Below are 273,395 nucleotides of genomic sequence, written 5' to 3'. Positions count from 1 at the left end.
GGGAAATTTGCTGAATTTTATCCAAATTCAAAAAGCTGCCCTGGTTTGGGATGATGAGCAACCCAAGGCTTGCTCTCACACCGTGTGCTAACAAGTCATGCATCTGCAGAATGGAGCAGGAGGAGGCTCACGAAAGCTTTCAGGGTCACTTTTAAGGGCACTTGACTATTTGACTAGATTTCAGTTTTAATGGTACCCAGTTCATTAGGTGTGGTAAGTACTCAGAGCACACCATCCTCTCTATATTGCCCGGCCTGCAGCCAGAGGTTATGAAACGTGTGTGGGTTCATTTGTAAGGGAAATTTTGCCTTGTGAAATTAAGGAAAAGCTGGTAAAAAAGTCATGCAAGGTCTAAAAATCAATGTGAAAAAGTAGAGATGTGGCATATGGACACACTGGCATTGTTTGAATTAAATCATAATATGGGTATTGCAGCTTATTTGTGGAAAAAGATTCAAAAAACATCAGCAAATGAACCATGCCTGAAAATCTCCACTGAATTCACCTGGAAGGAAATTTTTCTGAAGTTGTTTTGTCTGATGAAGCACTGGCTCTTGAGCAAGAGAGCAGAACACATAGAGAAGCGTTGGGAACACGACACTGAGAGGGCAGGCACTGGTGTGCCCACCTGGGATTCTGCCTCTACAGCAGTATTTTCAAGGAAAAGGGGCAGAAACAAATCTTGGAAACATTTGTATCAAGGTGGGGGGAAGGAACCTTGATTCCAGAGGTCAATTTGTGGCAGATCTGTAGGTCAGGTGTCCCGTTATATGAATGGACAAGGAGCTGAGTTCTCTTGAGTCTGTTGGAGACACCAGCACAGGCACCTTGAGCACAATCTGACCTCCAAATATTCTTCCAACTCTTATGTACTCCCTCAGCCCCGAATCCTTGACGTTAAGTCTTAAAGCTAATCTGGTAACTTCTTGTCACTACACTGGCTCAAAGATTATGTAGTTGTCCTAGGAGTGTGAGTTCCTAAGACTTAAAATAGAAACGTTGGGCTTTGTGACCTGATTCTGAAAGAAAAATAAAATCTGGCGCTGTCTGTACTGCTTCAGTGTAAACGTTCTGCCTGGAATACCTGGCACTAGTGGATAGCACTAAAAAAAGCTTTGGGAAGTGCATGTCCAAGCTGTCTTCTGCCACCCTGCCCCCTGCTCCTTTCCCATGTGCCTCTCCACGTGCTCTACCTCTCCCAGCTGTGCCACCCGGGCCCTGCTGCTGCCGGGGTGTTACACCCTGCCTGCTTTTCTGATGCTTGCACGGAATTTCCAGTTGTGTCCCAGATGTTGTGCCTGTCTCACACATCTGCCTGAAAACACCACGTGCAGCTGCTGAGCAGTTCCTGCAGCAGAACAGCAAACTTTTATATTTTTTTAATCCACCCCAAAAGCCAAGAAATCATTACCAGCTAACACAGCCTTTGGCTCCAGTGCTGAAGGCAGAGGTCCAGGGGGCGCAGGCCAAATCCCTTCAGCTGGAAGGTATTGTGATGTTGTTTATTTTGGAAGCACATATGCAATTGATTCTTGTGTTCAGTCTTCTGGTGTCACCAGTTCCCAGGAATGAGATCTTGGCCTTGTGCATATAAGTGGAAAATATCCATAATTTTCAGTGAGATGGGGAGCCCATCCAAGTTCCCTCTGTGAACGGAGCTTCTTAGCAATGTGTTACTGTGCGTTCAGGATGGGATTTGGCTGAGGTGGAAATAAAACAACTGTTGACTTGTCTGCTAGCAGTGGTTTCTGTAATTTTTTGTGTATTGGTGATATTTCCAGTGGGATTTAAGCGCTCCCATTGCCTCCCACTACTGTTTGCTGAGGTAATTGTCTGTTTGATGGCTCACAGCTTTGTCAGAATTACAGAAACTTCTCACATGCTGGATTTTTGAACAAATATGTTGGTAAAAACATTATTTCTGAAAGTGAAAGTATGTTTGTTAAAATTGCAATTGCGCTTTTCTATTCAGAAATAATTGTCCTTCGAAGTGTTGGACGAGCAAAGGAGTCACTCCAACACAAAAAGCTTGGTGTGTCAGTTCTGGTAAGACAGGACACAATTTCATGAAGGTGCCCGTCTTGGGGAGGTGTTTCTGCTTCTTGCACCTGCTCCGAGGTGGCTAAAGCAAAGACAGGGGAGGGTGCTTGGTGGCTAATGCCGGGCGGGGACAGGGACTCTGCTATCCCGTGTCCCCGAGCACGATGACAGGAGCAGTTTTGGTTGAGGAGCAGGAGGCTTGAGCCGGGAAGAGTTAGAGAAGGGAGGGATGACAGGGCTCCGAGAGCGGGGGCGGCGTGGCTGGGGCTGAGGACGGGAAGGGTGCGAGGGGGCGAAGCCCCGCCAGTGCCACGTAGCGCGGGAGGTCCCTGCGCGCCGGGGCCCGCGGGCTCTGCGCTCCGCGGGCGCGGCGGGGCCGGGCAGGTGCGGGGCTGGCGCCGCTCCCCGGGGCGGGGCGGGGCGGGGCGGGGCAGCGCGGCCGCCCTCGGGCTCGGCAGCGGGGCCGAGCGGCGCCCGGGATGTTCAACCGGGCCGTGAGCCGGCTCAGCAGGAAGCGGCCGCCCTCAGGTAACGGGGACGGGGCGGCGACCCCCGGGCGAGCCCGCGGCCGCTCCCGCCGAGGGAGCGCCGGGCCGGGCTGCGCTCCGGGCCGGGCCGGGCTGCGCTCCGGGCCCCGCCGGGGGAAGCGCGGGGCTCACGGCGCTCCCCGGGCCCCGCCGGTGCTCGGGGCCGGGGCCGGGGCCGCTCGGCGGCCCCTCCGCCCCGGGGCGAGGCCGCGGGGGATGCGCGCTCTGGGCGCTTCCCGCTGAGCGCGGAAGAGGGAACTGGGTTCTGCTCGGGCTTGTGCCTCGGCAGCCAAGTTTCAGTCGGAACTGCTGCTGTTACCGGGGCCGAGGCGATAGCCCTGGACATCAGAGCGTGGTTGTTCGAACTCCAAATTGACTCTGAGCAGTTTGCCTTCGGAGGCTTCAAGCTGGAATGGAGATTTCCAAGCAGTAATAATGTAGGGCATCACGGATCCCTCTGTAGACAGGCGCTGTAACGCGGTTGTGTGTTTTGTAGCCCCGATGCTGCGAGTCTGTCGGTTCCACGGGGTGATGTCTGATATCTGTCACCGCTGAGACTTTTGGGGCAACAGTCGCAACCTCCAAATCCTAGAAAATAACACTGTGTTTTATGGTGTGCAGGAAGAAGTTGCAATCTTTCTAAGAAAAGCCAAATGAGATATTTGTCTAGTGTTGTTTGGGTTTTCTGGGGTTTTTTATGGGTTGTTTTTTTTTTTTTTTTGGGGGGGGGAGGAGAGGCGGGAAGGGGTATTTTAAAGGCTATATGTCTGGTGAACACTTCCAGAGATGCTACAAAAGAGGAACGTCCCTTTAGTTTCCTTCCTTATAGTTAAAAGTGGAATCCAGTAGCCATCTGTTGCTAGAGACAGTCAAAAGAGGATCTTGAAGCTCGTGCTCTGAACACCCCACGCATGCAAAGGACAGCACTGCTGTAGCAAAAAGGTCTAAAATTCAGCTGCTACTAGGAAAAAATTGTTGTGTGAGGATTCATCCGCTGGTGCTTGGATACATGGAAAGTAAGGGAATTTTCCCTTTCAGCTGCTTGCTTATGAAGTTTCCCACTGCTCCATACCATGGATTTATTAATTCCAGACTGGTGATTGTTGCTGATTAGGCATTCTGGTGACTGTAGGACAAGACAAGTTATTAAGAGTGCTTTTAAAGTAATAATAAAGGCTCACGGCTTGCAGATTTATGATCCAGGTGGATGAGGGGACGACTGGTCAGAAGTTCTACAAAAAGAAATGGAAGCGGCTTTTCCTGCTGTACATCCGTGCTTCAGTACGGAGTGAGGGATGTGCTGTTGGCATGGTGCTTTTGCCATTGTGAGTGTCTGTGTGGCTGCTGAGTGTCTGTGTGAGGGGACGACTGGTCAGAAGTTCTACAAAAAGAAATGGAAGCGGCTTTTCCTGCTGTACATCCGTGCTTCAGTACGGAGTGAGGGGTGTGCTGTTGGCATGGTGCTTTTGCCATTGTGAGTGTCTGTGTGGCTGCTGAGTGTCTGTGTGAGGGGACGACTGGTCAGAAGTTCTACAAAAAGAAATGGAAGCGGCTTTTCCTGCTGTACATCCGTGCTTCAGTACGGAGTGAGGGGTGTGCTGTTGGCATGGTGCTTTTGCCATTGTGAGTGTCTGTGTGGCTGCTGTGTGTTAGGGAGGGGGCAGAAGGTGTGTGCGGGAAGGAGATGGGCAGGACAGGCGGCTGGGGAGCGATGTGTTCAGCAGGACTCTGTGAAGGGTGTGAGTCGGTGCTGCTCGATATGGTGCCACAAAGGCCACGCTATCAGCAGCTGGAGAGTGGGAGCAGCTTGGGAAAGGGCTGGAGTGTGCAGTGCTTTGGAAGGCAGAGTGATCAGCATGGCTAACTCAATTAGCCGTGTCTGAATCACTCCGTGTGATGGGCTCCCGCAGGTTTTTTCTCTTCGTGCTTATCAGAAACAAGGGCCAGGACTGTGAGTTCTGACCTGCAAAGTTGTATATATCGATGGCATTGATGCCTCCTGGGATTTCAGTCCAAGTTCCTGTTTGGAGGGTGCAAATATTTGGCATTTTTGCTAGCACTCTTCAGCTGATAATTACGGCATTATTAGTGCTGCACTTACCGTTCTGCCGCGCACAAAGAGCCTTTATCCGCAGCCTGCTGCTGCAGTGCCATTGTGTGATGGGAAGGCAGCTTCTGCGAGGTTTCCCTCTAAAATAATGCTCAGATAATGCAACTGCCTGCTTGCTGGCTTAGCACGGAGTGCCTCTGAAGAATGGTGCTGTTAAAAGAAGCACTCAATCATTTGCTGCGTTGGTAGGAGCAGCTGGCTGCTCCTCGTGTGAGCCGTTGTGTCTCTGAAGCAGATTTCCAACTCAGTGGAAAGTTTGCTTCAGCAGAAACTCTTACAACTGTGCTCTGCTGTGCATGCCTTGCTGCCTTTCTCTGCCTCTTGCTTTCTAACCCATGTAACAAGACAGCAGGCTCTGCTCTGAAATTTAGTTAGCATGTTATAATGTAACAAATGTACTGTAATGTAAGAAATGTACTTGGCTTATTTATCATCTGATGCGCATTCTGGGTGTTACTTTTACAGAAATATTGGTGGGAGAACTGCCATTTTGTAGTGCCCTTTGTGATGCACAAAATTATCTCCCAGTTTTTAGTAACAGCAAATGTCTGCCTTCCTCAATTAAATGATCATACAAATGTATGTACATTTGGGTTCCAGTTAAACGATGGGGTCAAGCTGGTTGTTTCCAAGGCTATGTTACTTAACTTTGTCAGCAGATGATTTTAACAGGAGAAAGTTGCCTTTTTAAAAATATCAGAGATAAATAGGTGTCAGGAGGATCATTCATGTAACTACACTGCTGTGTTTCCTCCTCAAATGAATTGTTTCAGACTCATTAATTTGCACTTCAGTGAAAGTATCATTTTTAAGGTAATTTAGTAATAGAGATAGATTTGGGGATCAGCTTCTGGAGTCATTTGTGGGGAAAACCTCTTTTCTGTCTTTTTAAAAATAGTGAAAATCACATATTAAATCTGCTACATGAAAGCAGCATGTGGAGCGGGAGGTTATGATCCTGACTGAGAGGATGTCGGGTCACTTTTGTATTAGAATAAATGTTGGTGATGGCATATTTAATGGGATATAATAAAAATACCCAGCAGTTTTAATAGCCTCATGAAATTCAGGGTGTTTCCTACTGTCATCTGCAGCCTATTTATGTTTGTGCTGAAGGAGAATGCTGATGTTTCATGGTGGTTGCAGAGGGACTCTGGACATTGGGATTAATGATGCTCAGCCTGGTGTCCCCAGCCTTGGGGTGGGCAGTGCTGGGAGCTGTAGGCTGGGCTGAGCTGGGATTGCACCTCTGGCACCCAGGGCTGCCCAGCACCTGAGACATCCCTCAGCCTCTGCTCTGGGGACATAAATGAGGCAAGGAAGAAATGGAATAAATGAGGCAAGGGGTAAATGGAAGGCTTGCAATGGACAGACAACCCTTGTCTCTGTAGCATGGTGTTTTTTGGGTTGTGGAGAGCTGGTTAAGTAAGGAAATAAACTGAGTGATAGTGTTCTGTACAAGGCTCAGCAGAACGGACACTAGGAAGATGTCTTGTAGGTCCTCCCTTCAAAACCAAATAGAAGTTAAGGCTCTAGGAGGAGAGTGCAGGGAAAAGGGGAATAGAGGGAGCAGGGTTTGGAGGCTGACAAGGAGGAGAGGGGGCAGAACACAAAGGAAAGAGTAGAGCTGGGCTGTGCTGGGTAGGCTGGAAGTGAGAGGAAAATGGGGAAAATTATGATCAGGGAGGATAGAGAATGGCCAGCAGTAAAATGGGAGATCAGTTAAAGCAGCAGAAGATAAGCAGATTGATGTACCCTGGGTTTCTGGAAGAACTTATTCTGGTCTTTCCTCACCAGATTTTTTTTTTTTTTTTTTTTTTTTTTTTTTTTTTTTTTAGGTTTTCAAGGGCCTGGGTCTGCATTGGCTCATTGAAACACATGCTTTTCAAAGTAATCATTAGTGTCCACTTCAGATTTGGCTGGAAAAGAAACACTGGAAATCAAATGTTGCCCCCTCCTTTTGTGTGCTAAACCATGCTGAGTGAGGGAATGGCCTGGTTCTGCAGCCACCAGCAGCTGCACAGCCAGAGCTGCCTTCCTGCTCCAAGGTGAGCGTGGACACAACCACACATCCGAGCTCCCCAGAGGGTTTTGTGCTCTGCTGCAATACACTTGGCCATTCCCACTCAAATCTCACAGATTTTACTGAGATTAGATGCCCAAATACTTTGAGTCAGGTTTCTAAAACAATTTTTTTCAAGTGCTAATCAAGAACCACATCCTTTTGCACGAAGGGGGGCAAACTGAGGCGGTGTCAGCTCGCTGTGCTCCTGTCACGTGTGAAGGCTGCAGCTGTGGTTTGGACACAATCCTTAGGTTCTGGCTCCTGACCTTGAAGCTAGCAGAGAGTTTCTAAAACAAAATCCCCTCCCTATCAAGGCAGGAGAGATGTTCATTCATTTAGAGCAGTTGGTAAAACAAACAGACTCCACAGGTCCCTACCAACCAAAGCTCAGGAGCCTCTGCTGTCATGCCAATATTCTGTAGGGCTTTAACCTCAGCTTTATTTCCAGTCACCAGCTGGAAAGGGCATCTGCTAGTGTGTATTTATATATAAATATATATCTATATATGTATTTCTGCATAGAGAGTTTTTGAGATACTTAGTGAGGATTAGTTTCATGGTGAAAGAAGAGTTTTTTAAAGCAGAGCTTAAGCAGAACCAGATCCACATTTCCAGTAAGTTGGTAAGGGAGAAATGAAGGAGTTATAAATAGAAGTTCTACTGGTTGCAGTAAGAGTTTTGTGCATCTCTCCAGTGCACAGTGACCTGAAGTGCAGCTCTTATCCTTCTGACTTCCCCCCTTGTGTTCCCAGGGCATTTTGTGTGTTAGAGGAGAGGACGCTGAGCACTTTATGTCTGTGTTAGAGTTTTTCAGATGAGCAATAGCATTCCTGGAGTTGTTCCAAGTAACAGGTTTTCTGAAGGGTCTCCAGCAAATGGGTTTTTTTGCTGTGACCAGCCTGAATGAAATGCACTTGTTCCTGGGATAGAGAAAATAGGAATTGTATTCATCTGTGAGAAGGCTGGCTGGCAGATCAGATGTGGGCACAGTCCAGTACACCTTATAAAAGGAGAATTTCAGGACTTGGAAACAAACAGTAAAATCACCCTGTTGCCCAAAACCAGGCTGCCTCAGCTGTAGTGATGCTCTTCTGCTGGGTGTCTTTCCTCCCATTGGACTGGATTAATATCTTGGACAGGTTCTCCTGCTAAACAAACCATTATTTTTCTTTCTGTCTCTGCTTTTACCGATCATCCAGCTTCCAGTGATGATTCTCTTCTTAAAAATAAATTTCACGTGTGTGACTGGCCAGAAGTTCCTTTAGAGAGGCCAACATTGTTGACAGTGCCAGAGCAAAATATGGACTGTGGTCATTGTGTGCCCCAGGCAGGAGGTGCTTGAACCCCTATAAAGCAGTGACAGTGCCTTCTTACATGCTCATGAATTATGTGGCTTTAAGGAATTTTTGCCTCCTTACAAGCAAAGCAGAATTCAAGTGTCTGTATGTGTGCGTGTGTGTGTTCATTTTCAGTTTTATGGCGTTTCCTTTAAAGAGAGCAGCTGAAATCGGGAGTGCAGGGGGAAATGGGGGAGACATCCATGTGGCTGATGCTTGTCTTTTTCTAAAGAAGATGCTGTTTTTTTCATTTTATTCTTTTTCCAGAGATAAATGATGGTGAGGGCCACCCAAGCAGCAGCCAGCAAACCTTGAAAGGGACCTCGAAATGGGCCACGTCACTGGAGAACCTCCTCGAAGACCCGGAAGGAGTGAAACGGTTTAGGGTCGATATATTCAATATGAATATTTACATAAAGCAAAGTTCAGGTTTTAAAGCAGAATGAGCCTCAGCATGAAGGGTGCAGCTGTGCCAGCACTGTGAGCAGAGGCACACATCCCTCTAGATGAGTGGCCTGAGCAGAGCTGGAGCTGTGCCACTGGCAGAGCTTCCCAGGTGGCTCCTTTTGCCCCCTGCCACTGCAGCCTGTGCTCAAGAGGCACGGGCAAGCCTTTTGGCTGCACCTTCCCGAGGGGATCTGTCCTCTCTTGCAAGGATTAACAAGATGCTGTTGGATAAACCGCAGTCCCTGGGCCACGGATCCCTCCTGCCAGGCATTATTTGTCACGGAGATCCTGGGCTCTCACTTCTCACACGTTGTCCTTAAGCAATGAGTTACCAGGAGCAATCTGATGACTCTGTGGCTCTTGCTCTGTGTTTAGCAGCTCTACTGAAAATATTCCCTTTCAGTTTACTACAAAGTGTGGGCTGGTGCAGCTCAAAATGGCTTGAAGTTTAATTAGGTGAGGGTGGTGAGTTGGTGTTTCAAGGCCTTCTTGCCATGAAAGATGTAAGAATAGGAACTGCCTACTTCAAAGTGCTTTTGCCATACTGTACTGATAAAATGCACTGGGACAAAATGGTTTCCTGCCAGACTGGTTTGAAAACTGAGGTAAACAAGAATAACAAAATGCTGATTTTAAATTATTAAAAAAAAAAAAGTAATCTTGGTGCTGTTTAATTCCAGCATTACTTAGTCTCTATTTTCTAACACTTGAAAGAGAAAACTGATGATCTCAGAGCTATAAAAGTTTCAGTCATTATATTTCATAAAAAAATTTAATGTACATTTTTCCCCTTTGAAAGCATGCCTCACTTTTGGAGGAATGTGCTGTGTTTAAACAGCGTAGAGAACTCAGTTACATCTTCTGCTTCAGTTTGTTTGAGTGAATTTATTGCCACTGATGATCACGTTTAGAAACACTTTTATTTGTAGAGATTTTACTCATTACAAAAGTCAAAAAGATACTACAAGAGAATCCCAAGCTAATTGTGACTCTCATTAAAATGGTTCATTTTACTCACCTGGGGATGAATCCATATCTTTTTGGATTTCCCTTTGAGCAGTGGCTGTAAAAGCGCTCGAGTTATTTCAGGGAGGCTGAAGAAGCTGTTCCTGTTAGTTACTGATATGGTCTGAGATTAGATGTAGCCCATCCTCCTCCTGGAATGTGCTTTCAAAGAGCAGAATGTCAGAGTCTTCCATATCCTGCAGATGCACAAATGCAGTGGTTCTGTGACACTGGGCTGGGTAAACTCATGGTAAAGTGAATTGTAGGCAGCTTCTAGCTAAAAGAGGAGAAAACAACTGAGGAATTGGATCCTAACCTTTCTGTGTTTGTCTTTCTCTTTCCTAGGAATTTTTAAAGAAAGAATTTAGTGAAGAAAACGTTTTGTTCTGGTTAGCATGTGAAGAATTTAAGAAAACACAGGGAAAAAAGCAGGTATGTTTCCTAAATAAATTCTGCTTGTCAACAAAGTTTACTTAGCAGAGCTGGAGTTAAAACATCTCTGTTGCATAATGTGCTTTGAGTGAATGCAAATAAATATATTTGAAGAAATTGCACTAAAATCATCCTGGTGGAATTGTTTGGAAACAAAGCTGGTTTTATTTCAAATCAAAACAAAGTGCTGAAATTGTCAAGTTTCCCATGTTTTGAAAACAGAACTTTTTGTAGTTTTTAGGGAGTAGCAAAAGTTTTATTAATTCAGTGATGTTGCATCCTCTTGTTTGCAAATATAAAGATATTTCATTCAGAACTTTTTTAGAGCACAGCAGGTATTAGCTGGAAATTTACACCACTGTGCTATCTTAGTGGAACATAAAAATAACAAATGGCCCAAACAAAAATATTTTACAGCACCAAAATGAAACATTTTACCTTATCAAATTACAAGTTACAAAACATAAGGGCTCTGTTTGAATTTCTTTGCTTAAATATTTATCCAAATTGATGCATACCTGCAGAACCTTTTCATTTTCATGACAGCTCCACCTTTCTAGTAGGAAATATTCTAATGGAAAATTTTTCAACCAGGTGCCTCCAATAAGTTTTTTTTTTTTTTTCCCATTGCTTGGATCCACCAGGATCCATTGAGATCCACCAGGAACACAGGATCCACTTTCACATTTAGACTTTGAAGCCCATAGAATCAGGCCTAAAATATGTACCATGTTTTGCTTGCTTGTTTCTCAACATGTTTTTGTGTCTGTTTTTTTTGTTTGTTTGTTTGTTTTATTGTTTTCTTGAGAAATTTTTAATTTATCTGCTCTTTAAGAGCTCATTCTGTGTGTATGAAATTAAGTAGCATCAAAACTCTAAGTGAGTATCCCTGTCCTTGACAGTCAGACTCTTAAAGCTCTTTTTTTTTGAAATCCTACTTTTATGCTTTTTACCTGAGTGCAGCCCTTGTTGCCAAAGGGCACATTTGGGACCATGAAGAGGTGAGAGTAGGAAAACACCCCTTAAACCTCTTCCAAGTGAATCACAGAATCACAGAATCACTGGGTTGGAAGAGACCTTCAAGATCATCGAGTCCAACCCAGCCCCAACACCTCAACTCAACCCTGGCACCCAGTGCCACATCCAGGCTTTGTTAAGCACACCCAGGGATGGTGACTCCACCACCTCCCTGGGCAGCCATTCCAGAGCTTTATCACCCTTTCTGTAAAAAACCTTTTTCTGATATCCAGCCTGTATTTCCCTTGGTGCAGCTCGAGGCTGTGTGCTCTGGTTCTGTCAGTTCCTGGAGGCAGAGCCCAACCCCAGCTGAGCACAGCCACCTTTCAGGAGCTGTGGAGAGTGCTGAGGTCACCCCTGAGTCTCCTTTTCTCCAGGCTGAGCACCCCCAGCTCCCTCAGCCGTTCCTCACAGGGTTTGTGTTCCCAGCCCCTCCTCTCCAGCCTCGTTGCCTCCTCTGGACGCGCTCCAGCGTCCCAAGGTCCTTCCCAAACTGAGGGGCCAGAGCTGGGCACAGCACTCGAGGTGTGCCCTCACCAGTGCCCAGGACAGGGGCAGAATGACCTCCCTGCCCCTGCTGGCCACACCTTTCCTGATTCAGGCCAGGAGCCACTGGCCTTTTGGCCACCAGGGCACACTGCTGGCTCATGTCCAGCCGGCTGTCGACCAGCTCCCCCAGGTCCCTCTCTGCCTGGGCACTGCCCAGCCACACCATCCCCAGCCCATAGCATTGCAGGGGTTATTGTGGCCAAAATGGATGACTGGGCACTTGGATTTATTACACTTCATCCTGTTAGACCCTGCCCATCCCTCCAACCATTCCAGGTCTCTCCCTGCAGAGCCCTCCTACCCTCCAACAGATGGACACACGCTCTCAGCTCAGTGTCATCTGCAGATTTACTAATGAAATTATTTTATTTATGAAGTTTAGTAATGAAAGACTCAATCCCCTCATCCATGCCATCAATAAAAATATTGGACAGAGCTGGCCCAGCACAGAGCCCCGAGGGACAGCACTGGTGACTGTCCCCAGCTGGATGCAGCACCGCTCACCACCACTCTCTGGCCCGGCCATGCAGCCAGTTCTGAACCCAGCACAGAGTGCTCCTGTCCCAGCCGTGGGCTGCAGCTTTTCCAGGGGTGTGCTGTGGGATTATATGTGCTTGGAGGAACATCAGAAATGCCCAGAGATAGGAATCAGGTAGGAGAGCTGGGCTAGGAGAGGTGTTATGAAGTGCAGGTGTAAGAGGGCTGTGTCCAGACTGCAGATTCCTCTCTTAAGGTCAGTCAAATATTGTCAGCTTAAACAGTTTCCCAGCAGATTTTCAACAACAAAAAAATTCCTTGCCTTTCCAAACAATGTATTTTGGGTAGGGGAATCTACTTTCTGTAAATATCCTGTGTTTTGCACTGAAAAAAAATTCCCCTCAAAACAATTTTGCTGGGTTTAGCTGTGAGTATTTTTGGGTATTGATAAATCCATAAAAATATAACAATACTATTTTTTGCAAGAAGAGGGAAATGTTCAATATGTCTGTGAACTTTGAAACATTTAGTAATTCCAGTTTTGTGTATTCAGCTGCTTCCCTCCCTCATTAAAGTCCAGGAATACAGAAGTCTTGAGGAAAGAACAACCAGTCAGTCGACTTTTCTGTAAAGTCCCACGCTTTCAGTGGGATAATAATCATATTTTCCCTTGCTAAATAATTTCCATATTTCTAACTGATTTAGGGTTGCTAATTTAGGATGCCAGTAGAGAAAATGTTAAAGTGATGTACAGGGATAGGAGCTTGGTGAATTCTTCAATGAATTGCCAAATGAATGGACAGAGACTTAACTAGGTTCTATTTGGGTTAATTATCCAGCACCAGTCATTCCATAGTATGGTCAGCCTGGAGTCTGGGGTTGCCCAAATTATTATAACTGGCTGGATAAATGTGCTTCAGAATGACACAGACTTACAGTAAATTTCTGTAGCTACTGCTTATGGGTGGCTTTGTTTAGATAATTTACAAAGCTAGGAAAAGCACTAAAAATAGAAATCTTTCCAGTGTTTATGGTAGCATGAAGCGTGGATTTTTCTTCTGAAAGTGACTCTTGCAGAAGTCCCTTTGCATTTCTCTAGTGTGCACACAGTACTCTAAAAAGAGTATTTTACTTGTTTTGTAATTCACTTCTCCTTAAAACTGGTTTCCCACACAGATGAGCTCATAGACACTGAGGCTCTTGGTCAGATGGAGCTGATATCAGTTTAACCCAGGTTGGAGGGAGTCCAGAGGAGGCCACGGAGATGCTCCAGGGGCTGAAGTAGCTCTGCTCTAGAGCCAGGCTGGGAGAGCTGGGGGTGCTCAGCCTGGGGAAGAGGAGGCGTTCAGTGCCTAAAGGGGCTTGAAGAGAGCTGGAGAGGGACTTTTGACAAAGGAATGGAGTGACAGGACAGGGAAATGGCTTCAAACTGACATAGGGCAAGTTTAGATTAGGTATAAGGAAGAAATTCTTTAATGTGGGGATGGTGAAACACTGGAACTGGTTTCCCAGAGAGGTGATCAATGCCCCATCCTTGGAAACATTCAGTGCCAGGCTGGCTGGGGCTCTGAGCAATCTGATCTACTTGGAGATGTCCCCTGTCCCTGCAGGGGGTTGGAAGTAGCTAAGTGTTTCAAAAAGTAGTTTCAAACTTACTTTATTTCAAAATTATTTCAAAGTAATTTCAAGCCCAAACCATTCCATGATTCTGTGAATGGGATTTCCCTCTCCCCCCCCCCATTTTTAAAGGATGAAATAAACTCTTCTTTACTGGACATGAGAGCTCTGGCCTGGGGCTCTGCTTGGTCAGTTAAACTTGCCCGAAGGTCACCACATGAGCAGTGGGTCAAGCATCCCTTGTGCCAGGGATATTTCTCGTTATCCTTTCTCTGCCAGCCTGGGGCAGTGTTTGGTTTTGTACAGGCTGCTGTTCCATCAGAGTGGAAGATTCAGGGAGCAGGGGAGATTTTTGGCAGCTGCAGAGCGAGGCAGCAGGCAGAGTGCATTGCTGCTCTAGGCAGGTTTTAGAGTTCAGCCCATCTTCTTCTAACAGGAAGGTACAAAGTTCCCCCTCAGCTCAAGACACATCTCTGTAGCTTAAAAAAAAAAAAAATATTTTAAAATTGAAGTTAAAATACAGATTTAATGTTTAGTGAAGATTGAGAAAGCAATGGGGTCAAGTCCACTCGTAGCAGTGAGTTCTGCTGCCACCCATGTGGCCCTTGTGCTAGAGCACATATTTAATTACTGAAATGGGAGTGGTGGGGATAAGGGAATAAAATTTAACTTTAAATATTTTGTTGGAGTTAGTCATATGTTGTTGCATTTGTGACTGTTAATTAAATAAACAACATGTCAGTCGTGCTGCTTCCCAGGGTTTAAATGTTTCTCCTCTTGCAGCTGAGCTTCAGAAATAAATCACAGATTGTAATAAAGGCTTCCAACAACAGGGAATATTTTGAGCTATTGCTATAACCCACCAAAATGTCCATGTTGAAGTTTTGTAGTGAATGATTCCAGAACAAAGTCCTGTACATTGAGGAGTTTCCTCTGGTGCTTCCCATGTGGAATGTAGCAAGGGCTGGGTAATGCTGCACAGCTGCAGAGTGCTGGGAGCCTGGTCTGGTGAGCATCTGGGGCTCCCATCCATCTCGTTTGGGAGCCACACATGCTTGGGAGCTGAGCTTGACCTCAGGAAAGGAAGTGGGGGGAATACTGGATCCACTGGAATAGCGAGGGGGGTGCTCCAGGCAGAACTTCATACTCAAATGGGAATCTGGCACGGACACTGGGGAGAGCACACAGATGGAACTGGGGACTGCCAGAAATCCTTTAATAACCACCTGTGAACAAGATCCCAGTTTAAGAGCTGTTTCAGTTCCAGAGTTGAGTCTCCTGTGCTGAGGCTTCAGTTTCAGGCTGGTGCAGAGCAGAGAATGCCACCGAGTGAACAGGGACAATCTCTGCCTCCTCCACCTGAACCTGGCTCTGCCTGAGTGACATTTGGGGGGTGTATGAGCACACTGGCAGCTTTAACTGTTCTTGCTTTTTAAAGCAAATTATAAGCTGTAGCTAATCAGCTGCTGTACTGCGAAGCACAGACGTAGCAGAACAGTTCTATTTGCAGCAGAACCTGTAACGTTCAGCTGTGCATTTCCATATTTCCCCACTGCTATAAAGCCAGGTCCTCTGTGTCTCTGCAATGGCCTCCTATCCCTACCACAGCTCTTTCACTTCCTTTCTTTGTTATTCTTCCTCGCAAAATCCAAAGAGCCTCCCTGTTTCACCAGCCTCCCACACAGTCCTGTTGTTCCTCTCCATGCTCTTTAAACTTCCTCACGGTTACTTCCAGTTTTGTGTTCCCTCTCAAGCCTCCCTCTGCTCTTTCTCTGTAGTGCCCAGCTTGCTCCTGTGTCCTTGGGCGAGCAGCACCTTGTGCTGGGGCTGGTGAAGAGCTACATCTGCCTTGATTAGCCAGCAGCAAAGAACATCCTGGCAGTTCAAGTAGAGCAGAGATCTCCTGAGCACATACTGCAGCTTTTCCCTTGGTGCCTGTGCTGCTTTTCCTCTCCCTTTCTTTTCTCCTGCTGATTTTCCATTGGCTCAGCAGGAGGGTAATTTCTTTTTCTCAGTCCTTTGCCCCTCTCTCAAGTATGGTTGAAAGTGGACAGCAAGCTCAAAAGTCATTTGGGTGGGACTGGCAATACAATTGCTCATGCAATAATAGCTGAAGGTCCCTTTACTGTGCCCTCATTAGGACATTAACTTTGCCACTTGTAGCAGTCACACCTTTGATCCCTTGGATTAATTGGTTATTTAGAACAGAAGTGGCTGACCCAGTCCTCCCTGAGCTGTGAAACAAGTTGGAAATTGTTAAAAACAGTTCATTGTGACCTAATGCACTTGACACGTAATGTTCTACCCACCAGATGAATAATGAGTCTTAAAAAGGAATACTAGAGCATGGGTGTCCCCTTCAGCAGTGAGAGAGCCCCAACTCTCTAGGCCTCCTGAATGTTCAAGCACATGCAGCTTTTCTTCTAATAACCCCCACGTGTAAATGTACCTCAGCTGTAAAACATGGAAGTAATTCTGAGACTCCTTCATGGGCAGGATTTAAATGTTTCCTTCTTCAAGCCTGTTCCCATGAAAGGCACAGCCCCTTAGCTGCTGTGGAGCTGTGGCTGCTCATTAGAGGAACCCTGGGGACGCTGGTGAGTGCCCAGGGCTCGGGATGGCCCAGAGCAGCTGCTGCTGGCTTGCTCTCAGCATGCAGAATTCAGATTGCAGCAGGGGGCTTGGCTCTTGCCTGGCTTGGTTCTCTTCTCCCTCTCTGGCTTCCTCTTATCCAACCATCTGTTAAGGGGCCTTTCATTGAACTTCAGGGGATTGTGGCTACTCGCTGCTTTGAAGCTTCAAGATGCTGGATGAGTCAAGATGTTATTGCTGTTACTGGTTTGACAAGGGAAGAGCTCTGAAATAGGGCAAATACCTACAAACAAACAGCTTTATGCAGGTCAGGCCCTTATTTATCACATCTCAGAGGCTGTTGAGAGTCCTATCTTTGCCAATGAGCCAAGCTGTTGGAGTTTCTTCACTTAATTTTCCCTTGTAGCAAGTTCCCAGTTTTTCTTCCTCTGGGTTTCTTGCCCACACTGAGGATCTATTGGGAAAAACATTTGTCTTAAAAGCAAAGACAAAATGTACTTGATGATGCTGAGCAGTTTTACACTGGCTGCTGAGCTTCAAACATGCCAACCTGCCCCATGAGCTGAATTCTGGCAGCTTGCACTGATACCAGTGCAGCTTTTGGCCAGCAGGGGTGTTCCTCTTCCACTACAGTGAGATAAACCTGAGAGATGCAGAGAACATTCCCACAGCAAATAATTCTTTAAATAAATGTCCTTTTGCAGATGCAGGAAAAAGCTAAAGAGATTTACCTGACTTTCCTGTCCAGTAAAGCTTCCTCCCAGGTCAATGTTGAAGGGCAGTCTCGTTTGAGTGAGACCATCCTGGAGACGCCTCACCCTCTCATGTTTCAGAAGCTCCAGGACCAGGTAAAGTTGTTTATTTCAATAACAGTTTCATTCATTTTTGTCTTTAGTGAACATTTTTGGTTTTAGTGAACTGTGCTTTCTAGCCATGATTGAACAGGTAAGCACAGAGCTGGGTTGCTTCCATGTTGGGGATATTGATGCAGCTGCTCTGAGGTATTCCAGGTTCTTGGCCCATCTCACTACCACCAGTTAATTAAGAGACTCAATGCAATCATTCTAATTCCAACTCAGGACTTTCCTGGAAAACTGGATGGAGTTTTCTGCTGGGTTCCTGCGTGGGTAGCTTGAGAATAGCCCTGACTAACTCAGTGCCTTTGTTTTCCTGTGTATTCTCTTGTTCTGAGTCATTGCTGATGTTTGTTTCTGTAGTTGCCCCTGGTTTCCTTGAGGGCTCAAATTTCTTCATTTTACTTTGCTTTGGTATTTATCTTGACATGAATATAGCAGAATTTTCTGAAAACCCTCCTCTTCTGCAATGTGCAGGACTTAGAGGAGTTGGTCTCTGCTTTGCCTTTCCCTAAAGAACCTGGGAGGTCTGGTAGAAATTAGAAATTTTGCAGGCATGTCTTTAGGTGGTAAATTTTCTTGATATTCAGCTGATTTCAAAGCATAAGTTATGAAGTGAGTCATTCTTATCTGCAGCTTTCCAGCACTTGCAGTACTATTTTTAATTCCTGTACCATCCTCAGGACTACCTGTATTTTCCATTTGGCTCTTTCCTTTTGTGGAGAAACAGCACGGTGATTTAAACAGTGTTTTCAGCCCATTTCAATCAGGTATTGGATACATTGGCTGGGCACTGGCTGGGTCACTTGGAGGGGTCTGAGGAGAAAAGGCTCTGCTGTTTTTCAGGCAGACTCCAAGACATTAGCAGTAGAAATACCTGAACCCAATTTCCATGTGAAGAAACAGAGTTTTTAATGGAAAAAGTTCTGACTTTCCCTGGTAAAGGGAAGGACCTGTTCTGGTAGATCTAAGCACTGCAGTTCAGGGTGAGTGACTATAAGAGTGAAGCTGGAGAGAATACTGGCGTTAAAATATTTGCTATTTTGTAAATGACATGCACATGGAGAGCCAAGGATCAGTAATACCTGAACTGGAAACATACTGGACTAGTGGTAGAGGAATCCCACTAGTGTGGGAAGAAAATCTGTGAGCTTTTAAAAACAAATGCAGAGCATTTATGGGTCATTGCAAGTTTCCAGGGCTTGAAGCTACTGTTTATTGCTGTTAGATAATGGCGTAGAAGAGTTATGGTCTTCTGCAGTTTTCAATCCTTATAAAGTTATGAAGAGTGGTGTAATTTGTTCTCTGAGGAGCAGTGTTAAGCACTGCTGGCACTGTGGGTCTGAAGGAGAAAAAGGCAGAGCTGGAAGGCCACAGTCTGGTGTACAGCAGTGCTAGTAACAAGGGCTTCAGTTCTCCAGAGAGCTCCTGATTTAACTGGGGACACTGGTGGGGTGTGGCTGCTAAATGGGGTGGCCCCAGCTGCCCCCAGGCCATTTGTTTGTGCTGAAGGAAGTGGTGTGAGAGTGGTTCACAGAGATCCACGTGCTCCAGAATACTGGTGGGGTAAATGTTCCTGCTCCACACAGGCAGTGAGAGGAGGGAGGGAGGGGGAAAAGAGAGTTCTGCTTTGGCCCATGATTGTGAACTCTGCTCTGTGTATTTGGCTGGCCAGACTGCAGAAGATCTTGATCTTCAATGCTCTTTCTCTCTGGGAGATGCTTTAAGTGATACCAGAAACAAGAGGGGTCTAAGTTCCTAACACAGGCATGATGTTTTAGCAGGAAATGTCTTCCTTACATTTTTTTTTTCCTTGAGCTGGTTGGATAAATTTAATTATACTGTAGTTATCGAGTGCCAGGAGGTGTAATTTGACTTTGCTTAACTCAGGAAGAGTTCAGACCCTGAAGATCAGGCTCTACACAGAGTGGGTGTTTTGGGATTTTGTTTTCATATTCCAGTATGTATCTCAAAGAATAATATCTCCACAGTTTTAGACAATAACTTAAATATTTAAATATGTAAACAAACACTAGTAAAATCCACCATGTAATTTACTTGTAAGGGAGCTATTTCAGCAAATGCACAGACAAGAACAGTCAAATTTTAGGTGTTTGCCTGTGTCTGCCCAGGTTCCTCAAGGATGTGAAATGAAAAAGCAATTTGAGATTGGTTTTTTGTCTTGGCAAAGAATTGTGTTAGCTGATTGTACTATCAGTTAGAAGTGAGGTCTGTAAAGGTAAAGATGAGTTATCCACACATGGAGTAGCCACACCTGCAGGCGAGAATCCAGGAATTTGTCTTGGAAATTCAGTTATTCTGAGTATCAAAAAATAAAATCTGTCCTGAAACATGACTCAGAGAGGCTCCACCAGTGAAATAATAGGCTGAGGGTGAGGCTGGCTTTGGTTTTGTCTCAATTATAGTTCTGAAGTTTACTTTTTTTCCCTTCCCCTCTGTTTCAACACCAAGCAAAATACAATCCTGACCTTGACACCTGAACAGATTCCAGGCTCTTCTCCCAACCCTTTTGTTTTAGAAAACTCCAAAAGAGTTGTAGGTGGTTTTTTTTTTTTTTTTTTTTTTTTTTTTGTCTGCAGTGGGTATAAATAGAAGAGCAGAAGTTATGCTCAGGATGAGCCTGAACTCAAGCCCTGGGAGAGAAAAGCTGTGCTTGGGGCTGACCTCATGTTTCCATGCTGGCTGTGAGAAGCTCTTGGCCTACTGAAAACTGTAATTACACAAATTTAATCCACCAGCAATTTCAACCCACATTTTAACTGGCAAAATACATCTATACCAGGTCAGCTCTTTGTGGCAGGTTCCTGCAACATTTCTCACCTGGCCTGAGAGTAGTCTTGGCATTTTGTCTAACAAGGATGGGAAGATTGGCATAGGTTTAAGGAATATTGGCTAAACAGTTGTTTCAGTATTTGTGTAAATTATTCAGAGGCTTTCCTCAGTTATCTAGTGCTCTGCATGAGTTACTCTGCAGCATTCAGGAGTCACTGCAGTCAGCAAGGTGCATAAGAGGTACCTCTCTTCAGAACTCTGCCTGGTCCCTCTGAACGCCTTCCAGACACCCTGCCAGGAGGATCTGATCATCTCCTCCCTGACCCAGGCATGGCATCTCTCGCCTTCAGTATTAGGTGTGCAAAGCTGGCTATTGTGAAAAGTATAATTTGATTTTTAAACTAATGTGGCTGTTACTGCCAGGCAGTGACCATGGAACCCACAACATTGTTGGCTACATGCTGCCCCTCGGAGAGTTGGAAGTGTGTTTTTAAAAATATCCTGCTCTGTAGTAATGCTCTGGTACAGACAGAATGAAAGTACATTGGAATTAAAGCATCCTGCTCATTTAAAATCTCATTTTACTGAGCTCATTTGCTTTGTATTCTTTTCCCCCCACTTCCCAGATATTCAACCTCATGAAATATGACAGCTACAGCCGCTTCCTGAAGTCAGACATCTTCCTAAACCACAAGAAGAGCGAGGAGCAAGAGGAGAACTCACCAGAGGCTCAGACTGCAGCTAAAAGAGCATCAAGAATTTACAACACATGAGACACAATGGATCCCTTCAGGAGAGGCCATACAATAAGGAAATTACACTCAGGAACAGTCTAGGTTTATAGCAGTTGAATTTAGGGCTTGGAAAGCTCAGAACCTTTTTAGGAGATACTTATCTTCTTAATTGCTTGAATGACTAATTGTTTTTGCATGATAGCTATTAACCAAGTGGAAGGACTGTTTCCCAGCTGAAAGGCTGAGGTATTCCTCCATAGCATGAATTGCCTTTCATACTTCACAAGTTAAAATGCTTTCAATTCTTTTATTTTCTTTTGTGAGGCATCTTGGTGATGAGAAATGGGAGATAGCGTGGTTGGGTTTTTATTTTTGCCTCATAATTTTTATTTGGGACTAGCTTTTACCTCCTGAACTGCTGGGAGAAGCAGCTGAGGAGAATATTTCACATGAGTTTGTGGGTGAGTCATTCATAGCAAATTTAATCATAAAGGGAGTGCATCTTTCAGGGTTAAGCTCAGTAGAATCCAATCCCTTCCTGTGTGATTTTGTTCTTTCAGAGTGATGTCTGTTTTGCTTTGCCTTTATTGCTGAATCAAAACACTTCCCTAGTCATGATTTTCATTTTTGTATCTCCTACATTTCCCCCCCTTTTTTTTTGCAGTAGACAATCACCTTCTTCAGAGGACGGGATAACCTCTATTCCCTTGGGAACAAAAGCTTTAAAAGAGGCAGAATCTCTGAAGAACTCCTAACTGCCATTAGGAAATGTGACAGTAAATAAGTAAATATCCCTCTCAGGGCACACTGATCTCAGCAAAGCTTGGCTTTGTCCCTCATACCAGTGTGACATCAGATGCTGCTATCAGGAAGCATCTGGTCTCTCCCAGGTCTCCTGAACAATCCTGCTCTGTGCAGCAACAGTGCTTTGGCAAAGGACCAACAAACCAAATCTGGTTTTGTTTTACTCAATTTTTTTCCTGCTAAAATCACCCTGCCGAGTTTTGTTTGACCCACTCAAATATTTCAGGGTTTCCTAATTGTGATTTTGGAGAGCTGCAGTGGAATGGGGAGTTGGGGTTGGGGTTCAGCCACTCTCACATCAAGCTTGAGAGCAAGGGGAATTTATTTCTGCCCTGTGCAATCAAAGGTTGGTGGAGAAAGACATTCCCAATGAGCATTCCGTGTCGTCCTGGGAATGTGTCAGCACTGCAAAGTGCATTTTGGCATGGAGATTTTCATGTGTTCATATATTTTTTGATTAATTCACTGCAGTGTTAACTAAATTGCAGTTTAAGCTGGGAAGGTGTATTAGCTGCTTGCTCTATTTACAAGCTTTGCAGCTGTAGTCTGGCTGTTTCCCACTCTGTCATTATTTACTCTTCCTTTTATTTTTTTTTTGCAGTGCTTGTCTTGAACTTTTGTTTATGTGCTGGCTAACCTAAATGCACAGTTAGCTTTTGAACATTTTGTACTTATTTTTTTTGTCAGAAAGGCCAGATATATTTCATACATTGCTGTCACAGTCAATGTTTAAAAATGTAAGTCTAGTTTGTCATTTTTGAGAATGCAAATTCCCTCGGTAGACTTGATTATTTCTTTTAACTCTGTGCCACTCTTGCAGGTATTGTGTAAAGAAAATTGTTTCCATGGGCTTTTCCCTAGTTAAAAGTGGGGATGGAAGTTCTGATTCTTCCCCTAGAGCTTCATGCCCTGTTCATTTTTAGGAACTCAGAGAAAGAAGAGGTCAGTGCCTCCATAATATGCATGTTGTAAGGTGTAATTCTTGTGCACTGAGTTCATGTTCTTTTTATGCTCTCGAAAGATTTAATGGTGAAGTCATATTACTTCAGGCACTTCCAGTGGTATTTGACCTCATGCTGAAGCTGTATTTCAATGTTTTGCTGAATAAGAATGAACTGAACATGTGCATGATTTTTTCCCCTCTGCTGGGGCCTAGGAAATGGGACCATCCAGTTCTGGACTTGCCAACTATTTGTAATCTCAGGATTACCCCTTTTGAAAATCCACTGTAATAGCAAACTCTTAATGCCTACCACAGCAGAGGACAGAACTTCTGATAGCATTGAAGCCCTTGGGAGTGGGAAGCTTAACCAGTTTAGAACTGGGGATTTGTATTTCCCCAGTGTTTGCTGCATTAGTCTCAGTGATAGTGAAAAATTCAGCATGGGGACATTCATGGGAAAGATGCAGAACGAACTCTTACCACATTCATCACATGGATGCACAGTAGATTCATTTTTAATCATATTGATTTTAAAAATGCATGAGCAAGGGAGAAGAGTCTTTGACCATCATGTTTTAAAATGGTAAAAATAGAAAATAAAACCAGGAGCCTTATGAACAAAGGTAGGCTGTTAAAGAGAGAAAATAAGTTTGTAGCTACTTATGAACAACACTTTCCTTGGCAATATGTTCCCTTTCAGCTACTGTCTTTGCTTGCTCAGAGCAAATGCCCCACATGAGTAGACACAAAGGTGCTTTACACTGCCCCAAGATGAAAGTTACTGAAATGGAAATGGATGTTTTAGCAGCATCTCTAATCCTGTGATGTTTATTTCAATACCTATTGCGTTTCTAACCTGGGGTACCTTAACCCACAAAATTCTTAATCTTCGAGTTGCTTTTTTACCTCAGAGGTAAAAAGTTGATTGCACCATTCTCTTTGTGGTTGTCTGGGTTTGTTTGATTTCTCTACAACACCAACAAGTAGACTTGCAACGTGCAGAAAGCAAAGATGTTTTTCCTATTCATTAGATTATCCGCATTTTTCAGTCGAAGGGCAATCAAGATGTCTGTAATTGCCATTTGTGTATATGTGGGGAAAGTTGGTATTATGACAAACTTGCTCCTGGAAAGAGGTGACACTTGCTCCACGTGGCACAGAACAAATCGCACAGACAGAAAAAGAACTGTTCCCCTAGGAGTAAACCATTCATTCCAGGAACAACTGTAAACATTGCATCCAACCTCAGGCTGTGCTCAGAGTTGCTTTATGTAGAGATTAAAGATAGGATCTTCTTCCTTTCATAGGACTTACACTGAAGGTATGAGCACACAAAACAAGCAAGAGAAGTTTCATGCCTGATTGCATGCCTTAAACTCTACCCTATTTTGTGTTTCTCAGCTAAAAAATTTAAAAATATTCTACAAATACACCAAATCTGTGTGCTGACAACTCTTTTATGTTCTGGAGTTTGGGTCGCGATGGCTTCATGTCCCATCATTATTCCATTTTCAGCTCTCACAATTTACCCTCTGCCCTAGTGTGGAGGGTTTTTTCTTGGCAGATGGAATGGCACAGTGGGGCTCACTTCTGACTGGGCTCTGAACAAATTGCAGTAAGTCACTCGAACAGGGGAAGGCGCTTCTTGTACCTGCTCCATCTCCCATTTCTTCTGTTCCTGCTGCATTTCTTTCCTTGCACTTGCCAGCCCACTGGTGTGGAGAAGGAGGGTTTGAAAAATCAGAGTGGGGGAGAGAAAAAGATTTTAATGTTCCTGTCTGGATAACAGTTTAGGATGTGCTTGGTTTTTTAATGACAATTCAGACATTTTAAGTGGGTAGCATCTGCTTCTGGGCTGAAAACTCATTAGGTTGGTGATGCAGAGAGGTCCTATATAATTCTGAGACTGGTCCAGAGCTGAAAAGTGATATACAACCCCTTTTATAAATTGTTTATAACTCTTTTCATCCTAAAACAGGGCAGCAAGTCTTACAAAGTCCTACCCTTTTTTTTTTTTTTTTTTTTGCCAAAAGTCTGCCCCTGACAAACCAGAAGCCCTGTTTCCACGACAGCGATCGTTTCCCCGTGCCAGAGGCAGTTCCTCTTGTTGTGCATCCAGCACTGCTCGTGTCCCAGGGCTTTTGGCAAAGCCACGGTGCAAAGCGAGCTGTGGGGCATCCTTTATCCCGAGGATTTATTTCTGTGACTTTGCTGTGCTGCCATGCAAGTGCTCAGCAGCTGCAGCTCTGATCGTTCCCGTTTGGCTGTAATTAAGGGAAAGATGCTTCTCTCAGGGCTGCTCTATCCCGACTGATCGTGTGCAAATCCATCGCAGCCAGGAGTTTAAAAGAGCCCCATTCCCATTCCAAGGGGCTTGGGAAGAGGCAGGGAAAGCGGCATGCGGCTCCTCGCAGGAGGAACGGGAGCGCTGCCAAAATTAGCAGCACCCTCTCCTGGCTCTCGGCTGAACAGCTCGGAGGGATGTGGGGCTTGGAGTAAGAGTCCCAGCGGGGAAAGGGCGCAGCTGCCTGTTCCTCAGATGCTGCGCACTTGGTGACCTCTCTGTCAGCCAGAACTGCAGCTCAGTGACAGCAAAACTCTGCTGGAGTGGCTCTGTGTGTCAGCTGATGTCGCTCTGATCAAAACGTGGGGGATCCCCGTGCACTGAGATTAAAATGGCTTTGGAAGTTGCCATTACAGAGCAGATAACGCTCTGCTATCGTGCTTTGTGACACAAAGCTGCAGAACAGGGCCAGCAGCTGTCCCTCTGCCCCTGCTGCTCCTGCCGTGTGCTGTGCCCCGAAGGCACATCCCCCAGTGTCCCCATAGGACATTTCCTACAGGAAGCAGTCACCAGCGCGCTGAAGGCTCTTACCCTTGTTCCTGATGCCTTGTGAAGGCTGGCCTAGAGCAGAGACTAGATGGAGCTAAAGAATAAAGAGAGATTTATTAGAAGGCCTCCATGGGTCCACCTTGGGCAGCACCAGAGCCCAGCCAGGGCTGCACCCAAGATGAACCCAAATGGTCCCAAAATGCACAACCAGTCACAGGGGCTCTCACTGTGATCAGCTCTGCTCCATTGGCACATTGGAGTTCATTGTCCCATTCCAGCTTTAGCCCATGCAGTCCCATCCTGCTTGTTTTTCTCTCTCCAGCCCACGTTCTTTGTGCTCCTGGGCTGAGGTTTGGATCATTTGTCCTTGGTCCTCAGCTGGAGCAGGAATTGTTTTGTCTCCCTGCTCTGTGCAGAGAGCTCACCATCCCCTGATATGAAGCTCAGACTAAAGCAGTGTACACACTAAAGCAGTACAAAATCTGAAAAATAGAAAAGCCAAAACCTGAGGCATCACTCCAGCCTTTCCAAAGGTCATGTGCCCAAAATTCAACCCGGTGCCTGCCTGCACCCCCTGTTACTCTCATGCTTTTGTTTCACCTTGCACAAAACTCTGCAAACCAGCAGGAAAGGGTGGCTGGGAAGAGCAGTGCTGTAGGGTCAGGGCTGGGGATGAGGATTATGCTCCCTGTCTCAGGCAAGCACCACAACTGCTGTCAGGGGGCTGTCCAGACACGGGGCTCCTGTTTTCTTTGCCATATAAATTTCAAGCAGAATCTGTCAGTTTGTCCCCTTACTGGAGCATGGCAGCCCCTCAGGGCATGTTTTCCCCAAGGAATCCCAGGTGCTGCCTGGCCAGACCCCTCAGCCCACAGGGATCGTGGTGGTCAGTGTGTCCTGGACAGGGTGACATGCCCAAGGGTGACATGCCCACGTGCCAGGCTGCACTTCAGCTGCCAGGAGCTGAGCTCAAGCTGTATCAGCATTAGCAAATGTGGTTTTCATCAGGCCTGTCTCAGCTGGTGAACCATTTGATTAGATCGATGTCAAGTGTTTTTCCATGTCATGACTAAGATGAGATAGGAACTTGAAATGTTTGACCAAGTTAGGCTGACAATTGCAGCACTGAAGCTCTTCCCAGAGCTACCAAAAAATACACTGACTTGGCAATAAATTGAAACCTTTCAGGTTCTTTCTCAAGCTGCAGTTCAGAGGAACAGCTGAACATAAATTTTTCTTAGTTCCTGTTCTGTATTACTGATTTCATCATTTTTTAATGGTTTGAATACTAGGTTTAGACATTTTTTACACCTCTGCACTACACACAACATGAACATATCCTTTTGGCATACCTGAAGTGCCACAGAGATGGATCTGACAGCAAAGAGCATAGAGGAGAAGCTCATGCCCCTCTTAGTCTGTAAAGAGATACCAAACAATATGAAACCCCAAAACATGAAGGACAAAAGGCAACACTGCTACAGATATCACTGAGACTGAGAACCTCAGCTTGTGCTGAGACCTCAGGGGCAGAGTTTTGGTGCGAGTCATTCCCTGAATGAATGGGAATCCCATCTCTGCTGCTTTTCTTGCAGTGCTCAACCAGCCACTGCTAAAAGCTGTTCTCAACATCCTGACCAGGCTGCTTGGAAGATCCCCAGGCCCAGGGAAGACCTGTGGGATTAAAATTGCAATCTAACCCTATAATGAAGATAATTGGGCTCACAGAACCCTGCCTCTGACTGCTGCTCACTCCACATCTTGGACACCGTTTCTCGTTAAGGAAGTATGAAATTACCAGGGTTTTCTTTAAAGCAAATCTTTTATCCTGGAGCCAGGAGGGTACGAGCTGTGTGTTTCATCCTTTCATTCCTTTTCCCCACCCACTTCCTTTTCTACTGTAGAGAAATAAGTGAACTCTTTGTGATCTCTGCTTTCAGGAGGCTTCATCGCCCAAGCTGCTCCGTGGATTATCAGCGACTTCCCAGCTAACAGATGGCTGGAAGTGACAGCAGTGCTGCAAGGAATTAAGGAAATTATTTCCATCTCGGGACTGGTCTCATTCACTACGTTATGCAGCTTTTAAACATTTTCCATCCACTCAGATGAAAATTTGTGTATCATTTACGGAACACGAACAAAATCTCTCTGAAGCAAAATTTCCAACCTCGAGGCGAGTTGTTGTTTTTGGAGTCATCATTGGGCACAGGCTTGAGGGAAATCCTATCCTCTGTAGCTGGGCCAATAGCACTGTAAACTTAAAGATGATCTGTCTTTTTGTGAGCTCAAGATTAGGCAAGGAACCAGCCTCTCACTGAGCCAGTAGCAGCAGTCAGAAAAACTACTGAGTGTGGCGATTTTCTTGGTAATTGTATGTGTTTTTTATTTTGACTCTTTCTTCTGGTTGGCTAAAAATTCCCCTTCATGTGCAGGCGTGGAATATTCTTCTGTGACAGGAGAGCTGCCAAAACCTGAATCAGTCCTTTTTTCTTCTTCTTCTTTCATTTTTGAAAAAGAGAGGCTACAAGTTAGGAAAATAGAACTGGGAAGTGCTGAGCCTTTTCAGGGCTCACCATTTTCAAAGAGGGATGCCCATGGATGAAACTGACCCTCCAGAGGGGTGGGAGTGGATGGAAAGGGAAAGCTGCAGGGCTGGGAACTGCCAAAGGCAGATTCTGTTCAAGGTTACAGTGCTAAGGGTCACCTGCCCTCGTGTATGTAACTGATGTCCCATCAGGGCCCTCAAACTGCACAGGAAAAGGAGGGGAAAAATCAGGTTATATTTTTATATTTATCAGTTATGGTGTGCTAAATAAAAGTGAGAAAGGTGTAGTAGTAACTAAAGGGACATAGACAAAGAAAAAGTCTCATTCAGCCAAGTTCCAGTTTTGGTCTCAGGGGAGCTGCAGCTGTACCCTGAAAACCATTATATACCTCATTGTTGTTTCCTAATTTGCCTCTGGGTGGGTGCAGCTGGGAACTAAAATCTCCGGAATCATGATAGGGGTATGTCCTGACAACTTTAATTTTATTTGTGTGACAGCAATCTTCTATTAAGCAGCACTGTGCTTCAAGGGCACGTCTTGCCTCACCAGGGTGGGAGATTTGTGAGCATCTGGACTACAGCAGAACGAGGCACCCGCTTCCCAGAGGATGTGCAGACATCACTCCCACCCTCTCTTTGGCCTTTGTGGTCTCCACCCTGCTCCTTCACCCTTCCATTTTGCACAGGCATAACCTACACCAGGATTACTACTTTCCCCCACCTCTTCATATTCTCCTTTAAAGCCTATAAATACAGTGGGCAGGAGTGGTTGTACCTGTGGACCAGAAACCCTCCTAAATACCTTATAAAAACCACCAGTTTTCAACATGGGAGAAAAGACAGCGATAGGAAAGAGAAGTAACTGTTACTGAGCTGGAAAATGGAAAATCAAGCTCACAGTGCGGTGAGCATCCTGTTTTCCATGTAAACTGTTCCACGATTTTTTTCCCCTAGCACTGGGTTGTACTACACACAGTTCTGGTGCACCTCTGCTTTATAAACAAAGACAAGGGTTTTGCTTGGGGGTATTTTTTGGTTATATTTTTTGCCAAAGAGACTAGAAGCTAAGGTTTCAGTTTGGGGCAGCTGTGCTGGTGTAAATGGAGCTGTGGCAGCAGTACCTCTGGCTGTGCCTTGCAGTGAATCCTTTCTGGGAGCCTGGAGATGCCACAGGTTGGCACTGCCCAGCCTGGTTTGGCTCGGGAGGATTTGCAAACATGTGTTCCACCAAGGCTGCAACCCCATTTTTTGTTTCTACAGTTAACAGCACTAATTTAAATGTGATTTAATCAGGTGACAGCTTTTGCATCTGCTGCAGGTTCATTGAATTAACACCATTTAATAGATTTGCTTTTTGGGGAGCTGTCTCACGTGCCTGTTTGAACTGACAGAAGCCAGAGATTCAACCTCCACCATTACATCAGTGCTGGGATTTTCAGAGGCTCAAGCAGCACCTAACATTGCAGCTGGAGCCAGAGGTAACGCTTTGCTAAAGGCTCTCCTTGCCCTGCTGCAGGATGGAGCCCTGGTGCCCTCAGCACGGGCTGGACAGGGACCTGCTGGGCCAGAGGAGGCCGCGAAGGTGGCCAGGGGCTGGCTCAGCTCTGCTGTGAGGAAAGGCTGGGAGGGTTGGGGCCAGCCCAGAGGAGGACACTCCAGGGCGACCTCAGAGCCTCTTTGGGAACCTAAGGGGGCTCCAGAAGAACTGGAGAGGGACTTTGGACAAGGGATGGAGGGACAGGACACAGGCAATGGCTGCCGCTGTCAGAGGGCAGGGTGAGATGGGATATTGGGAAGGAATTGTTCCCTGTGACGGTGGTGAAGCTCCGCTCCCGGTGAGCTCCGTGCAAGGGGGACACAGCAGAGCCGGGACCCCAAATCCCCATGGCAGCCCCGGGACCCCCAAACTGCCACGGCAGCCCCAGGATCCCCAAATCCACATCGTGGCAGCAGGACCTCCAAACCTCCATTGTGGTCCCTGTACCCTCCAACTCCCATTACGGCCATGAGACCCCAAAACACCACTGTGGCCCTAGGACCCCCAAATCCTCATGGCAACCCCGGACCCCAAACCCTATTGCAGCCGTGGGACCCCCAAATCCCCATGGCACCCATGGGACCCCAGACCCCATTGCAGCTGTGGGACCCCAAATCTCCGTCCTTGCCCCGGGGCCCCCAAATCTCCACGGCAGCCCCGGGACCCCCAAATCCCCACGACAGTCCCGGGACCTCCAAATCTTCATCCTGGCCCCGGGGCCCCCAAATCCCCATGGCAGTCCTGGGACCTCCAAATCTCCATCCTGGCCCCGGGGCCCCCAAATCCCCACGACAGCCCCGGGGCCCCCAAATCCCCACGGCAGCCCCGGGACCCCCGGCCCCTGCAGGGCCCCGAAGCACCGGCAGAGGGCGCGCTGGGGCCGCGCGGGGGGCGGCGGAGTTGGGGCGTGATTTGGGGTTTAGGGGCTCCTGTGTGTTATTTGGTGTTTAGGGGATCTCTGTGTTTTATTTGGGGTTTAGGGGATCTCTGTGTGTTATTTGGGGTTTAGGGGCTCCTTTGTGTTATTTGGGGTTTAGGGGCTCCTGTGTGTTATTTGGGGTTTAGGGGATCTCTGTGTGTTATTTGGGGTTTAGGGGATCTCTGTGTTTTATTTGGGGTTTAGGGGATCTCTGTGTGTTATTTGGGGTTTAGGGGCTCCTGTGTGTTATTTGGGGTTTAGGGGATCTCTGTGTGTTATTTGGGGTTTAGGGGCTCCTGTGTGTTATTTGGGGTTTAGGGGATCTCTGTGTGTTATTTGGGGTTTAGGGGATCTCTGTGTGTTATTTGGGGTTTAGGGACACCTTCTTCCACTGTCCCAGGTTGCTCCAAAGCCTGTCCAGCCTAGCCTTGGACACTTCCAGGGATGGGGCAGCCACAGCTTCTCTCGGCAACTGTGCCAGAGCCTCACAACTCTCAGAGAAAGCAAACAAAACTCCTGTCCTGTCCTTTCCTGTCCTGTCCTCCTTTCCTTTCCTGAAATTTCCTTTCCTTTCCTTCATGGCACCGACCCAGCTATGACATTTTTTGTGGCCACCAAGGCAGCAGTGCCAGTGAAAATTACCTGGACTCTCTAACTGTGCTCATGCCCCTGATTCTCTGCCTGTGACGTTGTTGGTAGCACTGAGAAGAGCCGATATCGTGGCTGTGCAAATGCTGTCCTGGCTAGCAGAGATGGCCCTCTACTATCTCAGGCTTTTGCAGCTCAGCTGCTCCCCAGGAGGACCCCATGTACCTGGTGAGGGCAGAGGGACAGAAATGTGGCACTCCTGAGCCTGCTGAGGTAGCAGAAGCTCCCTTGCTGTCACTGTGCTTCCGTGTGGCTCACCTGCACGCTTTGCAGCCCAGCACAGCTCAGGTACGGAACACAGACAAAATGCATGTACCTGTGCAGTGAATCAGACCATTTCTGTACCTGGCAAGCAGCCACCTTGTTCATGATATTTAATTTGACTTTTGCTGTATTTTTCCGGCTGTGGATTTGCTAAAGCCTCCCTGTGGTTTTGAAGCTGCCATGGGATGAAGGTGGGTAGACGAGGCACTTTGGGCTTCTGGAATAACCACACCGGCTTAACGTGTCCAAAACACGTGGCAGTGTCAGCACTGTGATCGTGTTCCCCTTTAGTTTCCAGCAAAAAGAGGGAGGAGGCTGCTTCAGTACCTTACAGAGCACTTTTCTTGGAGATGAGCAGTGTTGGTAAAGTGCCACAAAGCTGCCCCAGGGCTCAGCAGGTCCAGGTGGATTCGTTCCTGACACGGACCGGCTGTGAGCAGAGACAAGGAACCACCACTGCCCTCCCAGAGGGAACAGCACGTTCCCTGTGCTTCCAGCCGCCCGCCAGGAAGCTCAGAAACCTGGACTCAAAAACAGGAAAAGAAACAAAGAACCAAAAGCCCCGAGAGCCGTGCTCTGAGGGACGCAGCAGCAAACTTCACAGCTGCCTTGTTCTGTGCCAAGGGTCGCACCTGCCTGCTCCTCTGCTCACCTGGGAAAGTCTGCATGGAAGGAGAGCCAAGTGTAAACCAGAGTATTCATCACAAACACCCGTGGCATTGCTCCCAAATCAGCTTCGTGTGTTCTGAGAAATGTGGGTCCTGACCTCCTGCAGCTCTGCCCTTTCCCTCCCACCAGTGCAGCAGTGACATTTTTAAAATCTTTTTCTGTCTCTTCTTTAGCATCCACTTCCAATATTCTTCTTCCTGCACTCCAGGCATTTAATCCCTCTTCTGTACTCCAATCTACAAATGATTTTTAAAAGAATCAGAAGCAGTGAGAGATGTAACTGTGGCCAGACCTAGTCAGGGAGTGTTTTGCTTCACGTTTCAAGCTGGTGATTATGACTAAAATCTCACTATCTGGGCCACGAGCCTCTGGTGAAAATCCAATAGTAAATGTGCCACGTGAGGCAAGCGTTTGACATCTGCAAATGGGTGCCATCTGTCTCTCCTTTTAAGAGTATTAACTGTCTAAAAAAGGAAAAGAGATGCATGAAACTTGGTCAGAGGTCAAAAGAGTGTGAGCGAGATTGGGAGTTTCTGATTGCAAAGTAAAATGCGGGATAGATTCACCGCCCCAGCTCTTCTTGGGAAGTGGTGCGCGGAGATAATTGCAAGTGACATGAAGTCACACCTGCAGATTTGGGGGAACTTGGGATGCACAGGCAATCATACAGCCCAGCCTTCTTTATAGGGCCAGACCAAGGCCTTTTCTAAATGAGGAACTGAGTAACATCAGAAGACAACACTTTGACTCAGCTTTTTTGCAATTCTACTTCTGCTCCTGCCCCCAACCCCTGGAGCAGGGAGCAGGGCCCTGTTCTGTGCCAGAAACAGCTCCTTGCTTTTCTTCTCATGAGCCACTTTGCTCAGCAGCAATGGGCTTGGTGTGTTCACTCTCATCTTTCCCACTTCTGGGCTGCTCCAGAGCCTTGGGCTGTCAGAGGAACTTCAGCTCTGCTGGGCTCCCCTGCAATCCTGCCTGGCTTTGGCTTATCAGGGGTTTGGGACTGACTTCTCTGTCTCTCTTCTTAGGTGTTACAAGCCATCACTTAGCCCAGTTTCACAAGAACTCCTCACAGTTTAAAGGCTTTCCATCACACTTGGTCCAGGATGGCTGGCTGGAGGGAAGCCTGCTCTGTAGGCACTGAGGCAGCTCAGAGAGGATTTGCTGAGCTCTGGGTGTTGTAGCAGGACTGCTGCTGCTGTCCTGGCACACTCTGGACTGTTTCTAGCACAGGACAGTGTGCTGGAGCAGTGGCATCCCTTGAACAGCACAGAGGAAGAGATTTGCTGTGCAATTCACTTTGTTCTTGTGAATGTGAATGTTTGTTCTTGTTTGCTTATGAACTCAGTCTTACAGGAGTGTTGCTTTGTGTTTTTGAGATTTTTTTAAGTTTTTCTAAAAGTTTTAATGTTTTCTGATATTTACATATTCCAACTGAATTTTCTTATGCATGTTTATGTAAATAATAATTGTTTTGCATTCTTCCTTGTGGTTGGAGAGAATTGATAGACTGTTGGTTTGAGCAGTGTGGTTGGAGAAGTGGCAGTGTCACACTCCAATCCACTGTCACTTTTGCTACTGTAGATATACTGGAGTCAAAAAATAAAGTTTGCTTCTTTGGGTTTTCTTTCCTTTTACATCTAGCCTGCCTCTGTGAGTTGTTTTGTGTCACAGTGTGACACAGGAGAGCATCCTTCTGGGTTTTAATGCAAGCTGTGCACATCCTGAGCACTTCATCTGACATGAGGGGTGTGACTGTCCCCCAAACTGTGGAAATCACACATCCTCTGAGCAGAGAGAGAGAGATAGCTTTCCCAGGATTTTCCTGAGAAGCTGTGAGAAAGCTCAGAGAAAAGAATGAGAAACAATTATTATCCTCACTTGTTACACCTGTTGTTGTGCACATGTAGAATATGTTATAGAAATTTGTTTACCAAAGGGTAATTTCTTAATTAGACATTAGTAATAGGGTTTAGATTTTCAAGGACTGTATCAGACTGTCTGTAAAGTGTACTTCTTAGTAGTATAGTAAAATATAATATAGTAAAATAAAGTGATTGATCAGCTTTCTACAGTCATGAAGTCAATATTAATTGTTACCCGGCAGGGACCCCTACTACAATACCCAAACTATCAAAAAATTATTTTTAAAAGAATCTGAAGGTTGGTAGATAAGGTGGGTAACTAGTGAGGCCCACACATTACTGAAAATCATGTTTCCTTTCACTGGAGGATCACAGGATAATGCAAAGTCGTGTATTAAACAGGATGGGGAGTTTTAAACAGGAGTTTTGAACATGAGTATTAAACAGGATGGAGAGCTGCTGGGGAGGGAACTGCCTTGGCCCCGCTGTATGCAGTAATGACATGGCACAGCAAGGAGCACGGCAAAGAGCAGAACTGCAGCTCCAGACTGCGGGAGCGGAATCAGAACCTCCCATTGAGGCAATGGGAAGCACCCACGGCGCGTAGCGCTGCGCGTTCACTGAGCACAATGCGCAGTGACGAGCGAAAAGCTGCTGGTGTCTCACTTGAACCAGGGAAACCATGGCTTTCAGGGGCCAGCAGGGTTTGGATAATGAGAGGTTTTTGGGTTGCAGGTTGAAATGGAAAGAGGGAACTCTTTTCGTGTGGCCAGCCGTGTCAGCAGCAGCTATTTCACACAGCTCTCGTTCGTCTGAGCCGGGTGGCAAGTGTGGGCAGCACCACGAGTACCTGATGTGTGAAACAGAAGAACTCTCGTTCGCCAGTGAAACCAGCTGGGCTCCTGCTGGTGCTGTTTTCTCTCCCCCTTGGCAGGGTAAGGCACTTTCTGCAGTGCGGATTGCTCGGTCTCTACACGCCTGAAGGCATTTAGACCTGGAGGCAGTGTCCTGGTCTGAAGACTCACAGACAAAACCCGGCTCCTACGTGTCCCCAGGGAATTACTGATCCAGGTTTGCCTGGAACACATCCCCAGAACAACTGTGGCTCAGGAAGTATCTGAAAAATTTTGGAAGGATGAGTAGTAAAAAAAAAAAAAAAATTTCCTGCCAAATGGGACAAGGAAAGCCTTTTCAGGGAAAATTCCTTGCCAGGAAATCTTTTGGATGCTTTTAAAAATTTTTCTCAGGTAGCCCTAGCAAGGCCACATTTTATTGCTGTAGGAAGGTACCACTATGTATACAACAGCACTGCAAACCATCAGGGCTGCAGCAGGGATGACTCACAGTTCCATTACTTTGTGAGCATCGAGACATCTCTGCATGCAGATTGTTACTGCCAGCCTCGTATTTGAATCTGTGTGTGGCTCACACAGAGCTGTGGACACAGACCCTGACCCGTGAGGGCTGGTGGGGGTGCAGCTGCAATGGCCACTCGGAGAGGTTTGCTCTCTGCCTGAGCGTTGTTTTACCCTCAAATGAAAAAACGACAGAGCAGGGAAAAAAAAAAAAAAAAAAAAAAGGAGTGCTGCACCTTTGCAGCTGGACAATGAAGGGCTGGGTGGAAGCATTTCTGTGGGCTCCTGTCCCACTCCTGACCTGCTGGTCCTGCAGCCAGGGGGGTGCTGCTGTTGAGGGTCCTGCCCTGCTGCCATCTGCCAGGGAGCCTAAAGCACTAACCTGAATCCAGCTGATGGTCTCATGGATCACATCCAAAGCTCTTTAGCTCACAGTCAGGGCTCTGAATGCGTGCATGCAAGTGTTTGCGGGTACCCTGGGTTGATAAGGATCTCTAGTTCATCCAGGGCAGCTGCAAATATTTGCATGAATGTATTCAGAGTGGGCAAACATTTATGAATACCTCGAATAAGTGAGAAGCCTTGGAGGATGAGGGGACTGCAAATCCCCTCTGTATTCCTTCCACAAGCACCAGTGAGCACAGTAATTACTCCACGGTGTGTGATGGAGAAGAGGCAATTCACCCCTCAGTGCCAAAGCTCTGCATGCAAAGTGGCCCCAGCAGGGCACAGAATGGAGGTGTCCCCTGTCACTGGGGACAAAAAGGAGCCCTGTGCTGCCAGAGCTCATGATGTGCCACCTGTTGCAGCTACATACATTTATCTGCTTCCAGCAGATGATACCACCAAGGTATCTCCAAATCCAAACTGTGGAGCTGCCTCCCTGGCTGCCCTTCCCCTGCGATGTGTGGGTTGTAAGCTGTTCAGGGCAGCTATGGCTTCTTGCTGGGAACATTTGCTCAGCTTTGGCTGAAAGGAATCCTGCTGTTTCCACGATCTCTTGCCAAACTTGCACTGGTGCTGGGCTGTCTGAAGGCAGAGCATCTCTCTCCTGACACAAACAGTGAGGCGGTTTGGGTCTCCTCAAGATCTCCAGGGCTGTAGCCCATCTCCAACCACACTGAGGAAGCCAAGAGGCACAGGATTTCTTGGGAGGAATTTCTTATTGCAGCTTCCTACACTGTCTTTCTTAAACTGTTTGTTCGTCGTGTTGACTTAATTCACCTTTCACCTTGCTGGGCTAAAGCCCTGGATGTTTTGGTGTCAGGAATCCCTGTCAGTCACAGGGTCAGTGATCTGCCTGCTCCAAATAGGCTGAGTGACGACTCCTGCATGTGGCTGTTGATCTTCTCTAATTGCTGCCACGTCAGCAGCCGCATCAGGCTGGCTGAGAGGTGGGACACTCTAATCCCTGCAAATTCCCCTCTCACCTGAACCCTTTGCGTTCTTGGTTCAGACTTGCCGACCTTCTGTGGAGAGTTTTCAGAGGATAAAAGCAGCATTAATGGTTTGAGGGTCTCAGACCTCAGCACAGGCATCCCCTGCCCGTGAGACTGCTGGAGCTGTTTGTGCTGTGTCTGCTGGCACTCAGCACTGCAGGTTGTACCCTGGGATCAGGTTAAGCAGTAGAGGAGAGCTGGGAGAGAGAGTTATTCTGGAATACACACTGCTTCCAGACTCCTCTGCATCCTGCTGAAATGGAAGGACCTGCCTCGACGCTGTGCCTGAGAACTTGCTACATAAAACACTGCAAAGTGCTCGGTATTGCTGAAAATCCACCTGAGCTGGGGCAACCCCCTCTCTCCAGGAGCTGCAGGTGCTCTCGTAGGATTGTGGAACAAGAGTGGTCAAACAGTGTCAGCAAGTGTGCCCTGCCGATCATCCCGGAATATCCAGGCTTCCAGGATGTCAAGGTTTGCATGCCAAAACTCTCTTTGCAATATTTGACTGCTACCTATTCTTCTGCTGGATGAATAGTTCCCTTATGTTCTGGAAAGCTGATGTTTGATATGATAATAAAGTCTGAGCTGTGGTTGGGTGTAGAAAAACTTAACTTGAAAGGCTTTTATTCTGGTGCGTTTTAAAAGCTGATTATTATTTTTAGGTTCATTTTGTTTTTTAAACCATTTTTAAAAGTTTGAGTTAGGAGGACTGCTTTGGTCAGGTTTAAGCGTCCAATTACCTAACTTATTCCAGAAGTACAGCCACTCTAGGCAGGGACATCAGATTTGCTGGGTCCCCTCCAGAATGAAGTGTGATGGAATAGTGGGAGATCAAAAACTTGATTGCTTTTCAGTTTACATGGCATGTCCAACCCACTATTTCTCATTTGAGCTCAATGTTGTTCATTCATTATGAGCAGGCAGCGTGCCAGGGGCTGGTGATGGAGTGCCCCACTGAGACATTGCTGGGCTCTCAAACCAGATTTGTGGCTGGACCCTTAGCGAGGATCTAGACTTAATTAGAGATTGTCAAAAACTGCATGAGTGATGGCTTTTTTTTTTTTTTTTTTAATACCAAAGGCATTGTTAGGCATAATAAATGATTGCAAAATGTTCCATGACCCCGCTGTGGCTGTCATCTACATACAGTATAGTCTTTCTTTTTATTGATTAGAAACAGTAATATAATATAAACCAGTTCTCCTCTCAAGCCAGACTGCTGAGGTTTTCAGAGAAAAAGGCCATGGTCTGGCCTAACTTGCTGTACAGAAACCAGCTGTTGCTCCTGGTAGCTTGAAACAGGCCAGGGTGTCTTGGAGTACCTGTGAGAAAGGTGGAAATGGCAGAGCAGGGACTTTGAAAACCCAGAGGACATTAAACTGGGGAAAGGCAACCTTTTACATGGTGAGTTTCTGCCAAAATTTTATCTCCCAGTCAATAAAAGGACTTGTCACATGGATGTTCCCCCGAAATCAACCTAAAGACGCCCAAGTGTATCAATGGGGGCTGGGCCAGGTCTGTCTTTACTATTTAAATAATTTGAGTATTATTTTGTCTGGTTAGAAAGGAGAGGGGCATCCTGCAATGGGAAAAGAGGAGGAAAAATATACATATTGATGATGATGATGATAATTATAAACTTCATAGTTTTAAGATGTAGAAATATATTGAATGTGAAAATTGCAATTCTTGTAAAAATAGACTGAGTTCAGCAATTACCTGGGATTAAAGAAGGGAGGGGTGGAATGAATCTCTTAGAAGTAGGATCAAGTTTTGCCTTGGGAAACAGCAGCTACAAGCTAATGGGATTTGAAAAAAACCCACTAAAGTTCTGTTAATACAGACAAGTGAGAAATTGTTTCAAAAAGTTAGATTTTCGCAGAGACAACACAAACACAAAGTCTCTGGATTTCTGTTCCAGAGAGGGATTGGTACCAAACTGCTTGGTCTTCAGGCAATTTGGATTAAGAATATCATAGTCCAACAGCTGTTTATTGTATGGAACCTTATACCTTAGATCGTATTTCTATTTAAGCCAACATATTTTAATTCTGATTTCCTTCTTCCTTCTGCCCCCAACCCTGCCTCTCCCTCCCCCTCTATTTACAACAGTTATCAAAAAGTTATTTGGGAAATCCTGCCTTCAACCAAATTTTCCAGGACCTGGAAAGAGGGAAGACCTCCTCCCCCCAACTCAGTAACTTCCCGAGGAGGGGCTCGTTTGCCCATTGCCTGGGGAGCTCCTCGGGAGGCTGCTTGAAAGGCCACCAGCCCAGCAGCCCTGGCTTCCAGGACAAACCTTTGCAGGAGTATTTCAACGAGAGGCTGATGGAGCTGGGGAGCTGCGAGAGCAGGAGGTCCAGCAGGAGAACAAAGGGGTTGGCAGAGAAGAACCAGAGCCCATTGCTGGCCCTCAGGGGCTCCCGGCGCAGGAGCAGCTGCGGCGCCGTGCTGCTGATGGGCAAGGAGGGAGAGGAGCCCTGCAGCTCAGCAAACCAGCACAGCAAGAGAGGGATGGAGTGCAAGGCTCAAAAGGAAATCCAGAACGTCCTAAAGCTCTACACTGGTGACTTCCTGGACCTTTTGACAATGCCCATCACTGCTCCTCTAGAAGCGTTTGTGCAAAAGAAGTGATACTGGAGCTGGTTACAGATTTTCGTGCAGTCCTGGAAGAATTGTTCCTGTTCTGCATCACTCTGATTTTAGCTCAGTCCCCTCTGATGCAGAAAGGTGCTTGTTTTGGGATTGTTCTTGATTAACATTGCATATATTTGTTTTCAGTGATTTCCTGGAAAGAATCAGCATGATTGAGCCATAGGTGCAGCTTATAGCAGTGCTCTAAATACATGCATGTGTTACTAGAATACTTAAGTTGCCTTCAAAAAAGGTGATTAGTGTCAGAGGAATAGCTTGTTTCCCACTGTGCAGTTTGTGTTAATTAATCTGAGGAAAGGCTGTTGTATTCTGCCTCTTTATTTTGCTTGTTTTAAGCCCCTTGCTTTTATCATGTCACCGTGGCCCAACTAATTTATGTTCTTACTGTGACTTATCTGTGACACAGATGGAAATAGTTGGTGAGAAATGACTGGTTTTCAGTCATTGCCATGTAATCACGAGGTGGATCACTGCAAGAGTCTGATGCATGAAGAAGCAAACACAGACATAAGATCTACTTTTAAATATGATCAGCCATTATGGTTTTATTTGCAGACTCAAAACTCCTTGATTCAAAAACCACCACAAGGACAAAGAGGAGAAAATACTGGATTTAAGTTAGAATGATGGAATTAAGTATGAAAGAAGGCTCCTTCCCTCTTTCCTTCGGTAAATACAAGAACCACATAGGAAATTCCTCATGTAATCTGAACTTCAAATTGTTTATTGTATTTTAATGTTTATCGTGGTCATGTAAGTATAAAATGTCAGCTGCAGCTGAATCTTTTTACTATGGGAAATGTCAATGTTTAATTCCACAGTGAATATCAGACCCAAAATGAAGCAATGATTTTAAGCTTCCAGAAAGATCTATTACTGCCTGTGGTATCATTAGCAATAAATTCCTCGTTATAGTTGTGGTTTGAATGGATGTTTCTCTCTTTGCTTTCAGACTTGTTTTATTGTGAGTTAACAAGTAAACCATGCCCCTGGCTATACCAAACCCCTTCTAGTCTGACTCCTTCCCATCACTTTTCTCTCCTTGTTCCTCTGTTTCTTCAGCCCATGAGAAACTTGCCCCAAGGTGTGTCTTGTCCCTTCTGCAGGTCACATTTTCCTTCTTTCCAACACCTACTTGCAGAAATATTTCCTCTGCATTGCCTCCTCAGCTCTTGGCCTCGTGTTTGTGTTTTTCAGACTCTGAAGATACAAGTGGAGGGCAGATTAAGGAACTTCTCACATCCCTCTGCCACTCCCCTCAGGAAACAACCAAGAGTTTCCCCCCCAAAAAAGGGAAGGGAAACATGTAAGACTCATTCCACATCCTTTTCCCCATTCTGGGGTCAAGATAATCTAAGGGAAGCGAGTTAGGATACTGAGAGCTCTCAGTCTTTTGTGTGTGGGAGAAAACACTAAATATTTAGGCCAAATGAATTTTTCTGAAATCCCAATTGCCTTTCTGCTGCAAATAGAGGTGGCAGCCAATTAGGTGAGATTTTCCCTGCAGGAAAAAATTTTTATTTTTATTTTTTTAAGATTTAAATGGAAGTCTGAAACTCATAATGTATTAGCAGATGCCATTGAAGGGATGCATCTGGCTTTCATTGTGAGTTTGCCAGAGGTTAGTTTCTCCTCTAGGAGTGGATGCACAATAATAACATGGTATTATGTGAGGGCATAATAATAACAGTGCATGAGGGGAAAGGAACAGTATTAATGGGACACAGGCAACCTTAATTCTTTCATTTCTTAAACATGTGGCTTTGCACACTTGAATGTGTCCTTTTGAAGTTTGGTTTTGCAAGTGATTTCCGATCCATACGCTTTTCAGAAAAGGGAAACTGCCTTTTTGCTCCTGGTATTTTAATGATTGTCACACTGCAATAATGCCAGATTAGCAGGTCTGGAGCATCCTGAGCCTCTCTGCAGATCTCTGCCATTTAAATTAACAGAGGTATTGGAGACTTGCACTGTTAGGGTGAGACTGACATTTGCTGACAACAAAGGAAAACAAAGCTTCCTGAAGAAAAAAATTAGCAGCAATAAGCTGGAATTAAAAATAAACCAGAAAGCCAGGTATTTTCTTCTCTGAAAGAGTGGTGAGGCATTGGAATGGGTTGCCCTGGGAGGGTGGTGGAGTCTCTGGAAATGTTCCAGAAATGACTTAATGCTATGGTTTAGTGGACAAGGTGGTGTTTGGTCAAACGTTTGACCTGATGATCTTGGAAGTCTTTTCCAACCTTAATGATTCTATGGTTCTGTGATTTACCCAAGCATCTATAAATTGGGTATTCAAGCTGCTCAGCCTCTGGGCAGTTCCTCTTCTCCACCCAAGAAAATTCAGAGCACCAGCTTTTAACAGGCCGTATTTAATTTTTTTTTTTTTTTTTTTTTTTTTTTACTTTTACTGAATACCAAATGTGAAACACAATTTCAAAACCCCAAAAAATAGACTCTGACTTGGCAGAAACTTGTAATGTTTCCTCCCCTAGAAGAACCCCATAGACCTGAAATTTCACAGTCAGGCCCATTTATGGTATTTTTCATCTGCAAAGCACCCTGAGGAATTAAAAAAAGTTGATGTGCCTTTTAAATTGGATTTCCTTCAAAATAGTGTCATGACTTTCCTCTGAGAAGCTGCACATCCCATGTCAGAGATAGTGGAAAAGTCTAAGAAGACTAAATCTCCCTGGAGGGAACATATCTAGATGTTGCTGCACAGAAAAGACATGAACTTACAGAGAGAGGAAAAAAACCAACAAAACAACAAAACACCAAGAGCTGTTAAGAGAAGAAATAAAATTTCATCTCACAGCCTCTCAGATTGTTAAAACCTTGTGAAAAAATGGCTTGGGTTTGTTTGGAAAGTGATAATATGCATGACCTGAATTTATATAGTCTGTTACCTTGGGTTTTACTGAGTTTAGCTGCTGGATGTAGCTGCTTCTTTCATGCAGATAATCTGTTTCTCAATGTTCTTCCATGAAACTTGATGCAGACACTGCTTGCCATTAGCAGTCTCATAAAAATATTCTTTATGCCTCCTTGAAAAGTTCTTCTTTCTCCTCTTAAAGGAAAAGCAGTGCGCCATCTCTTTCCTGCTGGTGATTTGGCAGCCACCCTTTTTCTCTGTTTTAGATCTTCCTGTGTGAACACTGCACAGCACCCTTGGTTGGTTGTTGTTTTCCTCCTGTGAATATATTCTCTCTGTCTGGCTGGAGCTTAGGCGAAGTAGGGCCTCATAAATCAGGCAGGGCTCACTTAAAGCAGAGCTCGTGCCTTCTGCAGCTCGTGTCCCTGCTGGGATCTTGTCACCTTCTCCCTGAACTTACCCCCAAGGCTGCAAAAATTGTGTTGGCTGCTGGTGCAGAGGGAGGCTGGGGAGCTGAGGGTGGGAGGCAGGGGAGGGAAGGAGATCTCAGCAACCTGAAGAGAACCAGAACCTGCACAAAGCGAGGTACAACCTCAGGCAGGTTTGTGGTTCCCTCAGTCTCTGTGGTGGGACAGAAAACACAAACCACACGAAGCCACAAAGGCACCCAGGAAGATGGGCTGCACCCCACTCTCACTGCAACCATCTTCAGGATCCAAAGGACCTGAGGAATCTCTGTTTGATTAGGTGCCTCAGTAAAGCAAAACATATAGTTTCCATGTATTTAAATTAAGGAATTTATTAAAAAAAAAAAAAAAGCCAAAAACCCCAATCAAAACAGTGGTTTGATCTAAATACAGCAGCACTGTGACATTACTAGGACATTATGTACGAAGAATCCAAGCAGCCATAGAACACAGAAGCCTTTATCTTCAGTAACAATCTCAAAATGAAACTAGCTTCATCAAGCAATGTTAAAGATCTCCCTGGAAAGAGAAACAAAACCAAACAGACCCTCCCCACCCCTAACCCTCTGGATATTAGAATGACTTTTTTTTGTACAATATCAACAGCCACTAGCTCTTCTAATTGAGAACACTTGCTTTAATTTATTACAAAAATGACCTGTTGACTCAGTTATGAAAGACAACTTTTAACATTGCTTTAGAAGTGTCTGCTCCTCTTATAGACTACAGTATTAGAAGTGCTTAAAAACATTTACTCCTGGATATGCTCTTGAAATTCAATCAGAAGGATATTCTGTGTGTGTTTATATACCAAATATGATTTTTAAATTTTTAAAGCAGGTGAAAAGACTAACCCTAATATGAAACTGCAATTTTACAATTTAATTATTAGTCAGATATGGGCAACCACATGATAGTTCATGAAATCTTTAGGTCTATCTACATTGCTCAGAAACACAAAATAAAGTTTTTACAGCTTTCAGCTTCAAAAGGCTAAAATGTTCAGTCTTTTAGAAGAGTGTCCAGTGTTTAAAAGAAATGCAATTAAGGGAGACCGCATTCAATACACGTGAAACAACTCGTTTGAGCTTGCTAATTAGCATATCTAACAGCTGCATGTGGGGTGATGAGAAAGGAGAGCACATTTGCCATCCAGCCACTACCTGAGATATTTCTTCTCTGGGAGTGAATCTTCTCTACAGGACCACTCCTGAAATCCTGGAGTTCCCCTCTGGAGCCCACTGATCCCAGGCACGCTGCCTCTTTTGCTTCCAGACCCAGTCTGCCACAGATCCACGTTTGGGACTTCACACAGCACCTCACTCAATGGGTGCCTAGGAAACCTTTGCTGGCTTGGCCAAAAAAGTTGAACCAATGAATGTTGTTTTGTTCCCTTCCTCATAACTATTTATCTCCATTCTAAAATCAGAGGAAGTGTTTTCATGTGAATGCCACAATTACTGGCCAGCTCTTCGGAAAGAAATGAATGCTTAAAACATTTGCACTGTCACCTCTCTGTCTGCTGGAGATGTCTTACAGAAGTGCAGTTTGTTCTGTTTCAGTATCTCTAAGGAGCTAAGACAAACCAATAATAAAAAGAGTACTAATTTAGGAGAGTCGTCTCACTAGTCATGTAAATAAAGAGCAGCTATACTAAGCCTATTTCATTTAAATAATAATACAAAGAGTTGATACTGATCTGGTTTATGCACAGACTCCAAAGTGCATTGACAGACAGAGAGCATCCCTCCATGTTTGGGAATGGGAAAACAAAATTGCACAGAGCTTTGCCCAGGACCGTGAAGAAAAACACAGTCAGAAGAGGAATACAAACCATCACTCCTGGCTCCAGTACATAAAGCAAGGAGAATACATATGTGCCAGCAGTAATATTCATGTTAATGAATAGGCAGCAATCTGTTTAAAATTGCTTCTTTCATAAAGCCCATTTGTCATTACACCAGCTTAGCTGATCCAACTGCAGCAGATTGTATTTGTATTATCACTGAGACATTTGGGGGAGGTCAGCCCATAATACTGTAGCATATTGTTGGCTTTCACCTTCTTTGATGAAATTTTTTATTTTCCCTAAAGGAAACCATTTAAAAATTCTCTGAACCAATTTCTTTATCTTTTCGGGTTTGCATTTAAGGAAAGACAATTATTACCAGCCAGCACTCCAATATTATTTGGTATAAAAGGAAGTGTGTCCTGCCCAGCACATAGAAGAGATGTTTTAAACTGATGCAGACTTTCTCTGAACTTTAGCATGAGGGTGTTAGTAATTTTTCTCTTTAATTGAATTCTTTAGTATTATTTTAAATTAAAAGTCTTATTTATGAAAGGCTGGAGATAGATAACTCTGGAATGTCCTGATTTCCATGGAGCCTCTGAAGAGACTGATTCTTCCAAAATTCACTGCCAAATGAACCCCCCTGCAGCCTGAGACAGACTGGGACCATCCTTGGGCAGGAGAGCCTTTAGTTATGGACTTCCAGAGCTCCTGCAGGCTTCCACATGAGGAAAGATGATCCACATGCCAAGAGACAGAAAGGGTGTTCTTCCAAAGAAAAATCCAGTCTTTCCAAGGATTGTATGGGAAACACCTGACGAATGCTCTCCTCTGCAGTGAGTAACTTCAGTGAATATGACAAATATTAACTGATCAAAACAATGATCATAACTAATTGTGGAGCAGGGGTGAAAACACCAACATCTTGGTCACAATGGAGCCAGTTCCTGTTCCAGGGATATTGGTGAGGAGCAGCAGCTGTGCTGTGGGGTTGTGCATTTATTGCTCTTCCAGAAGTCTGTGCAGGGAGCTCCTGGCTGAGGCTGGGATGCACAGACCTGCGTGATGCTGTCCAGGCAAGCTGGGGGGATTCCTACTTGCCTCATCCAGCTGTCCTCTCCACCCTCAGAAGGACAATATTGGCCATGTGCCAGACCCAGGTCACTGAAGAAACTCTAACCAACACATGATGACCCCAAGGAAGAACAGCAGTGTGGTACCAGCTGCACCCTTGCTGAAGATTCACACACCACGGGACTTCACACACTGTCCCCAGAGCTCACAGCTTCTGTGTTTTCCTCACCCTGCCTGTGGTTCTACCACTCATGCAGGTTCATTTCCTGTGGGTTTTTTCAGCTGAGGCATGGCCACTGAAAAAGATCAACTGGATTTGAAATGTCAGCAAAGAATTCAAGAAGCTGGATCCTGAGGTTTGGGTGAATGACCTTAAGAATCAGTGTCTTCAAATCTGGTGCTTTACTGGGTCAGTCAAGTTTGATTCCTACTGCTGATGGCACTCAGCCATAGTTTCTGGGGTGACTGCAAATTGAGGTGGTACCAAGCTGTGTTTATGGAGAGCTGCTTTGTCTCTGAGCTGGCAGGAACCAGGAGTCCCTAATCAGCAGGGCCAGGTGAACGCTGCGATATTGCATTCTGCAGCTCCCTGACACTCAGTTTGATCTGCACTACCTGCTTGGTTTGATTATCTTCACACCTTTCCCAGCTTCACAAGCAGGTTTTTCTTCAGAAACAACATCTGAGTCATGGCCATTCTTGTGAAAAACCTCTTTTTAGATAATCCAGGTCAAGAGTGCACATCTAACAGATTTTTTTTTTCTCCTTCATTATTCATTTGTTTAAAAAAAGCCTCACATCCAACAGTGGGGAAAAATGCTACAAGACTCAAGTGAACCTTGAGACATTGTAGAAAATGAATAGCAAACACCTGACTCATGAAAGTCTGTCAACTAATTAGTGTTCATCAGACTCCTCAACAAAGATTTAAAAATAAAAGGCATGCTCGCATAATTCAGGATCAGATTGGAAACGATTTTTGATTCTTAAAAAGAGCTAAGTTTGCTATCTGTCTATTTAAAACAAGCAACCAGATCTGAGCATATGCATTCTTTGGAAAGAATTTGGATGGTAACTGAAGAGGAGATAAAGAAAATTAATCCGTCTGGAAAGCTATTACAGAACTACTCCTTTCTACTCCTTTGTTACGTCCAAACCCATCTCAAAATTCACCTGGAATCAAAATACTAAAAATCTTATTGCAAATGCTCTCCAAGGTTGTATGAAGAAACTGTAAGTTTTCTTTCAAAGTTCCCAGTGGTTTTTAAATTGGACTCCAATGGCCAAATGCCTGTGGAAGCCTGGCTGTGCAGGGCACTGCCTTGACAAGGCTTCAGCCCTGAGTCCTGGGCCCAAATTGCACCTGGTCACACAATGGAAGTGCAAGGACTGTGCTCCTACTCCAGCTCTGAGTGCAAGATAAGCTGAAAAATTAAAAAAAAAAGAATCCAAACAAAAGTAAGAAGCGATAAAAAAATAAATCCTGCAGGTTTTGTGTTGTAGGCAAACCATGTCAAGAAGATCCCTAGGACTGGTCATTAGCACTTCTGATGGATTCTAAGCCTTCCAGGGCTGGGTGCTCAAAAGTTCTGCTGCCCCAGCATGGTAATATTGTTTGTAGTTTGTAGGACTGAGACACTCTGGGGATAAAAGCTCTCTGCTCCATGGAGGTGGGATTCAGAGGGGCTCAATCCCAGGCTTGATGCCTTCAGGTACACACAAGCATCCTTCTTCCATGCCATGAGAATTCAGGATATCCAGCCCTAGCATAACATCCTGCAGCTATCCAGGGAGAATGGATGCTCTCACCCTTCCAGGACTTTGCATTGTCCCTAAGCCCCCGCTGCCAGAGTCCTAGAGCTGCTGAGTGAGGACTGTCCTGGCTGAAAGGAGAGCAGGACAAGGCACAAACACTGTCGTTCACTGCTGAAACTAAAATGCCATCCACCACAGGTTAAGGCTGGTAGCATCTAAAAGGTCTAAGACCAGCTACAATCAACATTTGCAATTTGTTCACCAGCTTTCAGTAAGGGATTTGCTGGTATTTCTCCATACTGGGAGATGGTGAAGAATGAAAATTTTAGTCTTCACATACCAAATTGGCAACATCTCTAAAATCCTGCATCTTCTGTAAGATCTGCAATGCCAACCATCTGACATGGCTGAAGCCTCATCTCCATGTCTTGACTTTTCTCTGTCAGCTGCTCTATGCAAGTCCCTGTTCTGTCTGTCTCACAAATTCAAGCTGCTTTACTATGTCATTCCTGTGTGTTTCTCACTCAGGGATTTGCCACTACTAACCTTCATCCTTTTCCCCCTCAGCACTGGCCACACAGAACATACACATGGCAGTCTAATGAATTTTGGCTATTAACACTCCCACTGGAATGTCACTTCCTTGGACCCTGGGGTAGCTCCACTACTGGTTAACAGGACTTTTTTTAGACGCACCAGGGTGGCTTTCAGATGTTCCTGATGACCCAAAGGTTTAAAAAAATCAGTAGAGTGTAGCCAACATTGTAAAGACTATGCGGAACCAACACAATCTACAGAACACTTTGGCCTGCAGTTGTGGGCACAAAGGTTTTCCAATTCCTGTGGAAGGGAAGTAACCATATTTTTTGGTCTGGTGTTCTTAACAATAAGAGTGAAATACTTGAGAAGAGCCTGATTCTGATGCCTGAGGAACTGCTGCTGATCCTGCCTGATCCTGTTCATCCTACTGGGGACAGAGTTTTTGTCAATGGTTAAAGGATCCTGGACAAAGAATGATGGAGCTGGAAGTGGGAGTTATTGTTTCATACAGGCATTTTATTCAGTTGAGGATCTAACTGAGGGGATGTGTGAGGGGGTGTTTGCATGACACATGGAAGTATTTTAAGTGTGGGCACAGCCTGTAGGTTCTGCCACTGCCCAAAAGCAGCTCAGATCCCACTCTAAACTTCCATGGCTCAGCTCTACAAAGCTGTCACCAATCTCATGGTTGGCACAAACCAGACTGCTGAACTTCCCTCCTGCTGCCTCTTTGATATGGGCAGCTGTGGAAAGACCTCGGGCTCTTGACTGCAGCATGGAGAATACTTTGAGTTTTGCTCTCATTTCAGCAGGTGCAGGTTTGAAGTCCTAGAAAAAGAAATGGACATTTGCTTTCCTGGTCACCTCTCCCTCAGCTTTGTTCTGCCTGTCACTAGAAACAGTACAAACACTAGTGAAGGAAAAGAGCTTAAAACAGGGCTCCCTTTCTAACTAAAAAGCCTTTGATGGAACAACAACATAAGTGCAAATCTCAGCTGTGCTGGTCCCAAGACATCACAAACCATCAGCATAGCAAGTAGCATTTTTGAATGCATCAAAATCTTGTCTTTTAGCATTTAATGCGAGACATTACAAACTAATGAAGAGGAGAAATGTATGCAGTGTTGCTGTAAACCAAATATACAGATGTAAAATAATTAAGAATAAACTGTTCCATAAAAATGCATGTCAATAAACCCCCGTCTGATAAAGTGATTTATGAAGAATTTTCTAGAATTGCTAAAAAGAATGATTTCTCGTTTGAGGCTCTGGAAGTCTTGAGTCACATTTTGTTTCTTTTAAAAAAATGTCTTAAAACACATGGCTTTACAGCTGCTGCTTGGAAAATATACACCTCCAAAGTCTGACTTTCATTTAAATACAAATGTACAAAATGTAAACTGAGACAATAGAGAAATTTACAAAACTTTTCTTTAAAAATAATAAAGACAAAATTCAGTTCTAGTATGATGCTATTTAAATACGTGCAAGTAGTCATGTTCATTGAATTTCTATTGCAATGTTCTAAAGAGACAAATTTGATTCACACAGTCTTGAGTGCCACCTCCAAAAACAGACCTGAGTGGAAATTTCTTCTTAAAATGTGAGGCTCCACTGGAAGGAATGGATAGAAAATCTCCATTTGGGGAGATCCAGATTTTCTTTTTTTCACTCAACGGTGGAGGCTCTCTCATCCACAGAAGCTCCAGAGATTATAGTGGAAGGATGCAACATGTTGTTTCATAGGACTGAGCTGGAACTAGCTGCTTCCAGTGGAGTTTGAACTTACGTGATTTGAATTTATGTGATGATTTAAACTGGCCTTTGAATTTGGCGAACTCTTTGAATTGTTCTGATGCTGTAGGAAGAGGAAGAAAATGACAATTAGATTTCCATAATATGCCATGGTTTTATTTTTAATCCAACATCATTCATTTTATGATACTGGCTGGACTGCAAGACTCTTGCTTGAAGATCCTCAGATGCAAAATATTCTCCATTTTCCTACCTGTAGTCTCTCTAGGTCAGCAGAACCGTGACAGTTCTTGAGGAATGCAGCAAAGAAGACTCACTCGAGCTCCAGGAGCCAAATCAATTCACTGCAAAATGTCAGCATCTGCTAAATCTGACTAATACAGAGGGTACCTGCCAATGCTCAGGCATGGCTTTAACCCTACAGAAATAGACCAGTCTAAGAATGTTATTGACATTTGCAAGTGGTGCCATGGTGCCTCATGAAAGCTCCACATTATGTTTGATCCAGGTTGCTCTCTTCTTTAATATCTTGGTTTCCTGCCACAACTGCCTCCCCCTCCCTCAAAACGTGCATTTTCCTTTTTTTTTTTTTTTTTTTTTAAACACATAAATCAAGGATTTTCACAAGGAACTTCTTAAAACCATAGGACAGTTTCAAAAGGCATTTCGGCATACCACTGAAAAACAGGCTGGGTAAGAAGTTTTCAACTGCTGGAAACAAAACTCATGAGCAACACTGGAACGGTGGCAAAAAAAAAAAAAAATCACACAAGGTAGATGAAAAACTTGGGATATTGATGTAAATGTGAGAGCCAGCCCTCTCTAAGATGCACTGCCCTTATCCTAGCAGAAATATCACCACAACAGGGCTGTGAAAACAGGCATCTACAGGAATTTCCTGGTCTTAGTCATAAAAGATCTCACCTGTCGCTTAAATATTCTCTGTAGCAATCCTTTCTTGGGTGGCTCTGGGGGGTAGCTTTTGTTTAGGTCTGGTGAAATAGTACCATTTGGTCCAAATACATTCAGCTCCTTGAAGCACTCTGTTTCTATCATCTAGTGGAATATAGTGTGAGAGAGAGGGGAAAAAAAAAGGAATTATTCATCTGCACTAAATAAATTCCAGTAGTGCTAGGTTCTTCAAAGTCAGCAGTGTGTGAGGAGAGTTAACAGTAAGATTCCTGCTGGTGTCTGTAGAGGGCAAATAGAGTGTATGAAAACCAGAGGCCGAGTCTGCTCCGCGTGTTTGCATCAGACTTGTCAGAAGCTGCCCCACAAGACTTTCTGTTCTTTCCTTTAGCATTGTGGAGAATATCAGGCAAAGACAGGCACACTTACAAAATCCCAGTTATTAGCAGCCCTCTGCCCAAGTGGATCTGCTGTTTGGTGCAGAGCTGGATTCTGAAATCCACTGTTGGCTGTGGTTTGATACCAAACAGAAACAAAGACCAAGACATGGAAATGCTGGAGGAGTTCAGGGTCCAGAGTTAACTGCTGCAGCTGGGGCTGATTGCAGACAGTGGGTGAGAGCAGGGTCACCAGCGGAGGATCCTTCCCTTAAGGATTTCCAACTGAACCACAGAAGGTGCTGAGGGCTGTCGAAACACCTCTGTAGAAATCCAGGAGGAGGAAGCACAGTAGGATCCTTGCCAATTTACACAAATACACAGAGCCAACAGATACAGTCACCTGAACCTGACATCTGTGGTACATTACAGATCTTGAAAGAGGCCATTTGTAACTCATGAAAGCATTAGAGTCTGGCAAGTTATCCAGTAGCTATATATTACTGGAACATAGAGCTCCTCTTAAATTGTCTGTGTTACGGGGTTTATTGCAGTAACTTTGCTATGATACATCCTTACCTCATTTTGCCATGGAATAGACACTGATCCTGTGGAAAACTTGGAATAGAAATCGTCATCTGTTTGGTCCAGGTTAACTCCTTTCACTGTGGAGAACTGCTCAATGTCTAACACATCCTTGCAGTACACTGCTCTGGGCTATGTCAGCAGAAAAAAAAGGAGAAATGACAAGAGGAAAAATATTTCTGAGTCGGACCATGTGCTTTCATTCACAGATTCAGTCAAGTGAGAATGTCTAACAAGTGTGTGTCTGCATCCTCCTTCTCCAGACTTGCTCTGCCTGCATGTTTATCATCAAAGGCTGACTTCACTTTAAGCACATTAAGCTTCCTATTCTGAAGTTCTCAAAGCATCAGTCAAAGTGTGTTTTAGTCATCCATGTACCATCTGGTTAAGAGGTGAGAGGAAAAGGACAGAAAGAGCCAGAAAAGAAAAATGGAACCCGTCTTTTAATTTAGAGAGGGAACAACAGAAAACCAGAATGTTTACGAGTGGCACACTGGAGAGAGCTCTGAAAAGAGGCCTCAGATAGAAGTGCCCTCCTGCCCAGATAGCTGTGGAGTTTGCAGCTTGGAAGTTTAAAGGAATGTATCCTAACTGCTAAAGAAAACAGAGGAGGTTTGGCATTTTTCCATTGTTTTTATTAATAGCTCAGCTGCTGGAAGCTGCCCAGAATTACCTCTATTAACTCTTTTAACTTGGCTGCATTTCTTCAAAGGAACAGTCAAATGGCTTTGCCTTTTTGAACTACTCAGTTTTCTGGGATGACAGAGACAAAACTCTTTGCAGTGACGGAACTTTCAGCTCCTACTCCAGCAGTCAGCCCCAGGGAGCAGAAAGAGTCATCAGTGGCTACCTGCCACAGGCAGCGTGTATGCCCAGAGATTTCCCATCACCAGCACAGCCACCCTTTGGTGTGCAGGGATAATTGAGGGGTGGCTTGTGGGACCAGCCTGACCTGCTGAACCCCAGCCCGTGCGGAACCCTACTGTCTGTCTGTGCTACCAGGACTGCCCAGCCAGGGGTCCAACAGTGCAGCACTTTATTTATCTGGATCTGAGCACTGTGACCAAACCAATTGACCTAACTCCTGGCAGAAGTCCTGTTTGCTGAAGGCTGTATCCCTCTGCATTCCTGACAGCTGCAATCCACAACATTTTTGTGGAGATGGAGTAACGTAGAAGAGGATGGAGATTCACTTCTGCCATTGGCTATATAGCTTTGGGTGATTCAGCTGACTTCAGTAAAGACTGGGAGATCGATGGATGGAGTGCCAAATAAATTAAATTAGGGGCAACTCCTGAGCTCTCAATAAATAGCCATAAAAATTTATGTGCCTTTGCTTTTGCAAATATGTCTCTAAGAGGTGCCTTCTAGGCCTTATGTGCCACAGTTTTTATGCACTCTGGCGGATCCCAAATTTGAGCCCAGAATTTTATAATTTTCTACATCAGAAAGAAATAGTAGCTCGTCTCTTATTTCTTCCCACTAAAGCAGGTCGTAACACCATGGGCTAATTGGCAGGAATAACTAGGCTGCATAGTAAAATGTAAAGCAAAACCAGAGCAACTAAAGTAAACTTTTGTAGTGCTCAAACCACTTTGGTTTGGTTGAGCCTGCAGCAACGGGAATGGGAGCTGCCAAGATGTTACTTTCTTTAATATGTTAAAATGGCAGTGTTTACTTAGAACCATATGGGGACTTTAAGGATAGAAGCTCCAGCCAGAAAGAGAGCCCTGCAGGAGGGAAATAATCAGATAGCTCTGCGCACTGGGCTAGAAACCGATACCACAAAAGGGTGGAAAAAGTTTTGTTGTTGCCAATGCAACGCAGCCTTTCAGTATGTGTGAGCCTGGTGTGTAAATCTGAGTAAGGACTCGGTGTTGGGTTCTGTGCCCCATTATACCAAAAAGCTCCAAATGCTCTCTCAGGTCCAAGTCACCTTCCCTGCTTGAGGTGACACTCGATAGCTGAGCCTGGTTCAGATTCTCTGTAGCAAACTACTTTTCTCATGATCCAGTTCTGGAGTCTGTATTTCTGGTTTCACCTCTATAAACCTGCATGCACACATTTGGCTTTCACTGCTGATTGTCCCAAGCACCACCTGGTTCTGAGCACACTTATTTTCACAGTAATGCCATGGATAAGGGTTCCCAATGCCTCCAGTGTCATGCAGGAACGCTGTGGTAAAAAGAGTGGGAATGGATCAAGCCCCAGATTACCAGCCTGCATCCACATGCCCACAGAGCCCTCTCTCCTCTTCCTCCCAGCCTCCCCACTCCAGCCCCACCACTTATCACACCTTCCTGGGGTAGCTACCTGTGCAGAGAGCGATGACAGCCCTGAGAGAGAGAAGGTATTTTAGAAACAAACCTCTTAAAAGAGGCCACCGGTGGTTCTTGCTATCGTACTTACATCAGGCACAAAGGGAGGATCCAGCATTCCTGCTTCTAACCACTTGAAATTCATGCTCTTGAAAAAGGGGTGTCTCTTCACTTCCGCTGCACCTTCCCCTTGACATCCCAGCCGCTGCTTCACGTCTTTGGTGAGGAGCTGAAATGTGCCAACAGGAATGGTGAGGGTGTCAGTAAAGCAAGAGCTCCACAAAGATATTTTTATCTCCACTTGTTTTTGAATGTGCCCACAGGGAAGTACAGACGGGAGGTGCAACTGCTGTTACTTAAAAGCTGAAGTTAAATGGATTAGGACTGCACTGTTCTACATGCTAGTGAAATCCTCAAAAAATCCCCTGCTGTAAAGTATTTACAGTCAAAATAGAGACCATTTATTTTGCCTGCTTTCAGTTAACACATTCAAGAGATCTGACATGCCCTAGTAACATATAAAGATGCCACTTTCTTATATGTTACCTACATATAAAGATGTTGCATTCATAAGTTCCATGTGCTTTGTCTCAGTTTTTTTTTTTTTTTTATGTTTGTAAGAATAATTTTCCCTCAGAAGAACAGGTGCTTAGGAAAAACCAAAAACACCAAACTGTATTTCCCTCACCCATTGCACTACATTCCAGTACATCACATGGCACATTGGACCAACCCTTTGCAGTCATGGGCTTATCCTTGCTGAACTCAAGGGGACTTCCATCCACAGAGCCAATGCCCAGTATTAATCCTCAGTTCTGCCTTGTTTGTTTTCAGAGAAGGGCAGTGCACAACCTCTACCTGCTACAGCAAGTCCTGCCTGTTTCCTGGGTACCCATAATGGAGCAATGCCCACTGACTCAACTCAGCATCTTTGCTCTATCAGATAATCAAGTCCATGAACAGAAACGTTGTGATATTTACAGGGGAGACTCAACAGCACTTTCCAGTGCAAGAGAGCTGGAGAGGCACCTTGGATAAGGGCACGTCACTAACAGACAAGGGGGAATGGCTTTAAACTGAAGGAAGGCAGGTTCAGATATTAGGAAGAAATTGTTCCCTGAGGGTGGTGGGGCCCTGGCACAGGTTGCCCAGAGAAGCTGTGGCTGCCCCTGGATCCCTGGAGGCGCCCAGCTCCAGGCTGAACAGGGCTTGGAGCAGCCTGTCCAGCGGAAGGCGTCTCTGTTAGACTGGACGGTGTTACGGACCCCTCCAACGCACACCTTCCCGCGGCTCCATCGGCGATCCTGAGCCGCTCGGGCGGTGCCGCCGGGAGGCAGCAGAGGAAAGGGCAGCGCGGCGGGGCCGGGCGGCGAGCGCCGCCCGCCAGCGGCAGCGGGGCCGGGGGCCGCTCCGGGGCACGGCGGATGGGGGGTGTGGGCTCCCGCCGCTCCGCCGCCGCTGTCCCCGGCTTTGCTGGCCCGCAGTCGGGCCAGAAGCAGCGCTCGGCCCTGCCCGGCTGGGCTGTGCACGGGAAGGGCACCGAAAGCATCGGCAAAGCGCACCGGGCTCGGCAGCAGGCGGGGCAGGGGCTGGGTCGCGCTCTCTGAGCCCGGGCAGGCACCGGCACCGGGAGCACCCCCGGGAGCGCCCCCGGGACCGTCCCAGCTGCGGTGATAGGATGCCAGCACCTTTGGGCAGGCTGGGGAGGAGTCCCGTGTTCTCGGGTGCATCCCTGTAGGAGCAGGACCGGGAGCCAGGCAGGTTTCCCGCTGAGGAAAAGCTGCCTGGAGATTGTGTGCCCAGCTCAGGGCTTGTGTGCCCAGCTCAGGGCTTGTGTGCCCAGCTCAGGGCCTGTGTGCCCCAGCACCTTCTGCCCCAGCCACCGAGGTAGCAGTCCAGCTCAGCTACCTCATCTCACCAACGGGGAACTTGGAAATATTTTGTTGCTAATGTCGTGTTGTGCACTTTCCTCTGGTGCCTGGCTGGAGCTGGGGTTTCTTGTCCTTATCAGGGGTTTACAGTGTCACAGCTCTTCAGGGTTCTCTGAACACTCTGCTACCACTGGGCATTTCTACCATCTGAGCATTGGTGGTTTTCTTATCTGACTTCCAACAACCACCTCAGTTCTGCTTCTGTGTTGCTGGGGGCCTCATTTCCAGCCTGAGATGGCAAATGGCTTTGGCAATCCGTGTGCCCCATGGGTACAGAGGCCACCCTCCAGCCCAGCCTAAACAAGCTGCAGCAGCAGCAACCAAGCCAGAAATGGTGGTGAAGGGGCTTGTAGACATAAGAGTTTTCTGCTCAGGTCTTTCTGCCTCAGCAGCAGCAGCAGCAGCAGCAGCAGCAGCAACAGGAATAGCAGGGACAGAATGGTTGGAGAACAGGTTTAAAGCGACTGGTGCTGGCCGCAGTAGCAACGTTCAGCTTCCAAATAGCAACAGCCCTTTCTTCCCCACACTCTCCTCTGCCTCTGATGCTGCCAAGGTGGTTACATCTGGGCTGACAGATCATAAGTGGAAGTGGCTGATCCATAAATGTAAAAAGACTTGAGGAAACATCTGTATGCCTTGCCATTCTCAGAGCAGAGAGATTCACATGATACTGTACCACATCCATCTGGCTCACTGCAAAAGATCTGTCTCAGAGCACTTCTCTGGACTTTGCTTTCCTCGCTAGAAGGAAAGAGGGATGCTTTGCTTTCAAATAACTGCATTAGACTTTGAGTTCTCATAGTCCTGAGACTAGGATTTTTGTTGTGAGGTGGTGTTTTTTTTTTTTTTTTTTTTTTTTTTTTTTTAATCCTATGTTCTAGTCTATTTGAAGATGATTGCTTTGGAATTTCCAGTCAGAATCTGGCTTGCTCTATTCTGGTTGGGCAAAGAAATCAAAAGTTATTTTAATCTTTTATTCTCATGTCAGTAGGACTTTCCTGATGGTTGGAAAGAAGAATCTGAAAGCAGAAGGACCATTTTTAGTACCCATGGCTCTGATATACTTTTGGAAATGATACCTTGGACTTTGGAGCAAGTGATGGTAGGGAGGGATAGATTTGGACTTGCTTGGAGATGATACAGGAGACCTCTACAGTCTCTGCTCTCAAGTCAGCTCTGAAGGGATGAAAAGGGGGTTATTTCCCATCTCTGCAGTCTGGATTCTGGACTTAGTGGGGAGACCAAGCTGATGTGTGAATTTGCCCTTGTCAGGCTGTAAGATGTCTGGAGTGTGTGGTCAGAGAAAAGGGTAGCTGAGGACAGAAAAAGGCTGCCTGGAGATTCCTGGGTTCCTCCATGACAAACAAGGGAGTATTCAGTAACTTCAGATGCAAGAAGGAAGTTTCTGGAGCATGAATGCAGTTGGTTGTGGGTGGCTGGCCACTGCTGGCTGAAAGACACAAAAGGGAACAGGCCACTTGGGAATAGGCTGGGACTGAAAGAACAGAGAAAGGAGAGGATTCTCCTGCAAAACCCTACTGCAGGGGAGCAGCTGCAGTCTCCTGAGAGTCCTAGGAGAGTCACAATGGAGAAAAATGTTAGAAATAAATGGAATTTGAAAAGCTGTAGATGCAGCCAGCTATAGAGAGGGCAACAGGTGAAACCAGACATTCTTCCTGGCTTCTGTTGTGGATATCAAGACATAGCATGGAATAGAATATTTTCCAGAAGGAAGAATCCTTCCTTTCACCAAGGAATAATTAGTCTTTCACCATTTCCTGCAGCCCCAGAAGCTTTCTGCAATAGTAAATCCATGCAAGAGCCTGAAATATGCATCCATTTGGGAATCTGATGTGGAAAAGAGAATGGAGATAACAACAGTATAAGTCATCTCTACACTTTTGTTTAATTTGGCTTCAAAAGGTTTATTTAATATGAATAGAGAGCAGAACAAAAGCAACTCCATCAGGCTGATGACAAGCCCTCCTGGGACAGCAGTGCAAGGGACCCCATTGAAGGTAATTTAAATATAATTCTACAGTAGAGCCTGCAGATAATTCACAGTTTCAAATCTGGACATGGCCTGGGCCACCCAATCATGCATGAAGTTAATGCCAAGCAGCAGAGCTGTGTGTTCTGGTAAAAAAGGCTCCAGTTGACACTGGATATTTAGGGTTTAGTCTACAGAGTTCATGGGCAGAGCATGACTAGAACAGGACTGTCAAAGAGAGTCTTGAGTAGCAGCGATAAAGTTCCATCAAGATCTTGATATAAAGAGCTCTCTGATACTTTCATGTCACTCATTTGATGCCCACTGGGTATTCAAACTCTGCAATGTCTGAGACTTTTTTCCATGACTTTGTTTTGCTTCCTTTACAAAAAGAAACAACTGTTGTGAGGATGCTAAAAAAAGCCAAAAGTCCCCAAAGTGCTGTTTTGGGGACTTCTATAGTCCAAAGCACTGTTTTATCTTCATGTGATCAGTCAGATCATCTCCAGATCATACCATGTAATAAATAATTCCAAGTTCTAATATGTTAGTCCTAAAATTATAGGAATAAGGAAAACAAAAAATTGCCACTCATGAAAGGAGACAAGGGGAATGCTAAAACCATTTCCATTGACCCAGCTGATCAAGCAGTTTAAGGAGCCACCTAGCTAAAGTTCAGCCCTGACACTGAAGTAAACATATTATTTTTTGCAATTTTTAGAGAATGGAAAAGCAATACTATTGTCAATTACTATATGAGAGCAGAGAGATGAAAGAGCAGTTATCCTTGGGCACTGATAAACTTCAAGTGTCATAATGCTGATTTCCATGGGATGAAAGCAGAAAGAAGGGATGGCAGCAGGCAGGAGCAGCTGTATGATGGAGAGCTCCTCATGGTAAGTAAGGAAAAGGAAAAAAATTGCTTTTAAGGAAAACAGAACTCATTATCTTTTAGTTGGTTGGGGGGGGCACTTTGCAAAGGGAATGGAGATCAGAAACATGGAACAGCTGAGGCTGGAAGCCGCATCTGGACATGCTCTAGTCCAATCCCTCTGCTGAAAGCAGAGTTTCCTAGAGCAGGTTGTTCCAGACCTTGTCCGGTTGGGCTTTGGCTATCTCCAAGTGTGGAGACTACATACATAGCCTCTCTGGGCAACCTGTTCCACTATTTGGCTACCTTCACCATGGAAAAATGCTTCCTAATGTTCAGAGGGAACAGAACTGCTCCTGTGCCTCAGTTTGTTTCCCTTGCTTCCTGTCCTGTTACGGGACACCAAACCAGGAGTTTGTCTCTGTCTTCTTTACACCATCCCATCAGAGACCCCTTGTGTAGGGTAAAACGGGAGCTGCAGGGATAAAAGGCATCAGGGAAGACGAGTCTGTGGGAAATGCAGACAAGCAGGGCACTGACAGAGTGACAGAAGGGCACAGCAATGAGGGCCCATCCAACGCTGCTGACTTGAATGCACTTCAAGTCACATCTTTGGATGCATGACTGCACTTGTCAGGGAAAACACGCATGTACATCAGTGGAGTACGAGGCATAACCACAACAAACATGGAGCATTTCCTAGAAAGACTGGATTTTTTTCACAGAAAAAACACACCAGGAGCAGCTATGTTATATGGGAACTATGGGTTGGGGAGCTTCCCAGAAAGCCAGCTGCCCCTGTTCCTAATTATTTGTTATTCATCTCTGTTTCAGTCCAAAATGAGGTCTGATTTATGGGAAATTACTTACAAAATGAAACATGGAAATATGGGATGGATGATGATTAATGGGAGCTATGATATATGCCTGCAAAAATGCAAAAGGGCACAAACATCCAGGAGGGGAAGGTTGAGGTGGGGTGACACCAGAGGGTTTTCCTATGAGTAAATGAGTAAAGACAATGTATTTCCTGGTGGTGATTAGCTCATGAAGTAAGCTCTGAAGAAAAGGCTGGGCAACATAGTGGGAAACATTTCCTCACTCCTGCCCTGAAGAGTCCACTATGGGAAAGCCTTTTGTGTTGGATCTTAGAGAAGACTCAAGTTTCATTTATGTATTGCAACTTTTTGCTTCATTTTGCAGATATGATGGGTACTTTATGACTCTTTTGTTTCCTTGTTAAGATGCTGATGCAAAGAAACAAAGTTCTGGTTTTCAATATAAAAAGCAAAAAGAAATTGAGAAAATATGTTTGAATAATGGATTTAAAAATAAAAAACCATCAATTGATAAAATAAATTACTTTTGGATGGGAAACCACAAACGCCATCACACTCAGTATCAGGACTCAGACTCTTCCTGGCTCAAGATACTAATGCTCAGAAAAGGAAAGGTTATCTTTGGATCCATTAATAGTTTGCACAAACCACCTCAATAAACATGCCACATGATTGGATGGGGAAGCAGTAGTAATCAAGTTTTCAGGAATAAATTATATATAGTCCAAGCTTCCCTGAGGCAAGAGAAAGAATTAGATGATCTCCTGAGGTCCAGACTCCCTGAAACCAGAGTCTCCATGGCTGGAAGATGAAAATGACCACTACAGTGTCATGGCTGTCTGCTGCCCTGGGAATGTGGTAGGTCATCTACAGCAATATCCCATCAATGCTACATTTAATTCTCCTCAGCTTTAAGTTCTCATGGTTATTTTCAAAGTATATGTTCATTCTGTTATGCAAGGGAAAAAAAAGAGTAACAAGAAGGGCTTCAACAGGTATGTCACCCAGGAAAGGGGGGGTCAGACTATGTGATCTTTAAAGGTCCCTTTCAACCCAAACTGTACCGATTCTGTGTTGCAAGCGGCAAGGCAAAATTTCTGCCTCACATCTCCATTTCAGATTAGCAGGACAAATTCCCTGCCACTCCAGCAGATGCTGCTCCTCACCTGGTGAGAGCTGAGACGCTGCCTGAGGAGAGAAGGCAGCCTGCTGGGGCACATGGGATGGTCTGTGAGAGCCCATGGCTGCCCCAGGTCCTCCCATGTCAGCTTCGCTGGGGGCTCTGCATCACCAGTTAAGGGCAGTGAGTGGCCCGGAGCATCTATCTACCGTGATGTCAGTTAAATACCACCCCGAGGATTCAGGAATGACTCGGTGCACTGTGAGTTAATGACTTCCAGGCATGACTCTTGGCAGTGCTACCGTTATTATTTTGCAAGGAGACTTCAGCGTCTCTTCATGCAGCCAGCCAACCAGAGTGTTGTGGATCTGCTCTTTGCTTGCCTGTTGCACAAGACATTGGGGAAACCTCCCCTACCTTTTTGTTGACCATTCTGCCCTTTCATTCTCCCTCTACCAGCAAACATAGATAGGTCATTGTCTCCAAAGGAGACTTCACTCCTTAGCAAACAACACCCAGAAAAAGGCCACATCCTTTTCCAAATTACAATCCAGCCTTCTAAAGATGGATGTCAACAAGACATTGATGAATTCAGATTCAGCTTTGAGATTTCTCAGAGGGATTGAGGATTTCCATTGTCAGACATGGCTATTGTGCTGCGAAAATGACTCCCAGCTGAAGGAGTGAGAAAACATTTTGAAGAACAGCTCAACAGTATTAAGAAAAGCTGGATACCCTGGCACCCCGGGGGAAAAGCTGCTAACAAAGTTAGTGAGATGGGCCGGGACAACATTTGAGTGTCACAATAATTTCATTGCATAATCTTTGTCCTGCTTACCCCCAGCTCTCACCAAAGACAATGGAAGCGTGGGGTTTGCAGTTCCTTGCAGGAGACAATCAGACTCTTGCATCATCAAGTCCTTTTTCTTTTTTTCTACAAGGTTATAAAAGACAGAAATGCGTTCTTGACTGCAAACTAACATTCAAAGTCTCATGAGAATAGATACCGCTCCCTTGGCCATAAGACTTTGGAGAGGGCTCAGGATGACCATAATGAATCTCATGGAGAAACTAGCCCAAATAAACAGAGTTTGAATGAATAGAGAGTGCAGTCATCCCATCCACAGATGAGCTTCGTTAGTCCTTGTTTCTGCAGCCCCTCCATGGCACCCTGTTACTGCTCAGACCATGTCAGACACAGCTTGTTAATGAAGCTGCCCCACTGAGCCTCCCAGCCCCTTACCATTTTACAGATGGACTTGGCCTCCTCAGAGAACTTATGGGAGTACACCTCCTCTGTCTCCAGCACTCTTCTGTCCACTTCTTCCCTCTTCACCTTCTCTTTCCTTCCACGGAATGGCGATTGCCCAGCAATCATTTCATAAATGAGACAGCCTAACCCCCAGTAGTCAGGGCTGAGTGTGTATCTCTGGTTGTTCAACACCTCCGGAGCTGTGGAGGAGAGTGAGATGCCTTGTGGAAATGCTTGGTATTTACACAGGCAGAGCACTTAAATGCCTCGAAGTTTCATTTTGGTGACTGGATACACATGCACAGAGAATGGTGGGTAAAATACAAAAATGCCTCCTGACTGCAGTTGAGGGCATTACTGGAAATGCAGCATGCTACATGCCATGGTGTTCTCTCTACATGCTACATGCTTTGTGCATGCTGCCTTATGACTTCTCTTTCAACTCAGTGCAATTAAAAAAAAATCACGAAAGAAATTAGTTCTAAATATTAAGCAGAGACCTAATTTTAAGAGTTCCTCCAGATTTCTCCACTTAGGGAAGAAAGGAAATGCAAACACACATCCTGTAAACAGCTGTGACATTTCTTCAAAAGCAAATTCTGTCTCTTTGGTCAATTCATAGCTTTTCTTTTTCCCCTTTAAAGAAACTCCAATCCATTAATTTTGTGTTGCAACCACAGACAATGCTTTTGGGCAGAGAGTCACTGTCTTGCAGGCACCCTCACCTCCATGCAGGGGTACAAACACACATCCTCACGTGCTCACAAGCACAGAGCCTTAGTGTGCACGCAAACTTACACTGAGATAACAAAATTTAGACATGACAACTGATTTGCTTGCTTTCATTAAAGTCTCCATATGGTGAAACAGTGGCTCACATCAGCTAGTTTCTATTCAGTCAAATAAGCATAAGCAATTTTTACTCGAAGAAATATGCCCACCCAGAGAATGCATGAAAATAATTACATTGAGTTTAGAAAACAGATCTAGTTAAATAAGGGAGTGTAGTTTTGGTGAGTTTTTTTTACCAATGTACAAATCTCTACTTGTCTTTTGTGCAGCCTCCCCTGCACACAGAGGAAAGCTCAAGATGACCTCGGTCAAGATGACCATAGGTGTGGACTCACCCATTTTATCCTAACCATGCAAATACATTGTAACTCCTATACAAAGCAGCAACTAGAAAGAAACCTTTATTTTGGCACATAATCCTCCTAAGATAAATCTACACTAAAATCACTAGAATCCCAGTTGCTGTCTCCCCTTTCAATTTGCTTTGTTGATTTAAGGTTATAGACCAGCCTCACTGAGAGCTGTAGAGGTCCAGCCTTTCACCCTCTTCTGATTTTCACTGTCAGGATTTCTGTAGGAGTTGCTGCATGAAACTGGACCCAGCTGAATGTGAATATTTTTTATTCTTTTTCTTAAGCTTTCTTGGCAGAAATATCTCTAAAACTCAAGTAATCTCAGCAAATGTTTAAAAAGATGAACTGTGGAAGACTTACCCATATACCCTACTGTTCCTACTCTTCCACGGATTGATTCACCCTCGGGGATTTTAACAGCTAGACCCAAATCAGATATTCTAATATGGCCTGGAAGGAAAAAAGAAACAAAACAACACAAAGCAGATATAATAACCTGACCCAAATTAGTCCAAAACCCACAACTGTGGTCATTGCTAAACTACTCTTGCAATTTACTGCTCAGGCATTTTAAGAAAAGAGTGTTCTGAATCACTGAATTGGAGCAGTTTCATTGATATGGAAAAGAGGAATTATTAAGGGCTCTACAACACGGAAATAAATGTTAACAGTAAGGCTGTGGACTGCAGCAGATCGTATTAGGTATTTTAAAACCAATGAAAAAGAGGCAGAGAGAAGCACGCTGTGGGGAAGTATCTTGAACTGATCACAGAGGATGGATGGGCTGACACAATTCTGTAAATCTGTGATGGCTGAAGAGGTTACATCTGGTCTGCAAGTCAGCACGAGATTTGATTATCGCTGCCTCCAGCAACGAAAGGGTGGGTACCTGGGCTTGCATAAAAGCAGCCTTGGCTCAGCAGAGGATGAAAGTACTTTGAAAAATGGAGAGGGAAGCACAGATTTAGAAATTAGAACTCCATGTTGCACCAGCCTTGCAACAAGGATGGAAAACAACAGGGAAAGGCAGAGAGCCCCAGCAATGCCGAGCTCTCGAGAACAGCCCCTGCTGAGGGCACGGCTGCTTCCTTCCATCTGTGCAGCGAGCTCCAGCAGCTCACCCACCCCACGACAGGAATATTAGTGTATGCTGAGCCTCTTAATCACTTCAGAGCATTATTTGTCTTTGTGCAATATATATCCTGAAACTAACTTAATCTACTTTACTGTGAAAGCATCTCTGTAAACCTCCGAGACTTACCATAATCATCCAGCAGGATATTTTCTGGCTTCAGATCTCTGGAAATGAAAGATAGCAGTTATGGGTATGAAGCTAGTTTTGATAACATAACCATACAACTGCGTGAGGGCATTTATTACTAGTAATAAACCAACTGAGTGTCAACTCAAACAGCAAGGAACTCCTGAAACCAATAGAACCTTTTACAACTCACTTCACAGATAGACTGAAACCATATGTCTTTTTCTAAACTGGAGTTACAATTTTTCACTAAGCCAAGCTTTTAGTTCCTAATCTACCCTATAATGGACTCATCCATCTAGTCCTGTAAGCCCTGTAAATGAACCCCTGTAGTCCTCCATGTTGTAAAATCTCTCTAACATTTTCTGTTATAAAATCTTATGTTAAAAAAAAATGTTTTAAAATACTATATTTACATGTGAAAATTGAAATAGAAATCTGTTGGGCTCAAATTTTCTATGTCTGGCATCTGAGTCAGACCAAATATGTGAATGTGTGCCCATGCACTTGCACATATGTGCAATAATTTTGTTGAGTTTGGAAAATGTGGGGCAGAGGGGGGAATGTCGTGCCCAGATTAAGATTATTCTTACAAGCATTTGTGAAACTCTAGTGCCTGTGTGGTTTGGAGCAATGCCATGAAAATTGGCAAGGTGGTCAGTCTGATGTCGAAGATGTGCTTTTTACTCTTCCTGAAAAAAAGAAAACAAAAAATCCCCAAATCTGATCAAGGCATAAACTCCTGAAGTAAATAATCTCAGTTTTCACGTATTTATCAGAGCCTTGGCAGATCATTCTTCTGAAAGGTTTGTCTGCACAAAGCCTCCTCCAGCAGCTGCTGCTTTGAGATTCTTCCCAGCCCAGCCATGCTGTCCCCTCCTTGACCAAGGCTGTTTTCCAAACCTTTCCAAGCCCAGCACAACTCTGCAGCTGCTGCCATTCTTGGGCTGCTGCTGAGGTGGGAGCCAGGCAGGGTCCTTCCCATCCTGCTGATGCAGAGTAGGAATGAAGCCAGCCCAGGAGATGGGATCAGAGGTGTCAGAGGGAGGAGATGGACATGCTGGGCAGGGAGTGTCCCAGAAGTGCCCCAGGACTGGGCTGTGCTGGCTCAGGAGCCTGAATGAGGCACCAGCAGCTGGGTGAGGCAGGGAAAACAGCATTGCTTCACTCACCACATCATGCCCTGGCTTTTATCTAAAGACAGTGCTTAGCCTGGTGCAAATCCAAGCACTGCTTGGCCTCTTCTTTTTGTAAGGCCTCCTTTGCATCTGTGAACCAGCTCGGTTCTGTTAATTTCCCAGCAAGAGGCACTTCTGTGCAAAGAGCAAAGAGAGGGCGTGTACAAGAGAAAGCCTTGCACCAGGGCACAGGGCAGAGCACAGAGGCTGTGCAGGAGCCCACCCCACCTCTCAAGCTGTACCACTCCAGTATCGTGAATTTTCCTGTGTAGGGACAGGGGTACTTTACAGTTTTGACAATGCCAAAGCTGGAATTTTGAAACTTGCCTTGTTTTTATTTATGATTTCAAGCAAGAACACAGAGTGCTGTGTTCTCCTCTTCTTGCATGCTTCAGACCTTCCTGACCTCCAAGATAAACCTCACCCAGTGCCCAGTGGTACCAAGCCTGCTTTTCAAACAAACAATGCTGAAATATGTGAAGGGCAGCTGAATACTGAGGAGAAACTGTGATTTTGTTTAACATACCACTGTGGGTTTCACTGCCAATCAGCAGAAAGTTTCCAATGCTGGAGCAGCACGGTCAGGGGCATTGTCTATTTATTTTTGAAAATAGGTTCTGAATCCTGTAAGAATCATTCCCTTGAAGAACTCAGCCTTCATCAGTTACTTCATCTTCTGCTCAGTAGATATTAGTCCCACTTAAAACTGTAACTGGGGGCCAAGGATAAGAATTTTATGTGCAGCTTGGGAAATGTTGTGTTTGAATGAGAAAATGGGAGACTCCACAAGGACTCTGAGAACACCAGTTCAGCTCTTAGGGTCAGGGCAATTAGAAGAAGCTTTCCTCCCCTCCCAGACATCAGCTGTCATTCCTGTTTTCAGACTTCTGGTTCCTGAAGATCAAGGCTGGCTTCCTTTGCATGGCCGGCACTTCCAAGGGTTCATGACTGAAATGCCCAGGGGGAATAAAACTCCCTGGTGGATACACTGACACATAAAGCTACTTCCCAAAGGCTGATCTTCCCATTTGTAAAGTAGCCTTGCCCAAACATACTGGAACATAAACTGCTGGCACTGTGCCCATGCTCAAAAGGCAATTGTTTGGCTGTGCAGGACAGCCCAAACAACTCAATTAATCACTTTGGACAAGGCTTTACCATGTATTTGTGCAATGCCTGGGACAATGCGAATTTGATGCTCACTGGAGCTTCCAGGCATGGCTATAGTGTAAATTTTAAAAAATCACATACATAAAAAAAATTTTATATAAAACAAAAAATGTTATATATATACACATACATATATATATACATATATATCAACATACATAAATAAACATTTAAAATAATAAAATTAAAAATTTAAATACATAATATAAATTATGAAATAGAAATGAATTATATGTGTATATATATATAAATAATTTGAGCAGCTTTTTACATTTGCTTTCCATGAACAACCAACCCATTGACCTTTACTAACATGATACAGTTGAGAAATGTAGCACAAGTGCCATGTTTGACAAGGGAATTCTGAATGAGATAAATCTGACTCTGAGCCTGGTTGTTCTCCCGGGTCACGTCCGCAGCGTGCGTCAGCAGCAGCCCAGGAGATGGGGATGCATTTTCCAACGCTGTGATTTACTCAGGAGCATTTTGTTTAGAGAAAATGAAATTAAGTCTGAAGAATAAGTGTTTTGTGATGAATTATTTGCCTTGAGAAGGCAGTAGCATTTAGCTGCTATATTTTATTGACCTATATAGCACTTCTCACAGGTCCCACAACATGCTGCGCTATTTCAAATGAGGGGTCTCTGCAGATGCTCCTGACATACTGCTAGAAAATGTCACCTACAAGGATGTAGTATCATTCATCACCAAAATGAATGTGCCATCTGAGGTGTAAAGCAGCAGCTCTTTTAAGAGTAGCATGAAAACTCCTGCTTAAGGAAGGAGGTGCCATTTCTCTCAGAGCCACGCGCTGTTTTAGGTGGCCAGATCTGATTTGTTCTATTAGAAAATGGCATTAATATGGCATTTTACCAGCCATGTTATGAATGCAGCAGTAATTATTTTTCAGTAAAATATGATTGTGAAACACTACATTATCCATCTAAAATGTTTGAAAATGTGGTAGGAGGTTTTCTAAGGGAAAAGGAAGCCAGACACTTCACTTATGATTTGATTTTTCAATTGACGTTAGACACTTAGTACCATTTTGTTCCTTGGGGAAAGAAAAAACTTCCTTCTTGGGTGAGCATCAAGTAAATCAGCATGTTATCTGTCTGCCCTCTGTGTGCCAGCTAGCAAGATGCAAGGCAACCAAGTGTCAGTTTGTTAGAGATCTCCAAGGAACAACAATATTGCAATTTCTATGCATACAAGTGCATGCATCATATGCATTACACCCAGGCATATAAAATGATTTAAAGTGTGGCTTGGCTTTTAAAAATAGCATCTTATTGTCTATTAATCATTGTCCTTGGAAGTCCTTTCATCAATTTACAGGCCCTCTTCTGCTGTGAATGCCAACAACGATGATTTCACAAGCAGGGATGATGAAGACAAACAAGAACCGTTGTTTACAACTACAGTGGCTGTTGATTAAAAAAAATAAATCCTCATGGAGTCACAAGAACTCTGTCTGCAATCTGCTTGCTTATCCAGCCTGCCCTGGAAAAGTGCTTGTGTAGAGCTGCAAGCCAAACTGGAAGCTGAGAACTTGGGATCTGCCCTCCTGGAAGCGGCAGCAGCGGCGCCGGGCAGCGCTGTGCCCGCTGGCTGCACCCATGGATGGTGGGATGCTGCCAGCAGGATGCCTCTGTTGTGTGGCTGGGAACGGGCCCCCTTCCATGGCTGGCACACCAGGATCATCATGATCCCATCCAGCTAATCACACTCACCAGTGGAAATCCATGCCCTCTGTCTCAGACACCCTCTTGGGATTGCATGCCCTCTGCAGTAGAAGTTTTTTCACATGCTGCAGCCCCTCGTGCAAAATAATCTAACTAATTAAAATAGAGGCTTGGATGGAATGATTTCCATTTCATCCCAACTAGGAACTCAGTTCCTTAATGAAATCCCTTTGAAGGGACTTCCACATTTTTTTTTATGTTGCCCAGTGCACACTGAGGTAGGGTTTGGGGAGCTTTATGCTAGTTCTGGATAATTGACACAGGATGTATTTAGGGAAGGAACCGCTTCCTTCCATGATTACTGTATCATGCTGTATTTATACAGGGCTCTGCAAAATTTCAGCCAAAGCACTCGGGCATCTCAGCTGTGCAGCACCACAATAAGAAGGGAGGAAGCAGACAATTCTTTCCTACCCAGAAAAGGCATCCTAAGACTCTAGAGAGTGCTTACCTGTACACAGTATTTTCTCTGTGAAGGTCTTCCAAGCCACAAAGAATCTCTGCTGCATAAAACAAAGCTCTTTCCTCCTCAAAGCCTGGGTTTCCCATGTTGTAGATATGAAACTTCAGGTCACCTCCGTTCATTATGGTCAGAACTAAACACAGTGCGTCCTTTGTTTCATAGGCATAGGCTAAATTGACCTAGAAAAACATTTGCAGCACAGTTGTGACAGTTCAGATGGCTGCTAAGAAGGAAGTGCTAGCTTTTCATTAAAGATTTTCTCCAGAAAATGAAAAAAAAAATACATTGGCTGAATTTGTTATGGGCTTTCTTACAATGGCAAACATATATTTTAGAAGTACAGAAAAATCAGACGTTAGGATTCTACAGATTAGTTTGTGGAATCCAGCTTATTTATCAACAGAAACCCTCAAGGCTCAGATGGCTTCAGAGGCTGGACAAACATACTAATTCCAGGCATATTTTCCCATGTATGAGAAATCTCAGTAATCAAGGGAATTTACACCTCCTGCTGCACTGTTTTGCATCTCAGTGAGTTCCCTGGAAGGCCCAGATATCCCAGTCCTGGGGTGATCAAATGGACCATCATGGAGATGTGAAGGTCAGCATCATCCCTGGAGGCTCTGGTGGGTGTCCAAGGAAAAATCAGACCAGCCAAAATCTACCCATCACTTTTAAATATGTGCCATCCTCTGGCAGAGGCAAGCAAACATGTAAGCAAACACCTTGCATTTGTTGTATACACAGTGTTGCCTGAAATAAGTATGAAGAACATTACAGAAGCTGAGATAACACCTTTTTTTTTTTTTTTTTAAATCTAAGGCAAGTTTTAAAGGAGGCACAAGAGCTGATGTGACTCGGGAGAGCCTTGCATCAGGCCAACCAGCTCCACTTCACTGCTTAGATGCTTCTGCAAGCCAGTCTCATCTGACCTGTTTGGGTTGAACCTCCTTCAGCCTCCTCCAAGCACCTCTCTCCCAGACCCTGGGAATTCAGGTAGTCACACTGGATAAGAATAGCCCGTCCTGATGCAGCTGTGACGCAAGCCAAGGCTGTAAAACACACCATGTTCCCCTGGCAGGCACAGGCCCCTTGGCTGCTGCACTTCTCACGGGCCAGAGACTAAAATGAGACTCAGCAAAGGTACAGGGAGCAGGGCTAAGGTGCAAAGCAAAGGGATTCAGCTTCTGGCACCTTTCCAGGAGCAGGAGATGGAGGAGGCACTGGATTCAACCAGAACAGTGCCCAGCAGGTGACCAGGGAACCACGGAGCTCAAACAATACTCACTACAAACTGACTATTGACTTTTTCTAAAATCTGCTTCTCATTGAGCGCCATGGATTCGCCTTTCCTCTTCTTGATCCTCTTCTTCTCTAATCTCTTGCAGGCGTACATCTTCCCCGTGGCTCGCACTTGGCAGGCGCAGACCTGCGAACGGAGCAGAACATTGCCGCGTAATTCGAAGCAAACGCTGCGTCTGGGCTGCGCTTTACTCCTCACCATCTCCTCTGGTTTAGTCCTTTTAAGGCGAGAGACGGCGGCTTAGTGAGCCAGGCCAAGGCGGGGGCAGCTGGGGGACTGACTACTGTTTCCAAACCTGCTGTGGAATATTGGTTTAATTATTTCACTTTCTCTGCCTGCTTCCTCTCCCACCTCCTTTTGTCTGTGCAGATTTTAATCTCTCAGTCTGCACCTCCCCTGCCTCTGCTGCCACCTCCAGACACCAGGAAAATACAAATAAGGGTGTGACCCCAATTCCACTGTGAATGCAACAGCTGAGCACAAAATAACTGTCGAAAGTGTCCTTTTGAGATTACAGCGTCGTGAGGGGTTAAGTAGAACTGGCAGCAATTAATGAAAAGCAGTTTCTGTCACATCAGGCTCCTGTACCTGCAGTGTCTAAAAAGTAAGAAACACAACAGAAAATTTCAGAACTACTCACCTCCCCAAAGCCGCCTTTCCCCAGTACCCTGTACTGCCTAAACGTGTTTTTTGTTACTGGTTGCCTGGAAGAAACGGAAATAAATAAATAAATCAACCCCCCACCACACTATATTTAATGCACTCTCTGTGATTTATTTATTTCAGAGCATACTTTTGAAAAGCAAAATAGATAAATATTATATAATCCCATTATTTCAATGTAATTGTATTATATAACATAATATATAATTATGTAATTACATTACTTCAATACTATGTATGGCTTGAACTTTTCAATTCCAACATATTAAGCTGTAATAAAATACAACACATTAGTGAGTCATCAGTATAATTTCTGCTAGCATCTTAGGACCAAGGAGGGTTCTGACTCTCCATTGTACAGCTTTGGACTCTGTTAAGCAAAGAGGAAGCCTGAGATCTTCCAGTAAGATTCCCATTAATTCCCAAGACATATAGGGTGGACTAACACATTGCTTTGCTTGGCCAGCAAGATGAGAAAAAGAGACCCAAAATTCAACCCACCAGAACATACTTCTTTTGTGTTAAACAAAACATGAAACTCATACTAATCAAACGCAGAAACAACCCTGGGAGTAGGAGAGGTGGATTTATGTGACATTTGCAGGCTGGGAGAGCAAGAGGACAAGGTGCAAGCCAGTCCATTCCTTCTGGGCTACCTGCTTCCTGGGGGAGCATCACAGGCAAGAAGTGGGCAAGAGCTAAATTAAGGTTAAATAAGTCTGTCCCCGAGGGCAGAGTGCTCCCTATCACTTGACACGATCCCTATATAACCTCCCAGGCTTCCCACAAAATCTGAATGGAACCAGAATGGCTCCAACTCTACATCCAACTTTTACTTTGCTCCTGTAGAAGTTTTATAACACGACAGAAGAATTCCAGGTTCAGCGAGATCCCATTTTGTATCCACCAGGAAGGTTTTACAAGGATCCCAGCGTGGATATGAACATTCCTGCTCTGCTTGCTCCCCTCTGGCAGGCAGCCAGCCAGCAGAAGGAGCACAGTAACATGGCTGTTCCCACCACAGGGATGATGAGGTTGATGACAATGAAGAATAAATGCTGAAGCGAATCCTTTCATTAACGCCCAGTATTGTTTTCCAAAGTAGGGGAAGAATAGTATGCAGACAGTAAAAAACTAGAAGAGGAAAAGATGTTATTTTCAGTATTCTGTGAGGCTGCTGCAAATGCTTTTGGGGTTAAAAGCGACAATTAGTAGTGATAAGTACATGTTCAGCAATGTCCCTGGAATAAATGGACTCTGTGACTGCTCCTTTGGAGCCAGCAGGCTGTCAAAAGGAGCTGTGGATCACTCCATGCTACTAACATCTCTTTGCTAATCCTAAAAACAATTCTCCCAGCTTCTTAAGCCAGGCATATCCAATAGCTTGTCACACTTGTTGGGGGAATGGAAAAAAAATCCTCAAAGCATTGCAGAAAATTCCTTATCCCTAATGTGAAAACAGATAGGAAATAGCCTGGCTAGAGATGAATCACTCAATGTTTTTTTAATTGAAATGGAAGAGTAAATGCTGGGCTCAGAAAGATGGCATGTGGAGCATGTCTTGGCATGAAATGGCTCTTCCCTCTGCCCACCCCTCCTGAGCAGCAGCTTTGTAGCTTTCCAGGGAGAGGAACTGGCACAGCTCCTTTGATCTGGAGGCGTCCTGCTGACACACACCGCTCATGGATCCGGCCCTAGCTCATCCGCCGTAATTAATGCCATTTGTGGAAAATGGGGCTTCTCTCAGCTCAAGGTCACTGTCACCCAGCAGTGACCGTCTGCTGCAGCACTCCCTGACAAGGGAAAGGCACAAGCCCTTTCCTTGCAAATTAATACCCGCTAAGGCTGCCTGGTTATTAAATGTGCTCAGGAATGTCCAGCCAATAAATACAGTGAGAGGACCTATATGCCACATTTTCCCTCTCTTTAGAGTGATTTTAATAACAGTGACAACTGGTACAGACAAAAACTCACCACATTCAGAGGGTAGCTAAACAGAAAGACAGCTGAAGTTGCTGAATGTACATTAATCATACCTAATATGTTTAATGTACCCTAAGCCCATTAAATGGTCGAACACTTGAGCTGTAGAAGCAAACATTATCTCAACTGTCAGATTTTGAGCATATTCGACAGACTTTGCATGGAAAGTAAAAATAAACCTTTTTATTTATTTTTATTAAAAAAAAAATCTCGTGACACTTACCTTTCCAACCACTTCCACTGGAGAAACCTGTCGAAGTACATGCTGTTTAGGTACTCTTGGAATGGTTCCCCACTGAGGTGGTCAAGGACAGATCTATCTCAGATGAAAAGGATATATAAGCATTTTATAATCCTGAACTTTGAGCAAAAGAGAAATAAAATAAGAGGAGAAAAGTCCAGACTTCTTTTATGGTAGGATTATGTTATTTCTACTTTATTTTTCACTTTATTTTGTATTTTATTTTGCTCACTGTTTCAGCATAGAAACAAAGTGATGTACTTGATGTATTTCATAACAGGAGGCCTCATACACACTGAATACTGGTGATGCTTGCTGAAAATTATCAGGGCAACTCCCACTGGCTTTAATGGACTCTTACAGAGGTTGTTAGCCACCACACAGTGAATGTCTTTGCTTCTGTTAGTAAACTGAAACAACATCCTCAGGAACTGAGCTCCTAAACTTTAAGGCATGTTTACATCTGGATAGAAAATTTCTGGCTGAAGCCCATTTCTATCAAAGAGAGACCATCTGAGGCATCATTTTGAGCAAAAAGTTCAGTTTCAATTCCTGCTATATAGAAGAACTAAGACATGTGACTATAGTCAAAGGGGATTTCCTAACAGCTATGTGCTTTGTAGAGTAAAACAGAGGAAAGAAAAGTCTGAACAGGGATGTGGATTTGCTTCTGGATCAAGAAAAGAATTTTGGGGCTCACACAGTGCATGGAGGCTTTTGCATAATGGAAGGAATAAAGGAATAAAAAGATCAGTCTGCAAATGTGAGAAGTCTGTTGCTTGTGACAGGCAGAAAAACAGCCAGAGAGCATCAGGCATCCCATCCGAAAGGCCAAAGGCTTGGAACTAAAAAAACATGGGCTGAGCTGGGAGCTGTCTAAAATGAAGGTGGTCATGTTGTTTAACAACTGCTGTGTTGATTCTTGCTTTGCTTACTGGGGCTCCTGCACCCACCTCTGCTGGCAGCATTGGCAGGACAGAAGTTGGGTAAGGGTGAAAAGTGCCCCAAGAAACGGGCATTTCTGTCTGGGTGTATACAGACAACTTGTGTCTGTGTCTAAGGGCATACAGACACAGTTTCAGATCTTGCTGGAAGGAGGAAATCCTCTCTGAATGACTGCTCTAGTCTGGGGATGATAGTCTATGTCTTACCCTGGGGCAGTTCTCTGAGCAAACAAGTCACCATGAGTAATGTGTCTCCTCAGTTCAGTTCCTTCCCGCTCATGAGCTAGTATTTTTGGAATTTCTCAGCTGTTACAATATTATTATTTTTTTAATGCTTGCACCATCAATTTGGAGAAGGCAGGTAATTGCACGTGTTCAGTGTGCACAAGTCAAATTGTTACTGTCTTCACTAGCTTTGAGTGGACACAGATCATAACAGTTTCCCTCAATAGATTAAAGATTAAAAAATGAACTAAAATGTAAGTCTTAATTTGCTTTAATAAATGTCCAAATTCAACATCAGATTTCTAGGTGATGATGGAGGAGGGCAGGAGTAGACAGTCAAAATATTAAAGGTAATAGCAGAAGTTACATACAGATTTTTATCTATCAAGATGTGAATGGAACTCATCCCATCCCTGCTCCTCCAGGACAGCAGGCTTCATATTTGTATGTATGCCTCCCTTTCCTGGTCTGACTGTGAGCCCTTCCAAAATGAACATCATTCAGCAACAGTAAACACCAACAGCAATTTTTTAAAAATTCCTTTTGACCTCATTTCAGTCCGTGTGAAATGATCAGCATATTTATTAACAAGGTCCCAAACCTGGCTCATTCCTGAGTTTCAGCTGGGATGAAGGAAGGAGCCCGCATTAAGTGGTGTCCAATGCTTGGCCTTTCCATTCAGTTAATTAAAAGCTGCACGTATTTTAAAAGAACAATAGCTGCCTTTCAGCAGTTGTTTGCTTTTTAGTTCCCCTCTTTGGCAACTACAAAGTGCATTTTAGAGGGAACTGTCAGCTTTCAAACCGATTTGAGAACTGGAAACAGGCACCAGGGGGGTTTGTGTGGAGCACAGCTCTGCCTTTGTCGCTGGGACTGGCACCCACAACTGGTGAGAGTTACAGAGCATCCCTACAGGACACCAGGCCAATGCGAGGAAACTGCCTGTGCTATATGAGAAGGCCAGAAATAACCCACAGCTCCTACCAACGCAAAGAATAACTGGAACCAGAAAAGGTCAATGAAATGAGTCAAAACAATGAATGACAGCGGAGCAAATTTTACAAATCCCCATTACATCACCCAGGGAAAACAAACCGCGCTCAGCCAGAAACCACATGGGCCCGCGTGCCACGATCCCTCCTTTTCAGATTTTTATTGGTTTATGATCTACTGGCGTGCACGCGCTGGGGCAGGGTTTGCAAATGCAGATTGCATACCTGGAGCTTTAGCACATAAAGGCACAAATCGCTGCAGAAACTGATAAGCCTTTTCCCAGACAAAGGGGGAAATAATGCACGTTCGTTTGAACGCCACAGACAGACAGAAAGCATTAAAAAAGCCCCGTTCTCCTGGTGAAGATTTTCTGGAAAAGCCATGTGGAGCAAGTTTGCACATTCCTCTGTCTAAATGGACTGTATAGCCACTTAATTTTTATTCACTTTGAAACAGAGATGTTTTCTTTGGATACATTATCATTGTAGCTCTTTTCACACAGCATGAAATCCACGGCTGGTTTACTTGGCTGGAACACTCTGTCAAATACCTGAAACAGTAAGTGCCTGTGTGTAGCGTATATAATGGCATGGAAATATTTATTATATTTTGTTCAGATGAAATGACTTCACCGCTTGTCAGCTCTGCCTCGAGGATTGTGAGCACAGATACCTGCCTCAGGCTCAGGCTGAAATGTCTCTTCCTGCCACATTCCTCACAAGCTGCTGGCTGCAGCCCTTTGGGTGTCGTGTTATACTTACTTTGTGCAGGGAGAGAACAGCTCCTTGCAGGGGCTGTTCTCGAGTTTCTCCTCTGTCTGCCGGGTAAGTTCTTGACTGACTTCGGGAACATAGGCTGGAGACTGGGGAGAGAAGAGAGGGGCACATGAACTCTCCCACGAGGTGCAGATTCTCCTCTCTTACCGTGTGAGAGGCACATTCATTATTTATGCCCTGAGCTGCTTCCATTCAATTCCAGCGGTTGTGTAAAAGCAAAGGAGCTTTACGTCAAAGAGCAGTAAAATAGGATACCGTGGCAACTCGCTCCACATTCCACTCTATCCTCACATTGCTTTTCTGCCTTCTCCTGTACTTTCACCTCCTTGCCCAGCCTCATGAATATGCAGGACCCACTCCTTGCCAATTCTTTGAACTGCTCCCTTGCATCCCATAAAAAATGTGCTGGCCTGAACTGTGTACAGCCCATTCTGTTAAACAAAAGAGAATTTGCCCAGTGTTTTCACTTCATGGGAGATTCATTGTGCTGTCTGAAAAATCCACCTTTTTCTTTTTTTTATAACCTGCAAAGCAAAACAAGAGCAGAGCATTGGTACTTATTGATACAGATCTACATCTATCTGTATATAAAAAAGATGTTCACAAAAGTATCTGGGCACCTTAGTGCATCCTTAGACAAAAGTAATTCAGCAGCTTTAAAATAATAATTTCAAAAAGGAACTTTGCCAACCAACCACATAAACTCTTTTCATCCTCTCCTCCCTTTGGAGACAATGTATATTTAACACTACAAAACCTTACCAAAGAGAGGTGTCTTGCAATATGCCTTGATGGTTAAGCAGTTTAGGACTTTTGGGACTAATTATCTAAAAATACAGTTTTTTAGGCAGTCCACATCCTTACACATTGACTGTATACTGTAATTATATTACAAAGTGTATATTTGTGTGTGTGTGTGCACCTATTTATAGGCATTTCTCCCATGTACATGACAGTCCTTCTACATAACCAATTGGATTTGGGTATTTTCAATAAACTCATCCATAGATGATAAAATCCTGTCTCCTTGCAGAAGCCTTAATGCTCAGTAAGGTCCCCTATCCATGCCCACAACCACCAGATGTGCTGAGTGGGTGGGGCACAGAGCATCATCCCTCATTCCTGGCCAGATGTTCTCATTAACTCACCCCTAGTCAGAGATATCTTGGCAAGCACTGAAATGCATTGCAGGCAGAGTTCAAAAACACTGGGAATGAGGACAGAGGAAGGGGCAGAGGTGGAGCCACAGAAAATCTCCAGCATGCTGAAAGCTGAATTAAGTCTTTTATCTTTTCCTTCCCACTGCTGTAATGTGAATATGATCCTGGTTTGTGACATGAAAAAGTAAGTTTGTTCCACTTGAATGTTTTTAAATAGGAACATGGTTTACAGAACTGTCTGTGCATGCTGTGCAATGCACTCTCACTGCTCAGCCTTGACAGACAATCTGCAGAATGTGCTGGGGACACCTCTGACCTTCCTGAAATGTTTCCTCATTCCCTCAATATAGTCCTCCATCTCCTCAGCAAAAGATATCTAGGGAACACCCACTTTTAATCACAGACAGAGTAGATTACTAATAATTAAGAAGTCTCACGGTTTCTTGAGAGGTAGATCAGCCCCTCATGTTAACACCTAAAAGGCAGAGACTGAGACTAAGCCAGATTTTCTCAGCTTTACTGACCACTGAAGTAACTATACATGCCCATAACAAAATCTAAGTCCCAGTTTTGGTTCAAGAGAGTAAGTGGAGGCAAGAGGGAAGCAACGAAAGAACTACAAAAAAATCTTCTGTTTTCCAGTCCTACAGCACTGAAGCTACTGGGGGAAAAGACAGGAAAGCAGATTAAACCAAAGGCTTTTAAAGCAATATTCAGATATGAACAAAAGCCTAATGATTAGCAGTATTTCAGTTAATTTTGGCAAGAAAGCAGTTGAATGAATACCTTTAATTTACAGTTTATGCACTCAGTGGATATGCATTTGCACACACATGCTCGCTGGCAGCCCAAAGTTGGTAGGTGGCTGCGTTAATCCAGTGGTCCAAGCCCAAGTGATCATCTGGTTCAAGATGATCATCTCTCTGATTTACAGGGAACAGAAACACCCCTGAACTCCACAGTTTTGGGGCTGCTGTGGACCAGGAGCATCTTTTGATGTGAATGGAGCAGCACTTCAGTAAAATCCATACTGAGGCCTCAAACTGAAGTTACTGCTGACTACATCTGGAACTTGTTCTGCATTTAGAGGTCAAAACTGGAATCCAAAAGCTAAGTACTAAACTGCATAATTAGTCATTTAGACCGAGTGACCTGATTCTTTCTCATGCCAGGCAACTTCATCTCCCATTGGGAATTCATTTCCCAGTGGAAGGTAAACTGCCTTGAGGTTAGCGTTGAAGATTATGCCCATGACACATTATGAGAGTACTAATTCCATCAAACTTTGTCTGAGATCAAAGTACATTTTAAAAAATAAATTATAAGCATCAGCTAACTGTAATTCATAGAGAGGAAATTAAATTCTTGTAGTGAAAGGGGGAGAGAATGAGCAAAAGAAATAGTACGTAAGACAATGTGGGAAGTATTTAAAAATGACACAGACTGATTCCTCTCTCCAAGTTTGTGGGAGATACAGTCACCACTTGGTTTTTCAAAACCACTCATTGCTGACCTCTGAGTCTTTACTTCCTCTGCACAAACTTGAGCAAGGTAACAATATCAAGGTAGGCAAAGACATGAACTCACTGAAATCCCATGCATGGACTAAAGCCTTAGAGTGCAGTGCAAAAACTTTCCTTGAATGCTCCATTTTCTATAAAAGGAACAGAGGTGTGTCTTTGTTTTTTTGGTTTTTTTTTTTTTTTTTTTTTTTTTTTTTTTTTTTTTTTTCCCAAAGGCTGATCATTTCTAAAGCTTCTGTAGACCCAGCAAAACATTTTGTGCTGTTCTACAGCCCTTCACAGAGTGCAGGGCACCACATGCCTGGGAAGAACATACCCAACTCTTTCCAAAGGCTCCAAGGAGCCTTTGTATGATCCTTCCTGAGAATCTCCTTGAGACTTCCCAGTTCCCACTGCTCCCATTAAGCAGCCATGGCTGCCACTTTCCCTGTGCGAGTACTGTGCATACCCACAGCCTTCAGAAGTTCAAACAAAGCCAGAAACAATTTCAACCCAAAACCCAACCCACCAACCTACTTTTGCTCCCCTGGAGAACCATTAGGTAGCACAGGTTATGCGTGCAAGGAAGCCTTTGGATCCCAAGAGTAAAAGCTTCCAAAGGTAACACTTTGGCCATTTACAGATGAAAAAGTTGCTTCTTCCCTGGAGAGGTGCAGAAGATTTCTGCAGCCACAATGAAATGGTTATTAACACCATTCTCGTGCTGCATTATGGGCAATGGCTGTAAAAGCAAATTTGGCTTTTACAAGGGAACAGAGACACCTTTTCCAGCATATTAAATGTCCTGTGGCAGCTACGAGAGCCATACACCGTGATTAAGACCATTACATCTGAGGTTGTGACAAAGAATATTCTGCTAACTCTTCAGAAACACCTGCAGAAACCAGTTACACTTTCTTGCATTCAAAACAAAACACTGGGGAGTTACAAGTATAGTTCCATATTTCCCCTAATGGCTATTCTGTTTCCTGAAGGCAAAGAAAGACACTCAATAATGTAATCAGAAATCATGCCAGTCAAACCAACTGATTAACACTAGGGTAAAGTTGATGGAACTGAAACCAGATTCATGGCAGCACAAGACGTGCTGAATTTGATCCTACAACAAAAATTTCTCTCCTTGCACTATCCTTATTGATCAGACATTTTAATAATAGTCCAGAAGTCCACAATACTTTTACCAGGTTTTAACCACAATCTCCTACCTCCTGTACCTTCTCTTTTATGGCCAGAAACTGAAAACCTCTCTCCAAATATTTTGCTGGCATAGCAATAACTCAGTTTTATGATACCCTCCCATTTAATTTTTAAGAAAAGAATGTGACTAGGAATTGTGTTAGTGGTTATTTGAGAAACAAGAAATGAATATTCAGTTACATCTGAGTGCCATTAGCCCACCCTGAGAAAAGTCTCCACTTTTAAATTTTATTTTTTTCTGTCTTTATAGAAGAGTTCCTCTCAGATGCTTTTCCCTTTCCATAAATGGCATGAGAACAGCTGATACATCTCACACTTGCTCAGGGTTAGTTGTGTTCATGTCCACAAAAAGTCTGGATGTCAGCACAGCCCCGTCCAGCAGCAGTGTCTGGTGCTGCCCATGGCCTGGCACCCCACTGAAGTACTGAAGAGTAGCAGAGTCTGATTCAGATCAAATGAAAGCTTCCAGGCTCTGTGACTCCCCATCATCTGTTACTTTGAATGTCATGTTGCATCGCTACCCTTTAAAACATGGCCTCTCCTTTTCTGACAGCTCTGTAAGTTTTGCTACAGGCTATTTCACTCAGACCTCCAAGACCCAGTCTTTGCTGAGTTCACTGAACAGGACAGCCATCAAAAAAACCTTCTCCTAAAGTCATCTCTATGTGTTTGCCATGCGACTCACGACATCTCTCAGTGCTTCCCCCGCGACTGTGTGGGGGACATCCGACCTTTTGTTTATCTATCAGCAAATCAAATTCCTCATAGAACAAGCTGAAGTGCTGCCAGTACCAAGGGAAGCATTCAGAAGATCTTCTCTTTTACTTTTTCAACAGATGTGTTATTTGTTCTACCTTTTCTTATGAGATAAAAAACATTTCCAAACATTTACTGTGCATGACCTCGGTCAAGACGTGATGCGCTACAGGCGTCGCCTCCACGCCTGTGGGAGTGAAAGCAGGCAGCCAGCAAGCAGAGATTGGCACTTTCAAGGAACAGAAGCATTTTTCTGGCAGCCCAACAGCTGGGGTTCACACTTGTGGAACTGGGGTGAGGTGGGAAGCAGGTGTCCCCAGTTATTCCCAGAGCCCAGAGCATTGAGGAACTAGATCTGTTTAGTCTAGAAAAGCAAGGGTGAAACTTGATAAAGGTCTTCTAATAAAGAAATGTTTTTAATAAAAAGGGCAGGGATCAATTATTCTGCATATTCTGCATATTCTGCTCTGCTCTGGGGTAATGATGTGAAGAAATCCACTTAATTGGCTATGAAGGCTTTTTATTCTAATTTTTCACACAGGGAAGCAGAAGAACAGGCCTGTGAATATTGTGGAATCTGTTCTCAGAGGTCTGAAAGACCTCCAAGGGCACTCAGACATCTGTTGATCATCTAAGTGTATTTGATCTCTGTTCAATGCAAGAGGCTCTTGAGCCCTTTCCCAGTCCTTTGCACCAATGATTTTGCACAACACTGGGCTTCATAAAGCACAGGCACATGGCATGGCCATGAGAACAGATGAGGAAGGGAGTTTGTTTGCTGAGTGCTCACCAAAGGAAACCTGTAACTCTGAGTAAAGGAATAAGAATATTCTCTGCAAATTAACAATTCTGCTTCAAAGACTTGTCTAAATCATCACTGTCTCCTAAAAAAATAAATGACGTGGCTTGCAGATCCCAGAAGTTCAGGCCAGAAAAAGGGAAAGCACTGAGTTTGGCCAGACTGACTTTGTAAGAAACAGAGCAGGTCCATAGTTTGAAGGTAATCCTTCATCCTTCATTCATGACTTTCATCTAAGAACCTCAAAATATTAAATCTTCATTGCAGGATTAAGTCTTCATGAGCTAGGTGGCAATCTCACAATATTTTACAGAGCAGTGCACAGGAGGTTGAGAGATGTGTTTTGCAGAAGATTTGATCATCACCTGTGACTGAAATCAAAGAAGTCACACTGAGATAAATGAAAGCTAGAGATGCTGAGATTCCTCAAATCAGTCCAATTGTCCCTTGCAATTAGTGAATAAAGAATAGAAACCTAGAAGTACAGGCTTTCATTTCATACCAGCTCCTGCCAGTGGATGTGAGTCATCAGGGTGCCTTAAAGCATAACTGTTCATCACTAGAGAAGCTATATGAACCAGAAAGATTCCACACTCTTTAGATTGAATAGAGCTCATGCAAGCTTCTGTCACAAACACAACTGCTTTCCTGGCAAGTTTCAGGCATGCAGCTGATACTGAAACATGGTGAGTTATTTTAAAAGTCACTTGCGTAAAATAAATAACGTGCAGCATATGTTATGTTTCAGGTTATGAAAACATTCCACAACAAACTGGCTTAAAACAATTAAAAACGTTTCAGTCAATGGACAAAAGTTCAAGCTGTAACTTTTCTAGAGCTGCCTCTCAAACTGCCTTCCAAGCATTTGTCTTCATGATATGTGTGTTTTCAGATGTTGACAGCAATGTTCCACATATAATCTGTTTGAAAATCTCCACACATTCTTACTACTAGTAAAGACCTCAAAACTATGACAGAAACAGGCTAAAATGAACTTTTTGTGTGAGATGATGCGTGATCAGACAAGAAGAGCTCATACACGAAAACCTGGAAATTCTGGCTTTATCCAGCAGTCTAAGCTCCAGCCAGGGAAGTTCCAACCATGCAGCCAGGGACTGACTGAGGGAAAGTGTGAAGAGGCTGACAGGGGGAATCCAAAGTTCTTTAGGTTGGGAAAGACCTTTAAGATCACTGAGTCCCATCAAGAAATTCAGAGAAGAGCAGCAGATGAGGAGATGGAATGTTGTATTTCAATTTTGGGAAATCAAGGTTGGGCATTCCTGATGAGGGAAAGGATCCCAGCACTGTCACAGCACACGCAGTGTCCCGAGGCCTTTTGGTGTTACACAAAGAAATCTTGGAACATTCTTTTGCCTTCCCCTGTCTGATCTTATCTATTCAGTTTGAGCTGTATGTGTAGTAAACAGCCAATTCTACATGAGGAACAGCTGCAACACTTTAACTAATCAACTTCTGCATTTTCTCTTTACTTTTTTTTTCCCCTGCCACAGTCATTTGGGTTGGTATGAGGCGAACCAGTAAAGCAAAAGGCTTCATAATTCCAGGATATTTGCTTTGAGATGATAGATGTAGAAATTGGCAGTGAGGTGGACGGGGAGCATGGAAGGCAGCTGTGTTATTAGTAGCAATTTATCTATTACAACGGTGTGTAGACATGACACCTAAGAATGGGGGTCCGTAGTGCCAGGCACTACAGACACGTCATGGGAGCCAGAGCTTCCAAAGCAAACCAGTCTTACCAGCCCAGGGAGTGGGAGCAGGGGCCAAAGATATGAAATATCTCATCCAGGATTTCAGAGAGGGTCAGTGGCAGAGAAAATATTGAGCCCAATCCCAATACCCAGGGCAGGATCCCTTGCTATTTGAGTGAAGCAAATCATCAGTGCCTGTCAGCTGTGGGGTTTATTTTGTAGCTGCAAACTGATCTGGAGTCATGACAAATCTGTTTTCCCTCATATGCTACTAAACTATCAAAACACATGTTGACAACACAGAAAAATACAATGACTGGAGAGAGCAGAGCCCTCAGCAAGCAGCTGAGCATGTTCTAGCCTGGAGGGGTGGTACTAGTACTGCACAAAGGGCCACGCTACCACCTCAGTTCTCATGGTAGATCTGGAGTAGCTTCAGGCTCCCTCACTTGCCCTGGACTCCTCGGGTTACCTCTTGTGCCTCAGCAAGCCCAGCACCAGAAAAAGGAGAAGTTTCCTCCCTGAGTTCCCAGCATCCTTCCTCTTTGGAGCTGGGATACAAGCTGGAGTCTAGAACCATGCCCTTCCTTGGGAAAACAGCAGCCTCTGAGGTTTCCCTTCTGACGAGTGCATAGGAAGTATATGAATTATTTTTTGGCTCTCCTGTTAGTCAGCAACAGGGCCTGCTATCTGGCTATACCTTGTTTTTCCTCTTCTCAGCAGACATTTTTGTAGCTGCTCCATTCTAGAAACCAATAGTGGCAAACAAGCAACTGCCATGCAAATGGTGTGAGTCAACATGTTTCCTACATACAGCTTTTCTGTCCAAAGTGTGGTTTCCTTGGAATGTTGACTTATTTGATTCGGAGAAATCTGGGGCATAACCACAACAGGAGTTTCGGAGCAACAAAGGAAAAGGCTGCCTAGGCTCAAGAAGGAGAAAATTCTTCCTGGCTCCTATTGGTGACCAGAGCTTAAACACCCAAAGCTCCATAGAAAGTAATTTTGAAATAACAAATTGTCCCATGAGACAAAATTTAGTTGCTTCATCATCTCCTTTTGCAAGTCCAGTGAATCAGCTGCAGACTTTATACTCTTCAATTAAACAGAAACACTCACCGCAATCCCAACCAGCTATGGGGTTTTTGGTACAGCTTATTTTAAGAATCTAAACTGGTCAGCACAGAAGATATGCTTTTGACTTCAATTAGTGAGAAATGTGGCCTCACAAGAAGTGCTTGGCAGGATATTTTTCTGGACCTTCAAACCCTAGTCCTTCCCTACCCATACTTTTAAAATGATTCTTTAGAAACATGCTCATAGAGGTTTCTTCACCAAAGAAACACATTTTTCCTCCTTTCTGCAGACAATAGGTTTATTGGTGGAGGGGTGCTCATAAACCAGCCAGCTGAAATAGTTTTAAATAAATTTGTTTTAAAGCAGGGGAAGGGAAAGTTTTGTTTTGCTTGTTGTTGCCCTTTTTCTGCCTTAAAAGCATTTTGCCCCCAGATTAAAGGATGGAAATGGATGAAATAACCTGTCAGCAGGATGAGGAGGGCAGCTTAAGGAACAGAGAAGAGGTTTATATCAAGCAGGATTTTCTGTCCACTCCACAGTGAGGCTGCTCACAATCCTTTGGAGTGTCACAGAACCACTTTTGTTAGCAACCCAACAGAGCCATGTCTACAAGCAGCCAGATATTTGACAAAACTTTTTGGGAGAACAATGTATTCCCACTATTACTAGCAGCAAACATGACAGGACAATTCTGAAAGCGTCTCTTCTCAGGAAGTTTTTTTGTCTTGTCACATGTGCTTAATAGGTTTGGATAACATCCAGTGTCCAGCCTCTTATCAGGACCTTCCTACCTTTTAACATCCTCCTGCACTGATGGATGGCCTAAACATTAGCAAGCAACCTTATGTTGCAATAGTCATAGCTTGGCTTCCTCTGGTAAGCCAAATGTCATTTGTTCCATTAAAAGAAAAAAAAAAAAAACCCAACCAAAAAACAACAACCCCTAAACAGATAAACACTCGCTCACAACCTCAACGTTACTGAATGGCTTTCTTTGAGGAAAACAAACAGATCCCTGCTTGAATTCACTCCTGAGACACCAGGCTGTAAACAGGAGTAACCCTTCCCTTGCAGGCTGAAGCCTGATCCATACTGAGCCCCACTCAAGGGCTGTTTTGCCATCACTTGCAGGGGGGATTCTATTGAATTTGCCTTCATCTTTTTCCATCTTTTTCCAGGTCAAAATCCTGAGGAAACATTTGAATGAAAAAATGAAAATCCAAAAGAGAGTCCAGGAAGGTCTTGAAAAGAATTAGGAAGCTAATTAAACAAACATCAGGCAGGAACCAGTGACCCACTCACAGAAAGACTGGAAACACCCAGGAAGGCAAACAAAATCACTGCTGGAAACGGGGCATTCCCACATCACCTGGATCACACAGTCCATTAGCAATCATATGGTAACAGCCATCTGCAAGGAACTGGGAGGGAAGACATTTATTGTAGGGAATGACACGCTGTTTGCAGTGGCATACTCCACTCTTCCTCACTTTTGCTTGTTGGACAAACAACATCAGTGCAGGGACAATAAACTTTGCTATATGCTTGATTTTTGACTCAGGTCAGAGTCTGACTTGGTTAAAAAAAATAGCATACAAGCTAAAGCTTGGCAAGCAGGTTAAATGACTTTTTTCAGTGTTGTTGGATTACTGGGAAGAAAAAATTAAACATGAATAGCTTGAAGAGTCACATACCCACAATTTAAATATGCTGGTTATTTCTAAATCAATTTGTGTAAAAGACTTTTTAAAAAATCTCACTTTTTACACTTATCAAGCAATATTTTAAGGAAATGAAATATATTTTTTTCTGTGAAATTTAAAACGCTGTGATTCCTGGTTCCTAGTTAAAATAGCACAGTCTACCAACTTACTGATTCTTCTAGTTGCATCATCCCAGCCAAAGGTGTCAGCCTCAGACACCTCACTGGAATTTGCCTGACCTGTTCTTGTGAGGCTGCTCAGATGCTGAAGTCTCCAGATGTTTTTCCAGAATCCTAATTTCCTTTTACAAGGGAATCAGGTGAGAAATAAGGTATGATTAACTTCCATTCTCTTCTTTGTTGGGGTTGCCTGTTACTGCTTCTGATTTTAGCATAAGGAATCCTGAGCTCAGGGAGACATCAGTTAATCCATTATACTTTAGTTTCAGATATCTGAAACTGAACCAACCAGCAAAGTTGCAGCAAGTTGGGGAATGGAAGGGCTGTGGAGGTCAGGTCTTCAAAGGACTCCTGAACTATTGAGAAACTGTGCACAGAAACCTGTGTGGATATGCCATGCAAGGTAATTTAATGTATTCTGCATGACACCTAGTATGGAATTCACCTCATCACACTTTAATCATCTAAAGCTGAGACACTCAGAGTCTCCCCAGGCTCCCCGTAGCCAGTGGGCAGAAAGAGTCATCTCATCTCTCCAATCCAGATGCCTCCAAGGCTGAGTGCTGGGAATGCAAGAGGCTGGACTCACCAGAGGTCTATTTTAATGTCATTCTGTGCAAACACACAAAAGCCATCTCCTGCAGATTTCTGGATGTTTTGCAAGTCAGTGTTCCAGACAGCTGGAAAAGGCTGATTCCTTTTTTCCCATGTGAGCAAAATTTTCAGGCAGAAGAGGCTGTTTCTGGGAAAGCTGAATGGACCTGAAAGTCTTTCAGAATTAACTTCCCTGGCCACTGGATAATCCATACAAACCAAATATAAGTTATAAGGGGCATGCAGAGGGGATAGAGAAAAGATGACCCCAGAAACAGGGAGGAGGAAATTATAATTAGCATATTCATTAGCCAAGAGCAGGCAAATAGAGCCTTCCTATTGCCAGAAAATCCTGAGCAGATCTGCTCTTTGTTTGCAGAGTCCTTTTTGAATGGCCTGGCTGCTCTCTGAGAGGAGCTGGAGCAGGCTGGGGGCCTGCCCTGCCTCACAGGCAGATGCAAGCCAGGTTTACATGTGTGGTTGACATCCATTAGTGGAATCGAGTTTCCATTTTCCAAAGGGTCAAGTCAGAGTAATTCCAGCAAACACAGGGAAGCCAGAAAGCTTCTTCTCAATGACCAAGGCATCCTAATGCTTTTCCTGACCAAAAATGACAAACAGGAGGCATGTGCACTGGAGAGTGTAACCTCTCCAGAAGAACAGGGAAAGAGAAGCAGAGCTTCAATAGCTCTGATGAGCACAAAACCAGAGGAGTTAATGACTCCAGCCCAGACCTTCTACCAGTCTGAGCAAAGGCTTTGCAAATGCAGCCCTTCCTGAGCCTAAAGGACAGGACACAGGACCACCCAAGGACCTATTCTGGGGCAGCATCATCAGGACAGGGCAGGCTCCAAGTTGTTTCCACAGGCTCTCCTGCAAATTTGGCACCACTGCAGGAGACAGAAGCCCTCAGTAAGTGTTTAGTTAACTAACATTTGTATTATAAACAGTGGGTAAAGGATGAGGAAATAGGACTCCAGCAAGCCGTGAGAAAAAAGCCTTTTTGCCTGAGACCACAGCAAAGGGACTCCTCATCAAGGCAACACTGTGATTTTTCAGATTCCCTACCACACTACATTACAGCCTGGCCTCAGTGACAGACAAACGTTTATTAAAATAAATTCTGACTAGAAAGCATTAATTTGAGTAACTAACATTAATTTGAGTAGCACAGTTGCTGTTCTGCCACCCAGATATTTTCCCAGAAGTGAACTTTGGAAAGATGAGCTTTTTCAGAGAGCCCACTGAGAAGGTACTTTCCTGGACTCAGACACAGTGATCAGCAGAGATATTGATCGTGCTGTCTCTGCAACAACAACAGGAATTATACATTGATTTCTCTGGAGACTGGATTATGTATTGATTATGCAAGCTGCAACGCAGAGGCCTAAGTAATGCTATCATGTCTGGCTAAAATGGTGCTCGTAGAGTAGTGAAGTCAATAGAAAGGGTAGACGAGAAATCCATTGAGGCAAAGGGCAAAGTCCCAGGGTAATTAATTAAATGGCAAAATTCTCCTGGCTCAAGTGATGCCAGGATTTCTACTTAAGCATTTTGCATCCTGAAAATCCCCCTAATAGGAGCCCAAAGGCGCAGTGAATAACGCTTTGAGCAAGTAAATAATTCTAGCCCATCCCGAGTCCGTGTAGCACACTGTGGACAGACAGGCACTTCATTCATTGCTTACTTCAACTGGGTCATTAATGAAATGCATAGGGTTTAGAAAAATTTGAAAACTAGCTGTGGAGATAACTCTTGGACCAAGCCTGAAGGGGCCATCCACTGCAGTCAGTGAAAAGAGATACTGTGCTGGCCTTTTATCAGCAAGATAATAAGCTTACAGGGGGACAGAGATGACTTGCTGGATATAAGTGACATAAGCTGAATTTGTTGGAGAAAGATAACAATGTAGAAAACAGCCCCTGAAGGCTCACCTTTCAAAACACAGAGCCTCTGTCTCACATTAAACTCTCCAGATTGCTTTACAGAAGCTTAATGTTTCTATCTTCCACTGCTTCCCTTAGAGTGGCATTCAGCTTTTGTTCTGGCTATCCCAAAAACTAATTATAACATGTTCTCTATGAGGCATTTAGTAAAACTAAACAGGTAGAGGAAGAGGTCTCTGGACTTGAATCCAATTCTTGGTATGGTGTGACCTGCAGGATTCAGCCAGAATCATTAAGAAGTGATAGATGAAACTTCACTGATCAGCGAAGATGACTCACCCAGAAGCACAAGTGCTGAAGTTTGCATTTATTTTGGGGGTGGAAATAGGAAGGAGGGGGAGGAATCTCAAGGAGAGAAGCAAAGGTCCTTGTTGTCAAGATCAAAGCAATGGCCAAAAGGAAATTATTCTGATGGTGCACAGAGATGGGAGAGGTATCTGTGAGCAGAAGCCTGGCTCAGCCACGTGGCCTGGCCCAGCAGAAAGCCTCATGTGTAATTTTAATTTCATCTCACCCATCTTATGGACATGTTTTCTTCTCCATAAACAACTAATTTGGGAGAAGGGCACATTTTAGCCAGTAGACAAGTGGAAGGCCAGGCACTGCTGATCAGCCAGATTCCCTTTCAAGGGACTTTTCCCTCCCTTCCTTATCCTATAATTGTTCATAAAAACAAAGACATTGTTTTGTTTACCAAAATCCCCACTGACAGCCTAAGACTGGTGTAAGGAGGTTATTGCTGTGCCCAGCTAACCTCTTGCAGCAAAGAGAGTGCAAACATAGCCTTTATTCTGTGCATTTCCTGGAGGAAAGGGTACTGGACAGGAATTCAGATAAGAAAATTCATGTTGTTGCTGTTCTTCATATTCTGTGAAGTATTTTAATGGGGATAACAATACATATTAGACATCCTGTTCAGTAACATTTTTAGTACCCAGCTGAGTCCAAATCTAAACTATAATGGCATATGGAGACTGTCTTAAGAGCCATTTCAAATCAATTTAGTTTTATATAGCGTCTCTTCAAGTCTCTCAAGGTGATTTACAGTGAAAAAGCAAATAGTGGGATAGTGATTTAGTAGAGTAAGGCATGGCAGCTGTCAGGCAGGAAGGCAAAAATGCTGCATGGAGACGTAAAACTCTAATTTAAAAGCAGTACAAAGGTAAATATATCTCTTTGCTCTTCCAGTACAAGAAGCAGTCAGGTAATGAAGCCAGGTTGGGTTCAGTTTAATTCAACAGTTCAATGGAGCCATTTACAGATGGAACTGGACCTAAAACTGAACCTTTTCCACTCAACTGCTGAGATTAGGAAAAAAACAGGGAAGAAATATTTGTGACCAATTCATTTTACCATCACATTTCACAACCTCAGAAATTTCAGACTTCCTGTGGCTTGGACTTCTGCCCTAGGGGCTTATGAAGTCAAGAAGGCAGCTTTAAGTGCCTTTTTCATGGAAATTGTTAAAGCCTTTTTTATAGAAGCAAGATTCTAGTCAAGAAACATTGACCTGGCTGGTGTGACAACCATTGTGCTGCTCCTGTGCATGGAGAAGGAATAATTCTTCAGAGAATGTTTCCCTCAGCTACAGGCCACCCTTCCTGTGGGTTTTTGCCCTCCTGCTCACCCCTCAACTGAAGCTGCTACAGAAGCCATGAAAACACTCGTATTTTGGCGTTCCTAGTATGAGGATCACATGTGCTCCTTACATTTCCTTCCCACCAAAGAGCTCAGAACAGGCTGTTGGATGTGGCTGTTTCAGCGAACTCTAGGCAAGAGAGAGGGAATGCTACTGTATTCCTAGGACCTGAGTACATAGGATCCTGGGACAGCCCAGTGTGGAAGGGACCTTTGAAGATCTTCTGGTCCAACATTTAATGGGAAAGGGAGCCTAGATGAGATGATCCAGTGCCCAACAGCATCCTGAAAACCTCCAGTGATGAGGACTCCGCCACACCCTTAGGAAGGTTGTTCCAAAGTATCTCTTCTTTGAGAGGCCTAAACCACCCACGTTTCCTTCCACCTAAACCACCCACGTTTCCTTCCACCTAAACCACCCACCTTTCCTTCCACCTAAACCACCCACCTTTCCTTCCACCTAAACCACCTATGTTTCCTTCCACCTAAACTGCCCACATTTCCTTCCAGGTGCCAGGATTTGTCAGGATTTGTCACTGCTGTTGCCTGTAGGTCAGGGGCATGGTGGAAGCCTGACCTGCTTGTCCACCAGGACTAAGATTTCAATTTTCCAGCAAGCAGGTAGAGGCTGTTCAGGATGCCAAAGCTGTGGAGGGCCTGGATTGTGATCACTTGGAAAAGCAGCTCCTTACTCTCCTATCCTGGCAAGTGCAGGGTTTGTTCCGTGGCCTCGGGGCAGACGTCTCACAGGCAGTGACTTAGTGAGTCACAGGGAGCTGGGAGTCCTGCTGGGATGTCTGTTCATCTGGGAAAGTGCCTTCTCTTCCTTTCTCTTGTGCAAGAAGTGTATGTTTTATTAAATAAAGTGCGTGTTCCCTATGCAAATGAACGCCCTTTGGAATGGTGATACACCGACACGTTTTATGTTAAATATGTATGCCCTTTAAAACTGAAGCAAGAACTAAAAATCATTTATAAATATTAAAGAGCAAGAAGTCTACTTTTGTTTTCACTGTGTTTCTGATCCTGCACTCTGTGAAAAACACTCCTCACATTATAAGATTGAATTATCTGTCCAAGAACTGAACCTGTAATTTTATTCTATCAGTCAAGCTGTATGTCACGCTATTTTTGTGTCAAGACAATCAGGTTCTCTGAAGCACAGACACACACCTACTTAAAAGAAGCTTTCAGCTGAAAGCAGAAGACTCCAGAAACAGCAGCAATTTGTACCATTCAAGGGACTGATAATTAAAGAGAGAAATGCTGATTCCAATGAAAAGAAGGCTTCTTTGCTGGCCAGGATGATGTTCCATTAGGACATTTGGGTCCAGATTCATCTGTTTGGACTGCAGACATCAGTCCTTTGAATCATTCACTTCTAATGGCTTCAAATGTGTCCTTTGGAGATACTTATTTCTCTTTCTTGACAAGAAAGGACATTAGGCCATCTGCACTCCTAACCTGACTACCTTACTTAGGTATCTAAAACAAAATTAAATCAATCCAGGCCTTGCTCTATTTTTTTAAAGTATTTTTTGCATGGGACACCTATTAGAAAGTCTAGTATTCAACCCATTGTTACAGCACAGTCAACCTTGCCTCCAAGAAGCATTTTCTGCTGTGCAGGGTTTCCACATCCCTCTGGGAAGAAGCAGAAGTTTCTCACTCAAGGAACAAAAGTGCAGCAAGACCAATGCAGACATTAAAGCACCACCACCAGGGAGGCAGTTTTAGATTACAAGGGAAGGAGAGTAGCCCTGTGTTTCACAGGATCCCAAAATGGGTGATGTTGGAAGGGACCACTGGAGGTCATCCGGTTTCCTTCTGCTCAGAGTTGTTAAGGTACCTTGCAAATACCAGAAGAGTCTCAGGACAGACTGTAAATATGCTGTGCCAGTTTTACATACTGAGAAACCAAGTACACAGGTCAAATAAGAAGTCCAGGGCACGGCAGAAAATGGAAACTCCAGCTCTGGAGTCCCAGTATTTTTCCTTCCTGTAACACCACTGTTCTTTGTTGATGAAGAAGCAGCAGTTTTCAGCTTGGTCTTCATTGCACATTCACTAAATTATTCCATGTGCTTCTGGCTGCACCACGGATGGCAGGAGAGCCAATGGACAGCACTGAAGGGCTTTTGGAAACCTGCAGAAAGACTGGCTGAAGTGAAGCAATGCTATCCTCCCCTCACTTTACTAGCTCTGCTATCAGCAAAATGCCTTTCTCCCTTTCCAGATAGGAGCTGGAGCAGTGGGAAATATTTTCCCTCAGAGTTTGTCGCTCTGTTGACAGGAATTTTAAGACATAAGGTCATTTTGGTGGATTTAAAAAGCAGTGGAACTTCATGCCCCTAATGAATGGGCAGCAGGAACTCATACTGGCAGTGCTCAATGGCTGCACATGAAACTAGCCAGGCTCAGTAAATGAAACCAGATCCCAAAATGCAGCCTGAGATAACTGAAAGTATGCATCAAAGTTTATTGTAGGAAAATGACTGAGTGGAAAAAGAGTGGTCTGCTCTGCCCCTGCACCTCCAAAACATATTGTACCATTTAAACCCTCTGGAAAGACATCTGCCAAAAATGTGATTAATTCTCCTGAAGGTCAAATGTATTACTTCTGTAAAACAGTCGAAGCAGCAATTGTACGTCTTTGATTACTCTTATGAAAGCAACTTAGGAAAAATCCTAGGATTGCTCTTGTGTTTGAAGCTGCTCTTGTGTTTGAAGCTGGATGTTTACTGCTTACTGGCAGTGACTTGTGTAGCAAAGGTGAAATGTGGTCAGGAAATGATTGCAAACCCCCAAAAGGGTTAGTCCCAGAGCAGCCTGTCCCAAATTCCAGCAGCACACCCCGTGCCTCTGTTTGGAGTGCCACCCTGTGGACACGGCTGAGCTCCTCCCATGAGCTCCTCTCCTTCCGAGAGGCAACACTCAGGACACACCTTGGACACAAGGATGGGTGACAGCACCTCTGAGCTCCCATCCCCACTGTCCCCTGTCAGTCCTGCATGTCCCTGCCCAGCCTGGGGAAAATGGTGCTGGCGGAAGAATGGGAATTTCTGTACCAAAATACAGTGCCTGCTATGAAAGACCATTTTTGCCTGTGCTTTCTACACAACAGAATATGAAACGCCACCACCACTTCTGAGCTGGATAGGAAATAACTGGGGCATCTGCTGGTAACAGCTGAGGTCTCTTGTGTTACACCTCCAATGCAGAGCTTTGTACACTGAGAAGAGACCAGAGAAGCTCTCTGCCCATCCATGGATGAATTAAGCCCCTGGTAAGTCAAGTTCATCCTTAGAACTCCATTTCTGGATTGCATTATAATTTTTTTTCTCTCTGACTGTTTGTGTAAAACTTGCAGGTTTATTCAGTGGAGATTGCCACCATAAATTTTCGGAGTCTGGCTTACAAAGCCTGTAAGAACCTTGTTTAGTAAAGGTGTGCCTTGCAGCATTCCTTCAGTAATGCCACTTTGGCTGCCCCTTACCTCTGGGGTGAGGTATTTCATCATGATTTCCTTTCCTTTCTCTCTCAGCTTTTCATCTGGAGCAATTTCATATTCTGCCTGGAACAGACATATAAAAAATAAAAGTCAATATTTGCACTCATATTTCACCATTATAACTTCATTTTGGATGTGGCCTTAACAGAACACTCTGAAAAATCTGAAGGACAAATATCATTTTCTGGTGAAAGTAAAACCTGTACACACAATCTTATTAAAAACCTTCCACTACATTCTGACCAGACCCTAGCAGTGCTTCTTCTGGGGCTTTGTCTCTTAATTAACACCAATACAATTTAATTAATTTATATTTTATAACCTTGCAAAGCCAGCTTTCAGAAAGCATTCAGTGACAAAAGACATCAGCTTCATTTGGTTTTGCTCAAAAGGAAGTTGGACACAGAAGGTAAAATTATTTCTCTGAGCAGCAGAGAAAGTGAATGTTTGTTAACCCTTGTCACAGTGCCAGGTGAATATATATATATATATATATATATATATATATATATATTCTTTTTTTTTTTTAATGTGTCTTTTCTATGTATTTATGCCTTGACCTTGGTCTGACAATACCTATGCAAAGCAGAGAGACCTGCCCATCACTATTAGTGACCCTTGGCTCAGTCCCTCCTGATTTCCTAGGCAGATTTCTTAGGACCAAGAGGAAACAATAGAGACCACATAGAGGAATAGACACCACAAGCAAAATTCTCCTTGGTTTCCCTAGTGCATTAAAAAAGGGAGCATCCCATCCTCACACACAAAGTCTACCTAACATTTTAAAACTGACTGCTCTAGGTATTGAAGCATTACTGACTTTTGATGAGCTTTTTTTACATTAGAAACAAAAGAAGCACAATGTGTGTACCATGAATATATTAATCACTTCAGCTAAAGTTTTGAATCCATGGCAGGCATTCGAAGGAAACACGTGATTCAGTGGCTAAATGACAACAAGCTTTCTTAGGGACATTCCTGATTGGCACTGCTTGGGATATGAAGCTTTAGCCCTCAGGTCAAAATATTTTCCAGAATTAAATAAATTAAAAAAAAAAAAAAAAAAAAAAAAAAAAAAGGACGACAGCCTAACAGCTTTCATGACTGTATTAAAAAAAGGATCCCAGAAAATCCTGCCAAACCAATTAAATAACCTGGTCCAATACAAGCTGTCTGTGATGATAAATGAGGAGGAAGCTAAAAAAAAAAAAAAAAAGGTAAATCAGACTGAACTGGCAAACACTTGGAAGAACAAATTTCAGAACTATTGCCCACTGGAAGATGTATGTAGTGCTCCAGGCTGGATGCAATAAATCTGCAGGCTGGCTGAAATGGATACCCCAGCTAAGCAAACCTAGGAATGACATGGAAACCACAATGTTGTAATAATGCTATTCCCCTTCTATCTGGCCAGTGCTCATTTAGCTATTGCAGCTCTAGTCTGGAGCGGCATATTTACACAAAGGCATAACAGGTTGCTTGAAAAATCTGGAATTATGATCTGATTTGGTTTGGGAAATGATAACGGCCACAAATAAAAATGATGAAAAAACAACCAAAAACTAAAATCCACAAGTGCAGTACTTCTTTTTAAGTGACAGTTTTGGGGATGAAACTGATTAGGTTCTCATAAAACTTAATACAAGGGTTTAAAAAAAATATTTTATCTAATCTCCTGTCCTTCTAGATGGTATCTGAGTATGGGCCATTTCAGCTCGTAAAGTACAGAAACTCTGAAATGCTTAGAGCATCTTAGCAGCATTTTTCTCCATGATTTCTCTCTCCTTCATTTGCTTTCAAACTCAAATAATATTTGCTTTCAAACAAATAATATATTGTCTCCCTATATTTGAAGTGCACCAGGGAGCTGTTGAAAAATTTGTTGTCCTTTTTGCTACACATAACCCATCTGAACTGTACAACAGGAAACAAATCAGGACAAACCAGAAGAAAGAAACTCAGCAAGAACTGGATGTCTTGAAATGCAATTCCTGATGGGATCCAGCATATGCAGAGCTAAATGCACACCTATACATATACAGAGTATCTCGTTCTGCCTCAAGAGAAATAGCAAAGAATAAAAGGAAAGTTTAATTACACTTGCATTTGACATTCCCAGGAAATGTGACATGGTGGTGGCAAAGGTGGGAAGTGACAGACAAGTGGGAATGTGAGAAGGAACCATAAGCTCCAACTATGCAGTGTTGATTTCACTGTAGCTCTGCACTAGAATCCTGTTCCATTTTGTTCCTCAGTTCATTATTATTTCTTCCTTCAGTGCCATTTTTGAGCTATTCAGCAACAGACCCTGGTACATTCCCAACCATGACCTGTTATTACAGGACATAGACAGGGATGTCCCCATCCTCTCTCTGCCACCTGCCTGGGAAGCCACCAAGGTCCTCAGCTCTTGGTCTTGTGCTTAAATCACAAGATACCTCCCTTTCCTTCCCAATACTCAAAAGCACTGCTACAGTTTGCAAATCCCTAATTGCTAGAAATAACATCATTTCTTACAATCCGTGTGGAACAAAATATTTTCCATTATTCCTTTGATGAATCCAGGCATGTGTTTCAAGGCTCCTGCTCTGAAGTCTAATAGCTTCTCCATGCCCTAGTTAGGTCAGACAGGGCCCTATTCATAGCCCATAAATGAGGGGAGGATTTACGATCACCCTGACTCCATGGGACAAGCTGCAGGGAAGGCTCTTTCTGTGGGCAGGCACAGATCCTTCAGCCCAAATGGCGAGAGGATGTGGGCTGGCCACTGTCTGCTGCTAACTTTTCTTCTGGCTGCTGTTTTGGAGGTAGTAGTTATGTTGGTGGCTCCTTCTTCCATAGAAGCAGCCCTGGCTGGATGGAGGAATAGGAGTGCAAAGTGTCCTTCCCTTTGAAGCAGCTGCCCCCAGGATGGGCTGAGAGAGATCAGCTGGAAAAATGCTCTTCAGCTGGGAAAGGGAGCAACATCTAGCCTGTGGCTGGCTGTGGCATGGGGCCATGGGCTCAGGGACAGCTCAGGTTTGGGGGCTGGAGGCTGCCTGTGATGGATGGAGACCTACCAGGGCAATGACACAGGGACCCCACAGGGGCTCACACTGATTCTGACACATCAGTTTATGTAGTATCTGATTTTCACCTTAATATTATTTGGGCTCCTGAAACTGCATGGCTAAAAATGTATGAAAATGGAAAAACACATCCAAAGAGGTCTCTCTGCAGATCTGGGAGGATGCTCTCCCACAGCAGGTAGCTGATGGTTGCCTGTGGCTGCATGGCATGGCCAAGGGAATCATCAGCCCTTGTACCACCCAGCAGGAGATGGAGATGGGAACAGACACTCTCACCAGAGCAGTTTTGGCTTCTTGGTAAAAGGCAGGAACAGTGGAATCACCTTTTGAGCATCTGCAGGAGATTACTGGTATTTCAGTCCCAATTTTTCACCTCCACTTTCTCAGCTCCCTCCTCTGTTATCTGAGAATATCTCTCTGCTCAGTCCTTACTCAGACTCCAGGCTCTGCCCTGTTATTGCTCTGTCCTCAGTGCCTGTCCTTGCACTTGCCTCTGCTGGAGATTTAAAATCTGTGACTGAAAATTGGAAGGCAAATCCCAAACAGCTGGGATTCATAATAACTCACATTTCTAAATGAAAAGTGAACTTGAAACCATATTTTTCATATTTAAAGGCAGGGCAAAAAGAGCCCTTTCAGCTGTTTGGAAACACGTTTTGAGTTAATGAGTTTGTTGATACCAACAAACTGGCATTTCTGATGGGAAAAGCCTTGAACAGCTTTAAGACACACACACACAGATGGTTTATATACCACAAAGGGACTTAATCAAATGAAATCTCCCTAACAGCAAGACTGGGTTTTTACAAATGGTATTAAATGGATGCTCACTCATCCTTTCACCCCAGGTAAGTGCCATGTCTAGCGAAGCATTCAGCTGAAAAGTCCACCCGAGGAGATTGTGCCTCTCACCCTGGCCCCTGAGCCCAGATATCACAAGCAGAAACAGCCTGGAGAGGCAGCAGGGCTATTTTCCTCCAGAGGATGTATGTTTGTGTGACTTCAGTGAAAAAAAGGTAACCTTGTTCACATTAGAGAGAAAATAATGACCAGAATTGTCCACGTTCTCCTCCAGTCAACCTAAATCTGGTCCACATTAAATTGTTAAAAGCCCTTCCTTGGAAATAAAACATTATGAATGTGAGTAGATGAAGCAGGAAAGGGAGTCCAGGATCGAAAGCCTTCATTTTAATGACACATAAGAATCACAGGAGAGGAGAAAGAAATGTCAGGTGCTGTGACCCTGGGAATGTGCTGATGAGTAGGGGACAGGAGCAAGAGGTCCCTGCTGAGCTGAACTGAAATGCCAGCTTCTTGTGCTGGAGGCACTGGCTGTGGAGAAGCAAACACATCCTGCTAGCCCCTTGCCTGCTCACTAGTCTGCCTTTTAGCACAGGAAACATTTCCCCTCACACTTTATTTTAATGGCTCTCATTCAACAGCTCCAAAGTTGAACGATGTTGCTAAAATATTTGTAAGCAGAGCAAAGTGTGCTTCAGGGCTGTGTGTGATTCCTTGGGTAAGGGCTTCTAGAGGAGCCCATTTAACCACAGACCATCTCCATCTAATGATAACAGTTTATGTTCCCATAGTTCCACCATCTGAGTGGCTCCATCAGGGTTTGCTGAGCCATTCAGGGGAGATCTCTGTGGTTCCAAGCACCCAGATAAGCAGACAATGCCTCCAGAGCCTCATGGAAGCTCAGTGGATATTTTATCTCAGCAATCAGGACCTCTGTCATGAGTTTGTTTGCACAATATCCGCAGCAAGAGATGGCTGGCTGTCCTCACAGCCCTTATGCCAGCTGGGAGAAGGGGTGGCTGTTCCTCCATTCCCCGGACAGACACACTGACAGGCACTCACTGCTCCCACAGCAGCAGTGGGAACCAAACACCCACAGCTGCACCAGTGCTGTGCTGCAGAGCTCTGCATCTCTTTGTTCTTATCACTGTTATCATCTAATCTTGGGGCCTGCTGCTTACAAACCTCATGTCGTGTTAGTCTGGGCTACAGTCGATTGTGACTAATTACCCAAACACTGCTCTCAGAAAACATCTAGAGACTTTAAGCCTCTGAGCACTTTCGTCTCAATTCCTGGTTGAAATTGGCCAAGGTATTCACAGGTCTCAGAGGGAGCTGACAGCTACACACCTACATGCACGCAGAATTTAGTGATACAAATCCTTTTTCTTCAGAAGGCAGCTTAACAACTGTTTAACAGGCAAAAATCCCCAAATGCTGCCATAATTACATTTGCAGGAGACTACATCAGACCAGGTTAGTTATTTCACACAGCAGCTGACATAAATGTCCAGTCAAGAGAGGATTTTTTTTTGTCTTTTTACATATTCTGGTCTGCAAGGTCTGGATGATTCTACCAGCCTTTGGAAGCAAAGGTGTGAGAGAGCTTAGTCTCTCACAAGGATGTTGATAGGTTGTTAAATGTCTGACTCAGCTTCTGGTTTTCTCCCAGAAGCCTCAGTCACTTCTTTCCTTGCAGACAGTTGAGTGCATGAGTTGAAAAACTGTATCAAATATTGGGAGGCATCAAGTGCTGGCTTCTGCCAGTGACTTACTGTGTCACCTGGTAAAGTCACTTAGATGGGCACTGAAAAAGAGAGGTGGTCCTCCCTTTCAATGTGCAAAAAGCTCTGAGAGTCCCTCATGAATAGTTAAATATTATCCCCTTTTATCTTCTCCCTTTATTTGACATTACACAAAAGGTAATTTTTGCATCTCGTGTTAGAAAAATAACCAGAACAAAAGAAAACGAAGGCTCTTGGCTTTTCCTGCTTGTTACAGCAGGTGGTCTAGAAAAGGTTTCCCATTCCTGGCGGTCTCAGATTAGGGCTGTAAAGTCAGACTCCTGGTCTCATTATAGGGCTTATTTTGCCTAATATAGGGCTTGGCTTGAATCCTACTACTCACGAAACACAGTGTGACCTTGCTGGGCAAATTTCAGTAGCAATCATCCAATTTAATGGAAAAGAGCTGTGTTGCTTGACTTTAATATTGCCTAATGCAGGGATTTTCATGGGCTGGGAGCAAGCTTATACAGAATTTGAAATCAATAAACAAAGGAGACTGCTGTTAATTAGTGTTAAAAAGAAGAGAGAAAGATAAGGATTCAGACCCCCACCCAGACTGGCATTTTGTTTATCAAATCCTCATGGTGCCAGTCTGAGCCTAACTGGGAACAGACCACTGGTCCAGTCAACGTACACAGGGCACCTGCAAGAGCAACTTGAGCTGGGTGCAAAGCCCACCTTTGCAGAGGGATTTGGGAACAGCGGCTCGGGATGGCTCGGAGACAGACCTTTCAAACAAAGGCAGTGCCAGCAGGAGCTTTTGCAGGAGCAGTGAGTGCCACAGTGCCCTCGATGCCCAGAGCCGGGCAGCCGGCACCGCGGGAGAGGCTCCGGCAGCGCTGCGGCCGCGGCTGGCACACGGTGCCCTGGGGACAGATGTTTCCCCGTGCCCAGATGTTGCTCCCGCTGTCAGTGGCGTGCCCTGAGTGCATGCAGGGCTCGCACAACGGGGGATTCCCCTGGGCACTGCTGGAACCAAAACGTGCTGCAGGGAGGCGAGAGAAGCGAGCAGAGCACCGCTGAGCGCCTCCGAACCAAGCACGGCTCTGCCGCTTCTGCCTGAGATTAAACCACTCACAGGCCGTCTTCTGTGGCTGCCTTCCCAGGGATTTCTGCAGAAATTGCCGTCTCCTCGGGGCTGCAGGTGGCACAGCTGGTGTGACATTTCTGCAGGGATGCCATCCCCCCAAGAGGGGTGTGTGGTGTTTCATCAGTGGCAGACACCTCGCTGGACAATGCTGGTCCAGAGCAGCACAAACACATTCAGGGTACCCAAAGTGTCCTGCTGCCTGCTGGCCTTGAGCACAGCTGCACAGAGTGTTTGTCAGAGGTCTCATGTACCTTGATGGCTACACGTTTCACCAGAGAAAATCACAAGCAGTGCTAGGAATAACAGGTGGAGGTCATGACCAGCTAAAACTGATTCAGATATGACTTTATCCGACACTTCTTGTGATGCTGTAGATTTGCTGTTGCTACTGCAGGAGTAACATAAACCTTAAGTCCTCTCCAGGCTGTTACTTTTACAGCTTCAGTGCAATCCTCACATTTCCCTGTACATCAGAGTAGCTTCACCATGGTGCAAACAAAACAATTTTATTCCTCTTGGTATGCATTGTTTTGCTTCTGTCAGTGTTAGCCATGGAGCGAGACCCTGCAGGCACTCACCAGTGACAAGTTCACCTTGCTCTTTAGTACCATTTCACCTTTTGGCTGATCAACAACCCTCCCCTTCCACAGGTTCCCAGCAAAAGAAGTCACTGAGAGACTTTTCCACTGTGAACAGCTGGCAGGACACACGGCCAAGTGCTGCCAGACTGGGAAAGAGCGTCAGGCCCCCAGGGCTTGGGGGTGATGCTCAGTGTCTGGGTTAACTGATGGCTCACTGGGGTGGAACATGGAGCAGATTTGTTTCTCAGTGACCTCAATCAAGTTATTTCTGTATCTTGTGCCTCTGTTCTCCTATTTGAAAAACAGGGTGATTATCAGGATGTCCTTTGTAAACTGTCCTGAACTCTATGTAGGAAAAGGCTTGGTAAGGGATATTAGGATTATTACATTTCCCATCCTCTCTTGTCAGTCTGTTCTCAACTTCCCTTTCTTCCCTGTGCCCCCCAGCACAGCAGGCTTCACCCCTATCAGCAGACATTGCTCACAGCAGCTCAGCTGCTCAGGTCTTGACATGAAGGGAGGCCAGAGCTGGGGATGACTGTCCTTACCCCTCTCTGGTGGCTCATGTCCCCCAAGGCTGGCACCAGCCCTGCGTGTCCTTGTGCCACCAGTGGTGCTGGGCTGCTGCTGGGGCCAGCCCTGTCCACTGCCTGCTCTAGCACTTCAGACACAAAATCCCACAAAACAGCGATTTCTTGGTGTCAGAGGAGTCCCCTCTGTCAGAGGAACATTGCAAAGCACCCCAAAATACCACAAGAGTTGACTTACCACCGAGTCAAGGAACCGAATGCAGCACTCGAGCTCGGGCCGAGTTTCACAGAACTGCCGAAAGAGAAGCCTTCCAATGGGCTGCTTTTCACATATGCTGCAGTAATCTCTCTCTAGAGGCAATAAAGAGAAGAACAGAAGCATGAAAATGAGAATAGCTCTGCCTTTTGGGTTGCTCATGAGTTTAAAACATAGTGCAGAACAACAACCTCAAATCACAACCTCCTTCTCCCTGCCACCACGTTTCAGGTATCCAAATATAATAATGGCTTTAAGACTCAATTAAGAGAGGCTGAATTTTGTAGGGCTGATGTTGGTAAAGGTCAAACAAAAGCCATTCAGCTATTATGAAAAAATAATTTCATATTTTTCTATGGTGGAAATGTATGCAAAGGTACAGCTCAGACTGGTGGTATTGGTGGGAATGTGGGGAGCAAATTACAAGTCCCTGAAAATATGAGTCATACATTAAAGGGCAGAAAAAGCTGGAATTTGTGGAGCCCTTCCTAGATGATTCCTAGATATGCAATTAGGTGCCCCGTATCTCTGGAAATGCTTAGCCTACTTTCTATTAAACAATTATAGTAAACTATGCATTTTCAAAGGTTTCAAAATTTCTGCTATGTAATTGCTGAGCATTAAGGAATGGATAGAGCATATGGCATCTGGCTCATTTCAGTTTAACAGCACTCCTTACAGAACTGTATTTCCCCTTAAAAGCCATGTTTAAATGCCATTCCCCAGTGCTGGTGCATCCACAACCATCACTCACAGTAAAGCAAAAGGTCCTTGGCCCATCACAAGGACTATCAGCAGGAGAATATGGATGAAGGGCTGGCATCATTAACTGGCACCAGCACAAATGCCAAGGGCTTTGGATATTTTTTCTGGTGAAAGCAGAAAATCCCCCAGCCTGCTTGGAGCAGCAATACTTGCTTGAGACACGCTATTCCTCTACAAGAACACACATGTCAAACAACATACTGTGTTTCCTTAGGCATTCTTCTCACCACCCTCCTCGCTGCCATATGGCACTTGCTGTTATTATGGAAACAACCAGCTTCTAAACACATAACACAGCACTGCAAACAGACATACCAAACCCACACACATTGTCAGTGCCTCGGTTACTTCTCTCTTGGGCCTGCAACGTCTTTGATTCCCCCTCTGCTTTGGCTCCCCACATGCTTCAGCTCCTCCCACTCCATGGATGCAGGCACATGGCTGTGATGGAGCTCCCCTTTGCCACTGAGGCACCCAGCTGAAGGACCTGCTCATCTCAGCTTGTGCCCTGGGGACCGTGTTCTGCAAAACCAGGACTACACAGCATCGTCATAGAATCATGGAATGGTTTGGGTTGGAAGGGATCTTAAAGATCACCTGATTATATATCCCCTGACATGGGCAGAGACACCTTCCACTATCCCAGGTTGCTCCAAGCCTCATCCAACCTGGCCCTGAACATTTCCAGGGATGAGGCATCCACAGCTTCTCTGGGCAGCCCGTGCCAGGGCCTCCCCACCCTCTGGGTACATCTGTCCTGAACAGAAAATGCTGTATGAGGTGTTGGACTTCTGCCCTGTAGCTGGGTGACAGTGGGCAGGAGCAGCCAAGGCTGCCTCTCGTAAGAGGAAGGAGGGATCCTGCCCAGTGCTGCACCTGGCTGTACTTCAGGAACTGATTCCTGAAGCACTTCCAGGGTGGTCACTGGAGACATGGGTTGGGGATAGCTGAAATGTGCTTTTAATTCAGTGTGGTCCTGCTCTGGTCTGGTCTTCTGAAGCAGCTGGGAACAACATACCAGCAGAGTTTTTTCGCTGGCACTGACATTCCATTTTGGATCAGGATATCACTCAATCTATTGAGAAAACTGCAGTGTTTAGATGCTTTCTTGCAAGTAAAACTGGATCAAAATAATTGTGTAAATCCTAACCTGACCTCCAGTCAATCTAATTATCAGCATTCACCCCCTGGCGCTGGTTTGTTTGCCTGAGCTGGAGCCTTCAGCATGGAACATCATGGCACTGATAGGTGTGGTGGGAAAACCAGCGGGATCACTGGGACAGGGAGCAGCCTTGGGGTGTCCTTGTGGGTGCTACCAGCTTGTGCTGCTTGACCAAGTGGCATTTTTAATGAGTAACTGCTGAAGGGATGTGCAGACATGTACAGCACTAAGGGAAGTGAAGGAGTCAGGAGAGTGGATCAGAACAGCCCTCACAACATCCCAGAGGCTGGCACGAAGCCAGAGGCTCAGCAGCCCAGGTGAGCTCTCCTGGGAGGTGAGAAGGTTTAACTACATCTGCCTGATGCTGGCTTCTGCTACCTTGACTAGCTAACTCTTGGGACGGTACGAATAAAACATACACCCTATACACCTGGTGGCCGGACTCAAATCCTCCAGAAGCCCAGACCCACAGCAAGCTTCCCCATGCCAAAAAAAAGAATGAGACTGTCTGGATTCATAACAGAGTAAACCAGAAGGGGACAAACACAATAATCAGCTGGTTTGCCCAATATTTTTTTCTTGTACAATGTCATTTGATGGACAGTGATAACTGTTGTACAAAATACAGTTAGTTTATCAAAGTTGTTATGACATGGTGACACCCAATGTAGGAGAGGGTGAACTACCAAAAGGGCCAGTGAGACCAGGTAAATTAATGTGCAAATTGCACATCCATAACTGTTCTTCCTAGCACAGCAGGGAAAGAAAACAAGCAGCTAAACACTATGACATATGTGGATAAGCACAACATAAATAAGACATGAGCACGGACTTCCTCCTGCTCTGCAGAACTTGGCCAACATGTGAGAAGGGTGACCCATTTGTAACGAGGAAAAAGGAAATACCAGAAATAATCTCTGAAAATGCAACAGCCAGAGCAGTTCCCTGGAGCCATCCACGCCTCCATCATGTGCGTTTAACTGCTGGATATACCAACACAGACAATAAATACATGACAAAAATGCTTTCATTCCTTGTAGGTGACACAAACTATTTTCTTAGGCCCCGATCTTGCCGTTGGCCTCACTAAGTCAGCTAAAGGAATCTGCACTCAACTAATTCTTGGGATGCATGGGCCTGGAGCGGACTAAGAAAGAAAAACATGTCTCAGCTAAAGCTGAAAAAGGAATGGATGGTTTTATTATAGCAAGAAGTGTTTTAGCATCGTGCTGTACCCCAGAGATGGGGCTGGAGCACCCCGAGCCGTGCTCAGGAGCTGCTGCAGGATGGGGAGGGGTGGGGAGGCAGGCGGGCATGGCAGCCAGGGGCTCTCCTGGGCTGGGGCTGAGCCTTGTGTCGCTCTCGTTCCGCCTGCCAGTAAAAACATCCATCCAGTTTCAAAAGTTTAAAAAATAGAAGGAATGATTTCCTGAGGAAATGGAAATGTTAAACACTTGGAAGTGAAACCATATGCTTATGATGATGAAGTGTAACTAAAACAGCTCTGAGAGTGATATCTTTGGTAGTCAGACCCTCCTGCCTCAGCGCCATCCTGTTTAACACCTGCAAAGTCACCCAAAACAGGGCTGAAAAGCTGGGTGGGTCAAAGTCTTGGGAAAGCAGACACCTCTCACTGACGACAAACTCTTTATTTAGAAAATACCACTGGCAAACAATGCACACATGCAAGTGAATTCTCCATCTTCCTAACAGAGCAGCAACACAGATTAATATAGAAAAGGTATTATATAAAATTCCATAATTAACATTCATAAGATAAATAAAGATAAATAATGTTTATTCATCATTCTACTGACTCATTTTTCCTTTTACTTCATAGCTTATGTATTGAAATACTAATTTCAGGAGCACCCAGCACAAAGAACACACTGAAATAGTTGCACCTGCACACGTCATGCTGTCACCATTGAAAGCCTATGGCCAAATTTGTTCCCAAACAGATATTCTGGATAGATTCTGAAAAAAAGCTGAGCCCATGCCTAAGAAAAATAGTTCTACTAAAAAAATTTCATACCAGTCAAAACATACCATTGTTGAAGTGGAAAGCTAAACACAAGGTAACAGAGTTGCTGATGTCAAAAATACCCAACTTTCAATTAAAAGGGGATGGGGGGGGATCTTATATTTTAACTAGATAAAAAACCTTACTGTGCACTGTGAAGATTTTTTTGTCCTAATTTCCCATTTGAATACCTTTTATTTTTTGGCTGGTTTAAAGTATCACCTTTTGGAGAGAAACAGTGGTCTGCAGAGAGACCCTTCTCTTTCACATTTGCAATATACCTGTGGGTTTTGATGGGTTAGTGATGAACTAAAAAACTGTGTGATAACTCTTGGCTGAAAATCAGTCTTTTATGATATTCAGTGTAAACTGCAGGTGTCTAAGTAAGACTGCTGTAAAAGCTGCACTTCTGCAACTCGTTCTGAAGAGCTGTAAATCCAAGCCCTGCAATCAGCTGGTGAGGCTTCCTCCTGTAGATGTCTGTGGGGAGAGACGAGCTCAGTTTAAACCTCAATTTCAAAGTCTGCAAAAGCCAGGAACATCTTTTCAGCTTTTTGGTCATTTATTGGTGTGGCTAAGGATTGTATTTATGTACTATCTGTTAAGTAACATTTTATTTTCCAACATTCTGTAATCCCAAGAGCAGATTTTCCAAAGGAATGCATGGAGAATCGCCAAGAAGACATGCACCATGCTGTTGCATGGGAACATTTGGACTTGACCTCTGGATCCCTGCTATCCTTGGCATTAAATCAGATGAAAAATGAGTAAGATCCAAATGCAAAGTAATTATGCTGCCTAAAAAAGCCCCCACAAAACAACAATAACAACAGAACCCCACAAGCAAACACACCAACAAACACCTGGAATCCCAAAGAGGATGTAGGAAGACTCAACTGTTCATTTCCTGCTCATGCTCAGTGATCCAAGATCAGAATTCATCTTCCCTTCCTGATTTTTCTTCTTTAAGGTGAACCAAAACCATTCAGATTCTGTTCCAAGTCTATTATTTGTCTGCTGCTCTCTTCCTCTCACCTGCTTTGTCCCAGAATCACAAAAAGCACCCCAAATTAATGGAAGAAAGCATTTGAATGCCTCAGTCCCTACATTCAAGCTGGGCAATTAGGAGCAGCAGCAGAGCCCGAGGGAGTAGCAGTCACCTCCTAAAACTGCTGGCACACCAGAAGTAAAGCTTTCTTCTTCCAAGGGGCTGGGGCCTGTCAAAGTGATCCCCAAAATCCATGAGATGGACAGAAATTTCTGCTACAGATGTCCCAAAAATGCACGCCTCCCTCCTCAGTCAAACTCAGGGAGATGCTGCTAAAAGAGATCCTACCCTGTCCAACCCAAATAGAAAAGCACTTCTGTCTTTTTTGCCCATCTTTGCTTTCTTTATGTAAGTTTCCTTCCAGGGACACACAATGGAAAAGAGGACAAAGGCAGGAACTAAGAGCAAGATGAAAGAATATGCAGCACAACTGAACTAAGCAGACTTCCACAGCCCATCATACACTGTGCACTTGTAGCAATTTCCTTCTTTTTGTCAAAAAAAGGACTAAATCCTTTAAGGTTCAAAGAATTATTTTGTATCCATTCAGAGTACTAATGGAAAACAAATTGCATCTTTAAGCACTGAATAACCCCCTTTAGAGCTATATTAATACAAATACATTTTTCATTTTAAACCAGCAAGTCTAACACTGGTGCTTATAAAGATGTCTTATAATTTACTGCTGCTCTTCTCCAGCCAAAAGTGGAATTACCACTGTCTATGTATAAACTTAATAAACAGCACACACTAAACTGCCTAGTCTTTCAGGCTGATGAAAGTTGCTTCTTATCAAAGGATCCTTTGTGGATGTTTTAAAAGGATTTAAATTGCTTTGATTGCATTATTAACAGTGTCTGTGTTGCTCTTGTATTTCAGAATGATCTGGAAAGCTGGAACATTAGCTCTTGCATCCTATAAAAGACTGTTTTCCATCTCTAATAAAAATGCTTCAATACAAAAGATAATCCTTGTGTTCAAGAGCAAGACCCCAAGATAGGCCATATTTACACATCTGAAGACCCTCTTATTACCTTTTTACTCTTACTCTTAATTTTCTATGGTCTTCAGTCCTGGAGATGTCATGGCCAATCAGGGCTCCATGAACTTTGCTGGGAACTCAGGTATTTGCAGCAGAAAACATCAGATTTTTCTCTTTGGGAAATTGAAAATAGGGGACCATTTCTAAAGAGGAAACAGGGATATTGCTGCCTAAACTGCAGAGACTGATCAAAAACCTGTACAGTAACATAGAGAGGGATCTCTTTCATGGCGCCTGTTTGGGAATGTTGCAGGAATGGGAAGAAGCAACAGGAGGGAAGTTCCTTGTCCTTGTCTGTTATTTCTGGGGTCTGGGGTTTGCTGGGTTTGGGTTTTTTTTTGGTTTTTTTTGGGTTGGTTTTTTTTTTGGTTTTTTTTTGTTGTTGTTGTTGTTGTTTGTTTGGGGAGTGAGGGAGGCTGTTTTACAATGGAAACCTGTGGTTAAGATGCTGAGGACTCTCCATTCGCCCTGTCTCCAGCAATGCATTTAAAAAGTGAGGCAAGCCAGATGGTAAGAGAGCACAACACAGGAATAAAAATGTCACATTTCAGTTCATTCAAAAATTCCTATAAACTGTGGCAGTAAGTCATGTTATAAAAGCCTAATACAAGCATCCAGGCTCCCGTGGGAATTCAGTTACCAGCACAACTAATATTCTGTGCCCTGCAGACCTCAGTGGCATGCTGTATTTATAAAATGGGGCTAATGGCACTGCCTGCCTCCGAGCAGCATGGCCAGAAAAAGTCCATTAAAGTGTGGGAGCCCCGAGTGCTGCTGGATGGCCCTGTGGCTCCTGGCTATTTACTTGCAACGCAAACTCCCGGAGCGGAAATTTAGTCCAGGAGAGCACAGCAGAGTCTTTTTATACATTAACCACTATACTGCTCCAGAACTTCACCTGGCACTTCAGAGAGATTAAAAATGACGACGCAGCCTCTGTCTCAGGGAGTGTTTGTCTTGGCAGCTCCAGAGCCCTGCAGGTGCCGGACAGCAACTCTGAAGCCAAAGGCTGTGATGAAGTTCTCCTGCTGGTGGCAAGAACACAGTCTTTCTAACCATAAATATTTCATCTGCTTTATTTTTTTAATAAAACATGGAAACTGTTACAGCCTATGACAAGATAATGGCTTGATAGATTCCTTATTCTGAACAGCAGCCTGTCCTGGTCTGCAGTTCAAACCAGCCCTTCATTGCTGAGGAAAGCTCTAGACCTAACATTTGAAGTACTGGGGGAGAACATTTTTTTGGCCTTCGTTTATCTTTTTCCATTTGAATTTAGGATTTTCTACAAAAGACTTGGAGACCCTCACCTATGCTGTTACAGCAAGAGTTGCTCTGGCACTGACTATCTAATTTTAATTAATTAAAAATAAGAATGCAATCAAGCTTACTTGAGACAATGGAATTACCCCAAACTGGTTTTAAGTCCTGCCAACGTAATTTTCTCTGCTTGTCAGCTGTCTTTTTTAAAACAAACAAAATTTAATCTCCTGATCATCGAACATCTAATGTAATTATTCAGATGCAGACAGTGTTTGCTTTGTATAACTTCCCTTATTTCCACTCTTTTCATGGCATTAGGCTACAGGGATAAACTCCACACATCACAGCAGCATTACACTGGAGATGGAAACAGTCCAGTTGGACCAATGTGGAAAATATGCTTGGAGAATATTGGAACAAACTCGCAGTTAAACACACTTCAGTGGTACATGTGGATCTTCTCATTTGTTTTTTGAAAGCAGCTGCATTGAAGCTTTGCTCATGGAATTCTATTTGAAAGTCAAATCCTACAAGCAGTTGCATAAATATGTTTGCACGAGTACTTGAACCAGAACGCGCTTGTGGCTTTGTTGATTTTGGACAAAGATTTTGACAGGAGGGATAACAACCCACCCACCCTTTTTGTAGCAGCAGCAGGAGGAGGATCAAACAAGATCCTGTGAGCTCAATATAATCACTGCACAGGAAAGCAGGAGTGGGGTCCAGAGCCTGGGGAGGGACCCTCAGCTCTCACAGGGGAGACATTTGGTCATCCAGCCTTGTGCCAGGAGCACAGTCAGATGGCAAAGCGAAAATGCTCTGCCCTGAGACCAGGCTGTTTGCCAGTGGAAGACAAATTCTCATCCTAACAAAATCTGAGCTAGTCTGCTGAGTTATTCCAGCCCTCCCCCAACACTTCTGGTATCTTCTAAAAGTTGCTCACTCAGGCAACTCCATCCCTTCCATATGGGTCACTGAGCAAGCCCCGTGCCCAAAAGCAGGAACTGCAGGGTCAAGGTTCAGCTGAAGAAGATGGAGTTTGCCATTCGTGCTTGAGCCTCTCAATCAGAGAAGCAAAAATATCACTGTGTGAATTATGGGGTGCAGGGAAAGACAACAAATAATTGCTGCCAATAATGAAGACATTTGTTAAACCTGCTGAAACCACAGAGTATTCCGAGTTGGAAGGGACCCAACCATCGAGTCCAGCTTTTAAGTGAATGGCCCATATGGGGATGGAACCCCCAGCCTTGGTGTTATCAGCACCATGTTCTGACCAGCTGAGATGGAAAGAATGACTCCCATCAATTCCAGTAGCTCTTTGATCAAGCCCACCTTAGTTTTCCCACCTCTCCTCTGTCAAGCACGATTTACATGAATAAACCACTCACCCTGTCTCTCAGTTCCACAGTCAACACCAGCAGGACAGTGGAAATGCGTGCACCAGGATTAATCACCAGGAAATCTGGACTGTGAATGTGCAATGGGAATATTTTAAAGTCTTTTTTCTTATAAACTTAAATTATTAGGTACCATGTTCTTAAACATATCCTTTCTTTTACATTTGGCTGCCAGTTAAAATAACAGTGCATAGAAAGGGAACAAAAAGCAAAAAAGAGCAGGGAGACAGAATGACTGGCTGACAGATGGGCAGGTGTGTTACACTTCTAGTCAAAAAATTACCATTACTAGTAGTAAGCTGCTTTCCATTCCCATAAATCACACTTGAAAAGCACATGGCCCTAGATCAGTGCCTTTGGTGAGGTTTCCCAAGCACAGTGTTTGAACAGTTGTCTCTGTGGCCAGTCACAAAGGTATTCAGGGCAGGGTGGGCTTCCAAACTACTTCATACTGATCACAAAAGATGTCCCACCAACATTTCCCAGCACTTTCATGTGGTACTTGTGCAGCCCCAGGGGAAGGGCTGCCCACACCAAAACCCTGACCACCACCCTGGCTAGAAGAAGAGTTTGCCTTTATCTTCTTAAATGACTTTCAACAATGTCTCTGTGGCAAGGCCAGAGGACTGGAAAAAACATCCCTCAAAGAAATATGAAAGCTCACCTCAAAAACGCCCTGTGAAATTCGGGGAACAAACACTTAGTTGTTCTCATTTTGTTCTGCCTTGGATGGCAATGACAGAACTGGATGATTTGTTCTCACAGACTGTAGCTACTGAGATTTTTTTTTTATTTGGGACCTTTATGTCCAGTCTGAAAGTTTTTAACTGAAATACCAAACTTATTTTCTGTCTAGTGCTGTTATTTAGACTCCTGCCTGGTGACATTCTGGGTAACACATGCTGAAAGAAAATTTCAGTAGAATTTGCAATTTGAATGTTTAATGTTATGAAATCTACAGAACTGTTGCTGTTGTACATAGCACAAAATAAACATCTCAATTCCAGGAAACTAATGCAGACATCTTGTGAATCACTTTCTTAAGACGAAAAGACTTCTGCAAAACTACTCTTTGACTTTTAAACCAGCCTAGGTAGAAAGCAAATCAGCTTTCCTTTTTCAAGATGAAACTTTTACCAGGTCAGTAAGTGGCAGAGTGCACAGAGCCACCAGCACAGGCACTCTTGTGAGTGCATATTTAACCAGCACACGTTACTGACAGGCACATAATAAAACCATTCACAGGGATTACTTATTCTGCATGCTGTTCAATAGTCACTGCAAGTCCTAAGTATCCCAGCCTTTTTATTAGTGAATCCTTTAACAAAATAGTAGATGCTATTAGTTGCTACTTCATTGCTAAATTTTCTTGGGTATTTTTCTTTTCATTTTTCCTCCTGATGTTTCTAAACCCCAAGCTTCGAGTACAACAAAACCTCACACTGGCAAAACTCCACTTATTTTATAAGTGTTTGTCAATCCCAACCTTTAAAAAATTGCACAATAAGCACAACCACCAACCTAAGTAATCAGAGCCAATAATATACTGAAAAACATAATCAATCCTCAACGATTTTTAAGGGATACCACTGACCTGTGACAACACTGCTAAATTACCACTTAACTGGATCTTTTGCTCAACTACAAGTGGCTCATTTGTAATAATACAGACACCGACTTTGCCTTGGTTTATATTGACAGGCTGATTTGACTGCCTGCTGAGAGACAGCCCCCTCTGAGTGGGTGTGAAGGAGCTGAGCTGCTGAGTAAAATTGATAGGAGGAGAGGAAAGTAGGTTTTAAAGTCATTTAGAAACTCCACATGTACTGAAAGTAACTTGTGCAAGAGGGGGATTGCCAGTGGTAAGCAATTTTTTTCTGCCTTTTTGACAGAAGTCTGCAGTACCAGGGATCCCTTCATACCAAATTACTGGGATGCAGAGGGTGTGGCAGCTTGTGTCCAGACACAAAAACCATAAACAGTCTTACTTAGGTCTACAAAAAACAGAAAAACCAATTTTAGAGAGAACTTCCACTTCAATCTTATGAAAACTGGGTAGTCATGGGGAAAATATGTGAAAACTTTTGCCATTTTAGAAGTTATTCTAGCATTTGAATTTTTTCAGTTTATCTCTTTTTTTCCTGGTCATTTCTTGGTCTATTTTTACACTGTCATATGAAAAACATCTTACCCTTATGAAGTGTTTTTTCCCCATTCTGTTTCCTAAATTTCAACATACAAATATCCAGCAACACAAAATAATGGTGTTCCGATCTGCAAAACAAGAAGCCCAGACTATCACCTCCAAGGTTACTGAAAAGATTTCAGTGAACAGAAGACAAAATTAATAGGAACTTCAATTAGGGTTGCCTATCTCATAAGAAGTGATAGGATATTTAGATGCTGAAAATGTATTTAGACATTTTACTTCTCACTTGGAAGAGGATACTTCAACATGTTGGATCTGAAGAAATAAATGAATAACTGAGATCCTAATGCTTCCGTCTTCAGCATCCTTCCAGCCAGGTGCTGACCCACCAAGAAACTGCTTTGCACAAATATATCATCTGGGTACACTGAAATCTAATCTGGCTATCTCATAAACTTTGATACCAGAGTGACACACGGCAAGGAGTAACTCTGGCATGGTAAAGCAGCCTCACAACTACGTGAGAAATCCATACCCAAGTTATTCTGGTCAAGAACATATGAGGAAGTGATGTGGGTGAAGTCAGAGATAAGAACCGTGCAACTGCTCACGCTGCCTTTTCTCAGTTGGGTGACACCACCTTCCCTCTGTGTGAAGCATCACCCCTGAGTCCATAAACGCGAGGGATGCTCAGACATGGGGAAAAGGAACCCTTTATGGGGCAGCCACTTAGATTTGGGTTGCCTCTTCAATTCTACCAAGCAGAGCAGCCTCTTGTGCTTCTACTTTCATGCTGACCTCCAAAATGGGTAGGGCAGATGCTGTATATGGCTTTTTGATGCACAGATGTTTGGAGCAAGCTGTGCCTTCACCAGCAGTATTCTGTGTCCCATGTGCACGGATAGACTGCTTCTGTCACCTCATCAGTCAGTGCAACAAGTTGCTGGGAGTTCTCTAAAAATGGAATTCAGCGTGTAATCATCACTTTAGAGATGGGTAGGTTCTCCTGTGAGAGTGGGCTATGGGAACACTCAGCGCAAGGCACGAGGCTGGAAGAGAACCATCAGCTAAGGCTTAACAGCTCCATTCCCAGGACTGAGGGGAACTGTCTTCTGGGTCCTCAGCCCAGGAACTCCACAGAAGACAGGGATTTCCTCTTCAGCAGACACATAAAATGTACTTCTCTGAAAGGAAAAGGGGGAAAGAGATGGAAAAGAAGAGCCACATGGCTGATCTGAAAGAAAAGCATGCTTGCATTGACACCGAAACATTAGAGACATTGTTCGAGTGCAGTTCATCCTTGCAAAAATATTATCCTCGTCTCGATGCCAAGGTTGGTGAAAGTATGGGCTACTTGCCATGGAAGTGCTGGGTATTTAGGCTAGACCTGTCATGGGGCTTATTTACTCTCTGTGCCCAACGTTTCAGACACACTCAAGTGTAGTGTTCATGTCTTGGCAGGAACTTCTCATTCATGCATTTTCTCCTGGTCCCCTTTGAGGAGTCTTCCTCCTCCGACATTGCAGTGGTTAAAATTTCATTGCTTGCTGAGAAAACCAACACTGATTAATTTCATCCTTCTTGCATGGAAGAGGTAAAGTATGCAGGTCTTCAGCCAGGGACAAGGAAATCCCTGCTGCTTACATGCCACATTGAATAAGCAGCCCATGGTTGAGGCCATTGGACTTCAACAGTCTTCATTCCACCCGCAGGAAAGAAGCAATTATCTGTAGCAACATGGGGAGCAAACAGGAAGTAATGCAACACATTCACTTTTGAATAGAGAATATCTTTTTTTATAAGACATAATATTCCACAAGGAAGAATTCAGCTGCAGCGTTACGTCGATGCACCCCAAATTATTAGAGGAACGTGACTGAGGTTGCAAAGCTAAGCCTCAAAACCTAGGAAAAACCTAAATTAAAGTTGCTGGTGCAGCCTGAATGCCACTGCTCACTGTGTGTGCGTTCTGGTGCAGTCTTTAATTACATCACTGCAAACTGCTTTTCCCACAGGGCCTTTGCCTCATTCAGGGCACAGGACAGACAGTGCTTGATAATGAGCAGCCATTCAGTGTTTGGTCCTCTCTCCTGGTTCAGTGTGTGGCCCTGGACTGTATTTACTACACACCAGTCAGGCCTGCTCTGGAGACACAGTGATTCATTTCCCCATGGATCTTTCTGTGACATTCTCCAATGCAGCCTTTAAATGCCTCAGGTGTATTCATGGGTCTATTTGCACCCCACCTTTGGGAGACAGAGACTCCAATTTTGCAGATGGGGAACTGAAACATATGAAGATTAAGGTAAAACGTGTCCTGATTGGTGCTACTTGATTTTCTGTGTATTTAACTTTAAATGCTGTTCTCCAAAGCCAACCTTCCATTTGCTTCAGTTGGACACGTTTGTAACCAAGACCCAAAAATCTCAAGGCAACTACTCAGAAAATGGAAAAAGCACAATTAGAGGCCAACTGTGAAAAACTAATTTTAAGTGACTTGCCTGTCATCACATAAGATCTATCCCTGTCCAGCTCCTTAGTATGCTATTCAATTGCTTTGGCTATGAGACCATTTCCTTTGATGCTGCAAATCCCCATTTAAATTTATCACACACCTTTTACCTCATGCAGTAAATGAGTCAGCCATTCTATGCTCCTTTATTAGACAACCCAGTTCCAGCCCCAGACTAGTTCAGGCTTTTGAACTGGCTGCATTAGGGCTTCTGGGGAAGAAAATTCATTATTTGATATATATACTGAAAGATGAATTCAAGCTGCATAGGCAGCCTTAATTCAAAATTTATTTTAGGTGCTCATTGTTTTAACACATATTTTTGCATGCTTCATTTCCTAAGCTTTTAAGGAACTGAAGAAAAACTGAAGAAAAAAAAAACCTGCTGTGGACCAGTGAAGAAAATCTTGCTCATTTGGAAGAGTTTACACAAAAGGCTGGGAACTTTTGACTTGGCAACTTGAAGAATGTTCTTTTAACACAGCTTTTCTTGAGCTCTTTCCTAAGTTTTCTTTAAACAGAAATTCCATCATGTTGCCACTCATAGTGATACCCATAGCAGCAGAGCTGACACAGGGGTGTCAGTGCATCTGCTTGTGCTGCTGGGAGCTGGGAAAGAAGCTGTAAATTGTGTGGGCTGATCATCCTGGGCTCTACGGACTCTGTGGATCATGATTCCCCTATTTTTTCTTTCACCTTCTCTTCCTAACTTTTGCCATTTTCTCCAGCAGTACTGCTCCTCCATTCTACTTCCTCAAAGATGATTTCCTCCACTTCTACACTCAGTCTCAATCTCTTTAGACTGTGGGTCCCAATTTCTTCCCCCATCTGATCCCAGCACTTGTCCTACACTGATTGTGTGCAGCAGTACAGGTGGGATATGGATTTACTGCAACTCTGCAGCAGCTCTCCAAGTGTCACCCTTTGGGAGACATCTGCAAGACTCTGAGTCTCAGTCTGAAGTGGCTGCTTTCTTTCACTGGAGGGAAAAGCACGGAGAGATCCTCAAGATGGGATCCTTCCCTACAATCCCTAAATGGCCTCTTCCATTTTTGACTGAGAGGATGAACAGCATCACTGAGTTGCAGCAAAATACTGTTGAACTTTGTCAGCTCCCTCAGCAATGTGCACTGCAACTAACATCCTCTGAAACTGCAACAGATCTCATACTCAGCCCGGATATTTAAGGAATAGCTATAATGGTGCTAATTCACCAGTGCTCATTCCCACTTAGACTGATGATCCCACTGATGATCCCAGGGCTCATCCCACTTAGATGATCCTTCTTTGTCTTTCTGATCAATCTTGGCTTCCACCTTCAGACTGTTAGTTTTAATTTAAAAAAAAGTAATAAAAATAAGAAAAAAAAAAGAAAAAAGAAAAAATGTAGTACAGAAAATATCCAGCATGGAAAATTTCAGTCAACATAACACTGGCAAGATCTTAATCTTATAATGTCCAATATTAGACAAATTCAATAATAGATGGTACTACCCAGCCCACCAGTAACAGCAACCCTTACTCAGAAGGTTTGGCTTTGGGACAAGTGTTGTTATTATTTATCATGTGTTACAGGGCCAGTTCTGTCCTGCCTGCTGGTGTTTGGGAACCTTGACTTGGGAGCCTCACTGGATGCTGACTGCAAAACTCTCAGAGGATGCTATCTTTGAGGGTCATATGGGAACCAAAACACAAGCAGCTTCTTTTCCCAGAGTTTTAGCCTAAATAGATAAATATAAAACAACAGAAGATGAGGAAAAATAAGAGTGACTGTATAAGACTCACGCAACGTTTTGTATAATTTTATGATTTGTAATAATTAAGCATCTCTCTCAGTTTATTTGGGATCAATATTACCTTACTTTCCTTGAATTCCATTCAGTTCTTACAATATACATATTCCACATGAGCACTCTCTTCTCCCAATACTTCTGGCACAAATGTGAGCCTCTTTGGTAAGGACTCATAAGGTTATGAATGTCTGGACAGCCTGAGTAATGAAAGGCCATTTGGGGCCGAACCATTGACCACAGCTTTAACTTGCCAGGAAGCATAAAACATAAAATGTAAATTAGGTACTAATAACCCATTTTTCTTCTAAATCCTTGGTACAGATGCACAGCATGAAGTACAGATTATGTTTTGAGAGGGATTTTGGAATAATTTGCAGTTAAAAATATTGCATGGGACCTTGTGTTGTGGCCTCAGAAGAGACTGAATTGTGAGTTGTTACTGCTGCCCTTGAACCCACTTCAGTCGATGGAAAGTTTCATTGGCACCTGGATTTGTTGCTTTGGGTAGCTGCCTAGCTACCAGCAAAACCCAGCACATAATACTGTCATCAGGGAAAGTGGAATGTGCAGTCCAGCAAGCAAGACATGCATGGAAAAGTACATTTCTCCCAGCATGTTTTGCAATCTCCATGCTGTTCCCTCCCCATCTTCCTTTCCACTGATCTCATCTGTGGAGATGAAGTCAAGAAGAAAACTTAGGAAGTAGCACTTGCAGGGCAAGATCATTTTACTGCCTGTGCATGACCAGCATCATCCTTCACACAGCTTTGACCCTCTGGATGGGGCCAACCCCGTGTGAAAAAACAGACGTACAGCTCCACTGTTCCTCAGTCAAGGGATCTGAAGGCAGCTTGAGGTTGGCTGGGCATGTTTAGTTCCCATGTGAATTTGCCATTGTTGTGGTCTTGGATTCTTCCAGCAACAGTATGCATGAAACTGCTGGGAGATGGAGCTACACATTATGCAAGTCACAGCACAACATTTCTGTTGTGCTGCTTTCAGAGCACATTCAAAGACATGTCCTTCATGTGTGAATTCCAGCCTCCAGCTGCTTTATGGAAGAAGGCTGGAGCTCTCAGTCCGCTCTCAGAAACCATTTCTTTTGTTCTGTTCATTGCACCCCAGCTACGAGGAAATGACCAGCTTTTATCTTTTTCATCTCAGCCCAGGAGTATCTAAAAATATAACCTGTGGAACTTTCTTCATGAATTAATTGTGCTTCAGGTAAAAATAAAATAAATGTACTTGGCCTTAATGAGATCTGCAACTGGTTCTCCATCTCATGGCACACATCCTTTTTAAGCAAAACCTGGATTCTTGTTATGTTTCAGTAGGTCAGTACACCTGATATGGCTGAGTCAAACCACTGCTCTACAGCTCAACAATTTCCACCATTCTTTGTATGCAGAAAATGAGATAATTTAATCAATACTTTTAAAAATTAAATAAATACCTGGATTTTGGCATGCAAAGAGGGGAAACCTGTGGCTATGTCTCTGATGCAAGACCTAAAGAGAAGACAGGAGTAGATCTCTACTGTATCTCTGCAGAATTGCCTTGCTGGAATAGATACCTTCTTCCAAAGAAGCAATGCAGGGGAAAGCAAACTTGTATCTCCTCATTCACTCTTCCTGGTAATAATTTGTAGCATTATTACTAAGAAAGATTATTTTACTGTGCTAGTGGCTAATCATGGCACAGGAGCAAGAACATATGGAAGGGAGCATGGTGCTAGGCACTGAATAAACACAGAAAAGCAGGGCAGTTCTACCCTGATGAGTGGAAAGGTTTAGATAATACAAATAAATATTCATTGCTTTTGGACGCCTGTCAGAGACACCTTCCAAGTCTTCTCAGGTTCGACTGCTACTATTGATGTTGAGAAAGAGAATCATGACTTAAACGGGGAAAGGAGGAGACTGCTAAAAACATGTCCTGACAAAACAGAAACAGACTAAACAAGCCTCTTGAAGAAATATGCATTTGAGAAACTACACTGATTTAAAAGATCTGGCTTTTTATCCTTCCTCCACCGCCTGGACCTGTGGTACAGCAGCACGCTGGAGATACATCATGTGATAATTCAGGGACACTAACACGGTAGGAAAAGCAACAATACTGCAAGAGCAAGAAAATAAACCTTGAGATTACAAAGAAAAAAACAAGAAAAAGAATCCACAAGGTCTGGTCGAGTGCACACTATCATTATTGATGTGAATCATGACTTTGTGATCCTCAGAGGAGGGTTGATGTGCCTCTCTATAAATCAGGGTATATGCATTACTAGCAAAGGACAAGCACCACAGTTTGCTTTCACATAATGATCCAGCAATGGCATTTAATTGAGCAGAATATAAACACCCAGGCTGGAATTCAGCCAGGACACTACATTTAACATCCTACTCTAAATAAGAAATTCCATATAGGCTGCAGTCTCCAAGCAGAGCAGAAACAAGCTAAAGTAAAAGATCTCCTCTGATAATCCCTCTCACAACAAACTACACAGACCAGAATTTATAGCCCTGGGCAACATCAAGAGTTGAGTCGACCCTGGCTGCAGCTGCCAAATGTGGTGGAGCACTTGGAGAACATTTGCTGTGGATGACAGCAAGCATCTTTTGTCTTGGAGTGTCCCAGCTAAGTCCCCCGGGGGAAAAACCAAACAACCATCTGCAAGAGGTCTCTCTTCCATCCTGTCCTGTTGGCCTGCTTCCCTTGACTGATCACTGTGCTCTCAGATGAACTCACTCATTAATGTGACGACAGCCTCCCCATATTTTGGATGTTGGACTTTGAGCAAAAGGAAATCAGGGTGTTTGGAAAGTTGTCACCTTATCCTCTGCCAAGGACCAGGAGAATTTTCTTTCTTCATTTTTTAGGAGTGGCCAAACCACTTTTGAATCACACAGTCAACATGGTTAGCATGGCTGACTTGCCTTAATTTCCCCAGAACCAATCTACACTGTTCAGTGACAACGGTTTGTGCAAATACTGGCAGGAAGTCAGCAAAAATATGAAAGAAAGAAGATGTAAGATTTCCAGCACAATTACGAAAACTGGTTTTGGTCACTCTCATCAGTTGAGACTAATTAGATCAGTAAGAGTGGCCAGACCTGGCACTAGTGTGGAATAATCTGCTTGCATCTCTCACAAATGATATTTCCACTGAACAGACCCAAGACAACGCTCCCTTTGCCTTAGGTGTCTGTGTTGACCAGCCTGATTTCATCCATCCTGTCACCTGGTGCTGCCCTTGGCACAGCCTCATTGAAAGCACTGGAGCACATTATTCAGATAATTCCCCTCTTCATCCATCATTGTGAAAAGTCTTACAAATGCTGCGAGATAGTCCAGGAATTCATACCAAGTCCCTTGATTTCAATGGGAACTGCTGTACTGTGGAGATCTCCAAATCAGATAATTCATATAATTGAAATGGTCTGCTTCTCTTTTTTTCCCAGTTCAGCATTCTTGTGAGACAACATTTTAATTTGTTATCTTCCTAAGTTTTTTATCAGATCTTCCTGTAGTCTTCACTCTAGCCTTCACATAATTTTCTGATTAAATAACTGAAAACACATGGTAGAGACCATGTCTTTCAGCATGTACTCAAAGGAGCCCAATGACTGTGAAAAGCTCAGTAAGCAAGGCCAGAGCTTTAAAATTTCCATGTAGGTATTCACATTTCAGTTGGAATATATTTGGGTTTGACAAAAAAAAAAAAAAATAGGGAAGGTAAGAAATCACTGATTAACAAGCTCTGTTACTGCCCACAGTTAAGGCAGAGACCACCTTTTACTTGTGTCTGGGATCACATCACATCTCACAGCTCTACATCAGTCCAGATATTTGGCATTGACTTCATTTCTGGATCCCACAAGCCTCACTGTCCATGAGTAGTTTGTTGTTGAGTCCTGGGTAAGAGCAGAAATTTCAAAAAACTACAGTAGGTCATTAATAATAAGAATAAATGCCTGAGACAGTGCCTTAAAACCACCTTTCTCTAAAATTAATAGGAGCATAAATTTCACTTGCTGCAAATTAGAGACCAAGCACGATCCATTTTCCAAGCATTCTGTTTTAAAGTAGCATAGATCAACACCATGAAATGACAGTGTATGTACACTGTGAAATAACAAATGCCTGCTAGGCTGTGCCAGCTGCAAAGGGCAACAGCATGAAACACCTTGGCATGTTCCTCATCAGGCTGGGGGAAGCCTCTCAGAAATACCAGTTGCTCCTGCTACTTTTTCACAAGCCTGTGCTGCCACTCTTTTCAGTGCCACTCACTGCTGCCATGCCCACTGCATTAACCACGTGCAATCACACCTGTAATTCATGGGCTGCTTGGCAAGGGCCCTGGGCAAACAGCTTCTGTTAACTCAGTCAAAAGATCACAAGAACTTCCACCAGCCCAAAACCAGAATGCCTGTTGTGGTTCTGGTTTTGCTCTTCTACATTTGATCTTGCCTTTTCATGATGGCTTTTTTATGGTGGCAATAATGTTTTCCTACTCATCTCATGCTGCCTGAGACATTAGCTTTTGTATTCGGTTTTGTATTTTGTATTCACTTTTCCTTGCCTTGAATTAGAGCATGATCTTTTACCATGGCCATAGCTCTGTTATCAGATGCTTAACCCTGATCTGTTTGATTCCAGGGCTGAATACGACCCAGAGTCCACATTCCTCGTGCTGACTGATAACCTCCTCCAGGCCACAGAGAACTATTTGCCCACAGCAGTTCTCTCAGATAGGTCAGCTATATTTATTACAGCACACTGACCACATGGCCTTCCCCTTCTTCAACAACAGAAGCTGCAGAGGAATGCCAAGCCCCCATTCTCTGACCCCAAGGACTTCCATGGGAGATCCACACCACCCCTAGCTTTTTCCACATGCAGAGCTCTGCCAGGACATCACATCTGGATATCACTGGATGCACTCTTGGGCAGCTAAGTGACAGGCCAATCCAATAGGATGCAGAGACATTAACTGGAGCTTTCAAGCCTGAGATGAGGAATCAAACTGATTTACTACAACACAATGAAAAAGTCAGCACTTAATGAGAAGCCAGATTGAAGGAGGCTGTTCTGTCACTCAGGTTCAGAGCTGGGTTGGATTTGCCAAGTGCTTTTCTCCTTATGAGGAAACTGCGGGCTTGACATTTGACTATGGACCTCTCTGCAGTGACTCTGCCTCTTCTGGCTTCCCATGTGCCATCTCCCCTTTCAGATGGCTGAGAGCAGCAGGATGCTTTGCAATGGATTTTTCCTGCCGGGTGCCCTGCTCAGCCCTGCACTGCACAGGGCTCCCATGGCTGTCATTAGCTGGGAGCCGAGTTCCAGCTTGAGTGGAAAATCCCACACCTTAACAGCCTAAATAGCAGACATCTGCTGTCCCCGTGCCCCGGGCCGTGTCACTGCAGTGGCTTGGAGAGCTCGAGGTCGGCTCGGCGGTGTGGGCTGGAGCTCTGCAAACACTCCTGGTGCAAGGGTTGTCTCCTCTGGAATGTGCTTCCCCATTTTAGCTCTAACAGCCTGGATTTCATCACCCCTCCCCAGGTCATCCTGTAGGGTCCATCTGCTTTCCCAGGCTCTGAAAGGGAGGAGAAATTTGGGGAATTGTAAAGCTACTGTAGAAAAGGCTTAGTAGTAACATGGCAGGAAGAGTTTGTGCCTAGAGACGTTGGCTTGGTGGGTAGAAATTGCAGTGATATGGAGTAAATCTGCCCAGAAAGCAGAATGGGGAACTGTTACTGAGCTGAAGAACCAGACACTTACTGACTTTCTGGGACAGGAAAAAAAGGATTTTTACAACCTGATAAGTAAAACTGTCCTGATTAAGGCTTAAAGTCTATAAATAAAAAAAGAGGACTAGGAGGAAACATAGAACTTAGGGTCCTAAGAAGACAGAGGGATGGAGAAGTCCATTATGGGATTGTTCCAAGAGCCTACTTAAAATATTCAATGCTGATCCCTCTGCCTTCTAGCTCCTCAAAAGAAATAACCTCTTACATCATGCCATTCAAAATGAATTATGCTTTCAATTTTCCTTGTTTCCTGCTATATTCATATTAAACTATTACATTGTATGCAGGAAAGAATCCAGCACAAGCAACTTGTTGCATGCTAGGAATGGTGTTCTTCAGATGGCTTTAATGCTGAAGACAAAGGTCAGCAATTTACCCCAAACAAAGCACTGGAATTTAATCTTTCCTCTGCTTGGGAGCAGCATGATTCCACAGCCTTCACTGCGTTCTTCAAATACATTCCTACTGGAAAGCAGAGCTTTAAAAAACCTTTTATAAAGCTGGAGGTTTTTTTTTTTTTTTCCCTGAGAGACTCGAAGCCATGAATACTGTATTAGGGAGCTGCCAAGTTATCTGCAGAGGACCTCTACCACTTTACCTCTTCCACAGATTCTTGTTTAATTAACGCATTCCACAAGCTGTAGGACTCCTCACAGCTGAGGATTTCTTCTGATCCGTGCTGGAGGATGAGGGCACGGATAGTTCACATCAAATCCTGCAGCCCCCTGATCAGCTTTTTGCATGCCAACTGCATAGCCTGGAAATGCATCCCGGAGCAACAAATGAAACCGGCAAACTGCGCTCTGGAATTGGGAAGGAAGGGGAAGACAGCTGGAAATGTGCATTATTTAAAATGCTGTAGGATGAGAAACAGATGGTGCCATGGCATTTGTGGAGTTGAAAGCCACCCAACTCACTCTGCCAGTTGGCAAGCTAGCCTGGTATCAAACCCACAGCTATGCAAAACCCACCACCACAGCTGGCACCCAGGCTGGCAGAGCCGGCCCAGGGCCAGTGATCACAGTCACTGGAATGCTCCCTCTCCTGCCATTGTACCTCCACCTTGCACCAGAGCACAGACAGGGAAGTCAGACTGCACCTGCCTGGGAGATGCACACAATATCTCCCTTTCAAGGGCTGTCTATGCATCACCAGGACCTAAATTTGCTTAAATTAAAGGCAGGAAGAAAAGCAAAGGGGTGCGTTTGCTCTCTAATTTGTCTTGATGACCCACATCGCACAGGCAGAGCCTCCAGCTGAACTCCCAGTGCCTTCTCTCTCTGAGGCAGTCAGAGGAAAGGCTTTCTCATCCCTTCCCAATGCATGCTGTAAGTGGGTGAGTTGGCAGCAAGATGAGATTCCCTTCCTTATTGCTGCCTACCAAAAAGGGAAACCCTGGAAAACTGCCAGATCTGAGGACTTGTTAGGGAAATACGAGTTTGTTGATGGGAGGCAAAAAACAGATGAGGCAGAATTCCACATAATTCTGCCAGCTAAAGCATTGTTTTTACTTGCATCAGTAGAAGGAAGCTATCAGCTAATTTACACAAAGAATAAAGGCTTTTGGGGAGATGTGATTTAGCACCATCAGCCTCCAGCAATGAGTGAGACAGAAGGCTGAAATCATAGAATCATAGAATAGTTTGGGTTGGAAGGGATCTTTGAAGGTCATCTAGTCCAATCCCCTGCAATGAACACAGGGGGTTAGGAAAAAATTATAATCTGTCCTTGGGGATGGAGAAGGACAAGTTTTCTCATAAGATATGAACAAGGAGAAAATAAAGGAATATCTACCTATGCTAAGAGTTACAGTGAGCACTACTGGAGCACTCTGCAGATTTCAGTCTATAGGTGCTTTACTAGGAATTGGTCGTGGGCGATGGTTACTTTCCACTTAGCTCAACGGTGCTGTTGGGAACAAAATCCTACCCCCTTTTTTTTAACAGGGATAGCAGGTCTCCATCAGAGCTCCTTCAGGATTTGGAACAGAGGCCAGTGAGTGCCAGAAAACTTGCGAAAACCACACAGGCTACAGGGTGGATCCGTGTCTTCCCTGTCTCTGTGCTGGCCCTGCTGTAATCCCAGTCTGTGCTGGTGCACAGAGCCCTTTGCAGAGCACAGTGGGAGTAACCACAACCTTGTGTGACCTTTGCGTTGGCAGCTCCTCTGCCGAGCTTGAAACTTCGCGTTGCCTCCTGTCACGCCTTAAGATCTCACCTAAAGAAGCTGATTTTTAACTCATAAGAAAGGTTTCTGCACCCTGAGGAGACTTTGATGTAGATTCTAAAAAATACATTTGTCCCAGTCATAGGACTTGGGGCTGTCCATGGCAAAGAACAGGGAGAAAAGGCTGTAATTCTCCCTCGCAGCTCTGACCACTGATTCACAGTCACACTGGCATAGACAATACTGACACAGACAATATTTTTAGAAGTTGGTTGGGTTTTTTTTTTTTCCTGTAGAAGATAATGAGGCTATAGTACCCCATGGACACCCACAGTCTCCTGGGCAGGGATGAAAGGAGTCTTAGAAGGAAAGAGTTTCTACCTTAGAGGAAGAAAGCCTCCATGGAGCTAAGGACAGTCATGAGGTCCACTCCCAGCACTGGGGCTGCTTAACAGCTGCTCTTTTCATGCTGGCTCTTCTCCCACGGGCAGAATAATCCTTGGGAATACTCCCATTGATGATACAAAGGGGATGTAACTTTATTTACCTACAGCTTTTCCCCCAGCTCACCCACTCTCCATTCTCTATCCTCCTCAGGCACAGACCTGGGCACACAGAGGCCTCCAGGAGCCAACAGTGCTGTTGTTCCCCCTCCAAGGACAGGTTTGGTCCCTCCCATGTGGGTTCCACCCTGTCACCAGCACAGAGGTCTTTTTCAAAGATTTCCCACCTAGTTACTCATGGTCAGGCTTAGCAGGTTCAGCTGAAGAGATCTGAAAAGGAAATCTGAAAAGGATCTTGCTTGAAGTGGCAGGGCTGCCAGTTGGCTTTGGCTGCTGGAGAGCTGATCAGCATAAACATATCAAACTTTGCTACATTAAATCAAATATTCCCTGTTATGAATAAGATGCCACCATGTGTTTCTCTCTTTTGCATTATAGAGTCAGTATTGTATCTTTAAGAGTGTCCCTTCTTCCTTTTTAGACCTCTCTTGAAGTTCAGTGTGCTGAAGTCACTGTTCATGAAACAAACTATACCCACACCAAAGGGTCAAATGCAAGGAGCCTGGTGCTCATGTGCTAATGTTGTTTGTTTGGACTGATCAGAATAGTTCTGAAGTGACTTACACCAAATTCTTCTTGTGCTCAAAACCATGTTTCTCCATAAGCCGTGTTTACAAATGCCAAAAATATTTTGGACCAGGAGTTATGAAAGCCTGAAAGCACTTACTTATAGAGAGCTGTTTCAACATTGCAAATACTTGTATGTAGTTGAGCCAGGTCCTGCTGCTCATGAGAACAGCCTTCACCAATCTGTCAACACTAACCTAACTTGTCCAAAAGAGAGCTCAGAAAATCAATGTGACGTGGAGAGACCGTCAAAGTGCCACTGTACAAATATAAAGCTGGTGCAGGGCTGGAGGATGGTGAAATCTGGCAGGTACAAAGAAGTTTGTAACCATCTCCAAAGATTATATTTTTGTGGGTCATTTAAGACTACAAAGACTCCCCATCTTTTGAAATTAATACTTCTTCTGGAAAGGTAAAACCCTTCACACTTTTCTTAATATATTAAATTGAATTGTAACTTAAATGTCTTGGTCCATAACATATTTCTAAGGACTATAAGAGTTCAGAATATTTTTTGAATCATTTTTCACTGGCTTTACTAATGCCAGGACAACAGGGGGTTCTTCAACAAAGTCAGCTATCAGTCTACCATCCTACCCAAACTTGGGAGTTTTTTTCATAGTATCCTGCTCTATAATTTCATTTTATTTCCCTAAATTGGACTTTCACTCATCCTTTCCATTAATTCAGCTAAGGGACAGCAGTTGAAGGTAAGAGAGTATTTTATTTTACTTGTATTAGAATTCCCTGGAATCAGTTTAGCATGGTAAAAATGTGATTAATAAGTAAATAACAGTACTGGCACAACCAGAAGCTCTGTTCAGAAATGGCCTTATAGCTCCTGCTTTGATCCTGCTGAGTGGAGGTTCCATTTTAATAGCAATATGTAGCAGAATTCATGGCCATGCCCTGATTTCTGACCTACGGAGCATGGAGAAATATTTCAAATTATCACCTCCAAGTGTTTTCAAAGCAGCACAGAGTGATTACCTGAAAAATAAATGGAATCTCTCAATGACTTCAGGGACTCAGCCAAACCACTGAAAAATCAGGCTTGTAACATTCCACATGTGAATTCCCTCATGCTGTTTTGAAACCAGAATTAAAAGATAGGCGTGGGACTATCTTAAAAACACTCAACCTCTCTTTCCCTTGACAGCTGGAAGCCTTGAGTGCATGGACAACAATGGGCCATTATTTCCACTAAGGGACTTTCCCTGGTGCATGACTGTTCCCAGAAAACCCTAATACAAAGCCCAGCCACAATCCTAGAGGCCTCTGTAGTAAGCAGCAGAAGGCAAGTCAAAATAACACTTCCTCTACCAGCTACTCCAAATGAGCTCTTTTCCTCAAGAAGCATTAACTTTGGCTGATCCCATCCCTCCCTGAAAGCGTGTCCCCATAGATGAGGATTTCAGGCTGCTCACTTCACACCATCCCTATAAAGTAGGTCTGGTAGACCTTTTCTCTCCCCTTTTCCTCCCTGCAGTTCCCTCCTTCCATTATAAGAGGGCTCCTGCACAGTTTAATTTAAGGGAAACTTTCTCTCTGACTCCAGCAGAGCTGAGCAGAGCCAGCCAAGCTTTGTCCTGCCACCACCTTCCCATCACTACCAGGAGCAAAGCCACAAGACAGTCCTGCAGGGATAAGAGCAAGGTTTTACCATAAATGCAGCCCTACCTCTCACTCCCCATACCCAGCAAATGCTGAATTGGTTTTAAAATAAATTTACTTAACAACCAAGTACTACTATTTAACAGGACCCGTGAGCACTTCTATAGCATTTTACAAATCACTGCATAAGTATTAATTAGACTTAATGACTCATATTACCTAATGATATAATGAAAAACCCTGCAGCTCACAATATCTACTTCTATTTTCAGCAAGAGATGAAATAGATCTTGAAAAAGGATATTCTCTTCTATTTCCCTTCCTGCATATCCCTGTAATAACGTTGGAAAGTAATTCAAAGTGTGCAAGTTATGGCATTTTTTTTCCTTCTCAGTTTGCAAAGGCTAATACAGTCTTTGTCACAAAACACAAATGCAGAAGTTCAGTGATAATATTTGTTCCTTTGGTTTTCTATTGAAGGATGACTGGTGGGGGCTCACTTTTTGGTAAGGAGATGTGGATTTGCTGCCCGTTCTTTATGGAGAATAGCAATATCTTTCTTGCTTTCTTTCTGGGTTGCCCCTGCCAAGGTAATACTCAATGGATTAAGTCTTGTGAAATAAATTCTGTAAATAGAACGTGGACTGAGATCATTTCAACTCATTTCCCCTGCGTCTCTTTCCCGTCCTGGAAGCTGTCAAGCACAAGCAGCCTGCAAGCAGCCTGTTCTCCCAGTGTTAGTCTTGAGTCTCACTAGATGCATAAAACAGCTTGTTTTTCACATATTTTCTGTGATGGCATTAAAAAAAAATTACAAGGGGGGGGGGAAACCCAAATCTTTCTCAATTCCACCCATAGCTATAAACTGGATACAGCTAATCTTGCAAGGGCACCAAACATTGCTCTGTTTGTCCACATTTGAGCACTAGAAGCCTATGTTTATGATGGAATTACACTTGAATCTGAAGGATTTTAAAGAAAGGAACTGAACCAACTGTGGGTTTGTAAACAAACACTATGGTTTTGACGTCAGCCATATCATTTCATGTGCTGGAACTGTTTCTATCATGCGGCCAGTTCCTGCCCCTGAAGAGTATCTAATTTAATTTAGATGTATTCACGATATGGGACAGCATGTCAAGTCCAAGAAATGAGAGGGCAACTCTGCAGGAAGGCCTGTGCTGGAAAGATTGCATAAGCTGTACTTTGAAGGAACAACAGAGACCTTTTGGCTCAAGGAAGAGAGGGAAAGTGATGTCTACTGCAGAAAAAGGAAAAAAGAAAGTGAGGGGAAGGGAAGTGTATGGAGTGGGCACTGTCAAGGGGAAGGACTTTCTTTATCCTTTAGAAATGAATCAGTTTGAAGTATTTTTCTGCATTAATGTAATCCAAAAAACTCTGCAAAACCTTTTCCAGAGCAATGCATCCTATCCAGAGCTTTCAGGAGTCCTTCCAACTTTGTTTTTGGCCCTTCTTGGGTTCTTCTCTCTGGTCTTTCTGTACTGGCCCTGCAGGCAACCACCATGGAGTATAACTCATCCAGGAGATCTTCTGTCAGGCACCACTCCAGCATCCATGGGATCACCCACAAGAAGCCCTCATGTCCTGGTGTCCCCAGGGGTGATGCAGAGCCCACTCCCACCCCTGAGCACCTGGGCTGAGAACAAACACCCCAGTGAGGAGTCGGCACGTGGGTGATGGGAGAACAGCAGCAAGATACCCCTTTGCTGCTGCTGATAGTGACTGAAATATGGCTTATGTTGCAGGTATCTAGTGGCACCAGTGTGGGAAAACTGCTTTTCATACAGGGCATGATTCTGATTGCTAAAAACCTCCCCAGCCTGGCATCAACTGAATTTAAATGGACACCCTGTGTGGTTAAAAAATTCTTTTTGAGTCTACATGTTTACCAGCTTGGGCCTTAAATGATATGAATTTCTCTATAAATATATTTCAATTAAGAGTATTAACAACAACACAGTATGTTGTCTTATTCATTTAAATTTTTTTACTAGACAGCATTTTCTACTCCAGTAGCTCTAATTCCCCAGGTTTCCAGAAAAGCCAGTTCCTCCCAGAAGTGGTGTAGAGCTCTGTGCTGGGTACTCAGCTCTGGCTGTACACACACTCCCCACCAGCATCCTCCCAACACAGTTACCCTGATTCCTACACAATTGGAAAGAAAAGAGGAGATGGTTCCCCTTGCAGTTATTTAATGCCATGGAATCCCGACTGCTTGTTGAAAAACTATTTCCAATAAAAATGTAAGGATTTTTTTCCAAGGAAAGCTAATGCTTTCTACCAAAAAAATATTTCTCAAAAATTAAACTCTAGTTTTAGCCAAAAACATGAGACCAGCCTTAGCTGTAGGATTCAGACCAATACTACAGGACAATCACAGAAGTTATAACCAGCTGAGCTTGGTTATTTACAGTGGAAGGCAAGCTGCAATTCCTTCCTTTGATCTATTTGTTGGCTTCAGGATTACATTTCCCAACCATGCTTTTTAATCACTGTAAACATCAGAGGTGAAGAATTTGGTGGAGAGAAAATTGGCTGCTTCTTTGTGTTTTTGATCAGACCGAGCTTTGATGCCTTCCCTTTCCCGTTCCAGTGCCTGAGCTTTCTATGTGACCTCAGGCTCTGGGATCTGCACATGGAGCGCATTTCCTTGCCTACATCTCCATCCCCTGAGGGATACAGCCCCAGGGGTGATGCCCTTCCCAGTGAAGAGGGGCAGGGTGCCACCCATTACCCCACAAGGAACACTGCCAGGCCATGTTGTCACCCAGTCTCTCGGGGACAGCTTCCCTTCCAAGCAAGCCTGGAAACTCACACTTTGCTTTTGCAACACCCCTCACCCATGAGTTTCTCTCTGCAGTGCTGGAAAACCTCTGGAGTCAAGAAACCCGAGCATGGCTGGTGGGAATTCATGAAAGATGTGCCAGCACCGTGCAACAGAGAGGGGGATCCAAGCTCCCTGGGAATGAGACACCAGGGGTACAGCAGGAGGCTTTCTGCCACAGGATGGAGCTCAGCGCAGGCTGCAAAGCATTTCTAGGAAGCTCCACAAATACTCAAAGCATCTGAATCTCATTGCAGAGCCTGCACTGCCAATTGTGCCTCCAGGCAGATAAGCTGCAGAGTGACTGGGAAAAAAAATCATGTAGGTGAAGGTCTTGATCATGTCTGAAAAAGTACAATACCCAAGAGAATGATGGGGGGAGAAAAGAGACAGCTTTTGTAAAAAGTGAGCATGTGAATGAACTCTGTGGCTTCGATTTTGTCCCACTTACTCTGTTCACCAGCTCTACAAAGTGTTTCTCACACAGAAGTGTATTTTTAACAACACGGAAAAGAATGTGCCAAAATTGGAAGCTCAAGCTACTTTTACCTGGGTAAATGGGAGGCAAATGCCATATAAGAGGTTAAATGGCAAAGGAAAGATTTTTAAATTTTTTTTTAGACCAAGAATGGCCAAATTAGTATTAATGGGGCTGATCTTTCTGACTGTGAATTCTCACTGAATAAAAATATTTAACAAGAGAAATCCACAGCGTTCTCTTCTACCTGAGCATCATGCACAACCAGAAACTGCTTTACCAAAGGAGTTAAAAGTTTTCTGCAATAATGCAGCAAATCACTCTATGCAGCAAACACAGACACATTCTGTGGCAGCTTCCCCACAAGGTTCAATCTATGGGGTAAAAATGTCTTGATTTATTATATAGCATTTGGACAGTTGTAAATGAAAATTTGCCAAAGATCAGAATAATCAACTCTTTCACCCAGGCAGTTTTTTTATGCAAGAAAAAAAGCACAGAATGGGTCTGAGCAAAATAAATAAAAATTCCACACTTTTAACCAACAGAACGTTTTGCGTCATTCAGAAATATTTACAGACGTCCAGAATCTTTTATCATCAAAAAGACACTCTGGCCTTTCAAATTGCAACTTTTTCTTATATTTTTGTTTACTGATGGCCTTTAAACCAGTGGATATCTCTAAGTTGTGGCATCTCTTCATGTCATGTCAAATGCAGGAACTTTTAAAGCTGTTCGTTGGTATTTTTTCCTCTTCCCTTGAAACATCTCTCTTTTGCTAAGCTGTCATCTGTGAGTTTTAAAGATAGCAGATCCCCATCTACAGCAGCATCCGTCACATGAGTCATGGCAGTTATGCCTCAAAAATCAGTTTTTATCAATTGACTGGGCCTCTGGTGCCAATACGGAAATCTTCCAACCTGGAAAGGGCCGGCTGTTTTAACACAATTAAATACAGCCAGGAAGAGGGCTGCAAATGGAAACATGCATTAGCCATTCATAGTATACAAGCCTCTCTCAGAGCCCAGTAAAGTGCAGCATCCCTGCTTCCCTTGCTTATTTAATTAGCACACAATGAAGGCCACTGAATTTCCCTGCAAAAGGTGTTGCGTACTTTGGACAAAAAAGAAAGGAGAAAAGAAGTTGCTTTTAAGTCCAGTCCAAAAAAATAGCTCCTTGGCTAAATGGCACTTTTAGTAAAGACGTTTCCAGTGTTTGTTTATTTATCAAAAAGCAGTGTTTCTCTCGGGTGTTTTGATTTTTATTTCTGTGCACAAGAAGGAGGGGAAAAAAAGGGCTTTACTAAGCAAGTCTTTCAGTGAGACACCAGATGATGGATAGTCAAACACAGAGTCTCCTGTAAACACAGAGGTAACCAAAAGGTATGAACTGACTCATAATTGTGTCAACACAGGTCGCAGACCCTTGGTTTATTTCAGCCTTCCTGTTTTTCACAGATTTCTTTTCACACTACACTATTTTTTTTAAGACACAGACTCTTTTCAGTACATCTTAGCGGGGTGCAAAAGCACACACGTTTTTACACCAAAATGTGGGCATCTACACACACATGTAGGCTGTACAATTTCAACAGCAGCATTTTCCATCTATTGCTTATGGCTACATTAAACTAAGCCGTGCAGTCCATGACTGCTCTAAATCAAAAAGTCCATCCCACTCCAGCCTCCAGCCTTTCCCTGGAGGCTCTTGGGAAGCATCCAGAAGAGAGGAACACAACAAAACCTCAACAGCCTAGTGCTCCAGCTCATCCAACCCTCCAAGACTCAGTGATTTTTTTTTTTAACCTAAGTGGCAAAACTCTGTCTGATGGAAAATGCTGGGAGGAGGACAGGCAGCAAAGAGGTCTGTGACGAGCAGAACCTGCCTGTATTTGTCTTGATCTCTAAACAAATTGAATTAGGCTGTAGGCCTTTCCTTGTATAAAGTTTAGAACCATGGTTTGGGTTGGAAGGTTGGAAAGACCATCTAGTTCCAATCCCCCCAAAAGACCTTCCACTAAAAGCCCCATCCAGCCTGGCCTTGGAGAAAAAAGCCTTTCTGGGCTCTCTATTTCTGAACTAGAAAGTTAAGAAATTGTTAGGGTAGGGGCTGATGTGCAGGCACCCCAAGACACTGGATTCCCTGCAAGTCCCAGAGCAGCTGAAGGGCCAGGAAAGATGTTTCAGTATGTTCCCTGTACCTGTGCAGACACTAGTCTGAAATCCTGAGATCCTTTTAAAGGACTTACAGAAAATAACAAACGAAGAAGGGATAAGCCAGGGAAATTGTTCTTCCTCAGCAGAGGTAGGAAAATAAGCCATTTAAGGGCAGACTGCAGTGACCAGTACTTGTTCCTGGGCTCCAGGGAGCACAGAGCCCTGGGCAAGGGATCTGCAATGGAGCCAGCCTGAGCACACACATGAAAAGGACTTAATGCTATAGACCCACTCACCCAAGATGTGTCAGACACCCTGTATGAGCCAGGAGAAGTTCAGACAACTGTTTATCTGGGATGTTTCAACTTCAGAGATTCACTGAAAATGGCAGAGCCAGCAAGGACAGATGACATTATTCAGGCTGAGCAGTGACTTATTCCTTGTGTAATCACGTCCAGCTCAACAAAAATCAGAGTTACAGAACCAGGATTTGGACCTTATTTCCCACTGTGCCAGTTTACAGGTAATCATTGTAATGGCTGAAACCAAATCCACCCGGAGATCCCACAACATCCTGTTGTTTGGTTACATCACCAAATCATTCACCAAAAAAATGCAAAGCAAATTACATTAGGGTGAAGCTGACACACACAAAAAATGTCAGAAATAGCATTTCAGAAACAGAAATAAGTGGCAGACTTAATTTTTAAAAGACTACTCATTTTAGGATAGTACACCTTTGTAAAAAGAGAACATTTTATCCGGAGCCATTTTCCCCTTTGGAATCCAAGGCTGGCAGAACAATGGGAAGAATTCCCTTTGCAAATTACAATACACTAAGTCAGATTTGCTTCCAGCAGGTTCTGTACCTTCAGAAATTGGTCAGGCTTTGTATGTTTGTCAACTGGGGAAAACCTACACTCTATTCTCCTGCCTCCCCTCTTTTCTTTACCTCCTTTTAGCTACAACAGAAGGCAAAGGAAGAAAATTTTACTGAAGGATACCATGAAAAGAGTTTTCAAAACGTTCCACATATTTTCTCTGCATAAACATGCTGTGGATTTCTAATGTAAATAGTGCCAGGGCACTGTCACTCAAACCCCAGGAGTTTACCCAAGTTAGACAAATTATGCTGCCCCTTATCTCAGTTGTTACAGATTCTTGCCTTTCATTCATTTCTTGCCAGTGGCTGGATTTTATGTGTAGGGGAGAAAAGAGGCCTCAAATGCTGAAGTTAACCTCTTGTAGTGCGACCAGTAATCCTGGGCTTTCCAGGGGAGAATGCAGGAGGAGATAGCTACTAGCCTTGTCTGCCAAGGCAGCAGTCAAAAGAATGCTGAAATTTGGCATGTATGAGCAGGAGAAATGCAGTGCTATGAAAATGGACACTGCAAGCTCCCTGCCAAATCTGCAGCATTTGGCCCACATGAATAAAACAAATTAAGTTAAAAGAAGTTTTTTACATGTCCTGTAAAAAACCTCCATAAAGCTGAGTTGTGGCTGTGAATAGGGGATGGTGCTGCTGAGCAAACCTGCCTGGCAGAAGCAGTGACTGCTGCTTCAAACATCATAGCCACACTATAATTAATACTAACTTCCAAGGCTCATTTCCTCCCAGATAAGGAGATACTTACTAGAAGGGAATGCAGGATGTGATGAGGGGATTCCTTTCTGAATGTGTTTTTACAGCCACACTGCTAGGGACAGAGTGAAAGCCCCTGTCCCACATGCCAGGTATTGTCCAGTTGTGAAACCCCTTTGGGTCCTGGAACCTGTGTATGGAAAACAAAGGGCCTGGATGCTGCCAGCCCCATGTCCTGCCCTGCAAGTGCAGCATTCCAGTCTCTCCTGACTGGTCCACAACCCCTTTTGGGAAAGGAAAATGCTGAGTTTGCATGGCAGCACCACAGAGGAATGTGCATTGCATGCCCACCTGTAAACTGATTCCCTGTATTGATGAGTACCTTTAATGCCATTCTAATGAGCCAGTTCTGATAGAATGCTTTCTTTATGCTGTACTTCCAAAGAAGGGAAAAGCTCTTACCTATTGTTCTTCGGAGATCTTCACACTGGCTTATGTGAGGGAATTTCAGGATTTCCTTCCACTTTTTGCTTTTGCCTTTGCGTTTCCCTCCACCCCCTGCAGAGAAAAAATATCAGGATTAGATTACTCTGGGGACATAGTTCCACCTAGAGTTTACCTGCCCAGTCACAATTCTTATGGATACCATTAATAATTAAAGCTGAGACACTGTGGGTTGATGTACAAGCAGATCCCTGAAAGTGTTCAAGGAAAGGTTGAATGGGGCTCTGAGCAATCTGGTCCACCAAAAGATATCCCTGCCCATGGCAGGGGGTTGCAACTAGATGACCTTCAAGGTCCCCTCTAAGCCAAACCATTCTATGATTCTATGATACTGATCAAATCTCAACTTGTTTGAACTTAAAACAGACCAAGGAGGTGGCATCTGGCAGAAGATCAGCTCACTAACAGCTGGGAGTCCAGGCTTGCTGCCCACCAGGTCCAGTTGAGATGACTGCTACCTCCAGCATTGCCTCTTCCCCAACCAAAAGCCACTTCACACAAGTCAAACAATCTTGTAAAATTACAGTTCACACCTTTATAACGCATCTATCCCCCTTCTGGTTTTGGGACAAGCCCTGATTCTATCCCAAAAAAGTTCTGAAAACTGAAGATCCAAATTCAGTTCTCCCCATCCCCTTGCACCCTCACATTACATGTGCTGCCAACATGGCACTACTGCTGCTGCTACACACTCTGGTCACTGCTGCTTCCACAGGAGAACTGAAGGAGAAAACTAATAGCTTCATGAGGAAAAAAACCACTTATTGGTTCTTCTTTCTGTTCTGCTTGGAGAGGCTGTGCAGCCAAGGAGGAGGAGTATCCCTCTGGACATGAGAGCCCAGATGCAGAGTGGGATTCTCCAAGTCCCTGAATCTACTGCAATTCAGTCCCTGCACACAAAACCTGATTCACTTGAGTCTATTTTATATGCACTGGCATGCTGAATGACTAATTTAGAGCTGAGTTAATTCTGTAGAGGGGTTGGTAGAGTCACAATTGCAGATTGAGAGTGCCTTGGGTCCTGCATGACATTACAGGCTAAATTAGGAGAGCACTGACTCAAAAGGTAGCAGACCACCAGAGAGAAAACAGGAGCCTTAGAAAAAAAATACAAGTATTGCTCTCAGTGAGGCATTTCTGATCACACAATGTCACCTTTGGCACAGGAGAGCTTCTTTTGAATCTCACCTTTTATTCCTTTGCTTTTGATGGCCAGTGGTTTTGCCACCATAGAGTTTGCCTTGACTTATTTTAAACTTATTATTGATAGGAACTGATTGTATTTCTACAGTTTGCAAGGTAGAGCTGAGATTTCTGCACTGGCCATGCAGGAACCAGCTTGTTTGGACTTCCAGGAGCACAGCCCTGCCATCCTTTCCAGGAATCAGACTGCAGCAAAGCACAGAGAGCTGTGACTGCCTCCCCACCACACAGTATTCTGCAACACAGACATACCCCTTGGGTCTGTAATGAATTCTGCTTCAACCCCCCCTCTCCAGTGCATCCCAACCACTGCTGCTGAAGTCACTTCCTTCCCCATCCCTCTGCCCACAGCATCAGAGAGCTTGTCTTGCTCTCTTGGTCTTGCACGCTGAGGGCCTTAGGTGAACTACAAAGTGCTGTTAAGCATTTTGTGGGCTGGGGTGAGCACTGTGATCATCTGTTCACCAACTTCTGGAGCACATCTGCTCCCAGATGGCTCTGCTCTGGCTGCCAGTGGCCACAAGGGGTTGGATTCAGCAACCCTAAGGGTCTTCACTGGTTTTCATGTCTCCAAAAGCCCACTCCTGCAATCCTGCACAGCAGCTCCTGCATGCCAGGCTGCCACCTCCACTTGCTCCTCTTTTCCTACTCTTCCACGGGCATTTTCCTCTGTGCTCCTGCCCTTATGCCTCATCACACTGTACTTACACTTCTCTCCCTGCACCCTCCCGTCATATACTCCTCTGGGAAAATGATCCTTCACCAGGAATTCCTGCTTCTTTCTCTCTTCCAGTCATTCTCTGTGGCTGCATTTTCTTCTCTGAACGATTCTCCCCTGAACTTTTCCTCTCTGTGTCTTTTTCCTCACACTCATTTATCTTAGAATCACAGAATCCTACAATATATCGAGTTGGAAAGGACCCATCAAGATCACTGAGTCCAACTCCTGGCCCTGCACAGGACACCTCAAGAAACACAACTGTGCCTGAGAGTGCTGTCCAAATGTTTTTTTAACTCTGACAGGTTTGGTGCTGTGACCCCTTCCCTGGGGAGCCTGTTCCAGTGCTCAGCCACCCTTTGTGTGAAAAACCTTTTCCTGATACCAAACTAAGCCTCATGTGCCACTCATTTCTGGCTGCTGCCACTGCAGCACCTCTGTCCTTACCAAGGGTCAGACAGAGATGCTGCTTGGGGCAAGCAGCTCTCTGCTCAAGGGATGTGCAGCTGCCTGGGCAGCAGTGCCTGCTCCAACAGTATTTCCAAACACTTCTGGACACAGGAGGCAGTGGGGGTCAGCCAGGTGAAACCATCTTTTAGGATGGTACATCTTCACCCCTTGAAGGTCTACCCTGCAGGCACAAGCACTAGAGATTCCAGAGCACACCTGCTTCTCCAGCCACCTTCACAGAAATCCTCTCAAAAAGGCTCCATCTTTAGCAGCATCAAGCAACACAGAATACTGCAGAATAGCCCTTTGCTCTAAATGACAGCTCTGAGATTTGTGCAGAGGTGATATGATTCTGCTAAGCTGGGCCAGAACATCTTTAAAATCCATTCAATGTAAAATATGTATTGATGTATTTACATTGGATGATGTACTCCTGACATTAAATTTCCATCAAAACTAGGGAAGGGCTCTGCGGTCCCCCGTTAAAACCGTGATCGATACAGCCAGCATGTTCCCTTCTCTTTTGTGGCTATCCTCCAAAAATAAGCAGCCTTGCCTGATGAATCACTTGCTCTTAGCTGAGCGTGAAGCAGCGTTCCTGCTTTGCTTGTGACGTCTTTATGTTAAAGATTCTGATCAAGTGCTTTAATCGACCTGACCTTTCCGCTCCCAGCTTTTCTTGTGGAGCCAGCAGTGTTTGCTGGCTCCAAACGTTAATTCTGGGGGGGTTTGAAGGACATAATGCAGTGAGACAGCTGAGACACAGTAAATTGTCTAGCAGAGCTAAAAGCTAAAAGGAGAGGCTTCTCTGAATAGGTCATGGTGCAGGTTGCAGAGGGAAGCTTTTCACACGTTGCCTTGATTGCTGCCTTTGCACTCTCTATTCCATACAGGAGGATCTGCATTCTTCAAGGCAGTTCTCAGGGCAGGACTTGACAGATGTGCCATGTTTTAAATGTAAGTTCCATCATGCAGTGTTGGAGGGTCTGACTGCTTTAAAATTTTGCTTTGCTGATGACAACAAAAGGTGAGCTGCCAGAAACAGCAGGAAAGATCAGCCCCGCTTCCTTGCCTGCACTCAACAGCTCAGCATTTGCAAACTGAGGGTTGAAGCTAATTCTCTAACATGTCAACCAGTCCTGCAGGAAACAAAAGCATTTGCTCTACATCTTACCTACTGAAAAATGCATGGCATTTTTCACATCATCTTGTGATGCTGCATGGCAAATCTAGCTCTGATCTCTGCCTGTGAGGAGAGAGACATAACCAGAGGCACACATGTAAAACATCTGCCAGCAGGAGTTACCCTTATCCTAAAGTGCCTACATTTTTCCCCCTCCATTATTCAGTATATACTTATTCTCCTAACACCAAGAGGAGACAGGAAAACACCTGCATATTATTAAGCCAGTGAGCTATTAAGTTGCTTGTCCAAAATGAAATGAAATGAGAAATCAGAGCTGAAGATGAAACTGAAGAAGCCAAGGCTTTGAGCCTCTTAATTCTGCTAAAGACAGCATCAAGCCATGCTCCTGCTCAGGTGATTGAAGATTATTAACAACACAGAGTAAAACATTTTGTTGGATGAATTTATTCCAGCATCACGCCTGTAGCATATTCCATTTGTGCCTCATGCCACCAGGCAAGGTGGATTTTAAGGATGGATAATCTGGCTTCCTACTGCTGCTCTGATCTTGCCCAAGTTGATAAGACAGCAGCACATCCCATGCTGCCAGGCCTGGCTAATCCAAATATTTCAAATATTTCATACAACTGTATTAACTGCAATCTAGTTAATCCCCAGATCACTGGAGGATGACTACAGCTTCTATCTTCCACTTCACAGCAGTACCTGGGTTGTACCCAAGGCCTTCCCAACACCATTAGAGAGCTCTGTAGCCTCAGAATGCAAGGTCTTGATTACACAGTGAAAGCAGTGAAACAAATTCCAAAAATATTAAAAGTCAGAAAAATCATGGTTAGTGTCCTATTTCCACTCACAAGGTATTTATGTTTCTTCTCTTCCTCCTCTTGCCACCCTTTCTCTCCTCTGTCCCATGGAAGTGTTTGAAGCTATGTGTTATATATGGAATTGCCATATTAGAGTAAGGTCTGGCCAGTACAGGATGAACTGCAGGCAGCTTCAGAGGAACATCTTGGAAAGCTGTTTCTGAAGTACTTGAAAAGCATTAAATTTGTTCCATATTCTGTTAATTAGATATGGCTAACAAAACATGAAGGTGTATGGCTTCCAAACAATTTCTTCTCCTTTTTTAGCATCTGTGCTCCTTAGAATCAGGCTGTTCTTATGATCCTGGTAAACGCCCTGCACTGTTGAATGCCCTCATGTCTCATGTGGGTGTGAATACCAAAGATTAACTGTGTATTTGTGAAGGAAAAGAATACTAATTTTAATCTTGTTTTCCTAGAGCGCCTTGTCATAAAGAGACAGCATTAATAAAACTTACCAGCCCATCATTTCCCCCTAGGAATTTTTCATGTCTAATACATTCAGCCTCTAAGGCAAACAGTTTCATCCTTATTAGACCTGCTTCATGTGGAAGTTCTCCCAGGTTCACTACTGTTCTTTCCTATTAGTTCCACCTACACTCAGCTGTACTAGCAAATAAAAGCGGCTTGTTTTTAAAGAATGAAAGACTGCTTGCTCTCTGCCCTTCATCCTGCCACTCTCCTCTGGGAAAGCAGAAAAAAACCCCAGGAACTCTGTTTTATTCCAAAAAGATCTTGGATGATACTCCTGATTTAACTTGTGCTTAAAACAAGCACTTACAAGACCATCAGGAACCTCTTCATGAATCCCCTCCTGCCAGCCAAGGAAAATGCGATGAGTATGAGAGCTGGATTTCCAAGAGCAGGTGGGTGTCCACCATGGGGTGCAGCGCCTCTGCAAGCCGGTCTCTAGAGGCTCTCTTTTACCAGATACAATAAAAAGTCCACTGCAAGCCCTCAGAAGAGAATCGTGTTACACAGTTCCTCTTATCAGCACTAATCTGTTTTATCTCCCGCAGCCTTTTTTGAGGAGCGGGGCTCGGGAGAGTCACAGACCATGATAAGGGTTTTGTGCCCATCTCCCCTGCTGCCACAGCACATTTGCTCGTAATGCTGCTACAAACACCTAAGCCTGACAACCCCTGTGTAAAACAACTCACTGCTTTTTGGGAATGAAGAGCAGATGTGCTTCATGTGTATGCCTCCAGAACCACATTGATGGGAATTTCACAAGCAAAAACACAAGCAGAGTCAGGCTGGCTTTGCAGTCTGAGGGCAAAATATTTTGTATACAACTTGCATCTAAAGCACTATTAACCTTGGCTGATGGAAGTCAGTGTTGATTAACACTTACTGCAGGAATATCTTCCAATGATTTAAAGAAGAGGTCAGGTAATAATGCAAATACTGATAAGAGGCTGAAACATGACTTTAACCACACATTTTTTATGTTAATAATAATAATATGGATTAGTAACATCCATTGCCCTGAAGGGACAGAGAAAGCTAAGGGATTAGTCTTTCAAGACTGATCCTCAGGGCTTAACCATCATATGTCAAGGCCATTTTGTTACTACCCTAGGAATATAAAGGAGTCTTTGCACAAGTTACCTTCACGCCTGGTCAGAGCACATTGAAAGGACTTAACTAAACTTAAAAATCAAGCCTTTAATTTCTTCTCTAAGTCTTAAGTAGGCTTAAGAATTCCAGTTTGTGGCATTCTCCACACAACTCTGCCTACATCCTCCACTGGATATTTTTAATGCATCTTTGAGATTATTTGAACAAGTTTTCTTTGGGTTTTGTGGGTCAGCTCACATACACTGGGTTTACATTTTGCTGCTATGCTAACAGAGAGTTGCTTGGTCACAAATTTCCCTGGATGCAGTTTAATTTCACCCAACATTTTGTCTGTTATGGTGTGTCTCTCTCTTTTACACCTTGTATTTAACTGCATTGTGTATATCTGCAGCTGATAAATGAGCAAAAAGAGATTGTTGGCTTTTATGCCACGAACAAAAATAATCCAAAAGATACAAGGTCTATGGAAGATTTACAATCTACTAAAAAACAAACAAACAGCAAATTCTACAAAAATAAAGCCATCTATAATCTAAAACAGTAAAATTGAGAAGAGCCCAAAATTTCAATTTCCTATTCTTGACCTCAAAGTAAACAAGGCTACTGGCACAAACCCAGGCATTTTTGTTTGGTTTAGAATGCACTACCATGTACTGGCTGATTCAACATATCTGGGAGACTGTATGGGGACTGTTGAGATGTTTTCTTCATCAATAGTGTGGATAACAGAAAAAAAATTGTAACACCTCCACATCAATGATTACTATGGGAGACCGAGCTTTTGAATAGAGTTGTTGAGATTCAAGGTTATCACCCTGCTGAAAATATTAAATCTCTCAGTGAACCTTACCTCCAAACTGCAGCTGAGACCGTATTTCAAAGTTCTACAAAATTCTGATGTAAAGACATTAAACCATTTCACTGTGATAACATTTGAGTCATCTCAGTTCTCTAACGTCAAAACATTATCATAGAACATATCAAATAGAGTGCTAAGATATCACTGGAGCAAAATGGGTATGGTAAATTGACATTCTTTACTTTGTTAAGATGATGTTTCTATATTGTCAATAAGAAGGTAGAAAAAGCAAATCATCTTTTCTTTTAAGCAGACACTTTCCTGCAAACCCTTTAATTTTTGTCAAAACTTCATTCTCTGAAGGAAGATTCTTTTGTCAGAAACGTTCTCATCTGTCACATGCACTGAAGTACACAAGAATTAAACAAGGAATGTGGTCTCCCCATAGCTGAATGTTTGAGTGACTCTAAATTCCCTAAATTCTAATGTCTTACCAATTCCCTTGAGTTAATTTGCACAGCTGTGAGTTACACTGACTGTAAGAGACCTGCTTCCCATTCTTCCAAAGGAAGAATGCAAATCCCTGCTCCAGAAATCCTGCTTGAATAGGGCTTGATAACATCTTTCCAGGAAGGAACTCCTCTTTAAGCAATGGCTTTTAAACTTATGACCTGTTCTGTATATTTATTACCCTGCTTAGTAACTTGCATGCAAGCTACCAACTGATGCCTCCAAACCCAAACCTGCAAATGCAACTTGGGGTGGTCCTGTGCATGGTCAGGCTGATGATCTTTGAGGGTGCCTTGTAATTCAGGATATTCTAGGAGTCTGTGAACTCATCACCCACACACAGTCCATGCATTGCCCACAGAAACTGCCCAGGAGGATATGTAATGCTCCTGGATACAGGTGTGCTCCTCAAACAGCCCAAATGTTCTCAGGGCTGGCCCCTAAACCCAAAATACCTTACAGGGACTAGTTAGACACTGAGATAAGTGACTAGAAACCTAAAAAGCTCTGCTGATTTGCTGATCCATAACATGCAGTTCTGATGTTTAGCAACACAACAGCACAAGGTGCAACATGAGACAGGAAGGAGGAGTGCAAGGAAACCTGGCCCTGGTACAGGCAAATACATGGGGCTCAGCTCTCCTGAAAAATATGATGCCAGTTCCAGAGGGAGAACATGCAAAAACCCAGCCCTGAGCAGGAAACCATGTGGGTTCTGTCGGTCCCTGTCAAAGAGCTGTGTGGGCTTTTTCTCCTGCAAATAGTTCTGCAGTATCTAAAAAAATAACTTAGCCCCTGTGTTCCTGACATTTGAGTCTTATAAGGAGTATTTCTGAACTGTGGGGAGGAGATCCAGCTGGAGGGGAGGTGAGAATTCAAGTGTTCCTATCAGCACTCTATAGCCAAGCTCTGAGAATTATATTCTATTCTGGGTTTATACCCTCACCTAAATAAACTTACCAACAAGGCTAAAGAAAAGAATTTTTGTAAAGATGATGAAAAATTAATAGCTTGAGACTAAAACAATAGCTTGTTTTATTAGACCTGGCTGATTTAATAGCTCCAGCAAATTGGTAGAATTGGTAAAGCTTTGAGATGTTCTGACAAGAACCCAGAAATCCACATGTTAAAAATGGTGAAAATTAGGCTGAGAATCTCCTTAGTACATGTGTACGGGCTATACTGTCAGAATTTTTTAGGGGAATTTCCCTTCTGTGACGCCTTTTGCTTCCAGAGTCAGCCAGGAAGAAAAGTACAGCATCACAACACGTCTCACACTAGGTCATGCCCTATCTGGGATCAGTATCTGACACATTTTTCTTCACCACAAAAGCAGGTAACTACCATCTTCCTGCTCTCCGTGGTCAAGTAATATGCTAATTTCTCAGACGTGTTCATAAAACATAAATTAAACCCTAGATATATGAGGAGCCTTCAAACCAGCCACAGGGGCAATGTGCAGAGGGGTGAAACCCCCTGAAATGCCTGGTTACAACAGGCATCTGCCAGTTGCAGTGACTGACTGGCAGAGGGGAAGAGATGTGGGCACAAGCACTGATTTGGAGGAAGGAGATTCTGTGTGGATACCAGGGAAAGCTGTAAGAGGGTGCACAGGACTGATCAAAAGGACATGGCCAGCTTTAGGAGAGATTTCCCCTCACTTAGCTATAAAACCTGGCTTTGCCCCCATCATCTTGTCCAGCAACAGCTGCTTTCTGTGGATGGTGCTGCTAGATCACCCCTGAAACCACAGAAAACATCCTCTTTAAAAACCATTGACAGCCCAAGCCGTGATGGTAACAGTATTGCATGCGTCAGCTTTTGGGATCATTGTTGTAAAAGGTTACAGAAGGGATTTGGGTTAATGGAGGTAATCTGTGATTATCTGATGCAACAGATTGCTCTGCCAGTGACTCATTCCTTCTGCCACAATATACTGTGGGCTGCAGCTGCAAATAGCGAGCAGGATGGAGCTGGCTCCCAAGCTAAAACTGTCCCTGTTGTCTGGAGAAAACCCTACAAGAGGGGGTGCCAAGGCATTGCAGGTGTGTGACAGCCTGGCACAGCTTTCCTGAGGGGAGTGGGCTGCAGAAGTGTACTACAGTCACTCATTCATGGGTGTTACTATAGCTACCAGTTGAAGGACTCAACACAAAAAGCAGAACTAAAAAAAAAAAAAAAAAAGAAAAGAAAATATAAAAATTAGGAGGTAGAAGACAAAAAACAAGGAAACCTGCAGAGCAAAGGCAGAGGGTTCCTCTAATTAGCTAATGAAGTGCTCCAAAAGCAGTGACTGAAAAATGAGGCTTGAAGGTTGCATGGTGTAAGCGTCAGATGATGCAAGCAGCTGGCCCAGCTCGGCTGCCTCTCCCACCCACCCACCCGGCTGTCTTAATAAACACAAAACAGAGCTCTGTGCCAGGGATGGATTAACTATTTCCTCATGGCTCACACAGTCCTGCACTCCCACTGGCTCTCACTGCAGCCCTGGGGCCAGAACTAAAACAAGGTATTGATTTGGGCCATCAGCCCCCCCGAGAACAGTGTGGCAGCAAAGATCCTACCACCAGGGACTCCAGGAGAGAGCAAAAGCTAAGTACTGTCATAGCCTGGGAGATGAAGCAAGAAGAATAAACAGCACCATGCAGCAATCCCGCCACCCACACCTCCTGGTGGAAAGCTCCTGCCTCTGGTCTGGATGCCCAAGGTAGCCCAAAGCACCAAAAGCAGCTGCAGCCAGGGATGGGCACTTCTAATATGTACATAAATCTAAATAAATGCATGATTCCCACTCACATGCTTTCCTGACAGCCAGCTGTTCCCTCTGCTTGCAGTTATTGTCACTCAGAGATTAATGTCACTGCCTGGGACAGCTTCTTAGCAATTTTTATTACAAAGCATATACATTTGGCTGGTGGTGGGCAAGAGCTAAGCCTCTGAGTAAATAAAATACCAGGACAGCTCGCAGGGAATGACAGAGAGCAGATATCCATGGGGTCTTTACCCTGGCTCTGAAAGCCAATAATGGCAGGAGGTCAGAGATCAGCAGCTTAATTGTCCAGTGAATTAATGGTGATGAACGTCTGTTTCCCCTCTTGTTAAAACTGACACCAGATATTTCAGAGAAAGCAGAGGCACACTTGGCTACAAAGGAATGTTTTGATGGCTGAGGCTGAGATTGTTGCCAGCCCCAGCCCGTCAGAGCAGCGCAGGTCACACGAAGTCACTGTAGGAAACTGCTGCTGACTCCAGCACAAACCAGAACCTTCTGGGCCCAGTCGAGCAGACACAGATAACCCTGCTCACTTTGGAAAGAAACATCGTTTGCTTGTAGTTAATAAAAATATCAGATCTAGAGCTTTGAATTAAAAAAAAAAAAAAAAAATTGGAGGAGAGTGAAGTGCACCATAAAAATATAAAAATCAGCCTGCGCTTGTTCCCTCTCATTTTGGGGAAAAATAGAGAGCAACAGGAAAAAAAAAAAAACAGAATATATTAAAAAATGCAAAAAATTCTGTGCATCTTCCCTCTCCAGAAAATGTCTCTCTTTCATTGTCCTGCACAACCCTGGTTCAACAATGCATCTCTTAGTGGAAATTGTCATCCTGGGAAGAGTAAGGAAACTGGGAAATACATAGGGACCACTTTCACCCAGTTTGTGACATTTTCTGAAGCTGCCTAATATTTTTCTATTGAAACAACTTCCACAGGGAAGAATGAGGTCTACTTACTTATTTTCTTCCAGTTGCTCAACCTCATTGCAATTCAGATTTTCATGTGTAGCTGTAAGAAGAAGGATGAAAGCTTCCCTTTGTTTGAAGGTGGCTATGTTAGTTTTGAGCTGTTGTGAAAGAGACTGTAGGGCACATCTTTCCCCTTCGTCCGAATACACGTGAACCCCTCTGGTGTTTAATTTAAGCTTCACAAACAAGGAACAAGCACTTTCTGAATATTAAAAAACACGGTGTCAACCTACCAGTCAGTTTTTGAGAAGCATAATGTGACTTCTTACGTGGCAAGTAATCCCCCTCATTATGGGACATGCTGATACCTTTAATTAACAGTGGTAATATATAACACTGTTAACGAGGATGCATAACCCTGAATTAGGTGACTAAAGTCTAAGTATTCTTTCAGCACTGTTTTCTACAGGGGTCATGATGACTGCAGAACAGCCACATCAGTTTTCAAGTCAATCTATGTGCTCAGTCTCTGGCTGAGCTAATTATAATGGTGCCTTTAGCATCACTGTCTTTAAGTGTCTGCCAGCATGTCCCTAACAAACCACCAGGTCCATGTTTTTCTAGTCCAGACAGAAGAGTCTGATTAACAGGTCAGAGTTCATTCATTTCCAAAGCCAGGCTTCCATCCCACACAAATCCAGCTTGCTGAACTTCAATTATCAATGGAGAAGTTCACGACAAGACATCATTGAACAGTGTTATTTGTTTGATTCATGCTGCTGCCCCTAATCAATACCTGGGGGAGGAAGGCTGCTGGGTCCTCAAAGGCTGAAGAGACTTAACATGGTCCTCAAGGGCTAAGGGAGGCATCTGGCTAAGCATTTCCAGTGTGAGGATGGTCTGACCTTCACATGGGCACCAGACACAGAGAGAGCTGTTCCTGCAGGCCCCATGGCCCACGTCCTCCCAGCTGAGCAAAACTAATAGAGGGGCTTTTGAAGCAAAGGCCTGTGAGCTGCAGCTTTGGGAAGGGCAGTGGTCAGGGTGCAGCCCACACAACCTGTAACAGTGCTGGTGGTACAGAGCACAGCGCTGCAATGCCAGGGGCATGACTGGGTATAAAGTCAATTGCACGGAGTCTGATTCTGATAAATGAGGTCCGTGTACTGCTTGTGTGGCACCTGGAGTCACTCTAGAGCTGAACAGATCTACAAGGAAGTCACAATCTCTGCAGCAAGAAACACTTTCTGTTTCAGGTGTTTTATGACACCCATTTTTTAGGCTTGCTATTATCGTTCCTTGTCAGGTGTCAGGGCAGAGAAAAGAAATTCAGCTATTGCTTTAGATAATATTCTGATTTTCAAACTCATGAGAGAAAAACTGCAAGCAGCTAGGCAGAGAATCCCAGCCTCCTTATCTCATCCAACTGCCCCAGTGACGCAAGCACTGTGCTCAGCAAACACTGATCTTCATGTCTAAGCATCTCAGCCCAAGTGGCACATGTGCTATTTTAGCACCTCTTGGGACCATTCTGGAAGATAATGTAATTAATATTATCTTGGTGATGGCTATTTACCACATCCCACTGGGAAACTGCAATCTGTGCTCGTGGAACTTGAACCCAATTAATACCCACTTCCTACCAGTTTCAGGTGTCTCCTAATTTGAAGATACATTTACAGACAAAACAGGTCAGTAACTCTTCCCAGTGAGCCAAACAGCATCTTAATCACTTGTGTTTAATAGGAAACAAAGGACTGAGCACTGATAAAATTCACCATTATGCTTTTGAGGAAAAGATAAGTGACTACAGAACAATCTGATAACAGGAGAATTTGCTTCCTGTGTAACTCGATATTTATAAACCCTCTCAGCAAGGGGGCAAAAAGGAAATAATTTAAGCTGGTTGAAGTTAACATTCCAAAATACATTTTAAAATGACAACACAAACAGGACCCCAGCTGAAAACAGTGCTTCTGGGAAAAACATGCAGAAACAAGAGGAGGCAGGGAAGCTGGGGCTCCTGGTGCATGTTCTCCATGTGCCCGGGGACATTCCTGCACCTTGCACAGCACAGAGCCACCCTCAGCCTCCCCAACAGCAACAGGGGACACGGCGTGTCAGGGGAGCAGCTGGAAGCAGGATTGTCCTGGCTGTGCTTTCCACCTTCAATGGAATAACTGACTGGATTGAACAATCTCCTTCCATCTCCAGCAAATATACAAGTGCCTCTACAGGTATGAAAACATGGGATTTCTTTTCAAGGTAAAGGCTGCACTTTCAGTCTTACTAGGATCTTCAGTTATCTGCTATGCTTTTCTATAGTTAATCCTCTGGAAATGCAGGCTGTGATTGCCCTAAAACTTGTCTCAAGAGCAGAACTAGTTCTCGACCCCAACAGCCTCAAGTCCAGCACCTACAACTCCAGCTGATTTTATCAGGAACCAAAAATTCCAGCAAGTCCTTCAACAAGTCCCTTGTGAGAGGGAGAGATAAGGACCCAAACTGAGGAGTGCCCTCTGCACAAAATTGTAAGTGCAGAGTATTTCTGAAGTGCTGTTTTCCCAAGGCTTCCTGGTATGGAAGGTTTTCATGGGAGTATAATGTGGGAGATGTGGAAGAGTGCTTACAGTGATAGTAAAAATAAAAATAAATAATTTGTATTTTTTTCCTAAAAAGGCAATGTTCTAAATTATTAAAAAAGAAATGTTTATCTTCCAGAGGCAGAAAAACAAATACTGGGGGGTGGAGGGGAACCCAGTAGAAGGTAAACCTATTTTGTTTCACATTTTCCACATTAGTAGATGACAAAGCCATTTGCACTTTGATGCCTTGGCTTCAGATTATCAAGTAGAAGATTTCTGAGTCGCTTTTAAAGTACATAAATAAAAGTAATAAAACCAACACACTCCTTGGCTTTTCAGCAGTGCCCTCTACTTAAAGACATAAAAGAATTTTGCAAACAAAAATAGCGAAAGCTTTTCCAGCTTAATTTTGCCCTCACATAAATTAGCATGACTTTTACAGTCATGTTGGGACACTCCACATGTGCAACTGGGAAAAGAAATTATCACAGGCAGTTTAAATGTTCAGCTTTAATTAGGAAAAAGAAAACCAAAATAAAACCAGACCCATTTTTCTTGAAAAGTTTTCCAGTTGATATTGTCAGAAGACATAAGAAAACTAAGGCTGCTAGCAGGAAAAGCATTCTTAAATTTGTTTTAATCTACCCAGCTCTGGAGAGAGGACACACACAGGTGTGGATTCCCTCCACCAACTCCAAATGGCTGGTCACTTGTCCAGGGGGTTGCACATCACCTTCCTCCTGCTGAGAGAACAAGCAGCTGGAGAGAGCAAAAAGATCTGCTGAGAAAAGCCTGACACTCGCCCTTTACCAGACACCCGAGGATCCAATGGCATGGATGTTTACTTCCATTGCTCACAGGACAACTTAGCATTTGCTTTTCTGCAATGCCTGGAGGCCAACAAATTCAGGACCTCTTTGTACGAGGCAACACATGAACACAGATCCCATCTCCGAAGAGTTTCCAGCTCGGTACAGCAGCCAAAAGCTCTCCCCGTGACATCCTGAACCCGCTGCTGTCACTGGGGATGCTGCCTTTGCCTTCAGCAAGGGTTAGGATTTCATCCCCTGTGGCTTCAGAGGGTCACAGTTTTCCCACTCATCAACACAATTGCTTTCTGAGGAAGGCCCATTTTTCAAAATGGGGTGGTATTACTGAAAAAACATTAAAAGTTGCCAGGAACAATCAAGGGCTGTAAATGCACTGTTGTCCAGAGCTGACTGCATTTCAAACAGATTCAATAAAAACATGACTATGGGAAGAATACTGAAAAATTAAGAGCAAGTCAGACCAGGTGTTTCCCCTCACTTTCACTCTGACATTTCTTGTCTTTCTGTCTTCTGCCAATCTCTAACATTTCTAGCATTAACTACTTATTTTATTTTCCAATTTTGTCCTCTTTTCACCTCTTGCTGACTATCAGCCTCTGATGACACCTTCTATCTCTGACCTGCTCCAAACTGGACTGCTACCCCTCCACATCATTCCTACTCTTGAAAGCAACCCTGGGAATAGGAGCTTGGAGTTTCTTGCTCTTTCCTTCCCTCATTTCAGGGAAATGCCTCTAGGAATGCTCTGCAACAGGCATGCATGTCTCTGAAGAAGAAAACACAAGGGCTTTTCCATTTGAAATCACTCACCACCGGCCTGTTCATCCTCTTCAGGAGCTGACACATTAAGACAACTGAATAGAAGGAATTTATGGCAATTTGCTCACACACACCAAAAAAAAAAGAAAAAAAAAAAAGGCAAAAAAACCCTCAAGAATAGTACTTTGGTTTTGTCCTGAAATCCAAAAAAGATACAACAGCAGATGTCTTTCAGCTATATGACCTTTTCCACTAAGACAAAGAAAGACAGGATATTAAATCACAGTTTAAGATTTTTATGACTCTTGGCAAGCATTTATTTATTATGGGTTTGTTTGTTTTGGGACTTTGTTTTTAGGCAAAGTGTTATTTTTTGTACTTTTTGTGGAACTCCAACTGAAATGTCTGAGACAAATTTCTTTTGGGTGATGTGCACATTTTCAAAGTCACAGGCTGGCTCCCCTTCCAACTCACATTGCTCAGACCAGTGTGTTTAAACCAGAACAACCATATGAGACAAAGACTGCAATTATTTTTTCACAAAGTCATGGGAAACCTTGCTTGTATGTGCCATCATCATGTGAGGGGGACAGCAAATCCTTTAACCAGCAGATCTAGATCAGGAAACGTGCTCAAAAGCTGTACCATGTCCAGTGAAAATCCCTCAGTGACAACAGCGGGGAACACATGGTGACAGCAGCACACAGCACAAGGAATGGGAGAAAAAGCACAGATTAATCGCATTTGTCTTCTTGATTTGCTTACACCCTTGGCTGGAGAGGAGCTCTCCCTACCATGCTCAGCTTACCTTACAGATGACTAAGCAGACAGGAGGCTAGGGATGGCACCAGGAAACACAATCCAGGGGAAAGGACATTAACCTCAGACCCTGGGAGGATTAGCTTTAAGTCCTTCTTCTAGCACAGATTTCTCAGGTTATTTTAGGCAAAGAGTTGGGCTGTGTAAACACCTTGTGAAAATAAGGGCTCTGTGATCACAGATGGACTCAGAGGTGGCTGAAGCAGACACAGGTCTGTTCACCCAGCCCCTCTGCCAGGGGCTGTTACCCGTGGAGAACAGCAGGTTTAATGGGCTGTGCTCCTGATTCACAGCTGCTGAAACTCCCCTCATCCCAGAGGGCTCTGATCCCTGCCTGCAGGGTCATCCCACCTAAAGCTCCACAGCATCTCAACTCTGAGCCCTTCATCTTGCCCTCAGTCAGTTCCCAGCACATAACACAAACCCAGAGCATTTCCTAAGCCTCCCTTTGATATTGATGGGTGTAAATACATTAAAGACTGAGAAACCCTAAAGCCTGATAGAAATTTTCAGTGAAACATTTTTCCCTCAGAAAATACCCATCAGCCAAAAGCAAATGTTTCACAGATGTGTCACTTCTGATAACATTTTATTTTTAAATGTAGGAAATTTAGAAGGTCCTCAGTAAGATTAAAAACAGTGTTTCAACTTCTGGTTCCAAACTATTTTACCCCCTTTAAAATACTACATTATGTCATAAGGAATAAAATAAAGTTGTTGTTACCATTTATTCCCAAATAAAACGTATAGGCTGAGTTCAAACATTTTTCTCCCTCGGATTTACTTCACAGCACATTAGAAATGTTTGTATTCCCTTTGTCTTAGAAAAGAAATGTTTTCTTGAAATTTGGGAAGGAAAACAAACAAACAAGCAAAACCCCAAAACAGGACAACAGCAGAACTTTTGGCCCTCAAAACCTCCCCAAGGCCCTCAGCTCTTGCAGTCGTGAGGGCAGGTAAGGACAGGCTGGAACTCTGCGTGTTCTTTCTGAGTGACTAAAACACGACATGGGCCAAATGCAACCACATGATACTTCCAAAACGAGAACACATATGGCTGAGCATTTCTGAAAAGTCAAAATCTGCTCGCACCGAAATCAATGGGCGTTTTACTCTTGACTTCTTGGAAGCAGGGTTAAGTCAACACCGGGGAAGATGGGAAAATCCCAATCAGAGATCAAGCCCAGCGTTCCCCCTAAAGATTATTCATAAAGTGTGTGTAGACGTCATGAGAAAACAGAAGGTGCTACAGTGCTGTTATTTTTAAGCCGAGGGTGAGAAAATAGGCAGTGAAGCGTAGAGCAGAACTTCATACGTTGCTTTGTCACCAGTCTTGTTAAGGAGCTCGGGGAATTTATTTTAGGGAGAAAAAATTTGTAGTTATTTCTGCTTCTTCCATTCAGAACAGACTTAATTTTACATGAACTTTTACGGGCTTTTTGAATACTTCTGTATTTTCTGAAGGTATTTCTTTTTGAATGCTGTTTTTCTGTGATCCACCCCATCTTCAGAACCACTAAAAATGTCCAAGAATACATCTTTAAACTACCTAGAAGACATCAGAAGTTATATTCAGAATTTAAATCAGGTCCTGGCTGCCTGCAAAGCTTTTGCAGAATTGTGTCTTCCTTCTTTTGCAAAGAGCAATCAATTTGGAGAAGCTGAGGCAGTCACTGAAGTGGATCACAGGGAGCATCTGTGCACAAAAAAGGGAGACCAGTTCTAATCATCAGCATTGCAGGACTGTAATCCTTGAACTCAGGCATGAGCAATTATCAGTGTGAGAGCATAATTTATTCCTTATAGTCAGACACAAGATAGATATCCCATTGGGCACCAGTTAGATTGTTATACTCATTTTAGAAAGCTTAGCAATACCACTTATCATGTATGAAACATCACTAATGGCAGGCAGCCTGAGCCTTCAGATGAGTTGAATAAAGGGATTCACTAAGTTAGCCCTGCTCTCATCATGCAGGGAGGGCAGAAATCCTGGCATGAAAAAGGAAGTACAGCAGATTCTTGGACTTCCATACTGAAATCTTCCTTTGCTTGAAATCTCTCAACTGACATACACACCCTTATTCATGCAAACTTTTAAGAGTATGCTGCTCAATTCACCACAAGAAAGGAAATATAAGAGAAGTATAGGATTTCAACACCAGGACCTTAGATCCATACCTAATCTAACTGACAGCACACAGGAGTAATCCTGTCTGCATTATGATTTATAACCCTCACACCCCACCTGTCTGACAATCCACAAGGGAAAAACCCAGAGACTTCTCTCTGCATCTCCCAGCCAGGATTACAGTCCTCATCTCAATAAATGCGCCGGCAGCTCACAGTTTGTGAGCAGCAGAGCCTGATCCAGCAGCTGGACCTTCCCTCGGCATCCGCCCGGGATGACGTTCCCCAAGAGCCATCCCTTCCTTCCCTGTAGCTGCTTTTCCCATCCCAGAGCTGACCAGCCTCAGCCACCCGGCTTATGAAGCTTGACAAAAGCAGCCACTCAGTGTGGCTTGGCCAAGGTGTAAAATATCTCAGACAGGAATTTGGGTTTGCTCAGCCCAGCAGTCCCAGGCTCAACTGCGACACCCGCAATTAGGGCTTGCGGAGAACACACATCGTTACAGCTTCACCCTTGGGCATTCACCAAAAGAGAGATTTGCTTTTCTAATTGGCTCAATATTTTGAGAAGGTAAATGGTGAATAATAACAGCCTCGGCAGGAACATGAGACGGGATGAAAGCAACACAAACTCCCCGTTTACGCCGCCGGCTTCGTGGCGTGAGCCACACGTTGATTGACTTCCAGCCCTGGGAGGAAACTGTGCTGCAGAAGACATCCCTCCTCCCTCCCAGGACCACGGGGAGCGCCCAGGGACACCTCTCCTGGCTTTGGTCACCTCAGCTGGCTTTTGGCCTCGGCGAACTATGCTGTATTTCTGTGCAGCTACAAACCTCATTTGCAGAGCGATAAGTTCCCCGCAGAGTTAGGAACTCGCTTCCCTTATTGCAGAGAAGGAATAAACAGTCCTTTGAGGGGAATGGCAGTGTTTAATTTGCATGGACTGGATACTATTCCAAAGTTTAAGCTAGGTAAAATGTTAATTTCTGCAAAGCACTTCCTCAGCAAAAGCAGCTTTAAAATTGGAATTTGATAAAAACAAGAAATCTAATATTTTCTTCAGAGATTCTTAAACTCAAATTCTTAGTCCTCTCAAATAAAAGGAAAAAAATTAAAATAGCAACATCCATCATGAGGTTAACTACAACTGGTCACACTTAACCTCTGAGAATTTAGCCATGAGGAGTACCTTTTGCTCATAAAATCTGCAGCAAATGTAATGCAATCTATAAATATCACTGAAGCCACCGGTGGCTGAGCTGTGGAGTTTAACCTCTGGGTTGCTGATTTAAATGTGCTGGGCTATGAGCACAGCATGCTGCAGCCTGACTGCTGCCTGGGTTCAGGGCTGACAGATGTCCCTTCCCAGAGCTGGAGAGGGGGGATGAATGAATGAAAATCCTGCACACCATTCATGGCTGCCAAACAGCTCATTTTTAAATGCAACCGAGAGTCGCATGTTTGCACCGCCTGCCGATCCAGCTCCAAATGCTTCTCCTGCTCTCGGTCTACCTTTTTATTTTTCTATGCATGCCATTGTTTCAATCCTTTTTTGCTTTTGTGCAAAAGCCTAGAGCCTTCTCGCCTCAATGCCAGGGACATAATTCTGCTGTTTGCAGGGAGGAGCGTGACCTCAGTCTTCTGCTCTCCCCGAAAGAGCGAATCTTCTATTGACGTCAAGGGCTCTGCACACAGAGGGAGGGAGATAAGCACACTGGAGGCAGGATCTGCTTCGTGAATGAGAATTTTGCTGTAGGAATTTACAAGCCTCTCGCAGTCTCCTCTCTTGATTAAAGCTGGTGGGATTATTTCACAAATTCAGCTGCTGAGCCCCGGCTATTGGGAATCTGTCTCACACAGGGCTCTCTGCTGTTAACCCAGCCCAGCTGCTCGGGCAAGCCAAAAACCACCATCATCTGAAAAAAAGCATGTCAGACATAGAGAGGGTCGTGTCAGAGGGGAGCTGCTGACGCCTCTCTGAATGGCATCTCACACCTGTGAGCTCTGAGGAGCTCTTACAAAACCTGCATCCTGCTTGTGGTGCAGATTTGAAGCAATATGGACCTGTGGGTTAAATCTGGGGGGGTTATACCCAGACTTATGCATTCCTTCCCTGAAGGAGAAGATGGGGCTGTCCATGGAGCTCATCACAAGGCTGCAGATGAGCTCTCTGTGAGTCAGTGGCCAGGGCAGGCTGGGCAGCACGGGCAGAGCAGGCACACTGGGAAGAATCCCTGGGAGCAGGGCTATACCAGCTGAGAGTCCCTGCCCACCAGCCTGGGCACAAGGAATGCCAGCATGGCACTGCTGTTCACGTGTCTGCAGCAAACCTGGGCTGTGGGGTCAGGGACCTTTGGATCATGCTCTGCTCCATGGGCAGATGAGCCCGGGGTCAGCAAAGGGCCAACAGCCTCCCCTGCCACCAGCTCCTCCTCTGCAGTGGAGCTTCCCAGCCTCACTTGGCTTCTGGGTCCTCTGGGACACCAGCACGGGGAAGCAACCTTGAGCTGCCCTGTTTACACACACCACAGCACCCTGAGAAACACCCCCAGAGAGGACAGCACTCCGCATGAACACCAGGCTTTTGAGCAAAGCTGCTTATTACAAATACCATCAGAACAACACAAACCAACAGCACAATCTGATTACACTGTGGTGTACATTTAACCAGGATTATCTGATCCTACATTTGTGTGCAAGCTTTCCCCTACTCTCACGCACAAGGCTGTTTCACATTTATTTTTATGCTGTTTTGCAGTGCATTGCTTGGTTGTGCTTTACCTTCCTTTACCATGTGCCACCTCTGCAGGTATTGCAGCTCTGAAGTGATAATGGCTGCACATCAACAGCGAGTTTTGGTCACAAGCAAGAGAAAACAGAGGTTTGAACAGATGCATGAATAATAACTAGATGCCAACTTTCTGCAGAAAAATCTGAAGGGAAATGAATGCTGTCAGTATGTCAGCAATATAGCCAGTGATCTTCATGGCTGGACTGTTATACGTGGTGGAACATTGTAGTAGGAACTTCTGTACATGAGGTCTAGCTAGGACACCTGAAGAAAGTGATGCCTCTCTGTGCAGATGGTGTACCACTCTACAGAATTTAAGAATCCTAGTGAGTGTGCACCTAAAGCCTGAGTGAATCCTTTGGGTGACCTCTCAGGCTTTCTGCTGTTACACCCCAGCTCACCCTGCCCACACTGTCAAAGGCTGGAAGGACTGGGGAGAGGGGCTGGTGTCTGGGCTTATGGATGAATCATGTTCCACAAAGCAAAAAACAAAGCAAAAAACAACAAAACCTCCTTGTTTAAACATAAGGTAAACAATGTGAATGAAACGTGAATGGACAGAAAATTATGAATTTCCTTACCAGCTCAGCCTACTTCAGGGTCAAAGCTCATTCACAAATGTTTTGGTATCACAAAGGAAGAACAAGATACCCACTTACAGCCAAGACCCTCCTCCTTTCCTGTTTTCCTGCAGCCCCAACAGAGCAGGGCAGGTATGTTAGAACAATATAGGAAATGATCAGCTTTGATATACATAAGACAATGCTGATGTGGTTTGCAGATAACTCACACAGGCAGCTGCAAGTTACTGGTTAAGGTTTCCCAGCCTCGATCACAACACTCGGTCATTGTTTCTGCTTGATACTTCACACAGCAACCTTTGAAAATGCCTACTGAAGTGTTTAATATGGAGCTGGAGAAGAGACAAAGGATAGATCATATCCTGATGTACAAGATCTCATTTTCTTTTTCTTACTCTTCCTACGCAAAACCACAATTTTTACAATTGTGATAGTACCAGGGTGTTTCAAAGTCTTCCTACAAGAAATGGGACTCTCTACCAAAAGGCTGCAGCAGTGAGGTCCCCAGGTTGACTGCTCTTATGCCCATTTTTTATTTTTTTCAGCCATTAGGTATTGCTTTATACCTTCCTGGCACATTAGAATACAAATAGAAGTCAAAAAAAAAAAAAAAAAGGAAAAAATAAGCTAAAGTTTCAGTATGATTTTCCATAGTATTTTTTCTATTCTCTAGTTAACACTTTAAAAAAAAAAATAGGGCACATGTGAACTTCCAAAATATTCCAATCAATTAAATTAAAGCATTTCCTCCATTTCTCCTTCTTTTTCCTCTCCCCTTAGGATTTCAAATAAATTGCTGGTTGTCTAAATGCCAGGGGAAATCAAGAATTAAAATACAGAGCCATTCAAAACATCCTCAAGACCGTAGTCTGACACTGTGGTTTCTGTCAGCGACCACACTTTCATCTTATTGGGATGCCCTTGAAAAAAAACCCTGCTGTCGGAAGCAAAACCTGTGCCCAATTCATGGAATACATGAATGCAGCATAAACCCTCACAGGCCAAGAAATTCCAGAGACACCGCACGGATTAGCTGTGATAACATCTTTTCCCATAATACCGAATGGCGACAGAAATAAAAGACGAATGTTTTTAACATTTCAAAACCTGGGGCCAGCCCCTGAAGCGGGGCAGTGTGTGCACCACTGCAGGGGAAGAAGCTGCCCAAAAGCTGGCTTGTCTCAGAGTGAAAAAGTCTGCCTCACGTGTGGAGATCTCAGGAGGGCACAGAGCCTTCACAGCAGCACAGCATCATCGCTTTGACACTTGCCCTTCTTGCACCCCAGCCATCATACTTGTGCTTCAGGCACACCTTGGCCCAGCAGCCCTTGGAATGCTTAGTTCCTCAGGAAGGGACCAGCACAACGCAGATCTGGGGGGGGGGAAGCTTTGAATCCATGTTGTAACCACCTCCACATTTTCCTTCTGCTTTAAAGACCCCTCAGTGATAAGTGAGATCCTGTTTATGTAGATGGTGACAGCTGGAGGGACAGGGTGTCAAACGGGTTCCTTGTTGATTTAAAGAAATCCTGTAAGTACCTTGATTGGTTACACTTTTTGTATTTCAACCACAGCTCTTGGCAGGGTTTCCTTCAGCTTCTCTCCTCACACGTTGGCCAGTGCCATGAGATGCGCCTGCTGAGGAATGAAGGCCACATTTTAACAGCCACTACACAGAATAAAAAGCTTCAGAAGGCAGAGCTGCCCCCCTGGCCTTGCTCAGGGACTAGCAGGTATTGATCATGAAAGTCCTCTCTGTGAATCACAGGAGTTTCTCAGGCCTCCAAAGCCAGATGTTGAAAGTCAGATTCAATCTCTCCTGTTGCCATAAACTAAAGCCCTGTGCAACCAAGAAACAAGTGCCTCAGGAAATAGGAGTTGCAGCACTTCAGCATGGACCTGTGTACAGAATCAAACACACCTACATTGGGTACTTCCAAGGATTCTCTTAACTTGACTAGGACACCCTGAGAAGGATGACCCTTCAAATGCTACCAAGAAACTGGGACACAGCCATTGGGATGGCCTGCAAAACAGCAGCGTGTCTGGGAGCATGATGGTCAAAAGGAGAAAATAATATATTTGGGGTGGTGAGTTTTCTGGGAAGCACAACTCAAAGCTACAGATGGTCTTGTCGCTTGCCCCTTGCCCAAGGGCTCGTGTTCCAGGTGGCTGTGTCCCTTCCACATCCCTCCTGGGCTTGCTCCAGAGGCCATGCCTGAGGGACCAGTGCAGAGGTGTACATCCAAAAGCCCTCAGCTGAGATACCTTTCCCTAGTAACACCAGCATCCATCTTACAGCATCTTTATGTGAAACCCAGCAGGCCAACACAACTGTAGTCCTGTAACTTTGCTGTCCATCCCTTACTAGCCATCTTCTGGTGTCCTGTAGAGAGCTTTTTGTATCCTGCAGGCAGGATGTTGGTCAGCGAAGTGAGGAAGCTTCCAGGCTGCCATAATCTGTCCCTGGCTGCCATTCTCCTGGATACCCTGACACAAACCCAAGGAGAGCTATTTTGAGAACTTTTGTGGTCTTATTTGTTATTGCATGTGGAGATGACACTGTGCATCATATCCATCTCTGGTGCTGCTCCCACCTCAGCCAACGATGGTCAGAGTGGATTCATCCCCAGCCTGTCCTCTGAGACCTGGGCACCACGCACAGACAAGAGAGAAGCTGAAAGCTCTGTGGGGCTCTAGCCACACATTATGTTAAGCAGTGGTGTACCATCCCCTCCCAGAAGCTCTCAGTAGTTTTCCACACTCTGTTGATCTCCACGCCACACTCACTGCAGCCAGATACAAGGGGGACTTCCCACAGCAATCTCAAAGAGCCCAGTGAAGAATTTAAGACAGTTTTTCCCTGCAGCCCAGATAAAACAGGAGGGAGAAGAAGTGACTGGCACAGGCACTGCTGGACAGCAGCGAGTCCAGACAGACATGTGATGGGCCCTGGCCACAAAAGACTGGGAAGGAGAGCTGTGTTTCTAGCCCCAGGTGTGAGCTCCTTCCTCAGAAAACAGATTTCACACTCCTCAGTAGTTTTTTGGCAGCCTGTGCTGAGGCCTGCTGTCAAGAACAGCGAGGTGCCTGGTCAGGAGCTGGCTCCAGGCCTTTCCCTGGCCAGGCATGCCAAGACTGCTCCTCTCAGACAGCTCCTCACCCACAGCACAGCACAGCACAGCTCTTCCTCCACACATGTGCAACAAACACGTCACCTCATGGAGACAGGCGTCTTCAGACCTCCCAGGTGGTTTTCAAATATGGAACCTAAAACCATAACTCCCAACAGCCATCTTGGGCAAGAAACATCACTTCTGCCAGTTTGGTGAGCCTCAGGAACAAAGCAGTGCTCCCACATGAAAAGTTCAAGTGTGACAAGCTACTCCTGGTGCCCCAGCTCCTCCCAGCTCTGTTTCCATCCCTGGGGCTGAGGGGAAAATGGAAACTTTGTGGTGTGTTGAGACAGCTCAACCTCTGCTGATGGATTCAGCACTCCAAGGAGATCATTTGGCTCCTCATTTTACTGTATGGCAGCAGGAGCAGGACCCAGACAAAGGCTGGGTGCCTCCAACACCTGCCGAGGTTTCAACATGGCATTCCTGCACAAAAGGCACAGGTTTCAGGAGAGCCCACAACAAACGAGCACTCCACGCACCTCACGTGTGGAATGGTCACTGCTTGTGGTGACTCTGGCACTCTGAAGCTCCAGCCTTGATGACAAGGAGGGGATGTGGGATCCCTGCCTACCAAGGTGCTTTGAAAATGTTGCCCAAAACCTCAAAGTTTATTCTCAGGAGGAATGGATGAGTCAGGGCTATCCGTGCTGACACACAACAACTTCACCAGTATAAAGGCAGCTGAGGCTGGCAAATCACTGTTTTATCACTGATCTTCTTCTGTTGCCTCAGACTAATTTAGAAAACTCTGGTGCCAGCTTCAGCATTCATAGCAGTCTCTTTCGATGGCCAAAGATGTTATTTTGAAATAAACAGCAGACATCCTGAAGATTCTCCATAAAAAGCACCACAAACAGGCTTTAAGGATAGGATCACCGATTGAAAGGGGTTAGATGGTACTTGTGGTGCTCCTGCTCTGTCACTCTTGGCCCTGTCCTGGTCCCACCATGAAGCAGAATGGTGCAGGTGAGGTTTTACCATTAAGCACCTAGTGAAGACTTACAAAGAATGCCTGAAACAAAGAGAAAATTCACACTCACCAACTGATCAAGCACTAAAAAGCAATAAACTGTGATGTGGCAGTGGTGGGAATTAAGGGTGGCTGAAGAGAAAACATCTGAAAGGCAGGGAACAGTGCTAGGGGAAGGGGACAGATCCTCTACAAAGATAGTGGCAGGCAAATTAGAGAAAGAACACAGAGGCGGATGTTAGAAAAATATAATGTTCCTGTGGGTGTATCACTTATCAGCCATTCTTGCACATAAAACACATTTTTTCAACATTTAGAAAAGAAAAAGAATGACTGATCTGTAATTAGCAGAAATAAAGGCCTGGCCCAGATCCTAGGATAGAATAACATTCTTGAAAAAGTGAATTTTGCTGAAATATTGGTATTAGGGCAGGGCTGCTGCAGGAAAAGGGCAAATCCAGAATAATTGGAACAGTCTGCCCACTAAGAGCCACCCAGCTGGGGACCCCATTTAATAAGCTATTTAAATCCTATTTAACAATCCATTAAACAACAATATGACCCCACTGAAGGGAAATCCTGGGGGAACAATTTTGCATATTTGATACGGGCACCTTTTGCACAACCTGCTGCCAAAGTTTCCCTCTAGCTCCTCCTTGCTGGGGCTCGCTATGGAAAGAAATCCCATGGCACAGCTGCCTGGTTTGGAGTTTAAATGCAAACTGCCTTGACAATCTCTCCTGCTCTCCTCTCTCACTGGCACAAACCCACACTCCATAGGCACAAGATGTCTAATTTTACACTTCCTCTGCCTCTCTCAGCAGCCTGCAGCCTCACAGGCCTACTTGTTATGATGGTCATCAGCTCATGTGTCAAGACGTGAAAGTATCTTTCCCACCACCAATCCTGCCCAAATCCACCCTAACACTCAGAACTCTGGACAACACCATCACTGGAGCAGCTCCCTGTCCACAGCGTGTCTTTAATCACTGCTCCAGCTTCACCTCTGCTACATGGTCTGCAACCTCCTCCTCCTGTCTCAGTCTCCTGTTTTCCTTCCCAACCTGTGCCAGCTGATGGAAAGCCAGGAATGCGGGCAAAGCTACCACCCCCTTGAGTGGGTTGATTCTTCAAAGCAGCTAGAACAACAAAGGGCAGCAATTTATCAGGAAAATATCAGCTGTCAAGAGAAGCAAATGCAAATAATTTCTCTGCTGACTGTTCTTTTCACAACTGCCACACAATTGTCTTGTTGATTCCCACAGCTGGATGCTGTAGCTTTCTCCTTGGCATATGTAATTGAAAGTGATGCTAGAACAACTTGAGTAAATTGAAATTGATTTCATCAACAGTGTACGTGTGTGTCAGTGACATGTGTCTTTTTTTCCTCCCCTCCCATTGTCCACTAGCATGTTCTCCAGCCCAGCAGCTGTTGACATTTTGTTTAATGGCACATTTTCCCACTGGGAAATGATGCTTCCATTAAACTCAAGTGTTCCATGAGAAGATACACAATTTGTCAACATTTTCACTAAAAATGGTAATTCAGACTTGACTGGTCTGGAATACTACTATGTGACAAGGTCAAAATGCATCATCTTAGCTTCATGATTTGGATTTCTACATGATGATAGAATCATACAACTTGACACCAGCCGATACAAGTGGAAAGTTAAATATTTCAGTGTCAGTGAAATATTTCACTGAAATACTAATATGTGAGAGAGGAGAAACCCTTTCTAAAAGGAAATTGCACATGGGAAATTCCACAGCTTTCTATACTTGTCCTAATTGGAATCTCATTTGCTTCAATGCTGCCCGTGGAATAAAATGTCCATGTTCCAGCCAGATGACAGCAGCCTGGAGTCCTGAGTGTGGGATTACCAGCCAGGGACATTTGCAGAATGGATCGATGAAGAAACTTCTCTCTTGTTGCCCTCACAAACGAACATACATCTTCACTGCCTCAAGGCTAAAGAAGAATTGACAGACTTATCAGTGGCTCTGGGCTTTGCTGCAGAAAACTTTCCTGGTGCATGCCCTCATCCTTCTTTTGCCTCCTAATCTATCTTCTCCTCCATCCTTCCCTTGCCTGTCCTAGAAGCATCTCTGTAGCTGTGGGATTCTCAAATGGCAGTGTCCAGAGTCTAATTACCTGGGAGGTCCTCCCAGAAATTTGTCAGGTATGAAAATTTTCCTTGCACCTGATGTTTTACAGTTAATAGCTGTTTTTAAAACAGCAAGTAAACAAAACACCAATTGCTTTGGTGCATCTGAGAAAACAACTGAAGTGTAACCTAGATCATTTTTTTTTAATTACAGTATTAAAAAAATGCATTATCAACTAAATACAGCAAGTGGAGAAATTACTCATGAATATGCAAATTACCTGACAAAACCTTTCTGTAAATGCTTCAGTAATTTTTAGAGATAAACCTTGAGCCAGCTGCCTCTTTTATTTGCAGTTTTATTTGTTGATAAATATCCAATGCTCTCTACCTTATTTTGAGGAGATATTTTTAATGTAGTCATCCTTTAAAAGCACTTCTTGTAGACAAAATACATTAAGTGTACCTGAGGTTCTCTTCCTGCATTAAAGGACATTTTAAAGCCTGCAGTACAAGAATTTTTATTTCCTTTTAACATTCAACATAGTAAGTGAACAAAAATCACTATGAACCTCAACATCTGGCAGTGCACAATGTAGCAAAAGTCCAAAAACCAAACACAAAATCAAAACTGTATGGCCATCTAGGACAAGACTTGAGCCAAATGAAGACCTCGGGGAATTTTAAGAAGCTGCACGTATGTTGCTCCATGGAATACAGCAGGAGTTTCACTCTTCGGCTCAGCTGGAAGCATGAGAGAAGTGGGACACAGGGAATATCCACTGCTAAGAGTTTGCTTGAGCGCTTTGTTAAGGCACTTCAGAGTGCCCTGGAGGGCAGCATCAGGCTGCCCTCAGTGAGGAGGCCTGCTCAGAAGTGTGTGTACTGAAGCCAAAGAGAGCCCTCCACTTGCTTTGGAAGGAGCCTGGTTCCAACCTGACCTGTGCTCCCAGGGAAGCTCAGCACCGTGGCCAGTGCCAGCTGTCCTGTCTTGCTGCCTAAGGGGATGCAGACAGTCTCCAAGAGCTCAGATGTGTGAGATGCCACCTCCACCTCTCACCCATGACTGTCATCATCTCCACAACCAACACAAGATTCCTTGGAGAAGGAATTACAGAGTGTGACCAGCTCATACGTGTTCCAAAGCGAGCTGGCTCTGCAGTCACACTCTGTGCTTGAAGAAGGCCCTGAGCAGGTCCCCACCTGCCAGCAGCATGGAAACCCAACACTGCTGGAGGAGAACCGCTTCTGGCCTCTCAGCCTCTGCCACTTTCTGTTCACTTGTGGGAGACTTGATGGGAAGTGAGAGCAGCCAGAGTCTGACACACGGCAGCAGCCACAGACAGCAAAGTGTGGATGGATCCCCATTCCCAACAGGATTTCCATGGCTCTGCCTGTTCCCGCAGCACTGGCCAAGCTCCCTCTCCTCCTGTGCTGCCTGCCCTTGTGCAAACCAGCCCTTAGGGTGGGGAATACTTAACCCATCTGGTATGAAAGCACAAGCAGATTGCCTAGCTCACACCCACCAGCAGAACATACTCGAAGCAGGGAAATGAACACATCACCTCGATCTCACCTGGGGAAAAGCACCCTTAGGAGAGCTGGTCTGCCTTAGCAGAGACTCCCCCAGCGTGGTCCCAGGGCCTCCTTGGAAGCCACTCAAGGCTGTTTTGTTTTCGCACTCCTCCCCTGCACGCCAGCAGCTGTCACACACATAATTATCCCAGCCTGAGACCCAACATGTGCATTCACGGCCAGGGGTCCTGAGGGCAGCCAAGGCCAGCCTGAAGGGCGCGTGAATAATTTAGGTGGGATGTGTGTGACACTAAACTGTGGACCTTTATCATCTCTAGGCTGTAATCCTACAGCCCAAACCTTCATTTAAAAGGTGATGTCACATGATTAATTATTCTGTTATCTTGTTTTATCAGTAAAGAGGAAGCACACCATATATATATATATATACATGTATGTGTATATATTCATATGTATACAAAAGACCAAGTATTTATTGCTAGAATAACTGAGGTCTTAAGACCCTAATCAGTATTAGTCAAGATTTATTTTTTCATATTTTTTTTTAATTACAGAAAAAAAATTAGCTTAGTGAGAACTGATATACACACAGACTTAGTTTCTACCCTGTTTCCTGGTGCTATCCTCTCCCTTTCCCTGTCTCTCTGGGTTCCAAGGCCACAGGTTTCATTCTGGCATTTGGGGATGTTTCAGTGAACCCTCATCACCCACATCCCTCTCCCAGCAGGAATATACTGCTCTTGTTGATGTTTTTTTCTTCCTCACACTCGGATCCCCTTGGGGTCATTTTTATATGTTTGCTGACATGCTTTTACACCTTTGCTCTTTCTTCACTAGCCTGCAGCTCCATCTGCATTTGCTATATATTATGACTTTTATGTGTGCTAGATACCATTTCATGGTTTCCCATAAAACAGTTCTGAATGTCCCTAGCTCTGCCTTTCTTTAACTTCCCACAGGGGACTTGTTTTCATGGGGTTAGGCTGCCGTGGACTTGAGCTACATAGGAAAGGATCCCAGGTAAATCATCCTGAATTTTGCAAGCCTGTGTCTTCCTTAGGTGTGTTTCTATAGGCAACTATTGTGCATATCAAAAACTTCAAACGTGTTTGTTCAAGCTGCTGTTTTACAGCTTGACCACAGCCTCACTGTTTACAAGAGGAAGTGAAGCTTTAGGAAGAGGCAATTAGCTCTGCAGCCCCCAGACACACGTGGGTTTGTTAATTCTGTGGGAGCAATCCAGGATCTGGAAGTGCCTGTAGCCTGAACTGAGGGAATGCAATTCAATCTCCTTTTTTAGGGGGTAGGGAGTAAGAAACTGGTCTAAAACAAGACTGATAAGGATTGCTTTGGGATTTGAAGAGAGAGCAGCGTCACACCTTGCTCCGCCATGGTTTCAATCCATTGGATGATGAGAACATGAAAAAAAAAATCAAAAAGCTGTATTTCCAATGCCTCTGTACAAACAAAGCATGTACATATGCACATAAAGCATACACATATGGATGCTTGAGCAGATCATATCCCCCTCCTTTACCTGTTATTTTTTTTTTATTGTCTCAGACTTCAAACTATTTGGTCATAAACAGTTTATTCCTGTGATACCACAACAGCAGGATGGCAAGGCTCCAGTTTTGTTTAAGTCTTGGAGAGACAGCTATGATGAACAAAGCACACAAAAAAAACCCAAACCAAAACAAAAACCTCCATAATTTACTACCACAGCACTTATGTAAACATACACAAGAGATCTGGAGGAGACTCGGGCAGAGCCTGTGATGCTCCTGTCACTGGAAACCAGGAATACCCTGCTTATGGGCTGTTCCTCCAGAAAAGAATGTGTGTGACTGTCATGCTGCCCTGGAGAGTTGTTTGTTCCTTTTCTATCTCTGCAGTAGGATGTGCATTTCCCACCTCACAGAGATGGAAAAAAAGCTCAGTGACTTGCTTTTCCTGCTCTGACTGCCAGGCGACTGTCAAATCAAGGGATTGAGACACGTTTTCCTCAAAATCCAACCAATCTCATCTGGCTTTGCAGACAGTTATTTGTAATTACTTTTCTTTTCCCTTAAAGCCAATATAATTGTCCTGTGGACTTAAGAGCCAGTTGTGCTTTTTAATGTAGAAAGTAAATGCTTTTTAACATACAGTTCATTCTGCTCTTAAAAGTAATTAATTTTTAGCACTGAAGAGAGAAGATTACTTCATATCAGAGCAATATCATAAAAAAAGGACTACATGAGGAAAAGATCCTGAGCAACAAATAAAACAGGAGTGGTTTTTTTTCATTCAATTTTAATATTTAGCATCTTGAGGCAGCACTTGGAGTACACATTTTAAGAGCTGTGTTAAACTGAACGGGACTTAAATATCTGGCTGTAAGTGACACTGGCATGAAGCAGAATATCCTGAGCCCTCCCAGGGAAATCACTTTTTAGCCATCTTTCCCGTAAAGCCATCCCAGCCTGGCCCACACGTGACTTTCTATCAGTGCAGTGAGTATGTGACAGCTGAAATGCAGAGATATTGATGGGTAATTTCACGAGTGCTTCTGCCAACAGATGTCTCTGTGATGTACTTGAGGGAGTGCTGAGCAATGCTGACCGTCTGTGACACCCCCTCCATTTACTGGGATGAAAAAGCACTCAGGATCTCTCAGGACATCTGCTCACTGACAAAGAGTGAAATGTCCTTTTCAGTGTGCTGGGAAGAAGAATAATAAAAGGCCAAAGCCACACCTGAAACAGGCTGCGGTTCAGAGAAGGCTGTAAGACTGTGCAGTTTAAAGTCACCATTAGCAGACAAGTCCTTGGCATCCACAAGCTCTGACTCCCTCTGATTGGAGACACTGTTGTCACTTACTTGTGACTCATTTCCTAATAGGGAAAAATAAATAACATCGGAATCCCCAAACACCTATTTTCAGCCCTCTGATTAAACTGAGCATGTGGAAGAAGAAATATCTCCTCTCTTGAAATAAAGCAACAAAGAAATGAAATGCTCAAATATCTAATAAAGATAAGTCCTTTAAAAAAAAAAAAAGTGGGAAAGCTGAACATTAAAGAGGTCCAGTTGGCCCTGTCCCAAGCATGGGGAATACATCCAGACTAGCATGAAGATCTATATCTGCAAGCAGAGGATTATTCTTTTTACAGCTTTCCCATAAAATACAAAACCACTCCTGGATGGAGAGTGTAAGTGCTACTAATGTTACTGTGCTTGTGGGGATGGAGGGAGAAATATCAAAATATCAACAGAGAGCATTGGGGGAGCTGGTGGTCTGAACACACCAGTTTGTAGAAGAGGCGTCTGCCCCAGTGACTGCACAAAGGAACAGAGAACACCTCACGAGCCAGCTGATGCTGATGTGATAAATGGCAGATCTCTCCTTATACAAACACCCCAGTTTTGGAGGAGAGATGTTGGGAAGAGGTAGGGTAAGTTTCTTTATAGACTTGGCAAGCTGATTATCCAAGCACCATTTGGATTCTGATTCTGAGCACAGCATTTCAGCACTAACCTCAATGAAAGTCAGCCAAGCCCTTAAATTCACTTATTGCTGGATACAACATTGCCTCCAGGTCTTTTAAGAAAGGTACTACCACAAAGCAGGGAAATGGAAAACAGTAAAAAAAAAAAATAGTAATAATAAAAAGTCTGCAGATGTTCTAAATTACCAACTACCAACACCCACAACCCTCCCCACTCAATCTGTGGGCAACACAATTTTCATCCTACTTCTCCCCTCGGGTTATGCAACGTTTTGCGCATTTACTTTCGCCGAAGTCTGGTGGCAATAGAATTAACCCTGGCCCAGATGTCCTTTACGTAACGTGGGGCTGGTGGTGGCCAAGCCGCTCACACCCAGCAGCTAAACCACAGCAGAGCCACCACAGCAGAGCCACCACAGCAGAGCCACGCCGTGCCCGTCCCTCGAGCCGCCGCTGCACAGAGGCGGTGCCGCTAAACAACGCTGCACTCTCCTCCACCCTCACATTCTCAATTTCCAGTGCTAACGCACAAGAAAGCACAAATAAGCATTTAAAACTGTCAGTGCGGCCTTGCTGCAGAACTTGAGTGTTTTACGCCCACTCTTTTTTTTTCTTTTTTTTTTCCCCAAGTAATACTGAAATGTCCCTACCAGCCACAGCGGGAAGGGCGAGTCCATGAAGCGCTACCAAACCCAGTGTAGCAAGAGAAACCAGGCAAGTGGCTCAAAAAACAGGAGTTGGGAATTTTGCTTCCAGTCCAGAAAAAGAATATGAGCCTGGATTTCCAGGCAGTTTTGCATAAGGGAACACTGGCTGCTGAGACCTGGGCACAGACATAGGGACATGGGAAAACAGCGATGAACCTCGGTTCTTAAAATGTACAAATGCATAAAGCACTTCTTTCTGTAGGCACAGCCTGGATCCCACTGGCAATGCTGGCCACAGAATAAACATGACAACTAGGACGTGACATTGCACACAAGCAGACATTTCTACTGTCATAAAGCAGTATCAGAGAGCAGTGTGCCAGGCTCAACCAGCACATACCACAAAGTACACACACACCCCATGCACTCACTGGGTACAGCACAGCCTGCACCTCTAACAGGCACCATTCAGCTGAGAGGAGGGTTTCGAGGGGCTGCAGGCAAGAAGAGAGGAGTTTAAGGGGACAGATGCTAATTTGGGCCCCTGAATAGCTGTAAGTGCCAAGATTGGATGTTAGTGGGGATCAGCTGGAGAACACAGGGATGGGAACACAGCCTCGTGTGAAGGATTAGGCAGGGTATGTGGAAAAGCAACTCAGGACCACCAGTGGAGAGAGTGGAGCAGCAGAGGAGCTGGTGGCTGTGAAGGTGAGCTGGCTGGGACTCCTGCAAGCAAGGTGAATCAACAGCTTTAAAATGCCAAGCTCTCCATTACAGGAGTGGTGAGGGGGGAGGATTTATTGCAGCTGGCATTTTCTAGAGGAAAATAATTTACCTTAGCCTTTAAATGTATGATAAATGCATACAGATCTTGCTAGAAAAAAAAAAAAAAAAAAAAACAAAAAAAAACAAAAAAAAACCCAAAAACAAACCCAAAATGGCGTGAAATATCATGGTATTATCTTTAGGAGAAGATTAGTTGAGTAAGCCTTTGCTGTTTTGCTCAGGCTGCAAGGTCTGGATGATGCATTAGGAAGCACACTTTTACAATAATTTTCTCCTCAGGCATGACATATAAATGTATGTCTAGAATGTATGCCTATGGATGTCTACCACGCTCACATTATCAACACAATGCACCAAACTCCGGGTTCAGCTTATTTTTCCTTTTTTTTCCTTTTTTATTTCAGTGCTGATAATGTCAAGAAGTTGGAGCACCTGGATTCAGCATCACAAGAAGCACCAACCACACTCTTTTTGAGCTGATCCGCCTTCCTCCTGACAGCCCTCTGGAGTTAATACAAATACAAACCTCACAAACACTGGAATAAAGAATATGGAGAGGCTGCTAAGCCCCAGACTGAGCTGTGAAACCCCTCCAGGCTCAGGAATGTTTTGTGTTCCTTCCAGTTACCCAGGCCAGGTCGTCAGCTGCTGCAGATGAGCAGCAGTGGGGCTGCTGTGCCCGTTCCCCATGCTCTCCAAAGAACGGGCTCAGAGCCAGGCCATGCTGCGGGTCAGCTCCAACCCACAGGCCACCAGCTGCAGCCCCACGGTCTCTGCCAGCCACAGAGCACCCACAAGACTCTGCTCAGCAGAAGGGGAGGGGAACCACGAGCAGACCCAGCAGGAGAAAGGACAACCAACTCCCCATTCATTTCTTTGTTGTGCCAGCCTCGCATGTCCCTGAGGTGTGTGAGCACACATCACCTCCCCATCGGGCAGATCCAGTCTCTGAACTCCTTAAAGGATTTAAACATCAACTTCCCAGGGAGGTCTCCTCAATCTTTGTTTATAAAGGGAGTAAACAGAAAGGTTAAGAGAAATGTTTGCCATCTGACTTTTCAGGAAGGCAGAAGTGAGTCGCTGAAAGGAGCACTGAAGATGCTCATGTTCTTCCCGAAAATAAACAGTCAGGAAAATCAGGCTGTCATCTGTCAAGTAAGAAACCAGTGTCAAAACAAAAAAGTTCAGCCCAGGGTCCTCGAGTCCTTCTCTAGAGATCTGGTAGCATTCAAATCTTTCCCTGAGCATTATATGTAATCCAAGGATTTCTCTGTAACGTTCAGAGTTTGGCACTCAGTGGACTTTGTGTATCAAAGATTCAGTAGCACACAAGTCTCCAAAGGGAAAGCATTAGATGGACAATTAAGATGTTTGGCTTCAGATGTCAGACCAATTTCAAATTAAAACCATATCACCAGTACATTTTCCAAGTATGGCATATAAAAGTGCACATTTATCTAGACAGCATCAAAAAAAAAGCTTGAAGCCTAAAAACATCAAGGCTACAACCGTTAATTCTTCCTTGCTCGAAAGAGATAAAAACATAGACAAAAATCAAGGGGAAAATAATATTAGAAGTCTATGAAAATAATCCACAAATATGAAAGGATTTGGGGGTGAAAAAAAAAACTATAGAGCAACCTGACTTGCCTTTGCAAAGTCTTAAAAAACACTTCAAACAACAGAGATCAAACTCTTTCAAAATAAAGTAAGGCTTCTGACTCTAAAGGAGTTTTAATCCTAGGGATGCTTGGTTTCATTTCATTCAGAGTTTGTGCCAAGCCACAAAATTTGGGTCTGACCATTTCCCGAAGTTTAGAGCATGAAAATCCAGATTTTGGTTTGGACCCACCACTAATGCCGTTATTGTATGGGTCAAATATCTTATTATAATGATAGTAAACAGCAAGGGAAAGCTGTGAGGCCAGCCAGGGCTCCCTCTGCCAGTTAATCACCAAAAATGTTCACACACTGGAATGAGGGATGATGCTGTGGATACCAGAGCTGGCCACAAACACTGCAGCACTTACACAGCAGATCAGGCAAGTAGTCTCTGCACCCTAGGTTATGCAAATTCAAAGGCTGGAGCAAAAATGCCTATTATCTACTGTTACTGAGGTGTCACAAAGAACCTTCAAGCTATGGCTGTATTCAAACCTGCTCCTGACCCTGTCACTTTTGGCCACCTGCTTTCAGAAGTTTCCATTCATAATCTATGCAGATGAAAACATCTCCCATTCATCTTCCACTGCCTTGCCAATACGGAGTGGAAGGGAGCAAAGATCATGCACAATTGAACTGAATTTGAATTAAACTGCATATAAAGGTGAAGGGAATGACTGTCAAATGTGGAATGACCCTGTTTCCTTCAAGGACATAAAGAGGAGAAACAGCTACAAGCAGGGATTGCTCGAAAAAGCACAAGAGAGACAAAACTGCAGAATGTCTCACAGCAACAACCACATGCAGAAATAAATACAATTTATTCCTCTCTAGAAAAAAGCTTGTCTATGAAGATCTTAAAGCACTTCTTAAATGCCTGATGATGCATTCATCCTGGTGAGAAACTGGGTTCATTGTCATTTATCAACAGAAACAGAGGCCCAGGTGACAAGAGGCTTTGCTACAGGCTCAGCAGGAAACTGATGGAGTTTGGGAATGAAACAGAACCATGTCTCTCCCCAGCCCTTTCCCTACACACCAGTATTACTGCCCTAGATGAGACCTCACCACAACAAAAGTCAACCACAAAACTGCCACTTGCCTGAAAACTTCTCATCAATAAGCACAAACTGTGACTTGTGCAGCCTAATCACTCGGCGTTACATTCCATTTGGTGCATTAGCAGGAGTGCAGTTTTAAACCTTGCTTTAACTTGGGAAGCTCTCCCTGCAATAAGCTGATTCAGTGGAGGGTCTCTGCCCTCGTGCAAGCAAAGAGCTTGACCTGGCAAATACAAATGAGTACCAGGCTTTGTGTGCAGGAACAAGTTGTTATGGCTCATTTTAAAACCCTGAAGGAGGCACAGGATGTCTAAGGAAAACATACTGTAGGACTGAATGAATGGGACATCAATTTCCTTGACAGAGATGTCCTGCCTGGCTGCTTTGCTCTTCTTGTATTTTTGATACACAGTTTAGTGCCTTCATTCTGTAATAGTGGGACCTCTGCCAGGTGTTGCTAGAGGCATTCATAGTGAATGGCTTCAACTGTGAAATCAACCCAGTTTTCTCTCTTTACAGAGTAGGGAACTCTCTTTGTGATCCAAATAAACCTTGAAGAAGGCTTTAAGCCAACTTCGTCACTCTTTGCTCTTACGTAACTGGACTAGGAACATTCAGTACCCAGAGGTAACAATAATTCTCCTATATACCTAAAAACTACATTTACTTTGAACTTATCAGCAGCAAAAGCCTGTCATCTTTGGACATCATCCACTAGAACTGCCCAAGACAACTTATCTGTTATTTTTGGGTGCCAACAACAATGGACTTGATATTGTCTGCATTTATCAGAACGGATTTGTTACCCAAGATGCAGATAATAAAAAAACAATTCCTTGCCTCATGGGCAATATTTTTTCTGCTGAACTGAAGTGACTTTTTATATTATATTCACACATGAAATTCATGGCTTTAGGAATTCAAGGCAATGTATTCTTCAGGGCACAGATGAGCACAGCTGAAACCTGTCCACAGGGATCAGCTTCCACCTCTGCTTGTGATTAGAGCAAACAATGCAGAAGCCACAGTCCCTCTTGTCTCCACACTGATGTTCTCTCAGAGGGCACCACAACCTCCCTCTTGTCTCCACACTGATGTTCTCTCAGAGGGCACCACAACCTAAATAGCTGTGTCACCCTTGGAATCCCAAGCAGTTTGCAGCAGGAGCACCTGAAGATATCCAGCTCGAGCACTGAGGGACTGCAGGAGAAGATCCTGCCAGGGTTAGTCCCAGCCCAGACAGTGCTGAGGGACTCCCCAGAGCCAAATCCTCTCCAGTGCTCACCCAAGTCATCCTGACCACTACAGCCTTAGCCTAAACTCTGCCTGGCCTTCACTGCTAAAAGATATAGGAGAAAAAGTATTTCCAGCCATGTTGTGGGGCTATCACTGGAGAGCTCTCACCCCAGAGAAGCAGAGGAGGCTCTGGCACCCAGACAAAGGGAGGTGGGCAGAAATGGGCTCAGGCACCTCAGGGGAGGCTTCCTGATTTGGGCACCTGACTTTGGGGCGGTTGGAAGCACACAAAGCAAACAAAATTTCCCAAGATCAGGGAGTGCTGGTGCAGGACCCAGCAGTGTGGGGTGTGCTGGTGCCTGCACATGGTGCTCCAAAGCACTCCCAGGATGCCTGGCAGAGCCTGTGGCAGACTGAATGCCCTCATTTCACACAACAGAGAGCAGTTGTTTGCCAGCTACTGCGATTGCTCTCGAACTGCTGGTTTGTTTTTGATCCTTTGGTGGCTTCCAACGATCTGATGGGCATCTGTAAGCATCTGCCACTCTGAGCCAGCACAGGCACTGCAGGGAGACCCCCAAGCCCAGGCTGCTTCTGTGCAGGCAGGCTGTGCTGCTGGAGCTGTGAACAAATTTATAACTGCTGCAGAGAGGCACAGAGGGAGGACTGTAACACGTACTCACCGCCGGGTTACGCACACACAGCCCAAACTGCTGGGTGACACTCAAGCACAAGTCCCAGAATGTTTAACCTGCATAAAGGGCTTTAAGTTTAAAATGAAATGAAATAAAAACAGCATTTAACTGTGCATGCAGCTTGCTGCCACCTCTGGTGGCCAAGCCAAAAGTATTAGGTAGAGTTAACTTTGGCTGACATCGCAGCATTTACTGTTTAATTTCCTGATACTTAAAAAATAATTTTTTAAAAATATCTGTATCTTGAATATATCTGTGTTGGTGGGAACAGCTTCTCATTTTCTTTAACAACAGCTGTGTTTTTGAGTTCACATTTCACAGATTTTTCTCCTCCTAAACTCAACTCCATTCAGCAGCACCCACAGCATCTTGGCACAGGCCTCCCTCCCTTGGACAAATATGTCACCAGACATTTCTGGCAGGCTGTCCTCTTACAGATAACCAGCATACCAAGCTAAGAATAGGATTAGCTGCTTCTCTAGCTACTTTGTCCAGGTGCCTGCAGAAGATCACTTGGTGTGGTTGTTCAGCTTCTCAGAGGGGTAATGCAGGACTGGGCTGTGACTCCAGCAAGTTATTAGAAAGCTTGTGGAATCATGCATAGGTGCTTGGATCAAAAAACATCAAAAATCAGTGCTAAGCATCAGATTTCAGCCGTCCGGTGATCCCTGGCCAGCAAAAAAAAAAGCCTTTCCCAAATAATTTATTATGGGACAGTCAAAGCATTACGCCTTCCTCGGTCATCTGGCTCTAGTTACTGTCACAGAAAAAAATCCAGATTACAGAGGCCAGTAGTACAGCCCAAGATGTGACTGTGGTTTAGGCAGAATTGCCTACAATTCTTAAGTGCCTAATATAATATATAAACAGTCCAAATTATGTATGTAATTAAAAAGTAAAAAAACTCAGAAAAAAAAAAAGTTTAGCCTTCACTGGAGATCCAGATGTAGTGCAGGTGTGCTCAAAGGATTGCTGAGCAGTATTTATCATAAAACATCTTCAAGAGGTCCTAAAGCTTTCCAGCCCTTTGTAGCTGTAGCATTCTGCAAGAAAACCCTTTTTTTTTTTTATTGTGAATGTATTAAGTGGCAGAAGATTAAAAAATACACCATGAAGAGACTCCTGTGGGGAAATAAGGAAAGAGGGGTTTTGTACAGGAAGTGAGTGCTACAAATGGCATAAAACAAGGATGATGGCCATGCACATGTCAGACTCTACCATGAGACAAATGTGGGGTGATGGCACTGGCAGGAGAGCTTGAGATAAAAATGCAAGAATCAGAGTTTATCACAGCAAAACCAACTGAGAGCCCCAAGAAAGGCTGTGGCAAAAGGAGAGGAATCACAGCCAGGAAGAAAGCGTTAGCATCTCCTGCACAAATTCTGAGTGGTTTCAGCCATTAGTGCAAAAGGACTAATTCTCTGGAACTGTCACTCAGCTGACTGCATACTCCTGTGTCGGTATGTAAGAGGAACATGTGTCATACAAAGACAGGATGCAGCTATTCAGTGATTACCCATTTTGATCCTTTTCTATAACTTCACTTCCTCTGGCTGCTTTGAGAGAGAGATCTGCAGCCTCTTTGCCAATGCGCAGCACCGAAACTGGGGAAAGTAACTCCAGTTAAAATATCCACTTTGTCAAGTGGAGGCTTCCTCCCTCTGTGTGCGTGCGAGGACGTAGTTCCCCTCCCATTGTGTTCCTGGGGACACCGATTGTCCCCCTGAACAGTGCCTGGCCAGTCTCTGATTAGGCTCAGCCGCCTTATCAGCTCGCCAAGCACGCACAATTCAGATCTCATCACCAGCCTACGTCCTCTTCTTATCCCCACTCCGGCATTTCCCTGATGTTTTTTCTTACGTGACTGCCCGCTGCACTTGAGGGCCACAGCTTTGGTGGGGACAGGAGCCCTGTGAGGAGAGAAAACAAAACCAGAGCTCGGTGCAGTCTGGCCCAGGTCCTGGCCAGATAAGGCTCCGTGAGCCGTGCAGGGACCGACTCACCCACGATCTGCCCCAATCTGCTGCGGCCAGCGAGGCTCCCCTGGCTGCTGCTCACCGGGGCTGCTCATGGCCCCACGATAAAGATGTGGCAACAGCTGTTTCCACACACACACAGGAGCCAAGGGCCGTGATAAGAGACTGAAACTCTCTGCACCAAAAGGGAGACGCAGACAGAAAAGCTTGAGGGGGCACCACTTCACATGGCCAAACACACACAGTTAAACAACTCTTTTCAGCAGGTAGGAGGAAGGGATAGAAAAGTGACCTTTCCCATTAAGAATTACATATTTGTTTTGTTTCCCTACAAGCAGATTTTTCTGGCATTGTGACATGTAAAACATTTTGAACTTTCTAAGGAAACTGTTATTAAAGCACTGAACGTTACTGCGAGGGTGCGTTTGAAAAACAGAACAATTAGGCATTTCAAAGTTTATCTAACTTAGTCACTGGTACCTTTCAAAATTGTCACCACGAAACACAAACAGTTGTGGGGGGGGAACTGAATTATTCCCATGTACAATACCTCTGCCTATAGAAAGAACAAACCCCTTGAAAATTTATCTTTGTCTAGAAACCACCCTCCACCTTCCTGCTGCAGTCTACTAGTGCACATACTGGAAAAGGAAGGTTTTCTGAGACAAAGGTCGGGGAGGGTTTTAAGACTCAAGAGCCCTTAGGGAAACACTGAGAGCAGCTCTGTGGAGCTGAGGCTCCAGCAGCCCCAGGTTTGCATGCAGAGCCACACGGCTGGCAAAGTGAGAGCAGAAACTGAGTCTCCTGGGAAGTTATGTGATGTTATCTTCCTTACTCTCCTTATAATTCACCATTCCAGCTCAGCTTCTACCAAGCTCCCCAGAAACATTTTGCAGAGCCACTGCCAGTGTTTAAGGCTCTCCAAAAATTCAAGCAGACAGAAGAGGAAATTCCACACAACGTGCAGAAAGTCTGAATGAGGGAATTCTGCTAGATAACAGGAAAGGTGGGGCTGAGCTTGGGCTAGCACTTCCTTAACCAACTGCATTAACTTCTCAAAGAGGAGGTTTAAGGTGTTCAGAGGAGGTTTGATTGTGATGTCAAGGGACTGCCTGAAAGAAAAGTAATTGATGAAAAAGCACAGAATTTGAAAGGAAATGTAATTCACTAAAGGAGAAAACTATCTACTTCTGAGCTGCTCTATGAGAACAGTAATGGGGAATTCATTAGCTTGATCCTGCTGGGAGGGTTTTGAAGGGTAGGATCCTGCCACGTTGCATGAAGTCTATGTAAGTGAATCCAACCTGTCTTATTTGAAGCCAGATCACCTTTCCCCCTTTTAAAATAAAACACAGAAGGTCTCTTTGCATTTTATTCAAAGTGCTGAAGAGCACAGACTACCATGGTGCAGACCCTGATATTCCTGGAACGTGAAGCATCTCTGACCAGAAACATTAGGGAGGCCTAGAAATAAATGCCATGACTTCATTACATTGCTGCTGAGCTTCTCAAAACAATAATCTTGAGAGGAACTGGAGGTGAAGAAAGGACAGAGGACGTGATGGCATCTTGCTCAGAGAAGCAGGAGAGGACAGAACAGACGAGACAGCCAGCGGGTGAGGCCTGGTGTTCAGCCAGGTCTACAAGTGGGGCTATTTTAGCTTGGGAAAGAGAGAGGTGCAGGAGCAACAGCTTGGTGTGAGCAGCACTGCTCAGAGCTGCCAAGCCTCTTGCACAGCACTGCTTCTAGGAACTGAGGCAAGAAGTTAAAATGGGGGAAGGTAACAGTAAAAGAAGCTGGGACCTGGCTGCTGTTTTAGGGGTGAATGTCAATGAACACAGATGGAGGCTCCATGGCTCCTGCAAAGAAGAGGAGCTTTGATTCTGGAAGAGGGGGTCCTTGCTGGAAGCAGCAAATAAAGTGGTTACAGAAATCCAGAAAAAGGATCCCATCTCCCAAGAGGTTTAAACAAACACATAAAGCAAAAAAAAAAAAAGAAACCCCAGGAAACCCAGTAAGACTTCATACCATGTATGGAACCACAGAGGGCTTTAGAGCCTAACACCCAAACTGGGCACCCAAATAAATGGGATTTCCAAAGAATCCCATTGCTTTCATTCCCTTTCAATGCTAAAAGTCTTTTCCATACAGGAAAAGGATCTATTTATGTTTCATTAGTGCCAGTTTTGTGTATACCAATAAACTGTGTGTATATAGGAGAGAGGGGAGTGTGCTATGCAGCTGTGAGCTTTCTTGGCTAATTACTTGTTTTCTCTTTCCGAGCAAAATAAATACAACGACAAAATTCAACAGGGCATACCAGCACATCTATTAAGGCTGTGCATTTTCCATCATGGTATTTGTCTTAGGCTGAGGAGCCCAGTCTATGGTATCCTTCATAAACAGGAGCTGCACAAACACATTTCCTAAACCAAATAAAATAATACCTTGACTTGACACAGAGCAATGTAAGGCAGTGATGCCAAAATGCCAGTTACACTGATGTTAAAGTATTTAAGAAAGAATTCCCTCTGCAGCATCAGCAGCATCAAAACATTTTGTCCTAAGCCTGGGAGCCTGTTCCTTACATATACACTCCATCCCCCAAGTGGAAAGGTTTTATAGGACACCACAGACTGAGCTGGGTTACTCACTTTTCTTAAAAAAAAATAAAAATGTTTATTTCAGCATCAGTTTCGGTAATGAGAAATGTTCCATGTTCTGAGAATGCTTTTGGAGTTTGAAACTCCTAAAATGCATTAAAACTGTGATTTTAAAACAGAAACATTGCAACACTTAATACCCTCAAGCTTAACAACACCCTGGGCAGCAGCTGAATTATAAAGTTTTACAAGACGAAACAAAAGAAAGTTTTCATAAATGATTTGCAAACACCAGCCTTCTAAATCACAGTCTGTAGCATGGTGTACTTCCACTAAGTAATAACAGATATTTCAGGTCCCAGGCTGCCAACTGGCAAAACCTACTGGTGTTCATATACTTTGGAAACAGGTCCCAGACTAGACCTTAAAACAGACTGACTGGGGGTGACTGCCCAATGATACAAAGATTTAAGAAAAATTTTTGAAATTCTTACAGGTTTTGCTCCTAAGTCACCTTCCAGAGGTGGACTCTGAAGCCAGATGTGTTCTACTTTGAAGCAAGATGAACTACTCACACACACACATTTCCCCACACATAAGGGTTTGGGGAATAAAGTCATATTCAAAGGTGAAAATCAAATATCTTTAATAACCTGTCCATACACCTGTCATTTTCCTTTGCAGGAAAGAACATTGTCCCAAAGTGTTTAAAGTAAGCTATAAATCAGAAAACACAAATGGAAATATTTTCCATATGCTTAATTTTACGCTGTAATTATTCATTAACAAAGTCTACAGCTACATGTTGTTACACTTATGCGAGTTCAAACACAATTCTTACTATTTTAAATATGTTATTCAGTTTGCTGCTAACTGCAGACATTTATTAGCTCCATATTTCACTGGCAGCAATTATTGCTGGGAGCTATTCCCTCACAACCTCTGCAGATCACAGGGAGGCACCTGCGTGGATGTAAAGCTTAGCCAAGCCCTAACTCTCCTAAACTGCCTGAAAACTTTCACTCCCTTTAAAAGAGCAGGTTGCAAATAAAACTTGCTATCACCACCATTTTTTTGATGCATGCTGGTATTTGACACAGCCTCAGGGAAGGCAGTGTGGCAGTGACACACAGGTGGCATCAAGCTGCAGCTGATTTAGCCAGAGGGAGCCCCACTCTCTGCTCTCAGCACTGGCACCATGCACCCGATACCCCTGAACCTCCCCGCAGGGAGCACGTGGAGTCTTGGCTTTTATCATCTGGGAGCAAAGGCCCCAGGATTTTCTCTTCCTTCTTTCAACTCCTTCCCCTGAGAAGCTGTGGGTTCCCACATAGCAGTCGTTTCTTCAATGCTTTCCAGAGCAGTTCTTTTGTTTTTATTGTAAATGAGTTTGTTGATGCAAACCAAGATTTGAATCCCACTGCTGTCAGATGGGGTGGGCAGCATGTTCTGCCTCAATCCCCTTGTGACTTCAGCAGGTAGCCACAGTATAGCAAGAGCTCCTGTTTTCCACTGTATTTTATTGCACTTGTACTTTGGAAAATCTCAGATCTTAATCTGCTTGGGTAAATTGTTTGGAGGAAACCAGCAGCCCTACAAAACAACCAACACACACTTTCCCCTCGTGGCAGCTATGGCAAAATGCTCTCCCAGCTGCAGACTTGTTTTCAGTTTCAAATTCTTAGTTGCAAGAATTTGAAGCTGCATGAGAGGACGACTTTCTCAACTGGTTATAACCAAGAGGTGAGGTGAAATAACATGAATTAACTTCATGGGCTGCAAATGGCTGCTGCAGTGGGGAGCTGAGATTTGTGAGCGCAGTGATCAAGAGTCTCCAGGGGCCTTCTGCTGCTTCTTGCTCAGAAGCTCTGTGGGACCACAGGCAAGGGGCTGCTCCTCACTCTGCACTCTTCCCACCTGGGCCCATGGATTAGCAAAGCTTTATGCTGCTCAGGGAAGAGGCTGTATCATCTTCCCTTGCCAGTAATGAGCAGCACTAAAGGATTCTGCATCTGGAGTGCAACTATAATCAGAGGTAAACACTAAATATTTTTAAAGTTCATAAGGAGGGCAGGAAACACTAATGGTCACTTCTGTAAAATTACTGAGCTGTCCACATAGCCTTTAGCAGCCAGCTTCGTGAGGAAAGGTTAAGTGCCTACATAAGGCTTTCCATACCTACATGCTTTTAACTGTTGCTGAATTCAATATATGTGAGCTTACTGTAAGCTTATAAACTTTGCAGGAGTAATGCTATCACCCTTAAGGTATGTGCATATTCCCTTTCACATGTCAGCACAGAGCTGCCCAAAACTGAGAAAGCAAATCAGGATTTTCAAAAGCTTTCAGAAAATTTCTTTAAGCCATTCCTATTAAAAAAAAAAAAAAAATTAAAAGTTTTGGTGGTCAAATACAGATACTTAAGAAAGTGTGAGGTATGCTTGGTTTCAGTGTCTCAGGAACATGATATGCAGTCATCTCAAAAAAAAAAAAAGTCATGAAGAAGCAGAAAGAATTCACCTGGTTTAACTTCAGAAGAAAGACCAACCTGGACACAGTCCTGAGGTTTTCAATCAGCCAAAGGGAAAGTTCCCAGGGTGTCAGGTACAGGAATGTTCCTTGAACTACTCAGACATCAGAGTGGCATTACTCATGACTCCTCTATAAGATAATTAATGACATGCATTTTTAAAAATTTCTTTACATGGCACAGCTAATGGAAGAACCAGGCTGAAAAATTAGTCCTAACAATTAAATAGGGGATCATCCCTGAACAATTAGTGTAAGTTCCTGTAGAATACACTGATCCATGTATTACAAATTACTACAAAACAAATAAAATATGCTGATTTATATGCAAAAAATAAAAACCACATGCTGCTCCACAGCAGAAGGGAACGTCATTGCATACTCTGTTTTCCATGTAACAGAGACACCTGCATTAATATTCCTTTATTAGATCCTTAAGTTCAGCTGCTTTACAGAACACAGGTTGGTTGCAGAAGAGATTTTGACCATGAAAGATTAAACAGTTCACTCAGATGCACCAAGTTAACTGGTGGCAGAGACCATTCTCCTGTTCTCCAGCCTCATCCATCACAACTTAAAAGGCAGGAAAAAAAATCTTCTATGCCACTGCTGGGATACACAACCGTGAATGGTGCTTGGTGGCCTGCTCTGCTCCAATTTCAGTCTCCTGAGTCCTTTCCCCTTTCCAGGTGCATGATTTACTCACAGTTAGAAAAATTGCTCACTTTCTAACTGATCCCAGACCCCTCTTAAACAGCTGTGAGTCCCTGATATGTCTCCTGGGTCTGGAAGTTTCTTGCTCCCAGGGGCTGGATGAAGGGGCCATACCCTGAGCCCTGTCCCCCTGCCCCTTCCCAGGCAGACAGGGAAGGGGGCTGAGCCCCATGGCACTGCACAGCTGGGATGCAGCAGAGGGAAAGTAATTCCCACCACTCAAAAGGCCAGCTACAGCATCCCTAAGGGATCTGTACTTTACCCAAAAAGTACTGTTATGTCTTCATGAACAGCGTGTACAGTGAGAGAACAGGCAGAGGCAGATCGCCACAGACAGGAACATTTACAAATGAGAGTATTCACCACCACAGGTCACATCCCATCACTTCTCACCACGTTGTAGTGGTTGGTATGTGGGTTACCCTGGCCAGAAAAGGAGCTGCTTGTCAAATAACACTCCTTCACTGCTAAAAACAAGGTGGAGTCAGAGCACAAATTACACTTAGGTCTGTGCCAGTTGTTACAGACTGACATGAAAGCCTAAGCACTTGATTATGTTTTAAATATCCAGATAGCAGTCTGGTCAACTGGACTGATTCTTCCTACAGGCAGGTTACTGTATGGAGATGAATTACTGGATTCTTACTTTTAGTCTAAAAATAGAGGTTCAGGACCCTGCAAGAATGGTAAAAACAGTAAATCACAAGGGTGAGGAGAAAATTTTAAAACCCTACAGAATTCACAGAGTTCAGTAAATTTTGTGATCTCTGTGCTTACCTCATTGATATAAAGCGATTATTGATATTCCTGCATAAGCAGTAAGCTGAGCCTTTGGCTTATTTCTCAAAAGTTAAAGGAATTTGGTGCCAAGGAATTGGTACCAAATATGCTTTCTTGTGCTTTTTAGCTTAGAAGGAAAAAAAAAAAAAAAAAAACAAAAACAAAAAAAACCAAAAAAACACCCAAAAAAAACCCAAACCAAAAAAAAAACCACTCATGGCCAGCATGGCCAGTGGGTTCAATGGAAAATTATGGTGACTTTGCCATGTTCCATTAAAAAAAAATAATATCATTGAGCTTGAATTGAGCCTTTGCTTCCTGCCCAAATTTTGAGGCTTCCTTCTTTTGAAAGAAAACAAATACACACCTCATGCAGAAGATCAAGACAGTGGCCTAAGACAGGAGCTGTTGGAAAGATCAACACTAAGCTGTGTCAAGCTAAAGAAAGCTTCTCTCTCATACTGAAAAGAATGAATAAAAATTACACGACCTGAGGAAGAGAAGGAGGAAGAGAGTCCCCTTTCCTCAAATCGAACGTGAACTATGGCATCAAACTAAGCATTTAGCACAATCAAAAATGGGGGGGACTCAGTGCCTCACACCAAGGAGTACTTTCTAGACTGTTGAATCCTGAAATAAGTAGGTAGAAAAGCAGGGACATGTCAGTTGTGGCTCCTTTTGTATTGTTATTACTGTCTGCAGCAAGAGTATCAAGCAGGATTTGTGGTGTGGGTGATGGCTTAAGAGGGAAGAGATTAATATTTTATACAGCAGAAGTATCATGAAACTGTTCCAAAGCATGGACAAAGCATGCAAACAAAAATGCAACTGTGGCCACTGTCAGAATCTATTTAAAAATCTATTTAAGAGCTGAATTTGTACCCACTGAATAGTGTCAGGGAATGCCTTGGCATTATTCTCAGACTAAGACAAAGAGTGTAAGATTCTAGTTGTAAAATTAATAGCTGTGTTTACAAGGTCTTTAAGATGCTGCCTATTTTTACTCAGTGAATCATTGCCCTTCTTTGCAAAGTATATTTCATTAATCTTAGCAATGCACTCAAATCTCAGTGGAGTTGCTCTGCTTACATACCAAATCTGACGTTCTAAGTCTAAACTATTTGTCACTGTATTCAACTTGAATAAAATCTGTATTTATTGGAAGATATCGTTTCCTCACATTATCCTAAATCAAAACAACTGATTCCTGTCAAGCTGTTTCTCTCCCTCTTCCCCCTCCCTAGAGGAAAACAGTAAGATTTATAAAAAGCAAAATTCACTCCTGTGCAAAATTTTGCAATCCTAAAACTTAGCTTTATCCTCCAGCTGAACATCATCTACTAAGATCAAATGAAACTCCATCTGCAATGAGATATTAGAGGAGTTAATACATCACTTGTTTGTGTTTTTTTAAACACAGTCATTGTGATTTGCAATCAGTCCAGATGAAAAGATAACAATAATAGTGCATATCTATGTTAGCAAAGCACCTGCAAATCTCATCACCTTTTTAATGAAACAAGCAAAATCTCCTTAGAAAACAGTCTTCCCACAATTATCTGCTGATATTAGGCATCAGGCCCTCTTAACAGCTTACACAAAATGTGATTTTTTTTTTCTTTACACAAGAAGGCAAGAGCCAGGAATGTGAAGAATTTCACTGATGAGCAACTGCTCAAATTGCCTCTGTCAACAAATTGTTCACATTATGAGACTATTCACATCTGAAACTTATTACCTGCTTCAGTATTTATAAAATGGCATCTTCAGCTGGCACCTGCACTGGCAGGTTCACACAGGCAGCATTTCTACATTCCCCCTTTAAGATGTGATGCTGCATCCCAAGATCTGAGAAATAACAGCGAGCACAGAGATGAACAAAGGGCAGAGGTCAAAGCTTTGCTGCCTGCTCTCATTGGTATCTGGCCCTAGAAACATGCCAGACCTCTCACATTTACCTCTTCCCTGCACAGAATGCACATTTTAACAGAGTTTAATATCCAGTAGTTAATTCCCTATTTTAATTTCTTCTCAGCTCATTGTATCTAAAAGCTGAATTTATTTCTTTTTTTAAATCCCTAAGTATTTTTTAAAATGTAGGCCAGGGACTCTGAACAAAAGCATGCTCTACCCTCACCTTGTAAAATATTTCTGGGCTTCTAAACAAGCTTCATGCCTTCACACAGCTGGTAAACGTTTGCTTAAAAATATATTCCAACAATCCCTTTGAAAAAGATTTGCAACATATAGACTTGAGCTTCATCTTGGAAGCATCATTTATACAGCACACCCATAAGTTTTTAAAAGCTGCCTTCTACTTATTTCACTCTTTGCAATTACCAGTTTGCTTATATCAACCACCACACAAAGGCCTTGGAGAGGTCACCCAATAAATAATAAATTTCCCTATCTGCTTTCCCAACTACGCTGGCAAACCAGAGTTTACTTCCTTCACTTGCCTCCGTGAACAATCCCAGTGTCGTGGTATTATTCAAGCCATAAGCTGCTATATAAGCAGGGATAAATTATTAGCAACCTGAAATGCTGGCAAGGTTAACCATTAACTTGTTGTGCAGTCAGATTACAGCATGACTTTTAGGCAAGCTCTGTGCAGTGCAGGCTCCTACCTGTGCCACCTCCACAGCCCTTGGTGGCCTCTGGCATTTATGACACACAGAAAAGAGAGATGTGTTCCCCAGGAGAGCTGGAGGCAAACAGCATCCCAAAAAAGGAAGAGAAAACAATATGCTGAATCCATCAAAGATTGTTACTTCATAGACTTTTCACAGCCAAATAAACATTGTGCAGCTGGAGGTCTGCATGAGCCAGAATAACAAATGTCCCGAGACCTGCTAGAGATTTTGGATTAGGCTGTCTGATGGAAGAGGTTGATCCTGTGCATACATGCACGGACAGAGGCAAGCATTTAGTGTCCAGGTCCTGAAGATTAATTACCTGAAAATACCTTTCTTTTTCTTTTTTTTTTCCCTGTGATTGGCAGGGTCTGGGGATGGGGTTCATTTTTCAGTGTGTTGTGGCCAGTGGCCCACTGGCATGTATCACACTCCTCAGGGGCATTAGGAGTGAGCACTGACAACAGCCTCAGAGATTTGATGGGTACATTTTACAGTGCCCATTTTAAGAGTGTTCACCTGGGACCTTGTCCCTCAGCCCTTGGTGCAACCCTCATTTCTTTGCCAATTTTCAGTTGTCTCAGGAATGGCTCCTTCAAACACTGCCATCAGCTGGCAAATTCCTACATTTCTCATTCCCTTTTCCTCCCCACCTCTGGAAGAAGCTGGCTGTACTCACAGCTGCCTGGGCAGGTGGATTTTGACACTTTTGAACAGTGATTTTCTTGGCAGTGACCTTCCCCAACAATTCTTAACAAACTAAACTGGTTTTGGAGAGGGGGCCCTGCTGTGAGTCAGTAGCAGCTGACAAGATGGAAAATCAAGGATAAGAATTTGACAGAGGATCAGGGCTGCTCACAGGGTGCCACAGAGATCTGCAACAGGACTCTTGACTATTCAGTGTATTTATAAATGGGCTGGAAAAGAGATAAATAACAAGATGGCATCTGCTGCCAAGATGACTTTCTTCAAGACAGTTGTAACAAAAACAGCCTGCAAAGAGTTGCAGGAGAATTTTGCAGTACTAAATCACTTAAAAATTAGGAGGGAAAATAAGCTATATTCTGTGTCAGCACAGTATTGCTCATGAAAGAAAACAACTCTTGCTATATCCACCAAACAATGGGCTGCAAATTAAACATTGCAGCTCAGGAGACAGATTTCTGAGGTCACCATCAATAGGCCTAGTAATGAATACTTGTGGCAGTGGGGAAAAACGCAAACAAACATCAAGTGAAAATGGTGACAAGAAGAAAGTACAGAGTGGTCAGCATCACTGTGCCACGGCCCACAGTGCACACCAGTGCCAGGTAGTTTTGGTCACCCAATTCAAAAAAGGACACAGAATTCGAAGATGCAGAGGGACAGAGATGACAGACTTGGACCTTTCAGCCTGGAGATACACTATTTACTAGAGGACACGATAAAAGATTGCAAAATCATGGATGGTCTAATATAAATCACAGAAGCAATGAAATCAACATGTTAAAAAAAAATGTTTCAACCAAACCAACACAGCAAAAACCCAGAAATATTTGATTGATTTGTGGATAATTCCCTTTCTTCCCCCTCCAAGACACTTCCACGTCTTCACAATGACTGCTTTCTGAGGCTGCCAAAACATAAGTCATACATTGACCAAGTCCCTCACGGAGGACACATGTGGGGAAGCTTGCATGCTTTTCTTACATGATGGAACTCATCCCCACAGAAAGCTGCTCAGGCCAAAAGCAGAAACGTGATCCAAAAAAATGTATTAAATAAATTAACAAAGGATAGATCCCTCTGTTGAGTCCCACAGGGTCCCTTCTGCTCAGTAAGTCCCTCAAATGGGAGGTTGAAAAATTCAGCCTGAGGGGGGATTGTGATACCCACGCCTTTCCACAGGCACCTGCTGCTATTCAGTGTCCATCAGTGACATGTGACAAGAAGGAGATTTTCCTCAAATGCTTTTCTGTTCTATCACCAGCTCTCCAAACCAGAGTGCTAAAATTTTGTGGGTTTTTTTTCATTCCTGAATCATTCCTGTCTCTCACCCAGCAAAGAGTGAAAAGAGGTGCACACTAAACACACAAGTCTTGCAGGACAGGTGTATGGTAACCCTGAGAGAACCTTACATAATATGTAAATCATCTGGATAACTCTTCCCAAAACTCTGCTCCTGCTGAAATAAACAAAGCACAAACTTTCCCAATGTGTGCTTTATGAGGAACTCTCACTTAACGTATGATTTTCAATTTGGCATCCTCAGAAAACACAAAACCATGATTCAAAGATGGAATGTAGATGTGGAATTGCCACAGAGGGAGATAGAAAGGGTTTATTCATAGATGAGTCCAAATTCCTGTATTTGTAAGCTTTTTCACAGCTTACAAATGTTGTACTGGGCAACTATCCTTCCTCTCATAGTAAGATTAAGGATGAGCGTCTAGATTCCCCTAATTTCCATAACTGATAGCCAAGTAAAATCTCCTCTGCAAAACTTGCATGGGGAGCAGTTGCATTTTTGTGCAACAAAGAGGAAAAGTAGGTTGTTCCACTGATTGCTGCAGGAGAAAGGTTTGCTGTGCAAGCAGCAAGATCACCCCTACAAAAAGCAACCCTGTTGATTTCCAGAATTCTTTTCCCTAAAACTCCTTCTCCTTCATAGAGACCCAGAGCACTGGGAAAATAAAGAAACCATTTCTGTAACAACCAAAACTGAAGAAGATGGAAGAGAGAACATTGGCTGAAAGAGATTACCAATATAACCTTCATCCTCAGGAAGAAACAAAATCTAACCTAAGAGGGAAGAGGAAGTTGAAATCAGCAGAAAGCTAAGGACAAACATTAAACAACACCAGTATGAATGAATATGTATCTACATATATCTATATCCTCCACAGAGATTCTGGCAGCCTTGGCTAAATGATGATTTAGTCTGGCATCCATTCTTTCCAACTCATCAGCTTGTTAAAGGTGTCAGCTCCCTTGCACTGCCTACAGGAACATTTTGACGGAAGTGTCACGGAGGACTCACTGGTGCTGGTTTCACTTGGCATCATTGACATCTTCCCTTTGTTTCTGAATCTCCTCTTCTTCCAGCTGCATTTCTCTCCTTTTTTAGCCTCTTTTTTTTTTTTTTCCCAGAAGAGGGGATCTTCCATCAGTGCCTTCTGCAGATGCTGCTAAGTGAACACCACTGTAACGTTACAGCATTTCTCCATTCTCCTGGCAGGTAGGCCCTTTCCTGGGACACACAAGATAAAATTGAGGGAGAACTCTGAGGCAGGCAGAGTCTAAAGCTTTCATTGTAAATAAAGACTTCCTATAGAGCCATGAAGGTCTCTCCTAACACATGCATGGAGAGGAAAAAAAAGAACAGTTTCAGTCATTTTAGACAGGAACCTTGTCACACAGACTAAACACTGACCAAAGAGCAACCAAGGATAATAGGAGTGTGTAAATACATAAAGTCTTACATGTGGCCAGGAAACTGACATTTAATCCAAACTAATTAAATGTGTTTTAAACAGTACATCAAAGACTTCTCAAATTCAAAGGTGGTGTCAGAAACAGAAGACAGGGAAAATAAACTAGACAGAGAAGTGGGAAGAACAAAATATGGGAATTTTGGTCTAGAAAAGTTTAGACTACTCTAATAGGGAGAGGAAATAAAATCTTCCAAGTTTATTCACTAGGAGAATGATGCTAGGAAAAAGGGATGGGTTCAGGAGCACTGGGAACCAGCAAACAGCATCCAAAAAAAGTCATCATTCTCCACACCCACACAAGGTAAAGATTGGCCCTTTGAGTAGTGAAGCAAAAGAGGTATTGTATGAAAAATACGGTAACTTCTAGAAGTTGCAACATAACCTCAGCCTACCAGAAAAACCAGGCTCATAGTGAAATCATGCATTCAATGGGACCCAAGAGAATACTCAACCAAGGCAAAAAATAGCTGCTCCAGCTTATTCACTGCCTCTCCGGCATCCTGGGGACAACAGGGAGCTCCTCCAGCAACCTCAGCAGGAGAAACTGCTCAGAAATAGCCTGATGAAATACCCTGGGGGTCCTGCCCCTTCCCCAGGGCCTGTCCCCACCACAGGCTGGTTTTGTTCTGGCTGGTTTTGAGGTGGGACAGGGTGAGGAGCAGGTTCAGCCTGACTGCAGAACCCACCGCCAGGAGGGAACTCCAATGCTGAATGCCCAAAATCTGAGCCATCCAAGCTGACAGGCTGGAAGAAGGAAAGAACAAATCCTGCTCAACTTGGCAAGACAGTAACTGGTGAGGCACAGAAAGTACCTGGAAAAATGAAAACTGTACAAAAGGGATTGCATGAGTAAAGGAGATGGGAGTAAGAAAAAATAAAAACAAAAACCCCCAAGATTTCTTGGGCTCATTTAAAAAAAATCTTGAGAGACAGACACATAAATGGAGTCATTTTTACACCAAAATGTTTCATACCTTAAAAAGTACATGGCAGACCAGGGACAAGATGACGTAGTAGGCCTTTCCCAGTGGCTTCCAGTAGTTTCCCTTTAGCTCTCTCCATGTGGCTTTACTGCTGGAACAGCTCTGCTGCAGTGAGAGCTGCCTGCTCCCTGAGCACAAACAAGCTGCATTTCCAACCAGCAAGCAGTGCCCATGAAGTCCATGGGACTACTCATGCATAGCAAACACATCCCTAGGTGCTGGAAATGATGGATATAGACATTTTTCAGCCTTGGCTGTACCACCAAAAACTTCTCTGTGAATAACTATTCTCATCTTGGAACACAGACAACCTTCACTTTTTGCATTATTTGCTCCCAGGTCTGAATTGAGGCTCGAGTACCTGTGTGTAATTTTGCTCCTTTCAGCCTCCCCTTCTTCCCTGAATAACTGCTTTTGACAGTTTTTTAACCATATCTGAAAGGACATTATATGAGCTAGAAGCAGCTGAGCCAGTTGAACAGCCTCATCCATCTTCCTCCTCACCTGTGTTTTGTTCCATCCTTTCATTTTTAACAGGCAGCTTGGTGCATTTTTTTTAATTAAGTAAAATACCCATCATCTTTGCAATATTTTCTTTAGATTGTTTACTTTAATTTTGGTTTCTCTACTTAATCTTTTTCACAAAGCCATACACATTTTTAAATCTTCCAAGGAAAATAATTACAAAGATAATCCAGCTGAGTGTAATCAAACTGCAGGGTTCTTTATTTTCCTGGCCTTTTAATTTAATTTCACATCCTGTGGTCTTAAAGAAATATTAGGATTATATCATCTTGTTATTGTTTAGATTACATGCCAGTAAAAATAGGGGGTAACCAATTATTTTCTTCCCCACCGCCACACAAAAAACTCACACAGCATATGGAATATTTTCAAAATAAAGATGCAGGGGAAGATCTCAGATGAGCATGAGTTAGATCCCTAACGCCCCATTTTCTGTCCTGTGTTTATTTGGATGAATTTTTACATAAGAACGGTAACTGTTTTGATAAAATAATCTGCTTTTAAAGTTTTTCAGTGCAATAATATGGATCCTGATGTGATATTGTAGCTTTCCCTGGATCAATACAAACCAGAAGTCATCCACAGAGTAACACTAGCAGAAAACCAGTGTGGGAGAAGAATCAATCAGCTGAACAACAAAACCACAACTGGTGTCTCTATCCAGGCAGGAGCACCCTGCCCCATCCTAGCAGTCAGTTTTGAGGTTTGTTGGGATCAAAATACATCTGCAGTAAGTCTGACTACACAGCTAGGCTTCAGACCCTTCCCTGCAAACATCCAGTTCCTCAGCACACAGGTCTTCATCCTCTGAGCTGGGAAGGGATCACTGGCAGCTCTCAGCTAGCACACCAGTACCTGGAAAGGGAGCTCATTTTCCAGGAAGTCAGCCAGGATGCAATTGTGGGGTCTTTGTTGTGTATTTTTTCCAGGAGTAACACACTGTGCTGTCCACAGGCATAAAGGAAAAAGGAAGCACTATCAGCCACCAAGCAGGTGTAACATACAGGGCCTAAAGCAGCAAAGCCAGAGCTGCTGAATTCCTCTTAAGCTGTTTCTCCTTCAAAACGGGGCAGCACATGCCAACCAAACTCACTGGGGACAAAGGCACGGACAGGTAGGGCTCATCCTGGGGCATAACTGTGTTTAAAACTTTCATTCTGGAGCTGTTTATCACAAAGACACATGGGCTGGTTTGGTCCACGTGCTGCTGCTCTGCAACACTCAGCAGAGCATCACTAAAACCACCTCTTTTGGGTATTTTTGACTAAGTTCTCAGAGTATTCTTAACTAAGACAGAAAAAAGTGTCATAAAGTTATGTCAATGTCTTGTATAAGTACTGAAAATTCTTTTCTGAGTGGATAATTTCAGCAGCACTAAGTTAAAACCTTCTCAGAAAAAGAACATACTGATAACAGAGACAGGCAGTCTCTTAGATTTATTATTTTGCACTTGAGGAAAGCAATCCCATGAGATTAATGGAGCAGATGTAAGTGGTTCTACTCAAACCTCCACAGTTAACATTTGTACTAAAAGTTTTACTACATAATAGGTTCTCTGTGTTAATAACCTGGCTCACTACTAAATATTTTTTAAATGCCTACAAACCCAACAAGACAGACAGCAATCAGGCCATAACAGCTCCACACAACTACACAGGAAGGAGCACGGCCTCTCTCCAGTGAAAAAGTTTGGATGGAAGAGCTCTTGATCTCTCCAGCATTGCCACATCTCCAGCCCTGCTGCCCATGTCTGCAGATTGGAGAACCCCAGAGTGTCCACCAAGGGCATAGCTACAGCTCTACCTTGCTCTGCATCAGCCCTGCTATCAAAAAATAGTTTAAAAAACAGCATAGGAAATATATTTCAAGCCAGTTCTACGCACACATTTGCCCTAAGCCAGGTGTGGCTACAGAACTAATTGTCTTCTCTAAAAAGAAATTTTGAAGTGATTCAGACTTACACATTCTTTTCAGAATTTGAACAATCGTCTTTTCTGAATTTCCTTGATTAAAATATGAGATAGTCTTGACTCTTCTGGGTACTTTTTTTTTTTTCCCCAGAAAGAACTGGTTCCAGGAAACTATTTTTTTAAAACTACTGCTTGAAAGCACCCTGTTGCTTCTGAAGCAATGGCTGACTCCATTCTTTCAAAAATACATTTTTTGAAAGCTATTACAGTGGTGAGCTTCTCTTGAACTCAAAAAAAGAAAACTAAACTGAGACACCACATGGAAGCTTCCTCTGCTTACAGGATTTTTCATACAAGGCATTTTGGGTTTACTTCAAGGGATGGAGGACAGGACCTTAGATTCTGCATTCAGTGCAACCATATTCTCCATAGAGTTTTGGCTGTCACTACAGCCACCTTCTTTCCTTCAAAATATGCTTTTCATTGTTCTCCTGCCCTTTTTCCAACTGCTCTGCAGCCAAGTTCTTGGAAAGCAATCATGCTTCACGTTTAGGATTTATTGCTAGTCTTCTGCCAGCACGGACACACACAAATCTCTCCTGTGATCATCCTGCAAAAGCAAGCTAAAAATACAGCAATTTATGAACATTTTGCATGTTATATGGCATCAGTGTGCACGCATCAAAACATTCTGAGCGTATAAAAGGTCGGCCCTTTTGTCTAGGCCACTAGAAGGCTCTGCTTGGGTGCCATAAATAAGCTTATTTTAGAATTCCAGCCTACCTAAAAAGGGAAAAAAGCATTTGCATTGTGTTTCAGGGGTTGAAGATTTTTCTTCCTGTTACATGATAAACTTTGTGCTTTAGAAACTCTAGGCTTGACAAAAAAAAAAACACAGTTCATCTTCCAAAGTGGCTGTTTTAAAGCTAATGACTAAATTAGACATCACAGTTATCATTAAAACTTCAAAGTGGTGAGAATTGTCTGTTTGTACAAATTTTTTAAGGATTTTGCAATTTTAGACTCAAGTTGTATTTCTGCTTTGAAACGTGTTTCGTGTTGTCTGAGGAAGATCATACCCACAGAAGCATCAGGAAACATCAGGGAAGGCTGATTTTATGGCCAGGAAGAACAGTTCATGAGGAAGAGTATTCAGGTGATCACCATGCCTTGGTCATGCTTTTCAGACCATATTGTTTATTTTTATTACAAACACCGTCCTCTTTGAAAGGCTTGTCTGTTATTGGCTTACTGCTTTTGATAGGCAAGGGTAGATTCAAGACTCTGGATACAATTGAAATTCCAGATTAGGATTGTTAAAGTTCCTCTGAGACCTTGGGAGACTCAGTTCTTGGTCCCTCCTGGCTCCTTGTTTCTGATGATGCCCTCTGTCAAACAGCCACAAATTTGGAAGGTGACCTGGGACTCGCTGCCCAGCCTGGTTGCTGGCAGCGTGGTGGGTCTCCAGCGCTCAGGGCTGGGTGGTTCTGAGACTCAGCCACCACTGCTGAGACTCAGAAACACGAAGGCTGATGAAAAGAAAGGTCAGTGAAATGGCTTTAGACTGCCAGAGGGCAGGGTTGGACGGGATGTTGGGAAGGAATTACACCCTGTGAGGGTCGGGAGGCCCTGACAGAGGGTGCAAGAGAAGCTGTGGATCCCAATCCCTGGCAGTGCCCAAGGCTTGGAGCAGCCTGGGATGGTGGAAGGTGTCCCTGCCCATGGCAGGGGGTGGCACTGGGTGATCTTTAAGGTCCCTTCCAACCCAACCATTCTATGATGCCATGAAGATCCAGATAAATGTTTTATCACCTCAGAATCTGGGGTTCTTACTCAACCCAAAATGAGCGCAATTGTTATTGATTTGATTTTCTTTTTATGATTCTCATCTTTCTTGTCTTCCCTTTTTAGCTTATTCTTCTCCCCAGGCAATACTAGAGAGTTCCCAAATACCTATTTGGTTCCTATAATTAAACCAGATGTATTTTCTGTTCAGTCTGAAAAGGGATTAGCGATTTGTGAAATGGGACTTTGCATTTAAGAAATGAGAAATTACAGTTGAGGAAAAAGCATAAATTTACTCCTAATAAATAATGAATGGACTTTCAAATGCAGTAAATCTCCATTCTTACATGTTCAAACTGACAGACTTCTGAGTATAACAAGTAACTTATGTGTAATTTTGTGTCAAAACCTTCATATTCTGCAAAAATATTAAAATTTCCTGAAATTTATTCTCTGCTCAAAATTATTCACTGAAATGCATTTTTGTATGTGAACCACATTTACTCTTTTTGGTGCTCTAATAACATTACTCACGTATCACATGGCATCAGTTAATTCTGGGTGTGCTTCTCATTGTGATCATCAGGATTTAAGTGCAAGTATTTGTGTAGCAGTTATAAAACTTGCCCCCTGGTATTTCAGCTAAAAAGCTCACTTTACATTAGGGGTGAAGGAACTTAGACAAGGGACTACAGGGAAAAAAAAAAAAAAAAGCTACCAAGGCCAGAGCAAAAGAGTTGCAAAATTTAAACCAATATTTGCTATAAAACATTTGTGGTGGCCACTCAGCCCTACTTCTGACTCCCTCAAACGTCCTCACTGCTGGATTTCACACTGCAGCTCTACGTAAACCTCTCCTTGACGTTCCCTTTGCTACCGAGAGTAGGTTTGTGTTCCCCGTGCAATTCTGACAAAACTTCTGCCTTTACTAACATCAGCAGAGTGGTTCCATCATTTTTCTTCTCCTAACATTAAGGACCACATTGCAGGCACCAACCAGCATGTGATTGAGCTAATACAGCTTTTAATTTTGACTTCACAAGTGGAAACACACAGGCACTTACTTGGCTTAGGCTACCTGTTCACCCAGCTAAATCTATTGATGGAGTCTGCAGAACCTGGAACAAACTTGTTTTTATTTTTAGATACCATAATCTTCAATATATTAACTCTTGGTCTTACATATGTTGTCTGCCTTCTTCATCTGCAATGAAAGCCACCCACATTACTTGCTGCAAATTTTAAAACAACTTTACTCACAGCAGCTTGCAACAATGACTGAAGTGTGGCAACCTATCTCATACAGCAATAATACTTGTGGCTCTGTTGCCAGGTACATCATTTGCCCTTGTTCTTCCTTTAAAAAAATTCATATCCCCTCCAAAAAAAAAAAAAAAAAAAGCTTTAAAATAAATTAGCACCAGGCCTCCAAAATATGTTGTTGGAGGTTCATACATGGTTTAAAGAACACTTGGAATGTAGTTTGGAGGAAATCTTGATAAATTTCTGCCATTTGGATTATAGCTAACAGCTTCTTTAATGCAACTCTAACACAATAAAGCAACATGACTGTAACCATCTTCCTGAGAATGGTAGAAAAGGACCATAAAAATGAGTGGCACATTTAAAATTACTTGCAAAATATCAGCTCTCCGTAAACAACACACAATAACTGTAATTAATACCAGTCCTTTAAAGTATTCCTGAAGTCTACAGAAATCTAAACCGGCATTGTGCGACTGGTAGCAACAACTGCATCCTAAAAAACATTAAAAATGACAACAGAATATAAAATCTCCATCAGAAGTCAAAAAGTTATAATTAACTGATCTGCTGAACACCTTTGCCCTTATTATTTGTAGAGCTTTTTTGGGAGGATCTCAGGACTTTACTCTTTAGCTAAGCCTCAAAAGTTCAACAGCCTGTGAGTTATATAAACACTATTTTACAATTTGAGTTATTTTCCCAGCAAAAGGATGGCTCCAGGGGCAGACTATTTGAATGATCTCTCTTACAAAATGAACGCTGCTTTACTCGTAGTTCCACAGCTTCAGAGTGGCCGAAGCTGAAGCCCACCCAAGCGATGCCCAGCCTCGCTCGCAGGCAGCTCCAGCGCTCCGGCGGACAGCGGAGAACGGGCTGCAGGTTGTACCGCACCTAAAAACGCCTGGTCCAGCAAGTGCTTGCAGGGAAGAAACTCTGACCAAGGGCTTGGGAAAATGCCTTATTTTAAGCAAGTAAATAAACACAAACATAAAAATGGGTTGGAGCAGACAGAAGGCGATCGCGTCTTGGCAGCGATGCCGCAGCCGTAAGACGTGTTGCTTGTGCGAGGCGCTCCCGCTCCCGCCGGAGGGATGCTCCCGGGCGGACGGGGCTCCGCGGGGAGCCCCGAGCCCCGGCCCCGCCGTGCCCAGCGCCCGGCTCCGCGCCCCGCAGCCGCGGGAGGATTTCCGCCCGCGCGGGGAGAGGAAGGCGCGTCCGCTCCCGACGCGGGGAAAGAAAGCCCCGGGAGCCCGATCCCCCGGTGGTTGTCGGAGCTCGGTTCTGCGAGCCCGCGGGGTCGGGACGGGGATGCTGCCGGGAGCCCCCGCCGCAACCGGCAGCCCAGCGTCTTTGCAGGGCGCCCCGCGCCGGGCAGCGGCGGCTCCGCGCCGGCGGCTCCGGCATCGCCCGGAGCATCCCCGCCGCCCGAGCGCGGCGGCGGCCGCGGGGGACAGCCCCCGCTCGGAGACCCCCGCGCCACCCGCGGGCGGGGGCTGAGCCCCCAGCCCCTCCGTCCGGCTCCGGCTGGGGACAAACACACTCTCAACAATGGGCATGTTTGCAGCAACATGATCTCACCTAATAACGCCGAATAAGGCAATGACTGTACGGGGAAGCGATACGATCCTGCCGGTCTCACCACACGGCGCGGAAAGCTATTTGCAGATTTGCTAAGCCCTTTTGAATGAATGCATCTGCAGCTGACCTTTAACAATAGACGCTGAAATAGCACAATCTGTGGGACCAGATTTGAGGGGGGGAGGCGGGAAGGGGGAAGGAAGAGATGGGTGAATATTGTAATCTCTGCAATCTCATTCACTTCCTTTCCCAAACCCCCGCGCACAGGGAAAAACAGCGGTATTTTCCTTTTCACCGGGGCTCTGTCTCAAACAAGCCGTTTCCAACGCCGGCACAGCCACATGGCACCCCGACAGCCACCGCCGGCGGGACCGGCGCGCATCCCGCGGGCATCGCTCCGCGGAGGGGCGACTGCGACAAGGATGCTCCAGCCCCCTCTCCCCTCCCGCCGCTCTCTCACCTTCCCTGGCTTTCAGCAAAACGGTGTTGGCAACGATGTTTTCCAGCTCCATTGACGAGCTCGGGCAGCGCAGGCAGCGGCACTGCAGCAGGACGTCACTCCGAGGTGCGGAGTCTCCGGGCGACCACCCGCCTCCTGCCCCTAGCGCGCTGTCCCCCCGCGCATCATCCCCGCCTGCCCGCCCGCTCCCCCGCGCTCCCCAGGCGGAGGCGGCGCTCCCCGCACTGCCTGCTCCGCCGCGCCCCGCTACTCCATCCTCCGCCCCGCCGGCTCCCCCGGTGGTTTGAGGGCTCGGGCGCTCCTGCCTCCCTCCCCCGGGGGTGTGGCACCGCGGAGCGGCCCCGCAGCCCCGCGCAGGCGCCGGCCCCGCCGGGCCGGGCACGCCGGGACGTGTAGTCCTGGGGCGGCCCCGCCGCACCTGGCACCGGCTCCGCAGCCGCGCAGGGTCCCCAGGGAGGGACGGTCATTGTCCGCCTCGGGGAGGGGGAGAGCACGGGCAGGGGCACGGACAGGGGCTGCCCAGGGCGTCCCGGGCGGTGGGGATGGGTGTTCGCCGCCGGGGATGCGCGGGGCGATGCTCGGGGCTCCCGCGGTCCTGGCCCCGGCGCAGCCCTGGTGCCGCGCTCCATCCCGCGGCGGCGGCCCGGGGCTTTGCTTGTCCTGTCCGCGGTCCCCAGGGCTCCCCGGCCCGGCTCTTCGTGCTTGTCACCCCTCCGCAGGTGCCCACACTCGTGGGAAGGGGTCACCGACACCCGGCAGATGTCTTCCGCCCCCCCGCCCTTCTCCTCGGGCCGGGGCTTCTCGCCTTTCTCGGGATCTCAAAAGCCTCTACAGAAGAACCCGAGGGAATCCCATCTCTTCCGCCACACCATTGTTTTCGCCCTTGTAAGGAATATGTGAAGCATCAGCCACTTGTGGAAAGTTTGTGAATTTTAAGCACTAGATTACAACATAAACTCTCTCCTGTCTACATAGGACAGATGCTCATGTCAGCATGATTCTGATTTTCCTAGCAACGGGGTAGATCGATTCATCAGGTCAAGCAATGAAAGAGAAATAAAAACGACCCATTACTCCCACTGACACTCTTCCTCTATCTATATTTGCATTGATTAAATCCACATGAAGCAAATCAAATTAACATGCACCTTCTTGTAAGTGGAGCATAGACGCTACTCTTTTCTTCTTTTTTTTTTTATTGTACCAATTTGTTTCTTTCCGCAGCCACACAGAAATGGCCTGCAATAGCAGAGCTTGCAGACTGCCTGGAACACATTTTCTGAACATAGGAAATAGATGAGAAATGCATTTAATGAATAATACCTTGGAGGTAAAATTGCTACAATAAATGCCTTTTGTACCTGATTAAGTGTCAAAGGTTTGACCTTTGAAAGTTATTCTGCATAGCAGGTGGCACTGCTATGCACAATCTTCCACAGCCTTTCTCTCCTGTAGCTTCAGAAAAACATTCAGCTTTCAGAGCCATTCCATGTTGAGGTTACTTTCTTTGTAATACAAGTTCTATACAGCAGCAGTTGTGTCTGTAAGTACCGGAAGATTTTTCTCTGATTAAATAATTCTTGAGGGAGAAATTGCTTCCTGGAAACCAGACCCTTAGCACAGAGATGAGGTTCCTAAGGAGCATCTGCCCTGCTTGTTGTTTGAACTCTTCTGTGCAAGCACTGATGTAAACAGTCCAGATTATGCTCTGTTCTAAGCGCACTCCACATCCCTGCCCAGCCTCCCACTAATGATCATCATAAGGACAATGCAAACATCACAACAAGGCTGATGGTCGGTAGAACACAGAATTTTTATTATACAGAATGCTTTTAATGCTACAAGCAGCTCCTCTCTCCAGAGGACAAATGACGGCATGTGTCTAAGTGCCTGCCCACTTTGTGAAGCACCACTTACTGCAGCAGCACTGGGATATTGCTGTTTCTGCTGCACCTCAGGATAAGACTGATCAGTGGGATTTACCTTCATGGGAGACTCCACAGGGAGCACTGACTGTGTTTGGTGAGTTATTTTTATAGAGGTGCTTGAATGAAGAGGGCAGATCTTGAAGAGCTCAAGTATGAGTTGCACTGGAAATCAGCACATGCACCCAACAGCTCTATTGCTCCTCTTATCTAATATCTGTATGTACCTCGAGATATGTGGAGTCACCCACAGTGTTGCCCTGTGGGACAAAAGTATGACTCCAGCATGCTGATTTTGTCCTATATAGTTTCAAATATCTAATTCTTGAAAGGGCAAACCTATTTATCAAAAGAGTTACGACAGATCTGTCTGGAGTTTGGAAATCCCACGGAGCTACCTAGTGTTCATGAGCGGCGCAGCTCCCGCAGGCTCCACGATCCTGGCAGCCAGGCGCACGCTCACCCAGCTCCCGCAGGAGCAGGGACAGCCCGGCAGCAGCGTGTGCTGTGACACAGGGGTTATTCCAGCTCGGCTGCATGGCTGTGCGTTGAAGTGGACCAGAGGCAGCCGCATAACTTAAATGTGGCTGAGCGCAGGGAGTGGGGATAGCTGAACTCTGCTACTGGGCTGCTGAGGGTCTGCAATGTGTGTCTGACTTACACATCTACATGGAGAGCAGTGGTTCTGACTCCATGCCTATGGGGAAGACCAATGGAGGGGGTTTTTGTTCAATATTCTTATGTTAACTAACAAAGCCCCTCTTGTGTCTAATAAATCTGACTTGCTGTGGTGCACTAGGACATGGAAGGAGGTGTGTTCCCTAGCACGCAGTAGCACTACTTTGAAAAACAAAATCAAAGTGATTAGTCCTCACTGCATCTCTCTTTTGTACTGCATTTTTTAAGCCTGATTAAACCCCCGATATATGACAAAGGGGTCTGAGATGGATGGCCCCTTTCATGGATGTGGCTCCCCATGTGTTGCCAGAGCAAGTTCCACTGCACAGAAAGTCCATCAGTTGGCTTTTGCAAAACCCACTGCAGCATTTGGACTCTTACCTCATGAGTGCTTCACAGCTGTCAGTATCTTCATTCTCATGTCACCTGGAACAACTGGTTCACAAAACCAACAAAAAAAAAAATAGGAAGAGGTAGATTTATTTGTATTCATTTTCTCTTGTGGTGGCACAAGTCCTTTAATTTCAAGCTATGTCCCCACCTGATTTAATGGAACAGTCAGGTTCTCTGTGATGGAGGGAGAAGGAAACAGGAGACATGTAAATCTGTTCCACTGCTTATCTTACTCTATTCACTCTTGTAAAATGGTGCTGAAATACGTGGACTCAAAGACAGGGTGGCAGGGAAGGAACACAGGTCTCTTTTGCTGGCCTAAATATCCTGATTCAATATTTGAAGGAGAAAAAGGAAAATTTAGTCTGAATCATATGCAGAAGCAACCAGTATTGGAAGGAGAAAAAAAAAAAAAGGAGAGGCTACCAAAAAAATGTTCATATTCTGAAAAATGTGCTTTCTAAGGTGCTTTAAAAATGTGCTTTAAAATTTCCATCTGAAGTTATTCAGGAGAGGCTCCTAAAAACCTAAAAGTGCTGAACATCAGGGTAAAGCAGGGCTGGCAGCCATCTTTCCTTTATGGGAAAAGCGAGGTTTGTAAATGAAACGCCAACACTGAGCGAGACCCAAATGCATCAGTGTAATAGGAACAGGGAAGCAGCGAGGCACAGTGTGATATTCTGAGCCACTCGAAGGATGAGTCATCGGCAGGGTGGGCTCGCACAGCTCCAGCCAGAAACACAGCAGCAACACACCCAGTTTTATCCTGGCTCCAGAGAAAAACCGCTCGGCCTCAGCACGGCCGCATCGACAGCAAAGGATAACACCCCCGGTGGACCAGGTGTCAGAAAGGCTTTTGCCTATACTTATCAATTGGGAACATACCCTAACAGCAGCTATCTCCTAAATCCATGTTCTAACACTTAATTAATGCAGTAAAGCCCGTTCATGATTAGCCCTAAGCTGGACTGTGCTTGGGATTGATTCTGGAACTTACTGCTACGAACGGGCAAATTCTCTCTCCTCCTGCTGAGCTTGGGTATCAGCAGGTGGGAGCACACAGGCCTGTGAGAGCATTTGCAGGCAGCTGGAATACTTTCCAGCGCCCCTGTGTGCAAGGACAGAGGCTGCCATCTACCAACAGTCACGGGGTGATGCATCGTGTTGCCTAAGCCAAACTTTTTGCTTTGGTTTAGATAAAAATGTTTACGCCTCTGTTGATTTTTCCCATTTCCCAGCCTCTTTTTCAGTTATCTATTTCATCAAGGTAGAGGACAAAGGGTTGTTACAGCATTTGAGCACATGGAATAACATAACCTTCTAGAAGATGAGCAGATTTTATTCTTAAACAAGCAGACATATGTATCCCATGCTCTGCACAGAATTTGCCACTCAATGATCCACAGCAACAATTCCGATTTGGGATTCACTTATCCCTTTTATCAAGTGTAGAGAGAAACAGCTATTTTTCCCCTAAAATTTTGTTGTGTGACCAATGATCTTTCAAAGAGCTCTTTAAAATCTAACACTTACAAAACAATAATGGAAACAACACACAAGCATTATCTGTATTTTTTAACAACCAATCTTGTAGTTTTCACCAGAAAGACACAGTTAACCATTCTCAAATAGGAAAAGAGAGGCACAAAATGGGAGCAGGCAGATAAGTATCCTAACCAAAAGAATATTCACATCTCTCATTATCTATTCAAGTGCCTTATGGACTACTCTGCACCTTGTATACCAACTTCTCCTTAAAGCCTGCTGAAATCCCTGGAGAGTCTTTCACCAACTTCACATGTCAGTTTGAATCAGACTTAAAGACAGCAAAGGAGACAACCAACAACATTTAGGAAAAGATGTGCCTATGGTATCACTCGGTAGATTGATTTTGAGCTTTGGATGTCAAAAAGAACCAGGTTTACCAGCTGCTCGAGCCTGTGCCAGAGCCAGGGCTGAGGAAAAAGGAACAACTTTTATCAGGCGCACTTTGGCAGTGACAAGGTCCATCTTCAGATTGCAGGGATGCTCATTTTGCAAAAGCAAAATGGAAAATACCCCCCATTAAATGGCAGTAGTTCAAGCTTTTGTAGAGAAGTCTGAGAAGCTGAATTACGCTGCATCCATGACAAAGCATGAGCAATATTTCCCCACCTGCAAGCCAAGAGTTTAAACAAAGAGTTTTAAACAAATATAACTTTCCGGGGATGGGGGGAAGGGCATTGGTTTAGAATACATCAACTTAGAAGTTTTGTGAATAATCATCTGTGGATGAGACAGCCATCCTCAGGAAATCCGAGCAACGGCCCTTTTCTGGCTGCCACAATGCAGCTCCCACACCTGAGGGAAAGGAACCCAGCCACTCCTGGGCACACAGTTTGCTGCCCAGCCCCAGGGCACTCGTCTGGGTGAGCACATCTCTGTGCCAGGTTTCAGACACGAACGCAGTCATGCCATCCTGCACTGCTCTGGAAAGAATCAGCCCAGTAATGGCTGATGGGTTTGCTGCTCTCCACCTACAGCGACTGCTCCAGGTGTCCCAGGCTCAGCTTCACTGCTCACTGCTCTGCTTGCAGCCCTCAGCAGCACAAAGACCTCCCACACCTCTACCCTAGTCACAATCTCCACAATCGCTCCTTCCCTCTCCTAGTCCAAGGCTGCAGACTAGGGCACAGCTCACCCACACTCTACCTGACTTACTTTCTAATGTACCAATTGTTTACTCCCTTCCACTTTCATGTTTTGAGTAGATAACATTATTCTGGCTGCTCTGCTAGGAATTACTTTCTTTTTGAGAAGATTTTCAGAGCCACATTTCCAGCTGTCATTGGCTACATCTGGACTAATAAATTCAAGGTGCCAGTGACTGAAATTTGCCATGATGTTAAGTGCCCAGAAAGGTCTCAGCACACTTTTGGGCAACACCAACTAATATAGCCCCAAACAATTCCTAGGCATAGTAGGGGGTTAATATCAGCTAATTATCAGCCTAACAGGCAGGTTGAACACAATCCTCCCTCTTTTGAAGGCTCAGAGATTCATTATTACAGAGGTGACTGGACCATGCAGATGGATCAGTACCAGGAATAAGTTCAGAAGCATAGATTTAGCATTCATTGAGTTCATCCCAGGGGTAGCTGACATTTCTCAGTCTGCCTTTGGCTTTGCCCCCCGATGCTGATGGCTGAGTTTATCCTGTTAGCAGAGCCAGACTTTCCTCTAGACCACAAGGTCCACCCTTTCTAAAATGTTGTGGATATTAATAAATACATGAAACTAGAAGTTACTAAAACCCAGAAGGGAAATTGGGTTCAGCTTGGTTTAATCGTTTAGATGAAGGATCACAAAGAAAGAAGCTAGGAGGTGCGAAGATGGTGAAGGGCCTTGAGGGGATGCTGCATGAGGAGCGGCTGAGGGCACCTGGTCCGTTCAGCCTGGAGAAGAGGAGACTGAGTGGACAACACATTGCAGCCTACAACTTTGTGAGAGGAAGAGGAGGGGCAGATACTGATCTCTTCTGTGTGGTGATCAGTGACAGGACCTGAAGGAATGGCCTGAAGTCGAGTCAGGAGAGGTTTAGGTTGTATATTAGAAAAACCACCAGGTTTTAGAAAAAACAGAGGGTGACTGGGTGCTGGAACGAGATCCCGAGGGAAGTGGGCACAGCACCAAGCCTGAGAGAGTTCAATAAGTGTTTGGACAATGCTTTCAAGCACATGGTGTGACTCCAGTTGTGCAAGGCCAGGAGATGGACTTTGATGACCCTTGTGTATTCCTTCCAACTGAGAATATTCTGTGACTCTGTAACTGTAATCCAAGTGAGTTCAATAAAGCCAGAGCCAGTTGTAAGCATGTATGTGGAAGGTTTCTGAGCACAGGCCGGGCTGTATCGGCACACAGCAAACACCACTCACCCCTGCGAGGCCGGGCACAGCGCCGGGCACACGGCACTGCCGAGGCCACACCTTGAGTGTTGTGCCCAGTTCTGGGCCCGCAGTTCTGGAAGGACATTGGGATGCTGGAGCAGGTCCAGAGAAGGGAACGGAGCTGGGGAAGGGTCTGGAGCACAAGTCCTGCGAGGAGCAGGTGGAGGAGCTGGGGGTGTTTAGCCTGGAAGAGGCTCAGGGCGAACCTTATCTCTCCACAACTCTCTGACAGGAGGGTCGGGCTCTGCTCCCAGGTAACAAATGGCAAGACAAGAGGACATGGCCTCAAGCTGTGCGTGGGGAGGTTTAGGTTGGACATTGGGAAGAATTGCTTCGCAGAAAGGGTGATTAAGACATTGGAATGGGCTGCCCAGGGAGGCGTTGGAGTCACGGTCCCTGAAGGTCTTCAAGGAAAGACTGAACGTGGCCCTCCGTGCCATGGTCTGCTTGACCCGGTGGTGTTCGACCATAGGTCGGACTGCATGCTCCGAGAAGCCTTTCCCGACCCGATCGATTCCGTGATTCCGTGCCTGTGCATCCCCCACGGCCGCTCTGGGCTTCCCGCTCCGCCCCGCTCCGCCCCGCTCCGCCCGCCGCTCGACATGGCCGCCGCGCTGGGGAGGCTGCTCCGCGCCGCGGTGAGTGAGGGCCCGCCCGCCCGCGGGCCTGCCCGGCCCGGCCCGGCGCGGCCGCCGCCTGACCCTCCCTGTCCCCGCAGGTGCCCGTGGCTGCCGCCGCCGGGAGGAGAGGGACGGCACGGCCCCCGGCCTGCGCCCGCCGCCCCTTCAGCCTCGGTAAGTGCGGGAGGACGGGCGGGGAACGCGCCCCGGGAGCGCCCCCGGGCCCGGCCCGCAGCTCTGCGTTCTGCCCTCCGCAGGCTCCTCGCGGTTCGCCGTGGCGGTGACCCAGCACGCCCCGTCCTTCAAGGGAACGGCCGTCGTTAACGGAGAGTTCAAGGAGCTGAGCCTAGATGATTTCAAGGGGAAATACCTGGTTCTCTTCTTCTACCCCCTGGACTTGTGAGTGCGGGTTTCTCCCCTTCCCGACGGGCCTTCTGTCCTGCTGAAGGTCATCACAAGCGCTGCAGGTCGTTCTGGTTTTGTTCGATTTGGGCCAGTCTTGCAGGGCAGTTGTGCCTGTTTCTAGAGCGTGAGTGGTAAGACTGGGGGCACATGGCCATTGTGTGTTGAAGCAGTGGATAGGGTGGCTGCAGAGCATCTTCTAGCTGCAGGGCCTGCATCAGGAGGTGTCTGTGGTTCCTGTTACAGTCAGATCCCAGGGGTGAGGGCATTGCCTTGCAATTTGGGACTGCCTTGGAGACTCTGTCCTTGAAGAAGCAAGGCCAGCAGAACTGCAGCTAAACAGCTTCAGGGCAAAACATTATAAGATGGGGGTCAGTCTGCTCAGAAGACTTGAATTGCCAAAAGTATCTTGGTGCATGTGGGCACGTGGAGAAGGGTTTAACCTTCATAACTTTATTTTATAGTTTCCAAAAACTCTGTCCAGTGAGTCTCTAGCAGGGACAGTGTCCCCATCTTCGTAAGGCATCTGTCTAGAACTCAGAGATGGTAACTGGTGTACCAGCTGTGTGGCTGTGACTATTGGTTTGGGACCGGAATTAATCTTGAGCAGGAAACATGGCTAAAATTATCAGTCGAAAGAAAATGCTCTGCTTCATTAGTGCCTAGAAACAGACATGAGAGTTTTCTCTAGAGGAGATGGCAGAATTATTACAGCCTGATCTGTCTTCCCACCAGCACCTTTGTCTGCCCCACGGAAATTGTGGCTTTCAGCAACAAAGCAAAAGAATTTCGTGATGTGAACTGTGAAGTGGTGGCAGTTTCGGTGGACTCTCATTTTACTCATCTGGCTTGGATAAACACACCACGAAAGGTAGGAATTGAGTATCTTTTTGGGGCTTTCTCTGTTGGTTTGGTTTCTTTTCACAAGAGCTCCAGAGAAGAGGAGTTCAATAAATAATTGTGCCAACGCTGATTTTTAGTAGATTTCCTAAAGTCGTATGCAATCAACTTCTACATTTGATGACATAATTCTGACCTTTGTCTTTTGTTTTCTTCTTCTTAATTATCTGGCTTGGGGTTTTAACTTGTTTTGCTGTAATTATAGCCTTGCTGATAACTTTGTATCCTTGTACATTTATCTCAAAAGACAACTGCTCAGTTTACATGTTACTGTCCCAGAGTGGCTGTGACAGCTGATAATGCACAAAAACTATCACAGAAAGGGAGCAGCAGCTGTTCAGTCGTTACTGTTAACGATTGCCCAATAGTGGTGGCTTCAGGTTGGAAGCAGAGGAGCCACCAGTTTATTGGAGCACTTGTATCATTAATTCTCACTTGCTGTGAGAACTTGCTGTTCCACTCTTGCAGTACAAATGGAGGTTTTTGGCTTTCTTTAGGGAAAGAAGGTGATAAAGACAGCCTTTTACTGGAGAGGAGCCTCTTTCAGATAGATATAAAAATAACTGCTTTTGATGACACAAAGCATCTCCCTGGTTTAGGGAGGTGTAGAAAACCACAGGTGTCCCAGGAAGGTGCAGAAGCACCTGTGCCATCAGTCCCAGCCTGTGTGGACAGCAGTGTGCAGTAGTGCTGCAGGCTGGGTGCCCTCTGGCACCACTGGAATATGCAGGGAAGGGAGGAAAGCTTGCTGCATTTAATACACATTGGCTGAGTGTGTCAAGAGTATTTCTTTTCCACATGCTTTGTTCAAAGCTCAGCAATGTGACTGTGGCCTGACTTCCCAGCTTTATCCCAGAGGTGATCAGGGTATGTCAGTCGTGCACAGTGTTCTACAGATGCACAGATGAGTTGGAAAGGACCCACAAGGACCATCGAGCCCAACTCAAAACACCCTGCACAGGGTGGAAAGAATTCCATGGTGGCACAGGCAGGAAACTGTCACGCAGAGAAGCTGAAGCCTTGGTTTGTCTGACATCTGTGCTCAAAGCTCTGTGTAGGGAACTCTGTTGCAGACAAGTGTTTGCAGGATCAGGGTCTGAGTGGCTGAGATTACACAGTGATTCACTGATGATGCCAAGAATAGCAAAGCTAACAAACTCCAGCCTTGTTTCAAGGTTAGAGAGCTTATCTCTCTTGCAGTCTCAGTCTGTAGCAAAACTGAAAGAAATCTTGTTTGACTCTTCAAATAGTATTTAAATTGATTTGTGACAGGCAAAACAAAAAACAAAAAAAACATGTACACTGAACAGAGCAGCAGAACTGTGACATACTTAGTGTGTTGGTAAGAGCATTGTGCTTGGAATCATAGAATTGTTAAGGTTGGAAAAGACCTCTAGGATCATGAAGTCTCATGATGATGATGATATGATGAACTCACCACCACCATATCACCATGTTCACCACTAACCATGTTCTCAAGTGCCACATCCACATGTTTTTTTCCCATGCCCTGGGAAGCCCGTTCCAATGCCTGACAATCCTTTCTGTGAAGAAATTTTTGATAATATTCTATATAAAGCTCCCCTGGTGTGATTTGACATCATTTCCTTTTGTTCTGTCCTTTGTTACCTGGGCGAAGAGGCTTACCCCCACCTAGCTACACCCACTTTTAAGTAGTTGTAGGGAGTAGTAAGGTCACCCCTGAACCTCCTTTTCTCCAGGCTTAAACATCCTCAGGTCTCTCAGCTGTTCCTCGTCAGATGTGTGCTCCAAAGTTTGTTCACAGGTTTGTTTCCCTTCCCTCCCCACCATGTTCATCCTATTTAATTCTGAACACTTAAATATGCAGTAGAAATTTTTCTATTCAAAGCTCCTGAATAGGATACAAAGGAAGTTTTTCTGGAAATGTATGGCTGTTGCCATTGGTAGCCTCTTACCACCGAAATCAGCAATTCTAAAATGCTCAGTGCAAAAGAAATTTGACTTTGTAAAGAAACAAACTGTTCCTGACTACTTTAAAACAAACAAACAAAGCAAACCCAAACAACACCACACACAGCTGGTTCCTTTCATGCAGCAGATGCGTTGGTTGTGTTTTGTTGTTACAGTGCCCTCAAGAACATGGAATCCAGCAGCTCAGGAAGGATGATCCTATGGAGCATTTTGTAACCAAGTGAAATCTTTCTCTGTTCTCTAGAGCGGCGGTTTGGGCAAAATGAATATTCCAGTTCTGTCAGACCTCACAAAACAGATCTCCCGTGATTATGGGGTGCTGCTGGAAGGACCTGGCATAGCACTGAGGTAAGGCTTGACTGCTGTGCTGTGGCACAGCCCAATGTAACCAACATAAGGCGCACTGTCCCCTCCTGTGGGGAAATGGCAGTAGGTGAAGACTGAGATGTCTTCTGCTGCAGGATGGCTGGATCTCACCCTTGGAAAAGAGTACCTGATCATTTTGGCCATGAAGCTGAGAACAGCTCCAGGCCTCTCTGAAAATGTGTGAGGGAAAAGCTCTTCTGCTCTGAGAGAGGGGGAGAACTCCATGTCCCAAAGGAAAAGGAGCAGCATAGAAGGGCAGTTTCTGTTAATTTTTTTTCCATAGTAGTCCCTGAGAAACAGTGGATTGGGTAGGAATCTTCTGGAGACCTGCAGTTCCTGATCTCTTTGGATCAGGAACTTTTGGCATTTGTTTACTGAGAGATGAAGTTAATTAGTATGGTAAGATTGGGACTTTGGTTTTCACAAATGCTTGTATGCAACGGGATTTAATTTAGTAGCATAATGCACAAGCAGCTCTTCACTCAGCACCTACAGCTTTGACCAGAAAGACATGGGCAGGATGCCATCTTTCAGTTTTGAAGTACAGGTGGAACACTGAGTTCTCCCTTTGCTCTTTCTGCCTGGATTGAATAGTCTCCACACATACTTTGTAATTTCACAGCACCACAGCAGTGGATCACTTTGCTAACAAACAAGATACCAAAAGCTGCAGTTCCCCTCCTAACTGATGCATGTCACTAGGAGTAACTACCTTGCTGAAATTGTGCACCCAGTTCCTTGTGTTTGGCCTTGGAAATTGATTTGCCTTCCCTGAACTGCTGCTCTGTTGCAGAGGTCTGTTCATCATTGACCCAAACGGGGTCATCAAGCACCTGAGCGTCAACGACCTGCCCGTGGGGCGCAGCGTGGACGAGACGCTGCGCCTGGTCAAGGCCTTCCAGTTCGTGGAGACACACGGAGAGGTGTGCCCGGCCAACTGGACTCCAGACTCCCCAACGGTGAGGGCCTGCTCAGGGCTGGATGTCATCCTCCTAAAGATAGCCCCTGGCCTGGTTGTGCTTGTGTGGAGGGCTGGGATCCACTCGGGTGTGAGGTGCTTCACTGGGTCTGTGCCTGTTGTCTGAACACAAAGCTGTTACCGGTTGGGCCAGTTCAGGCTGCTTGTCTGATAGTAAGTGGGGGATGCCTGTGAAGAAAGTTACTGGTTTCCTTTTAGGAGATGCAAATTGTGTTCATATCTCCAAATTTGACTTGGACTCTCCGTTAACTGAGTTCACATTTTTTACTTACTTGATGCTTTGTAATTTAACAGGGAAAATGTGGTTTACACTTCAGTTTTCAAGTATGAGTAGTACATGATCTAGGCTTTTATCTTTCAACCAAGTGCAGAAACAGATTACTATTTTATAAAGTATGCATGGATTTGCTTGGATTAAGTGTCAAATCTCTATTTTTTATCCTACCTGTTCCAGGTAATAACTTAACTTTCTTTTCTTGACAGATCAAACCAAGCCCAGAAGGTTCCAAAGAATATTTTGAAAAAGTGCATAAATAAACATATTTGAGTGTTTGAGTGAATATATCTCCACTGAAGACATTAGGAAAACAGCTATAATTGTAAAAATTAAAAATAAAAGCTCTCATTTTCTCATGTTTAAGAAGAAATTAAATGCCGAAATATTTACTGACTCCCTCGTCTTGCTTTAAAAAGGGTAAAACTAAGGCCTTCCCCCTGCCTTCTGCAGCTTCAGTTTCATGGATTTCTGTGGCTGTTAATCATCTTCCTGAATGTGATGAGTACTGAATGTGACGAGTACACAAGTTACAGTTGCCTTCCACTGGCTTTTCCCTTTAACTAGTTTTGGACCAGAAGAATGTGCTGCATTTTGTTTTCTCACACAACATAAAAGTCTGTCAAAAACGAAATTTGAAACAAGGATAGAATTTTAATACATGGTTTGTTTTTAATGAATTTTGCGGAGGAAGACAAGAATATAACAAGTAAAAATAATTTAAAACTCATTGGTTTTGTGTCTAAATGCACTAAAGCATGGAATGAATGTAAATATGTGCCATTTTTAAAAAAAGAGAGCAGCTACTCAGGAGCACTAACAAGCATGAAGTTTAATTTTGTTTGGGAGATGGTAAAAACTTGAACCCTCACTGTGCACTTACTGGAGCTTAATGACAAGTTTTCTTTCACTTGAATTCGCTCGACACTTGTACTGCTTGAAACTGATGTAGCATCTCTGTAGCTATAATAAAACGATCTGAACGCGGCCGAGCAGCAGGCGTGGTGCTTTGCTTCCCTTCCCTTAGCCCCAAGCTCTGTTTCTCTGTCTGGAAGGACCTGGATGTGTTCATTGCCTCAGCAGCTCCGTGCCGCTCCTTTGTTCCCAGCAGTTCCCAGCTGCCGTGGGGAGCAGCCCGTGGACACAAAGTCCTGCGTGCTTGTTCGTCGTCTTCTGTCCCTCTGAGCAAAGCAGCACAAGGCGGCTGAGTCCTGAGTTAGCTTTATAATGGGGATCAGTGCTCCACTGTCACACAGCGTGAAAAAATGAGACTGAAGCGATGCCGGTGCTGATGCTCCGGTTCCACCACTCGCAAATCTTTTCAGCCCGGTGTTTGGTCGTTTTGTGGGGTGTAACCGCGGGTTTTTCCCAGTTAACCCGGTATCTGCCGCACCAAAGTGCCCGGTTTGTGCCTGCGGGGCTGCGACACCCCGACCTTCACCTGGCCCGGCCTCCTCCTCCCGCCGCCATCCGGCGGAGGGCGCGGCGGTTTCTCCGCAGCCCGGCCCCTCGGCTCTGCCTTCCCGGGGAAAGCCGCTGGGAAAGGAAAAGCCCACGGGGCCTTGCCTTCCCGGGGGAAGCCGCTGGGAAGGGAAAAGGCCGTGGAGCCTCTCCCCAGCTGCCGGCAGCGGGGCCCCGGCGCGGCGGCTCCGCGGCCGGGCGGAGCGTGCGGCACCGGAGCGGGCCCGGCGGCGCTTCCGGTGCCGCGGCGCCATGGACGCCAACCTGCGCTTCTGGAGGGCGGAGGGGCAGGTGGGCAGTGCGGGCCGGGAGGGGGCACGGGGCGGGCTTAGGGAAGGTCCGAAATAAATAACGCCTCCAACGTGTCTCCCTCAGTCTTTCTTGCAGAGGTTTCTCGTGTGGGCGGACGTCTTGGATCCGCTGCTGCTGTTCAAGTCCTCCGTGAGTCCCGCGGGACGGTCGAGATGAGCGAGCCCGGGGGTTGCGGCCGTGCCGGGCTGTGGAGCGGGGTCACTGCGGGGCTGCCGGGGAAAAGGAAATTCGTGAGGAATGTGGCAGTGCTCGTAGTGTTCCTCAGGGCTGCGGGAGAGCTGGGGAGGGGCTTTGGACAAGGGCGCGCAGTGGCGGGACGAGGGAATGGCTTTAACCTGGCCGAGGAGGTTTAGGTTGTGTAGCTGAAAGGAGTTCGTCCCTGTAAGGGTGGGGAGGCCCTGCGAGCACAGAGGAGCTGTGGCTGCCCCTGGGTCCCTGCAATGTCCGAGCTTGGACACTGGGGCTGGGAGCAGCCTGGGACAGTGGAAGCTGTCCCTGCCACGGCACGGGTGGCACTGGGTGGGATTTAAGGTCCCTTCCAACCCGCAGCATTCCACAGTTCTGCGGTAAACAGAAACACACGAGTATGCACTTCTAGCTCTGATTGCATAAACCAAGGGACATTTCTAGGCACAACCATCTCAGCAGGCCTGCCCAGACCGTGGCTGCTGTGCGTGCACTTGAATTATCCCAATAGTGTAAAAGTTTCTGTGATTGTGAATTCATTGTGTCTGCGAGTGTTCTTGCTTTCACTGCAAGGAACAGATGCATCACTAGCTTCTAGGTTTGTATTTGTGGTGCTTTATAGCTGATATATTGCACTTAAAATATTGAATTCTGAGGGTTTTTTTTTTGTTTTTGTTTTTGTTTTTTTCCCCTCTCAAATACAGAATGAAATAAAAAGAACCAGGTTATTAATACAAATCAATGACAAGACCCTAAGTGAGCCCGTACAGAATAATCAGGTATTTTGGACTGCAGTTAAAGTCTTGACATAAGTGTTTAGCCATATTTTACTGTTGTTTTATTTGTTGTTTACTGTTAAAACCTACTAGTTTTAACTTTTTTGAATTAACCTTCTGTTCTACCCGAGTGTGTGCTTTGGTGCTGTTACACAGCTTATGGGATGTGAATGCTTTATATTCAACAGGGAGTATATGGAGAGAAATTTTGGGGGAAGAATATAATTAAAGGTATATATAAATATAAACACTATGTATAAAAAGGAAGTGATTAGAAAAAGACATAGAATAAATTTAGAAAGAATATTTTACCCAGCCTCTTCTGAAATTTAATTACTAACCTAATTTTCCAACTGTTGTAGACCAAAAAAGCCTTCTTGCTAAGCCTGGTAAGTTTACAAACTATTTAGATGAATTTTTTTTTTTCCTTATTTGAGTATGGCAAAGATTTTCTAATTTGCTTTTTTATTTTCCTTTTTAAGTCCAGCGTACATCCTGATACAGACAAGATAATTCCTGTTTTGTTTAGACCTCCAGGTAGGTTCCCTTAAGTGAAATTTTTTCAGTGTGTGACTGAAGCATCAGGGGGGAATAGCTCGTGGTGAGCAGCTGCTGTGATGCCACAATGACACTCCTCTCCACACAGAAAAGCAAGCAGACTCTTCTGTTAGGTGCATTGGTATATGTGTTGAAGATTTATTTATTTATTCCTATGGTCCTGCTGAGGAATTTTTACCTGGGATAATCTGCTCATTTAGATGGAAACACTCTGATTAGCCTCTGCTTCTTGTTGCTGCAGAATGAGTTCTCAGATCCCTCCACATTTAACTGTCTGCTGTAATTTAAGTTTTTCCCTTGATGGCTGTGGCTGCTGGATGAATTCACATTCTGGTGACAGATCAGGTGTGCCTGGGGTTTGTTTGGGCAGCACAGGTTGTTAATCAGAGATCACCACACTGAGCCTATCTACTCATTATCTCCTGTGACCACTCACAACTGTGGCAGCTTTTGTTATACCTCTATTTTTGAACAGAGAGCTGAACTTGTGTTCAGTGAATTCATTTCCAAGCAGCCCTGGGGAGGGGAGTTCACAAGGGCTCCTTTTGGCTGTGCAATCTGAGCAGGGATTGTGGCTTCTAGAGCCAGGAGTGAGAGATAAAGCTTAGGGCTGAAGTTAATGGTGATGCTGGGGCTTGTGGCAGCGTTTCACTTGGAGATGGAAATAGACAGGGGAAGTTAGGGGGATTTTTCTGCTCAAAACCATCCATCTATGCTCACAGATGTTATTTTTACTGAAATCAACTTTTCTTTCTTTTTAGCTTTCATGCCCATAACTCTTCCCTTGGTGAGTAATCATGACAGATGCCAGTGTGCATCCAGCAAGGCTTCCATTTTCCATAATCAGGGGTTGGAGGGAGGGAATGGAGGTTTTGGGGCTTTTTTGTAGCTTCAGCACAAGCTGTTTGAAAGACATCTGTTTTATGGGAAGTGCTGAGTAACCTGGAAATCAAGCCCTTAAAGAATCTCCCTGGAAGTCCAGAACTGTTAGTTACCCTTCTCCAGCAGCATTCCAAGAGATTGTTCATGTGTGAAGGACAGCTTTCTGATGCAAGGTGAGATCACTCAGCAATGAGAGCAAGGCCTGGGTTTGGTCTGTTCAGCCTCAAAAATCTGGAACTGCAGTGGGAAAGGGTTGGAGCCTTGTGGTCTGTGTCTCACACCCAGAATAGGATTTTTTTCCTATGTAGATAGCGCATTTGCAAGTAAGAAATGGTGTTGTCAGTAAATTACCACAGATACAAAAATAAACTCTTGTTACTGTGCTCAAAAATGGCACCATTTTGTTTCATGAAATTTGTAGCTGTAATCATGTGCTTATTTCTTAATTTAGATTATTTGGGTTTGGGCTTGGCCTATGAGTGTACATCCTGAGATATGTCATTCCATACAGACATTACAACCTGAACTTACATGGCACTGCTAGAAAGTACAGTGAAAGTCTTGATGAATGTTAAATTCATTAATAGCAGTAATAAAATTAATAGAAATACTTTTTTTTGATATTTACAGCATAATGCATTCTCATAGATGTGGTTAGAGTCAGTGCTGGCATTAATAATAAAGATGGTTGATCCACTAATATTAAATGAATTACTGATCCTTCTCTGAGGCTTTGGAAATTCTCAGCCTTCCTCTTTTTCAATATTTTGTATTCTTATCTTGATTGACTCTGTTTTTTGAAAGTTTTCCACACCTTGAGCTTGAAACCTCAAGAAAGGTTGTGGTTTATTAAAGCTGAAGTTCTTATTCACTGTCTGAATTTGAGAAGAAGCTGGGAATTACCTCCTAAAACCTTTGATCTTAGATCAGTTAGATCTAAGTTAGTATTGATATCCCCAGCAAAACCAATCTGATCCTTTCTCAATCATTTCTTTAATTAGACTTTTGTTACCTTAGTTAGTTATTTGCATCTATTTAAGTTTCACAGGCACAAATGCATTTTTCTTTTGGGTAAGAAAGCACCTTTCTGCAATATTCTTGGACATAATGTTTTACTACTCCATGTCTGTGTTGTATACATGTCTGTGTGCTTTCTATTGAACAGAAAAATGAGCATGCCACCTCTGTAACAAGAGAATGTGGTAGCCTGGAACCAAGGCTGATGGCCTTGGGCACGGGCTGGAGCCTTTGACACTGCTGCCAGTGGTACCTCAGCAGTTCTCCTGGTGCTCCTGCACCAAAAACCTCTACACTCTTCAGACCTCATTTTCTTGTGCATTTTTCCTCTTAGGTCATCGTTTCATCTGTTCAGCGCCACGCAAGGCATTCTTTTTTTTGGCAGGTAATTGCTTCTTTCTTTCTACTTTTACGGGTCTTCTAGTCTCAATCCAGAATTCAATTTTTCTTTACAATCTCTCGTTTCTGCAGTTTGTGTTTCACACATACACAACAGCATTCGCTCTGATAAATGGAAATGGCACCCCAAAGGCTGAAGTGAGTGTTGATTTTTATTTTTGTAATCATCTTCATTGTGCAGATGCCATTTTGAACTTGATTTGCAAGTGTTTTACAATGTATTTATGCAGTGTGTTTTTTCTCTCCTTAGGAATACTCACTTCACAAAAAGCAACTCTTGCTTGGCTTGGGAGCCATTTCCTATTCAGCCTTCGTTGGTGTAAGTATGTGCTCAATGACTGCTTTCCTAACAAGCTCTCCTGAGAAGGAGTAGGCACCGAGTGCCAGATGTCCTTCAGGGTATCCACAGTGACAGATATCCCTCAGGACTGTGCTCTGGTGCTCTGCTCTGATGTCTTGCCACAGAACTGTTCAGATTAATAATACTTTCTGATCATCTGTCAGCCGTTATTTTGCTTGGCTTCCCCTGATGCTCCCTCTTGTATCAATTTCTTTGTTGTTTTGCAAGCTTAGCAAACAGGTGGTGGGAGGAACTGGCTGGTGTTTACAAACACAGAGTGAGCCACTGGGGTGTTGTAGCTGATTTTTCATGTGGTGCTGTGGAAGAGATCTAACTCCAAACAAGTGGTGAGGTCTGCAAGCAGCAGTACTGGACAGTGTTTGCTCAAATCCCAGGAATAGCATAGCCATGGAAATACTGCTCTGGATGCGGGGAAATCAGTCTAGGAATAGGAGTTTGTGGTTTCTGGAGTTTGCTGCATCAGAATGAGCTCAGGTATCATCATGACACTCGTCACAAGTGTAAAGGTCTCTGTAATGCCTCTCCCCCCCACACAAAGCAGGGATTTTCATAAGCTTCTGGCAGAAAAATGTGATTGTTCTTGCTTCTGTTAGAGGGAGTTTCACCTCTGCCCACTGCAGGGCAAAACAGCTGGCCAGGATTGCTCAGGCCTTGCAGAAGTCTGGGGAGAAAGCCCTGCCTGTGGGGCATCGTGGGAGTGCTTCCCTTTGTCCCTCAAGGGAGTCTTTGAGGGCCAGCTGGTGTTCTGGCCATTTATTCCTAAAGGAAACTTCCTGCAGGTGTATTATGGGAATATAGAATTGGGCTGGAACTGCAGAGAAGCAGGAAAAATACAGAAGTAAACCAGATTTCCTGTTGGGGGAGAGAGGAGTGTGTGACACAATGCAGTTGGACGAATGTCCAAGGAATATTAGTCAGAGATAATTATTTTCTTTTTTCTGTCTTTGTATTCACAGTGCTGCCGTCCTCTACATAATAATGTAGAACGCTTTTTTTAACACAATGTTTTGTATTCTTATCTAAAAGAGTGATTGCAAGCACCTTCATTAATTAGAGAAGGCGTATATTTTGTTGGAATGTTAAACCAAGGCATTTGTCTATTTTCATAGATGGTAACTAAGTCACAGATTGATTTTCCTAACCTGGTACACTGAAATGCTGCCCATTTTTTCAATGGCCTGTTTCCTCTCCATGCCTTAGGCTCTCCCTCTTGCCTTCATGAATCGTTTTGCGTTGAACAGCTCATTAATGCAACTTGTCGTCAGAAAACTGCTGCCTGCTCCTCTGCTTGGTGAGTAGGAGCAAACTGTGCATCATGCAGCTGGCCTGAGGGCCATTTGCCTGTCTGACTGTAGAGTTTTATTGCTTTTGCATAGGTGTGGTCTCTGTTTCTTCTCTGGCTGCCTTTGCTGGCCCCCTCCTTTCTGTAGTGGGAGACAAGTCTCTCTGTGCAGTGTTCCTGACCTCACTGGATTCTTGCTGGCTTCAGTTTCAGAGCTGCAGAGCACTCTTGTGAGCTTTGTACACGTATCTGAAAGCACCAGGACACGTCAGGAGGGCAGTAGCAGTGGCACTGACTTGACCTGGTGTGGCACATCCGTGACACCAGAGTGCGACATCGCTCTGGGAGTGCAGAAAGGGAGACTTGTTCCAGCAGGGTATTACTAATGCTGCAAGGAAACTGGGACTCAGTTCGTTACTGCAACAGCTGTACTGCCATGGTGAAGTTGAACCAGGACAAGTTTAACTATGTAGTGTCATTAATTGTGTTTCTATTGCCATTAAAGAAATTTTTGACCTTTCTTAGGGAAAAATGGATAAAATTAAAACTCATCATCGCCTCTGTTTCAAGTTATGTGAGATGCCTACTCAGATCTTTCTGAGGGTCTTACTCTAGAGGTTTCTGACTTGTTTCCTTTCAAGCAGGTGTTAAATGTGCTTCCATTTTCTTAAATGTAGAGAAAAGCCTAGGGGTAATTGATTAATGTAAGTCCAGCATTTGCAAAGTGTCCTCTGGTACACTGGTGTCTTTATTGAGTAGCCCTACCTAGAACTAATAAAAAGAGCAATCTTTTCTTTCAAGCAAGGTCAGATTGACAGTCTGTGCCCTTCCTTTCAATGCAGGATGCAGCCTTTTCTGAAACTCTCTTCCTTTCAGGATTTTGTCTTCTGTGCTGGATTTTATGCTGAGCAGGACAAAACCTAACCACAACAGAAATCCCTCTACTTTCTATTAAGACAAAGTACTCATGGTTTGAGCTGTACGGAAATGATTTGAAAGTACTGAATCCATAATGACAAAGCACCTTTTAGGACTGAAGCCTTGCAGTGTCTCTCAAGCTTCTGAAACAAAGATTCAGAGTAGATTTTCATAGGGAGTGTTTTTTTAAGCTGTCAGGTTGTTCAGATGTGAACTGTTGAACTGGACATGTAAAATGCACATCATTATGAATGTTACTGTTGAAGCAATCCTTTGGGATCTATTAAAGTAAAATCCCCTTTAACCCTGCAGGTTTGACAAGTGCATTTAATGTGGCGATGGTGAGAAGCCCAGAATTTGATAATGGGATAGAAGTGATGGACAGGAATGGCAAGGTTATAGGAGTGTCTAAGAAGGCTGGTGAGAAGGTAGGTGAGGGGGTGGAGAACTTTTTTGACTTGCCTTTCATTCCCTGCTAAGAGCAGAATGTGATGCTGAGAGTAGCTAGGGTTGGATATATTGAATAAGGAATCCCACACCATGTGCTGAATCTTTGGGCAGGCTTGGATTAGGTCTCTGGAACCAGGTTCCACAACTTCAGTGTCATCAAGGGCTGGCTGCCTCCCCAGACCAATATACCAAGGACCAGAGACACTGGCACAGACACTGTTTTCTCTGGTCACCAGAAGGAGATAAGACTCTTGGATCTGCTGGTGGGACACCTCAGAGAATAACCCTGTATTGTGGAAACAACTGCATGAGCATAAGGATTTGGTGACAGCTGGAGAGAGAACTTCAGATTTAACACAGCCTAGTTAGGATGCCCAGAAGGTATAACAAATTGTATGAAGTTCAGCTTTAAAACTGACAACTTTTAAAAAGGAAGTCTTAGCAAAATTATTATCATGACAGGAAATCTCATCAGTAGTTTCACTTGCCTTCTAAGGAATTTCTCAGTCATAAGCAGAGTATTTGCCTTAGTTTCCATTTAAGAAAGAATTCCTCTTATAGCTATTGTTATCCCTCATTAACTTGTTGCTTTAAACTCCAGAGTGCAAGACAAAAAAGCACTCAGGAAAGCAGGCAGTGTTTGAAGCTGCCCAGAGCACTCTTTTGACAACACTTGTTTTGCTCTCTCCCTGAAGGCTGTTATGGAAACAGCAGTGTCCAGAGCGGTCTTGTTTGGGACAACGTTCTTCCTGCCAGAAATGCTCATGTACTGTGTGCAGAGGTGAGAGGCACTGCAAGGGGCTGGGGGTGCCTGGGCAGTGGTACTCTGGTTTTCAGTCTGGCTGTTACCATTTGCCAGGTTTTTCCTTGGGTTTGCAGTATTGCTTGCCGTGGTGGAAGTGATGAGTGGGAAGTTGCTGCTGTTCAGCTGCTGTGATTCTTTGAGATCATTAAGTGAGTCTGGTTATGTCTGAACCCATGCTCCAAGGTTTGTAGGAATGAGGTTTTCCTCTCTGCTCCCATGTAGGAAACATGTTTGTGCTCTCCTGACAGGCTCTTTTCCAGCACCTACCTACCTCCAGTTCCCTAACTTAAGATTTGAGTTTCAATGTCTGTATCGAGGTTGTTCACAGCACTTAGCTTGGGGTTGTATTTTTGAAGAGGTAATGTGGCACTTGAATTTGCAATTAAAGCTGGATCCCAACTTCTAAATAGTTTTCCACCTGTTGTAAAACATGTTCTTGCTTTTCAACATTTTAAATCCCTGTATCCTAAGAAGAATACATTGTATGCTTTATGTGAGAGGGTTCTTAGCCTGCCCTGAACTTTTGGTCATGATCCTTTGTCATGTAAATAGTACAGATAGGGATCATCTTTGTCAGGTAATTTGGTATTGCCTAAATTGATTCCCTGTCAGCTTAAGGGACTCCTGTTACCAAGAGACAAATGCAGATGTAAAATAAAACTTTAAATATATATGTCAAGTAAGAAATTTTTGCACAAGGCAAAATAGGGCTGCCATAGGGACTAAATGTGTAAAGAAAGAGGGTAAAGCAGGAAAAATCTTAAAGAAGGAACTGAGACACACACTTTAAAGCACTAATGTACTTTCTCTCCTTTTGTCACTTTGATCTTGCTGCTTTTTTTCTTAATCTTGACAGTCTGAGCTTGGGAAATGCTGCAGGCAAGCAAAAAACAAAGGGAAAGCACAGGAAGTTAAAGAGTAAGAACATAGGAAATGAGTAAGGAAACATCTTTAGGAACCATAAGCCTAGATTATTACTAATTTCAGTGAAATAGTGGCTGATGCTCTTTGTGTCACTGTCAGGTTATTTTTCAATATACTGACATACTTTTTTCAATGCCTTGGACAGAGCAAGATTAGTTAAAAATCCTCGTGCTTTGGGTCCCGTGAGGATGTTTGTGATTATGTCCGTCCTAGCAGGGATGCTGCCAGTCTCCTTCAGTATGTACCCACAGTGTGGGGAGGTAAGTCCTTTCACAGGAATGGATTTAAGATTATTGTGGCATTAAATCGGCCTTTCAGAACTATGGCCAGCAGCCTAAAGGCCACATATAAAAAAAAATCAACAGGATTAGTGTGGTACATCTAAAATGAGGCAGCAGAGAGGCTGCTTGGGAAGGCCCATGTACTAGGCAGAGGCTCACAGGACTTTTGAGGTCTGAGTTGCATGGTGTGTTATCTATATTTACACTTTTCAATGTAGATTTATCAGATTTTCACAAGTCTGAAGCAAGCAAGGTTAGGAGAACTAACTCTTGCAATTTTCAGTGGTTTCTTTTATTTGTCTAAACTTTCTGGCATTTTAGTTTTTTGGGTTTTTTTTAAGATTTCTTAATCTCTTATTACAACAAAGCAAACTGAACATAAATGAGGGGGCTTTTGAGGAATTATGTACTGAGATTAGGGCTGGTTGATGCCCTTTGGGCTTCCCAATGGCTCGGCCCAAAGCAGAAGTCCTATGTGTCACCCAAATATATTTACACCTGCATTTGGTGATCTTAAAGGTCTCTTCACACCTAAATGATTCTGTGATTCTACAGTGAACAGAGATAATGTCACTATTAAAAAAAAATAAAATTATTTCTTCCCATATGTGTGCACATGTAGAAAATGTTGGAGGAGAAATAAAAAAGCCCCAAAACAACAACAACAAAAAATCCCTTAAATCCCCAAATAAACAAAGAGCAAGTCCTAAATACTGAATGCAGCACTTGAATTTGTGCAAAGTGCAATGGAGTAACAAGGACTTAACATCCACTTAGCAGGCCGTGGTGGTGCTGATTCCCTTTTCTCCTTCATTTCAGGTAAAGAGAGCAGACCTCGAACCAGAAATTCTGTCATCTACAGAAGAAACAGAGTTCTTCTACAACAGGGGAATTTAGAGCCTGACTTTTATATAGAAATGTGTGCTCTGATCCAAGTGAATTCTGAATTGTGATTCTGTGGTGGCAAAGGTGCCAGATCCAGTGTGCGATGGTGTGGCCTGTAAAGAGGCAGAACTTGGCAACGTGGCTTTGCCAGCCCCAGCCTGGAGGCACATAAACACCTCACCTGATGCTGAGAAGTGCTAGAAAAGCACTGTAACACAGCCTTTGTCACAACCTGTGTTCTGTGCTTCCTAGATGATTGATTTCTTAATTAAATGACTGCTGAGTACATAAGCTTGTTCTGCTGCTGCAACTTTTGGTGTGCTTCTTTCTAGGAACTCAGCTGGTGAAGGCTTGGACATCAGCACTCCTGTGGGTGAAGTCCAGCTGGTTCTTCTCAGAATACTTTGATGTTCTCAGTGATCTAACAATGCTCCTTTTGAGGATGAGACATGAGTGAGGCAGCCCTTGAAGTGATATTAGACAAAGCAATCCTGATGGCAGTAGAATATTGGTTTAATTTAGTTGTTTAAAAAGTGTTCAGGAAATGGGTGACAAACTTGACTACCAGCTAGTTCCTGTTTTTTCGAACATCCTTGAAGGAGTTTTGAGGCTTGATGGCTCTTGAGCTTTAGAACTTGTTTTTTGACACTGAAGCCATAAGGTGATACCATGTCTTTCTGACCTTGTGCTGGACAATGAGGAATTCCACTTTTACAGGTTGGCCGTGTTTATCCAAAGAAAGCAAGCTCTTTTGATATGTTCCATCATTTTTGTATGATGATCAGTGAGGTGATAATGTTTTGCTGATCCTATGAAATTATTCAGGGACCCTCAGCTGTCTGGGAAGAGCTGCAAAAGGAGCTTACAGGAGACCCTGTGATTTTGACATCTGCAGTGATTTTTTGAGCCACCTCTTCTACAACCCCTGCCTATAGTTATGTGAGGTGCTGCTAAGGCTGTGTGACTGATGGAAATGCACTAAATAATACAAATTTATTTATATGAAAGTGATTATCACAAGCGTAGCCTCCAAAGTGTGCCATAATTTAACTTCCTTAGGGCACAATACACAGGTCACTGCTATCCTGTTGCTGGAGGATTGGATTTCTTTTCACAGTGTGAGGAAAACAATGGTTGCCCAGTCCAATCCATCCTACAGGAAAAGAACAGCATAGAGCAAAGCAAGGAAAAATTGCAGGCCTGGGCTCTTGCAAGAAGAGATTCCTGCTGTGCTTTTGGCACTGAACAAAAGCAGGAAGTTGGGGGTTGAGTTTAATTTCTTGTTTGAGTTCTACCTTTTTTGAGCCTCCCTCTAACAACTTACTAGAGGAGAAGGTCAGACAAGGGAGGAGGAGAGAGGAGCAGCAGCACATCCTAAGGACCTGGAACTGGAGTGGAACATGCTGTAAAGCTGTTCCAGGAAGACCATATGGATACTGTCTGTAATTGGTGGAGTTTGCACTACTCCACTGGAGGACTGTAGTGAATTTTTAAAGGTAAAAGATTGTTTACACCTACTGAACTTGGCCTCTGTGGGTGATGTTCTTCAGTACATCACTGAAGTACTGAAGGTGCTGTGATGGTAAAATCTCATCAGGGTCAAGAAGATAATTGTGTTGTGTCAGACCAAAGGGTCTGCTGAGCCAAATGTCATCTGCTCATGGTAAGAGGTTAGAACTAGATGATCTTTAGGGTCACTTCCAACCCAAACCATTCCATGATTCTACCACAGGGTCAGGTGGAACAGGCTTAAACCTCAGCCTGCCTCTCTGGGTGAAGTGTTTGTCCCCTTCCAAACCTTTAATAGCAGAGGCACAGATAACATCCTACAGTTAAATTATCTAAACTATGTTTCTCTATTCCTATTTCAGTCACATACCAAAGGCAAATGCAGGAGGGGTTTGATTCCACTCTCAGTAAACAGTAACTGGCACTACAGTGAAGACCTGCACCTCTCTCCACTCTTTTTTTAAACATAACTTAAGAATGGCTAAAGTAAATGCCAGTTACATGAACCACAGTGGGAACAAGCAAAAAAAAAAAAAAAACAAACCAAAAACCTAAGAGCAGAGCAAAGCCAACAAATAGAAGAGAATATATGGGTGAACTTTGGATCGTCATGGTAACTGGACAAGCTATAAATTCACTGGCAACACACGTGGATGTTTTAAGCAAATTGATGTCATTACAACTCCATGAGTAAGGCTTCTGGAATAGGTCTGGTAATAGTGTCTGTTATTACAGCTGCCTCTTCTCAAACTCCACCAGCTCCTTACTGAATACTTGAGCTGAAATTTGCCATACTAAACCCAGCTCCCTCAGGATTATTAAAATACCCCTTTCCCCCATTCTCATAAAAGTTCCTATTGCCCTAAGCAGAATTTTCCAGAAGAGGAGGGTAGGCGCCTGCCATTTAAATTGTCAGCCTGGCTGACTCAGCTGCTTCCCACATCAGGGCAGGGAAAACACATTGATAAAAAGGCCCTGGCATCCTCAGCCTTGAGCCAGTCCCTGAGATGAGAACTGCCAGGAACAGACACCTGGTAGTCCAGAGATACAAGTCAGGAAACAAGACTGGGACAAGCAGCAAAGCATCATGTTTGAGGGACCTGGGAAGAAGAAACCTTCCCCTTTGTAAAGTGGAATAGATTAACAACGCAGCAGCCCAAGGCAGCTCTGTCTCCTGCCTTAGCTGGCCCTTGTGTTAAGTGACAGTGCATTAGTGGTGGAACCAGTTTCAGTTGTGGTGAATGACAACAGAGGGAAGCTTTCAGCTTCAAGGAAAACAGAAATCTTAGTACAGCACAAGATGCTGTGCCTCACCCACTCAGCTTGTCATCTTGAAATGTAGGAAAATCCAGTGAGGCTTTCAGGCCCCTTTAATGTAGCTTAAAAAAAAATCAGCCACTCCCATATTAAGAAATACTGAGATCAAAGCCTTTCTCAGCTGGAGCTGTGTCCCTGCTTTATCCCCAGGCCTGTAACACAGCCATGCTGCTTTTCCCTTTTCCCCACATACAGGGGTAGAGAGGAAGGAAGGATGAAGGCAGGGAGGCAGTCCTGCACTGCAGCTCCTTCCCTGTCAGACAGCAAACACCACGTGCTGCACAGTGTCACTCAGGAAGGAGCTGCTGCCCAGGCTTTGGAGTCTCCTCCTATCCCACATCACTCAGCAGCTCCAAGGACTGGCTCCACCTGACCAGAGATGCTCTGATTCAGACTCCAGCCAGCTGCCTAGGGAGGGGTGTAAGGCACTATGAGGCAGCTGGGAACTCCCTACACTGAGCATTACGGCTTGTTTTTTATCTAGAAATGGAGCTGCTTCAACTGATATCTCAACCACACAATTAACAAACCCTCAGTAGCCATTTCAGGAGCAGTCAGAGACTAAAGGCAGAAGCAGCCAGGATGTTTAAGATGGATTCTGTAACATGTCCCATGTCAAGTTTTTCCAGGTTGAACAGCATTACACTGCTGTCCATTGAACATTCCCCCTTCACACACTTGCCTGCAGGGGAAATAGGGCAGGGCAGCTCCTACCAGGAACTAAAAGCCCAGGGATGAAAGCAGTAAAGCAAGTAACCCAATTTACTCAGCAAAATCTCATCTGCAGGGACTGAGTGTTTATCCTGCTCCCCTTTCCAAGCCTCTGCCCTGCTCACTCTTTTCCTTCCAATTTCTGCAAATGTAGTGGAGATGTTATGGTGCAGGAACCATTCACCATTTTGTATTTCTCCAAGAACAGAAAGGTAGTAAGAAAAGGTATGAATAAAAATTCCATTTGAAACGGCCTTTGCCTCTAGGAGGAAGAAAGGATGTCATCTGACTGCAAAAGAGCAACTGCACCCACAGTCTGCTTGTGTGCATCCTGGGGAAAGGGAAGCAAAAAATAAATAGAAATATTTTCCTGTCCTGACCTTGCAAATTTTTCTATTTTATTTTAAACATTTTTGAAAAGAAACAGTGTCAAAAGTCACTAAGAAAATGCAAGAACATTAAGACAATCCTTTGAACTCACTGAAGCTGAGGGAGGCCAATAAATCTTGTACAGTGCTGACGATAAAATCAGCAAGGACAGAAGTGTTTGAGCATTTCCAACCTAAAGCCCAAACCATAGCTCAATCCCAGTATTGCAAAATTAAGAGCTAAGGCCTGTGACTCCATGGTCACAACTATTCAAAAATAAATTAAAATAAATTAAAGGGCAGACTGTTCAGGAATTTTTTAATAGGCATAAACATGCTATGAGTCCAGTTCCTTAAGTGCAAAATCGTATTTCATCTGTGTTGCACAAACATCAGGAGATCTAATACAACACTGAGATTTTCAACTGAAACATTTCCAGAACAGAAATCAAAACAGGCATTCAAGGTTTAGTTTGCAATTGAGCTCCTCTGCTTTGTGTGGTGTCTCTAGATATGCCTTAAGGCAGTTTGTTAATAAGAAACAATGGGAATTTCTTCTCAGTTACACTGTGGTGTTAAGACAGCTGGCTGAAGCAGATTCAGGTTTTCCTTGGTAAAAGAATTCAGTTTCAGTAGACTTTAAAGTAGGTCCTGAATAGAATTTTCAGCATTTTTTGCAGATCTTCTAATCTGACTGTGTTATAGGTCCCAAAACAGCAATATTAAAGAAGCAGCAATATTAAAGAACCATTAACAAAAACCATTAATGGGCAAATGGGGACAAAAGCTGTAGAGCACTTACAGGTAAACAAAGGCAGTTTCTCAGAAGTTAAAATTACATGCTACTGTGTTCAGAATTTAAACTTCAGAGTAAGTGTTTAAAGCAGAATTTTACACCCCTGAAAATAGTTCTGAAGCACTTTCATTTCCTGACTGTAACAATCACTCGTATACACAGATGCCACATTCCTTAATCACATTCTAAAACAGACTTCCTTAAGGTATCATACATAGCAGAAGGACAACTCTTTCTCCAACCAATATTGCTTGCACACACTTATGGATGAGCTGTACCAGTTTCAGAATAGCAAACATCTAATTATTTAACAATATAAATATTGGTTACTAAAGTTTTACTCATAAGTATAAAATCTCTATGTAAAACCACATGCTACAGCCTATCTGTACAAAGGCCAGGAAAAAGTTTCTTTTTTCTTTTAACAAAGTGCTACTGCAGAATTGACTGATTTGTTGTGGACATTTCTGAACAAATACAGATTGTTTAGCTCAGAGCATTTCCTTACAGACTCTAAATTCTTCTCAGAAGATTGTAAAGCAGTTAGTTTCAGGCTGCTCAGTTAAAAAAACAAAACAAAACAAAACCAAAACAAACAACAACAAAAAACCCAAACAACCAAAAAAAAACATTCGAGTTATGGCTGTGCAACCAAACAAGTAGGCAAATTTTAATTTTCTCTGAACTCTTTCCCAGTTTTCACTATGACTGCAGAAGTCTCCATCTAGGTTTTATTCACACAGCACCATCAGACATCAGACAGTACCTGTGTTACAGCTCCAGTCATTCAAGAAGCTGCTGTTCTACCTGTGGCACCTGGCCATTTGAGCATTCCTGGTGCATAAGGCTTTGACTCATCTGACTTTCTCTCACGTGGATCAGCAATGAATGGCCAGCTCTCTTCTGAGCTGAGAGCCCCGACAACTCCTCAAATGACTCCAGCTGTAAGGCAGCACTCATCCATGACCCTCCCCAGGAAGCCCCACTCCAAGCACAGTAATCCTGTGTCTTACCCCTCCACCAGAGGCATGGGACAGAGTGAAAGGGGGGAAACCTCTAAGGCAAGAGTCCAAAAGGGGTGCTCAACTCACACCTGACCTTCAAAATATCCCTTCCTTTCCATACTAAGGCTACCACATCAGATTTTCCCAGATATCCTTTATTCACACCTAGACACTTTCAAGTAGAAAGAGAGAACTTGTCCATTTATTTGGGATTTCCAGGTATCAGGCAGTCCAGAGCAAGAGCAGCATCTGACAGGCTGACATCCCTGGAAGCCCAGAAGGAGCACTCAGAGCAGCTGCATGTTCAGGGTGTCCCTGTGCAGAGATCAGCACATCCCAGCTGTGCTGCAGCCATGTTCCAGACCCCAGGCAGATGAGTCAGAGCTGTCCAGCCTCTGGAATGTGCAGGACAGCCACTACACTGATGTCTGCCACAGCCTGGACACACTGGCCTGTGCTACTTGTATGTCCACTCACTTTGTGGTGTGAAATACAGGAGCTAGAGGTACACAGTTAGAGTTGGGGGGAGATAATACCAGGAATGTTCCCAAATATGTCTCCATGTGTTCCCAGTCAAGCTCCAATATTCTGCATTACATCATGGTAACTAAGACATTGACTCATACCTTTAGTTTTTCATATAAAATACCAGGTCTACCTATCTGGATGGCAGAGACAGCTTTTTCAGAATTGGTCCATAACACTGCAGTGCATCAAAATCAGATTTTGAGCATTTGTTCAGCAGCTGCTAAATGAAAAAGGAAGTTTTCTGTGGCTGGTGGAAATCGCTTTTGTTTCAGGGCCTCAGCATTAAGGGTTGGTTTTTCATTGCCATCCGAAACTTCAGTAAGTGAGGCTAAAGTAGCCAAGATTTCTTTTGTCTTCAGAGAAATATCCTTAAGGAACAGAAAAACAAGCAACCATGAATATAGTATTAGGTATTAGGTATTAAAAGGTTTTCACATACACTTACAATAAAAAAACAATCAATACAGAACAAAAAAAGGAAACGGTAAATAAATAACTCATTTAAAATAAAGACCCCACTTGTAACAGTTCTTCAGCCTGCTCTTGTGCCATATTGGATAAAGGAAGCACAACCACTCCTCTCCTGCCCTTACTGAGCTCTGTGACTAAGTCACTCAGTTGTGAAATGTCTAATATTACATGGGGGAGGGAATGATAAAACGCCATCATCATAAAAATCAGGTTTTATAGCTAAGAAGCCATATTTAGCAGGACCTTTTCAAGGTATTGCCAATAATATTGACAAAGCATTGAGCAAAATCCATGCCTTGTGGAATAAAACTGGGAAAGGAGTCTTACAATCAATAGAATTTCTGAACTTTCTTCAGCAATGTAGTTACCCCAGAGATAATATAAACTAAGTTATCCTTAAAAACCTGCATGATGAATAAAAATGCTCATTTGTAAAAAGGCAGAAGGTAGAAGAGACTGACTGATTCTCAGGGCCACTCTTCCTCCTTCTCCCTCCTTCTGCCAAGATTTAGCAATAGAAGTTAATTAGATTTAAAAATAAAATATTAACCTTAATGACTTGGCTGTCTGATTTATCTGGATCTTCTGCAGATTGAACAATTAGTTGTCCAATTTCTTTGTGAAGTTTTCCCATTGTCATTGCCTCTGTGTAAGAAAAAAGTAAAACATCACACATAAAATCACTTTTTTGTGATACCTAGAAATGCATATGAATAACACACCAAACTGAGGAATCTTTTCATGACAGCCATTTGAAATCTGTTGGTAAAGGTAATAACCTTGTATCAACAGCCAGTACCTCTGAAGTGGCCCAAAGCAGTGATAAGGAGCAGCAAGATGATAAGCAACATACAAGGTTTTCTTTCAAATAATCCCCAGTCTTCAGGTATTTAATGCCACGTTTTTCTAAAAACTCATGTAATATCTCTACATTCAGCTGAAAGTCTCTTCCATGTCTAACATGGATGTTATGAAATCTCAACTGGGCATTTGTTGGAAAACAAAGCACATCCTTCCAAATTCCAACTTCAGCCGGTCTTCCAGGGCAGCAATAAAATGAAGACAGAAACTTACATATTGACTTTTCAAAGCCTGGATGGAAGAAGGATCAAGATTGTTTGATCTACAGCAAGGTTGAGCAGTTACTGTCAACTCTGGAATAAACCGCCTCTAAATCCAAAATATAAAGAGCAACCAACCTTTTACTACAGGTGACACTGTAATCTCACTGTCTGCCAAATTCACATAGACATCATAGAGGTCTGATCTACTGCTCACTTCAGAGTCTGTAAATCCAGCGACGTAACCTAGAGCACGGAATTGAGCAAGATTAGGATCTTCAGAAATAAAATCAAAAATCACAGTCCTAAAGTCTGTTCTAAGAGTATCTGACACAATACCCATTGGACCCAAGAGGCTGCTCTCTTGATATTATCAGTCATTCCACAACTGTTCAGCAGATGCTTCATTTCCAAGGAGCTTAAAAATCAACTTTTAAAACTGCCTTGAGCATGGATTAACTGCTAACACTACAGCAATATCACCAAGTTACCAACCTGAAATTTTAAACTCTCTTCCCCTCTTCCTACTAAAATTACTCATTTGTAACTTTCTCATTACAAATATCTCCACTCTGGAGCTTCTTGTCACAAAGTCAGTATTAGACTGGAACAGAGGAATAAACCCAGCAGATTTGCTTATTTATAGCATGTCAGATGAGCAAACTTGGAGCAGGTTTTCTCCACGGAAGATGCTTAGCGAGCTGTAGAAATGCTGAAGATGAGTAGTCTCCTTCCTCATACTCTGTATAAAGCAGCCTCTTAATGGCCACATGATGTGTCACAGCAACCTCTGCATAAAGCAAGGGCCTGTTCCTGGATTATGCATTAAGCACTATGCACACACAGCACTGTGTCACACAGACCAAACTCCTACAGGTAAAGTTTACCTGTGATTAGGAGCCTCAGACTTCACCGACATCAAAACAGAAGTCTGGGACTTCAGAGTTAGGAATTCAAAAAAACCCGTTCCATTACTAGCGATGTGTAGAAGCTGGGAAAAAAGTGTAGCTTATCTAAGTGAGCTGGTTCTGTACAACAGGAAGACTTTCAATCCCTCCAATCAAAGCATCAAAGTCTCAAGGCTGCTTTGCATCTGTGATTAGGGATAGACTGATGTGGATCCACCCAAAGCCACCAGATTAACTAATTATCTTCCCACATACTTGTTTAGTTGATTTGCCTTTTCCAAAGAAAATTATGTTTAATTTTGATCAATAGCATTAATAGCAAAATAACCTTCTTTTCCCTCCAAAGTTCCCTGTTGCAAAACTTTGCAGCAACAGAAGCTGAAATTGAATTTTCCTGGTATTTTTGATTAATAAATTATCACTACCTGTGCAGGCTTTTAAGGCTTCCAGTTCCTCCTCATTTAGATGCACATATGAATGAAGAATTGACCAGTCTTGTCGATGCCACACTAAAGCAGGCAAAGTCCTAGGGAGATTAGGGTGCAACTTGAGACACAGTAGATTTTTACTGACACTAACTAAAGCTTCACAGTAAAAACTGCATGCTATGAAAAATAACAATAATCACTAGGCCCCATTTGGAGGGATATATATTTATTTATATATTTATATATTTATATATGAATTGTAGAAATTTCTATTATCAGTGCAAGCAGAGTTTATCACTCATTCTACCATTAAAGTTCTCTGAGTTGAGCAACGTACAGCTAAACCTTAAGAGAGATTTAGCAGAATTTCTATAAACAGGTTTAAGATGGATTTTTTCCCCCTTAAAATACAGGATTTTTTCTCAATGAAGGTTCAAAATTTGTTTGACTTCTGGGGGTGGGTGGGTGGGTGGGAAGGAAGGAATTGAAAAAGTACCTGGTAAATTCCTGGATAGCTTCTATTCTAGGATGGTATACTACAATTCTCTTCTTTAGCATCAATGCAGTATATAAAATAACTGTTTCCATTCCAAACTGAGACACTATATCTAGAAAAAAAGAGGGAATTATTTTATAGAATATAAATTATAATTTTTTTTTTTTAAGAAGCTTAACAATAACAGCACAGGTAACAGTGTCAGCACAGTTTACTTGAAGCATACATGAAAACAAGATTGTATTTTAGGCTGTAAGAAGGAAATCAGAATAGAGACTGTGGCAGAGATTAACCTTTGATGGAGCCAGCAAGGTAAGCCTTCCGAGCATCAAAGTCCTTGCTGAGGAAGGATCCATTTTCTTCACTTTGGCAGATGCCCTTTGTGAGGACTGCAATGTAACTCTCCATCATTTTAACTGGACTTCCATGCTTCAGGTAGATTCTGTGTGAAAAGGAGAAAGTCTGGTATTTTAACTGCAATCAGTGCACCTATATATATAGATATATATATAGATATGAAAAATAAAAAATTTAAAATAGCAATATTGTTGACATTAATTCCTATTCTGGACATCTGGCTGAGGTTTTAAATACTAAACTAGAATTCTTCCAACATGCACACAAACACGTCTGTCTTTTAGAATTTAAAATAACCCTGTATTTTTATTTCAGCTTTCTATTTTAGAATGAACCAACATGGACTAAGATAGAAACACACCCCAAAGGTGTAGGTAGGTGTCCAGACAAAGGATTCTTTGTAGACTTGGAAGGTATCCCTTAATGAAAAAGCAACTACCACAGTAACTCCTGTTATTACATGCAGACTATGACTAGGTAGCTTTTAATTTTTTATCCAAGTATCTTTTGCCATTCTTCTGTACTCTTTACTAAACGATGAAAGAAAAATATAAACAAGTCCTTGATACTCAATAAAACCCCAAAATGACACAGAGGAATCACACCCTAACATGCACTGTCAGCTGTCTTCCAGGAAGCAGAGAGACACTGTAACCTCTTTTACAGGTTAAGATATTTCAGGAATAGCATTGAAGCTGTCAACTACACATTTTCCATGGTAGCTATAGCACAAAGCTACATCACATTTGAAACTCAATTATTATCATGCTTAGAAGAATCCATTCTGGATTTGAAAGGAAGTATTAGCTGGTAAATCAGCAGAAATGTGATCCACAATGAATCTAAGTTTTTCATGTATCACCAAAAAAGGACACATCTCAGTTTTTCAGTACTCTGCAGAATTGGTAAGTCTGAAAGCATTTCCAAGTCTGCATTATATATAGTAAGTCCCAAGAGCACAATAACCTCACAGTTGCATCCAATCAGCTGCAAAATCCCAGGGAATACTCTTGGTATCAATAATTGGGACTGAACTAATTTGGAAACTGAAGGAAAAGCAAAATAAGAAGCAGAGAGAGAGCATGAGAATGGGGAAATTAAGGGAAGTGAGTAAACAGGATAAGGAAATGAGAAGAGGTTTTTTGGTTGGAAGAGGGCTCTCACTTCCCTATAGGAAAAGCAAAACCATCCCTAGGTGCTGTGCTTAGCTCAGAGGAGCTCCAAGCAGCATTTACAAAGACGTCATGGGGGATACAAGTCATTCACCATACACATGGTGATCTTTAAGTCCAGCACTGACAGCTTCCCAAATATTTACATTTTTAAAAAATATATTCTCAGAGAGAATGAGTGTGAGGGTGGTGGTGGTGTGTGTCTGGAGAAGACACAGATTAAAACCCAATGCACATCTGACATTCACCCAACACCTTCTGTATATGACAAGCTCAAATCAAGGATTTCTATAATTTGATTTTGTTTGTAGTACTGAGTTTCCAGCAATTTGTTTGAACAAATGCAACACAATGAGTTGAACCTCTTGCTTTGGCAAGATGTAAGCATGCACAAGGCAGAACCTCAGGCCAGCTTTTATACAGACCTGCAGAGGATCCTGGTGAAGGCTGCGTATTTCTCTGGGTTGAAGTCTTTGGCCGTCAGGACAATGGAGAAGTGGGTCACCTGCACATGACACAGACACAGGAACACACAGAGCTCAGTTAATGACCCCACATGAACAGACTCGGTCACTTCACTGTCAAGGCTCCTCCCAGCTGCAGGAATGGCCTGGACAGAGGACTTCTGATGTGACTCAGCTCTAGTACAGACTATCTTTTGCTTAACCTACACACAACAGTTGCTCTCCTCTAATCTCATGAGGTTATTAAAAAACAGGAAGGCATTTTCCTTCCCCATAGCAGGGAGGAAACTTCCAGAATTTGTTGCCAAAGGAGGCTGTGGAGGCAGGCAGCATCAACATATTTAGAGAGAGACTGGAAAAAATACACAGATAGCAGGCCCACAAACAGAACTACTCTAACTTCCTCAATCAAATGATTGTGGGCTGGGACAGTACAAGACTGAAAGTCTGCAGACAATGACCAGGCTCACGTGTCCTCCTGAAATAGCATCTCCCACTGCACCTACTGAAGACAGCACTGTGACATTTAATTTTATTTTACTTCATAGGAAATATAAACTTGGAGTGAGGAAAGGCAAGCAACATTCTGCTGTGGGCATACAAAATTACCACATTATCTTTCTACTTAACACAGCATGAAACATGAAAGTTGAACAGACTTAACCAGCAATTTAATGATTTTCATAACAGGGAAAAGACAGAAGATATAACTATATTTGCAGTTTTCCAGTAATCAACACAGTGGAAAAGCAACTACCTACATGACTCAATCCTTTGGGGAAAAGTGGCAGCAGGTTCTATAGGAACAAGATTCTGGACACTATGAAACAAACTTTGCAGAGAGAAAAAAAAAAAATTGCTGAACTTTAAATGCATATTAACTAAAAACAGCAGCATGAAATAGCATTTGTATGTTAACACAAAGAATTGGGTAATGAAGATCTCAATCATTCTGCAATTCCATGTCTTGGTGATAAATGAAATGCAGACTGGCTGGGCACCTGGACAGAGCTGCATCTGCGAGCACACAACACCTTGAATCCCTTCTCCTTTCTCTCCATGGGAAAACACTGCTTAACCCACAGAGGAAGCTCTGCAGAAGCCCTCCCTGCATTCTACTGACAAACCCCACCAAGCCATACCTTGTTCAAGGCTGGAGAATCTTGAACTTCTACCGTTGTGACGTAGAACCAAGACCTTTTATACTGGCCAAACACAAACGCATGGAGCAGTTTGTTTTCATCTGTAAGGCAGCACTTTCGCAGTAACAGCGTCCTCAGTTCCGCTGTTACGGACGGATAACACCAAACCCACAAAGCATCTCCGTTGGTGTCTTTTTCTATGGTGGAAAGATGTTCACTGTGAGAATGCCAAACAGCAGCAAGGAAGTAAATTGATGGGTTAATCAGGTTTGTTTCCTGGAATCAGATTAAAATTCCACCTTACCCTGACCTTAGACATCCAGTTCTGCCACTATGGTTCAAGCCCTAAGGCAGAAATTCTGATACGGGTTTTATTTTTAGAAATTTTAATTAATTTTTTAATTTTTTTAACAATTGTAATTAATAAATCTCTATTCTTGACCTGCTTCACGAGGTCAAAGAAGCACCAAGTTTGAAGGCACATTCAACATGAGCACGGTATTGAGGAACAAGCACCCGGACCAGCTTATTTATGATTTTCCCTGTTTCTGATTTCGCAACACAAACCTCGGAAGCCGCGAATTTCAGACACTTCGGCCGAGTTGTGCACGGCTCAGCTCCGCAACAGGCAGAGCCGGCACCCCCGGCACCGCCCGGGCCCGCGGCCTCAGCGCGGCGGGCCCCGGTACCGCCCCGGGCCCCGGCACCGCCCCGGGCCGCGGCACCGCCCCCGCCCCGGCCCGGCTCCCCCGGCCCTCACCGATCAGCCCCACGGCCCGCAGCAGCTGCGCCTCCGGCTCTGCCATCTTCGCTCCGCCGCCTTCCGCCCGCCCGGCCCCGCTCCACCCTCACGGCCGCGCTCCGCCCGGCGGGCCCGCCCCCCCGCCATTTACTGAGCGGCCCCCCCGCCCGCTCCCTGCGCCTTCCTGCTCTGGGAGCGGCCCGCCTGTTCTCCGCCCGTAACGGGGGGAAACGGGTCTGGGGAAAATGAGTCTTTTTCGTTGTCTGCGTCACAGAATCCCAGGATAGTCAGGTTGGAAGGGACCATGGGGCTCAGCCGGTGCCACCGCCGTGCTGAAGCAGGTCCCCAGAGCACGGCACTCGGGAGCGTGTCCAGACGCCTTTTGGACATCTCCAGTCCGGGAGACTCCAAACCTTCCGTGGGCAGTGGCCCAGTGTGTGATCGCTGCGCAATGCACAAGTTCTTCCTCGTATACAGGTGGAATTCCGTGTGTTTCTGCCTGTTGCCTCTGGAGCAGAGCCTGGTCCATCTGACACCTCCCTTCAGATAGTGACAGACGTGGATGAGACCCGTGTCTCTTCTCCAGGCTGAACAGGCCCAGCTCCCTCAGCCTTTCCCCAAAACTGAAGAGCTCCAGTGCCCTCATCATCTCTGCAGCCCTTTGAGAGTCATGGGGCACAGTTCATGTGAAATGTTACACAAAAGGAGAGTGGCCCTGCTGGCAACCACCTCCTGAAGTCATGGCCAGGAGCCCTGAGTAACCCAAAACAGACATCCCTGTGTTTCTACACAGCGTGGATGAAGGCTGGCTTGTGCCCAAGTGGGGACTGAGTGGCATGAGGAACAGTCATGGAAGCAGAACAATTATTCCTGAGTAACTCCATGCATCACCAATTTTATTGAAAATGTAAGGATCTCATTTGCACGTTTGGATGAACAGTGGCACCTGAACATTAGACTCCATGATGTTAAGGGTCTTTTCCAACCTAAATGATTCTAGGAATACCATGGTACTGATTAGGAAACTTCTGAAATAACTGGGATAACCAGAGGAGCATCAGAAACTGCTAAAAAACCATGTGAAGTTCTGGGAGAAGCCAGGCCTGTCCCAACGTGGCTAGGGAACACACTAAAGGGCAGCTTGCCATATGATTCTCATGAAGTCATCAAGTACACACATTACTCAGCTACCACATAGGAAGAGACACGACAAGACAGACGATACAAAATTGTCATGATCCAAGCTTGGAGGGCTTTTAGAGATCCAAAAACATGGAGTGGGCTGCCCAACAGCAAATCCAGCAATAAATACCAGGCAGGACACCTGCAGTCCCCATGAGAGCACAGCTGCCCCCATGAGAAGGCTGCAAGGACAGTCACTGGCTCCGGTGACATGGGCACAGCTGCCACCCCGACCGTAGGTAGTCAGTCACCTGACAAGACTTTTAAATTGATTTTATGAACGCAAGAAAAGCACTTGTTCAGCGCTATAAATACCTTAGTGATGACTACTTCATGCAGACCACACTAAAATACAGGTCCGTCATGGTTTGGGAACAGAATTCCCCAGTTTAGTGTTCCCACTGAAACACCCCAGACCGTGCACCACTCGGTCACGTCCCCCTCACCTCCCCCTGTGACACGATGGAGAACTGAAGGCACAGAAAGGTAAAGATCCCGGGCTGGGCAAAGAACAATTTACTAGAAGCAGCAATGGAATAAGAAATCGAACAGTAAGAACAATGATAATAACAGGGTGTGCGAGACAGGCGAACGACTCACACGGGGCCCAGCGCCACCCGACCGCCCCCCCGGCAAACCCCCCTGTGCCCCCCGGCATCGTTTAAGGCTCATCCGGACAAAGAGCTTTGTGGAGCTCGGCCCGCGCTCCCCTGCCGGTCCCGATCCGCCTCACGGGCCCGATCTCCCCAGGACCCCATCTCACGATCCCTTCAGGGTCCTGGTCCCAGTCCCCCTCCCGCTTCTTCCGCGATTCCCCCAGGATGCCCTCCCGGTCCCGATGCCGATGCGGTCCCGGTCCCGATCCCGGTCCGCGCGCGCGCCGGGCGGGGTTTCCGCTTCCGCCGCCGCCGTCACGGCGCGCGCGGGCCCCGTTCCCTCCCCTTCCCCTGGCGCTCCCTCCCTTTCCGGCCGCGCGTGCCGCCTGGCTGGAGCTCGGAGCCGCCGCCGCCCCGTGAGGAGCCGCCGCCGCCGCCATCATGCCGGTGTACTTCCAGCGGCCCGAGAACGCCCTGAAGCGGGCGAACGGTCAGTGCGGGCCGCGCCCCCACACACACTGCGCCCGGTCGCCTTCCGCGCCGCTCCCCGGCTCCCGGCCGCGCCCGCCCCGGGATCCCCGGCCGGGCCCGCCCGGGAGAGCCCACTCGGAATCCCCCGGCGCTGAGCGGAGGCCGCCCAGGAGCGCCCGCCCGGGAGGGAGCGGGGAAAGGGCCGGGCCGGGCCGGCGCGGCCGCGCCGCATGGCGGAGGGGAGGGAGGCCCGGCGGGCGCGGGGAGCGGGCCCGGCCCCGCCTCCCGCTCCCCTGGGCCCCACGGCCGCCTCCGGGCGAAGGGGGGGCCGCGGCGGCCGGGGCTGGCACGGCCTCATCCCGCGGGCCTGAGCCCGCCGGCAGGCACGGGCGGCCGGGGCCGGGCGTGAGCGGGCCGGGCCGGACCGCGCTGCCCTGCCGGGGTGATCGCAAACCCGGGCTGATCCCGGGCCCTTCCGTCCCCCGTGGGCTTCGTGTGTTCTATCCCGTCCTTGTCGTGACTCCGGTGAGAACGCAAATGGCAATACTCCCTCACTGCTGATAACACTGGTTTGCCTCTGGAAGACCGACCAAGGGAGACAATTCAGCGCTGTAGCCGTTGCTTGCTGACTGCCACATAAAAGCTGGACTGGTTATATTTATCAGCTGGCTCATTTCAGGCCAAACATATGGCTTTGACGCTTCTGTTTTTAATAGTATCCTATTTTAAGCCCTTAGCAAGACCACTTAGAACGTTCATTGTCACAGGGCTGATCGAAAGATGACACTTAAAGATATCTACAACTTAGAGATGATGAATGGGTCTTTAAATGACAGCAGGAGAGGCTGTGTGGTCTGGGGACTGTGCATTATTCGAGTACTTAGCACATTAACAAGAAAATGTGAAAGTACTGCACGTCCTCAAGATTTTTAATCAAAAATTCATTGTAAAAATCTTTCCCACAAAGATAAAAAGATGAAAGATAAAATCAGCTTCAGTCAGCGTTCAAGGATGAAAATGTGTGGTATCAGTCCTTTCACTGGAAAAGACGCATGTACCATTATATATAAATTTTATTTATATTTGCAAATTCTTGGGTAGAGAAAGTGGTATTTGGTGTGCAAGTCACATTTCTGGAATACTGACTTTAAACTGCTCATTATTATTATTGATGCTTTCCTGGTATTTAAGTTCACATTTCTTATACTGCTACAAGTCTGCTAAGTTGTGTTGAAGTGAAGGAGTGGAGTTGAACTGAAGGGTGGGAGCTGAAGGGGGTGTTCTCCAGACACATGCTGGCAATCCTGAATTTCAGTGGACTGAATGGAAAACATGACAAGCAGTGTCAAGTCCTACAAACTTCAGGGGCTCAGTCTTATCACAGCCAAGCATATTAAAGGGTGAAAAGTCGTACCTAATGCAGATTGTGTGTTGCAGAAAGCAGTTTAATGTTAAATTGGCATTTTTAATGGGGACATTCAGTGCAGTGTCCAGAGTTTCAGTGTGTTTTATAAGTAGGGCTTAAGTGAGCATTAGAAGCACTTCATGTTCTCAGTGACTTCAACATAGAGAGGTGAATGAAATATGAAGAGCATGAAGGATTTTAAGTATATACAGATGTGCAAGAAAAGTGTTTTTATAATTGATAAATATAGGTCAAGGCCAACCCTCAGCTATTGTCAGTATTTGGCATTGCTTTGTACTCAGGGATGTAATGCAACTTTAAGGAGTGTTTTATTGTTGCAGATACTAAGCCTGCTCACTGTTAGAGATACTGTGAAGCATGTGACATCTTTGTCACCTCTTGTAGTGACATGTTTTCTCACTTTGAGCTTAATTCAGGATTTTGGGTTAGCAGCAGTAGGTGAGTTGTTGATGTGTATCAGCTCCTTCTTGACCACTCAGCTTCAGTTGCTACTCTTGATACCTGTTAGCATTTTAAGTAGTATAAAAGAACAAAACTAGTAGGAGGTAACTCATAGCTACTTATGGACTCAGCTTTACAGTTTATATGCTACAGATCCGAGTTTCCATAATTTACAGTTCCTACTGCAAAGCATGGTGTTGTGTATTTGATTCTTCAGGTTCATTTTGTGCTTTTACTGAAGTGTCTCTTAAATTAGCCTTAATTATTTGACTTACTTGTAAGAACTTGTTTGGCCAGAGTTAATTAAAAGTTTCAAAACAATGTAATTTAATTCTGTGCTTTGTCCAGTTGGTTATCGACCACTGAGAGCTGTGGTTAGAGTGCCCTGGCATTGTTGCAGGATTAAACTTGCTTTTCAAGTTTATTTTCATAAAGAAAGTGTAAAGCTCAACAGTAATTGTCTCAAAAGCAGCTCTGAGACAGAATAGCAGTGTAAATTATGGGATGGAGGATAGCTTTATTAAAATTCCAGTGGTGAGTAAAGTACTGCAGGTTACTGCCACACCGTAACTTTGATTATCTTCAGTTGTATCACTGTGCTTTCTCTAGAAAGGAGCTTGCTCATCTTCTGCCAGCTCATTATTTACATCAACTGATCCATGAATATGAGCTGTTGTGGTCCTTAAGTTAAAACCACTCTGCTGCTTTCAGTCTAAACCTTTTGCCATGTTTAACTTCAAATTTGAGATTCCAAAACTTGGAAGCTCTTCTGATGTCTGAGCCCCTGGAGCAGGCCCCTACTTTAATAATTTCTGCCATTGTTTCTTTAGGAATGGAGTGCTTTCCAAGGTACTTCATGGCAGTACTGACTCTACCCCTCAGCCTTTAAGAAAAGGCATATTTCCCACTAGCGGTACTTGACTTCCCTTATCTTTTAAACCTGTTTGCTTCCCATTCTGTGTGTTCATTTCTCCTGCTGTTCTGCAGTGCACAGTACATTCAGAATAGGGTCTGTGTGTATGTGGGTCGCTGCCTCAGTGTTTCCAGTGGGTGGTTTGCTGTGTTTTGTATGAGGCGGAATGTGTGGGATATCAGAGGTGGGAGTAGCTATGATGCTGAGAGCTCCTCTTAATAACAGCAGCTGCTTAGGGAACAATAAATGGGACACTGGTTTCAGCAGCAAGGCTGATTTAAAAAGTGTCCGACCTTTCAACTGAACTTTTGATGTAACTTCTGTGAACTGAAGTGCTAAACTACTCAGGAGTTAAAAACAACAAATGAACATCTTTGCTGAATTACAGTTTTTGCCTTCCTTCCTCCCTCGCCTGAGCACAGGACTTTCAGTCACATTTATGTTTTCTTTGCACCTTATTAAATGCCCTTGGTAGGTGCTGTATCCACAAGCCTCCTGGTGGGTATTCCTTGTCCTTGATGAAACCAGGATGGTTAAAACTGGATGTTTGCATGAAGTGCTCAGTCATGCCTGGTTGGATGGAGAGATGTCTCTGCTCTCCTGAAATTCCCACGTAAATTTACTGATCAATATTAGTTTGCCAGTTATGTCATTGAACAACTGGCATTGAGTTGCCAATGTTTTTGATCTGGCCAACTAAATCAAGCCATCAATGCACTCTGAGTAGAGTTAAATACTGAATGTTTCCTGTGTTAAGCATAAAAAATACATCTTCTGCTGTGCAAGTTTTTGCTAACTTGGATTTTACTTTCAGAATTTCTTGAGGTTGGCAAAAAGCAGCCTGCCCTTGATGTTCTCTATGATGTTATGAAAAGTAAGAAACACCGAACATGGCAGAAAATCCACGAGCCAATTATGCTGAAGTACCTGGAGCTCTGCGTGGATCTGCGCAAGAGTCACCTGGCAAAAGAAGGATTGTACCAGTACAAGAATATTTGCCAGCAGGTATGGCTTTTGAATTTTTACTGTATGTATTTATAGCAAGCGTGGTGTCTGTCAGCTGATATAATCTAAAAGTAACTGATTTGTCCTGAATTAGGATTAATCTGCCTTTTAGATGTTCTCGGGTTTGTAGCAGTTACATTTTAAAAGATACGTTGCCTATTGTGGGTGGAAACATCTTCCCATTTTTTTGCCTTTGGTGTAGGTTAACATCAAATCTTTGGAGGATGTTGTTCGAGCCTATTTAAAATTAGCTGAAGAAAAGACAGAAGCAGCTAAGGAAGAATCCCAGCAGATGGTACTGGACATAGAAGACTTGGATAACATTCAGACTCCAGAAAGGTGTGCAGCCTGTCTTTAACATGTAGCAATTCACAGAAAGTATCTTTAATTTCATTCACAGAGCTGAGATATAAATGTGGTAGACTTGAAATGGAATACTAGTGGCGTTCTAGAGGTTTTAAAGGGAGGGATAAAAGCAGGAATTTTACGTTTAATGAAATCCTGAGTCAAGAAAGCAAGCAGTAAGGAGTAGAAAATCTAGGTGCAGTGGGAGTGGTTCTGGGAGTTGGGTCACCACTTTCCAGTGTCTGCTCAGATCTGCATCTGTAGTGGTTTTGGAGAGTTTATTATGGTAAACTGGTCATTACTAGTTGATGTAGATATACTGTTAATTATAGGAGACCAATGTAATTCTTGTGTGTGATAGCCTTCATTTTTTCTGACCACATTGTGCATGTACAAACAAAAAGAAATGTTACTTTATACTTGCTTGGTTAAGTGATGAGATAATGGAAGAAAGGACATGAAAAGTATGGTCAAGGGAGAGTTAATAACATAGGTAATTGGAATGTAGTAGAATGGTGATAGAAATGATAAAAAATTAGAAGAAATTACCGAATATTTGTCTTGTGTAGGAATAGAGTTGTAGTAGTCAAATAATACTCATAAAGACCTGGAGTAGAAGGCTCTGTATTTACATGTTAACAGCAAAACTCTCTAGTAGAAGTTGGTTGCAAAAAAGAGAAGGTGAGAGATGTGTCTTCAGTAGGGGGCAGTGCCATTCATGTTATTTCCAGTGCCTGAAATTGTTACAGAGGAATCCACTAATAGTTAAACAGTGAAGATTGGCTGACCTCTCTTTTCCTTGTTCTCCTTTCTATAACAGAGGACTGGAGAATGGATCTTTTCAATCACACTTCTCCTCTAAACAAGCACAGTTTCCTTAGTGTTTTTTAGGTCCTTTTTTCTAGACTTCTCATGCTTTTTTGCTGGATTCACCTCTTGATCTGTTAGAGAAAGCACTGGTGACATGTCGTGTTTAATCGTGTATGTAGTACCAAGAGGATGCAAATTAGAACTGGAAATGGTGTAATAGAAAAGTTACAAGAGTTGAAACTTTATATTAAAAACAGTTCAAAAAGAATTTTAAAAATGAAAGCTTAGGGAAGATGGTTTTTTGTGAGTTTAACATGTTGAGTGGATTGTTTAGCAGAAGGGGATCATGTAGCACTGACATAGCACTGAATTGGTCTCAGTGTCTTGGGAATGCTTTCCCTTGTCTTATATTCCTGTTATGAGGGAATGAAGTTCTAACTGCAAGATTATTGTATCTTACTTCTGATGTATTTTTCATGTCAGAATTTGTAAAGGATTTGAAATGCTAATGTGAGTATTCTGGTTTCTGATGTGTGCAGATCATAACGCCGTGTTTGTGTCACATGTCATCATGAAGTGAACTCTGGCAGCAGTGCTGCTGACTAAAAGGGAAGTGTCAGCAAGTACTAAAGCGTCTGCATAGATGCTGATACTTGACTCTAACAGAGGTACAGACACTGCTCCCTGCTAGGAAAGGGAAGGTGAAAATCCTGGACTTAGTTTCCTTTCAAGAATACAAGTTTCTGATGTCTTACCTCTGGAGCTTGGACCTGTCAGTCCAAAGTTTGAGACTTAAAACTTTGAAATAATTATCTACATTCTTTAAAGGAAAAGGGAGCAGTCTGAGGGACCAGTTTGAAAATAAGCAATAGACCATTCAGCAGCAATTAGCTGAGAAGCATGAGAAGTCTAGAAAGCAGGACCTAAAAAAGATTTGTTCAGACTCACCTTAGAACCTGGTAAGAAAAATTGATGAGAAAGAATTGTAGGGAATAAACCACTTCTCTTTCTTCTCTTTCCTTACCCTGCTGCCCTGACTGAAGTGTTCTTTTGAGTGCTGTAAGTGGAGAAGACACTCAGGATCGTACTGACCGCCTGCTTTTGACACCCTGGGTTAAATTTCTGTGGGAATCCTATAGACAGTGTTTGGATCTTCTCCGAAATAATTCTCGAGTAGAACGCCTGTACCATGACATTGCACAGCAAGGTAGGTGCAAAAGATGGCAACTTGAACTATAATGATGTGGTGCACCCTCCTTAAGGGGAGGGGAACATCAAGATTTGTAGATGCATGTTGTCAAAAGGAACAGCAAGGATCAGAGGGTCCTCAAGAGCTTACAGAGTTTTAGTAGTGAATGACACGCTTGGCATGAAAATTGGTGTGTTCGTCCCTGACCTCCCACTATAAGCACATGGCAGTGAGTTTTGGATAAAGGGATAGGGTGGAAGAAGAGAGGGTTGAATTAAAGAGGGTTAGAGAGAAAGAATGGGGGAGTAAAAGGGAAATCACCAGTCCTCACTGCAGTGTTGATCCAGCTGATGGGGGTGTCTAGGTCCCTGGGGTGTACATACACCTGGGCTTAACATTTTTGTAGATGAGTTTCTCAATTGTTATGCAACTCCATTCTCATGCTCCATCTGTTCTTCTGGACCTTTCTGGAAATGGGTTGGAGGGCTTCCAGGATTTTGGGTGGTCTTGATCCCCCTCTACAGTCCATCCCCTCTTCTTGACCTCTTTCCTGCTCTTGTGTTCTGCTGTGCTGTGCTTATCTCCAGAAGCCAGAACAAGGACTGGTGTTTGAGAACTATGGGATTAATGACGGGGTTTTTGTCTGTGTCATTTCTAGTCATTTGAAAGCTTCATTTGACTTTACCATCTTTAGATGACTTGAGAGTTTTTCTCCCACATTTTACAAAGCCAAAACTTGAATTCATACCATTCACAGGATTTTGTGTGCTCTTAGTTCAAACTAAAAGCAGGAATCACTGCATAAATTATAACATTTTTAAAAAGACTTAAAGTATTCCCTTTGCTCTTTAATCTTAATTATGTAGAAACATCTTCATCTTTTGAGGTCAAGATGAAAATGCGCTGCATTGTCACTTACTCATTATGTGTGACAGATTGTATCATGTTTGAGATGTCGTCTGACTGCAAATGAAGATTCTTTAAGTGTGCTGATTTACATATTTGAATCCCATTTATAACTACCGTGAAGTCACCATTAGTGAACATTTTACATTTACGTTATTCCTTTTTGCAGCTTTCAAGTTCTGCCTGCAGTACACGCGGAAAGCGGAGTTCCGCAAGCTCTGCGATAACCTGCGGATGCACCTGGGGCAGATCCAGCGGCACCACAACCAAAGCACAGCCATCAACCTCAACAACCCTGACAGCCAGTCCATGCACCTGGAGACCAGGCTGGTGCAGCTGGACAGTGCTATCAGCATGGAGCTGTGGCAGGTATGCAGCAGGGCTCCCCATCACGCTTGGTCTGCAGCCTTTCCAGAATTTTTTCCACGCTGTTCGTGTCTCATGGTACATGCAGCAAGGTGGAGAAAGGATAAGAGCTAAAGAATAAAGTTTTAATATCTAGAATATTGAATGATTAGTCTGGTGTTCCTGCACAGCATTTCAAACCAAGCTTTGATGGTAGAACTTTGAGAGATTTTTTTGTTTGGCTCCTCTCCACCTTGGTTTGTAGCTTAAAAACCAGAAGGAAACAGGTTTTCAAAAATACCAACTTCTAAGCAGATAGTTAAAGGAGTATGTCCAAATAATTTATTAGGAAATAAGTATTTCATTTCATGTAGCTGACAAAACTGAAGATGACCGCTTTCAGTAGTATTAAATATTTTGTAGTCTTATAACCTTTAATAAATTTATATTTTTCCTTTTTTGGGGATGTTACAAAAAACTTCCTACCAATGGTGTATTTGGTTGTTTTGGGTTTTTTTAGGAAGCTTTCAAAGCAGTGGAAGATATCCATGGACTATTTGCATTGTCTAAGAAGCCACCCAAACCACAGCTGATGGCAAATTACTACCACAAAGTTTCAACTGTCTTCTGGAAATCAGGAAATGCTCTTTTTCACGCATCCACCCTTCACCGCCTTTATCACTTATCAAGAGAAATGCGAAAGAATCTCACACAAGAGGAGATGCAGAGGTGGGGAAACATACTTGCTGTGATCTTAGAATCTGTTTTTAACCCCCTAGGTTCAAAAATAAACTAAATTGTACCCCAAAAGAAGCAGATGACATGTATGGCTATGAGCAGCTCTGCCTAAATTGGCCAGTACTAATTGCCTCAAAAGAAATCTAGAGCAAGGAGGATGTTTTACAAAGCTGCAGTGTAAGTATTGTGAGCATTAGCATCACCTTAGTTAAGATTCCTTCTCTTTACTGAGAAGATATTCAAGTCAATAAATATCTGGGGGTTTGTTTTCTTTTTCTCTTTTGAGTGGTGGTATTTTCTTCACAAGATTTCACAATTTCCTCTCATGTTGCAGTTGGTGTCTTCTCTGTTATTTCTGGTGTTTTTACACAGCTTTGCTTCGTAGATGCTCCTTGTTCCTCTCTTGAGCTGGCACATTCATGCACAGGAATTAGTAAGCGTTCTCTTGCACTTCTGCTTTGTCACCAGGATGTCCACTCGAGTCCTTTTGGCCACCCTGTCCATTCCAATAACTCCAGAGAGAACTGATATTGCTCGTCTCCTGGATATGGATGGAATCATCGTGGAGAAACAGCGGCGCCTGGCCACCCTGCTGGGGCTGCAGGCCCCCCCTACACGGGCCAGCCTCATCAATGACATGGTAGGTACTGGGGTTGAGGTCAGCAGCTTCATAACGTTCAGTCCTGTTCCTTCTAGAGCACTCTGCTTAGCTGTGGGACAGCAACTCTAAAGCTAAAACAGCTGGATGGTTAATTGGAACTTAATTGCAGATTCAGAAGGAATGTTTGGAAATGGCAGTGGTAATGAATGCTTGTGTGCAATTCAGTGTAGTCTTGTATGTCATCCAAGCAACAAATACTGATTTGAAACACTGAGGCGTCTGAAACATGTTGTGATCTAGAACTTTGGGGTTTTTTCCAACTCTGAAGTGTGTAATTAACTGAATCAAGTGCCTGTTTTTTTGTTTTAAATGTGTTTTGGATAAGTACAGGCCAGATGTCAAATGTTGGACCATATGGATGTAAGTGATTTTGAAAACTTCCATGTGTTTAATTTGAAGGGATGTTAGAATTTTCTATCCTCAGACCTCCCCCAATGCTCATAAACAGATTAGACATTAAGTAATGAGTATTTTCAGAGAATGTTTGAATTTCTTGCAGTCATTTGCACTCATATCTAAAATTTAGGTTCAAAGCTCATTTTACAATTTGAATTCATTCTTCTTGCAGCACCTCTCCAGTCTGCCTCAAACCCACAATTTAAGGCTTCGGAAGTTTTATAATGAACAGAGATGCATGGTTTTAGTTTGGATGTGGGCCTGTGTTTGTGTAGTAGGCTTGTGTCTTAGAAATGGCTGAGGATGGTACTCCAGTCTGTTTGGCTTGTTTGTTTTTTGTTGACTTTTCCATTTTTAACTACATTTAAGTGATAAAGTGTAGAATTACTGTCACTGCAGTTAAGAATGTAATGAAAAATACCTAGTCTCCTTTATTAAAAACCACATCTGTTGCATGTTTAACTTGTTGAATATTAAATTCTTAAAGCATTAACTATTGATTAATACTGTATTTATGTTGAGATCTTTGGATTTTTTTTGTTGACTGTAGGTCAGGTTCAACGTAGTGCAATATGTTGTCCCAGAAGTGAAAGAACTTTACAATTGGCTTGAAGTAGACTTTCACCCGCTCAAGTTGAGTGCCCGTGTCAGCAAGGTGAGTTTTTTGTAACTCTGTGTGTGTAGTAATTGGTCTTGACTAATAATCTGTTATTTCACTGTTGATTTGTGGTAAATATCAACCAGCTTTTTCTATTGCCTGATTTTTCAATAGTAGCCTTGATTTGGTGAAGTTCCGTCACCATGAACTGTGCGTGACATGTGACAGAGTAAGCCAAGTTACTGAAACAGAACGAAAATTCACTCAGGTCTTTTGGGTGCTATTCAGAGGGCTCCATAAAGGTGCAGAGTTTTGGGAATGTGTCACAGAAGGCTTTGTTGGTGGACATGATACTGAGTTAATTTTGTTTAAAGGTGCCAAATAAGAAGACTGTGCACACGTGGGCATATGCTGGCAAGTGGGTTGTGTGCCAAGTGGAAAGATGAACCAATGACTGGTTTTACTATTAAAAGGTAGAGTGTTGGGAGGTAGGATAATGTGAGAGCTGTTGATTAGGATAGTGTAAATTCTGCAGTTGATGAAGCACATCATGTTCTTTTTCTTTGATAGTGGGAACAAAGATATTTGAGGTGCTAAAAAGAACTTGAAGGTAAATTAGCAGTGTGGTAAATGTTGCCAGTACTGTCAGTCGCCTTCATACAAAAACTGTCAGCTCTCCTTTGTAACTGTAAGTGTTCTGATCAAAGGATGCACTTCAGTAAAACAGTATCTGTACAGAAGTGCTCTTGTTTTAAGAGTGTGAACTAGAAATGTTACTTTAATGGTGAAGTTTGTACAGGTCAATGCAGATAGAGTAACTTTTCAGACTTTTGATAGGTTCTGAACTGGGTGAAGGACCAAGCTGAGAAGGAACCTGAACTGCAGCTGTACATTCCTCACCTGCAAAACAACACCATCCTTCGCCTTCTGCAGCAGGTATAAATAAAGATAATGTATATTCCTAAGGATGCATAAGTTAGAGTATGTTTTGGAGGAAGAATAAGTTGGGAACTTTAATGCTGAAATAGTTTTTCTTTCTATCAAATAGAAGACTGTTTGACTTTCAAATACATTTTTCTAATATATAACCCATATCTTCAGTTTGTGCATAATTTAAATACAGCTATAGTAGCTATTCTTGATAGTGGGATACAGTGGTGTAGTCTCTTCTCTAGATTTTCTTCATTACATACCAAGTTTCTTAAAATTTCTCTTTGGAGTAAGGTCGGGGAGGGGAGTATTTCACTTCGGTTTTCAGTTTGGTTTTTTTTATTTGTATCTAAGTTTTTTGTAAAATGCACATTTCGTTGACCTGCTTTCTTTACCAGTGATGAGCAGTGTTATTTCTGGTGTGCTAAAGAAATAGTTGAAGGCTAATTAGCAGCATAGCTGGACGTAGTTACTGCTGCCAGTCTCCTTCATACAAAGCAGCCATTCAGGAATGAGGTTTAATCTGAATACAGTACAGAAATAGAATCCTCAAACAGTATTTGCAACTGCATTCATATGTATACATTCATTTGTTGACAATTTAGTGAGTTAACTTTACAACAACTTCTACTTCTGATTTCTTTTCATTGAGGAAAAATACCTAATGTTTCTGTTCACATTCAGGTGGCCCAGATTTATCAAAGCATTGAGTTTGCTCGTCTGTGCACCCTGGTTCCTTTTGTGGATGCCTTCCAGCTGGAGCGTTGTATTGTGGATGCAGCCAGGCATTGTGACTTACAGGTGAGGGCTGCAGAAAGACTTTGTGTCATGTCTGGGTTCATGGGTATTGCATGTGATAAAAAGGAGCTGGTTGACAATGTGAAGGAAGGGACAAGCATGATTTGTCTTTCAGTGCTCATTTCATTGAACCATTGAAAGTTCAGCCTCTTCTAGTGATTTTGTTTTCGTTGTTGTTTGGGTTGGTTTTTTTCCTAAACCATAGAAATAAATCAAACTTTCATTGACAGTGCTATTTTTCTCCTACTAATTTGGCATTTCTCATAGAGTGGTACAGCAAAATTTTTTTTCAAGTAATTTCTGTGTAGAGCCTCTGACTCATGGTAGTTATAGGCAGAGCACCAGAGAAATTGTTCAATAAAAAATACAATCCTTTTTCTTCCTTTTTTTTCTATTTTTGCAAAGGTTCGCCTTGATCACACAACCCGGACACTGAGTTTTGGTTCAGATTTGAATTACTGTACTAGAGAGGATGCTCCACTGGGCCCTCAGCTGCAGAGCATGCCTTCTGAGCAGATCAGAAACCAGCTGACTGCCATGTCCTCAGCTCTGGCTAAGGCTCTTGCAGTCATTAAGCCTCCTCACTTAATGGTAAGTCATTTAAAGTCTTAGGAGAGTGTTGACACAGCTTACATTCTTATGAATGTGTTTACTCAGATTAGATGTACGTTTTACTTTCTTTATTTTCAGCTTTGTGGTAGTCAGTTTTTTGTGCTTTTAAGGTAATTTGATTTCTGGTCATAACCAAAATATGGCAAAATGTACACGAGAGGCCTGAATTTAAAGTTTCCAGTCTTGCAAATACCAGGTTTAGGATATAACAAATAATAACTGTCCTATACACGAGCCTTTGTTTTAAAGGCTCATGAGATTTGTTTAAATGACATTTGTTTTACATGAGATTTGTTTAAAGTTCTGCATGCATTTTTGAAAATCCAAGAGGCTGCTATGTTTATTCTTCCTGGTAGAACTGCTGTTGTGAAAAACCTGGAATGCAGCTTTATAGAACAAAACATCCCGCAGATCAGGAACTGACCTGTCTTTGTCACTTCTTTTCCTCCTCCCTGAAGCTCTTGGCTTCAAGGTCAGACTCACATTTCAGATTTTCCAGAGCTCTGTAGCAACAAGGTGTAAATCAGTCTCAGATTTCCAGCATGCTTTGGTCGTGGCAAGTTAAACCTTCACTTCTTTTACTAGAGCAGTAGTAATTTTTTTCATTTGTTTTAGGTTTATGAAAGATTTCATAGCTAACACATCAGATATTTGTTCCATAGGGGAGAAAGGCTGATAGCAATATGTCCATGTTAGATTCTCTGCAGGTTGAAATACTAAGTAATATTCTTAAAATCTAAATGCAGAAAGTGGAACTGTATCATGACACCCAATGCTCACTTCCTTATGTTAACTTGACCCCATATTAGTGGTTTTATAGTGTTTAAGATAAAAATATTTCTGTATAGGTTTTCCCTTAAAAATATTTGATTAGTGATTGGTATTAGATTGTCATTTTGAAAGAAAAAGCATGCTTTAACTATCCATTTGTGGATAGAAATGGCAGTTAGTCTTGCACTTGACGTGTTAGTACAGTTAGTAGCTGAATAAGTCATAAATCCTCCTTATTTAACTTATTAGTGGTCATTGCACTTCTGGAGAACAGTATCAAGGTTAATATCAATCTGTGTGGTTAGAGAAGCTACAGAACAAGTTGATACCGTTTTTTACTTCACTATTCAGGTCAAAACTTTCCACTTTGTCACGTGCTTAAAAGCTTTTAGTTTGTCACATTTCTAATAATGCAGAAAATCATTAAAATTGTCTAAAGCTTTTTATTTTGGTGTTTCTAGCACCCGCATTTAGCTTTAAATGTGTATAGATCTGTAGCAAAGTTTGGATGTTTCAGTGTTTTTGCTTAATGCCCTAGAAGTGACAGGTTACTAAAAATATCCCTGTGGGTGCTCACATTTCAGGAGTAGCATGGCTGGGGGAGTGTGGGGAGCTGATTTGGGCTACAGAGTTTGGCTGGACTCATGGAAATGGGCAGCTCCCTGAGCTGGCTCAGTGACACCTCCTCGTGTGTACAGCATGAATGTCCACAAAGAACTGTGGGGGTGCTCTGGGGAATGCTGGGGGGTGGGAAGGCTGCCTAAAGAGTGCTCTATGTTCTACTGTCTAGATGCCAATTTTTTTTTATAAGGTAATGAAAACGGTTTTAAATACAATGCTTAAGTTGTTGACTTATTATTTAATCATCTCACAGATAGTGTTTTGTGTCAATTAGGATACATTTTTCTTCTATTAGTGTGTTTGGAAAATAACAAAACTTTAAAAGAACAAAGCAGCTTTGGTGTGAAATACAGTACATGTGGTGATATGCTTGCAAACACATACAAAGACAAACAAGGTTGGCCCACACACCCTTTGCAGTTAAAGATTTCAATATCAGTAACATCTGGGTCTACAATATTTTAGGACAGAAAAAGTCAAACTGTCATACCCAAGCCATGTTGCAGAATACTGTCTTTTACAGACAATGTTCTCCATGCGCACATGATTCTGGGCAGTTGGAACTGCCTGGGGTGCCACTTGGATGAGTGCCTAGTTTTGCCACTACAGCTGTATTTCCATTCAGTTGGCAAGTTTGAAGAATAGAATTAACTTTGCATTTTTCCTTGAGAAGCATTTGCTTTGCTTACTGCCTTTTTAAAGAGGTGCTGTTTACATCATTGTCCTATTCTCAATTTAAATCCAGCAAGAGAAGGAAGAACAGCATCAGCTGGCAGTCACTGCCTTCCTGAAAAATTCCAGGAAGGAGCATCAGCGTATCCTTGCACGCCGTCAGACCATAGAGGAGAGAAAGGAGCGCCTGGAAAGTTTGAACATCCAGCGTGAAAAGGAAGAGCTGGAACAACGGGAAGCAGAACTGCAAAAAGTCCGGAAAGCTGAGGAGGAGAGGCTGCGCCAGGAGGCAAAGGAGAGGGAGAAGGAGCGGATCCTGCAGGAGCATGAGCAGATCAAAAAGAAAACTGTTCGGGAGCGCTTGGAGCAGATTAAGAAGACTGAACTGGGAGCCAAAGCATTTAAAGATATTGATATTGAGGTAGGGGGTTTTATTGTTGCAGTGGGGAGTTATTTTGTTATTTCAGTGTTACATTGCTGGGCTGCCTGAGTTTCATAGGTTTGTACTGCAGCTGGTCTTACAGTCTCTCTTAAAAATGAGACAATTAGGTAAACTTAAGTTCTGGGTTTGGATGGGACCTTTTTTATCTGGGAGAGTAAAGACCACCTTTTGTGGGAGTTTTTTCTCCTTTTTATATTGATAACTTTACTTGTTTGTAGGATCTTGAAGAATTGGATCCTGACTTTATTATGGCAAAACAAGTGGAACAGCTGGAAAAAGAAAAGAAGGAACTTCAGGAACGACTGAAGAATCAAGAGAAAAAGGTACAAAGTAGGAAGGGTGAAAATGTCCATACAATTTTTTTAGTGAATATGATCTGTGTATACACACATACATGTAATACTGGTGCTGGAAATATTTGAAACTAAAGAAAGGTAATGTGTTATATACCAGTTGGGTCTCTGGTTTCTGTGCAAAAATCTGTTCTGATTAATGGAGTTGATTTGAAAAAGGATCCTTAAGCTGGATATGAACTGAGTCTTAGTTGGGAAAACTTGTAATTGAAAAATGTTCAGAACAGGGTAAATGTTCAGAGAAGGAGGGACTATGACAGAGAAGTGAAATTCATTAACAGTGTTAATCCTCACTGAAAGAGAGGAAACTCCAGTGCTAGAGCCCTCCTAGATGGCAGAAAAGGATTTGTCTGAAACGTGGGTAACTATAAAAGTGTGAGAAATGTGTTGTAATAAATAGAAACACATGACCTGGGCAAGGTGGAACTCAGCCAGGGCTTCCTGCCGTCTTCAGGAATGAAACAGGGGTTCTATAGCACAGATGATGATTCAGGTCACTTAAAACTGGTTTGAAGAAAAATGGCAAGTAGAAAGTGGCAGGTTAGTTAAAAAGGTTCCAGTGAGGATATCGGACACTGCAGGCCTGTAAAGCTGTTGCCTACACTGGATGGAGGAGCAGAAAATACATTAACAGTAGAATTAGTAGTCACTAGAGTGAATATGATCCACCTGGAAAAGTCAGCACAGCTTCTTTGAAAGGAATGTTAGCAAGGGCTTCCTCTTAGAGTTTTCTGAAGCTGTCAAAGCAAACATAGGACTACGGCTGATCTGATGGGTGCAACGAAGTTGAGTTTCAAAAAAAAAAAAACCTTTTTCCAAAGCTCTTCAAAGAAAACCCGAACTTAGTAGTGTGACAAAAGAAAGTCTTTGAATTATCTTCTGGTTAGATAGATTAAAAAACTTTATAGAGGGAAAGATGAGAACAGAATCGCTCAGTCTTTGGCTTTGCATATGAAATGATGGCCTTCAAACTTAACGTTCTTTGCCAGCAGTGAGAACTTGGTTCTTCTGAATTTTGAGCACTCTGCAGTACTGGTCTTATGTCTAAAAGGATGCAGCTAAACTGGAAGTTTGACAGGAGTCCAACAAGAATTATCAATTATGCAGATTGTCTTCTGTGGGAGAAATGTCTTTGTAAAATAGTACCCCTCTGACAGATTTCTAGAGAGAGGATGTGGTGCCAGTCTGTAAATACACCTGTTGTAAGAGCTGATGGTGGGAGCAGTTGTTCTTGCACTGCCTGCCAGGGGTAGTGGAATGAGAAGGATCAAATGAAGGCAGCAGGAGCCATGTTCAGAGCTGTTTGTAGGTAGAAGTTGGATCTTCATGCTGTGACCACAGACATGAAGGAGTTCTTTCCAAAGTACATTGTTGTATATTAAAAGCTTTGAGTTCAGAAGGACAAGAGAGGAAATCCACTGTTTAAAATATAAGAATAAAGAATACTTCCAACACAGAAAATGCTGGGAGCTGAAAATGAATGACGTTGAGAGAGAGTTGTGATGTGCCTGTCTCCATTCCTGCATCCTTGCCTGGGAGTACACGTAGTTAGTTGCCAGTGGTAGAGGCAGATTCTTGGTTAGGTTGACCTTAGAAGGTCCAGTGTGGTTGTTGCTCTTTTGCCATAATATATCAGAAATACATATTTCTGGAGAAGTCTCCAGAAATGAGGGATTTATGTGTGCATTATGTCACACTAAAGATGTGTTATCTTTACTCAGATTGACTACTTTGAAAGAGCGAAGCGCTTGGAAGAAATTCCTTTAATAAAGACTGCCTATGAGGAACAAAGAGTGCATGATATGGAGCTGTGGGAGCAACAGGAAGAAGAAAGGGTAAGAATTTTTTGTTCAGTTTATAAGGTGCATTAGCAATGTATGAAAAATACTGGGGTTTGCACTGTTTTCTTTTTCCCAGCTCTTTGCAAAAAAGAAAAAAAGATTGAAATCTTTGCACAAATTCACAAATCGTTAGCTTTGTGATTTCGCTGTTTCGGTGGACGGCAGTTTCTTCTATCTTTGCTCTGAAAGGGGAAGAGAAGATTTTTCCTTCTAGTGGCTGGGGTAGATTGAATCCAAATGTATAGTGAAGTTATACTTTGTATATTTTCTATTTTCAGATCACCACCCTGCAGCTGGAGCGTGAGAAAGCCCTTGAGCACAAGAGCAGACTCTCCAGGATGTTGGAGGATAGAGATTTATTTGAAGCTAGGCTCAAGGCATCACGACGAACAGTTTATGAGGTACATGAGATGTGGCATTGCTAACAAAGTACGCCCCTAAAGTGAGGAACTAAAACTGACCCAGGGAACCTTCATGAAACTAGAAACATTAGTATTTAAAATGGTCCAGAACTGTGGAATTGCTTGTTTGCTGCTTTGGCTTTTAAATTCAATTTTGTGCACCCGTTCCTAGGTATTATCACTTAAAATTTTTGACAGTTTCTGGAATAGCTTATATGGAAAATAAAAGAGGGGTAAATTGTTTATTTCAGTACAGCTATTAGTAAGGGATCATTGGGTGTCATATAGGCAGGCAGCTGTATCTGGCTGTTAAACCTTTGAGTGTTTGGCTATGTTGCAGTAAAAACTGGCTTTACCAAAAAAAAGCAGAAGAGATGTTACATTAATACAACTTAGTAACTGCGTATGATTCTTTGCAATGATAGGGATAATTTTGGGTAATATGTTTTAGGTACAGATAAATTATTATTTAGGCAATTCCTTTCTGAAAAAGCAGATAAAAGACTAATACTGTACATGATGATTTGATTCTGTCTTTCTTCTGCACTGGAGTATATACTTTTATACAAAATCAATTACAGAAGAGGTTGACATGGCAAACATGTCATTTTTCAGTGGAGCAGAATTAATATGTTGCAGTTGTTTTGAGTTTTCTGTGTAGCTTTATTTAACAATTGTGTAACTGCCTAGCTGTCAGACATTACAGTTGTGGTGTTCTGAGGTGTATTGTTGGTATTTCAGGATAAACTCAAGCAGTTCCAGGAGCGGTTGGCAGAGGAGAGGCGGAACCGTCTGGAGGAACGCAAGAAGCAGCGCAAAGAGGAGAGACGCATCACTTACTACAGGGAGAAGGAGGAGGAGGAGCAAAGGCTACGGGAGGAGCAGCTGCTTAAAGGTGTGATTGAGAATGTGACTACTTCATCCTTTGCATCCTTGAGCCTTCCCATTTTGTAACACAGCTAGTGTCTGGTTTTCCTGTGTCATGAGTTTGGAGGAAGCCTTCAGCTTCAGTTGTCACACCTTCCTTGCTTGTCTGTGTAGCACAGACAGGAAGGTAAAGCTTTGTAGCTCCTAGACATGAGTGAAGGAAGAGATAAAGTAAGGGAGGCTAATGAAAAAAATGAGTCTTTGATTTTAGCCTATAGTTGGAGTTAAGGCCACTGAAGAGAAAAGAAGCTTGGTGTCAGATCAAAAACTCTGAAATGGTAAACGACTCACACACCTTTCTTTGTGAATTGTTTTGTCTGATAGCCCTAATAGCCTGTTTCAGGGCTTTAGAGGAGAAGCGGTGGTTGGCAGACTGCAGGATGAATTTCTGCCCTATTTGTCAATTGGAGGTTGAAGTTTTTATGTATCAGAGTTCATCACAATGCAGTATTTAAAAAACAAACAACTGAAGAAGTCATGAATATCAAATTTCTGACACACTTAGCTGATTTTTTTGTTTAACGTTTTCTGAGGAAGAGATCCTCTACCATGTTTGAGGTAGTTGCTGATATTTTAGTTGCTACAGTTATGTTCTGTACATTGAATTAACATACAGGTATTGGAACTTTCTCTCCTGCTAGCTGTTCAAGATGTCTCATTAATGGATGTATCAGGGGTCCCTTTCCTATTCTTTTTGAGTTAGGCGACTTGCAAAAAACAGGTTCTATGTTTAGCTAAACCCATCATATGAAATGTTTGTATTTTTAAATGTTTATTTTTTTAATTGAGGGGAGAGATTGTATTGTGTAAGCCCTCTGTGGATGCAGCAAAGTAATAGAATTTGTGTTGGTAATAAGTTCTTTGTGTGTTTCCAACTGTGCAGAGCGTGAGGAGAAGGAGCGCATCGAGCGCGAGAAACGTGAGCAGGAGCAGCGGGAGTACCAGGAGCGAGTCAAGAAACTGGAGGAACTGGAGAAGAAAAAACGTCAGCGAGAAATGGAGATAGAGGAGAGGGAGCGCCGCCGAGAGGAAGAAAGGAGAGGTCTGGATGACCCATTTTCAAGGAAGGTGGGTAATTCCTGCAGGTTTGTTTCTCTCAAACTGCTCCTTCTTCAGTAGTTTATTTGAAATAAGGTGTTAGCATTGCAAAGTCATAGGTTTGTTTATTTATTTAGTTATTTGTTGGTTAGAATGTGAGTGGCTAATTTAATAGTTAAATTACTGTCACTCAGTTTCAGCTCACTATCAGGATCTGGAATCTCTAGTTTAGCAATAAAGTAGAATAAAGAAACTACCTGGAAGCCAAGATTACCAAGCTGTTTAAAAACTAAATTGATAAAGACTAAAATGAATATTAGACAAAATTTTCTTTAATACAAAAAGAAGGAAAACTATTGGAAGCAAGTGCAGTGACTCATGCAGAAGTCAGGAATTCAAGTGGATAATGGAGGAAAATCCACCCCAGATTAAACATAAAAGCATAGTTTTGTATTTTTTAAGAAATATGTAATAACATAAAACCATGATGTGTGTGCAACTTTCTCTTTACAAATATAACTTGGGTTGAGAGAACTTGTTACCCCAACCCAACAGGAAATAACAAAAGTTACTTGGAAATGTTTAATGGTTTAAAAGAATGTAACTAAGTACCATAGGCCTTCTACACTCCCAGTTTTTCAGAACTTAGCATTCAAAAGAATTAGTTTTAAATTTCATCCCCCACAGCCTTTCTCTTTGTTTAATACATATTTCATTGAGTAATACCATGAAGATAAGTTATCAGGTTGTATAAATTGCTTTGACAGTCTGTCAAGTAAATAATCATGTTGGGTATTTTTCACATAAGAGGTCTCCTATCTGTGGGCACTTGATAATATGGAGAAGCTGGCTCAGGTTCTGAGAGAGATACCTGTATCACTCCAGAAATTCCATTTGCAGTTTTGGGATTCTTTGCTCACTGTTGTTATTTGGAGTAATTTCTAAAGCATTTAAGGAGACAGAGTAGTGGATATGCAAGATATTGGTTAACCCATATTGACAAATAAAAACACTTTTCAAAGAGGGGTTTAAAACTGGAATACCATTCTTATGAAGAGATTGTGATTTTGTGAAATCAGATATTTTGGATAGTTTAGCTAACTAGTTTCTTGTGGTGGAATTAAGGCATAAAAATCCATTTAAATTGTTTGTCTGGCCTGGAGAGAGACATTTTAACTTTATTTTAAAAAAATACAGATTGATTATTGCTCTGCCCTGCAGCCTGTGTGAATCACTAATATTTCACCTCTTCTGAGCACTGAGGTATTGGGAACAAAATTGTCCTTGCCACAGAGAGCTTTCAGTGCATTCAGTTACATTTCCTGATGAGATCAGAAAGCACAAAGGCAAATAATTACTTAAGTTCATTCCTGTTGTCATAAGCCCCCAGGAAAAGTGAAACTGTTAGAACATCTCTTTTGTTGTCAACAGGTAGTGGCTGTGGCTGACTGTAGCTGTTGTTCAATTGTTCATACACTTCTCATAAACTTTTTAGTGTATTTACATATATCCTACCCTGCTGGTAAAGGATGTGGCACAAGGGGAATCATGTTTTTCTTTGAACTGCAGCAGAAACAATAAAGTCAGTTAAAGCCATACTTTAGTTACTCAAACTCCTGATAGTTCTGTGTTCTGCAGTTTGACAAGTGAGTTTTTAATGACATAATATGCTCAAGAGTAAATTATACATTGAAAATCTTCACTTTAAACATTTGAAGAGAATGTTCCTAATTTCTTTCGACATGCAGGAATCTCGTTGGGGTGACAGGGAGTCAGAAAGCTCCTGGAGAAGAGGAGGGGAGCCGGAATCTGAATGGCGTCGAGCGCCAGTGGAGAGGTAATCAGGGGTTGCCAAACCCCAGTTATATTGGGATCAAAGTATGGAGGTTCCCATTTTGGTGCTACTGCTAAAGCTGCACTAGCTGAGTAATATCTCATGCCTCTACATCTCTGAAAGTTACCTTCTATTAAAAAGTTGCTTTGTAAGGATCTCAGAATGAGAGAGAGGTTTTATCTTGGAACCACACTCAGATAACATTCCTGTTTTATTTGGCTTAGATATGTGAAGGCAAGCAGATATCTTCTGTGTGTGATAAACGACTTGCTTCCTTGGATTCCTTTTTAAATTAACAACTCTCCCACTCAAACATTGGTGTCAGTTCTGTAAATACAGAATGGAGAAGGATGATGAGCAAATACAGTGTTCCTGGATGATGAAATTCTGAGATTTTCCATTTAGAAAACTGATAGTAACTATGCAAGTCCCAGCGTAAGTCACAGAGCAGAAAACACATGCCATAAATTAAACAAAGCTCTGAAGAGCTGTATTGAACAAGGGAGGGATAGATTTCTGAAGGAAGAATATTATGAATGTACTTTGAACTTTAAAAATAAAAAAAAATCCACACTTGTTTACATTTATTTTGGATATGTTCACTAATAATGAAAACTGTTTATACAGTTGTAGAAAACAAGGTTTTTAGCATTTGTCTGATTTTCTGCTTCACATCAGGATGAACTGTAGCTAAAAATATTTCTGATGGTGCACATCTAGTTGTTCTTAAAAGCCTGTGCTGATGGAGATAACACTGCTGATTCCAATTGGCAGTATGTTTTATTGCTTAATTAGCCTTGCAGATAGATAGATTTTTGTAAATGTCTAACCCTCATTTCCAGTACAGCAATTTAAATCCATTACTGCTTACTCTGACTCCAGTGGAAGCAAATTTATTGACTCTTTCTCTCTCTAGCAATTTCTTAAAATGTTTTAGAAGGGTGTGATCTCTCTATAAACAAAATAGAATTCCATCTTTCCTTAAAAGCTGTGTTGCCATTCCTGGTAGTGATCCACTTTGTCATGAACTGCAGAATCTAAAAATTGGATGAAACTGCTTTGTGAAGCCTTTCACTACACATACATTGCATAAGCTGTGGTGCCCCATTCCCTGGAAATATTCCAGGCCAGGTTGGACAGGGCTTGGAGCAACCTGGGATAGTGGAAGGTGTCCCTCCCTATGGCAGGGGCTGGAATGAGATGATCTTCAAGGTCTCTTCAACCCAAACCATTCTGAAGTGTGTAATGCACTTACTTGTATGTTTCAATGGATTTGTTTGTTTCCACACAGAGTGATGCAGCTTGTCTTAGTTATTCTTCATTCAACTTTTCTAGAGATTGATTAGAGGTAGTTTAAAAGTAATAGTTTAAAATTAGATTTAAAAATCCTAAGATCCTGAGACAGTACCTGAATGAATTAGATACTTGATCATCTGATAAACATTATAACCATTCTTCCACATGCCTTTTATGGTAAAATAATCAGATTTTTCAAAGGGGAAGATTATCCAATTTGAGTCTAAGTGGAAATTAACAGTCTCCATGTCTTGGTTTTTACCTCACAGATCAATGATAATTGCATTCTCCCTTATTCTTCCAAACCCAGGAAATGCACTGCTTGAAATTCCTCAAAATTCTTGAGACTCTGAGTTGTCACAAACTGTTGTCTCTTTGTTCTCACCTCTTCAAGTCAGTCCTACATCTGCTGTTTTGTAGCAAGTTATTGCTGGTTTTTTGTTTACATTTTAGTAGCATAGTGGATTTCTGACCCTTGAGGTGTTCTTTCTGTTGTGTTTTGGTTTGGGTTTTATTTTTTTTTAATCCGTGAGATTCAACCCCAGTGCAGCTTCTCTTCTCCTGCCAAGAAGCAGGTACCGGTACATTTCTGTGATGTTCTGTTTCTTGTTTCTTTCTCTTTTTTTTATTGCTGAGGAAGGTTAATTTCCTGAAATAAAGAAATTAATTTGGTGACAAAAACAGGGTCTATGGTCTAAATGTATGTTTAAAATCTTGTAGACAGCAGAGTTTATGGTGTGTATGGCTGGCATGTGCTTGGAGAGGGGGGATACTTAATTGATGGTTGTGGGGTTTTTTAATATTGATTTGTTCAGACTTAGATCAAGCTTGCCAAATTAGGCTTGGTGTAGAAGCCAGCCCTCTTCTCTGTGGTGTTGCAGTACATAAGCAACAGAGGACTGTCCAAATTGTAGTTTGGAAGGAGATGATGAACTGCTCAGTCTTTACTGAAGCTGTAGGGACAGTGACCTACAGCTTTCCCATAGCAATGAACGGCATTAAAAGGTGCGTTTTGAAACTGCACACTTCACGTGTGGGGCCACTCATCAAGTGGGTGCGGTCAGAAATGGCTTTGGGGGGTTTGATGCTGTTGATGTGAAGCTTTCCTGGATGTCACCTTCCACTTTTCACTCATTCCCTGTGGTTTTACAGAGACTGGCGTCGAGGAGATCCAAGAGACGATGAACGGCCGTTCCGACGCGGGGATGATCTGCCCAGGCGAGGGGATGATCTGCCCCGGCGTGGTCCTGCAGATGAAAAGGAGCGTCCTCCAGAATCAGCAGAGGACAGGCCTCCTAGACGGGAAGGGGACGAGGACAGGCCTCCGAGGCGAGAAGGGGATGAGGACAGGCCCCCCAGACGTGGCTTGGATGAGGACAGGCCGCCACGCCGTGGTTTGGATGATGACAGAGGAAGCTGGCGAGCTGCAGATGATGACAGGGGTCCCAGACGTGCCCTGGATGATGACAGGCCCCCCAGACGTGCCCTGGATGATGACAGGCCCCCCAGGCGTGCCCTGGATGATGACAGGCCCCCCAGACGTGCTCTGGATGATGACAGACCACCCAGACGTGCCCTGGATGACGACAGGCCCCCCCGGCGCGGCTTGGACGATGACAGAGGCAGCTGGCGCGCGACAGATGACGACAGAGGGCCCCGGCGCGGGCTGGATGACGACCGGCCGCCCCGGCGGGCTCTGGATGAGGACAGGCCCCCCAGGCGTGGGCTGGATGATGACAGGGGCAGCTGGCGGGCTGCAGACGACGACAGGGGGCCCCGGCGCGGGCTGGATGATGACAGAGGGCCCCGGCGCGGGCTGGATGATGACAGGATGGCCCGGCGGGATGACGACAGGGGACCCTGGCGCAACGCGGACGATGACAGGCTCTCCAGGAGAGATGATGACAGGGGCCCGTGGCGTGGCGGTGAGGACTCGAGGCCAGGTCCTTGGAGACCATTTGGTAAACCAGGTAAAACATAGTAATATAATAATTCTCCCTCCAAAGTGTGTGTTGTCCTCATAGATAGTGGATATAACATACTTGATGCCAGAGGTGGGAGAATCAGCTCTGAAAACATCTAGATTAACTTGGCTAACGTGGACACTTCTCTACTTAGTATAATTAAACCTTTTCATTTGGTTTAATTAAAAATAAATTGCTTGTCTGGAAGATACGTGATGGTCACACACGTAACACTGGTCACTTCCTTGTGTGCAAAACCAAAATACACAAGTTGAATGCTCTGCTGGGAGCATTCTCACTGGATTAGCACACCTTGGACTCTCTCCCTACCCCTTCCATGTGTCTGAAGTTAATCTCCTTCTAAAGGAGGATTTTGATACTTCATTCAAGTGGGTGTGGTTTTGATAAGCCCTTTCTATATACCCAGAGATAACGTTTTTAACATTCCCTTTTTAACCCTTCCTGAGAGTCCTGATTAGAGCAGAGTTTGGATTAGATTACCTTCTGAGGTCTCTTAAAATCTGAATTATCCTATTCTTGTATTGTTTATTTCTATTCATAAGTGTCATTGATGGTGTCTAGAGCTGTTTCTGATTCTTTTCTGAACTGTTGATGACATTTGAATGTTAGATATGATTTTGATTTCCTGGTTATTTTCACTTACGTATTGGCAGGCACCATGTCAGCTTTCATAGACACTAATTATAGAATCCAAAACTTACTATAAATATCAAAACTTGCATTCCAGTTTTTCCTATTTAAAACCAAAGCAGGCTACATAATAAAGAACTCCCATTCATAAATAACTGAGCAGTACTGCAGAGTGCACTGTGTTAAGTGGATGATAACAAAAGTCACATTTTAAAGTAGTGCTTTAAAATCAGTAAGTTCTTTAAAAATCTGCTTCCTTTAAATCTCCTCACTTGTGGGTTTTCACAAAGGAATCTGCTGTCTGAGCTACACCCTTTGCTTCTTCTTGCACGTGTTTTGCACCAGACCCTTGTGGTTTCTGGCTGAAAACTGCAGGGTGCAACCAGCTCTGCTGGACTGTTCAGGCAGCCCTGACATGAGGTGTGCATTACTGGCTTTACATTTAGCAGCTTGCACAGTGTTTTCTCTGTGGCTCCCACATGCAAACTTCTTACAAACATCTCGAGTTGGATCTTCAGGAGTCAGAACTTGAAGAACCAGTTTCTGTGATGGAAGTAAAGGGTGCATTGTCTACAAGAGAGATCAGAGGTCAGTCACAAGCTCCTTTGACCGTTTCTTTCTTACAGGGGGGTGGAGAGAACGAGAGAAGGCTCGTGAGGACAGCTGGGGCCCTCCCCGAGACTCCAGACCTTCAGGAGACCGTGAATGGGATCGAGACAAAGATCGGGATGAAAGCGAGAAGGAGCGGGAGTTCGACAGGGAGCGAGATTTTGATCGAGACGATCGTTTCAGGCGTCCCAGGTCTGACTGCTCTGTTTAAGTACTTCTAGAATGTTTCTGCAAAAAGAAAAAAGGGCCCTGCTGATACAGAAATAACGTGGAATTGCTGAGTGAAAGGAACACTGGTTAGTTTGTGTGAAACTAAATACTTCAGGGCAGCAAGTGGATAGGGGCATTTTGGAGCCTTCGTGGTTTGTTATTTTTAGGATGATATCTGTTTACAGGAGGAATTCCAAAATGCTTAAAATGCTTTTAAATTTGTCTTTTTAACCTGTTATCAAGAGAATTCCATGTTAGGCTCCAGAAAAACAAAACCAATTTTGGAAGTATGTTAAATAGACACCCACTGGGTCTGTAAATATCCGTGCTGTGATTTATTACTGCTCCTTTCCATAGCAAAGATAAAAATCCTAACATTTAGTTTTTACGTTTTGCGTGCCCAAAGGGATGATGGCGGTTGGAGGAGAGGGCCAGCTGAGGAAACTTCCAGCTGGAGAGATTCAAGTCGTCGTGAGGAGTGGGACAGAGGTGGTCGTGACATGAGAGACCGACGTGGTGATGACAGGGAGCCGCCCCTCAGGAGAGGACCACCCCTCCGATCCGAGCGGGAAGAGCGTACGTTCATTTTAGTGTCCCTAAAGTCCTTCATCCAGCACAGAGCCTCCCTCTTTCTTCCTGGCACTGCTGGGAGGGGGTCACATGGGAATAGGTTATATTTTCAGCCTGTATTTAAACTGCCTTTCCATAAACAAAATAATAAAAGCACCTTTGGCATAATTGAGAATTCTTCAGGGAATCTTAACTATTTGTAGTTGTGATCTTTTCCATCTTAGTAGCATTTCACATCTAGAGTAGGAGGATAACATTTCAAGTATGCACTTGTCATAGGATTGTGTTCTGGGTGTATGTAGTTGTAGTAAGTACAACATGTAGTCCTTGTGTTCAGATTATCAAGACAGGCATCTCAGAAAGTAGTTTCTGGCCCTTTCCTTAAAACCATTAAAATGTGGCAGAAATATTTCTGAATGAGGGTTTCACATTATTAATGGTATTAATTTTGTATATTTATTAATCCTTTGCTGTGTTCTAAAAATACAAACCCATTTAGCCTGGTGGGACCACCACATCTTCCAATTCTGGCTTTCTTACCTTCAGAATCTCATTTTGTCTCTGCCCCAAATGTGGGTGTTCCTGCACTTGGGAGCAGGCTGGAACAGAACATGGCATCAAATACAGGAGTGCTGCTGACAGAAAGGCAGAGTGTTCACAGTGTGGAGATTTTTTTTAACGTATCAAGAAGTTTTGGGATTTGACTTCTTGGCATCTGCCACAGCTTTGTTCACACACAGCTGGGGTGGAACTTCTAGCATCCTTTTGGTGTGAATGAACAGTTTTTCATATAATAAAGGGTGGTGGATGCTGTTACCAGTAGACTCAAGTAATTCAGTACCATTTTACTTCTGATTCCAGTAGGCTGAAGAGCAATCTCCTGTCTTTCAGTAACAGCCTAAACATTTTCCACAGATGTTTTTAAGTCAGGATTTTTGTTGTCAGGGCTCAGTCATTTCTAAGGAGACACTTCAGTGATTTTAATTCTGTTAATATGAGAATACATTTTTACACCATAAAACCACGTACATCAGTGGAGCATTCTTACTGCAGTTACTGTGTTTTAAAGATGACACTGGGCTTGCTCACCACAATCCCAAACCTGAGAAGAGGTTTGAATAGTTCTGCTGTTACTTTCCTATAAAACTAAAACGTGTATTTGGCCGTTGTTGTCGTATTCCCTGTTGGCAGGGCTGAGGATCAGTAAATCCCACTGCCAGGGTCGGGGCTGTTTGTTAGAACTCTTGCAGGCTGCTGGTGGAGTGTGACTGAGTTGTTTTTCTTTTTCCCCGTGCCGTAGCGAGCTCGTGGCGACGCGCTGACGACAGGAGGGAAGAGCGCGGGGAGGAACGGGAACCGGCGCGGCGGTCGGCCCCTGCTCCTGCTGCTCCTCCAGCTTCTGCTCCCCCAGCAGCATCCAAAGAGCGGGAAAGGGACGGCGAGAAGGAGAAAGGATCCTGGAAAGCAGAGAAGGAGCGTGAGCCCGTACGCCGCACTAAAAACGAGACAGATGAAGAAGGGTGGACCACTGTACGACGTTAAGTGGGAATCACAGAGTTTAACCAATGTTTTAGCTTTGATTTGATCGAATCCACAGATTATATTTGTGCTTATAAACATTCTGAATTGGAATTCTTTAACCAATGTTTTGAGGTAACATGAAAGCATGAATTACTTACTCATATAGATTGATCATGCACAAAACTCACAGCAGAAGGTTGGAAATTGAATGCCAGTTTTTGAGATTTCAAATGATGCTTATTTCATGGGTCATTTGTTGCTAAAATAAAAAGAAGCAAGCCCAACAGCTGTCTTCAGCACAGCTTCTCTTTGGCACCAAAAACAGGCTGCCCTTTTTATTTTTAGTCTTTCTTAGTTTGGAATGGGGTTTTATTGTCACAGGACATGCATTTGAAAACACCTCTGTTCACACAGTGGAATTATTGAAAAACAGAGCTGAAAGAATTTGCATAATTAGCCAAAAAGTAGAAAAGCCCTCTTTTACATAGATACTTTGGAGGGCAGGCGGTTTCTGAGATATTTTATCACTATCTAAATTCAGTACATTGTTAAAATTTGAATTGAATACAATAAACATTGTGAATTAGCTACACTGGGATATTTTCTGTAGATTTACTTGAATCCATAATGCCTCTGAGGCCACTTTGCAGTCATTGTTCCAGTAATGTACACACTGCTGCAGTGTACAAATCAAACTTGCAGCTTTTACAATTTGTGTTTTGGTAAGCATATGGCTATGTACTTTCTGTTGCCAATATCACACCTGCTTTTTCCATTACTGGATAATTCATGCCTTTCAAGGATTTATAAATATTTGTCATATTTAAAATGTGTGGTTTTGGAGAAATTGTTCAATTTTCCCCCCAATTCTTTGTCTTCAGGGTCAATTCTTTCCCTTTCCAAAACAGTGATTTGTGGTAATGGCTGTGTTGACTTCAAAGCTGGGGTGCAGTAACAACAAGAACAATCTGGTCACACTGAAGCCAACACAGAACTTGCTGCTGTGTGTTTCTTCAATGATAAATAAACAAGTTAAGGAATTAGCTGCTGCAGTGTCTTGACTTTTTAGTGAGTCCTGCACCATGTGTTCCTGCAGAACAGCTGTTGAACAACCATTTTCTGTTCTCAGACCTGCTCTGTACCAGCTGAGGGAGAAGGTGAGAACACCCGGGCTGGTTTCTCCCTGAGAAACCTGGTGTGTGAACAGAAGTTGTAATACTCCTCTTGTCCTTTTCTGGGTTATCCAGGGCCAGTAGTTTTTTTTTTGGGAAAACTTGCTCTCAGAGGCATCTTCTCAGGGCTTGATTTTTGTGTCTTTGGATCCTATCTTGTCATTGCTGGTTGAGTCACAGGACTCCTTCAGAGAAGTAATGTTTTCCAAGCATTAAAAAAAAAAAAAGTATTTTTTGTTCTTTATACAGTTCTAAAAAGGATGGAACTAGAGACCAGCAGCCATCCAGTAACGGTGCTTACTGGATCTGGAGTAGGGGGTGCTGCTGTTCTTCAGCCACCTCCTGCTGTCCTTGCATTCTGTGTCACCAGATGCTGTTAAAGGGGGCCCAGGAGCTCGCTCCACTGCTGGCTGTGAAATTCCTTGGGTACTCAGAATTGTGTGTGTTCAGTGTAGTTTTGAAGACCTCCAAGGCTGAGGACTGCACATCTGTTCTGGGAAGCCTCTTCCAATGCTTGACTAGCTCCAGATTGAAAAATCAGCATCACAGAATGGTTTGGGGTGGAAGGTGACCCCAAAGGTCATCCAGTTTAGCCCTCAGCTGCAATGAGTAGGGACATCTTCAACTAGATCACATTGCTCAGAGCTTGAATGTTTCCAGGGATGGAGCATCCACCCTTTCTCTGGGCAATTTGTGCCAGTGTTTTCCACCCTCATTGTTATAAAACCTCTTCTATCTAATCTGAATCAACCATTCTTCAGTTTAAAACCATTACCCCTTTTCCTGTCACAACAAAATCTGCCAAAAAATCTGTCCCCATCCTTCTTACAGCCCCCCTTCAAAGGCCACAGTTAGGGCTCTGTGGAACCTTCTGTTCTCCAGGCTGAAAAACCTCAGCTCTCAGGCTTTCCTCACAGGGGAGGTGCTCCAGCTCTCTGGTCATTTCTGTGGCCCTAAAAAAGTTTAAACCGCTCTCTTTTGGCTTCTCCCCTGTGTCTCTCTGCTCACTGTGCTGCTGTGGCAAGCTGGAATTTTCCAGATAACTGCCAAGTAGGAAACAGGTGACTGCTGTAAGGTGTCCCCTAAAACCATTCCTTTCTCCAGGCTGAACACCATTCCATTCTCCTTTCTCCAGGCTGAACAAGCTCTGTCCCTTCAACCTTTCCTCCCAGGCATGCACTCCAGCCCCTGGACACTGTTGGTCCTCTGCTAAACTCAAATTTGGCTGAGTCCTTCTATGGGGGGAAAGGAACCCCAAAGAGCACAGAGGAAAGAAGAGGTGAACTGAGGGGGACCATTCCCTTCTACAGGCTGGGATCCAGGCCCAAAACAGTTCAGTGCCCAGCTCAAACAGCCTGGGATCTGCTGGCTCATGCTCACCTTTTCCCCTGCCGGGGCCCAGAGATGTTTGAGCCCCAGCCTGCCACTGCAAGGGCTCCTTCCTTGGCTGGGCAGGCCCCTGCCCTGCTCCCTCTTGAATTCAGCAGGCTCCTGTCCATCCCTTTGGCCAGCAGCCCTGTCCAGGTGTGTGGGCTGGGATCCCACTTCAGTGTCATCCTGTGCCTGCCTCCAGGACCTGGAGGATGGTTCCAGCCCAGCCCCCTGCCCACAGTGCTGAGCCTGGACATCCAGCCAGGTTTTCTCCCCCTTTGTTATGTGGGCTGTAGCATCCTGAGCTGGGTGCAAGGATATTGTGTGAGACAGTGCTGAGAGCCTTGTTAAAGTTGAGATGAAGAACATCCAGTGCTCCCTCCCTCGTCCACAAAGATATTTTATTATAGAAGGCAGGTGAGCCAGGCATGGCTTACCCTCAGTAATTCCATTCTGGCTGTTGTTCCCAGTCATCTTCTGCATCTCCCAAAAAGACGTTCTGGAAGGATTTCCTCTGATTTTTCCAGGAACTGAAGTGATACCATCTGGCCTGTGCTTTCTCAGATGGTCCTTTCAGACTTTTATCACAACAGGCACAACATTTGCCTTTCTCCAGCCTTGTAATATGTAAATAGTGATTATACCATCAGTTAGATAGTTTTAATTGTATCCACACAGAGACACTTTCACACCGGATGAGTGTTAGTCATCCTGCACCAGCTAAAACTGTTTCTCAGTCTGTGTTATTAATTTACATTATTTGAGATGGTGGTAATGTTGTCAGTGAGTGTTACATTCTCAGGACTGGGCAGCTTGAGAAGAGGCTGGGGAGATGTGAGCTTTGCAGGCATGCCAGCGTGTTTATTTTATTGCTTGATCTGTTTAGACACAATACTGACAGTGACCAAAAACCTGTGCAGACCAAATCCAACAGCTCAAACCTCCATCTCCTGCCATCACTAAACATGAGCACAAAACTTGGTTACCTGAAATGTTGATGAAGCCAAATGAGTTCTGTGTCAGTCTTTGCCTTGTTTGAGTCATGTTCCTTAAACAGCTAATTTTTTCAGTGAACCTTAGAAGAATACAAACTGTCACAGGCTGTATTTAGAAGGCAGAACTTAAGGCTGCTGCTGTTTAAATGGATGCAAATGTTGCTGGATTAAAATAAATCTCCAGCAAGGCAGTGTCAGGTATGAAAAGTGCTGTTTCCTTCCTGCTCCAGGAGCAGTCCAGACACTGACCCAGCCCATGGGCAGGACTGAGGGCCATCAGGGTCCTCAGCAGAAGGGGGGCCATAACTGGCATTATATTTAAGCTTTCTCTAGAGTGCTTTACTTATAAAAACTAATCTTTTTTTTACAAAATCCATATTTATGAGAACTGGCAGGGTGCAGTGGTGTTACTCCCGACTGGGCACAGCCATAACTGCAGCCCAGGACATGTCATGACTTTGGTGACCTCAGTGAGGTCATGAGGACATTGGGGTGGGCTGGTGGGCAGCCAGGAGGCATCTCAGCCAGCAAGAGTACTGGAAGGCTTGTCTTACTGTAAATGAAAGATATCTTTGTCATTTTCCTGTCCTTGGGCTGCTGTCATTGGCAGGAACTGCTGCATGTAAGCAAGTTTTCCTCCTGTGGCTAAAGGGCACTGCTGAATGGTGCCAGCCCACAACTGGGAGGCACTGGGTCAGTGAAATGCAAGATCCAAAATGTACCTGTCACTCAGGCACTGGTGCCCATCCTGGGGTTCACTGCAGCATTGCAAGAAAGAAGGAGGCACTCAAGTGGTGTAACAAAAACACCCAGTTCTTCCTTTTCTGCCATGGCAGGGCCAGCTGGAGCTGAAATGTTCTACACTTTGTCTGGTCCTCCTCTTAAATAAAATTAATGCATTTAATTACAGTAGGATGGAGATTCTAAAAACTATTCCACTGCAATTTACTAATCAAAGCCTCCCTTACTGCACTTTAAGTTCTGTTAGCCCTTTCTTTCTTGGGCAGGAGGCTTTGCTAAACCTTGTTCCATTTTTAGTGAATCACTTGTTTTGTCCAGAAAACAGTCATTTTAGAATTATATCTTCCTCCCCATGCAACTCTTAGCAACTCATCTCCAGTAAAAATTAATCTATATATCTAGTGGGTCAAACTGGCACTGTAAAAAAAAAAAAAAAAAAAGAGAGAGAAAAAAAAAGACATTTTGTAGCCACTGTGTTTGGTCCTATGGTATCTACCTGAGGCACTGGTCAGCAGACTGACAGCAACCTGCCCAAACAGAATTTCCACTAAACTTGGGCACAGACTTACCTGACTTCAGCTGAATCAAATTACCTATACATCTGAAAGTATTTTCTAATTAGAAGTAGTTTGCTTTTTGCCAAGACTAGCACCAGCTGAGGATGATTATCCAATATTGTGTTCACTCCTCTTGCCAGACTATCACTATAGAAAAGATTCCATGACTAACATGCACAAGTTTAAACCGGTGACCATAATATTTTGATTTGCAAATGCCTGTAGAAGAGTGAAAATAGTGCCTCACTTTTCACAGGTTTCAGATGAAGCTCTTTGCTGTTCCTAGAATTTTAATTACTAATGCAAACGGTTCCCTGTATTTAAGGAGTCAAAGTAGCAATAAAAACACTGTCTATTGTAATAACCTTTTCAGCGTGACCAAGAACAAGCATGTTTCTGCTCACTTGGTACCACAAGGAGTGTGCTGGTATGCCAGAAATCACAGCAGCTTGTTTCAAATAACCCAGTCAAAAAATCCTTTAAGGTTTAGTCTTTTTTAGACTCACACTTGGAAATCTTTAAAGGGCAGATTGTCCTGTTGGATGATTACATAAAGTAACTGAAGAGCCTTGCTGTCAGGCTGGCTTTTGCTGAATCCTGTCATCTTTCTGCAATAGTCTGAGGTTTGGTTTTTGTTGTTTTTTTTTACCTTCCCCCACCCCTAACTGGTCTTGAAGCTGTTTCTCTTCCACTTTACCTGTTAAGCCTTTGATGAGATGCCCAGAGCTGGGTAGCAGTGAGGCCAGGCAGCTCTTGGCCTTTCCAGAGCAAGGCTGCAGCTCCCTGGAGAACAGAACCAGGAGCAACAGGCAGCAGCACAGGCTGTGCACACAAGTTTTCCTCTTACCCAGGCTCTGCAGAAGGCCAGTGCCATGCAGAAACAGAATCTGCTGTTATCCTGAGGGATTTCAGGCTTTGCTATAGGGCTGGTACTGCACAGCAGCTTCATGTAAAGAGCAGAGAGGTGGGGCAGGGACATGGCAAACACCTGCAATCCAGCCCGGCCAGGTAACCCTCAGAAAACACCCGAGACAGATTTTCTTTGATCTTTCTTGCTTTTGTGTCCAGTACCAGTCAACTGCATTAAAATGTATAGAAGGATCTTCAAACTTCCCACAAGGAGGTAACAAAAGTACAGAAGAAAACTCTTCCTACAGCATCACGCCGGAGCTCAATTCTAATGTGTGGTGGACACAGATTAAACCTACGTGGACCAGGAATCACAAAACCCAACACATCTAACTTGAACACCTTAGAAGAGCCTGTGGTGCACTCCCTGTAGAGCAAGAGACAAAATGTAATGCATTAAGCACAAGGAGAGGGAGGCTGGCACAAGGATAGCTGCAGCCACTGAGTGTTATTTAATGCAAACCCCACTGCATTTGATAATTAGACCTGACACCATCTTTGGAGCCATCTGATGGAGATTTAAGGGAACACTTCCACACAAAATCAGTTTCTCCCTCCTAATTGCTGTGGCTGGGAGTTAACAGCAGTGAACCCTGGGTCCTCATCCCCAGCCCATCCCACACATGCTTTTACTCCATTCTTGACTGTCCTGCTCTCCTGACCCCATCTGCCACCCTGCTGAGCAGCTTTTCAAAAGGAAACCACACAAGTGTGGATTACTCCTCACTTTCCTAGTTCCCTTTTTCTGTCAGGACCCGTCTCCTTTCTCATCTTCCTGGTGATGTCCCGGCAGTTCCTCCACAAGGCTCTCTTCACCTCCCTGCTGCAAAACAGTGTGATCCACTGCACTGAAAACTCCAGCATCCATCTTTCTGCTCCAGAGTACTCAAACTCCAAACTGCTGCTGCTGCTCCTTGTCCTACCTCTAGGTAACAAATAAAAAAATCTCCAAAAAAAACCAAAACAAACCCCAAAACACCAAAAAAACAACAAAAACCCATTCAAAACAAAGCCAAAAAAACCAACAAACAGGCAAACCAAACAAAAACAAACAAACAAAAAAGCCATTTTCTCCTGGGGATTGTAAGTGATATAGCCCTGGCTGATATTCAGTACCAAGGAACTGCCATCACCCAGAGTGGTCCAGGACTACAGCCTAATTCTTATGCTTTGTACAGTTTGTGTAGTGTTAAGGATATTTGTTATCCATACGGGTAGATCTCTTTTACTTGCAAAGAGTTAAAGCCACATTCTTTGAACTCTTGAAAATAAACAACCTCCCTTTCTTCCATTCTCCTATGGTCACAGCTTTCTGCTTTGTCCAGGTCTCTTTCCATCAGGCTTCCCCCATTCTCCACCATAAACACAGCTGCATCAAAGCTTGCTCCATTGCCATCTCACTGCCCTTCTGTCAGCAGAAAGGGCTCGGTTTGCACTCTAGCCCAGAGTCACCACGTTTTCAAACACGCACTTGGATGTTTTCTCCTCCCAGACCTTCCCTAAAACTGAGTATTCGACACGGGGACCTGCGAGACCAGCGCCACCGGTGCCCACGAGAGGAAGGGTGACGGCTCGGATGCTGCGATTTCGGGAAGCAGGTGTGAATTACCGAGGGCAGGTTCGAACGCGGTTTGCTCACCGGCTGTAAAACGGGCGAAGGGATCGGCTGGGATGTTTGCTTTAAGAGCTGAAAGGCGGGGTGGTGTGCCCTAATTAAACACCCTGCTATGAACTGGCGATGAAGAGCAGCTCTCCCGCCCGATGCCCCGCCGGCACGGAGCGCTCGGGCCGGGCGGGCGGCAGAAGGCGGCGCTGCCCCGCCGCGGGCACCGGGGACCCCCGCCGCCTCCCCGGCCGTGGGTGCAACCCTCGGAACCCCCCGCGCACACCCAACCCAGTCAGATCTCGCCGTCTCCATAAAAATCACATATAGATATATTTTTTCTTACAATAAACAAACACAGCGCATCTCCGCCTCGCAGTCCCCGGGCCCGGCGCCGGGCTCCGCGCGTTCCAGCGCGCAGCGGCCGCCCCGGGGCCGGGGCCGGGGCCGGGGCAGTGTCAGCGGGAAGGGGCGCGGGGCGAGGCCCGGGGGTCCCGGCCGCTAGCGGCCCTTCCTGCCCAGGGCGGTCCGGGCGTGCCGGAGCTGCCGGGCCGCCGGCACTTTGGAGAGGGGGCAGTACTTGATGGTGTGGGCATTGTCGCCGCTGGCGCCGCAGAGGGGGCAGGTGTAGCGCCGCAGCACCGGGCACAGGACGCGGCCGTCGGGTCCCTTGAGGATGTGCGTGGTGTAGAGGGCCACCGCCTCCTTGTTGTTCCGGCAGAAGACGCAGACCTGCAGCTCGGGCTTGAGCAGGCGGGAGGCGGCCCGCGGGTGCGCCGGCAGCCGCCCCGCCACCACCACGCCGCCCCAGGCGTGGGCAGAGCCCTCCCGGCCCGGGTGCTCCCCCGAGCAGTCGAACACCACGGCGGCGGGGCCGCCGCGTCCGGGAAAGGGGCTGAAGTCGGCGAAGCGCTCCTCCAGCAGCCCCTCGCCGTGGTGGTGGTGATGCCCGCACAGGTCCAGGTCGTGCAAGTCCAGCGCGCCCTCGAAGTACGGCCCCGCCGCCTCTTCCTCCTCCTCCTCCTCTTCTTCCTCCTCCTCGGCCGGCGGCACGGCGGCCGCCACCACCACCGAGGGGGGCTCGGGGCCGAAGCCCTTGCCGGGCCGCACGGCCTTGGTGATGAGCGTGGCCAGCCCCAGGTAATCGTTCCAGGAGTTGAAGACGTTCCCGCAGGCGCTGTGGCTCCGGCCGCCGTAGCGGGCGCCCGGCAGGCACTCCACGGGCGGGAGGTGCCGGTGCTGCTCCAGCTTGGTGCCCGGGAATGCCTCCATGGGAGCGGCCCCTCCGTCGAGCGCGGTGCGGGGCAGCGCCGGGCGCACCGTGCGGCCGGGGCCGCTCCCGCTCCCGCTCCCGCTCCGCCGCCTCTGCGAGCGCGCGGCCGCGCGGAGCGCCTCAAGTAGGGGGCGGGGGCGCGGCCGCCGCGCTCCCATTGGCTGGCGGCCAGAGTTGCCTCGCTCTCATTGGCTGAGCGGCGGCGGGGGCGTGGCTCGGCCGAGGTCGGGGCGCGCTCCGGTCCCACAGGTGCGGCGGCCCCGGGACCGGGACCGGGATCGGGATCGGGATCGGGATCGGGACCAG

The 273,395-nt window shown here is 44.2% G+C and overlaps 7 protein-coding genes, 1 long non-coding RNA gene and 1 other non-coding gene across 12 annotated transcripts; 5 read left to right on the top strand and 4 right to left on the bottom strand.

Moving 5' to 3' along the window:
• Positions 1-2,426: 2,426 nt before the first annotated feature.
• Positions 2,427-22,524, top strand: RGS10 (regulator of G protein signaling 10). Of its 2 annotated transcripts, none has more exons than XM_068198220.1 (5): positions 2,427-2,568; positions 8,347-8,465; positions 9,877-9,963; positions 16,920-17,063; positions 20,489-22,524. In XM_068198220.1, exons 1-5 carry the CDS (start codon positions 2,520-2,522, stop codon positions 20,633-20,635), a joined length of 546 nt encoding a protein of 181 aa, XP_068054321.1. In that variant the 5' UTR covers positions 2,427-2,519; the 3' UTR covers positions 20,636-22,524. The 2 variants fall into 2 exon arrangements, with proteins under 2 accessions (XP_068054321.1, XP_068054322.1); XM_068198221.1 differs by lacking the exon at positions 2,427-2,568 and adding an exon at positions 3,402-3,583.
• LOC137478372 (uncharacterized) lies at positions 15,568-16,859 on the bottom strand. Its single transcript, XR_011001525.1, has 2 exons — positions 15,933-16,859; positions 15,568-15,857 (listed from the first exon to the last, which is right to left on the bottom strand). It is a non-coding gene; the product is annotated as an uncharacterized lncRNA (long non-coding RNA).
• Positions 22,525-48,635: 26,111 nt separating the features above from the next.
• Positions 48,636-197,370, bottom strand: GRK5 (G protein-coupled receptor kinase 5). Of its 2 annotated transcripts, XM_068198213.1 has the most exons (16): positions 196,999-197,370; positions 134,921-135,016; positions 101,503-101,615; positions 93,393-93,470; positions 75,598-75,698; positions 72,657-72,749; positions 70,428-70,491; positions 69,773-69,913; positions 68,473-68,663; positions 63,929-63,966; positions 63,028-63,117; positions 61,514-61,722; positions 53,611-53,748; positions 51,196-51,333; positions 50,255-50,386; positions 48,636-49,433 (listed from the first exon to the last, which is right to left on the bottom strand). In XM_068198213.1, exons 1-16 carry the CDS (start codon positions 197,048-197,050, stop codon positions 49,335-49,337), a joined length of 1,773 nt encoding a protein of 590 aa, XP_068054314.1. In that variant the 5' UTR covers positions 197,051-197,370; the 3' UTR covers positions 48,636-49,334. The 2 variants fall into 2 exon arrangements, with proteins under 2 accessions (XP_068054314.1, XP_068054315.1); XM_068198214.1 differs by lacking the exons at positions 134,921-135,016; positions 196,999-197,370 and having other exon boundaries at positions 72,657-72,753; positions 101,503-101,563.
• A 7,017-nt stretch (positions 197,371-204,387) lies between these two features.
• Positions 204,388-210,199, top strand: PRDX3 (peroxiredoxin 3). Its single transcript, XM_068198219.1, has 7 exons — positions 204,388-204,558; positions 204,639-204,714; positions 204,798-204,939; positions 205,678-205,813; positions 208,040-208,143; positions 208,955-209,120; positions 209,624-210,199. The coding sequence occupies exons 1-7, from the start codon at positions 204,403-204,405 to the stop codon at positions 209,675-209,677; spliced, it is 834 nt and encodes a 277-aa protein (XP_068054320.1). The 5' UTR covers positions 204,388-204,402; the 3' UTR covers positions 209,678-210,199.
• Positions 210,200-211,041: 842 nt separating this feature from the next.
• On the top strand, positions 211,042-226,166 carry SFXN4 (sideroflexin 4). The gene is made up of 14 exons (XM_068198217.1): positions 211,042-211,166; positions 211,251-211,316; positions 212,078-212,152; positions 212,512-212,538; positions 212,632-212,686; positions 213,469-213,494; positions 214,941-214,991; positions 215,078-215,143; positions 215,256-215,324; positions 216,567-216,657; positions 217,879-217,994; positions 218,712-218,797; positions 219,891-220,005; positions 220,846-226,166. The coding sequence occupies exons 1-14, from the start codon at positions 211,128-211,130 to the stop codon at positions 220,921-220,923; spliced, it is 960 nt and encodes a 319-aa protein (XP_068054318.1). The 5' UTR covers positions 211,042-211,127; the 3' UTR covers positions 220,924-226,166.
• Positions 225,119-234,513, bottom strand: DENND10 (DENN domain containing 10). 2 transcript variants are annotated; one of them, XM_068198215.1, is made up of 9 exons: positions 234,404-234,513; positions 233,644-233,840; positions 232,463-232,542; positions 230,802-230,950; positions 230,509-230,620; positions 230,010-230,110; positions 228,815-228,922; positions 228,166-228,260; positions 225,119-227,512 (listed from the first exon to the last, which is right to left on the bottom strand). In XM_068198215.1, exons 1-9 carry the CDS (start codon positions 234,447-234,449, stop codon positions 227,336-227,338), a joined length of 1,065 nt encoding a protein of 354 aa, XP_068054316.1. In that variant the 5' UTR covers positions 234,450-234,513; the 3' UTR covers positions 225,119-227,335. The 2 variants fall into 2 exon arrangements, with proteins under 2 accessions (XP_068054316.1, XP_068054317.1); XM_068198216.1 differs by lacking the exon at positions 234,404-234,513 and adding an exon at positions 233,948-234,038.
• Positions 234,514-236,495: 1,982 nt separating this feature from the next.
• EIF3A (eukaryotic translation initiation factor 3 subunit A) lies at positions 236,496-265,511 on the top strand. The gene is made up of 22 exons (XM_068198210.1): positions 236,496-236,653; positions 240,229-240,419; positions 240,622-240,758; positions 242,618-242,781; positions 243,839-244,038; positions 244,535-244,743; positions 245,221-245,392; positions 246,360-246,464; positions 247,245-247,343; positions 248,022-248,138; positions 248,541-248,726; positions 250,885-251,232; positions 251,472-251,576; positions 253,328-253,441; positions 253,726-253,848; positions 254,590-254,743; positions 255,659-255,843; positions 257,562-257,650; positions 260,096-260,913; positions 262,185-262,359; positions 262,784-262,953; positions 264,248-265,511. The coding sequence occupies exons 1-22, from the start codon at positions 236,605-236,607 to the stop codon at positions 264,487-264,489; spliced, it is 4,152 nt and encodes a 1,383-aa protein (XP_068054311.1). The 5' UTR covers positions 236,496-236,604; the 3' UTR covers positions 264,490-265,511.
• LOC137478613 (small nucleolar RNA SNORA19) lies at positions 247,703-247,835 on the top strand. Its single transcript, XR_011001704.1, has one exon. It is a non-coding gene; the product is annotated as a small nucleolar RNA SNORA19 (small nucleolar RNA).
• Positions 265,512-272,126: 6,615 nt separating the features above from the next.
• On the bottom strand, positions 272,127-273,165 carry NANOS1 (nanos C2HC-type zinc finger 1). Its single transcript, XM_068198579.1, has one exon. The coding sequence runs from the start codon at positions 273,086-273,088 to the stop codon at positions 272,318-272,320; it is 771 nt and encodes a 256-aa protein (XP_068054680.1). The 5' UTR covers positions 273,089-273,165; the 3' UTR covers positions 272,127-272,317.
• Positions 273,166-273,395: the final 230 nt, after the last annotated feature.

This window comes from Anomalospiza imberbis, chromosome 8, assembly GCF_031753505.1.
Source record: "Anomalospiza imberbis isolate Cuckoo-Finch-1a 21T00152 chromosome 8, ASM3175350v1, whole genome shotgun sequence".
Taxonomy (NCBI): domain Eukaryota; kingdom Metazoa; phylum Chordata; class Aves; order Passeriformes; family Viduidae; genus Anomalospiza; species Anomalospiza imberbis.
This window is presented reverse-complemented; position numbering and strand designations above follow the sequence as displayed.

Excerpts from the sequence above, each read along its gene's own strand:
- EIF3A (XM_068198210.1), top strand. The coding sequence starts at position 236,605 with ATGCCGGTGTACTTCCAGCGGCCCGAGAACGCCCTGAAGCGGGCGAAC. Across the intron at positions 245,393-246,359 it reads CCAGCCTCATCAATGACATG|GTCAGGTTCAACGTAGTGCA; the intron begins GTAGGTACTGGG and ends TGTTGACTGTAG. Across the intron at positions 253,442-253,725 it reads AGCAACAGGAAGAAGAAAGG|ATCACCACCCTGCAGCTGGA; the intron begins GTAAGAATTTTT and ends TTCTATTTTCAG.
- SFXN4 (XM_068198217.1), top strand. The coding sequence starts at position 211,128 with ATGGACGCCAACCTGCGCTTCTGGAGGGCGGAGGGGCAG. Across the intron at positions 211,317-212,077 it reads TGCTGCTGTTCAAGTCCTCC|AATGAAATAAAAAGAACCAG; the intron begins GTGAGTCCCGCG and ends TCTCAAATACAG. Across the intron at positions 215,325-216,566 it reads CCTATTCAGCCTTCGTTGGT|GCTCTCCCTCTTGCCTTCAT; the intron begins GTAAGTATGTGC and ends TCCATGCCTTAG.
- PRDX3 (XM_068198219.1), top strand. The coding sequence starts at position 204,403 with ATGCTCCGAGAAGCCTTTCCCGACCCGATCGATTCCGTGATTCCGTGC. Across the intron at positions 204,559-204,638 it reads GGAGGCTGCTCCGCGCCGCG|GTGCCCGTGGCTGCCGCCGC; the intron begins GTGAGTGAGGGC and ends CTGTCCCCGCAG. Across the intron at positions 204,715-204,797 it reads CCGCCGCCCCTTCAGCCTCG|GCTCCTCGCGGTTCGCCGTG; the intron begins GTAAGTGCGGGA and ends TGCCCTCCGCAG.
- DENND10 (XM_068198215.1), bottom strand. The coding sequence starts at position 234,449 with ATGGCAGAGCCGGAGGCGCAGCTGCTGCGGGCCGTGGGGCTGATCG. Across the intron at positions 233,841-234,403 it reads GCGGGCCGTGGGGCTGATCG|AAAAAGACACCAACGGAGAT; the intron begins GTGAGGGCCGGG and ends TTTCCACCATAG. Across the intron at positions 230,951-232,462 it reads TTCACCAGGATCCTCTGCAG|AATCTACCTGAAGCATGGAA; the intron begins GTCTGTATAAAA and ends CTTTTCACACAG.
- RGS10 (XM_068198220.1), top strand. The coding sequence starts at position 2,520 with ATGTTCAACCGGGCCGTGAGCCGGCTCAGCAGGAAGCGGCCGCCCTCA. Across the intron at positions 8,466-9,876 it reads AAGGAGTGAAACGGTTTAGG|GAATTTTTAAAGAAAGAATT; the intron begins GTCGATATATTC and ends TCTCTTTCCTAG. Across the intron at positions 9,964-16,919 it reads AAACACAGGGAAAAAAGCAG|ATGCAGGAAAAAGCTAAAGA; the intron begins GTATGTTTCCTA and ends GTCCTTTTGCAG.
- NANOS1 (XM_068198579.1), bottom strand. The coding sequence starts at position 273,088 with ATGGAGGCATTCCCGGGCACCAAGCTGGAGCAGCACCGGCACCTCCCG.
- GRK5 (XM_068198213.1), bottom strand. The coding sequence starts at position 197,050 with ATGGAGCTGGAAAACATCGTTGCCAACACCGTTTTGCTGAAAGCCAGG. Across the intron at positions 93,471-101,502 it reads TTCGGTTCCTTGACTCGGTG|GCAGAATATGAAATTGCTCC; the intron begins GTAAGTCAACTC and ends TGTCTGTTCCAG. Across the intron at positions 75,699-93,392 it reads TGAAATACCTCACCCCAGAG|TCTCCAGCCTATGTTCCCGA; the intron begins GTAAGGGGCAGC and ends TTCTCTCCCCAG.